The sequence below is a fragment of the Dermacentor albipictus genome, chromosome 4, assembly GCF_038994185.2.
Source record: "Dermacentor albipictus isolate Rhodes 1998 colony chromosome 4, USDA_Dalb.pri_finalv2, whole genome shotgun sequence".
NCBI lineage: Eukaryota > Metazoa > Arthropoda > Arachnida > Ixodida > Ixodidae > Dermacentor > Dermacentor albipictus.
In genome coordinates this window covers 169,609,194-169,897,551 of record NC_091824.1, presented here as the reverse complement: position 1 = coordinate 169,897,551, position 288,358 = coordinate 169,609,194, and the positions used below count along the sequence as shown (strand labels likewise).

At 44.7% G+C, this 288,358-nt stretch overlaps 9 protein-coding genes, 1 long non-coding RNA gene and 1 other non-coding gene across 18 annotated transcripts in view; 5 read left to right on the top strand and 6 right to left on the bottom strand.

Annotated features, from left to right (window-relative positions):
• LOC135902469 (serine/threonine-protein kinase SIK2-like) overlaps nucleotides 1-21,316 on the bottom strand; it is a 309,800-nt gene extending 288,484 nt beyond the window's left edge. Inside the window, exon 1 of one of the 3 annotated variants that reach the window (XM_070537801.1) lies at nucleotides 21,163-21,316. In XM_070537801.1, coding sequence (XP_070393902.1) covers nucleotides 21,163-21,218 — 56 coding nt within the window. In that variant the 5' untranslated portion in view covers nucleotides 21,219-21,316. The remainder of the gene's footprint in view (nucleotides 1-21,162) is intronic. The other 2 variants (XM_070537800.1, XM_070537802.1) reach the window with 2 other exon arrangements.
• A 6,640-nt stretch (nucleotides 21,317-27,956) lies between these two features.
• Ufc1 (Ubiquitin-fold modifier conjugating enzyme 1) lies at nucleotides 27,957-53,852 on the bottom strand. Its single transcript, XM_065442148.2, has 5 exons — nucleotides 53,424-53,852; nucleotides 52,972-53,103; nucleotides 37,585-37,661; nucleotides 31,186-31,276; nucleotides 27,957-28,177 (listed from the first exon to the last, which is right to left on the bottom strand). Exons 1-5 carry the CDS (start codon nucleotides 53,544-53,546, stop codon nucleotides 28,091-28,093), a joined length of 510 nt encoding a protein of 169 aa, XP_065298220.1. The 5' UTR covers nucleotides 53,547-53,852; the 3' UTR covers nucleotides 27,957-28,090.
• Nucleotides 53,853-54,018: 166 nt separating this feature from the next.
• On the top strand, nucleotides 54,019-57,179 carry LOC135910105 (dual specificity protein phosphatase 18-like). 3 transcript variants are annotated; one of them, XM_065442147.2, is made up of 3 exons: nucleotides 54,019-54,114; nucleotides 54,240-54,450; nucleotides 54,865-57,179. In XM_065442147.2, exons 2-3 carry the CDS (start codon nucleotides 54,373-54,375, stop codon nucleotides 55,453-55,455), a joined length of 669 nt encoding a protein of 222 aa, XP_065298219.1. In that variant the 5' UTR covers nucleotides 54,019-54,114; nucleotides 54,240-54,372; the 3' UTR covers nucleotides 55,456-57,179. The 3 variants fall into 3 exon arrangements, with proteins under 3 accessions (XP_065298219.1, XP_065298218.1, XP_065298217.1); XM_065442146.2 differs by having other exon boundaries at nucleotides 54,033-54,119; XM_065442145.2 differs by having other exon boundaries at nucleotides 54,073-54,450.
• Nucleotides 57,180-61,301: 4,122 nt separating this feature from the next.
• TRNAL-CAA (transfer RNA leucine (anticodon CAA)) lies at nucleotides 61,302-61,374 on the top strand. The gene has a single exon. It is a non-coding gene; the product is annotated as a tRNA-Leu (tRNA).
• Nucleotides 61,375-68,738: 7,364 nt separating this feature from the next.
• Nucleotides 68,739-120,332, bottom strand: LOC135910104 (26S proteasome regulatory subunit 6B). Its single transcript, XM_065442142.2, has 8 exons — nucleotides 120,175-120,332; nucleotides 119,098-119,175; nucleotides 105,479-105,812; nucleotides 101,073-101,276; nucleotides 92,857-93,024; nucleotides 77,920-77,996; nucleotides 76,486-76,710; nucleotides 68,739-68,917 (listed from the first exon to the last, which is right to left on the bottom strand). Exons 1-8 carry the CDS (start codon nucleotides 120,205-120,207, stop codon nucleotides 68,804-68,806), a joined length of 1,233 nt encoding a protein of 410 aa, XP_065298214.1. The 5' UTR covers nucleotides 120,208-120,332; the 3' UTR covers nucleotides 68,739-68,803.
• LOC135910084 (uncharacterized) lies at nucleotides 109,869-111,245 on the bottom strand. The gene is made up of 2 exons (XM_065442091.2): nucleotides 110,736-111,245; nucleotides 109,869-110,477 (listed from the first exon to the last, which is right to left on the bottom strand). The coding sequence occupies exons 1-2, from the start codon at nucleotides 111,243-111,245 to the stop codon at nucleotides 109,869-109,871; spliced, it is 1,119 nt and encodes a 372-aa protein (XP_065298163.2).
• Nucleotides 120,333-120,887: 555 nt separating the features above from the next.
• Nucleotides 120,888-121,244, top strand: LOC135910080 (centromere protein S-like). The gene has a single exon (XM_065442088.1). The coding sequence runs from the start codon at nucleotides 120,888-120,890 to the stop codon at nucleotides 121,242-121,244; it is 357 nt and encodes a 118-aa protein (XP_065298160.1).
• A 330-nt stretch (nucleotides 121,245-121,574) lies between these two features.
• Nucleotides 121,575-224,963, bottom strand: LOC135910102 (protein turtle-like). Of its 3 annotated transcripts, none has more exons than XM_065442137.2 (17): nucleotides 224,622-224,963; nucleotides 201,123-201,279; nucleotides 199,911-200,092; nucleotides 195,823-195,938; nucleotides 192,745-192,898; nucleotides 188,834-189,121; nucleotides 186,779-187,063; nucleotides 175,226-175,341; nucleotides 166,444-166,597; nucleotides 165,561-165,672; nucleotides 162,921-163,099; nucleotides 159,905-159,985; nucleotides 151,646-151,882; nucleotides 149,099-149,200; nucleotides 146,670-146,825; nucleotides 145,989-146,070; nucleotides 121,575-133,919 (listed from the first exon to the last, which is right to left on the bottom strand). In XM_065442137.2, exons 1-17 carry the CDS (start codon nucleotides 224,683-224,685, stop codon nucleotides 133,043-133,045), a joined length of 3,342 nt encoding a protein of 1,113 aa, XP_065298209.1. In that variant the 5' UTR covers nucleotides 224,686-224,963; the 3' UTR covers nucleotides 121,575-133,042. The 3 variants fall into 3 exon arrangements, with proteins under 3 accessions (XP_065298209.1, XP_065298210.1, XP_065298211.1); XM_065442138.2 differs by having other exon boundaries at nucleotides 146,670-146,810; XM_065442139.2 differs by having other exon boundaries at nucleotides 151,646-151,825; nucleotides 224,622-224,962.
• Nucleotides 224,964-249,816: 24,853 nt separating this feature from the next.
• Nucleotides 249,817-262,701, bottom strand: RpS25 (ribosomal protein S25). Its single transcript, XM_065442136.2, has 4 exons — nucleotides 262,553-262,701; nucleotides 261,618-261,707; nucleotides 255,723-255,906; nucleotides 249,817-249,921 (listed from the first exon to the last, which is right to left on the bottom strand). The coding sequence occupies exons 1-4, from the start codon at nucleotides 262,553-262,555 to the stop codon at nucleotides 249,848-249,850; spliced, it is 351 nt and encodes a 116-aa protein (XP_065298208.1). The 5' UTR covers nucleotides 262,556-262,701; the 3' UTR covers nucleotides 249,817-249,847.
• Nucleotides 262,702-262,957: 256 nt separating this feature from the next.
• On the top strand, nucleotides 262,958-267,977 carry LOC135910100 (ubiquitin-ribosomal protein eL40 fusion protein-like). Of its 2 annotated transcripts, none has more exons than XM_065442134.1 (3): nucleotides 262,958-263,070; nucleotides 264,620-264,911; nucleotides 267,820-267,977. In XM_065442134.1, exons 2-3 carry the CDS (start codon nucleotides 264,625-264,627, stop codon nucleotides 267,911-267,913), a joined length of 381 nt encoding a protein of 126 aa, XP_065298206.1. In that variant the 5' UTR covers nucleotides 262,958-263,070; nucleotides 264,620-264,624; the 3' UTR covers nucleotides 267,914-267,977. The 2 variants fall into 2 exon arrangements, with proteins under 2 accessions (XP_065298206.1, XP_065298207.1); XM_065442135.1 differs by having other exon boundaries at nucleotides 263,056-263,116.
• Nucleotides 267,978-273,994: 6,017 nt separating this feature from the next.
• On the top strand, nucleotides 273,995-281,398 carry LOC135910083 (uncharacterized). Its single transcript, XR_010566901.2, has 4 exons — nucleotides 273,995-274,559; nucleotides 278,177-278,327; nucleotides 279,988-280,175; nucleotides 280,931-281,398. It is a non-coding gene; the product is annotated as an uncharacterized lncRNA (long non-coding RNA).
• The last annotated feature ends 6,960 nt before the right edge of the window (nucleotides 281,399-288,358 follow it).

Sequence of the window (288,358 nt, the reverse complement as noted above, 5' to 3'; positions counted from 1 at the left end):
TGCTGCTGTACTGTTGTACCTGCCTATTTGTGTGGGCGATTAAACCTTGCTTTCATCTAGCGCTCTTTCCGTCCTCACCATGTACATCGTAAACAGCAGTGGGGATAAAAGGCACCCCTGCCTCAGACCTTTGTTGATATTGTTGACGTTGATTTCTCTTCGCTCCTCATCCCTTCCCATTCAAAGCAAAAATATTTTCTATAGGTAAATCTCTCTCAATAGCTGTATACAATCGTTTCCTGTGCCTTCCCCTTCCAGAATATTCGCATATATTAACAGATTGCCAGCATGGCTTTAGAAAAGGCTATTCATCTACGACACAACTGTTCGCTGCAGTTCATACATTCGCAAAAACCCTAGATAGTAACGGTTCAAAATTTTAGATTTTAGTAAGGCATTCGACAGAGTAGTCGATTATAAACTGATTCAAAAACTTTCTTGGACAGCAGCTTGGACAGTTTCTTGGACAGCAGCTTATCTTTCGGATCGCGTGCAGTTTGTCTCAACTGAAGGTAAAAACTCCAGCTGTCTTCCCGTAACATCCGGTGTACCCCAGGGTAGCGTCCTGGGGCCATTACTGTTTCTACTCTACATAAATGACATTGTCACCGTCGTTACGCCAGGTACACAAATTAAATTGTTTGCGGTAGATTGCGTCTTATTTCGTGAAATATATTCAGTACATGACCAGACCGAACTTAATCAAAGCTTACAGAATATACAAGAATGGTGTGATAAGTCGAGCATGGCCTTGAACAAAAACAAAACAGTCTGCCTTCGTTTTACTCGCCCTTTAAAAAAAAAAATTCCTTTGAAATATGAATACACATTGACCGCTTTACCGTTAAAAGAAGTTGAAAATTATAAATACCTAGGCGTAACATTTTCTAATAACCTTTACTGGAATTTAAATATTAGTAATATTTGTTGTTCTGCCTTCCGTAAACTTTGCTTCTTAAAGCATAAACTGAGAAATTCACCTGCCAGCATTAAATTAAGTTATTTGACTTTCATCAGACCTAAACTAGAGTACGCTTGCATTACATGGTACTGTTAAGAATGGCGAGCCGCTAAGCAAGATTGCCACCTTGCCACCCGATTACGACAAGGGGTGCAAGACGCGCACCTCTCCCTCTCCGTCGCTGCAGCTGGGAGGCGTTCAAAGAAGCCGCCTTTGCGTTGGAATCCGCCGCCTTCCTCCAGCCCCTTCGACATTGTGACGGAACTAGTTCGGTGCGTGAACAATGATTCCGGAGTTCCCCAACGCGGAGCTGATTTGAAACGCATGGACAAGCTGCCGCGGGAACGACGTATTTTTGTGCTTCTCACGGTTCGGAGTGGCACGGAACAACGAGCGACCCTCGAGCGGCAACGATAGTTCCCGGAACGGCACCCGCCAACGCCGTCGTCGGGCATCAGAGCGCGGTTGCCTTTGTGTACGTAAACTGTTCTGCAGAGCAGCGGCGCGTTGGTGATGAGTAAACGAACAGTCGCCGCGTCGTAGGACCGGCGGATCGAGTGTATAAAAACTGTGGTTGTGCGAATGCTGAGGACACTTCTCTTGAGCAGTCATGTTAGACTGATTTAATTTCTGTACATAAACCCTTTTCCTCGTTCTCGATGAGAAGCACTTCTTCACTTCATCAACGATCTCAGCGTAAATAAGTTGGACGACGGCATGGGCCAGCTACCTCCGAATTCATGCCGTACTCCAATCTTGGCAAAGGACCACGGACGATGGGATTGAGCCCCCAATCCTGACAACTGGCTGACAGCGGTGAGATGGACTTTGCGACATGGTGCTGTATCTGCGGTGAGTGCTTGGTTTTTGCTTTGACTCTCTAGGCTTCATTTTGTGGTTGTTCTGTTTAGAACAGTAGGGAAGCTAGATTGTTGTGTGTTAGCTAGGTTGTGTTTTCCTAGCTAGATTTAGAGAGCAGAATCAAGGCAGTAAAGCAGCAGTCATGGAGTTAAGGACACTGCTGAGAGACGAGTTGTTGATTGTTGGTGAGGAACTGGGCCTAGATGTACGCAAGGAAATGCTCAAATCGGAATTATTGGAGCTAATTTCCAATCAAGCCAGTGAGCAAGATATTGAAATGGGATTGGGACTTCTCAAAAAGAGAGAGAAACGGGAAAAAGAAAGAGAAGAACGGGACAGAGAAAAACGAGAGAGAGAGGAACGCGATAAAGATCGCGAGTTTCAGTTAAGGAAAATGCAACTTGAACTTGAAAGCAAACGTTTGGAGTTGCCTCAAGGAAGTGAAGGCGCTCTGGGTCGATCAAGTGAGGCAGAATCGTACCGCATGGACAGGCTATTAAAGCCATTTGAGGTCGGGACCGACATAGGCTTGTTCCTAAGCAATTTTGAAAGGACTTGCGAGAAGATGAACTTCGGCCCGAGTACATGGCCACAGCGGTTGCTGTCTATGTTGCCGTGTGAGGCGGCGGAAGTAATCGCCAGACTGAGTGTGCAGGATGCATATGATTATGCAAAAGTTAAGGCTAGTCTCCTGAAGAAATACCGCCTTTCAGCCGAAGCTTTTCGGCAAAGGTTTAGGAGCACAGGCAAGAAAGATAGCGAGGGCTATCCGGAGTTTGCATATAGCTTAAAGGCCAACCTAGTCGAGTGGCTTAAAAGCGCGGAAGCGTACGACAGCAGAGACATGATCATTGAATGCATGTGTCTAGAGCAGTTTTACAAAACCATCCCCCAAGCTGTGAAACTGTGGGTGCAAGACAGAGGTAATGTAAACACTGTGGAAAGGGCGGCTGAATTAGCCGAAGGGTACGCAACCCGTAGAAAGTTGAACGCCGAGGAGGGAAACTGGGACGGTCGAAATGGACCGCGGAAACCATTTCCGTTCAAAAAGGGTGCGCAAACTAGACGATCAGAGCCTGTAGACATGGCGGAAAAGCCCGCAGAAAAGAGCGAGGAGAAACTTAACGGAGAAACCGCACAAAAGGAACAGAAAAGAAAATTCGAATCTGTTAGACCAATTCGCTGTTACAAATGCCACAAACTGGGACATATAGCTGTAAACTGCGAGAAGTCTAGCGTAGTTTTTTCCTACGTGGAGGAAAAAGATGAGAATATGGAACTTTTAAGTCCATATCTCCACGACTTGCAAGTTAATGGAAAACCATGCCGAGTGCTAAGAGACAGTGCCGCCACGCTGGACATTGTCCATCCGTCTTACGTGATGGTAGATGACTTCACCGGAGAAGTAGCATGGATAAAACAGGTTGTAGAAGAACACAGCGTGTGTCTGCCCATGGCCAAAGTCAAAATCAGTGGACCATTCGGGGAGCTAGAGACTGAGGCTGCAGTTTCCAAATTTTTGTCACTGCAGTATCCCTACATCTTTTCGAATCGCTCGAATCAGTTACTGCGTGACAGAGGGCTCAAACTGGGAGAGGGCATAGTACAGGCATTGACCCGAGGCCAAGCTCGTAAGATCGCGGCGCTTTCGGCTGAAAATGCTCAAGCTCCTCCAGCGGAAGCAGAAAAGGGCATAACTTCAATACCCGAATCCGAGCTAGGCCCGAGGGACAAAAGAACAGTTGAGGAGAGCCTGCCAGCTGACCAGCTCAATGAGAGCGTAGCACTAGAGTGTCAGAGTTCTAGCCTGCAGGAAGAGCAAGCAGACGCGCTCACAAGCGAGACAGGGTCGTTATTATCACCGGCCTCAAAGAACTTTGATCAACTCTTACGCGTGGACAGAGAGTCACTGGCAGCTGAGCAAAAGAATGATGAGAGCTTAGCTAAATTACGTGACACAGCTAAAGAAGGCATTGCTAGGCGCAACGTAACGATACATGAGAGAGGAGGATTGTTGTATCGGCATTACAGAGATCGAAAGGGTAGGATTTTAGATCAGTTAGTCATACCTACTAAGTATCGGGAGGACCTTTTGAGTCTTTGTCATGGAAATGGGTGGTCCGGCCACCTAGGCATAAACAAATCAAAGGAAAGATTGCTTATGGAATACTACTGGCCTGGCTGTTTCAAAGATGTAGAAAACTTTGTAAGATCATGCGACGCCTGCCAGCGTTCTGGTAAACCAGGAGAGACTTGGAAAGCTCCACTGAAGGTAGTGCCCTTAATAACAGAGCCTTTCAGACGGCTTGTAATAGACACGGTAGGGCCTCTTCCAAAAACAAAATCAGGCTACAGGTACTTGTTTACCATGCTGTGTCCGGCTACCAAGTTTCCAGAAGCAATCCCTTTGAAAGAGCTCAGCTCCACCGAAGTAGTAGACGCGCTTTTGACAGTGTTTGCACGAGTTGGGTTTCCAGCCGAAATTCAGGCAGATCAAGGGTCAGTATTCACGAGCGCACTGACTTCCACATTCTTGCAAAAGTGCGAGGTAAAGTTAATACACAGTTCTGTCTATCACCCTCAGTCAAACAGTGTAGAGAGGTGGCATTCGGTGCTTAAGCGAGTTTTGCGTGCGCTCTGTTACGAGCACAAGGAGGACTGGGAGAACTGTCTGCCGGCAACTTTGTTTGCTTTGCGAACGGTTCCACATGAGGCGACAGGGTTCTCACCAGCAGAACTAGTGTATGGGAGGACACTCCGGTCTCCACTGAGAATGTTAAGAGAGATGTGGGAGGAAAGAGGGGAGAGTCCAACCGTGGTTGAATACGTGCTAAATTTACTGGAGCGGCTAAGCGCAACCCAAGAACTAGTCGGAAAGAACATGGCACTAGCTCAAATGAACGCCAAAGTCTATTACGACAAGAATGCGAGGCTTCGTACGTTTGAAGCCGGCTTAACGATGAAAGCGGAAAAGTGTAGGTTTGGTTGTTCGCAGGTTACTTATCTGGGCCATGTTGTCGGTCAGGACATGAGACGGCCGGCTGAGCTGAAAATAGCTACGATTGGAGAATTTTCTCAGCCGCGCCCGAAAACGGACCTTCGTTCATTTTTGGGACTTGTGGGGTACTATCAACGGTACATTCCGAATTACTCGCAATTGGCAAGTCCATTAACAGACGCCCTCCGAAAGGGAGCACCGAGTAACGTACACTGGGATAAGGACAAAGAGAACGCTTTCCAAAGTTTGAAAACGCTATTGGTTTCTCGCCCTGTGCTTCGCGCGCCAGACTACACAAAGGAATTCATAGTTCAATGCGACGCAAGCGACAGAGGTATGGGCGTGGTACTTAGTCAGGTCGGCGACGATAACGAGGAGCATCCTATCCTCTACGCCAGCCGTAAACTAAATGTAAGAGAGGAAGCCTACAGCGCTTCAGAGAAGGAATGCGCTTGTTTGGTTTGGGCCGCCCAGAAGTTGTCGTGTTACTTGTACGGAGCGAAGTTCATCTTCGAGACCGACCACTGTCCTCTGACGTGGCTCAATCAAATGTCACACAAAAACGGCCGCTTGCTCCGATGGAGCCTCACTCTCCAAGAGTACAACTTCTCCGTTAGATATAAGAAGGGAAAGTTGCATAGCAATGCGGATGGTTTGAGCAGGCTAATTTGAATTCTGCGTTTGGGGGTCCCGCCTAAATTTTAGGGTTACTAGTGTTAATTTTATTAAGCGAAGAAGATCCCCTCTCATTTGGCAGGATTCCCTCCATGATTGCTGAATGTGTCAGCAGGAATTTGCTTCAGAAATTGGCATAGCGAAATGCAGCATTTTTTGTTTGCTTCTGCACTTATGTTGTTGTTTTTTTTTTTTTTTGAAGCCTAGCGAGTCTAAAGTGATAGCCAATGCACGCCATCTCGGCACAGAGCCGTGTTGTGGGGTTCATTTTGCAGTTGCCTGTCCTTGTTGGATGTTTTGGGGCGGTGACATCAATGCACAAGTGGTCGCTGCGAGCCAAGACATCCATCCCCCCCTGACCAGCAGCCGTTCTCTTCCTGCCTAGCGGTTGTCAGCGCTAGACAGTCGAGACTTTTCGGGCCATGGAGGCGCTGTTAAGAATGGCGAGCCGCTAAGCAAGATTGCCACCTTGCCACCCGATTACGACAAGGGGTGCAAGACGCGCACCTCTCCCTCTCCGTCGCTGCAGCTGGGAGGCGTTCAAAGAAGCGGCCTTTCCGTTGGAATCCGCCGCCTTCCTCCAGCCCCTTCGACATTGTGACGGAACTAGTTCGGTGCGTGAACAATGATTCCGGAGTTCCCCAACGCGGAGCTGATTTGAAACGCATGGACAAGCTGCCGCGGGAACGACGTATTTTTGTGCTTCTCACGGTTCGGAGTGGCACGGAACAACGAGCGACCCTCGAACGGCAACGATAGTTCCCGGAACGGCACCCGCCAACGCCGTCGTCGGGCATCAGAGCGCGGTTGCCTTTGTGTACGTAAACTGTTCTGCAGAGCAGCGGCGCGTTGGTGATGAGTAAACGAACAGTCGCCGCGTCGTAGGACCGGCGGATCGAGTGTATAAAAACTGTGGTTGTGCGAATGCTGAGGACACTTCTCTTGAGCAGTCATGTTAGACTGATTTAATTTCTGTAAATAAACCCTTTTCCTCGTTCTTGATGAGAAGCAGTTCTTCACTTCATCAACGATCTCAGCGTAAATAAGTTGGACGACGGCATGGGCCAGCTACCTCCGAATTCATGCCGTACTCCAATCTTGGCAAAGGACCACGGACGATGGGATTGAGCCCCCAATCCTGACAGTACCCATACACTACACATAACATTAAAATCATGGAGAGAATTCAGAGAAAGGCTGTTCGTTTTATTTATTTTAAGTTTAAGCATACAGATCCCACCACACGGCTAATGGTGGCAAACGACATTCCCTTCCTCCAGACACGAAGGCAGATGCTTCGCCTGCATTTGTTACAGCAACTAATTAATCGTGAATTATCCTTAGACCCCTTGGTATACGTGACCCCTTTGTCCACAAAGCGTACACGTCAGGATCACACATATGCATTAACCCCTCATTTCGCCAGGACAAATAAAAATTTTCTTTCTTCCCCAGAACAGTGCCTGAGTGAAACTCCCGACCCGCGATGTATTGAAACGTTCCTAGTGAAGTTCGTCGCTCATATGCTCTCTGTTATGCATATTTATTTGTATTTATTGTATGGCATTTATATTTCTATATTTGCGTTTTTTTTTCGTGCATTGTTTCTAATTTGTCTTGTATGCTTGAGTGCCCTAGCTTCCCGCAAGGGCCAACGTATGGTCTGCAGTATGTCATAAATAAAAAAAATGTTGCGGCCTACGTCGTCATACGCTCCGGTAATGTCTAAATAAGCCACGTATAGCGGTCTCCTTTCTTCACCGGATATTTCAATACACTGAGTAAAGAGAGAGAGAGAGAGAAAGCAAGGACAGGAAAGGCAGGGAGGTCAACCAGAAGAGCACCCTGTTTGCTACCCTACACTGGGGGTGGGGGAAAGGCAAATAGAAAGAGAAAAAATGGAGAGAATAAGCACTGAATGCGTGTGGGAGGGACACTATACACAGGGACACTATAAACGGTCTCTTAAGCAGGTGCACTTCAAGTATTGCACTTGTGCACGAATCGCTTTTCGTGCCAGTGACGGGTGTGGCCACGGTCCGAGTATCTGACTCTGTGAACGGTCTTGAGCCCAGTCGGTGCAAAGTCGCCCGCAGAGAGAGGCGTTGTACATCGTAGCGAGGGCAGGTACACAATTGGCGGCGAGGAGTTACGGAGTCGCCATCTATCGGAAGCGCCTTGCTGGCGTAGTGCGAGGGATCACGTGGCACGCTCCTCATAGGTTTTGCTGTCAGCGGTCACTGAAAACACCACGCGCGAGCTCTCCCGGACATTTCTTTAAGTAGTTTCGAAACGAGAGAAGTTTCTTAGTGTCTAAATAATAATCTTGGGCAAACTGAAAGCACACAATCGTTTACAGACGCTATCTCTTTACCGAATACGTACAATGAACGCCACTGCGCGCGGTTGCCGCGATGGAGTCTTCCGAACCGGCTTCTTGCGTGAAAGGTAGGCAAACGCCGAGAGCAAACTATGTGAAATAGATTCTTATAGTGTTTGTATAACTAAATGGAGCGTAATAGAACGAAGCCTCAATGCAGCGATCGCGCAGATTCGCAGCGACCGACTGCGCGTCTGCATGCTTGTCCGCGCACTGTTTCGATTTCTCCGCGCGCGCGTTTTCTCACCGTGCCATGAGCTTTAGGCCGCAGAATATGAGCATTTGACAGTATACAAGCAACCATTGTTGCGTGGGCGCTATCAGAGCTGTTCAAAAATAACTTCATTGTAGAGACTTCGACGCCTACGGGGACTGTATTGTGCCGTCGCGACGATTCAATCTTTCTTTCTTCTAAATTCTTTGACCTTTCAATATTATTCCTCGAGTTGCGTCGCACTGTATGTTTATCGGTGTTCTCAGCGTGCAATTTCCCGCTGCTCCTTTTTTGTAATCCAGTGCATTAATTCATAACGCAAACATGACCATATGCCATGCTTTTTTTTAAATGTACTTCTAACCGCTGCCTTTCCACTCCATTGAACTTGCCAGTATCTATAGCATCGACAAGTTCATAGACCAAACCGTCATGTTAATCGGGCAGCGGACTCGGGCGAGCGTCTCAGTGCGCGTTTTCAGAACATCGCAGACCGGGTGCCGTAGCAGAAATCTTCCTCGCGTCTGTGCTTGCTGCATACCCGAGTTGTAGCCGATGACTGTTTGCCGGTTTTATGTTTCACGAGCCAAGCTTCACGCAGCTTCTTGTCCTGCGGCTACGTGTGCTGACACCGGCCTCCGTTACGTGCGTCCGGCCCTGCGGCACCGAGCAGTAGCCGACCATGTTGCGCGCCTTCAAAGGCAGCCACTACCTATTGTAGTGCTTTGAAGCGTTGTGAAGGAGACACTCGAAGCGGGAAAATTTCACCACTGAATGAGGACCGCAGCGTACGAGGGAATTTAAACTCGTTTTCAGCTCGCTTCGGCGCGCCCGAAACAGCCGACGCGGCCGCTATGTCCACGTGATCCCTCCTAGCACGTCACGCCGACGGTGGCGCCAGCTTTTCCAGTGGTGGAGCTCGAGGCCAATAGGTGCTCGATGGTTTCCTCGCACCCAAAGGAGTCGCACATCGGGGTCTCGGCCATTCCCAAACGATCGGAGTATGTGTTCGTGAACGCCACTCCCAGCCACAAACGACACAGCAAGGTTGTTTCACCGCGGGAAAGGCTAGATGGCATTTGTAGGCGTAGCGTGGGGTCCAGTTTACGTAATCGGCAATTGAAGGCACTTGAAATCCAGAGGACTTGTGACTTTTTGAGTGCAAGTAGGCGAAGTTCCCTGGCAGCGTCCGACCTCGCCAGAGGTGTTGGACGCGTCTGGATATCTTCGTGGGCAGACCGGGCAGCCTTGTCAGCTAGGTTGTTGCCGACGATGCCACAGTGAGCAGGAATCCATTGAAATATTGACACGTGTACTTCTTCACCTTTATCGGGCGGCCACTTCTCACCACCTAACAAATGTTATCGCACAGCGCAGGACGCGCCTGCACGTAAAAGAAATTTCTGGAATGTTATCGATGGTTCCATCCGCTGTCTTTCTCCGCAGTGGTAATAGGGCGGGCGGTGGTCAGGGGTGCGCCAGACGTCTGTCTTCGTTGGGTAGCTTCGCTGGACGACGGGTGGCGAGCTGGCGGCGGCGGCGGCGGCGGACGACGGCGGAACTGCGTCGTTACAGCGCCCTGGCGCGGGCGCGGAAGGTAAATGTGAGAGCGGGCGACGGCCGGCAACGTAGGTAATCGCTTGACGCTGGGCATGTGGTAATTCCGGCTTGCCTACGGGAAGTTCCAGTCACCGCTGGATTTCTTCTTTCACGACGTCAGTGATCGAGGCAACCTGAGGCTGGGATCTTGGGAATATCGTCTGAAGTTCCTCTCGCACGACCGCTCTGATGGCCTTGAGTAGCTCGTCGGTGCCCAATCATTGAACTTCGGCGTAATTTCCTAGGCTTGCGCGGCGGTCTTATTGCCGGTTCCGCATTTCCAGTTTTCTCGATGCTCGTGGCCTCGTGAAGGAACTCTTCGATGGTCTTCGGAGGGTTTCGGATTAGTCCGGCGAAAAGTTCTTGCTTTACGCCTTTCATCAAGAAACGTATACTCTTTTCTCTTCAGACATTTCCGGGTCGGCGTGCCGGAAAAGACGGGTCATCTCTTCTGTGAAGATGGCGAAGGTCTCATTAGGTAGTTGGCCTCGGGTTTCCAGCAGAACTTCGGCCCTTTATTTTCGCACAACGCTCGTGAACGTCCTCAGGAAGTTACTGCAGAACAGGTCCCATGTTGCAAGGGTGGACTCCCGGTTCTCGAACCAATTCCTCGCAGCATCTTCCAAGGAGAAGTACAGATGTCGTAGCTTATCATCAGATGTCCAGTTGTTGAAGGTCGAGATCCTTTCGACGGTTTCGAGCCAGGTTTCCGGATCCTCCGACGTAGCTCCACGGAAGGTAGGGGACTCTCTGGGTTGTTGAAGTACGATGGGTGACACTGGGGCTGCCATTGGGATTTTGTCTTGGCCACAATCTTCTTGGTGTTCTCAGGTAGAAGTCCGTGCTCCGGGGCCAGCTGTTGTAGACGACGGCTTGCTCGATGGTCCGGGACTACGTTGGTGCTCTCTGTGCGGTCCGGGCTTGGATCACGGCTTGTTGAGGGCGTCCGGTACATGGACGAAAAGCACCTCCACCAGATATCATGTGGTAGTGACTGTGACGAACACGGTAGCAAAGCTGTAAATGGCGAAACTAAATCTTTCTTGGGCGACCTTGTGCTCTCAAAAACAAGCGTTGTCGTTCACAGTATTGCTACTGTGTTCTTTAACGTCACTACCATGTGACAATATGATGTTGTGCCCTCTTTCCAGAGCATGGTGGTGCACTTCCCTGATGTCAGATATCTGCTCGTAAGTTCTGTGGCGTAATGCAGACTTGATACTGTGAAGAGCTGCGTTAGAATCACAAAATACAACCCATTTCTCTGTTCGCTCTTCGGTGACATACGTCATAGCGGCTTGGAGAGCTGCAAGTTCTGCCGACGTAGATGTAGTCGTGTGTGACAATTTGAATCTAACTGTAAGCTACTTAGTTGGAACGACGAATGCGGCAGTTGAGCTGGTAGGTGAGGTCGAACCGTCAGTATATATATGTATGCGGTCATGATACGTCTGGTGCAGTAATGGGAGCGTAAGTTGCTTCAGAGCCGGTGATGGATGATTGGACTTTTTTGTAATTACAGCTAGGAATAGTAAAATTCACTTAAAGCTGTCGCAGGCACCACGGTGGAGATGAAGGCTTCGCCGCCGGTGTAAAAGATGATGGTATGCGCTCTTGATGAGCGGTAATCACTCTTGAAAAGGTCGCTTGAGGTCTCTCAGCTGGTAGGGAGGCCAAATGATGGTCGGGGATTCTTGACAGATGGCGAATGTGCGCTCTGAGAGAGTCGACAGCTACATGTGTCTGGATCATATGGTCTCCCGCGATGGCAATTGTTGCTGCTGTTGAGGTGCACCGAGGCAGCCCTAAACACGTGCGTGGGGCTTGACCTTGTATATGCTCTCCAAAGCGCGACAGTTCGTCTTGCATGTATTTGACAACAGTGGTAGTCTATAACGTAGGAGTCCGAGAAACAGTGCCCTGTACTGTTTCTCTGCATCATAGAATGGAATGGTGTACCCCAGTTTTTCCCGCAGAGAAATTTGAAGACCTGTGCAATGGCAGCTAACTTCTTCAGATAGACGCAGTGAGGGCTCCACGAGAGGTTGCGGTCAATGATTATACCCAGAAAGCGATGCGTCTTAACATAGGATACAGCTTGACCATTGATTGAAACCGGATACAATGCCATTTGTTTGCGCGTAAAGCCAACCAATGCGAACTTTTCAGGAGACACACTGAGGCCTTGTTCTCGGAGATAGGACGCCGTCATGGTTGCCGCCCGCTGAAGTCTGGCTCGTACCTGAGGGTGAGTCACCGCAGAGGCCTAGATGCAACTGTCGTCGGCATATATTGCGACATGAACTGTCTGCGGTAGGTACTCCGCTAGTCCTACCACGACGAGGTTGAACAAAGTAGGGCTCAACACTCCACCCTGCGGCACACCATGGCAGATGCAATGTTCTGAAGTTGGACCATCTTCGGCCTGTAGGAAAAAGCACATCTCTGTCAAATAGTCCCGAACCCACTGGTACATCCGGCCACCAACTCCAACAGTCTCAAGTGAATTCAGTATGGCCTCATGAGCGACGTTGTCGTGTGCTCCTTTTATATCTAGAAAAAGTGCCACTGATAGGCACTTGAGGCTTTTTTGTTTTTGGATCGAGGTTACGATGTCAATGACGTTGTCGATGGACGAGCGACCTCGACGAAAGCCCGTCATGGCGTCCGGATAGATGTTGAAACGCTCTAGGTACCATTCCAAGCGGGCAAGAATCACTCTTTCCATCACGTTGTCGACGCAGCTCGAAAGCGCAATCGGACGATATGATGAGAGCTCAAGTGGAGACTTTCCATGTTTCAGAATGGGGATCAAGCGACTCGATTTCCATTGTTTAGGAACGGCGCCGTTCTGCCAAGACTCATTGTGGTAGTTGAGCAGCTCTTCGCATGCGTCTTGTCCATGGTGGCAATAGGCAGCATGCGTGATGCCATCAGGTCCTGATGACGAAGAACGCGCCTGCAGGTCGTCAACGCAGCATCAAGCTCTTCGAGTGAGAATAGCACGTTCATTTCTGGTACACGTGCCTCACGGATGTCATTCAGTGCTGTATCGGTAATGATGGCCAGGGACCCAGCCACCCGTGCACAGAATTCTTCAGCCACTTGAAGTTCTGAGCGGAGTTGGCAGAGGGCCAGAGCAGCAAAGGGCTTCCTTTGATACGGAGATGAGCGCAGACCCCTAACCGTTCTCCATATGTGCGAGAGCGATGTTCTGGGATCAAGCTACTGACAGAAAGTTCTCCATCGCTTGTCTTCCAACTTATCCACACGACGCTGGACTTTCTTTTGCATGTGTCGTGAAGCCCTCAGATCTAAGACGGACTTCGTTCGCCAATACCTCCCCTCCGCCGGTCGGCGTGCCGCACGCAGCCTCTCCAGTTCCATGGCCAAGCCTGTTCGCCTTGCTGATTTTGTAAGCGAGCAGATGGATGTTTTCAATGCCACTGCGATTGCATCTTCGATAGTGTGTGAGAAGCCTTCCCGACAAGCGTCATCCATATCCTCCTTAAATTTTGACCTATCAACTGTACGCGAGACAGTTGAAGAGCGTTCCTCAACTCCTTTAATCTTTATATATGTTGGAATATGGTCGCTTCCATGTGTCTCTATGTCCGTAAATCACTGGACGCTCAAGGCAAAGAACCGCGACACCAATGTTAAGTCCAAGCAGCTCCTATAGGTCGTGCCTCGCAGAAATGTAGGGCTGCCGTCATTCACACAGCACAAATCATGGTCGACAGTAAAGGAGGCAAGACTCCTGTCTTGGGAGTCAATTTTAGTGCTTCCCCATAGCTGGTGATGCGCGTTGAAGTCACCTGTGATAACCCAGGGGCCATTATTCATTAGTAATATTTACTTAAGTCGTTCGCCGTCAAAGTTACCCGCTGGGGATATGTAGGCTACAATTATAGAATAAATAACACATCCTTCTTTTGGACATTCAGGCAGACATATCGGTTTTCGTCATGAGGCTGTATACCACGTTAGCGACATATGTAAGGTCCGTGCGGATGTAGATGATTACTTTCGTGCTCGCACCGCATGTGGACGAGACGAAAGATTCGTAACCGAATAGTCTTAGTGGAATTAATGTATTTGGTTCGCAAATGACCAGCATGGGGAAGCGATACGCAAAAAATGAATTGACGAAAGTCTGATATACGGGTCCGGATACCCCTGGCATTCTACTGAAAGATCGACGCACCTTTAACTTCAGTGCGGAAGAGGACTATTGGTCGAGCCATGATGCTTGAGAGATACTAGCAAGCACTGGATTTAGTGCATCCGGTATTTGCAGAGCACTGCGAGCTGCTGGTGTTTCCAGCTTGTTCAGTACGATGCGCATTGTATTAATTAGCGATTGCAGCATATCAGCCACCTGCCTGTCTTGGTCGCACAAATCACCGACAGTAGACGGCGGAGGTCTCCAGCAAAAGTTTGCTGTGAGTCTGTTGGTGAATGCTGTCGTTTCGGTAAAGCCGGCCAAGATTCTACAGATGTGGTCTTCTCAGTGGCTTTGTTCTTCGCGGTCCTTTCCACAGTGTCTGGCCTGGGCGGTAGAGGAGGAGGTGGTGTTGTAAGAAGTGGCATGCGCGTCGCAAAGGCAGCAGCCTTCCTTGAGGAGCGCCGGCGACGGGAACGTCGCTTCCTGATTTTGTCGGCGGCTTCACGATGAGATGAATGGTCTATCGCCATTTCTTTCAAGATGGCCATTTCCTTCTTGATATGTGGGCATTTCTTCGATGAAGCTTCATGAGACCCTCCGCAGTTTATTTCATTACAGTTGCGCCACATTTATCTGCAGCGTGGGGCTCGGCGCAGCGGGGGCATGCTGCCCGATTTTCGCAGACGCTGCTCACGTGTCCCAGTTTCATGCATTTGCGGCACTAAAGAGGATTCGCAATGAAAGGCTGCACTGCATGTCTGAAGTGTCCCACCTTAACATGCGAGGGTATATATATTTACCCTTGAATGCAATTTTCACGCAGCGTGACTTGCCTAGCCGCTTAACATCAACGATGACTGACCTCATCATTGGCTGGCTTGATAAGAATCGGCAAATCGTTATTAAGGATGGCGACGTCCACATCGTAGATAACGCCAGTGACTACGTCAGAACTCAGAGGGATATGTGAGAGCGCACCTGAATGCCATCGAGGTCCGTTACGCTGCGGGGAGTGGTCATAGCAGCCGCATGCTGGATATCAACTGCAAGTAGATTTTTTCGGGTGTTCACTCGAATGTCCGATATTTCGTTTGGCACCAGGGCTTCCAGTGACATCGACACAGATTGCCTGTTAAGTAGTTTCATGTTGACGGTGGGAAGCAGGGGCACAAATTTGATGGTATTGGCGTGCGGCCTCTGCGTGTGTCTTACTGTTTGCGTGCTTGACGATGAGGACCTCCTGGTGTTCCTTCTCTTCGCTCTGCGGCTCTGCACAACCTGGAAGTCGTCATCGGAAGTGTCCTCACTGCTGAGAGAGTAAACATGGGTGTCCTCGCTGTTGCTGGCATGCTGACCGATCCGTTTCCTGGAGGCGGCCGCCGCTGACGCCGCCGTCGCCGGCAGACGTGCGGGGTCGTCCACTTCCATCACGACCGAGCAGGGAGCGAGGACCAGCGGATGAGCTTAGATTTGCACAGAAATAAACCGGAGCTAGAAAGAACAGCGCTGTATCAAGAGCACTTCGTCACCGTCCTCACTGAGTAAAGAAAATAAGTTATCAACCAGGCGCCTATACCGATTCTGAAGCCATCCTGAATTTCTCCCAATATGCCACATACTCTGTGTCCATGCTTTCACAGCCTATAGAGGCGCCACTGATGGCCACATAGTGGGGGCTTTCGAAAGTATACGCTCGGAATGAGGTCGCAGACGACAACGCTTTGCAGCAAGGAGGGTTGAAATTCGCGGCTGCGATTTTCCTTTTGTTCAGGTGCCAGAACACTACTTTAGTGAAGACAGCTGCAGGAGATGCGCAGACCCCAACGGACATGTACACGATGTTACCGGAGTTTGGGACAGCCCGTTCGCATATAGCACCGCGTGCGTCCCGCAGACAAGCGCTACGAGGCCCCGTCAACGAAGTGGAGCTGATGTTAGGTATCCGCTTCGTTTTGTTGACTAGTGCGATGTCTCATTCGCATTTTTTTTTATTCTACCCTTACCGTAATATGTTTCTGTACCTCAGTAATAAGGCACACGTTTTTGGTACAAATTTATATCTCAAAGGACTCCGAACGGCGCAATGACGACACACATTGTAGTGATCGTAGTATACGACGAATACACATTGCATCGTCGTATAATTGCCGTCAAAGTTGCTCCAATAAGAGTGATCACGAATTGGTTCATGGAAATGTGCATACTAGTCAACGAATTCGTCAAACGCATGGGTGAATAAAAACGCTTGTTAGGGTTGCACCGCAGTTGCAATTGCGCGGTGTATATGTCGACGGAATGCCATTCTCGCAACCTAGGATTTCCTTAGAGATCTGCTTGGAAACGCATACGAAGCTAACGTCTTGCCAAGTTCGAAGTATATTATTTGAAGCTAGGGAATAAAGAAGCCACACGATCCATTTAAAGGCAAAGCAACACCGGCCCAGGGAGATGGGCGCTGGCGGTATACGGCCTGTTCTTGTCCTTTTACAGAGCAGGCACTGCACACCTACGCTATAATTCAATTGAATACAAAATGCACACGCAGAGAGGTCCTATGCGTGCAAAGTATGCTCAGACAGCATCAAGGTGCAATGACTTCACAAATATAACACGAATATTTCAGCGAATATTGTCGCCAGGGGCTACCTCTTTTCTAACATATTTCAACCGCGATGCCGAAGATACCCTTTCACAAATTTTCCAAGCAACCACAATGTTAAGCAGTTAATAAAGCTGTTAAAAAGCACTTGTACTTAAACATCCCGATTAAAACAGCGTGGTTTAAGCACCTTATACAAACGCGGCATGGCTAAAACTTCGTACTTGAAAAAAATCGACACCAATTCTGCATAAAGTCACTGTATATAGCAACAGCTCAAAATGGGCGAAGCCACTCATAAAACATATCCAAAAAGCATGAACTGTGTGACAACTGGTGCGACGAGTTAACGGGCCGCATAAAACCCTCAAAATCAGTCCTTGCAAGCCTCAGCAACTTGAGGGGATTTGGGAATTCGACGCGCCTTTGCGCGAGTGCATTCACCTGTTCTGCCATCCCTACGTGCACCCGCTTCTCACTCCAAACCGGTCATCAGCGGTGGCGCTCCACTCGCGACGGTTCGCGGTGAGGGCGGGGGCGCTGTACTCTCGTGGCGGACAGTGTTCTTGTATATGCTTCCGCAGGGAGAAAACCATGACAGGAACACTAGTAGCAGATAGGGTGCCTAAGGTGCCTCGATGCGCGCGCCACGGCGGCGGAGGGGGGCGCGCGCATCGAGGCACCCTAGTGGCGGAAGCGTGTCTCTCTTCTCCCTTGGGACTGCGCCGGTTACGTACATTCCTCCATGCGTACATGCTTCCTCTCGTCCGCCGACGCCTTGTGACTAGGACTTGAGCTCACGCACGGTGCCTTTGCCCGTGCGGGGAGCGCGTACCTTGTGTCCATCCTGTCAGGACCCTAAGCCGAAAAACGGGTGCCTAGTGCTCGCGCGAGGTCGTACCACGAAGGTCGTATATTGCACGAGCGAGTTGGCCCATTGGTTATCGCGGGAGCGAGTTGCGGAGCCGCCAGGACTTTTCCTAGAGGCGTGTCCCAGCCTGAGCCTGTGCTCTCGCAGTGACCTGCTATGGGCGTCCCCGACTATATTTTCCCCCCTTGTTGAGGGAACCCTTTGGTTCCCCGCCGCCCTGGGAGTGGGTGTCTGTGCTGTGTCGGGTGCCGCCGGATACAATGAACTGTTTCCGTTAACTCAGGCTCCGGTTTCCTTTAACTGAGACGTGGCCCTATGGCTCGCTAATGCCGAAACCGCGTTTGTAGGTACTCCTTGAGACCCCAAGACCTCACAATCTTCAACACACACAACGCGATACATTAAACTGTCTCCTACTATGGGGTCTTGTAAATTCTCATATACGGCCGTCACTTCTTCAGTGAACAATAATTCAAGGTCACACGAAGTTTCTTCAGGTGCAAGAAATATATATATATATACACACATGGGGGGGGGAGCTAGTCGGGCCCGAGGTCCCCCCCCCCCGGCGAAGAATGAGAACTTTCCGCCTATGTTGTTTCCACTTGCCCCGTCTAGCCTCTGCAAGCGAAATTCCTACCGTGCGTTCTCCCATATACTGTTCTAATACCATACCGAAGCTGGACGATCGCGTGACGCATGTGTCACGGACCTCACCTTCTTTTCTTCCTCGCTTTCTTGCTGCGCGGCTCACATGACGGTCGCGCGCGCGAGCTGTTGCGTTTGTCACGTTTCGCGCAGCGCACAATTTTACGCGCTGTGCACGAGAACACATGACTAGAGGAACACTGAGGCAGACGTAAGCGGATCGCAGAGCATGATCGCGCGCTGGAACGCGGTAGAAAATGATATTAGAGAATTTTGGAACAGGGGCCCCTAACGTTATGGGTCCCCAATGAAATAGCGTCGAAGCCACTGCGCATGCGCGAGATGCGAACAACGTCTTCGGTTTTCCGTCGGGCACACTAGTTCACTGATTTAGCAAGAGTCCCAAAAGCTGCCCCGAAAGCTTCGCGTCAACAAACATAAAGCACCAAACTGAGCGCGATTCGTGTTGCCATGTTTTGAGACAACCACCACCACCTTACTGCACGCGCTGAACGCTCAGCTAAAACCGATTCTTCTTCTGTTCAACTGCTGGACCGGAGCGAGTGTACGTGAGCAGAGCGGCGAGCATTCTGCTATATATAGCTGTCCTTGCGAGAAAAAAACGGCTGCTAGCAGCAATCTATTTCACAGTACACTGTAGCCGTTGTTTGACAGTACGATACAGGGCGTTAAAAATTAAGCTTTATGGTTTTCTTAAAGTTAGGCTTGACCGGCACGCGAAGACCACGTGTGCAACTAAGTTATGTGGCCAGTGGCACACAATGAGACAGGATAATTATCGCTGTCCGCAGCCCAATTAAATAAAATTGAATATTTGCCTTTTCGTTGACTGCGGTAAGTGGATATATATGCATTGAAAAGTTAGAGGAAGTCGTGCTTCTGCACAGTATAAGTTGTAAGAATTCCTCTAGCGTGTCTGTGCTCCGAGCTATACCACTCCAAATTTTAATTGTCGTTCGCATGATCACGCATGCAAGGGAGTTAGGATTGGCGCAAAGGTCCTCCCTGATGTGACGCGACTGTTGCGTGCGGCGTTCAGTCTGACAACGGGGCGGAGGCATTGGCAAGGATGATAACTGTACCCCTTCCCTTTTCGGCTGGCGCAATAAAAAATCGTGGAACCCGGAACCGCTGTCGTAACACGCGACCGCGCAGCCTGTGACGATGGCAGCAGCTGCCATGCCGAGATAATAGCGCGAGCGGAGAAGCCGGAGGGCAGTGCGCGTGCGTAATGGTGACTAGACTAGCGGGCAATGTCCTTGCCTGGGCTACGCAAATAAAGTGACTGCTGATTTTCGAATAATATACGTTTTATTGAGAACAAGAGTAACAACTGCACGGCACACCGCGCTGTCATATCTTGATTTCGCCAACCGAGAAGGAAAGGGGAACAGTTATCATCTTTGCCTATGCCTCCGCCCTGTTGTCAGACTAAACGCCGCACGCAACAGCCGCGTCACATCAGGGAGGAGCTTTGCGCCAATCCTCACTCTCTTGCATGCGTAATCATGCGAACCACAAATAAAATTTGGAGTAGGATATATCGGAGTACAGACATATTATAAGAATTCTTCCAAGTGAAACCGTGTAGAAACACGACCGCCTCTAACTTTTGAATACAAACGCAGACACTTACTGCAAACAAAAGATGTTAATTATTCAATTTAATTAGTTAGGCTGCTGACAGCGATAATTATAATCTTTGTGTCCCCCTCGCCAAATAACTTATTTGCACAGGCAGTCCTACGCGTGTTTCCCAGTGCCTAATTTTAAGAAAACCATAAAGCTTAATTTTGAACACCCGGTATATAGCACACTCTTCTACAGCCACCTATATAACCATGTGACGTAACTCCGGTGCACTGCCACTGGCACCTTTGGAACGGTGGACGTTGACAGGGAATGAGAAACGTAAATATTGACACGTGGACTTGTTTATCTTTTACGGGTGAGCGCTTTTCACCGCCTATAGTGTTATCGCTCAGCGCGGGACACGAGCGCATGTATAGGAAGTTTCTCGAATGTTATCGATGGTTCTGTTGTCGCCGAGGCTTGTGTATTGTGATTGCACGTGCGACGCGAATTGTGTAGAACTTTCTGTAAGGCACACGGGCGCCGCCGATTACTCTGGAACCTTCGATGACTCGCGTATAAAAGCCGACGTGCTTGGCCGGCAGATCAGGTTTCGACGATCGCCGACCGCGTTCGCCGCTATTGCTGTGCTTTGAGTGTAGCCTGTTTTTGAGGGCACAAGTTAATGAAAAGTTAGTTTTGTCATTCACAGTTTTACAGCTGTGTTATTCACCGTTACTACTACGTGACATCTGGTGAAGGTGCTAGTGCGTTCATGTACCGAACGCCCCCACAAAGCTGTGATCCGAAAGCCACGAAGACAACACCAAAGTCGCCACGGACCAGCGAGTTATAGCTGCGGGCTGCAAGGACTACGCCCGGAGCAAGGAATTTTGCCTGAGAAGACCAGGAAGTGCACGGTCACGACAGCAGCTACAATAACAGCCGAACCAATCCTGCTGCAGCAGCCCAGACAGCCACCGACGTTCCGCGGTTCAACATTCGGCTGGAGTTCAACAAAGCTGGCTGGAGACGTATGAGAGGGTCGCTATATGTTTAACAGCTGGAACAGCGACGACAAGCTGCGACATATCTATTTCGTATTAGAAGACGCCGCCTCGATCGAGAAGCCACCTTAACGACGCGAGACCTGTTCCGAAGCGGATTCCTGCAGACCTTCACAAGTGTCGTGCTCAAAGAGCGCGCCCAAGCTCTACTAGAAACCCGAGTATACTCGGGTTTCTTGTAGAGCTTGGGCGCGCTCTTGCGGCTGCCCAGTGAGACTATAGCGATCTTCACGGAGGAGATGGCCCGTCTTTTCCAGCACGCCGACCCGGAAATGTCGGAGGAGAAAAAAGTCCGCTTCCTGATGCGGGGCGTCAAGATAGAACTTTTCCCCGGACTGATCCGCAACAGCCCGAAGACCATAGCCGAGTTTTCTACAGAGGCATCGACGATTGAGAAAACTGTGGAAATGCACACTAGGCCATATAACCGCCAAATGCTCAATCCACAGTGCGCCATCCAAGCACTGGGTTCCGACGACCTTCAAGATACCATCAGAGCCATTGTGCGCGAACTGCGCAAGACCTTACCTTCGTCGCAACCCCAGGTGGCCTTGGTCACCGACAATGTCAAGGATGAACTGCATCCATTACTCGGAGTTCCTCAGGTGCCGCCCCAATCGCCGCAACCCCAGCCAGGAACAATGACATACGCCGCCGTCGCCCGCCGGCACTGTCCAGCTCCGCGCCAGTGCTACAAATTAATCATTGTGACAGACGGAACGGTGCTTGCCTGGCTCTCCTAGAACGATGCCAATCCGAAGTCACAATATACCGGCATTCCATGCATACCACAGCACAGCAGCGCCAGATTTCCCTCTGGGTAATATAGTGAGAAACTTTGTCGCCTTTGCTCGCTTCGCCAGCTGCGTCGCATGCCTGATAACATGTCGGAGGATTGAAAAGGAGAGTTCGCGTGGACCGCAACCACAGTTGAGGCGGCAGTACGGACGGCGACAATTATGATAAGCAGGAGGAGGCCTGGAATCGACATCGGAACGAGATGAAGAGGAAACGAATCGCCCAGGAAACAGACGAACAGCGTGCCGAACAACTGGCTAAACGCCACAACATAGCTATACAACCAACGGGCAAAAGCCCGAGAATGAGAAAAATACATGTGTTGAAATACTTGTGTACCATTCTTTGCATCAACGCGGTGGAAAGACAGGAATATATTATCTTTTCGTGAAATGAGCAGACGACGCGCATCGGATAACAAACTTCGCATTTGGAAAAGGGGAAAACTGATACTATACCAGTTTGTTCGTAGCACTTCACTCGGTACTTTCTTCCAGGAGAGCAGAACGTTGCTTTCAATATCTTGCTGGCATTTCAAATTGCGAAGTGTGCTTTGTTTATGCAGGAACTTTGATAAATTATAGTGATGCACATTTACGCTTCCTTTGGTTTTGTTTGTTAATAGGGTTCTGCCCCAGCAATAGTGTTACTAATGATTGTACTTTTGTGTTACTAAAATGTACTTTTGTCTGCATGCATGTAGGGGGAATGACAACTGTCTCGAAGGGTCTCCGGTTGATCATGACGCATGCTATGCCACGAGGTGATGCATCGTTTTCGAGCATGCTTTAGTTTAGTGGTGCAAGCAGAAGATGCTGTTTTCTCATTCAACGCGTTGAGTAGTCAGTTCATTTACTCGCAATAAATTTAGAAACTACAGTAAACAGCGCTCGTTCCAGCTTTGGAGCGTTCGACCTGTGTAGAAGCGTCGCTAGATCGCTTCAATTTCGACACTATGCACACACCGAAATTTCATTACAACTCGTTCAGTTCGTTTCAAGTCATGCATTTATACTAATACGTAACTTTGCCTAAAAGAAAACCTTCACTAAATTTTGGAAACCTGTTGGAAGAAACTCTACTTGGACTGATTGGTTGTTATTCACTTCTCGCATTTCACTTGGGTGTGTGAATTTCTGCGGGCGGCGGATGTCTGCTGCGTTCGCAAGCCTGAGCCCTACCTCAAACACTGCATACTGCAAGCATGAACGAGCACCAGTCATCGGACGCAGATGGCCTTATCACACGTATCAGCTAACTATAAAAAGAAAGGTGCGGCTTCAACTCAAAAACGGAATTCCCATTTGTTTTAATCGCAAGACACACTGACCGGGCAACGTTAGTTTTTAGCCTTCGTGCAGAATATCCGAATTCAGCTACTAAAAGCAAGACAGATGTTACTGCCTATATATAATGCGACATGCCATATGTGATATACTACAAGATGAGTCACAGTGCAGAGTTTCCTATGAAGATCGAAAACAATCGAGTATCTTACCTGTACCAGTAGAGCAACGCCGCGAAGAAGTGTTGGCACCTTTCGGAGGCCCGCTATGCACAAACACCTCCCTTTTTTTAGATCTCCGGTTCGCTTGAAAGGATCTTTGTCATTTAAAAATCTGATGTGGCTCGCTGGGCAGGTCAGACTTTGGAATACACAGCGCAACGATTCCCGCGACTTCGTCGGTGAAATCCTTGAGACCGATGAAAACAAGGTAATCGGCAGCAAGGACCCTTTTCGGTTTCGATGAAACACATTGACTCAACGTCACGAATGAGAAACGCGTGACCAAGCAAAAGAGCCGCCAGATTGCGGATTGGGGTCGAGTTTGTTTACACTCCGACGCTGGCTGCCTGTGCGGTGAAGCGGCAGGCATGGACGCCCCATTTCGCTGTCTCTGAAGGGGCAAGGTTCTGACTGGTGTTGTATAAGTTGCAAGTCACTTTATTTTGTCGCGACGATAAATTGGAATTTTTTTACAAGCACTGCTTCAGGAGGGCACATGTAACCGGCAAACGGGGGCCTCAGGAGAGCACTTGTGGTTATAATAGAGCAGGCCGTGCAGGATCTCCAGGGCACCCAAGGCGTAGCAGGGGGATCAAAGCTGGAAGCAGGGCGGCCCCCGTGGGTTGGGGCTCGCTGCTTCTAGCTTTGATTCAATCTATAGTCGCTATGAAAAAAGCGACCCGCACTAGGTTTTCTTTGAGTAATGCAATTGCTCTTATTTTTTTTAAATTAAGTGCATGATAGTTAACTGGGGCATCCTGTATATAATTAGGACTTCCGCGTGCAAGTGACGATGTTTCCATTCCTAATAAATGTTGTAAATTATGAGAAGAGTTTTTTTTTATCATGAGTCATTAGCATTGCTTAATGGAAAGAGAAGCAATGCTGAGACACATATCCCTCACGTGCATTTCACATGCAGTTGATAAAAGACTCTGCCGAAGGGGTCACTGGAGTCTGCACGTTTCTTTTTCAGGGTGAAAAAGCATGCAAAGCAATTTGAAACGAGGTGAACGTATAGCAACATATTCATTCTCTAAGCATAGGCTATTTATACCTTTAGAAAAAATTTTGAATTTGCCACCTCCTTTTATTTAAAATATAATAAACTTTGTCCTGCTTATATATTTATATATATAGCATATGTGCATGGTGTTTCAGCAGAAATTTAAAACAATGTTGAAGTGACAAAATACAGATGAGGCAGCCACCGCTGGTAGTTCTAATGTGGTTGTTCTCCTATTGTCAGGGTTTGCAGAAATAAAGCAAAGTATGAATTAAAATCTATGCACATCTGTGCCAACAATGATGCAGTAAGCTCGTAGCCTTATTTTAAGTGAAAAGGTTGAGGCAAGTGACAAGAAACCTCAAATGATGTGGGTGAAAAAACTCTGGCAATGACTTGTTAGGTGGGCGCTGCTAGGCACTGAGCACCCCCCCCCCCCCCCTAGTAGTCGGCGCCTATGAATTGACAAGGGTGGCATAAAATCGAATGGAAAAAATTACTGCATATTATACCGGCCCAGGGAAGTATAGCTTAAAATAACACTAATTTCCAGGAATAATGTTTTCGGCGTGTGTAACGAGGGGATGGATGAGTCACGACATCATGATACTCTGGCTCGCTCCATACCGGTGAACGCTGCGGCCGCCATACATGGCCGTAGCCAGAAGAAACGCGCAGCGCTGTTGTTATTAATACGAAAGCATTAGATGACTCATGAGGCAGAATATCCGTCTTAGTTGTCGGCATGACCACACGATGGTGGAAAAAGGCTATGAACCCACGACCTTCGGTGTTGAGCTGAAGTTCAGGCAAAGTTACTGTTGCGATAGCGTTAAGGCACTCGAACCTATGACCTTTGGTGGGAGTTGAATGCACAATCTTTGGTGTTAATAAAGGCACCGTTAATTAAAATAGTTAACACTCGAACTCCCGACCATTGGTATTAAGGAGAGACATGGGTTGTGGAGATTATTTCCTGCATCTTATGGCCAAATCTGATAAAAATATAAACAAGCTTACTTAGTTTTTCGTGCTGATTTCAAATATGCAATAATTTTTCTTGTAGGTCTATTAGTTCAGGAGACTGACAGTGCTGCCACTCTATTGTTTCCGAAGACAATGGAAGAAAACCTGCTCACCAGAAAGTGAATATTATTGCATAGCTAGATTCTATAATGTGCAATAACTGCAATGCTGCAAAAAGTTTTCAAATGAAATTCTAATTAGCCATTCTGCAGGTGATCAAAATTCTTTCCTTGACCTAAGGCTACTGCACCAAAAGAAAATTAATAAAATGGAAATATACATGTGCACAAATTTGAAATTCTGCTCCCAGCACTTTGTAATATGTAGATTAGGCTTTCTGCTAAAGAAAGAATTAGTGCTCTAGCTGTTCTAGATCATGAGATATCACTCCGACAGTCTAGTAAAGTGACCCAAAAACATGTTTTGAGAAAAGTGAGAAAATGTGCAAAACCCTACTTTATCTACAAATTTACAGCTGGAACAGCTCAGTAGGCACCAGGCATGTAGTCCTGCTGACTCTCAGCCCCTGTGTGCCGCTTTTTGGGGGACTGGCGCAAATTTTCTGATGCTTTGCACTTCTTGGCTGATGCTGCCATTCGACGCCTATCTTTCTCGTCCATGAGGGTGCGACTTTGCTCGCTCGGATTCAGACATACTTCTTTCATTATGTCCTTTGAGGCCCTTGCATTGCCTGCATTGAACTTTAATACTGCCTCTGCCACAGCAGCCTCCATCATGAATAAAGAAGCGTGCCGGTCTTTTGGCGCCAGTGCCCAGATCATCGAATGCAGGCTTTCGTTGTTATTTTGCATTTTACCACGCTGGCAACGTTGCAGCAGTTTCTTGCCTGAAAGATGTTCAGATGGGACGTACAGCCTGACACACATGAGGAGGAAGCTTTCGAGAATGTTTTGGAACCGGCTCACCCTTGGCTGCTGCAGCATTTTGCTTGCACCAGGAGTTTGGGCCTGATGGACAAAGAGTGTGATTAGCCACATCATCATTTGATGTAATGTGATGATATGTGGCCACCACTGCACTTTGAGTGGCATCTACCTCTCCTTTGTGCGTCTTCAGAGCCCATCCATAGTATAAGGTTAACTTGGAGCTAGAGTCTGCTGTCAAGCGGACCTTTCCATCAAGACTCTCAATGTCCAGAACTTCTGTGTTTTGCCACCAAGTTGCGCAAAGCCGTCCCTATGCGCTTTTGCACGTGATTCATGCAGTCCTCTTTTTCAATTGGGATATACCCATGCACTTCATCATCTTGTAAAGCGAGATAACTGCGGCTGTGCCAGTCACAAAGCACCGTTGTATACCAGATTGTGCTGCTCCAATGATCACCTGAAAAGGATGAGGGCAGCTTCCACCTCTATCTCCCCAGCTTTCTTATTAGTGTTCTACTGCCACTTGTGGCCATTCTTCCAGGCTCCATAGGAAGGGTCACTCTCCTGAGGCTCTGACTCGCACCCAGCACAGAAATTGCTCAATACAACAAAGTCGAGCACACGTCCGCTGAACAACTCGATCACGGTGCCGACGCCAATATGGGACGTATGACCGCAGGTCATCCATGACCCATCATACGACATCGCAATGTTCCCAGTATGACCCACGTTCAGTTCGGCGTAAAGTTTGCAAACCGACCGCACGCAGTCACTCGTCAGATTACGCGCTGCGCGATCGACCGCTGGCATCAACTTCGTCTTCACGTAGCGCTGCCAAGTTTTCGTGTGAAGAGCCCGATGGCTGATGCCCATTAACGAGAAAACGTCATTGAACACGGTCTGTTGGTTCCCCATTGCCTACATGGCAAGCATAGCCAAAAAGTTCACAGCAAAGGGTTTCATTCGTTTAGCACTGTGAACGCGCGACGAGCTCCACACCGACGCAATCTCTCCACAGTTTGTGCACATAAAATGCAGCTTCACGGCGAGTCCGTATTCCCGCTCGTCTCGGACGATTTCTAAGGCACCACTGCAGATGTTGCAGTGCGCAAACATTAATAAAGTGTTCATGGCACTCAAATCCACAATTGTAAACGTAGTCCCATCAGGCGGGCGAAGTGCATCGTCGGTACTGTCACCCACAAACTTGTGTTTCCTCTCCGTCGCTGGAGTGGAAGACAACTTCGATAGCTTTGCTTTGGCTTTCGCTTCTTCTTCCTCCCACTTGCTGGTAAATCGTATCTTGCCGTAGACGAGCACTGGTCGAAGGGTGCACGGCAGACGGACTTGTCACAGTATCCGCAGCAGCCGATGCGGTCGTTAAGCCTGCCGTTGCTGTATCAACGATTTCGGCATCGGACGCTGAGGTTGTGGCGTCCTGTGCGCTTTGCAGTGTTGAGCAGCATTTTTTGAAGTTTTCGATGAGTGTCCGTCGCACTTTTTGTGCACCAAACTTGTGCCACGTTCGAAATTTGCGCTCCGTTTCAGACATCGCGTTGACACTGGGGCAAGATGGCACACCTCAATGTGTGGCTCTAAGCGCGGAGCAGACGATAGCCATGCAGTTCCCCCAATCGGGAGGCAAGCTCAAGTCACGTGCACAGAGTGACGAATAGGAGGGTGTTCTACTATCTTTTTTGCCGCGCATTTTCTAAGTTAATTAAGGCACAGTGATTAAAGGTTGAGTTAATTAAGGCACTCGAACCCATGACCTTGGGTTGTTACACAGTATCTAAGCATTGCACAGTGGTTGCAATGCTTTCGCATTAATCCACGTAGGGATAACTAAGTGTCCCTGGAAATTTTTCATAAGCAATACCATTATCTCTAGCCTTACTGCCACACAACTTTGGCAAATTTTTCACCGTGTCAGGCCCGGCATTTCGACTGAAACAGCTTTAGTGTCAAATTTAAGATCTTACGTATTGTAACATTCATACTTGATACTTTGACATGCAAGAAGCGTGCGGTAGAAATTATACAACTTAGAAAATATGTGTTAGTAAACTTGTGACAATAAGTGACGCAGAAAACTGCAGAAGTGTAAACATATGCTTTTTATCCATACCTCAAAGGGAGAAAAAAAACCTGTACTGAGCACACAGCCACCCTCTCATCGAGGTGCAGAAGCGCAGGTGGATGAGTGCGCCAACCACGACTTCAGCCGCAAGACTACGACTTGGTCTGCGCATCATCCTTGTGTTTGAGCGCACCCTTTTGGATGAGGTCGGGGATCTCCACTGCCAGCCACGGCCCCAGCTGCAAGAGCCAAGATGCGTCACACAGTGCCACGAGCAACTCACAGTACACGAACCATCGCTGTCCACAGGCAGCCACTGTGCAGTGCAGTTCTGTGTGAAACATGTTTGCGAGAGATCATTTTATGTGGGCACATTATTTCTGCACATAGTTCATCTATAGTGCACATCTGCTCAGGCGTGGTACAACCAAGTGGGGGGGCAGGGGAAGTGACACCAAGCTTCTTCCCATCCACCCCTTCTTCCGAAAGTTCTGCGTACTAAGATGTCACCTGCACAGCCCGCCTGCCCTCACCCAGCCTACGACCCCAGTCAAGCAGGTGCTCTTCCCGAAAAAAATGTCTGGCTATGCCACTGCATCTGCGAATTGGACAACACGAATGCAGTAGCTCATTGTACTACTAGCTTAGACTCCTGCCTCTCTCTTTCCCTGTATTTCTCATTTCCTTCTACCTATGTGAGAAGTAGAAGGCTAGAGACACACTCTCCAAGCCTCATTTAAATCTTCTCCTCCTCCTCTCTCAGTGAGGACTTCCACATGTTCTGCTATCATCTCCAGATAAGTGAATTAGCCTTGGTACCCCCACAACACCTATTTTCTTTGGTATTCCCTTATTTTCCATTCATTTTGCCCTCTCTCGATGGCTCGCAATGAAGCCACCACCCTGCTATCACTGGGATCAGCTACTCAGCAGAACCGATTATAATAAAATCTGACAACAAATAATCCCTAGAATATAAAGCCCTAGATTTGACACGCGATACATCACACGAACAGCAAAGCATGAGGAAATGCACCACAGATGGGCAAATGCCCTAGCACTCTCTTGCCTCACCCTGCAGCTGAACTATAGAACTTGGTCCTCAATACACTGTCACCACAAAATCGGTTAAAAAAGCTTGAAACTATGTTTGCTTTGTTTCTTTATCCTCTCCGTTACGCCAAGGATAGCCGACGGCCACTATCATCATATTGTCATCATCATCGTGTCATCGTTAGGCTGCCTCATGTTCGCCCTTGCCACAGGGCAAAGAAAAAGACTGTTCACTGACGCCACTTCGTTGCTGGTGTTACAAACAATGAAAGATGCAGCAAGCCAGCTCATACAGCATAGACTTTTGATCTACAAAGAAGTGCCAATGAGCACAAATGGTGCCTTGTGTGTGCACAAGGTTGTCGGCATTATGCAAAATGTCTATCATTGCCCCATAGATATCTTTAACAGGGTTTGTACAGAACATTTGACTCAAATTTCAAGTACAATTCAAATTTCAAGGATGCCAAAGGCCAAAATTCAAGGAAAGGGAAACAAATCTTATTTGCGCATGTACAATGAAAAATAGTAATATCTCCTGCTCAGCTGCAATTTCTTGCAGCTGCTTAGTTAGACACGTTTCAAGCTCTTCAGGTGGCTTTTCTAAGTTTACTTTCCCATTCTAATGATGCCAATCGCCTTCTGGCATGATGGTTGTGCAAGATACTACAGACAAAGAAACTTGTCATGTTAAAGCCAAACGGCTGAAACTTACTTTCCGCCAGCCATTTATAGAGCCCATGGCACAAACATAAAGCCATAATGACTGTGGTGTGAAAAAACTAGCAAAACAACCAAATATTGACACAGCTTGATCACTTGATCTGGCCTTGTGTAGCTACATGATGGCAATAGCAATTTAAACAAGCTTGTTGTCGGTGGCTGCGGACATGCAACATTGCAATCGTTTAGCGACACTCTGAAAAGGAAATAACTAGGATTGTTTTCCAATAGACAGTGTTCATGGCATAATCCCTATGCAGTTTATTTGAATATTCAAGTCACCCTTAACCACAGTTTTCAAGGAATTCAAGCAGCACATTTTTTTCCAAGCAGCTTTAAGAGCCCTTGAATCTTTTTATATGTTCAAGGGTTTTCAAGGATTTCAAAGAGGTGTACAAACCCTGAATTCCCTAAATCACACATGCCTGCTAATAGAATGTGTGGTATTGTTATAGAGGCGTAACACATTAGGCGCTATGTTTGAACATCAGTAAACATGGAAAGAATAGCCAAAGAAACGCTCAAGTGCTTTGACAAAATTTTGCTTCCCACTGCCACAGATTCGAACTTGTGCCTTTGCAGCAATATGCACTCCGAACCAATTCGCTACTGGAAAACATTCATGCCTGTTAATGTGTGCACTGTTTCGCGTTCCATACAGACTCCAAGAGTATTGGCATCTATAATTTGGAGGCCATAACAAAATTAAGTTTCTCGTGTTCTCCAAAAGAGATGCACAGATTACACCATCGGGCAATACTGCAGCAGACGAGGATGACATTGCATGCATTGCAAAGAAGTTGTTTTTGAGAGGACGCCAGTGTTTGCTGTGAGAGCCTTCTCCTGTTGCAGTAAATGAGTTCGAAGTAAGAGGAATCACTTAAGGTCCGCTGGTTCTTCGCTATTCACTGGCCTTCCCATGCCCTTAACTAGCAAGCAATACTAGTCCATATGCAGCCTACGTCACCTTTCCTGTCAAACACATTCCTCACCAGCGAAAATTAACATAAGCGCAAAAATAAAGGAATGGTAAACGAAAGATACAGCCCGTTTCTTCTAAAGCACACTTTACTTCTAATACCTTTCATCTCAACAAGCTTTGCACGTAGTTAGCAAACAGGAAACATTTTACTTCATAGGCAAGCACTGACTACTTAAAGCCCGTTTTATATAAATGTTACCCTTTCGTACAGCGCCCCCCAGCAAGCACCTACTAGTTCAAAGTTTCTCCGGCCATGTTCCTGCCAAGACATTGTTTATTCCTATCAAGTTTCAGCTTGATATGCACAAGAGTTCTGAAAGGATACACTGCTGAAAATCCCATAGAGCTGCTAAGTGCAACTAATTAAACTTTTATAACTGCCCACAGTGTGGGTAATTAGTATTGTGTTTGTTTCACAAACTAGCTGCTGTAAAAGAGCTAAAATAAGCTCGTCACACCTGTTCTCTAAAAGTTCGCATCCATGCTTACCCCAAGTGCCATGGCATGAGCAATGCCAAACTTAGGCACATTCCTTGCCCACAAAGGCTTGAAGTGGTCTGTCATGCAGATCTTCCCTCCTCTGAGAAGAGCACAACAGCACAGCAACAGAAAAGAAAAGGATTAGAACATCACTTCAAGAACATCATATATAGTACACTCCAGGTTGTCCCTGTTTCCTTTTATCGAGTTTAGCTGTGATTTGCGCTGCTGTATTGACATTTTTAAAAAGCTACAGGGGAGAACGAACAAGACTACAAGGAATACAGTCAAAAACCGATAATTCAGACTCCATGTGTGGAGGACGTAAGGTCCAAACTGTTCAATGTCCGAAAAAAATGAATGTATTAAAAAAAAGATTATCTTATTATGTTTTAAGGACCTGTGCAAGGATGAGGTGGTCAATTCATTGCTGCACACACATCTGTACACACACGATTACGTGCAACCAAGTCACCTGTATTTCTGCCAGTATTGTATTGCCTCTGATGCTGATGCAAGGACTGCAAAGGCTCGAGTCAGATTTTCATGTGAAGGCTCTGGAGCACACAGCGCATCATTATCATGCAAGTTAGAGTCGCTGTTTGACAGTGGGAGAACTTGCTCAATTGCTTCGTCATCGCTCAGTTCAGCATACAACGACACCGTGCTGTCGACCTATGCAAACTCTTCAAATGTAACGGCAGCAGGAATCGGCACACTGTAGCTTAGCAGATCATCAATGATGCCTGCATTTGAGGTTCAGGCTCTTCAGCTGCAGAGTCGGGCTCATTTGGACTGCGGCTCAAGACTCATTCGGAGTTGGAAAGTGAGGGCAGCATTGGTGCCATTTGATGCGGACTGTCAATAACATCACTACAAAGACTTCTAGGAGCCAGCAGAGCGCTGTCTGAAATGCAAACTAAACAAACAAGCACAAAATAGCGGAAGGCTGTTCAGAAGACAAATTCAACAAACAAGAGCGAGTCATGTGCAGTCATGCCGGTGATGGTGATTACGGCTATTTCCTTCGAAATGGGTATGATGTGAGGCTCATAGCGCAGCCAAGCCAGAAGGGGGGGGACCTCTGTCCCTGGAATGGATATGATGATCACGATGTTGTTGCGACCTCACAATTCAGCCGAAGCCTCCAAGATCGGCATTTGCAGTTAAATCTCCAAAGGCATAGTGCTGCGACCAAGGCAAGGTCTCAGCGATTACCATTTAGCATGTTATCTCTGAGGTCATGCCTGATGTCTCGTTGAAGTTGCCAGAGGAGATGGTGGTGGCAGAGTCAGTGAACGCTACAGCCACGGTCGGAGTCCGGATAATTGAATGTAGAGCTGACGGCTGTTCGAAATATCGGTTGTCTTTACACATTAAGTTTATGGGGCCACTGGCCGTGCCACAAAGCTGTCCACATTACCAAGCATGTTCAGATTATCGATGCCCAATTTATTGGTCGGCAAGTGTAACGCAGGCAACGTAAGCCACAACTGGAAAATGCCTTGAAAGTTGTGAATCTGTTTGAAGGCTACACCAGCAACTAGAGCTGTATTTTAGATTGATCACTTTCGGTTATTGCTGATAAATATAGAACCTTGCACAGAAGAAATTTAGCTAGGTAGCTGTATATTGGTCGATTTGTATACATCAAATGGTGCAAAAATCTACAAGCTATGTTTTCACCTTGTCTCTCCTTTACAGATGCAAAGTGAACATGGCAGCACCTCCCCAAAAGTTCGTTGTAAAATAGCATAGGACCTTAATCAAGTTCCTGTTTCTTGAAGGCAAAGGTGCCCAGCAGATCCATGATGAAATGTCACTAACTTTAGTATACAGCAGGCCTTCAAATAATAACAGTAAATGTTGGAGTGCCAATTTAGAACTGGCCATTTCAGTGTTGCAAGTGAGAAACCCAGTGGAGGGCTTATTTCTGTCTCTGTGCCTGCAAATGTGAAAACCATCCATGACTATCACGGAGGACCGCTGAATAACAGCCAGAAGTATTGCTACATATCTGGAAATTGCTCGAGTTTGTGCCACTATGCGCGACGACTTGGAAGCAAGAAAAGTTGCAGCAAGGTGGATCCTAAAACTCTTGAAATCTGAACAAGAGAGGAAGCTTGTAGAGACATTTTGCAAAAATGAGTCAGATCACCCATACAAAATGGTAAGTGGTGATGAATCATGGATCTAGTGTTATCGATTCCGGGACAAAGCAACAGTCTAAGGAATCGAAGCAAAGTGATTTCCCAGGCAAAAGGAGTTCTGTTTGTAAAGGTAGGTACAAAAGCAAATGGCAACAGCTTTTTGGGACAAGGGTCTACAGGTGGATTACCTCCATCCATCAAGGCAGAATATTACGTGGTTTATTGATGAAGTTGAGGCAAAACATAAAGGAAAAGCTTAAAAGAAAGCTCTCCAAAGGTGTCATGCTGTTTCCAGATCACACAGTGCAAGTGAAACAAAGCTAAAACTGATGTTCTTAGGCTTTCAAAAGTGATGTCCCATGTATCATATTTGCCCAACCTGGCTCCTTTTGACTAAATTTTTTTTCCAACTTCAAGATACATCGAAAGGGGCAGTGATTTGAGAGCATTCTGGAAGCAACTGATGTGTCAAATGAGCGTTTACACCAGCAGACGGAAGAATTTCATTTGCAGGGACACTGCAGGACAGATGTTTCAAGTACATTGACTTCCTGGAGGAATATGTAGAATTGTGTGGCAGTTACAGCTTCCTAGCTAAATTTTTTCTATGTAAGCCACAATACATAGCAGCGCCCTATCATACCACTTTCAGTAAGCACCGACTTGCTAAGGCCGCAGTCAGAGTGCCTGTCACACCAGACCCCACATCGTACAAAAGTGAAACTATGTATCTCCAAAAGTTATTAAATGAGAATACAACTCAACTCAAACCCTGATAAAAAATTGTAAAGGGTCACTCGTATAAAGCCTCATGTGCCATTCATAACAAAGACCACTGGCCAGATAATGAGCCCCTTCAATTTTCCATTTTGGCTACCCAAGGGCTGCCAGAGCTAGCAAGAGTGCCTTCGTTTTTCTCTGGTTGCTGCGCCCACCACGCCACACACTTCCATTTGGTGTTCGTTTTACTCGAGCCAGACGGTTCTGGCTACCTGCGAGCTGCCAGAACCAGACAGGGTGATTTTGGTCTGGCTGCTCTGTGGAAATGCTCTGGCTAGCAGACGACTAAGAGAAACAATGAGCGCTCGCCGTTAAGTATAAACCCCATGCAAGCGATCTTGCACGCGACAGTGACAAGCGACGCGATGGAGATGACTGTTGCGTTTGCTCGTTGCCTCAGACTCGTACCCCATGCGAGCGATGACTTCGAGCGACGTCTCCCCAGTGTTGCCGGTATGAGGGCAGCAATATACCGTAAAAACCGGATTATAGGTCGGACCAGAATATAGGTCAATCCCCCAACTAACGAATTCTAAAAATGAAAAAAAAAAAAAATGTTTTTCAATGGCAAAAGTACCGAAAGACACCCTTACCTTGAAACAAATGCGACTCAGCCGGTTGCACAATGGTGACAAAATTTATTTAAATGCTGCTCGCATGTGCACTTGGCCAAGTTTTTAATAGTATCGCGCGCCCACCGACCCGCATGTTTGTCAGCACCTTATTAACGGCGCTGAGCGGCGAAACAAACGAGATACGCGCATGTGTACACACCTGCTTACTTTCGCTATTTCGCCGCTCCATGCCGTGATGATAAGGTGCTGACAAACACGCAGGTCGATGGTCGCGCGATACTGTTAAAAAGTGGCCGGGCGTACAGTACACAGAAGGACACGAAGTGCGCAAGCGCTACTCCGAATCAGAGCAACGCCTTTGAACAGAGTCGTCCAAACTAGAGTCGGATGATGAGTGCTTCTCGCTGCCCAGTCCAGAGGCACGCGGATCTGTACCGCTTTCAAACGAATGCATTCGGCAGTCACAGGCGGCGATCTTACACGCAGCTCCCGGACGAACACTGCAACCTTGTCTACCAGTTCTGCAGTCCACTGCGGTCCGCCCACAAAATGATGTTTTCTTTTGGTTGCTGCAAGTTGTAATACGCTGATTCTGCCTCCGCCAGTTCCGAATGCTCCTTTTGGATACTCCGAATTCACGTTGTGCTACCAGGCTGCCGTGGGCTTCCGCGTACTCAATTGCCTTTTTCTTGAAGGCGACGATGAATTGCCGTCGGCTTCCACTCATTTTGATACAAAATGTGAGAAAGCAGCCTTTAACAAATATAACTTTGTGAGGATGGAAACGCAAAATTGCGGTGCCACAATGTCGCCCCGCCGTGCTGCTGCTGATGGCGATGGCGGCTGTTTACTTCATCCGCCCATTGTTGCAAGACTTCTGTAGTTTTTCCGCCAATGACCGAGATATAAGACAAGGGTCGACTTTTCGCAATGTTTTTTTTTTTAAAGAGTTCGACCTATACTCTGGTTTTTACGGTAGGTGCCGAAACTAGCGTGATGCATGCTTTATTAAGTTAATGTGTTTTACAGTAAAGAGCAGCATAAAATATTTCTGAAAGCCTTGCAATAGGTTCTTATTTTTGCACGCATAAAAATTCAATCGTTTGCTCGTTCCGTGAGACAATCGGAAATACTTGAGTTATGTACATCCAGTTCCGGCTTCACACTATTGGCTAGTCGCTCATGCACTTCCGGGCGACGAGCGACGAATTCTAGATTTGCAGAACCGAGCGATTGCACGACAAGACTGAGCGATCTGTTCATGCAACGGCCCGATACGTCGCTCGAAGCCGTCGTGCACAAAATCGCGCTCATGGAGTTTAGCCTTTATCGTTGTGGGGTCTTGATGGATTGCAATGCGGGTGCTTGAGGACTTCACCTCACTCAGCCAACTGGCTACGGTCATTTTTGGATTTCATTATTTCTAGTGCAATCTCCATAGGTTATAATGCACCATTCCTCATTGCAAGACAGTGCAATACGAGCGGCAAACCATTTGAAGCTTTTGTATGTTTGTGTCCCGTGAAGGCTTCTCGGCAGTGAAGAACGCGCCGTGCTGTTATCTGCATCGTGTTCTGCGCAAGTTGTAGACACTAATTAGCACACGTTGCAGTGCATTTTTCGTTCACCTTTCTCTGATGGTGTTCCTTTTCACATATCTCGCGTATATATGCTGTGATATATCTCCTTTAGCTACAGTTAGCGAAGGCATCACAATTAACCAGTGTTCACTCTATCTCTTCATCTTATGTTTGGGTGGCAGTTCGAGACCAATGTACTCTAACTAGGCCATTGATGTTAAGAATGCACTGGTTGAGTAACAGGCACACTTACATTAGCTTATTGCTCTCATGATCGCGCCCAATATGGTTTTTCGTGCGAAACATTGCAATTGTCGGAGGCAGCATGCATTTTCATGTGCCAGCCACATTCCCAGCTCCTTAGGGTCAGAAGAGAAGCACCATCAGCCGAAAGAAATTTCCTGAAGTAGGTTGGCACAAAATTTTGTGCGTGTAAGACGTACCCAATATCCTGCTTTTTCATGTCTTGTCAAGTGATGACACAATGCCAACTCACCAATGTTGCCACGATGAGCGACGTGATCGCTGCGAGCTGCATTCTCGAGCAATCGTTTTCGAGGATGCAACCACTTACATGCAATTTCATGCCTTGGCATCGGATGCGTCAAAAGCCATCTGTTGCTCTGTGCAAAGTGAGGTTGGCCCAGTGCATGTCCTGTGCCGAGTTACGCGAAATCTCGCAAAAGTGATCATATCCCTGAATGCAACTATATATTTTCAAGCTGGCAGCGCATAAATGGGCCAACTACGCCGAGTGTGCGCCGGCCTCGCTGGGCATTGACATGCTAGTACCATGTTTACATTTATCCCACAGCCAGCTGTCCCAACGTTCAATTTTGTAAACTTCAGGCAGCTTCAGGTTGTCTTGGGATCCCAGCTCACCTGCCTTCCTATCAGGACCAGAACTAGCTGGCTGCCGTCTGGCTGCCAGTGGGCTGCCACAACTCCGAAAATCGAAGCAGTCCAATGATGGCAGCAACAATTATAACAATAGCACCATGACAACAATGGTGCAACAAATGACAGTTCATACATTGTGGACCCAGCAAACAGGTTTATTTTCCGATGGTTTCTTCTGTTAGAAAATGTGATAAAATAGCCAACACGACAATGATGCCTACGATGGATACCATGAAAGCTGAATCTAGTACACCAACATCTATCGTTGCAAACATCCACTACAACACTGTTCTTAAAGCAAAAGTAGGCAACTAATAATACTCAAATGACTTTACTAAAGACATCCTTCTAAGGATGTTATCAAATGCTGAAGCAATTTTACCAAATTACATCAAGTATAAATAACATTTCAGATGTGCTCACCTGTACATCTTGGCTGTTTTGCCGTCCAGTGATGGTAATGCAATTTCAGGAGCCGTGGTTGGGTATGTCACCGGAATCTGTGTACGTGAAGTGACACAAAAATTTACTTCAATCCATAAATAAATCAGTTCGGCATTACATGCAGTCGAGCTGATTTATGATGCTGCCAGCAATGACATGCACAAATCACATGCACAGTTATCTTTTCAAGTCAAACATGCATGTAATTGCCGACGTGATCAGAAGTTTTCACAACATTCCAGAAGGTACCCACTTCAACCCCGACCCGACCCCTCTAAAATAATAATAGACCGACCGACCGACCGACTGACAGACCGACCGACCGACCGACCGACCGACCGACCGACCGACCGACCGACCGACCGACCGACCAAGCGAGCTGTTTAATCAAGCTACCCATTGCTCGCACATTTCTAGCCGCATTTCAGACTTACGAACTAAATTAACCATTATAGAATCTGTAAGCGTGACTCAACGAGGACGTAGAAAAAAGCAGACACACAGAGACAGCGCTATCTTTGTGTGTCTGCTTCTTTCTACGTCCTTGTTCAGTTGCGCTTACACATTCTATCATGGATTCAAACCAACTAGACCATCAACGTGTTTTAACTAAATTAACCAGCACGGTGTCATGTGCGCAGGTAAACATGAACACACCTCGCTCGATGATTGTGAAAACTCGCTGTGAAATTCTGGAGTGACGAATCGTGGCAGCAGCAATCGAATTGGCCTTCATGCATGTCTCTCTTGAGCGCGAACGAAACATCGAAAGTACAATGCATATGAAGCTACCGGCAATAGGCGCACTCTGCAAACATTGCAGATCGTTTTGAAGACTAGGTTCATGCAGGTGCACACTTTGGCCCCATTGCAGATCACTTTCAAGACACACGAGCGCCGGCAACGCATTCCTACGGCGTCCGCTAGAGGCATCTACTATGGCATCCACGATTCGCATTGCCAACGCCGTAGTAGGTGCCGCGTTTGTCTCCACTCTGTACGGTGCTGCGGGCGAGGATGATATTGAGGCACCCTAGCAGCCACCGGAGAAGAACGCCCTTTTTCCCTTCCACCCCCTGCCTCGTGTGCGACAAGAGAGGGCACGCATCTGGGCCGCGTTGCTCACTTGCACACGCGAGATTGAACCGCATTCGCCAGCTCACCCTCTCACGCTTTCGCTCATGTGGAACCTCATGGCAATGGCAGAAATGTGCTTGGAGAGTCCATATAATTGTTATCGCAATAACAGGAACCTCATATTCAACATCCAGAGGTCTCGGATGGCAAAAGCACCATGGAAACCGCACCACATAGTCAAAAACATAAATATGAAGACGTGGAGTAGCCCATATACTTTTCACAGAAGCTGTGCATATTCCTATGTCCAAAGAAAAGAGTTGAGGACTAAAGAGGTGCCTTATTTGCACAATATTACCCACAATATCAAGAAATACGCATGCGACTAACGTAATTTCATCAGTGAACAAGACCCTTGGGTTCATGAGGCATCACTTTCGTCATGCTCCACAGCCCGTCAAACTACTCGCACACAAATCATTTGTCCGACCAGAACTGGAATATGCCGCCACCATCTGGAACCCTCATGAAACATATATCATCAATGCACTCGAGTCAGTTCAGAGTCGTGCGTCTAGATTCATCCATTCTTCATATTCATATAACATCAGCATTTCACACTTAGAGGCACAATCTAGCTTGACATCTCTTGCTTTTCGTCGTCGAATCACCATGCTCTCTCCATCAGAAATTTTTTTACAGCTCACTAAGCCGCCCCCATTTTAGTTAACGCCATCATCTTCACGCATGTCACAGCGCACCAGCCACCAACTCCAAGTTTCTCGTCCTCGAATACAAACCGTCACTTTTCAATCTTCATTTTTTCCTCAAGCTGCCAAGGACTGGAACGAGAGAATAAGAGAGAATAAACATTTTTATTAGGTAAATGCAGCTAGGGAGAGGCGTCCTCATTCCAGGATGCCTTGAGCTCGGGCCGCGTCCTGGGCCCTCGCAATCAGCCGTTGCTGATCCTCGAGGTCGGAGCTGGCCAAGGCTCTCTCCCAAAGCTCGTTAGTGGGGTAAGGGTTCGGATGATTTAATGGTACCGCTCTGCAACCCCCTATTATGTGCCCGAGGGACCCGGGCTCTGCGCAGAAGCGGCATTGCGGAGAGGAGGAGGAGGAGTAGATTTTAATGAGCAGAAAGGAGGAGAGGTCGGCCTGGAGAGCGTGTCTCTAGCCTGCTACTCCTCACTGGGGAAAGGGGAAGTGGGAAATACAGGGAAAGGTAGGTGGCGGGTGATTATGATATGGTACAATGAGATACTATATACACGTTATCCAATATGCGGGTGCGCAGTGAACGCGCATACACGTAACGGTAATCTTGTCCATACAAAAAGTAATATTGTCCCAAAAAGTTATTGTGCAAACACGCGCATACACGTAACGGTAATCTTGTCCATAAAAAAAAAGTAATATTGTCCCAAAAAGTTATTGCGCAAACACATTTCGTATTGACTGCACGTCTGACAGCTTCTAAAGGCGATCGTCTAGACCAGTCTCACTTAAAAAGTTCAAAAGCGATTTTATGGCACGTTGGGCACAGTGGACACTCCTCCAAGCGCCCAAAAGCTTTTCTTCTGAAAAGGGACGGGAGTCCAAGCTGTCAACTATTGATTTGAGTTTTCTGCGTTCGGCTGCATATTGAGGGCACACACAAAGTACGTGAGCTATTGTCTCGAGAGTGTGACAGACGCTACATTCAGGGTCCCGTGCTTGTCCAGTCTTGTGAAGGTATCGGTGGGTGTATGCAACACCCAGCCGTAATCGATGAATGAGTGTTTCCTGGCTTCTCCGCAACCGAAGTGGAAGCCGGAATTGTAAGCCAGCGTCAAGTCTATGAAGGCGCTCTTGTCGATGTTCGGGGTTGTCCCAATGTCGTGCCGTAGAAGTTTTAAGGGAGGTATGGAGCAAGGCGTTAATGTCATACCGGGAAAAATGAATTTTTATAATAGTTCCGTCAGTGTGCGCCTGTTTTGCTTCCGCGTCAGCCTGTTCGTTTCCAGCTATTCCACAATGGCCAGGAATCCACTGCAGCACGATGGTATGCCCGGAGTGTGACGCCTCAGCAAGTAGAGACATGATGTCATGAACCAGAGGACTATATGCCGTTCTCTCACTCATATAATTGCTGATGAGTTGCAGTGCTGGTTTTGAGTCACAGAACACTGTCCACTTCTCGAGACTCTGTTGCAGTATGCAGCGAACTGCTTCTCGAACTCCGGTCAACTCAGCTGCTGTAGACGACGTCCTGTGTCCTAGGCATTGCGGAGAGAATTTTGTAGGGTCTATGAGGTGATTTCTGGTTGGGTGGGGGAATGTATTGACCTGTAGAGCTCGGAGGAATCGCTCCTGCTCTCTAGGTAGTGACTTGTGTGGGGGTGCATATGTTCTGCGGGTTAGCTTGTAGTGTTGTGTGATGTCTTGGTAAGAGAACCCGAGCGCATGCACCCTCTAGTCTCTTACCAAGACTGGAACGACCTACCCTTCATTGTCGCTGACATCACATGCCAATTCACAATTTCTATAAACTGTTCAAACTTGTATTTCAATGTAACACCTGCCTTTTCTTGTGTCCACATGTTAACCACCCCTTATGTAATACCCCGAATGGGCTTATTAAGGTAATAAAATGAAATGAAAATGTCAAAAAGCACAGTGTGCCTGGTGATTTCTGCACCCCCTCAAGCTCGAAACGATTTGCTCTTGCATTAAGGGGGGATGCTAGGCTGAAGGGTCAACTTTTGAAGCGCCCAACCAATTTTCATGAAATTTTCAGGGGTAGTTGATCTTGTTGTCATTAGAATATCTTACAAATATCAGCACCCTAGCACAATGAGAAAAAAAGTTATAACTGTGAAATTTAGCAATCTTGTGTGTCAACTTAGGAAAACTATCGTTTTACAAAATAATGAAAATATACAAATTACTTGTGATTAGATACCTTCTAGATGGTGTATAATGCAGGATAAGGTCAGGCACATTTTTTATGTCGTTTTTGTAAAAAAATGCCATCACTCTGAAAATGAAGTTTATTTTTTTCACTGTCATTACATGTCAAAGATCTGCTAAATATTATATGTTGGGAAAAATTTAGGCATCTGAAAAGTACTTTATCTTGTTCCTCACAAAATTTCAGTCTAGAAAAAACAGTGGAAGGAGCGTTTGGTGAAGCAGTTTGGAAATGATACTTTTCCTAAGCTCTTTTTTTGCAAGAAGTACAAACTGAGAAAAATCAGTTCAAAGAATTCAAAGCATGGCATTTATTGTTATGATCAGAAAAAATTAATCGAAGTGCCCTACTGCATATGTCAGGATCTCCTCTTCAACACGACGCTGCTTTGCGGTGATCGCTTCAAGGCATCGTCTTTTTTTTTTCAGCTTTAGAGCTATCCATCACTTTTGCCTGCGCTCGTGAAATGGCTTGCTTCGTTGCTTCCTGAAAGTGCTTATTCGTCTGGACTCCATGTTCAAGTTCCAGCTTGTCGAGAACTCTTGATGCCACGTGCTCCTTCACTGAATTCTAGCACAGCCAGGGCTGCTGCAGTCTACACTGGTCTCAGTGATGCAAATTCTGTCTTTGGGCACCTTTTCCATTCAATCGCATTGAAGGACTCGTTTGCATTCTGAGAGTGCATCCTTGAACATCGCGCAAGAAGCTCTGGCTTACTAAGCCTGTTGTAGAGAGGCACCAGCTCTTTGGCAACGTCTCTGCCTAAAGCTGGACGATGGGATCTTGGCACTCATGTCTTTTCCGCTGCAACTTGGGCTCTGTGCCAATTGTAGTAACACCAAGAGTCCTCACCAACTGGGCAAGCGTCATGTTGTGGGACTTCAACTGTTGAGCAGGAGTGAAAAAGCGTCAAAAATACACCTCGTTGCATTTTTTTTTTTTTTAACATCTGGAGCATCGTCTTTCAGGGCAGATGCAGAGTAAGCAGTGAGTTCTTTTACAACATTTTCTGTCAGCTTCCCCTTGCCTCCTAGACCTTTCGTCGTTTTCTTTAGTATCTCAATTTCTCTAAAAAGTGCAAAAAATAATCTTCCCAACGTGGGCATTCACTTTGCGTTTAGTTTCTTGCCCACTATGCAGCCGCGTCTGGAAAAACAGCGTCCAGAGTCGCGTTCGACGGGAAAGGCGCGCCACCAACTTGTGAGAAAAATTCATATTCTTCCTTTCTACTGCTCAAATAACTATCAAACTTGGTGAGAAGATTCTTTATTAAACAAGCAATTCAAACAACTCGGAATAAAAAACAAATTTTTTCACCGAAATCGGTATTTTAGCCCCGCATCCCCCCTTCATTAATGTGATGGTGGAACAAAGTTGGGGTGCGATAAAAGATGTGCCATGACCTTCACCAACACTACTCCACCAATGTAGTGTACTAAGTTTCTCTGCCATATTGCAGGTCTTTATTGGGCAGATACAGCCCTATGTGAATGACAGAATGAGGGAGCTTATGCAAAACATAAATAAGAATTATGGCATCCATTTGGCGATTTACGTTCATTGGTGTGGGTGCGAGCTGCAATTTACTAATATTTTTTTAATTTACAACATACTGCGGTTGAAAGACCGAGCAGGGGGGCATAAAAAAGCACTTGACTAAGGAAATTCAAAAAACACAAAAAACATTGTGAAGTGGTAGAAGACAGTATAATACATAATTATAATCAAAAGTCAGCAGGATAGAGTAAACGTGCAAAGCACAACCAAACAGATACACAATATGAAAAAAACACCATAGTTTGTGCCACGGTCACAAACAGAAAGGTACACAGCTCTCAAAGTCAGGATTATCCCCATCCCAAAATGCTTCGAACAGTAACACATTCCATTCTTTTATGGTCCGAGGAAAAAAAAGAATACATGAAAAAAATTGGGCGTGCAAAGTAGAGTTCAAGAGTACGAGCATGTGTATGTCTAGTTTGCCTAGAAATTCGGTGTGTTAAGTATGTTTCAGGTTTAATGTTAAATTTACCAAAATATAGTGTGTGGAGATATTTCCGCCTATCAATCGCTCTTTGGTGTTGTAAAACAGGGATGTTATTACTAGCCATGAACGTTGATGGCGAGTCATTTCTCTAGGAAGCATTAAATATAAAATGGACCGCTTTTCATAGCACCATCTCAAGCTTCCTAACACCTTTCTTCAGATATGGATCCCAAACGACACTAGCGTAATCTAATTTAGGTCTCATAAATGCATTATAGGCCAGTAGTTTTATTTCTGATGGATTTGTCTTTAGTTTGTGCCTCAAGAAACCAAGCTTTTTAGAGGATGAGCATGTTTTTGTAACATCACTTGACCATGTTAAGCAGTTTGTAATCATACTACCTAAATATTTATATTCATCAACCTCCGTCAAAGGGCAATTACTGAGAGAATACCTGTAATTAAGAGGGCATTTTTTGTGTGTAATGTGCATGAAGACTGATTTATCACTGTTGTTTTATAGACCCATCCTCATACCACTTGGAAACGACACAGAGGTTAGATTGTAGGCATTGTTAATTATTAAGAGTGATAAAAGTTTTAAAAAGTATGCCGTCATCTGCAAAGAGCTTTATACTTATTTTTGACGTATCGATGAAGGTAACAATGTCATTTATGTACACTAAAAAAAGAATAGGTTCCTAAACGTAGCTACCTTGAGGGACTCATGATGTTACAGGAAGAATGCCATTACGCAATAAATAATTACAGGCAGAGAGCCAATAAAATCATTCTTGGCATTAGCAAGAACCGTGCCACAAGGGAAACACTGGAGGCATTTTATCTGAAGAGATATGGTGATAAATGTGTCAGGGATTTGTCGCTTTCTTTGTATTTTGCTGAATTTGCTCTTTTAAAATCTCGTGTGTGGTGTAACATTTTTTTGTTACATTTTTGTCACACATCTTTTAGCTCCTTTGTATGTAAGATACAGATGTGCCCACTTATTGTATAAATATTCTTTGTGCTCAAAATAAACTTCATTTGGTAGTGCCATTAACTTCTGTCAATGGTCGGTGTAATATACTATTCCAAGCTGTTTTTATTCCAAATTGGCCATTAGCCCTCCTTGATAAGTCAAAATGGCTCGAGCTTTGCCCATACAGATGTGCCGTCTGTTTATATGGGTTGGACTAGAACCATTCTGACCTATCAAGGAAGTATAATGGTGGATTTCGAATAAAAGCAGACTGGAATAGTTTTATGTTATACCAGCCCATATTCCTCACGTAGGCTATATACCATGGTATAGAAGCACCAACTCACCCATAAACAAGCTTTGCTATTCTGACCTTTTTGTTGACATAGCAATTGTGCGGACACTCCAATTGCAAACATGGCATTGGAGTCCTATCTGCCTCGTCGTCTTGCGGCGGGGGATCGATGGGGGCGTGCGATAAACAGTCGGCGTCGGAGTGTTTTCTTCCGGACTTGTATCTTACCGTGACGTCATATTCTTGTAGTCTGAGGCTCCACCACGCCAGCCGTCCTGAAGGGTCCTTTAAGTTAGCTAGCCAACACAATGCATGATGGTCACTGACGACTTTGAATGGCCTGCCATAGAGGTAAGGGCGGAATTTAGCTATAGCCCAAATGATGGCGAGGCATTCCTTTTCAGTCGTAGAATAGTTGCTTTCCGCTTTTGACAGCGACCGGCTAGCATACGATATCACCCTTTCAAGTCCTTCTTTCCTCTGGACTAGGACGGCACCGAGGCCTAGGCTACTGGCGTCAGTGTGGATTTCGGTATCGGCGTCCTCGTCGAAGTGTGCAAGTACCGGCGGCAACAGCATGCGTCGTTTGAGTTCTTGAAATGCCTTGGCCTGCGGCGTTTCCCACTTGAACGCGACATCACATTTGGTTAGATGTGTTAGCGGCTCCGCGATGCGTGAGAAGTCCTTGACAAAGCGCCTATAGTAGGCACACATGCCAAGGAATCTGCGCACTGCCTTCTTGTCGGTTGGTTGCGGGAACTTTGCGATGGCAGCTGTCTTCTGTGGGTCGGGGCGTACTCCTGATTTGCTGATCACGTGGCCTAGGAACAAAAGCTCATCGTAAGCGAAGCGGCACTTTTCCGGCTTCAGAGTGAGCCCTGATGACTTGATGGCTTCTAACACTGTCGCAAGCCGCCTAAGGTGATCGTCGAAATTTCCGGCGAAGACAACGACGTCATCCAGGTAAACAAGGCACGTCTGCCACTTCAGTCCGGCTAACACCGTGTCCATGACGCGCTGAAACGTTGCAGGCGCCGAGCACGGTCCGAATGGCATGACCTTGAACTCGTAGAGGCCGTCTGGCGTGATGAAGGCAGTCTTTTCACGATCTCTCTCGTCGACTTCTATTTGCCAGTAGCCAGACTTGAGGTCCATCGATGAGAAGTATTTAGCGTTGCAGAGCCGATCCAATGCGTTGTCTATCCGTGGAAGGGGGTACACATCCTTCTTCGTGATCTTGTTCAGTCGACGATAGTCGACGCAGAAGCGTAGGGTTCCGTCCTTTTTCTTTACCAGGACTACAGGAGAGGCCCACGGGCTTTTCGACGGCTGGATGATGTCGTCGCGCAGCATTTCGTCGACTTGTTGCCTAATAACTTCACGTTCTCGCGTCGAAACTCGGTAAGGGCTCTGGCGGAGTGGTCGAGCGCTCTCTTCGGTTATTATGCGATGCTTTGCAACTGGTGTTTGTCGAATCCTCGATGACGTCGAAAAGCAGTCTTTGTATCGTCGGAGAAGACTTCTGATCTGTTGCTGCTTACTCATAGGAAGACTTGGATTCACGTCGAAGTCTGGTTCGGGGACAATGCTCATCGGGGTAGATGCGGCTGAATCCGAGAGGACAAAGGCATTGCTGGTTTCCACAATTTCCTCGATGTATGCGATTGTCGTGCCCTTGTTGATGTGCTTGTTGTGCCCTTGTTGATGTGAATGCTGCTAGATTAGGCATATTATAGATGAATGGAAGCTGCGGCTAGGTGGTATCGACGTCAAATGAAATTCCATTCAGTCAAGGCGGGCACTGAGATGCTGACAAATTTGGTGCTCCGACAAGAAGGTGCTTCTCTATTCTACCCAAGTGACTTGCTTGTGATGTCATTGTGAACGAGGGTTGCAATGTGGGCTTGTTGGTAATGCATCTTCAAGGGGAGTATGGCAGCGCGATTCAAAGACGGGACAAGAGAAGACACAAAGGGACACACACAGCGCTAACTTCCAACACTGTTTATTGTCGAAAACGAGGTCGTACTTATACACTCAGACAACATGAGTCATAGCCACATGAACAGATTAACAATCAGAGCGATACATTTTGCGATATGTTAAGCCATGCGCAAAAATTTCAGTTCTTTTTCAGAGAGCTAATGATGGTTTGCTGATACATGAATCCCCTAGGGCATCAATCTGCTCGGCTTCTATTATAAGTCTAGTGAGTTCGCACTTGTTTCTACCGGTAATAGTTGTTGATTCGAAGAGAGGGGAGCACTTATGTTGCTTACAATGAACGGAGAGGAACCCATCTGATACAAGTTTGCCGACTTTATTTTTGTGTTCGCGCAGTCTATCATTTATGCATCTGCCCAACGTAATACTTCCCACACAATAAGGGTATACAATATATAATTGAAGTCTTACATTCTCTGAACTTCCTGTGTTTAACTTGGCAGCTAGGGGCACTTTCTTTCTTTTCTGGTCTTGTTTTCCTGCACAGGCTGATTAGTTTGTTGGGTGCAGAAAAAACCACATCAGTGTTACCTCGGCGGGCAATTTTCTTTAGGTTGTGCGACAACCGGTGGATATAAGGTATCACTGTTGGTCTTTTTTTCTCTCGGTTCCTATCTCTTTCCGCTCGTTCAGCAGTCCCTGATTGCCGCACTTGCCGAAGTATTCCCTCTGCAACTGATGTCAGTACATGATTGGGATAACCTGCTTCATGTAGCCGCATGGCTTGTTGTGTGAAGGCTTCGTCAGTGCAATGATGGCATGATTTAGTAAGTGCAGGTTAGTAAGTGCAGGTTATGAAGCAGGTTATCCCAATAGTGAAGTCGGCGTCGTTTGTGCGGACAGCTGCATGCAATTGCCGCGCGGGGTGGTCAAAGGAGACGAGTGGTTCGACACCAAGACGGCGGCGACTTATAGCATCGTGGGTGGGGGACCCTCGGGCTACGAAGAGCACGTAGGAGGGGTGACTGTGTGTCGGGCTTCCGCCACCCAGTTCGCGGAAGCAATGCCCTGGCCTTGAAGTCAGCCCCTCGTCGCTTAACCGCACTGTGCCGAGACATTCGCAAGCTGTCCAGATGCCCGAACAGAACGCGGAAGTGCTTTCTTCGGGAAGTGTGTTTTTTTTGCGAGGTTGTGAGACAAAAGGGGACTCGTTGCACTGCAAGGGATTGGTGGCAACGACCTGGACGTATTGGAACTCCCGATAGTGTCACCTTGGAGCCCCGTTGTGTGCACACTGCGCGCACAGCAGTGTGATTGGACGAACGATGGGGCGAGGGGGTTGCTGGGAATGCTTTTAGGTGCGTGCGGGGCCGTTGGTGGGGATTCGGTGGAGATTCGGCTGAGAAAGAAGACCAAAATTCTAACATGTTACTCGTAGTGATGTCCGTGTAAATACTTTCCTTTCTATCGCTTGCATATTCTATCTTAATAAACAGTTAACCCCATTGCAATCAGCGTCACTGGCTTGCCTACTGTAACGTGACTTCGCGACATCCATAATATCTTCAAGTTTCCCTCACTGACATCGAGGCGAACATCAACTGGCGCAGTCGACAGGATCGCGACGTCTTTCTACTGAAGGCAAGTGACGTGTTGGTTGCTTGGGCGGAGAGCAAGCAGGCGGGGGAGCATTTGGAAGCCCCAAGAAAGGACACGACATCAGCGTCGGAAGGACGGCGCAGGAAGCTACGAGCAAAGCCGCAAGCTGGACAGTCTGCAGCAGGCTCATTGTTGCTGAGCGGAGCTGCAGGAATCTCGGAGACGCTCACCACAGTAATGCCGGAGATGCCACAGGTGGACTAGCGACGTAGCGCAGCGGAGTTCGAGTCAGCAAGACTGACAGGGTGAACCGCAGGAGCGCAGAAGACGTCAAGAGTTCCACAGCGACGCAGCGCCGCGGAGTTCGAGTCAGCAACTGACGGGGTGAACCGCAGGAGCGCCGGTGACGTCATAGGTGGCACAGCGACTCAGCGCCGCGGAGTTCGAGTCGGCAAGGCTGACGGGGAGAACCGCAGGAGCGCAGGTGATGTCGAGGGCGGCATAGCGACGGTGGCGACGTGGAGTTCGAGAGCAGTGAGCAGCCTGGAAAAGGAACGGGAAGTTTGCGGAATTGTTTCGCATCGGACAAACATCAGCGGTTGCTGCGACAGAGAGCTGTCAGGAGCACCCAGAACGGCCAACAACACTCCGGAGAGGCAGTCCAGGTGGCGGAGACAGGAGTGGTCAAGGTAGGGCACTTGTCTGTTGTCTCTTGGTCCACCATTTCGGGCTAGCGCTTTAGTGATATTCTCGAGGTAAAGGGAAGATTCTAGGACATCTCACGATGGCGGAGAGCGACATGGCTGACGCAGGGTCTTGTCAAGAAGGGGAAAATGTACCCATTCGAGCAGGTGAGCAATTGCTCACAAAAGAAGTGTTTGAGCTTGAGAAGCTCAGACTAATGCTAGAGATGGAAAAAATTAAACTCGCTCAAATGCAGCTACAGCCGCTGGTGGATGCACAGCGCGGGCAGAGGCAGTTGTCGGGTATCAAGCTGGGGGAGTATGCAAAAGAATTGAAGGCAGTTCTTGCTCCAATGCCAGAGGCGGATCCCACAGTGCCCGCATGGTTTAAAAGCGTGGACACTCTCTTCGAAACATTGCAAATCCCCGAGGATATTCGTGGAGTGATATTGCTGCCGTTCCTGAATGAGAAGATGAGAGCATTTGTAGCAAGCGAGTCGGACGGTAGCGTAATGCCATACCCTGAACTCAAAGAAAAAATTCTAAAGGAACTTAAAATGACTCCTAATGAGTATCGGCGCTTATTCCTTTCTGTAAAGAAAGAACAGGATGATTCATGGCATCAGGTGGCGACCAGGTTAGAAACTTTGTTCTCATACTACCTAAAGAGTAGGGATGTCACAACCTTGAAGGATTTAAAAGATTTGGTTATCGCCGATAGGTTTAAACAAATATTATCAGAGGAAGCAAGGACCGCTCGTGATGTGCTGCGTGGTGTGTGCGGGTGTGTGTGTGAAAAATGTCACGCTGACAACAAGTATCCCCGTGACATTCTTGGTGGGGAGGAGTGAAGTCGGCGTCGTTTGTGCGGACAGCTGCATGCAATTGCCGCGCGGGGTGGTCAAAGGAGACGAGTGGTTCGACACCAAGACGGCGGCGACTTATAGCATCGTGGGTGGGGGACCCTCGGGCTACGAAGAGCGCGTAGGAGGGGTGACTGTGTGTCGGGCTTCCGCCACCCGGTTCGCGGAAGCAATGCCCTGGCCTTGAAGTCAGCCCCTCGTCGCTTAACCGCACTGTGCCGAGACATTCGCAAGCTGTCCAGATGCCCGAACAGAACGCGGAAGTGCTTTCTTCGGGAAGTGTGTTTCTTTGCGAGGTTGTGAGACAAAAGGGGACTCGTTGCACTGCAAGGGATTGGTGGCAACGACCTGGACGTATTGGAACTCCCGATAGTGTCACCTTGGAGCCCCGTTGTGTGCACACTGCGCGCACAGCAGTGTGATTGGACGAACGATGGGGCGAGGGGGTTGCTGGGAATGCTTTTAGGTGCGTGCGGGGCCGTTGGTGGGGATTCGGTGGAGATTCGGCTGAGAAAGAAGACCAAAATTCTAACATGTTACTCGTAGTGATGTCCGTGTAAATACTTTCCTTTCTATCGCTTGCATATTCTATCTTAATAAACAGTTAACCCCATTGCAATCAGCGTCACTGGCTTGCCTACTGTAACGTGACTTCGCGACATCCATAATATCTTCAAGTTTCCCTCACTGACATCGAGGCGAACATCAACTCCAATCATGTACTGACATCAGTTGCAGAGGGAATACTTCGGCAAGTGCGGCAATCAGGGACTGCTGAACGAGCGGAAAGAGATAGGAACCGAGAGAAAAAAAGACCAACAGTGACACCTTATATCCACCGGTTGTTGCACAACCTAAAGAAAATTGCCCGCCGAGGTAACACTGATGTGGTTTTTTCTGCACCCAACAAACTAATCAGCCTGTGCAGGAAAACAAGACCAGAAAAGAAAGAAAGTGCCCCTAGCTGCCAAGTTAAACACAGGAAGAAGTTCAGAGAATGTAAGACTTCAATTATATATCGTATACCGTTATCGTGTGGGAAGTATTACGTCGGACAGTCGGGCAGATGCATAAATGATAGACTGCGCGAACACAAAAATAAAGTCAACAAACTTGTGTCCGATGGGCTTCTCTCCCTTCATTGTAAGCAACATAAGTGCTCCCCTCTCTTCGAATCAACAACCATTACCGGTAGAAACAAGTGCGAACTCACTAGACTTATAATAGAAGCCGAGCAGATTGATGCCCTAGGGGATTCATGTATCAGCAAACCATCATTAGCTCTCTCTGAAAAAGAATTGAAATTTTTGCGCATGGCTTAACATATCACAAAATGTATCACTCTGATTGTTAATCTGTTCACGTGGCTGCGACTCATGTTGTCTGAGTGTATAAGCACGACCTGGTTTTCGACAATAAACAGTGTTGGAAGTTAGCGCTGTGTGTGTCCCTTTGTGTCTTCTCTTGTCCCATCTTTGAATCGCGCTACCATACTCCCCTTGAAGTCATTGTGAAGCCATCTCATGAGGCACATATTATTCAAGGTGTGGGCCAAAAAAGGGGTGTGTATTCTGCAAGCTGCCCAAACTGGCCGAATCCAAGAGGCTGCTAATTGCCAATACCAAGTGTTATGCGTCATGCCAACCCATAATGCCAGTCAAGGATTGGTTGGGAATTTTGGGGAGCAGCTTATCTTCTAGCAGCTTGTGTTGTTCACCTCTCTGTATGACCGAGGGAACAATGTGTCAGTGTACTTGCTTCCTCTTTCAACACTCATCTCAGGCATGGCTTGTGTGCTTGGTGCAGACCTTCTGCTCAGAGGCGTGTTTTGCAATGGCTACAGGCCACTGGCTTAGCCGATGATGACATGACCTGTTTCTCCAGCAAGTTATTTAGGGAAGACAGAGGTTTTTAAGGAGCCCTCCTGCATACTACTGGGTGTGCTCTCCCAGAATGTAGTGTGCTTCTGGAACAATGTAGCTGCATGCCACGATGTAACAAGTAAGGTGCTCAGAACTCCAGCAAGTATCTTATGCCTCCTCTGCAAATAAGTTTGCCTTAATTCTCCCATGTGAATAAAATTCCCTGTTCTGTCCCTCGAACCTCCTGACCTCATACTCATCAGCAAGAAAACTTTTGTCAAGAAGGTATGGTCGATGGCGTGAGCCTGAGCCAACTTAACCTCAGTCTGATGCCCAGGTAACGTAGGTCAGCTACCTCCTTTCGAGATGCACCGGTCGTGTAGGCTACAGACCAACCCTCAATGTGATGCCAGATTACGAGGCAAGGGTACCCAAATCTTACAGTGCATCGTGCCAGCCACCTGCAGCATGCTTTGGGTGGCAAAAAGCAGACCTGTCATAAAACGTAAACCACACACACTGCTTCTCTGTCAAACACAATACACAATGGTACATGATCACAGGATCCCAACAAAGCACTTTTCAGCAAGGGCAACAGTTCACTGGATGCTGGCCCCAGCATATCTGATGGTATAGCCACAGGTGCAGAACATGTGAATGCATCAGCGTGTCTCTTGTCTTGTCACATGGTAAGGCACCTGCTGAATGCACTACGACACGTCCATATACAACAGCATTAATGCACAGAGCTAACCAATCAGTGCGTCATCAGTGTATCTCATCAGATCTACTCAGAAGCCATTGCTTGACTTTGACAATCATTTTACAACTGTTTGTGCTAAATTTTTCGTTTGGTCCCTACTAATTGCTCAAGAGAACTAGTGTTGCACACTAGCCTTTTGAGCAGGTGCCAAGTAAAAATTCATAATGTTCTATCTTTTTTTCTCCTGGATCGTGCGCTGTGGTACCACGCGCTGTACCAACTGACAATAGTTGTACGTTCGCATCATAACTAAGAATGTTACATACTTAGCAGGCACAGTGCTGAGAGAACTGTGAGATACATCACAGGGCTTAAGTGGGTCAGAGGCACGAGAGGACTAAAGGCCAAGCGTCACTCACGTCGAACTCCACATCAAACTCGTACTTGAGGAGCTCGTGGATGTACCAACACTTTCCGAACCACCGAGTACCATCCTTGTTGGATTCGAGCCGGAACCAGTCATTGTCATTTTCCTTGTTGTTTTGCACGTACTGCGCATACAAAGCAGGCACTTATTGGTTAACTGCTGACTCCAACATTTTAAAACGCACAACGATATCACAATTTGTGGGTTGAACAAATCGGTAGGAATAACGTGTCAGGCTGTGAACGCCACAAGTTCATTAAAAAAAAAAAGTGGTTGTTTCAAACTGTACAAACGGAAAACGTTGTCGACTACTTCCTTGAACGCTGCTACGTACCACGTATGGCTCCGAGTAGACGCGCTAAAGATCGGCCAGCTTGAATGTACCATGGTACATTGCTGCAGGGACTTGTTCACAGAATACTGCCACTTTCCCAAGAACCTCACCTTGATCAGAGCTTGGTACTCTTCCTTTAGTCGTGAGGGCCACAGATCCTTGTCGCGTGGCCCCGCTTTAGTTCTCAATAACGGGATGCCACTGAGGGTTTTTCTCGTAGCATCATCGACCATAATTGTGTGTACTTGCGCTCAAGACTATATCGAAAAAGTTGTACGCGAACTACAAAGCGAACAGGATATACTCGCGTTCAACTACACGCCGAATGAAAGCAGCATATGTCAACAGGCGAGACAAAATTGCAGGAGTCCCACAGTCAGCAGCATATGATCCATAGCTATTCCATACATTACTGTAAAACTTTACATGTACTTGCCCTATGTACGAAAAATTGACAGCTATAATACAACTTGCATTATCACGTTTGATTACTTGCTACGTTGTAATTTAGTAGCATTGAAAGCTTTTATTTCTAACAGAAGATGTCGCTGGCATCGCCGAAAAATAAAAGGTAACTAATATATAATTGTGACAAAATTAAGAAGCTTTACAGCAAACGTATGTTGATTATTTGCAATATTATTAAAATCGCGTTTTTAACGTACGTAATTATATGTAGACGTTTGCGTTATGAAGTTTCGTTTTCATAAGTTGAAACAGTTGAAGTGTCTTCGCACGTGAAGCCGAAGCCAAACTAGCCAATTCGAGCAATTATCCGACGGGTCGAGGCTTCCATTAAATGTGAGGTTGGTTGGGTCACCCGCTCGTCGCGGTGAACTCGAGTTCGTAACTCGATGTGTAACTGGATAGGCCTTCCAGAGAGGCCAATTCGATGTCGCTGAGAGCAGCGTCCGTATTTTTCGCAGCATAGGGGAGTAAGACGTGGTTCGCGACCAGCGGCCTGATCGGCAGAGGAGGCCTTTCGAGGGCTGATCGAGCACCCATGGTTCTGTGAGCCCCGTCCCCGCCTCCTCATGACTGACGGCCGCTGCCTCTGCTATGGCTCAACAGGCCTTTGAGCCAATATTCGACGAGCGACTACCACTGCAAACTATTCGACACCGGCTTTCCCGTGAGGTGCGTACCGTTTGGCCTGACGTAGATTCTGATTAGGTCAGAGGTACCCGCCGTGCGCGAAATTTTTTCTTCTTAAATTTTAATCGCACATATGGGTGTCGGTCACTTCATAGTTCCCTCCATTCATGTTCACAATCAATCGACTAATATGTATTTACACGGTTTCGTGTTCGTATCACCGTGCGAGACCGAAAGCGTGGAAATCTCGACAGCAGATTAGGTGGAAGGTTTGAGAGAAAAGAAAGACGAGTATCAGAACCGCAGTGGATTAATCCCTTTCAGCGCGGAAGCGCGCACGAGATGTGAGCGCGAGCTTCCTCGAGAGTGAAACTGAAGTGACCACTGCCGTATCTGTCTATGGGTACAGTGTTCTCGCAGTCTAAGAAAAAACCTGCCGGCGTGTCGTCTGCGCAGGTGTCGACAGCGCTGCTGCGCAGGATGGCGTTCAACATTATCTCCCAGGTGACGGACTACCTGTACCTGAGCGGGTTCCGTGCCATCACGCTCAGCGCAGTGCGCACAATCGGCATTACGACCATCATCAACTGCAGTACCGACCTCCCCGATATGCCCATCGGTGCCGACAACATCGAGTTCCTGCGCGTGCGCGTGGACGATTCTCCCTACTTCGACATGTCCGTCTACTTCGACCCCATGTCCGAGCACATCCACAACGTGCACATGCGCGGCGGCCGCGTGCTCGTGCACTGCATGGCGGGCGCCTCGCGCTCGCCCACGCTCTGCCTGGCCTACCTCATGAAGTATCACCGCATGCGGCTGCGCGACGCGTTTCGCTACCTTAAGTCGCGGCGCCCCGTGGTGCACCCCAACAACGGCTTCTTCCGGCAGCTTATCGACTACGAGATCCAGCTGTTCGGCAACTCGAGCGTCGAGATGGTCGAGATGCCCAACCTGGGCCCCGCATACGGACTCATCCCGGACATCTACCTCGAGGAGTGCAAGGGCCTCATCTGGCTGCACAGCATCAAGGGCCTCGGCCAGTAGGGGCCCCTGCAGAAACCGGTGCTGCGTGTACACAAGTCCCACCGGCGCTGCCATGACCTGGAACTCGACTTGTGGAACAAACAAATCTTGCTTGCTGTTCATCGGGAACTACCTGTTGTGGTGATCTGTGGTTGCGCTGCCCAGACAGTAAATCAAGGAACGGCTGTGACCAAAAGCCAAGGAAGGTCTCTTTTTGAGCCATCTGATGGCATGTCGAGACCAAGTGACGCACATGTCATTGAAACGGAAGGCACAGCAACGGCTTGTTTGGACAAATATTTTGACCCTTGGTCAGTCCATTACTTTGTTTCTGGACTCCAGTGGCAAAACCACAGTAGTCATGACATTGATGTAAAACAAGATTGTTGGTGTTGCTTTGCACCAAGCCTGGCACCCGAGCGATTTTCTTGTCTTGGCTGTGTTCCTGAACACAAGTGCACTTTCTTCATTCATTCCATTATCAGCACTACGCATAAGCAAAGCATTGCGACATTAACTGATGCTATTGCAAATGCTGTGGCAAGGGCAACAGCCTTTCCGCTGTGCAACTTTGCAATATGCAAGCTGTCATATGAGCAGCAGGTAAATCTTTTTCGATAGTTTGACAGAGCAGTCAGCAGCTTAGACAGCACAATTAAAATTTACAGTGCCTCGAAATTGTCGTAGAACACAATATTGCCGACCTTTCGTAAGCTACAAAGTTATGCCACAATACTAAATCATGTAGCCATAATGTGAAGGCTGCCTTGTATAACCACAACTCATAACTTCAGACAAGCACTCTTGCAGTAACTGTGCAACTATTGCACAGGCTGCTAATCTGTATTTGACCAAATCTTGCATACAAAACTGTAGTACAGTTGTCTGAGAAGCAGCATGGCTGTGGGAGTTCGTTAGATAAAAATTGGGTCGTACCACAACAACTTGCCTGTATTTGTGCCAGCCAATATAATGGCAGTGCTTGTCGTCAGTAGCTGGGCAGCATCTTTGTCACAGCACACTGGCGCCTTTCGGCACCCTGAACTACAGCAGCAAGATGTACAGTTGCACGGCATGCGAAAATGTGTGTTGCATGAAATGTTTGGGCTCTGCTTGTAAAAGCACTTCCGAGAGGCCAGTCAGGATATTTCTTGTGACTTGCAGGTCATGTGCTCGTTTTGTGAGGAGTGCCCCGAGTGGTCACCTGTTCATGTGGGTATGCAACTTACTGAAGAAAACATGATCTCCCAGTTCAGTGATTTCCTTCATGCTCCGAAAGACTGAACTGTGTTGATAGAACTGCTTCCAGCAGGGGTTGATGAAACGCTCAATCGCATCCTGGCAGCATTGGTGAACAATGAATTGAGCCAAAGATGCCAATGTGCAGCTTGAAGAGATCCAACCTTGCTGTGATTGTGGTAACTATGCAATACCTGTTGCGCACAACAACATGCATGCTCTTCCTTTTCCTAGTCATCTTCCTATTTTTTCAAAGAAAAATCCTGTGATATGAAAACCATTCCCACTAAAATGTCTTGTACAGTCTGAAGTCTTGCATTACACACTCGAGACTTTCAAAATCTGTGCCCTTGAGTGGTATTCCAGTGCGCTGCCAATGGAGTGGAATCTCTCAAAACATCGTCGGCAGATACGACAGCATTTGCTTCAAGGACTAATGCACCAGAGCACATGTTGTTGAAAGCATTTGTTCCTGTGTCTGGGACATTAAAATTTGTGTTGTTGAATGATGAGTGGTTACTTGTATCCAGCAACAGTACCCTCTGCTATGGAAGCAGTCACTGAAAAAGAGGTCTCACCAGGGCAGCACTTCCCCACCATGTCTGTGTATTCCCACAAGCCTGGATCATGATTAGTCCCCAATGCTTTGAGGCAAAAGTAAGTGACCAACTGGGTTGGCAGCTTTACAGCCACGTGCTGAAGTTTATATCACAAGACATTGTTGCACTTCTGAGCAAGGCATACATATCCTGAGGCTTCGCTTGTTCACTCACAGTTGATCACCTTCATACGAAAAAGGTCTATGACCGCTAGAGTGACAAGAGCAGGACTTTTCTAAACAAGATGGCACATATGTAGGACATGATCTGCATTCTCTGTGAAAATGCAGTGCTGTTTCCCATGATGCAAAACATCCCCTTCATAATTGGTAGATTGCAGTCAACTGTAACATAATCCTTGCTTCATTTCACCAAAAATGAATATGAAGTTTAGCTAACTGTAATAGACTTGCAAACAGAAGTGCCCACTGGTGCTATATTGAAGACTGACACCCTCTCTGTAGGCCCTCCAACTTAAACCCAGTTACAGAACATTACCTCAGAGATCGCTAATATAGTGCAAGAGGCCTACCTAAAGGACTCAATCGTCATTATTTAAATTGCAGTCAAGAATTTCTCTGCAGCTGCTGAACGCATCACTTCGCACGAAACAAACAATGCAATGTTTTTACAAGGAAAATGTTACATTGCTTCCTTTGACCTTAATGATCCTCAAATTAAGACATTTGGGAGTGCTTTTGATTGTGTGTTGCCAAATGCAATAGGTGCACCTGTCTTCACAAAATTCATAATGGAGTTGCTCCTAACCAACTTGGAGGCAACACTGACATCACCTGGATTTTTTTTTTTCAAGCAGAAAATTAAAGACATAGCCACTGGAAAAAGATAAGGACGAGTGCTTGCTGGTGAGTCTGGTCACAGAATGTCATTTTTGTTAGTTTCATGCAGCTTTCACAGATGATTTAAATGAATAATAAAGAGAACTATTAAAGCAAGCTTCAATATGTACAAAGTAGTGCTTCACCTAAGAACAGTACTTTTATGTCCTAGAAAATGACAGATGATATGCAAAAATCCATATGCAGGCTTTCCCACACAGCTAACTTCCCCTAACCAACATGGACATGTTCCTGCTACTGGCGCTGTTAGAGATGCTTGTTTTGAAAACTTTGACAGTGTGGGGAATGGACAGCGGCATGAATGACGTCACCATTGATACTTAAGTTATGATGCTAGCCCAAGGTCCGCCATCGTGGTTGCATCAAAGGAGAGGTTTGGTGACGTGCACTCGCAGGTTCTGCATATTGACTATTGTAGAACAGGGCTGACATCAGCACTGTGTCAATACAGAATTGGCACTTTACCTATTCCATTAATTTCAATAACAATGCGATAATCGTATTGCATTTGAACCAAATTTGGAGGCCGCTTAAGCTTCGCCTTTAAGAGTGGAACGCAATAGCAGTCAATGATCCCTGAATGCTTCCCAGCAACTGCTGCTTATTTAACCGTCATGTTTACTGGGAAACGCTGGCGCGGAACGCTATGCACGAAGGCGAGCTTTGTGGTTCCTTTTTTTTTTGACGGTGTGAAAGGAATTAAGGGGGCCGCGCCGCTCCTACTAATACAGGCCTCAAACGGCAGCTGGAAAACTCCATTGCATTAAAAGGTGTTTGTGTTTGAGTTTCCGGATAACAGAATTAAGTTTTCTCGTATATTCAAATTACAATCCGACACTATCATGTCTGTAGGTTGTGTGTAAGTCGTACTTTACCGTATTTTTCTACGTATTCTACCTTGAGAAATTTAATTAGTTCAGTAGCTTCCTTTCGCCAGATGGAGGGCCTGTGTGGTTCAAAATTCTTTTTGCCAAAGCAGTGTCCGACGCAGGACACCGATGCCAGATTTTCTGCACCACGGGGCCCTTGATGCTATTGCGTTAAAATGCAGTGGCCAATTTTACTGGATCTGTTGCAGAAGTTGCCAGTACTACCACTTGACACAGCTCGCATGGCACAATTTGCAGGAGTGTGACACCTTCGATGAACTACAATCCTCTGTCTCACTGAGGGGACTAGTGCTCAGTAGAGCGTAACATCAAACAATGCCATCTTTCTCAGCGACGCCAAGGCCAAGTACAATAAAATTTACTTTGGCAAAAATGATTATGAGCAGTATATACTATTGGCATACTACAGTAGTGCTTTGCTAGTACTATAGTATGGCAGTACTATACTACTGGCAGTAGTGTATACTTGGCAAAGCTGCATGGCTACTAAGTGCAATTTTCTTATAAGCAGGCTTGAACCCCTTAAGAATTATGACAAGCTCACCTGTAATGGCTATTTTGCCGCTTTTTGAAAAGCTTTTGACAAACAGGTTTTCAAAGGTTGTTTCACCATCTACAACATAGATGGCAGTAACCATTTTGTTTTCAGTGCATTTATTGAATACAATTTTTCACACAAAATAGTAGCAGGCGTTCTTTGTGTGCAGAGGTCACACTGTTGGTACGAGATTATGAACAAATATAGCATCATCTATGCAGTGTAATGTGCGATAGATAAAAATTACATTTTGGAGTTTTATGGGCCAAAATCATGATATAACAATGTTTAACTACAACATAAAAACAATATATGGAATGTTAAATGTGGCCATGGCACGCATGCGCTTAAGGTTGTTAAAGATTTTGTGCATGCCGATGATATGAGTATAATAGATTATCTTGATTGTTGTTTTACTGAATTTTTCCGGAGTGGCATCCTGCAGCTTTGGGAAAGGTTTCAAGTCATGTGTGTGTTCTGCATTGATGAGCACATATTGAACAAACTTAAAAAGCCAGCTAAGCATACACCATTGATGAATAGGTGCACTACAACATGCAAGAAAGAAAGGGTCAGCTTCTAGCAATCTAGCCAATGTTTCTGTCGCCCTTTCAGAACCCACAGAATGCAGAGCACATTTTTATTTTAGTAACACACTACTTAATTTTATTAGGGAAGACCCGCAGAGGCTCTGAAACCCTGGAAAGGAACAGAAGAAAACGACAACCAGTATATAGTGTTCCAATAACAGATCCAATGACTATCGCTCACCTTTTCAATGGCCACTTCCACAGCATATTCTCCCTGCCCACTCGTCACTCAGTCCAAACTTCACCCTCATGCTCCTCTAACATTAAGATATCTCATCGAGATGTAGGTACTTAACATGCTCTCCAGGTGAAATGTAAAATCATCTAGTGGTCCAGATTGCATTCCCAAAACCTTCCTTCAGCGTTAGGCTAAACCTTTCAGTAATTTTCTTGGGGTAGTTTTTCAGGCCTGTCTTAATTCTGCAGTGCTTTCACATGACTGGAATGTAGCATGTGTTGCTCATATAGTAAAAAAAGATGACCCGCATTCAGTCTTGAACTATTGTCAGATTTTCGTCTTATTCTCTTCTTTTAAGTTAATTGCACACTTGGTAGCCAACTGCATTTCTGGCTTCTTGAACGAGCACAACATTTTATTGCCTTTCTTCAATTACTTCAGAAAGGGGTTCTCGACGGTCACCTAATTGAGCACGATCATTCTTTCCTTTGCTTTGATCTTCACAAGGCTGGCCCAAGTAGACATATTTTTTAAAACTTTTGAATGGCTTCCGATGTTTCTCATGACAAATTAATGTTCAAGTTAAAATTCCTTGGTCTTCCTAGCTTCCTGACATCCTGGGTTTCTGCTTATTTAAAAGGTTACCACCAATACATAGTAATTAATGGGCAACAGTCAGACCCTCTTCCTGTGGCCTCCGATGTTTGTCGAGGAATGCTTGGTCCACTACTTTTTCTTATTTATTGTTACAGCATAGTTGATATGATAGATGCCCTCCATAAATATTTGCCTGTTTGCAAATCAACTGTATCATTTTTAACGACATTAATCATAATCACGACATCACGAGGCGCCTGCGGCAACAAGGACGTTCCACGTCCGCCGCCAAGGTCTGTGAGTGGTGGCGCTGGCTAACACTCCCAGGGTTCTACTAGTATACATAAATACCCAAGAAAGTGGATGGGAAAACAGCGCCGCGGTAGCTCAATTGGTAGAGCATCGCACGCAAAATGCGAAGGTTGTGGGTTCGGTTCCCACCTGCGGCAAGTTGTTTTTTCATCCACTTTAATTTCCATTAACTCTCCTTGCCTTGCCAGGATAAAATGCTTCAAGTTTTCCTTTTTTTTCCAGAACTATAGAAGAATAGAATGCCATACCCTTTCATCATCTTAATTCTACGGAATCACTTGAAACTCCTGTTCTCAATAGCTCGTTCTACGTGAAATTGCTGTTTTGCGCTGTTTTATTTGTTTAATTTTTTTGCGATGTTATAGTATTAGCATTCTAGCCTTTTGTATTGCATATTTACCGTGCATCTTGCCCCCTCCTGCTTGGGCCGCAACGCCTGCATTGTGATGTAAATAAAATGATATAATTCTGAAGCACGCTGTATCTGAATCAATGACCACCTGGATTTTTTTAATGTACGCCCAATACAAAGTACACGAATGTTTTTGTATTGCACCCGCATAAAAATGCAGCCGCTGTGGCAGAGATTTTATAGCGCCCTTGGGCTTAGCAGAACAATGTCAAAGCCACTACACCACCACGGCAGGTTGCAGTACATTGCTATCCATCGGACGATGATAGTGAAAGTGACAAGGATGTAAACTTTGTGTTTCATTCTTTAAGTGAAGAAGACAGTGATAACTCTCTAGATGATAGCAAGTCCAAAGACGAAGAAAGTATGAATGAAACAGTCACCGGATTCCATGAATCATGTTGCGTAGACCTCAACAATGTTCCAGTGAGACTTCCACAGCTTTGAATTCAAGGCTTCGTAGGGACTTAACATTCACTATAATCTCTCCCCTACAGCAGCTAGAGGTTTTTGAGACTTACTTCGATGAACTCCTTGATGTTATTGTAGCTAAAGCAAACTCGTATGCATCTCAGTTTTTAGAGGTGAAGGAAGCTGGGCAAGCATTCTCATTTCCAAAACAGTTTCTCGTTACGTGTGAAGAATTCTGTTTTGGCCTCTTGACACTTCAGGGAATTGTAGGGAAGCAAAGGAAAGGCTGGTTAGTCGGGAATTGTCTGATTGATGCGTTTTGCTGTACAATGTTTCCAGAGTTAATTTTATGTTTCAAACAGGTTAATGAAGCATTTAACATCATTAAAAAATGAGCCATTGTGGTACCATAATTTTTTTGTTCTTTAATACACCCTTAAGGAATTAAATAGCTCCTAAGCAGACGTGTGCACCTGGTCATAAGTGGATGCGATACAGATCCCAGCACATCACCAATATTTAAAGCTTGCCATAGGTGCTACCTAATCTTGTGCAAGTCATGCCAAGTAGCTGTGCGGGTTCTCAACGGTCTCGATTCTGCGTCCTTTTCAGCATGTGGTAATGGTGGAATATTTTATAGTGCTGGTATTAAAACCACACTAGCTTTTCTTCAAGCATCTACTCGCATTCTAAATTTAAAAATTTTCAGAGGCTGTGTTATATCTACACTACCAGCGTCTAGCCTTTCTGCAGTGTCCAATATTTTGTTGCAGTTCACCTTTACAAAAATTTCTGGGGCCCATTAGAGAAATTTGCAGTACAGAATAGTGTTGCTGCTGTTATTAAACCATCATGGGAATGTTGGGAAGTACAGGGTTTGTCAGCGTGCATGCTTTACTATACATGCTCAATTCGCTGGTGCAGAGTTTTGATTCATCCTGCTCACTTCACTTTGCATCATCCATATCTTCATGATTTTTCATTGATGTCTCAATTTAGATAAGTGCTTCTTTCTAGGCATTATTGTATTGCCACTAGAGTGGCTATTGTTGTGCTGGCGCACACAAATGCAATAGATTTGGAGCATAGAAATCATACAAATGAACTTTTCTAGCAACTTTTCAACTCTGCTGGAATGCAGGGGCCATATGGTAACGTTACATGTGGAACATACTGCACTATTCAATATGAAGGCAGGTGTGTTGGCTCCGACAAAATTTCCTTTTTGCACGAATCCCATGCTCGAAAAACTTCTGCAGTCAGAAATACATGCACAGAGTACATGGTGACCTTGTGCAACATTCTTACTCGTAAATTTCCATCAGTGGGTCCCATTGCAACTTTCATGTCATAACAAATATCAACACAACTGTAGTTGTACTGCATACTAAGCCATAGAGTGGGCCATTAGCCGTAGTTGCAGCACACCCTAAGCCATAGGCTAGGCTACTGGCTGCATCATATGCTGTGTCGAGCCAGTGCCGATTATTTTTGTGCTGGTTGAGCCACTGCTGCAGAAGCCCACATTAGTGGCACATTATCCTTTAGGTAAACACACTCGTTAGTTTGGAGCAATCACCAGAGTTTTCAAGTGATCATCAACATATCACACATTTATTTATACTTCAAATGCCCTGGCGTGGGGTATTACATGAGTTACATTTGTGCAAGGTCTTCGATGAATGACTTTAAGTGGCTAGGATTGGAGTGGTGCACAGAGTCGGTGGGCAGATGATTCCAGTCGTTCGCTGTACCAATGAAAAATGAGTTCAGATGTGCAGTAGTGCACACAGGCAGTGGGTTGCGCACTACTGCGCAGCCGTTGCGGAGCAAAAGGCGATGAGCAGGTATGATAGTCAAGCAAGCAAGAAACAATTAATAAAACTAGTGGCAGAGGGACAGGAGCACTATTTTTCTGCATGGCTCAAGACTGGAAAGATTAGCTCTACGTTTTAGTTCTAAGATGCTCGAATAGTGAGAATAACCTGAGAAAACAAATCTAATGGCACAGTTTTGAATGGACTCTAGAGCTTTTGTAGATTAATCTGATGCAGCTCCCAAACTTCACATGCATATCCTAGCTTGGGACAGACAAACCTTTGGTACGTTAGCAGTTTTACGTGAGGAGAGGTAAGCTTACGGTTACACCGGACATACCCAAGGATAAGGTAAGCTTCATTTGTTAGACTTGCTATATGACACGACCAGTTGAGATCATAAGTCACTGTGATACCCAGGCATATATATGATGACACTAAATATAACTCGGAACCAAAAATGCTGTACCTATGTGCTTGGTAGGAAGCAGGGCAGTGAAAGGAAATCTGCAAAGTTATCCTGCCGTTTAAAGACATTAGTCAAGTTCTACACCAGTTTTCAACGGTTACTAAAGCATTTTGAAGGGCAATGTTATCATGGAAGCTATGGATAGGATGGTAAAGCGCACAATTGTCTGCGAAAAGGCGATTACAGGAGGAGATATTAGTCGGTAGGTCATTGATGAAGTTTAGAAAAACTAATGGTTCGATAATGGTGCCTTGAGGAACTCCGGATATAACAGTAGCTAACAACGAAGCATGCCCATTAGCACAAACAAAGTGTTTCCTGTTTGTGAGGAAGTCACACTGCCAGTCGAAGACAAAGGGTTTAAGGTTTAGTTTTAAGAGCTTAAGGAATAACCATTTCGTGGCACCTCGTCAAAGGCTTTCTTGAAGTCCATGAACAGGGCATCTATGGAAATACTGTGATCAATGCTTGAGCTGATGTCATGAACAAATAATGCAAGCTAGGTCTCACAGGATAAACCTTTATGAAAGCCATGTTGCTGTGGGTAAAAGAAGCCTACAGAGATTAGAAACTTGGTTACATGCGAATAAATGACGTGCTTCATAAATTTTGAGGTTTGATAGCTGTTACGTGATGATGCAGCAACTTTCTTTGGAAAGGGGATAATCTTGCCCACCTTCCAGTCCTGCGGCATTACTCCTAATGACAGAGACTTGGACAACATAAGAAAGGATGATGCTCGTACTATGTTTGGTATTCTTTAACACATTAGAGTTAATTCCATTGATGCCTGCAGAAGATGACAACCTAAGGTTGTCAATTAGTTTACTGAACCAAGAGGGTTGTATAGGTAGGTATGTAAAGCATAGTGGGATAATCAAATTCTGGAAAATCGGGCAGTTCATCAGTGGGTTCATGGGTGAATACAGAAAAAGCGTCATTGAGTACATTAGGAACCTCTGCTTCAGGGAGAGGGTTATTGTGACCGTCACATAAAGAAACAGTTTTATGGTGGCCCGGTTGTTTTCTAGAATGCTTTCGATCATTCTGCAACACTGTAGGTAATGTCACAGAAAGAAAAAGCTGCTTAGCTTCAACTGCGACGCGCTGAAATGCTTTTTTTATTGCACTGTATCTTGCTCAAGTGCATGCACTGTTTGAATTTCGGGTAGCTAGAAATTGTCTCTTCTTTTTATTGTTCAGACATTTTAAGTTCTTATTGAACCAAGGGGATGATACACACTGTAACATAAATAGTTAGTATGTATTCAGTAATTAGGTCACACAAATAACTCTTAAATAATAGCCATTTGTTTCAACTGATCTACCCGAAAAATCAACTAGGAACCAGGTGCAGAAGTCAGCTGGGTCTCTATTTATGCTGGCACAATCCCCTTTATCGTACAGTGTTAATAATTTCTGTTCTTTTTTTAGGGTGTGATAGCTTGCAATGAATGGAACCGTGAACTGTTATGCAATCGCTCAACCCAGGTAAAATTGTTGGAATGTGAATCAGGATGCAATTTTAACAGAATATCTTATATGTGTGCACTTTTATCAGCAAGTCTCGTTGGTTTCAAGATGAGTTGTGTTAGACCAAATGTGAGGCACGTGTACAAAAATTCGCATTCTTCATTATTCCTTCATGTAGGTGACAGCAGATCAAGTCAGTTTATGGAGGGAAAGTTAGAATCACTGCACAATATGATGGAAGCGTCACAGTGTGTGGACATTACACAGCAAAGTAATTAGTGTAGCAAAACAATAAAGGAAGGTTCAGCGCCAAGACTACAGTGGGTAGCCAGCATAACGCCACCACCATGCCTATTTTCACGGTCCCACCGAAAAATATTAAAATTGGAGGAAATGAATGTTCAGAATCGTCAACATAGGAATTTAACCATGTTTCAGTAAGTGCTATTATTTTAGATTCAGTTGAGATTGAGACTCTCTATTGACCTTCTTTTAAATCATATCAGTGCCACATTTCCCCACTAGATAAGCACACTTGTTACTTTGAAGCAATAACCTGAGTTTGCAGGTCACTACTGAGATTTCATAAACCAAGATCTACCAGTGGAAAACAAAAATGTTCACACTTGTTTTCAAAATAAAACAAACTAATTTTCAATGAAACTGTGCTTTTGTGCTTATAAAGACATTAGGATAATTCCAGTTTTAGTACTGTCATCCTTTTGGTGAGGGTCACTCAGTTGCACTGTCTCAGCTTAGTTTGATGCTGTAGTTCACAGTGGTTTAACTGGTGAACAGGTCCCAAGTCAGCAAATGATGCTGTTATCGTTCAATAAAGCAAGCCTTGTGTAATTACAAGGAGTGCTAAAATCAAACTTGTCCTCTTAGCTGACAGAAGTGACAGAATGTTTCTTGATGCTCTGGCTCAAGCAAGAGAGAAATCCACTAGTGTCACAGAGGAACCTGCTCCAGTTCGAATCATAATTGTGTTCACCATTTTGCCCTCCCTGTACCACTGATATATTATTAGCACATATAAAGGTACAAAAAGGTAGTGGGGAAAAAAATGACCCCAACAAATGCCAATGAACCTGCAGTAGACTTATGCAACCTTTAGTGAGCATATACCAAGCCAGTCGCAGCTGTTAAAGAGAAACAACAACAAGATTTCACATTGACTAAATTGTTTATAAATGAGTAGTACATATATATTATTGCAGCAATCCTGGCAAAGCTGCAGGGCTGGTAAATTTTTTTAAAAAAAGAAAAAAATAACAGCCTTAAGCTATCCCCTAAGCAAAAAATGCATGCTTCTTGTGGCTAGCAGATATGCCCATCCCAGGCCAGGGCATGGCCTCCAAAGATTTTCAGCCCGTCACATGTGCCACCTAATCACGAAGGTCATGCCAAGGGGCCATGCAAGTTCTCAACATTACAGGTTCTGCGTCATTACCAGTGAGCAATAATGGTGGCAGTCTTACCAGTTCTGGTAGCGAAAACACCTAGTTTTTTATGCTTTTCTTGTTGCATCAACTCATATTTCTAATACAAATATGTTCACAGAGGCTGCTCTATATCTACATTATCTGAATATAGGCTTTTGACATAGTCCAAAATTTCATTGCAGTTGACCTTTAAGCGGCACTCTACGCTGACTTTCTGCAATCACCTCCAACACCAAACAATCAATGTTCTTAGCATTTTGGTGCACATTTTCTCTGGTGTGACTCTTTCGTCAGTCAAAACGGAGACAGACAACTCCCCAAAAGTGCAACCAGTTTTGCACACCAACCTGATGTCAGGCAGAATGCGACTACCTGAGCACACATATGCTCCCATATGATGTTGGACAAGGCCTCCCTCTCCAACTGCTCTCCAACTCTGCATCACCCTACTCCATTGACTGCTGGCTCCAACATGAAACCTCATACTACTCGAAGAATTTATTTAGTTGTCTCTAATTGTCCCAGCAACATTCTGACACTACTGTGAGCACCTAAAGACTACCTGGAACCTATTCAAGTACTACAACAATGCTTTGCAGAGTTTCAGCCCTCTAGCTCTTCACATTCTCTTGCAGTAATTGGTTATACATTTCAGGAATGTTTCAGTACCACCCAAGAAGCACAACCTGTAATTTCTTGGTCTCCAGTAATTACTAGTACCAGCTTTTAGAGTTTACCAAATTATTTTTATAACTTTTACCAGTATGCACATTAACGTTTCTCAACCTGCTGCTATTCTTACCCCAGTATCTTGTTCATCTTTTTCGCTACTCTTCCAGCAAGCATTACAGCATTTTAATTTAGAAGTGGTACTCCTAAGACTACCAGTAGTACCCTCGTGTGAGCTTAACATTATATGCCCGTGCATTCAAAGTATGTAATATTGAATTTTAATCCCTAGAGATTCACCAGTAAATCAGTCGTATCGGAAACTCCATGCTGAACCCACAGCATGTGTCCTCGCATTAATAATCAGTTGTTGTGCACGAGCTGAAAGACGAAGGGCTAGGGATTTGACGAACACAAGCGCAATCCCTATTTTACCAACTCATCCAAACCAGTACACTTATTGCTTTCTTGTGTGTTTCCATCTTCCGTCACGTGCTGGTCGTAATAAATCCATGCTGAAACCACGAAGTGCTTCATCCAGGACTTTTTAATGTCCCATCGGGCAACACTGCCAAACACAGTGCTAATATAGCGCATCATTGGGCCTAAACTGGCCCTGCTTTCTGTGCTATTAGGGATAAACAGATGTGACCCTCCTGTCATGTCAAAGAATAGCACAACTAATAAGGGCACCAGCATGACTGACACGATGATTTGCACAACGGATATAACCACAAAAATGTGCATAACATTGAGGTTATGCACAATGAACGCATCTGCAACTGCATATTCAAGTACCATTGCCTTTGTGGGTTGTTTACATTCATTCGTTTTAATGTAACACTTCCCGCTGCACACTCACATCATCCATTACTTGTAAAACTCATGCTCAGACTCGTCCTTTTTGATGTTGTTCTTGTAGCCCTTCTCAAAGTCCTTGGCCAGCACCACATACCGATTCTCTCGCACAGCGTGCATGCCAGCCTGCAAAAGTGCAACATGCAAACGGCAAGATTACAAGGCATAGAAAACATACTCAAACGAGAAATCCAGTAATATATTTTTCAGCATGTCAGAGAAGTTTAGATTCTTCTGCACCTCCAGTCATGTGCAAGACAGTTCAAATTGTAAATAAACACCAAAATAATAATAAAAATAGTGCAATTTGCATCATTTGTGCAGGACGTAAAGGAACAGAAAAAAAAAAGACAGATGCTGTCTACATCAATTGTATTTCTTTATGTCTCGTCTAGTATTTGTGCTGCGCAAACTCGGTCTTCAAGAACAACGTAACCAACGAGCCCCATGAATGAACTTTTTACATAAAACTACAACTTTAAGAATTTTCAGCAGCATTTGCAAACAATGTGCAATATTCAGGCTGCTCTTGCACATGACGTCACTGATTTGCATACCCTTGCTCAACAGTCATTGCACTTCAGGTGCAAGTTCATGAACCTGCAAAGCAACAACATGCCTTGACGGGGCCTCTGTTTTCGCTGAAGTGTAATACAGTCACCGACCGATTTTCCGGACTCCGAAAATTCGGACAAGCCCGATTATTCGGTCAGCTTCGCGGCACCGTCATTCTCCCCAGAGACCATAATGTATAACAACTGCCTAAAGTTCGGACACCTTGCAACCCCTCGTCCGATTTTTCGGACACTCCTTGAGCCAACTCGATCGAGGGCATCATGTACCGACTCTGACCGGCGCATACTTCGACTTGCTGAACGCCATTTTTGTTTTGAACGGAGCTTCCTTGCTGCCTCACGAAGTGGCGCTACTGGAAATCCCCGCTCATCATCATCGTTTCTGCCTGGTTCGACAGAGTGATCGTACAGCAGTTCCGGTTTCAGCTTAGTAAGCCATGTCAAGACAATCCAGCAGCTGATTTGTTTCTTTCGCGCACGACGCTGCGATCAGCACGTTTTTCGTTCGTGCGACTGGTGTCGGCACGAACACGACGGTGGTGGAGCACGGCACGACGGTGGTGTTTGCGTTGTGTGCTGTGTCGAGGTTTCGGTGATCCAACGCGGCGTACGGAAACATCGTGTCAAGTGTCTAATGGCGCCGACAGTGCCCGCGCAGACTGCGCTGGGAAATGCCAGCAAGCGGGTGCCGGGAGGCGGAAAATGTTCTGCCGAGACCTGCGCAGTGGTTGCATTTTAATTCCGGACACCGTCTAATTTGACAGTTTCACAGGTGCTGACACTGCTGTACTGACATGCGCAGAACTCGACGACGGCGAGATCATTCGTCAGGTTTCTGCTGCTCCGCCGAACGATGATTCCGAGTCGGAAGATGACGCACCGTGCGCTACGCCGCCGTCGCATGCGGAGCGTGCACAAGCAGTGACTGTGCTTTAAGCCGCCTATAGTGACCGTACGTCCCTCTCCGAGATTCAGGCTTATCTATTTGCACGTAAACGGAACAGCGTGCAACGGCGCACTCACGATTTCTTCAAGCCTACTGCCGAGCCCGAATAAGTGCGTGGAAATAAAGGATTTCATTTTTTTTTTCTTCATCTGCTTTTTCGGACACCTGTTTATTCGGACATTTCCGCAGTCCCCGTGAGGTCCGAATAAACGGTCGGCGACTGTACTATGACACTCTCTATCATTCACTAAGTAAATGCAGCTGTTGCCTCCAAGACTTCAGTGCACACCTGGGAGTCCTTATCTGCCTCTTGTTTGATTGTGTGTGTGTGTGATTGGATGTACAAGAGGCTTCAGACAAGATGACTTAAACCAGTTCATATATGAATTTCGTCTAACTTGCTATCGCAAGTAAAATTCTGCGTGATTACACATCCCAGAAGCATATGTGACACACAAGGCACTTCAAACAAGTGCAAATATACCGTATTTACTCGCACAATGATCGCACTTTTTTGTCAAAAAAATTGACGCAAATTCAGGGGTGCGATTATTACGCGGGTTAAATTTCCCACAAAAAGAAAACATTTTTTTTTCATGCCACATTTGCTGTGGGATGACAACAGGTCAACAAATAGGCGGCTGCAGCTGTAACAGTGCGGGACACCAAAACAAAAATGGCAGCCAGCGGAGCAATCCAAACATGCCGAGCACACCAAACGCGATTTTTCTTCTTCTCGTGAGTAGATTATGCGCATTGAAATAGTTTTTTTCAGTATCAGTAATGAATAATATCGTTACTATTGGCAAGTTTGCGGCAATAACGTAGCCATGACCACTTTGGGGGGACAGAAACAGAGATGGGCGCACTTAGCTGCCAGTGACAGAAACACATGGCAGGTACGCTGTGGAAACTGTGTCATTTGTCTTCACTACTATCTTAATATGGCATGCTTCCCCTATGGGTGGGTGAATATCTTAGCTGTGTTGCACAAGCGTCAGCGTATGAATATGGTGCACTTCTAACGTATCAGTGTAAACGTGGCTACTATCATAGCCGCTCGCGATTTGTTGCGTGCCCACGAGTGCAAACGAGAAGAATCGAAAAGCGCCTGTTTTGTTGTTGTTGACCACAACCATTACAAAGCCTACAAATAATAAAGGCAAGGCAAGCTTCATTGTAGCTTCTTTTTTTTTCATGGAAGTGCGGAAAGTGATGAAAGGAATGAAATGGGGCATCTGTTTAAGAATGTTCGGTGTGTGCAGACCGCTTGGTATGTCTTGAGTTGCATGCGTAGCATTCGACAGATGGTAAGCGCGATCATCATTAGCTAGACTTGACACACGACATATCGCTGTGGCAAGTTCGGGGTGCGATCATTACACGGGAAAGGAAAAAAATCTAATTTTGACAACAAAATTCTGGGCTGCGATCATTACGCGAGTGCGATCATTATGCAAGTAAATACGGTATATATATAAAAAAACTTATTGAAACTAACACTGGACTGAGCAGCCCATAGAGCTGCTCCTCATGTTGACAGCGGTAATGTTAGAGAAGGCATATGCTGGAAACAAGAGCATTAGCACAGTCACATATCTCAAGACGGCAATGAATTTAACAAGTTCTTGCACCACATTACTCCTGTTGGCAAAAAGAATGCAAAAAAAATTTGTGAAGGCTATGCTACTGCAGAAACCTTCAAGACAGTACATACATTAAATGCAGTCGCTCATGGCAATAGGTCTTCTACACATCCTTTAAAGGGCCCCTTACCAGGTCTGGCTATTTTGAGCTGACAAGCGCAGTGCATACAATGCGCACTAACGATAGTGTCTGCAAGTACTACAACCCTATGCACTGCAGAAAGAGCTTAAATTTCAAACGAAATGCCTTTTGCCTTTCTCCTCGTGGGCACCACACTACCAGCTGGAGAGTAGTCGTCAACAGCACAAGTGCGACGTCACTAATAGTGACACGTGACTTGGAGAATTATTCAAGACAACATCACATTTGTTCAATATGTTGCTTCAATAGATGAATTAAAGTTTTACTTTGCACCGCAGAAAGAGTGGTGTACTTCCATTTTGTCTGCTTCTTCCCACGTCTTATAGTCGAGCGCACAGAGAATGAAACCGTATCATGCGATCATGCTCTTTCATTCTCTCGTGCCTGCCTCAGTGTTCATGATTGTGGCACTGACTTATACTACTAATCAGGTGTTCTCGTGCAGAGCATGCAAAACCGTCCACTGCGCAAAACAAAACAAATGCAACCGCTTGCGCGCGAGACCGTCACCGGAAGTGCACCACTCAGCAAAAAGGCGAGAAAGAGAGAGGGAGAAGAAAAGCCGGGGTGCATGAACGCGGTCCTCTGGCTTCTGCATAGGAATATGCAGGGAAGGAATTCCGCTTGGGGAGGCTAGACGGGGCACATGGAGAGAGAGCGTCCATGTTGGCGGTGATGCTCGCCTCCTCAAATCATGGGTTCACAGCACTTCAAATATTTGTATCTCTGCTATTAATGAACTAATTCGAAAAATTCTTGCGGTAGAACGCTCCGTAGTGGGCATGTAACAACTTTCAGTATATAACCAAAATTTCCTATGTGGTCTGGTAAGAGGCTCTTTAAAAACTATAGTATTTCACAAGATGTCGGCACCTGAGCTGTGGCGCCCATCCAGAGTGCCCAAGAGAATGCGTGATGCAAATTTTGTTCAGACCTGTAAGGGCGCTTTAAAATCTAAATTTAGGGCACTCCTATATGAATATTTGAGAATGGAGAAACTGTTTTGCTCAGTATCCAGCAAACCAATATCCTACTTCCAAAAGTCAGTATACTAACTAAGCTTTCTTTCTCGTGCAACAAGTAGTTCAAGCAGATGTATATAATGACAGCATTCCTGTGTCTCGTGTGCTTTTGAATCCGGAGTTAGCCCCAAATTTGAGGCTTCCTCTTAAACCCTTGAGGGTCAATGACGTAAACAGACGGCGCCGCGAACAAGCCCAAAATGGTCGATGCCGTGTATTTACGGCGCCGTTTGTATGTTTAAATCCGCTCGCCCATTTCCTAACTTTTTATTTTCTGGCATGTGCTGTTACTATGTGGGAATACAGGGAATTTTAAGGTGGAAGCCTTTAATGGATCATTGTCAAGGTCATCTGCCGTTAGCAGACACTGTCACAGCTGTCCAGCCTCCTGATTGGTCTCCTCTGTGTCGTGACGTCACTGTCGCTAGGCACAGGTGTGTGCCTCCCGGTTGGCTCGCGTGCGTGACATCACTGTCGTCAAGTGCAGGTGTCAGGGTGGTTCGGCGCCGCGCAGGATGACTCATCACATCGGCACGCGTGGCAGCCATGTGTTCGACAGTGCACCCTGACATCACTGTCGTCAGGCGCTTGAGGTGGCCTCCCGACTGGGCGCTGTGTGTCCCGACGTCACTGTCGCGTCGCGACCGTCTGCTTGGGTGTGGTGTGGCAGTGGCAGCAGCGGCAGTTTACTTTGCAGTATCGTGTGGGAAGGATGCCTCATCTCGCCAAACCAGTGTCTCCCGCTAAAAGCAAGCGGCGCTCAAGAGAGGTTGAGCGTATACGTCGCATGCATCAGAGCGGCGAGGCGCGTTCGACACCACAGAGTCCAGGGATGCAACGGGCCAATGCAAGAGAGGCAATGCGTTTGAATTAACTCGCTGCATCTCTGGATACCAAGGCAAATGAAGCTCGGAAGTGCCGTGACCGCCATCTTGCCGCGGCAATCCGAGCAAGCACAAGTCAATCGAGCGAAGTGGATGATGAGGCTGGCCAACTACATCCCGACACCGCCATGAAACATGCATCTCCTCCTGATCCACAAACAGCGCTGCAATAGTTCCAGGCAGCCACAAACTACTTTAACACTTCGTCCAGAACGATGTGGCAGGCATTTAATAAACAAACATTTACACAACAGTGTACGAGTTGTGTGCCTGCGTGGTGTTTTCGATGCAACAATCCCTATTGGCAATGGTGTCAGGCTTCCGCCGTTTCACACTTTAGTCTTAACAAAGTGTCTTCCATTTTTTTTTTTTTTCTCACGCCTCCCTCTCTCGGTTTTCGTTGCATGCTTTGTATTAGAGCTAGTTTGCTCCGGCGCGTCTATACACTACCGCTCGCACGTTGGCGCACGGGTGGGCAGCGGTTTGGGTTTTGTTCCACGGGCAGTTTCGGCTTCTTGCACTCACATAACTGATAGCTATGTCGTTACTAATTGCTGAAAGGGCGACCGCTTCTTTCTCGCTCGTGCCGAGTCAAGTCGGTACCAACTCGCTCGTGCCGCTCGTGTCAAGGTGCCAACGCGCGAAATGCCTAGACACGGGCTTGAGGAGTCGACGCTCGATGCTCTTGTTCGCGCAGTCCGAGGTGCCAACGCACGAAATTCCTAGCCGCGGGCTCGAGGAGCCGACGCGCGAAATGCCTAGACGCAGGCTCGAGGAGTCGATGCTCGATGTACTTAGTCGCGCAGTCGGAGGCGCCAGTGCACAACATGCTTAGGCGAGGGCCCGAGGTGTCCGCGCTCAATGTGCTTGATCGGCAAGTCGGAGACTCCTATGCGCGAAATGCTTAGCCTTAGCAGCGTATGGCTTTCGCCAAGCACACTTTCAAATTTCCAAAGTGTCTTAGGTAATATTCGTATCAACCAATGCGGGTCGAAAATTGATTCGTAAAAACCATTCTCTAGCACGTTGCAAAGTAATGGGGCTCGGCCGGGACCACAGAAAAATTTGTATCATCCAGAAATTCGTATTAGCCGTGATCATATCATTGAGATTCCACTGTATAATATAGGTCGTTAGAGTTGCAAATTTCCATATACAGTCAACGACTGAATTTTCGGACATGCCTGATATTTCGGACGTCTTTGCGGCACCACCACGAGCCCCATAGAATCAATGTATAAGGAGATCTGAAGTGTTGGATGCTTGAAACCCCGCCATCCAATTTTCCGGACTTTTTGACGCGAGGGAAGGTCCTTTGGCTCCTCGCACAGCGCCCTTGCAAAGGAAATCGACTTGCACCCGAAGCATATCACCGCTTTGAATCACGACTAGCCGAATCTAGCCGCCACACACCGATTTGGTCTGGCCACGCTGGCAATGTTCATCGCCACACTTCCGCCTCCAGTGGAGTTTCTGGAGCAGCGTCATTTCGTTTGTTTGCGCAGGCCACGTTTTGGCTAGCGTGGTGTGTGGTTGTGCTGTTGTGTCAAGTGTGCTCTGCGACGCTAGGCCTAGGTGCTTCGACACTCGTCAGCGAACTCCACTGTTCGCAACTTGAGGATTTTGCTTGCCTTCGATGGCCCCCACTCCATCTTCGTTGTCCTCGCCGATGGCATCGAAGCACGGAAAGCAGTACCGTCGGTTAACGATGAAGAAGAAAACCGTCATTATTAAGCAAATCGTGAGCAGCCAATCGCAGGCTGAAGTGAGCAAGGAGTTCGGCAGGTTGAGGGAAATTCAGAAGACTTCGATGTTGAAAATGAGGAGCCAATGCCTGCGCCGCCTACAAGCACCGAGTTGACGCGAGCGCTGTTGACTCTTTCATCGGTGTACAGTACTGACATGACCCTTGCTTAGATCGAGGCGAATATGATCGCATGCAACCGGAATGCCGTCCAAACAACAATCAACAAGTTCTTCAAGACACTGCAGCAATAACACCGGCTGCCCGACGATGCACATGCACATAATAAACTGGCAGTCGGCTGCATACAGAGTTCTTGAATGCCTCTTTTTATAGCCACTTCACTGATGCTTTGGCAGGGTGTCGGAAGCCTGGTACTTCGCCCTTTACCTCTAGATGTGAGAAAAAAAGAAAAAAGATGTGTTTTTTTGCATGCATTCATTTTTTCGGACTGCCTGAATTTTCAGACGTTTTTACGTTAACTAGAGGGTCCGAAAAATCTGTTGTTGATTGTAGTTATTCCTGTAGAAAGCATAAAAGATTAAACTGCACTGCAAAACACGAGACCTTTATGACTGCAATCATTGCGCAGCTTTCATAGCGTTGCTTGTCAAGTATAAAATGGAGTACCATTGTGAGAAGCTCCATGCATCATGGTGCACTTGCAAAGCTAGAAAAATAAGACCTTGAAAGGCAGCCATGTATGCTGCAGAGCAAGTCGTTACAAGCACATACCTCTTGGCATATGGCATTGATGTCAGCGCCCGAGATTCGGTCTGGCCGTGCCACATAGTCCTCCAGGTCAAGCTCATCACTCAGGTTCATGCGGCCCGTGATGGTGGAGAAGATGAGCCGCTTTTGCCGGCGATCTGGTAGTGGGAACTCTATCTTGCGGTCCAGACGGCCTGGGCGGAGCAGTGCAGGGTCCAGTGTGTCCGCACGGTTTGTTGCCATTATCACCTGCGCAAGTGTTGCATCAAAAATGCGACAATTTGTGATGATTATGCACGTGCAGAGAGAATCTTTGCCTTTATGCATTTAGAGGATTATGATTGCTTTAAAATTTTAAAATATAAAGCGTAATGCAAAAGGATAGAAAGTTGGGCGAGTTGGTAAGGTAACATGATCTTGGATCGTAGCGCGAAGTGACACGGACAGAGACTAGAAGCAGACAGGACGAGCGCTAACTCACAACAAAATTTTTATTGAAACTGACAACATATGTATAGGTGATTACAAATACCGCAGCATATGAACATGACAAGATCTAAAGACATCAGTTAAGCATATCAAGAGGTAGGAAAGTCTAAAAAAAAGCATAATAAATGATGCCACAAGAATGCCTGATGCCAAAACCATGAAAATGAGAAATGAAATGAGAATGAGCATGTGCAGTTCCCACCTGCCATGGGAATGATGGCAGGTGAGGCTATCACAGCGTTCACTCTAGTGACCTTTGTAGAAAACTTTACGGTTGCAGCTGCATGTTGCATCATGCTTCGACACACTGCGATATTGACACGTGAACTTGTTTATCTTTTATAGGTGAGCACTTTTCACACTCTAACGAATGTTATCGCTCAGCAGAGGACAGGCCTGCATGTGTAGGAAGTTTCTGGAAAGCTATCGATGGTTCTGTCTGTTGTCGCCGAACCGTGTGTAATCTGATTGCATGTATGCGTGACGCGAATGGCGTAGAACTTGGGCACCAGCGATTACTCTGGAACCCTCGATGGCTCATGTATAAAAGCTGACGCGCTTGACCCATTGATCATATTTTCGACGATCAGCGACTGTGTTCGTCGCTGTCACCATTCTTTGAGTGTAGCCTGTTTATGAGGGCACAAGATCGCCCAACAAAACGTTAGTTTCGTCATTCCCAGTTTTGCTGCTTTCTTCACCGTCACAACTACTACGTGACAACACCATCTCGCTAGTGCACGTACAACCGGAACATACAGCACACAAGTTTAAATGCACAAAAAAAGAAGGGTGCATTTTACTGAACCACAACTAAGAGTGTCAGAAGCGAGAACAGTCAAAAGCCAATTCCAAACCCCCATTGGTATCAGCTTACCAGAGCATCAACACAATGCGGCGGGTGCCGAAAGCAATAATTGACAAAATGTTATGTGTGTTTTCGACCCCCCTATTGGTCACAACACCCACCTTGACGTTGGTAGTCTGGTCAAAACCATCCATCTGGTTCAGCAGCTCCAGAAGGATCCGCTGCACTTCTCGATCCGCTGCAGATCATAGGCCCATTTTGATAAATAAGGCAAAGATCATCTTTGGCACCGTGACATTAAAAAATAAAATGAAGACGAAGGCTGCAAGTTACACACAAGCACGGATCATCTGACATGCAGTCTTAGATGAAAACAACTAGATTGGTCATGCAGAGGCAAACATTTCACCTTCGCACAATGCAACAGCACTGCTGCTAGAAAGTTCTACTAAAAAGCTGCTTCCAGTTTGCTTTCCAGTTTATTTACTCATATTGTATTTAGCATTCACGGCACTTTCATAAAGAAATAAAATATCAGAATGGGTGTTCTTCATCATTAAGTGAAATTACCTTTAGTCATGCCAGGCTACGCTTTGACCATTGACTAGTCACTAAGAAAGTGGGCTTTTCTAGTTCATGCTGCGTTGACATAATACTTGGGCCTATAATTAATTTTTCTTTTCCTAGAATAAAGCAGTTGGTAGTGGGTCTTAATTATCAGTCTGTGACTGTATTGTATCATCAAGGTTTAGTTCCTTACCATGCATTTTTAAAAGCACTGTATCGAAAATAATGGGTGGAGTGTGGCTAATTATAGCTGGGAATGCAAAGAGAAGGACAGTCCTACTGGGTGTGCCCTGTGGACTATGTGCCTATCAGATAACGCCTCGAAATTTACTGCTGATCATTTGCTGGTGATACGGAATGTCTTAAAAGCCAAATTTTTTAGTATTTAATTCGCTAATCCATTGAAAGGTGGAATTTGATGACAATGGGGGTATGCCAATACAGTGCAAGTCACTTATAACGATATCAAGAAGAATGAAAAATCCTATCGTTATGATCAATCATCGCTATATCTGGAATGCCGTAAAATATTTTTTTTAAAAAAGCTGCCGAACATACCTTTGGAACTCTGAAACCAAATTTTCCACCTACAATAAAAAAATCGACATTGTAGAAAGAAGGCTGTGAAAAATGAAACGTTTATTTATACCGCTAAACAGTGTGTCAAGCGTTAGGCACGCTGCAATAGTCAGAAATCTGCATTTGCTTTCGCGCGCTGGCGGGATGTGCTGCGCGGTAATGGTGGCGGATACGAACTCGCGTAGGCAAACTTTTTGCCTCGTCTTGATTAAGGGGAACTTAGCAAAGCAAATTTCTCAATTATTCTGCATGAAATACGTCACCCAAAAGGCGGAATTTCGATTGTTATATCCGATATGCGGTGAATAAAATATTGTTATATATGGGTTTTTTTCTCATAGTCATAATGCATAAGTTGATACTCTGAGGTTAACTCATCGTTATAACCAAAATAACATTGTATGTGGTATTGTTACAAGTGGGCTGCACTGTATTCTAATCGCTAAACTCCATGAGCGCGATTTCGTGCGCGACAGCAACGAGCGACGGATCGGGTTGTCGCTTGAACAGATCACTCGGTCTTGTCTTGCGATCGCTCGGTTCTGCAAGTCTAGAATTCGTCACTCGTCGCCCAGAAGTGCTATGAGCGACTAGCCAATAGCGCGAAGCTGGAACTGGATGTACATAACGCAAGCATTTCCGATTGTCACACGAAACGAGCAAACAAGTGAATTTTTATACATGCAAAGATGAGAATCTACTGCAAGACCTTCAGAAATATTTTATGCTGCTTTTTACAGTAAAAGACATCAACTTAAGTTAATAAAGCATGTGTCACACTAGTTTCGGCGCCTATATTGCTGCCCTCATACCGGCAACAGTGGAGAGACATCGCTCAAACGAGACGGCCATCTCCATCGCATCTCTTGTTGCTGTCGCGCGCAAGATCGCTTGTTCATGCGGTTTATACTTAAATGTTTGAGTACCGTATTGAATATTGTTCTATTCGAGTTGGTCGTTTCAGATTAAGTAGTCACTATTCAAAAATCTGAATAGTTTTCAAACAGTTTTCATATACAGTCGCCGACTGTTTATTCGGACCACACGGGGACTGCGGAAATGTCAGAATAAACAGATGTCCGAAAAAGCAGATTGAGAAAAAAAAATGAAATCCTTTATTTCCACGCACTTATTCGGGCTCGGCAGTAGGCTCGAAGAAATCGGAAATCGTGAATGCGCCGTTGCATGCTGTTCCGTTTACGCGCAATCAGATAGGCCTGAATCTCGGAAGTCACTGCTTGTACACCCTGCGCATGCGACGGCAGCATAGCACATCATCTTCCTACTCAGAGTCATCGTCCGGCGGTGCAGCAGAAACCTGACGAATGATCTTGCCGTTGTCGAGTTCTGCGCATGTTAGTACAGCAGTGTCAGCACCTGTGAAACTGTCAAATGAGACGGTGTCCGGAATCGCAGTGCAACCACTGTGCAGGTCTCGGCAGAACATTTTCCGCGTCAGTAGGGAGCACATCGGAAGGCGACAAATCTTAGGCCTCCCGGCACCCGCTTGCCGGCATTCCCCAGCGCAGTCTGCGCGGGCACTGTCGGCGCCATTAGACACTTGACGCGATGTTTTCGTATGCCGCATTGGATCACCGAAACCTCGACACAGCGCACAAAGCAAACACCACCATGTTGACACCAGTCGCACAAACGAAAGACGCGGCCTACTCGCAGCATTGTGCGCGAAGAAACAAAGCAGCTGCTGGATTGTCTTTACATGGCTTACTAAGCTGAAACCGGAACTGCTGTAGAGCCACTCTATCGAACCAGTTGAAACGATGATGATGAGCGGAGATTTCCAGTAGCGCCACTTCATGGGGCAGCAAGGAGGCTCCGTTCAAAACAAAAATGGCGTTCAGCAAGTCGAACCATGCGCCGGCCAGAGTCGGTGCATGGTGCTCTCGATCGAGTTGGCTCAAGGAGTGTCCGAAAAATCCGACGAGAGGTTGCAAGGTGTCCAAACTTTCGGCAGTTGTTATACATTATGGTCTATGGGGAGAATGGCGGTGCCGCGAAGCAGACCGAATAATCGGGCATGTCCGAATTTTTGGAGTCCGGAAAATCGGTCGGCGACTGTATACACTAGATAGAGCAGAACCTTGTTGATATGATGCCATTTCATTCAACTTGCAGAATGAAGACTTTATTTTTTAGGGCAATAAAGTTGGAGATCAGTGGTTTCTGAATGCGAACCATAGACCTTAAGTGCTTGTGATAAATGTAAGAGAATGCTAAATACAGCAGAGCCTCGTTTAGATGATCCCGTTTTGTACGGTGCCCCAGTGCCAACGTTCGCAATCGAAAACAGAAAAAATGACCCAGTACAGTTACACTTCTTTTAAAGCGAAGCTTTCTTTGGCTCTTCCTTAGACTTTCCCACTGCTGCTGCCGCTGCTGCTGCTATCTGGCACACCACGTCGGGGCATGTAATCCTATAGAAGAAATCGCTCGATAATTCGAAGTCCTCATCCAGTAATATTGTTTAATTGGAAGTTAATTTTCAGCCGGGATCCTCGAGGTGACCGTCATTCTTTGGTAGAATGTGCAATTTTTCAAGTGTTGCAACAGTTCCATGCTCCCCGTTGGTGTCACCGCCACCGCAGCCGCCCGAAACGCCATCCTTCTTGGAGCGGCGCGATTATTCATTGCTACGGCTGCCGTGGCCTCCGCGATCAACTCCGGCGAGAGGCGAAGTGGCTACCACCGGAGGCCACGCGCGGCTGCCGCGCATGGCCGGAGCTGATCGCGGAGGCCATGCGGGTGCCATAGGTGCACGCAGCGCTGCATACTGGCAATGGCGAGATTGTGCGAGACTAGTCTTGCAGCGTGCGCAGCGTATGTCGAGGCGTGTGTTGGTTGAGCGCCTTTGTGCGGGAAGCTCGTCGGCTAGGTTGTTCCACGGGTGATTCGGAATTGACTGTACCTAGTCGCGCAGTTTATAGCCATGGCAAACCGTGGCTCTTATCGCACGCTCGACCTGGCAACGAAAGTCGAGGTTTTGAAGGAAGTTGAGAAGGGAGGTGGCGCCAAACAAGACATAGAGTGGAAGTACGGGATCAAGCTGAACACGCTCTCAAACTACATCAAGAACAAGCGCACAATAATGGATGCATTTGAGAACGACAAGTTCAAGACTTCTCGGAAGCGAATGCGCACAGGCGCTTACCCAGAGTTGGAGAAGGCTCTGCTGGTTTGGATTAGGGAGGCCAGGAGCAACAAACTTTCTCTCAGCGGAGACATCGTTGCGATGAAAGCCCGAACGCTTGCAGCAATGTTGGGGATCGATGACTTCGTTTCGTCAGATGGATGGCTGACGCGCTTTAAAGATCGCCATGACCTGATTTTCAAGAGCGTGTGTGGTGAAAAGGCGTCCATTAACCAGGAAACATGCGCGACGTGGAAGGACGGAAAGCTGCGTGAATATCTCGCCGAATACAGACTGGAAGATATCTTCAATGCAGATGAGACTGCACTCTTCTATCGGCTTCTACCAGAGAAGACCCTGACATTCAAGGACGACGACTGCGCTGGGGGCAAACGCAGCAAGGATAGAGTGTTGGTGCTGATCGCGGCAAACATGACTGGCACGGAACGATGTCGGTTACTTGTGATCGGGAAAGCCGCGAAGCCGAGACGTTTTAAAGGTGTGAAGACGCTGCCTGTGGACTATGAGGCGAACAAAAAAGTGTGGATGACAGCCAAAATCTTCAAGAGCTGGATAAGCAAATTGGACCGCAAGTTTGCTGCTTCGAACCGCAAGGTGTTGTTCCTTGTCGATCACTGCAGTGCTCACGTGAATGTGCCAGCCTTGAGTGCAATACGCCTCGCATTTTTGCCTGCAAACACAACGGCTGTTTTGCAGCCAATGGACCAAGGCATCATCAAGAATGTTAAAGTTCTGTACAGGCGGCACCTCCTTGAGCGCATGATTTTGCGTATGGATAGCTCCACAAAGTACGAGGTGAGCCTGCTTAGTGCCATCCACATGTTGGCGCGAGCATGGGATCGTGTGAAGCAAGAAACAATCGCAAACTGCTTCAGGGCTTGCGGTTTTGTGGCAGCTTCTTCAGAGGATGCCTCTGAAATTTCAGCGGAGGAAGCGTCAACAAGCGAGCTTGACGGCACTGATTTTGGTGATGCTCTCGGGGACGTCAATTTTGAAGATTACGATGCCGTAGACAAGGCGGTCGAAACGTGCGGTGCGCTGACGGATAGCAAAATTGTAGAGATTATTCGGCCCCAGGAAGCGACCCAGGAAAGCGACGATGACGTTGAAGGCGAGCCGCAACCTAAGGCTGCCGATGTAGCTGCGGGCCTTGCTCTCGCGGAGCGCTTCTTTGCCGCTGAAGGTAACACGGAAGAAGCGTTCCGCCACATCTACAGCCTGCAGAACTTGCTTTCAGCAGCGCGATTCGGCAAGAAGAAGCAAAGCAAGATGACCGACTATTTTTCTTACAGAAAATACTCGATTTCGCCACAAATAAAGTGCTGTTTTTTATGTTTTGTACTTAATTGGAAGTTCATTTAATTCAAAGTTTTTTGCGGTCCCCGTGAACTTCGTATTAACGAGAGTCGACTGTAGTAGATTTCGAATTAAATCAAGAAAAAGAAGTTGAATATTGTAAAGAATGTCAGAAAATTTATCATGAAGTTGAATGCTAATTTTGTGCAAAAAAACAATGTTGCACAGGCCATAAAATTGTAATTACGTTGTAGCTCCTCTGATGTCTAGTTGGTCTCGCTTTTTTGACGGTGCCATGTTTTGGTTTCGATTGTAAGTCAACCACCCGCACACTTCAGATTTTCAAATTTAACAAAATAGGTAGAATTACAATCGTGTAAATACAGTAATCACATGAATTGTGACGTCTTGGAGCGCACATGCAGTTTCCCGAGGCAGCCAGTGCTGCCATTTTTGTGTTCAATTCTGATGAGCATGTGCGCACTTCAAAGCCCGCACAAAAATTGCCCACAATCGGGGAGAGAATGAACTCCATAAGAAACAAAAGTTCAGTTCTCTCACAATATGTAGGATGGCACAGGATGTCTGTGGGTGGCACAGAAGGTCTTGAAAAGTGTTTGAAACCTTTGTTAGCTGGCTAATGATGACCAATGAGCACAGCAGAGAAAGAGTTAAAAAGAATACCAAATTAGTATGCCAGCATTGATAACAACTCAGTTTATATATGACGATCTTGAAAACGTTTTTTATCGATAGAATATCTGCTGAATAGAATTAAGTACTGTAGTTCTTTAGAAGCTGAAGGAATCACAAAGTTAGTGAAGTGGTTTGTCAGCTTTCTGAGTGTTGCGCAACTGCTGTGATTAGATGTGCGTTGACTCGGCACGAAACCACAACTTTAGTTGTCGGCACCCAACAACACAGCTCCACTTAGGCCTAGTGACAAGGCCTTAAGTCTTGTCACTAATATGTTCCTATAGGTGGCTCACCAGTGATTGGTCGCGAAATTATGCATACAAGTTAGACTGGTAGCCATTGAGGCAGCGTTCGGGTTCACAGGCAACCAGCCAGCAACTACCGAAAGTGCATGTGCGAAACTTGTCTGCATGCTTAAATGTGGGCAGAAGGCTCCGAACTGCAGGAATCTGCGTGCGTGAACTTAGGCATTTGATACGACCTGCATGGCCCTCAGTAGCTGATCGGCCCGATCTTCACACATGTTTTCATGCTTTTATACATGCTGCTTTCCAGGGTGTCTACCAAGTTGACATTTCTAAATTCCCTGAGTTTTCCAGGTTTTCCCTGAGCACCTTTGCGAAATTCCCTGAATGAGTCAGATCTTTGTTTTATGTCAAGACAGGCTGACACCACGTTGCCCGATGCTGTCACTCTCTAGTAAGCATGCTAAAACAAAAAAATGACTTAATCCAGTTTGAATAGTAAGGAGTAATATATATTTTATTTAAAAAGAAAACAGAATGAAGGTGTTAGTAAAATGCACAGCGAAAGAAATGGTAAAGCCCATTCCAAATTGAGTCGAACATTTTCAAATACGAATGAAAAGGAGATGCATACATAAGTTAATATTTTTTTAATATCAGCTATTTCTATCAACTGATAGCAAGCTCATCTGTATGAGGTCCTGAACTTTGTCACAACTGAGGTTCTCTCTCAGCAGCTGGGAAGTCAACCTCAACTGTCCTGACATACTCTGAGCCCGTACACAACATCTCAGTGTTGGGTTTCACTGCGTAAACAATTTATTTTGGTTTGGATGAGGGACACCTGTGTCTCAGCATCAGCCATCACTTAGTTTTTTTAGCTCAAGCTCCTTCAAAAAGGTGGCGGCACCCTTCCTTTCCCGTTAATTCCTCAGTGCGTCGGTCCTTTCTGTTCTCATCCTCCTTCTACCACGCTTTCACCACATGGATCATCTGAAGCATCCTCTTGGTCAGTTGTACAGTCAACATTTCATTTCTTGGGCTTCCGAGGGGCCGCAAAAAAAAAAAGAAAAAAACGGGCAGTCTGAAAAAAATTAATGCATGTCTTTAACTGCCTTTAAGGGCTAAAATTACCACCGGCACGTCTCAAAAAGCTCTGAAGGCCTGCCAGTACGCTTTTTAGGCATATCAGGGCTTGTACTGTGACAGAAGACGACGTGCGCGCATGTGTAATTAAGTAATGTACACTGTGTCCCGCGACAATTACCCCCTTCCCACGCTTGTTATGCTTCACCGCCTAACATTAGTGTACCGAGGCGAAGCTAACTTTCGCAGACTGGCATTACGCAACGCGCTGTGCTCTGCGAGCTTCAAAGCCAATCGCTAGGATTACAAAGGCGGAGTCGGTGCCATTGGTGATAGTGGCCAATTCTTTCAATGAAAAAGATGGCACCGCACGGCAAGAAGCTTAATAGCGAACATAGAAGCAGCTAGGCCTGACGTTGCCGCGGTGGTGGTTACGGATTTGCGGATTTGCCTGCGAGAGTGCCGGTTCGAGGCGGCGAGATAATCAAAATAGCGGCGGTGGCGGCCTTGATTAATGCCACTTCAGACCTGAAGTCGGGGCAATATACATTGACTATATGGAGTACGTGTTGGTGCCGGAAAACCGTGCAAATTATCGGGCATGTTCGAAAAATCGGGCGTCTAGAAAATCGGTCGTTAACTACTCTGGCAATACATCGTGCCGATGACACGGCGTCAATAATGATTCGTTGCGATTCCTCTGTTACTGGAGCCAGCATTAACACGACTTTCGTTCCCTTTTAATAAAGTTACACCTAATTTTCCCTGATGGAAGCACAAATTCCCTGAGTTTTCCCTGAGTTTTTCCAGACTGCTCAAATTCCCTGAGAATTCCCGGTTTTCCCGGTTTTCCCGGTTGGTAGACACCCTGCTTTCGCTATTCCCTCTGTCTAGGTCACATTAATTGTTTTGATCAGTCCTATCAATCTGGACAAACCTTGTACTGACAGGAATCGAGCACCATCGGAACGCTACACACTTCAAGCCGCCAACCACGATCATGTCTTTCACCGAATGTAGTTGAGCCCCGACATACTGAACACAAAGGGGATTGCGAAATAGTTCCAACATATTGATAATTCAAAATAAAATATGCCTATCTGAAGCTTATCTGAAATCTCCGCACATCTTGGACAGTTACCCAAGATCGTGAGAAGCAGGAACTTACTGATTTGCTTCTCCAAGGCCGTATCAAACACAAGAGTTGATTTATTTTTTCACTCATGAACGTTAAAGTTGCTCATTCTGCGGAATTATCTTTACAATGCTAACCCTAAAGGTCCACGTCACCCGGGTGCAAGACCATGATGCACCTCGCGGGCGTAGAAGTACTTGTTGCGCATTTTTGTTCAAAATAAGGTAGAAATTAGCACCCCCCGGAAGCAAACTAGCCTGTATGGACACGCACTGTGCCACCATCAGTGCACTTGCACTGCGAATTGTGCAAGAGTATACTCAGCTATGTGCCCCTTACAGAAAGCTGTTTAAACGACCAATTGTCATACGTGGGCAACAAGCCAGGAGGACCACTGTGTCAGGTTTTGGAACAGACTTTATCAAAACCAGTCATTCTCATTTCTCAACGGCTCAAAAAAGTCCAAGCGTCTCTCTTTGTGTGCTGCTCAGCACTCTGATGCTTCGCGACTGGTATGTCCCGATTCGGTCTCTGCCCTTCCATACTGACCCCTGCATCCATGACTGCTGACACTACACACACATTGTTAGTTTTGAAAGTGCCTTTAAGCTAGCAGAACATCCGAGTCAATTCTTACTGAAGTGTAACCATGCACAAATTAAACGCATTCGCACAGCAATGAGTCTTGCTTTCCACGAAGTGCGGATGTGGTGTGCAGTGGTTTTAAATTTGAACCGTAATGAGAAGATTCGTCCGAGTGCAGGTCAAGGTCAAAGTCGTTTTAGCCGCTAGTGGAATCCTAAAATGTTGTTTGTGGAAAGCCTTTGCCTATAAGAAAGCAAACCCGGCGCCTCAACATATTTAGCTCGGCATCCCATGCCCAGCACAATGCAGTGAAAAGACTAAGTAACATCCATGCTTTCTTGTGGAAAGCATATAAGTACCGGCGGGCCTTTCGCATTCTTGAAGCAGAGTGACGATCTGCTTTTGTCAATAACGAACGGCTGCAGTTTGCATAAGCCATACATAGATACAGCGAGCAAAACAGATGATTTTTCTAATTTTCCCTTCATAACATGTACTATTGCCCTTCAGATTCAATCTTTTGTTTGAGAGTATCAGCCAAAACAGTGCCATTTCAGATTTATCGGCACTAAATATTTTCGACATGAGAACTGATTGCGTCTCCAGTAGGAGTAATGCACGTGCAGGGCTGCAGTGCAGCATAGCAGGCATAATATGAGGCAGCAAATGGGAGTTCGATGTACACATAGTACATTGCTATACTATTGCATTGGATTTTCAAAGGGATTTTACAACTGTTCAATATAAATAACAATTCAATATATCCAAGTTTGATATACTCTTGATCAACTGTATATCAAATATTAAAAAAACCAAATAGTAGATGCAGTCAAACCTCGATTTAACGAAATCCGCGTTGTAAGCAACTATTTTAATTTCCTGATGTTAGTTGCATTGAAAATTGTTTATTTTTTCCGCAATTAATCAAGTAATTTCATGACACGGTTTCTGTTGAACAAAGTTCTCAATAATTTCAGGGATGTACACTAGAACTTCATTGATATGGTCGTATTTCATACAATTCCCTGGTACGAACATTCGCGACACACAAAAGATAACCTAAACAGTTAAGCTTCATTTTTACCTGTTCATACGTTCGTTGAAAACACAATCTTTCGACACCAATGCTCAGGACGTCGCCAAATTGCGATCATATGATATGTTTCCAAGCTGCTAGATTGCATGTAAACAACAAAAGTTTTGTGCGAGGCACACGCGATTTTAAGCTGTAGGCACCTGCCTGCGTTATGTGAAAATGACACCATGCACACATTCCTCTTCCAGTACAAACATATCTCGCGGGGTTGCCGCATGTCACCATTCACAGCCATCACTGCCAACCCTACTGCAATAGGCATCTTCGCCGATCTGTTTCACAGCGCACAGGCATGTGGTACAGACAGTGCCATTGGAACTTCGAAGTGTACAGCACATTATTAAGAGGCGATAACTCAGACACGGCGCCATTCACTGCGCCAGGCAGCGGTGAGCGTCATGTTTCGCTCTGGCAGCATGATATTCCAGCATTGCCCACCATCTTGATTTCATTTTGATTTCCTAACCAGCAAATCTCCGGGGGTCATTGCACGACGCCATTCACAGCTATCACCACCAACCCTATTGCAATAAACATCTTCACCTCCTTTACCTCGCACATGCATGTGTGGCATAGAGCCACTGAAACTTAGAAGTGTACTGCCTGCTTTTAATAGTCAATAACCCAAACGCACTGCTGTTCCCTGCTGCAGGCGATGCAAAGGGTACATGATGTTTCGCTTTGATATCACTGTAATGGAGCGTGGTCCGCCAGCTCAATTTGGTTTCGGTTTCCTGACCAGCAAATTTCACAGGTTATCACACGATGCCATTACCACAGCTATCACTACCAACCCTATTGCGATAAGCATCTTCAACTATCTATTTTAGAGCCTGCACGTGTGGCATAGTGCTGTTAGAAGCACACCACATGCTTTTAAAAGGTGATAACACAAATTCGGTGCCCTTCTCTGCAGCAGGCAGTGCAAAGTGAGCGTCATGTTTCCCTCTGAGAGAATTGCATTGTGGTGTCGCCCACCAGTACAATTTCGTTTTCCCATCACAGCTGTAAAACATTACACACTAGAAAAATTATGACGCATGTCTCTGGCTGCCTAGACCTTACAAACTCGATGAGCCTCGGCATCTCGTGCTGTAACAACTTGCGCAATGCTTCGCATTACACAGATATCAACTACAGTTGAGTCTGCCATACTTTCCTGTGACTTAGGATCGTACATTCTTTCAGTTAGCATATTCTTTCTCGCATTTCTTTCTTTTTTTTTTCAATATCGAACGAATGGGGCTTTACTGTACTTGGAGCCTCTTTGGCTAATGAATCTAGCAAAATGCTATACAAATGTTGAGCGAGGCAGAAGTCACTACTATCGTATCAACCTCTTCCCTGCCTTTTTTCCACCAATGCTCTAAACATCTCTTGCTTATCTTGACTGCTGACCGGTTGATGCCCCTCTTCTGTCCACTTTAAATCCAAACACTTCTGGAAGGTGTACATTACCTCCGTGTCTCACTGGGTGAATCCCTTAGCATGGCATTAGGATATTGACACGTGTACTTATATTTAACAGGCGACCACGTTTCGCCGCCTAACAAATGTTATCGCACAGCGCGGGACGCGTCTGCATGTATCCGAAGTTTCTGGAAAGTTATCGATGCTTCTATCCGCTGTGTTGTCGCCGAACCTTGTGTTATCTGATTTCATCGCGTGACTCGAATGTTGTAGAACTTTGTGGAAGGCATGCGGGTCCGAACAATTAGTCTGGAACATTCGATGACTGCTGTATAAAAGCCGACGCACTTGACCCGCTGATCAGATTTCTGACGATCGCCGACCGTGTTCGCCGCTATCGTTGTGCTATAAGTGTAGCCTGTTTTTGTGGGCACAGGTTCGCCCAATAAAAGCTAGTTTTGTATTCCACCGTATTCTTGCTTTCTTCACCGTCACTACCCCGTGACAATATGCTGAGTGGTCTCCGGATTTTGCTCCAGCATACACATGCCTGATCTTGTCGCGAGTATTTTCTCCAGTAAGTTTTTGTCTTTAGGTAACCACTTCAAGCTTTAATTAGAAAGGTACTGGCCTTCGTGTTATTGTACAGATTTTAACTTCTAATTTCTTTCTTACCATTCTTGTAAACCTCCATGGCCTTTCTTGTTTCCATTCTTTGCATTCAATTCGCCATTTCTGTTTCTCTCACTTCCTTTTTGATGATTCCTGGTAGTCTACTTACACTTTGAATTGCCCTGTACTTGGTTGCCAACTTTCTTGGCCCCTTCCTCCCTTCTGTGTCAATGCTTTTCAAGTACAGATACTTGAGCACATTAGCAGTGCATTTATTTTCATCCACGTTCCTGAGCCTTTCTTCAAAACTAATTTTGCCCTGTACTTTTTACTTCAAAAAAAGCCCAACCCGTGACCATGCATTGCCTAATTTGTTGTTTCTCCACGGGCTCCAGAACCTAACTGGCCTATCTATTTTTTGTTAAGGGGGGACAAGGCACTTCGAAAACATTTTTATATTTAAAACAATTTGAATGAAATATGCACAGTTAATGCATTTTTACCAGCTGATTCCAAAAGCTCAATTATTTTTTTATATGACGAATATTCTTTTTTAATGATATCCAAAACAGGATGTTCTTTGTTAGGAGCCTAATTAGCTAATCAACATCAACTTGCACTGCAATGTACAGCACAGAATCGATTTGGAATGTTCATAGGGTGCCGTAACCTATAAATCATTGTTTTAGATCATTTTGTAGAGAAGTTATAGGTTGTCAAGCTTGGTCATAAAAAATATGACCTTGATGATAGAAAAATGTCAGATTTCCGTATTTCTGTCATAGTTATACTTAGAAGCTCCCTATATTCCCTCTTTGCTTGGCCATTAGCCAAGTTATTCCTCTACCTTTTGTGACTATATATTATTTGTTCAGCGTCCAAATTGGGACTGGCGAGTTTTAATTACTGGAGTTTGAATTCGAGTTTGAATTACTAGAATTTCAGTGTGCCAAAATTTCAAGGGAGGATCTTAAAGGGACCCTGAAACGCTTTTGACGATTTTCTACAAACGTACTAAGTCGTTAGAGTAGGTCCTTCTGATCATTAATTGACACATCTAAGTGCTCTGCGTAAAGCGTGTAATTTATTCTAAGGTTTTAAAAATGCACATCGCTGCCGATCGCAGCGCACTGCTCGGCGGAATTTTAAGCCGCCCATACCCATATGACCAAAATCACCCATATGACGTCAGTCGGGCGAGCTATCCGATTGGCTGACCAGGGCGCGTGATCGATAATTTTTCCAACTTTATGGTAAACAAATGATCTTTGTAATAGTTGGAATGTTAGTTAATTTGTTTTTATAAAAAGAAAGTAGCATAAAGAGAATGCACAAGAACAATTTTTCAGTACACTTAAGCACTTCCGGCACACAGCAAGTGTTGTCTGCTTGTGTTACGACGTACTACGTTTTGACGAGAGCTCCGCGGTCACAGTCGGTCTCAGTCTTTTCGCGAGCACTATGATTCGATTTTGTTGCCTTGTGGACTGCAAACATAGCGACTGGCAATATGTCAAGCTGTGATATCGTGTCCCTCTGCAAGGCAGCATACGAGCGAACTGGCTGCTGCGCATCGGACTGCCGCTATACGATCGGCGCCACGATTTGCACGTTTGTGGCCATCACTTTACACCGGAAGATTACAAACGCAATAGCGTTTCGCGAGTCCCGTATTAGGGCAAACATAAGCACAAGGGGACAGGGTCTGGCCGCTTGACTGTGCCGTAACGGGATGAGCCGAGATGAGCAGAAGGGCAAATGTGAATGGTCTGCACGGTGCAGCCACCTGGTGGCATAGAGCTCAACCATACACAGTAGCAGCAACAAAGCGTATTCTTCTTTGCTGCTGGTGCGTATTTTTCGCACGAGTGTAATCATCAACACATTGTTTTTATAAATGTTTAAAATGTTTTACACTTGGTTAGAGCACTATTAGCACTTTGTTTGGCTGGTTAAGCGCTGCGCCAACAAGTGTCTGGACCGTGCAGACCGATCAGGCCGCTCACGTACGTCTACGCCAAAGTTCCTTCATCAGCTTGAGTTTATGCCTCCAGTCATTTGCCGAAATGACCAGCTTGCCTGTGCTTAACGGAATACCAGACCCGTTCGGCGCTACGACAGGATGCTCGCAACGCACGCTGCTTCGATAGCTCTCGCTTGGGGTCGACAGCCAAGCGGCTAGCGGAGAGGTTTCGCACGGGCAGGGGCGGGCTCCGAAACAACCGGAAGTGGACGATGTAACGTCGCATCGTGACGCAGGACCAGTGAAGACGGAGCTTAGCCCCGCTCGCTCGGCGAACGAGTTGAGGAGGAAAAGCATGGCTGGGGACGAGGGTAACTTCTAATCGCTTGTAGCTCCATTAATACGTAACGCTTCACTTAAATTGTGGTGCGAATGTTCTACTTAAGCTGTACTCTACGCGTCTACAAAATTTGTCCGAACCGTTTCAGGGGCCCTTTAAGTATGAGCCATGTTATAATTAACTTTCATTGTCTCTAAAAGCTAGTTTTGCTTCGAAGGTCCAGTCCAGAGAGCTTCAAGTCAAGCCCAATCACAACCAGAAAAAAAAAAATCCACACTTCAGGTGTAAAAGTAAAACAGCAGAAAATGAATGTTCGTACCTCCAGTCTGTGCATCAAAGCGCTTGGTGGCAATGGCGTCGATCTCGTCAATGAAGATGATGGCGGGTGCATTCTCCTTGGCCAACCGAAAGACATCCCGCACCATGCGAGGACCCTCGCCCAGGTACTTCTGCACAAACTCCGAGCCCACCACCCGGATGAAGGCCGCTGCAGACAGAAGCAAGCATAACTGCATGAAGCTAGCAGGGTACAATATAAAATCTTTTAACAGATGACATGTGGTCAGTCAACAGAAACTTCAACATATTTAGGCCGACCCATAGTGCTTTCAGTGCACTTTTCAAGGCATCGTTGGATCCAAGAATCATCATGTACAATCTCTATTCTTAAAGGGAGAGGACAGCCATGTGGATGCGCTGCTGACAGAGAAGTTGGTGCAGAACATGGTACGCGATGCGACAGGATGCTGTGGGGATTTCAACCCATGACTGTTAAGTGTTCCTTGGACAATACCACCACAACATAGCCAAGTGACAGCAGAGTCCTAGAAGTAGGGCAAGACCAGGGGAAGCGTATGATCATGTTCATTGCTCTCCACATTTGTCACACAATAAACAGGCGGAGATTTGGTCGTGACCCAGTATGCAAGCTAGCAAGCCATCATCAAAGTGAGAAGTCCGGTCACCATCTTGTGGTGCAAGGCTGTGATAGGAGAGTGTGTCTGTACCTCGTGGAGTGTTCGTGTGGACACAGCATTGCAAACTGCCCTCGTACAACCCACGTGTGTGCTCACTCAAATGGAGATAGTGTTAGTTAGCAGGCAGCGGCAACAGAATCCAATGAAAATCAGGCTAAGGGCTTGCTCATAAGACAAAGAAGAAAACCAAAATTAAATTCTGGGGCTCTAAGGGCCAAAACTAAGATTTGGTTATGAGGCACGCCAGAATAGGGGACTCTGGGTTACTTTTGATCACCTGGGCTTCTTTAATATGCACCATATGCATGGTAAAAGGGCATTTTTGCATTTCACCCCCATCTAAATATGGCTTCAGCGGCCAGGATTTAATCCTGTGCCCTTGGGCTTAGTAGCGCAACGCTATAGCCACTACGTCACGATGGCTGGTCAGAAAGAGAGAAGGTCGAGAGATGACGAGATAAAGAGATTTTAGCAGAAACGTTGCTGAGGTGGTGACAACGTAAGAGAAGGTGTACAGTGCAACCTCGTTCACAGATTCTGGAAAAAAATCCAATCAAAAATGTACTAACAAGGAAAATTTACAACCCAAAGTCACTAAAAAAATTTGTCTAACTCATCAGTAGTTCACATTTACAGAATGCAAAGGATTGCACAAATCATTGCTGCACAAGATGATGACGTGTGCTGAGATGGTAGGGCCTGAGCGGTGAATTGTCATTTTTGTGGCTTCGGCACACGTGTGGTACGCTTCCAACGGCAGTACGCCACACACGTTGTGAAATCAAATGATGGAAATGCTTATCACAGTAGGATGGCTGTTAATGTGACAAGCGACAACCTGTGAGAAAATCTGCTGGTACTGAGAGAGGAAACTTATTGTGTGCTGAAATTTTCATAGACTGTGGGGAAGAGGCGGGCGGCCAACTGCTCTCAATTACGTGTGCATCGAGTCTTTTCTTGTTCACATGGAACCCAGAGGCCAGAAAACGCACGACATGATCGCAGTTTGGCAATGTACTGAACGCTGGTGCCAGAAGATAGTGTTTTCCGGGAACATATTAACTGGTAAAAAATATGCAGATATTACGCACTGCAGGAATCGATGCATGCGAAGCTTTCTGTGGTGTTCGCATCGGTTGACAATAATTAGCAGTGATGTTGATGGTGCGTGTTTAATTTCTTCGTTCAACATGAGAGTGGTGAGTTGACTTTAAATGTTACCTTGCGTGCACCACTGCTCTTTGTCTGTGCAGTACACAAAACACACAGGGGAAGGTGTTTGCTTGAGGTGTCCCTGTGTACCATACTTCATAACTTTTGAGAGGATTGAGTATTGCCTCACATGGCACATCGCATCAGGGCAGAAGTATTGAACTTTAATTGAATTATGGGGCTGTACATGCCAAAACCACAATCGGATTGTGAGGCACATTGTTGCGACAGACTCCAGATTACTTTTGACATCACGGTATTCTCTAACGTGTCCCTAAATCTCAGTGCCCAAGCGTTTTATTTTATTTCGCCCCAGTCGAAACGCGGCTGCCATGGTTAGGATCAAACCCGGGGCCTCGAGCAATGCCATAGCCGCAAAGCTACCACAGTGGGCACAGGAGTGTTGCTTGGACAGGTGACCACTTCCATAGTGTCGCCTAGACCCTGCAGACCCTACTTTAATGCGGCTCTGCTTCTGCACGCCCTGTGTAAGTTGTCCGCTTGACAAATTTGCATGGTGTTTATTTTTCAGAAACAGCAGAAACATCCCACGCTGCACCTTGAACTTAATTTTATACCATATGCTCGCAACCGCAGTCGTGTCTATAGCAACAGCATTTCCTTGCCTTCTCACATCACCTTTTCTCAATCTCATCCCCACCAGTATGAACTGTGAGCGAAGAGTGAAAAGGTTTTCATCCACTTGTTTCATGACATCAGTTCTACCCATTCTGTGCCTCCTCCTCCCCTCCCCCCACCCTCCTCTCTGTCATTATATCTAGCTTCCCTCTGAACTTGCACGTTAGTAGAAGTGTAAACGCTACAATTTCTGCGATGCTTTTTCTAGGATCACGGTGTAGGGGTTGAGGACGGACTTCGGGATGAAAACCAAACTTGGGAGGGTTTATTTTACATTATATACAGAGAAGTGAGAGTCAAGTAACAGTCGTACAGTCATTACGGGCCGGCAGCAACTCGGACGCTGCAGCCCGCGGCAAGAAGTTCGAGAGAGGTGAATCAGGGAATGCTCTAGAATGCTCTGGTATCTCTGGAATGCTTCTTATAAACCCTTCGAGCACTGGAAGTCGCGTCATGTTTGACCAATGGGAGAGTCCGCTCAGATGACGCCATTTTCGGCCAATGGTTGGCGCCCGTGCCGCGGTGCCACACCAGGCGGAGAGAGTCGCCGCTTGGTCCCCCTTGCTTGATCGCCGTCACAAAAGCCAGGTGGGGGCGACGCTGCCAGGCCTTCCCGGTACATCGCAGCCGTCTTGTTTCGGGACCCACTTTCCTTGCAACAATGCCGGGCTATCCCTTCGTTTTCTGGAAAACTCAAGCATTGAATAGCTCCACCGGCGGCGTACGAACTTGTTTGCACGTGAACTTGCTGGCTCGAGCGCTCCTCTGGAATGTGCTGCGATTCGATGTGGTCTGGGGAACTCGAAGTAGCCCCAGGAAACGGCACCATAGTTAACAACAGGTAATTACAGCTGTCAAGAGGCTAATGTAGCGATGACCAGGGAGCTCCAGAGGGCATTGTGCATATCCAACACGGTGCAAAGGTCAAAACGAGTTTCTCGCATCACTTTTACTCTTTGCCACGCTCCTGACATGTATGCACACGCTCTGGACCACCCCCCGACGTGGTGTGCCAGATAGCAGCAGCAGCGGCAGCAGCAGTGGGAAAGTCTAAGGAAGAGCCAAAGAAAGCTTTGCTTTAAAAGAAGCGCAACTGTACTGGGTCATTTTTTCTGTTTTCGATTGCGAACGTTGGCACTGGGTCACCGTACAAAACGGGATCATCTAAACGAGGCTCTGCTGTATTTAGCATTCTCTTACATTTATCACAAGCACTTAAGGTCTATGGTTCGCATTCAGAAACCACTGATCTCCAACTTTATTGCCCTAAAAAATAAAGTCTTCATTCTGCAAGTTGAATGAAATGGCATCATATCAACAAGGTTCTGCTCTATCTAGTGTATACAGTCGCCGACCGATTTTCCGGACTCCAAAAATTCGGACATGCCCGATTATTCGGTCTGCTTCGCGGCACCGCCATTCTCCCCATAGACCATAATGTATAACAACTGCCGAAAGTTCGGACACCTTGCAACCTCTCGTCGGATTTTTCGGACACTCCTTGAGCCAACTCGATCGAGAGCACCATGCACAGACTCTGGCCGGCGCATGGTTCGACTTGCTGAACGCCATTTTTGTTTTGAACGGAGCCTCCTTGCTGCCCCACGAAGTGGCGCTACTGGAAATCTCCGCTCATCATCATCGTTTCAACTGGTTCGATAGAGTGGCTCTACAACAGTTCCGGTTTCAGCTTAGTAAGCCATGTAAAGACAATCCAGCAGCTGCTTTGTTTCTTCGCGCACGATGCTGCGAGTAGGCCGCGTCTTTCGTTTGTGCGACTGGTGTCGACACGGTGGTGTTTGATTTGTGCGCTGTGTCGAGGTTTCGGTGATCCAATGCGGCATACGAAAACATCGCGTCAAGTGTCTAATGGCGCCGACAGTGCCCGCGCAGACTGCGCTGGGGAATGCCGGCAAGCGGGTGCCGGGAGGCCTAAGATTTGTCGCCTTCCGATGTGCTGCCTACTGACGCGGAAAATGTTCTGCCAAGACCTGCGCAGTGGTTGCACTGCGATTCCGGACACCATCTCATTTGACAGTTTCATAGGTGCTGACACTGCTGTACTAACATGTGCAGAACTCGACGACGGCGAGATCATTCGTCAGGTTTCTGCTGCACCGCCAGACGATGACTCTGAGTCGGATGATGACGCACCATGTGCTACGCTGCCGTCGCATGCGGAGCGTGTACAAGCAGTGACTGTGCTTTCAGCCGCCTATAGTGACCGTACGACCCTTACCGAGATTCAGGCTTATCTGATTGCACGTAAATGGAACAGCGTGCAACGGCGCATTCACGATTTCTTCAAGCCTACCGCCGAGCCCGAATAAGTGCGTGGAAATAAAGGATTTCATTTTTTTTTTTCTCAATCTGCTTTTTCGGACACCTGTTTATTCGGACATTTTTGCAGTCCCCGTGAGGCTCGAATAAACGGTCGGCGACTGTACATCAAGGTTCACATTCACAAACAATTGATCTAGAACATTATGGCACAAAATAATAAAGTCTTCATTCGCTGTTTTCCCTGTCATTAAGGCATCAATACTCCAGCCGTTGTCTACACTTCACCATGATTTGAGTAAGCTTTTTTCTGTCCTTAAAGGGGCCCTGAACCACCCCTCGGGCTTTGTGAAATAACATAGTCCGCGCGTAGCATACGCTGTTGTGAACATCTCAGCCAAGTTCCGCTGTCGTACACGGTCCGTGGAGCTCGCAAGCGGAGTGCGAAGTCGCCTTTTTCTCAAACGCTCTCGTTTCAAAAACCCTATGATCTTCGCTCTTTTCTGTGTGCTCTATTTCGTCATAAAGCACACTCCAATACGCGGCTGCAATTGGTCGCTGCGCTCAGCTACACCGCAGCCATCGTGAGGTGCCGCCACAAGTTCAGTGGCTAAGCGCACTGCCGCTCTCCAAGGACAGCTGCGTTTGGCTTACGTTTAGCATGGCACAGGCACCAAATCAGAAATTTGAACTGCGCGCCACGGTGACATCTCTGCCGTAGCCTTCGCAGTGCAAGGCATTGGAGGAGGAAGGGGAGCACAGCTAAGACTGTTTGATTGCCGATAACTCCGCTTCTGCTGAACACATTGTACTTTTTGAGGCAAAGTGGTTCTGAAATAGCCTATCTTCACTTCAAATGTCTTTCTCCACTTCGATAAAAAGTGGTTCAGGGCCCTTTAAGGCCCTAGGTTTCAAGCAGAGTAACTACCTCTACACGGATACTGCTACATGTTAACAAATGTCCCCCGATGTATGGTTTCTGCACTATTTCCCATATGTTACACATGTATAGTCAAGATCACCACATTTTTTCCTATTTCCCCATGTTCTCAGACATTGTCGCCTGGCTTTGAACAGCAGTGTGCTGCCCTGATGATGATTGAGTAGGAGCCCCTTCTAAACGGAGCCACAACTGAGTGGCAGAGAGTGATACCACTGCACAATGGCCTTCAAGGTAGGCTGTGCAAGCGTAGTGTTGCAGCAAATCAATCTTGAGGTCATGCAGATACAATAGTCTGGCATGGTGATTGGCAAAGCATGATAGGCATAGTTCGAGGACTCCACAATTAAAGAGCTTTCACTTTCCAAAGCAACACAGAAGCTGAGAGGGATGCCTAGTGGAAGGTTCCGAATCAATTTTGAACACCTGGGGTTCTAACGCTTTCTATATCGCAGAAAATGACAAAAATTGTGCCAAGTTTCTCAGAAATATGGTATGCATGCAAGCCTTGCTTTCAGTGCGAGCAATCAACCAGCCAAAAATAAAGACTACACACAAACTATCTAGTGCGAGAAACTGCTAGTAGAAGATAGCTGACGGATGTAATCATCACCTGTTCACACTACAAGGCACTTAGCATTTTTAATCATGGCAACTATACTTGTTGGCGGTACAGAAATTATTGACTCTTTCATTACCCCTTGAAATATGCTCATTTTCAGCGCTTATATGGCTTAAAACTTAATTTCAAGACGCAGTAGTCACGACGTATACTGTAATACATAAAATTATACATCAACTATAAAATTATAATTTTGAATGGATGTATAGCAGTAATAATTGCTCAGATAATTTTTGAAAATTCTTATGAGAAACTTCAAAAAAGCACCTCAAGGAACATGAATGAAGTTAATCATTTTCTATATTTAGTATAAGTGCTGAGTAAAAGAAAAATCTAAAATATACATTATGCACCTGGTTCCTAGTTCAGCTTTTATAAGTCAGATCATGCAAAAAAATTATATTATGAAGATTTGCTGGCGTGAATATTAGCCATAGCAATGCCCATGCTACACAGTAAAGCAGTTGCTTTGCAAATGTGAAAATAGTAAAGTTCCTATTGTAGAAGGAGCATTTATTTTTTTTCATTGCGGCAGGCACCTGGTGTGTCTCTTACTTTGTTCTTTAGGCTCGCAAAGCTATGGCTGTCAGGTCAGGGAGCATGAAGACTCCTAATACTTGATGATTGTGTATGATCAATTTTTCTGTGCAAGAAAAGTGGCCTAGTGCGAGTCCAACTGGCACTGGAACCTCCATAAGCTTTGTTCATTTCCTGTACAGTTCTGTGCGGTAATGTGGAGCGTTGTACAATATTTTACAGTAATGAATGCGGGCACATGAGCAGGCAGTGTTCAAAATGTAAGAGATTAGGCAGCTAGTCAAGCTTCAGTCGAAGGCTGGTCTGAAATCGACTGCGTGCTGTAGTGTGAGTAAAAACCCCCACACGATGAGAAGGATTTCTCGTAGTAATTTGTACATATGCTGTCAAAGAGCTGATCGGTAAAATGCAAAACACAGAGCTGAAAAAATAAAGATGCACTTGATATTAGTTAAACAGAATTATCAAAATAACACACACTCATAAGCATATAATGTTAAAACAGCCTATAAAGTCGGATCGGAAAACTGACAACCCGATACTGTTTCCAGACTACCCAATCGGTCAAAAATTGTCAAATCTGACAAATGTTTAAAGTTCAGTCGACATTTCATACGGTGCATGATGATGGTAATAGAATTCCAACGGGAATGTTTAACACAGAATAGAAAACTGTCGGACTGATTTCTATAGGCACAGTAACAAAAGAGTTAATGTGCACCCATTGCTCAGTACAGGAGTGTTTCCACAATCTGTCTTCATCGAAATGCGGGGAATCCAACCCACAACCTTGTTTTTCTGTAGCCGACTGCCATGGCAACCGTCACAATGGATAAAAAGCAAGAACATTTAGCAGGATTCACTCCCCACCAAGTTGGCAATTCAACAGTGTCTGTAACAAAGACGTGGATAGTGCACATTGCCAGGAAGCACACAGAAGCACAAGCTGAGACTTATTTTTGACAATGAACTAGCTTACAACTGCCTCTGTCCCCACAAGTTTAACACAAGCTCTTGACAGGCTTTGGGCTTCTTGGAATGTTGGCGATATTGCAGAATGACTGAAAGGCTGGCAAGTTGGTGCAGATTCATAGCTATACCAGGGCAGCATGATGCAACACAAACAAAAAAAAGAGGAAAAGAATGTTCTATTTTTATTTAGTCTTTCTTTTCTGTATTCATGCTGCCCAGGTGTCTGTGAATTGGGGACATTACCTAGCCAAGTTAGGCTGCAGGCTTTCTTCTGTTAAATGTTTTTCTCTCACTGGTAGCACACCATCTTGAGCCGCAACAGCAAAAGTTTGGGCAGGATAGCCTAGTACACGCACCTGTGGTGTGGTGTGCAACGGCCTTGGCCAGCATGGTCTTGCCACAGCCAGGTGGGCCATACATCAGCACCCCACGGGGTGGATCAATGCCGATCTGCTTGTACAGCTCAAAGTGGGTCAGTGGCAACTCCACAGCCTCCCTGATCTCCTGCTTCTGGATGTCCAGGCCTCCAATATCTGCATACTTGATGTCCGGCTTTTCATCTGCACCGAGAAAGAGAAGCGAAGGATTGGTGGCACGAACTGCAGCAACCAATAAGGCACACAACCTACTACGAGGACAGTGTAATACCGTATTTACACGATTGTAAGTCGACCCCTTTTTTAAAATCTGAAAGTCTGAAGTTGGGGGGTCGACTTACAATCGAAACCAAAACATGGCCCCGCCAAAAAAAGCGATACCAACGGGATCTACAACGTAGTTAGAATTTTGTTTGCTCTATGGCCCTACCCGTATCTTTTCGCTATCCCGCGTGTTTGTTCGCTTTTCGGAAGGGTTCTTCAACATTTTTGAGAGTTTTACAGTGCATGCAATGCTCATGGAGGGGGGTGTCGATAGTTGATGGAAGCGCCGCTGTTCCCATTTGCGGCGGCACCCTCAGAACGGCGGCGCTTGTGGGGAGTATCGGTAGTTCATGGAAGAGCAGTCACCGCTCGCTGGTTGCTCTTTCTCTGTTTGAAGGCATTGGTATTGGTTTGACGCGTTCCACTTGACTGCCGGCTACGCGCTACTTCTATGCTTCCCCAGTCGTCATGAGTGCTCCAGGCCCTAATCGTTCGGTACTCGTTCACAGCAGCGTTCAAGAGGGCTGCCATCCTTTACGCCGAAGAAACAAATCACTGCACAGTGGGCCGCAATTTCGATGTTTCTAAACGGGTGGTGCAAGAGTGGTGACTGCAGCGAAGCGAAATTTTCACCTGTGACAAGTGAGAAATTTCCCACGTGCCAAAGTCTGGACGCTTTCCGGAGCTGTAGGCTAAGCTTGCGGCGTACGTCGCTGAAATGCGTGATCGGTCCCTGCCAGTGAAGTGCGACGTGGTCATGAAACAAGCCCGGACCTTCGCCGCGAGTATAACGAGTGGCTGGCGGCAGAAGACTGGAAATTAGGCCAACTAGACCTGTCAAAAGAGCCTCCCTGACGGCTGCGTGTGGTTGGGTGCATTTGGCGTGGGCTGCTGTTCTGCAAGATGTCCTGGTGCGATCGTTTGCCAAATTTAAAATTTCGCTGGACCACGACATGCTGTGGGACCGCAGCAACGATGACGATGGCAGCACTAGTGAAGACGAGTAGTCCAGTGACGATGTCGGCTACTAATAAATTTTCGTTATCGAATGTGCCCTCGGGTATGCTCTCTTATTTTTTTTTTTTCCCGGTCACGCGATATGGGGGGGTCGACTTACATTCGAGTCGACTTACAATCGTGTAAATACGGTACCTTTCCCCCATCACACTTGCCAACCTTAAAATTTGAGAAATTCGACAGTCAAAGCCAAAAAATACAATATTTGCTGAAAAATACTACAGATGGTGTGGTTACTCAATTTGTTGACTGTATTGCAAGCTGTATGGTCAACGATTAGGCACCCTCACCTATAATTAAAGCAAGAATGGTCTTCCGAAACTATTTTCTGTAGTGCAATGTCAGTTAATTAGTTATGTTTAGTTATTCAAAATTATAAATATTCATTTTGGGGCAGAAGTCATATTCAAACAGTTGCAGAGACTGCTAAGAAACACTTCATCAACTTGTTTCCATGACTTTATCATTAACATGGTTCTTTTTTCTGGGCTCTGAAAAAAGCTTGTGAAATATGAAAAAGTGATGTCCCTGTGTGCTTGTGCATTTGGATAGCAGTGCTCTTGACCATGTTTCAAAAGAATGAAGCCCACATGCCTACAAAAGCTGGCAAGTGTGTTTGCATCCACATTCAGTGGCCAATTTTAGAAGTGTAGTGGATTTTGATCTTCGCAACAATGGGGAGAATGTACTTTGGTCGCCATGGCCAACTGCTTTCTTTCTGTTTCAACTGACGTGCAGGCTTCATTGTTTTGAAACATGATTGAGAACACTGCCAATCCAGGTACACAAGCATGTAGTAACGTAACATATTTCTCATATTTCAATTCTTTTTCAGAGCTTGTAAAAAGAACCACGTAAAATGTGACGTCATAGAAACAACTTTAATGGGTGTTCCTGACCATGCTCAACTTTTCGAATATGACTTATGCCCTCAAACGAATATTTAAAATTTGGGATAATTAAATATAATGTAATGAGATTTAATTACAAAGGTGATAATAAGTCTAGCAGCAGGGAACAGCACAAGCTTTTTTGCAATCATAGCACGGGTCGCCATCGTCGTCTTTGAGCTGCCACCGAATACACAAGAAGCGTCTGCTTCATTATGTTGGACCTGTGTGGGAAATGGAGCCATCTTGGTGACTCAGGGAGCAGACAAGACAAGGGGGTTGTAATATGGCTTTACACAGCTAACATGCACTCTCTCGCAACCCCAACAACGAAGGTCCGGCGACGGTGTGACAGGCTCAACAATATAGTTCACAGGTGAGGTGGTGTCAAAGATACGGTATGGACCGTGGTACCATGCAAGTAGTCTAGAAGAAAGGCCACGGGTGTGAGGTGCTATTGCCAAACAAGGGAACCGATCAGCAGGGAAGGTGGGCATGGTCTGGTGAATGCCATGTCATGTCTTCTGATGTCCCTGATTGCTGCTCGTAAGCGAACGAGCCAACTGGCAGCAATCTTCAGCATGTCACACGACTTCTGAAATTGTAGTGCACTCAGATGCATTGGCTCGGTACGTCAGGATAGTATCCAGTGGACATGAAGGCTCCATACAAGAGAAAAGAAGGCAAAAAACAGGCGGTCACTTGCGTCACAGTGTTATCTGCAAACCTAACGAACGGGAGTATGGTGTCTTAATTGGTGTGGTCGGACAAGACGTAGACATGTCGGTGAGTGTTCGGTCCAACCGCTCCATGAGACCGTTCGTTTGCAGGTGGTACACGATCGATCCAGTGAATGATGTTGCACTCGTGAAGAAGGGGTTGTATTGCTTCTGACACAAAAACACAACTCATATTGCTAAGTAGTTCTCAAGGAGCACCGTGGCCAAGGAGGAAGTTACGAAGAACGAACATTGCAACGTTGCACATGGCTGCTGCAAGAAGGGCCGCGGTCTCGGCGTGGCAATTCAGGTGATTAATGCCAACAATAATCCATCAATTACCGCATCCGCTGTATGGAAGTGGGCCACAGAGGTTGATGCCGACATGGTCGAGTGGTAGAGCAAGACACGGTAGTGGCTGTAGTGCACCAGGCGGGTGCTATGGAGGGGCCTTACTTTGTTGACAGGCGGTGCAAGATTAAACATACTGCTGGACAAATCGGTACATTCGATGCCAGTAATATTGCTGACGCAGCCTTGTGAATGTTTTTAGAACACCGGCGTGGACACTTTGAGGGTCAGCACCCAGACGTTGGAGCACATGTGATGAGGGATGGCCAGAAGCTACTTCCGACCGTCGGACATATAGTTGCAGCAGTAGAGGGTGTTGTCTTGCATGGCAAAGTGGGCTGCTTGACAGCGTAGCGTCTGCGTTAAAGGAACTTTAATTTTTTTCTTTGTTTGCTGTTTAACCCCCCTCTCCCTATTCTTTTTTTCTTTATTTGCAGTGTGCAGCTATATTTTCGCTTATAGTGAGTAAAAAGGGGGGCTGCCTTCACGTGACGGCTTGCAGAGATGGGGGCCTTTCAATATCTTGGCCATCGATTTCCCTGCCATCACCTGTGGACTTGTTAATACGAATTTACGCTGTGCTCTCCCATGCGAGCTAGAATTTCCAATTCCAAACTGCTGAGGTTGCTGAGCAACTTTTTGTGCAAGAGGGCACAATAGGTTTATTCGATTCAGAAAAGGTGCATGGCACCAGAAACGAAAAGGCGCGAGTGATGCTGGTTGTAGTGCACTGGGTTTTACCCACTTGCTGCAAAGTTCAAGGGTGTACTGCACCGTGGCAGCACCTTGCAAGGTTGCACCCTGTGCAATCGAGAATGGGGGCACAGAGTGTGCTGCTGTACCTCGAACAAATGAAGGCCAAGGTGCAGCACATCGTAAATAGGCATAGAAGGTGCAAAGAAACTTGGTTGAATTGAATAGACCTACTGAAATCGCGCATGGTGCCATTGCACCATTGTGAGCAAAAGCATGGTTTCGTTTTGGATTAGCTTTTGGATGCTTGTGACAAAATAAGGAGGCAGTGGGCAAGCCATAAATCATGGCTTGCCCCCTGCTTCCTTATATTGTCACAAGCATGCCACAATGCCACAAATGGTGCTAACTGCTATCACTACTGCAGATATTGGTGTATAATAATACAGACCAGCACGCAGCATGGAGATGGAGCTGTCGGCCTCTGGGGGCAGGACATCGACGAGTGCATTGCTGTGCTTATGGAGTGCCACCGAGGCACTGGGCTTGAGCAGCTCACGGTCCAGCGTGGAGAGAATGCGTACATAGTAGTTGGAGCCTGTGGTGGAGCCCACAATGCCCGTGTGCGGGTCCACAGCCTCCAGGAACTGGCCAATGACCAGTGGCACGCTTTGGATGCGCTTCACCTCCTCCTGGGCGTGCAGGTATTCCTTCTTCAGGTTGCGTTGCTCGTCCTTGATATATTCCTCCTGCACTGCCAGGAACTCCAGCTGACGCTCCAGTTTCTGCAATGGGAAAGCAGAACATGTAAAGAAATTACACAGATAACCCATGTAAAGAAATGACACAGTTAACCATGTACGGTAGGAATGGATGTTTTGTGAGGCATTTCGCAGATAGCTAGCTACCCAAAGTTCTCCCAAGTGTTAACAGATGGTCCAACGTGTTTTTGTAAGAGGAGCATTTGTGTGTGTGAGAACTGCAGCAGGCAAAACCGACATTAATGACGACAGTGTGATGACAATGACATGACAACTAATTTCATGTACTCCAGCCAAGAAATGTTGCACCCTGTTTTATACACCCTGGCCAAGCTTGAAATTGGTGCAATGTTGCATAGACTCACAGCACTGGTACTTTTATAAGCAACTTGTTTCTACATGATGCATGCAAAGGATGGTGGCAGTCATTAGTGCATTCCAAAACTGTGTTTATGGCCAAATAAAAACTGTCGCAGGCACACATGCATTACTCTTGCTTTTTTATGCGAATTCTTGCTTTGCGACATGGCATATGCACCAATCGTCTAAAAACGCAAGTCAGCATTGGCACGAGAAGAGTATGAAAGCAACTATGAGCTAATGGATAGAGGATTTGGTTGCTGTGCTGAGGGATCCTGGTTTGAGCCAACCCTCGCAAAATAAATTTTCGAGCATGATGCATCTTTATTTTATTTTTTTATTTTCACAATACTGCGGACATCTGTCCAAGCAGGAGCATATGATATGCTAAGCGCAGACTGCCACAAATTGCACAAACAAATTAACAAAGGTTTCTGCGAGTTTGCTTTCATTAACCCTTTCAGGGTCAATGACGTAACTATACGGCGCCGCGAACGAGTCCAAAATGGTCGATTCCATATATCTACGGCGCCATCTGTACGTTTAAAAAGCGCACCAATTTCCAAACTTTTTCTTTCTTGGCATGTGTTGCCACTATGTGGGAATATAGGGAATTTTTTTCCCACACCTCCCTCTGTCGGTTTTCAGTGCATGGTTTGTTTTAGAGCTAGTTTGCTTCGGCGCGTCTCTATACTACCGCTCGCGCACTGGAACGTGTGCGCACTGGCAGCAGTTTGGCTTTTGTTTTGCGGGAGGTTTCGGCTTCTTGCACTTGCTAAACTGATGCCTATCTCGTTACTAATCGCTGAAAGGGCGAACACCTGTTCCTCGCTCGTTTAGTGCTCACAGGGGTGCGCATAGGAAGGATGTCACCGTGCATGTGTTTCCTTTTCTTTTCTGGAAACGAGCGAAAACTAATTGCCTCTGGTTGGCAATAAGATGAAGATTAGCGGAACTTTGTCACATGTTTTGCTTTTATGACGGGCACACAACCACACAGTTTTCTTGAGTGTGCTCACCTATGCAGTTCGAATTCGCTATGAACACAAATATTAGTGTAAGAGCAGGAACATTAGAAACTTGGGAAATATTCTCATGTGCGCATTATCTAAGCCTTGAACTATGTGTATAACAATGCATCAAATTTTTAATTCTTATACGTTTATTTCCTTTTTTTGTTGTTTTTATTCATGAATAAACAGTACATATATACCAACACAAAATATTTTTTATCACATTACCGTCACCCTATAAAAATTACGGTAAACTTTTTTCGAAATACTAGATCCCTCAGAAGAATTGGAAGCTGCAATAAAGAAATCGACCCTGGGCAGTCGCATATGGCGAAAAAAATCGACCCTAAAAGGGTTAAAGCATGAGACTGAATATGCACATATTACATTTGACCTCCGAGATAGCCAAGGCATTTGGTTGTGTTCAGAGAATTACTTCCTCAATAGCACTGTGGCAGAAAAAAAAAAGCCTGTATTACAGGGTGTCTACCAAGTTGACATTTCCAAATTCCCTGAGTTTTCCAGGTTTTCCCCAAGTGCCTTTGCAAAATTTCCTAAGTTCCATGAGTTCCACTTTCCATGATTTGTATCCTGCAAGAACGCCGCTGACAGTCCAAAGCACCGAACAGTGCACTTGTTTACATTGGCAGGTGCAGCGACTATTCCTCATTCGCTTGAGATATAATGCTATAGCCACTCATCAGTGACATCTATTAATGTCAGAACATATAAAAACAGGCAGATTTTGTGCATGTAAGCACCGTTGCATCACTCTGAATCTCACTAATATGAACGACCACACATCTTCGAAAACAGTGAGCGGGAAATCGTAGTAAGGGAGCGTTGTTACGCTGCCTACTTATCATTCTTCGTGTTCTCTTCATGCACACAATGCGTTCCGTAAAGTGGACATAGATGAGGACTTTGCAAGAATGCATAGTTTTCTCACGGAAGCACCGATGCCAGTATAGGCACTGTTGGCAGCTTAACTACGCCATTGTTTATGCTGCTGTATCAAGGGGCCTATGCTTGCTGCCCTTGTGATACAAGGCAAGCGGTGCACCTCGGAAGCTAAATAATGAGATCTCATCCATTCCCCTGGTGCTTTGCGTGCGACGATGCACTTCCTTGCCACTTTCCTCTCTCGCGTGCGCGAGATTGAGCCGCTATCAATGGCTCAGCCGCATAGGCTTTCACTTGCACATACAGCATGTAGGCCAAGCCGACGATTTTATTGCCCTTGGACTTTATCCAGATACTCACGGCGATGGCGACAGCAAAAACGCCCCTGGAGAGTCCATATAATTGCTACTGCAATAATAAAAACACTTAATCTAGTTTGAATAGTTAAGTGTAATGTTTACTTCATTCAAAAAGAAAACAGAAGGAAGGGGTTAGTAAAATGCACAGCAAGTGGTAAAAATGGTAAAATGGTAAATGGTAAAAAAATGGTAAAAGCCTTTGCAAATTGAGTCGAATATTGTCAAATACAAATAAAAAGGAGGCGCACACAGAAGCAAATATTTTTCAAAGTGAGCTATTTTTATCAAGTGATAGCAACAATTTTGGTTTGAGGCCGGAACTTCATCACAAGTGATTCTCTCTCAGCAGCTACAAAGTCAACGTCAACCGTCCTGATATACGCTCAGCTCGCGCACAATGCCCCACTGTTGTGTTTCACTGTTTTAGAGAGTTTATTTCAGTTTGAATGAGGGACACCTGCATCTCAGCGTCTACTAACGCTTTCCGTTTTTTTAGCTCAAGCTGCTTCAAAGATGCGGCGAAACACTTCCTTTCTCGTTCATTCTTGAGTGCGTCGGCCCTTTCTGTTTTCGTCCTTTCTAGCTCCTCCTTCCACCATGCGTTCGCCCCGCGGACGATTTGACGCATTCTCTTAGTCACTTCTACACTGGCAACTCCTCCAGCCGATGACACGGCGTCAAAGACGATTCATTAGGCAACCAGAGATTGTTCCTTCTAATTTTCGACAAGACAGCCCTTGTTAACAGAAAATCCCCACTTCACAGATGCATTTCCGTGCGAGAGAGAGAGAATCATCTTGGCAAAAGTGAGTAGTTCCTTGTGTGAACCACAGATACCTGCCCAAAGGGTATCCAGCCGATCCGTGCTCCTGTCAAAATTTTTCAACGCTGCTTGCGCCTAGGCTAAGGAGCACACATGCTTGTAGGACCGCGTAGCCCAATCAGCTTCCACTCCAGTCATTCACTGGTGTTCTGTCACAACTTCGAATGCATAAGTTAAACGCCTTTCCCCAAGCTCGAGTATCAGTGCGCAGGCGGGATTCAGAGAGGACGATCCCCTCATCAGCTTAAATTTCAACGGCGACCTTTCCGCGATTTTTTTGGCACAGTTCTTCATGAAAGCGGTGCAGTCACTTCTGAACTCAAAAATAGTACCATCTGAAAGTTTTGGGGCCTTTCGGAGCGCATTCTTCGTAGCAAAGCCAAGGTTGATCTTGGGCGTCGCATGAACGTTCGCATGCTGGTCCATGTCAACCTTTATCAACTTCAACGGACTGTCCTCTGTCATCCATCACTTCTTTCTTCACTATTCTACTCATTAGTGATCGCAGAAGATTTTCCAATGCTGTACCAAGAAATGGAAGCATAGGCGAATCCATCTGGAACTGAGCCAGGAACGGCTGCAATTCTTCCGCGATACAAAGCATAAAAGTTAGCTTTGCAGACTACAGAGGATCATGGATGGGTGTTTCGACGACGCCGTAACTGCCGCTGGTCGGTCGCTTGTTCTCGTTTCGACACGACTCAACATACAGCTTTAGGTAAGGCAGGACCTCAAGAGCCCCCGAAATTACACAAACAGTTTCAAGCCATCGCACAGAGCAAAACTTCAAAGGGTCAATGTTGCTCCCGGTAATGCGTGCGTATTCAGCACGCCGGGGAGGTACGCATTTAAATAAATTGTACATAGCCCAGAGAAATCCCACAAGTTGCCACCCTGTTGCCGTGTGTCCGGTTTTGAACGCGCCATTCGCTACATGAAGGCCACAGCTTCCAACGTCGAGAATTTGGCGGCCGTCATTGGATTCACACAGTTCTTGCTTGATCTCACGGAGAAACATCATGTTTACGTTTGGCCCATCTATTGATATCTGAAGAATTTTCGAACGTGAGAGTCCATCAGTGGCACTTTTAAATGCGGACACCAATTCTTCAGCTCGCATGCGCCCAAGAAAGCATGACATCAGGTAGCGTGTTTTCCCGCTTCCCTCTGCATCCGACCAAAAGCGAGCCAACACATCCATTTGCTCCTTTTGTGCAACTTTGTTTAACGAACCCGCCGTGGTTGTTCAGTGGTTATGGTGTTCGGCTGCTGAGCACGACGTCGCGGGACTGAATCCCGGACACGGCGGCCGCATTTCGATGCGGGCAAAATGCGAAGACACCCGTGTACTTAGATTTAGGAGCAAGTTAAAGAACCCCAGGTGGTAAAAATTTCCAGAGTCCCCCACTACGGCGTGCCTCATAATCAAAAAGTGGTTTCGGCACATAAAAGACCATAATTTAATTAATTAATTTCCTTTGTTTAACGATTCGTCAAACGCAAAGACGATGTAGGAGGCTTGGTTCAATTCCAACACGAGGCTCTCTCTAAAGAAAGGTGCGAGGCCATAGACAATAGTATATCCCACCTTATCTTTGCCAAGCTGCACTTTCTTGGCAGTAGCTGATGATGGGAACATCAACGGGAACAGAGAAGCCCATGCCGCGGCAGCACGGAATGATGTGTGCGTCATAACAGCATTGAGACACCACATCACCTCAGCATTTATCACTTCTGTGTCACGTTGAAAAATATCCTTTGCCGTACGCTTGGGTTGGATGTTTGTAGCTGTGGTTGAAGCAGATGAAGGCGGCGCACAACCTGTCGCCACTGGCCCAGCTTTGATCACAACAGCGCATGGCGGTTCACTTGCCGGCGGCATAAGAAACGAAGCTACAGAGGGTGTCCTGGCTCCGTTTGCAGCAAGCCGGTGCTTCTTACAGCGCGACTTGTCACCGCTCTTCTTCCCATGTTGCTCAGCGAAAACTGCTTTCTGCATAGCGTACAGTACGCCGCGTTCACTTTATTTTCAACGAGCCTAACCCAGGCGGCAAACTCGCACTGTTTTGGATTCGTCCGGTTCTGGATGAAAGTACACTTGGACGCGCTCATATCTGTCACACCAAACAAAGCTTGCCTGCTGCACCACCGCAATAACTAAACCAAGTCGGGTCAGAACGGGGTCACTAAAAATTTTTAAAAAACCGCGACACAGTTCGATACATTGTACCTCTGCCGGCATCAGCAGATCGCGGCAGCGTTATGGCAGGGCGCGAAGCTGTAGTTGCACTCTGCTTTGCCGCCTGCGTCCCGCGCCTGCCACCCCTCGAGGTAGAAATGGATGCTTCCATCAAAGCATTGTGCAGGAAAAGTTCGTTTAAGACTCGTACTGGAAAGCGGAAGCGTAGCGACAACTTTCTATGGCTCTGCAGGGAAAGCTACAGAGGCAAAGTGCGCGCAAGTGAGAGCACTTCTCAAGAGTCCCGCGTTCTCATCCATGTTAGTTTAACCTGGGGAAGAGAAAACAAACACCTCATTAGAAACAGTTAAGTAAGACAAAACACACCACTGAACGTAAAAGTTTACTTATTTTGAGGCTTTTCCCTTCCCTGTCTGGGCAAAAGGGAAACCGCCGCTCGTGGAAGTAATAGTCCAGTGTCTCTGAACTATTATCGAAAGAACATTTAGAACCACTGGCACAACAAAGAATAATCTCAAAACTTAAGTTCATTTACCTTTTGCACAGACACTTCAAAATTACACTGTCACGTTACTTACTTGATCCCTTTTTACACTCGTCAAGAACTAACCACACAGTAAGGTAGTTTGCCAAGCTCCAAGCCGCGTTAATATACATAAATATTCACTGTTTCCCTCCGCTACCTCTTACTGGAACAACTTACCTAACAGTGCTGTGTGTTGTAATACAATGAACTTTTTGTAACCAAATCAGGGTGTCTATCAAGTTGAAATATTCAAATTCCCTGAGTGCCTTTGCAATTTTCCCTGAGTGATGCAGAACTATGTTTTATGTCAAGACAGGCTGAAACCACATTGCCTGATGCTGTCACTCTCTAGTAAGCACATGAAAAAAATAACATCGTGACTTAATCCAATTTAAATACTAAGAAGTAGTGTTTATGTTATTCAAAAAGAGAATAGAAAGCAGGGGTTAGTGAAATGCACAGCAAATAAAGTGTCTTCAAAAAAAATTGCAAATGGAGTTGTACATTCTCAAATACGAATAAAGAGGAGATGCATATAGAAGCAAATATTTTCGAATATGAGCTATTTCTATCAACTGATAGAAAGTGGTATGAGGCTCAGTGGTATGAGGCCCAAACTCTGTCACAATTGAGATTCTCTATCAACAGCTCGTAAGTCAACCTCAACTGTCCTGACATACTCTCAGCCCAAGCACGATACCAGAGTGTTGTGTTTCACTGCTTTAAAGAGTTTATTTTGGTTTGGATGAGGGACAGCTGCATCTCGGCATAAGCCAAAACATTGTTTTTTGAGCTCAAGCACTTTCAAAATGGCGGCAGCAAGCTTCCTTTCCCATTTATTCCTTGATGTGTCGGTCATTTCTGTTCTTGTCCTCCTTCCGCCACTCGTTCACCCCAAGAACCATTTGAAGCATCTTGGTCAGTTGCACAGTCTACGAACGATTTTTCAAACTCCCTAGGGGCCGCGAAAACGTCCGAAAAATCGGCCAGTTGGAAAAAAATAAATGCATGTCATTTACTGCCCTTAGGGGCTCAAACCACCACAGGCACGTTCAAAAACGCTCTGAAGGTCTGTCGGTACACATATTAGGCATGTCGGTGCTCGTACTGCGACAGGAAATATTGGGTGCACGCATGTATAATTAAGGAATACATACTGTGTTCCGTGGCAATAGTCCCTTCCAACACTTGTTATGCTTCACTGCAATACTTTTGCGTATGCTTCACCAAGTAACATTTCTGTACAGAGGCAAAGCTGACTTTTGGGAACTGGCATTATGCAACACACCGTGTTTTCGAATCGCGAGGACCACAAAGGCGGAGTCCGTGCCATTGCTGACATCAGCTAATTCTTTAAATAAAAAAAAAAATGGCAGTGGCTTAGGTAAGGTTAAGCCCAGGATGCGAAGCATACTAGCCTTTATTTTAGTTGTTGAACCACTGTTTAGCCTGGTGAACTGCTGTTGCTTGGCTATATTTGGTTCGGCTAGACGAAGAAACAACTCATGCATTACTTCTTCGCCTTCAAGAGTGGAACGCGACAGCGTTCCCGTCGACCCGCCAAGGGGTGTAAGACAATGGGCTACAGGGCAGCGACTACGCGCCCCGCATTGGACGCGGTGAGCGTCGAGCAAAGCAGCGTTCGGCGCGGCAACGAAATGTGCGCCTGAGCAAGAGACGCACGCCTTAGAAACAGCGCGTTTCTAAGGCAACACCGCATTCACTAGAGGCGCTTTTGTACCGCTTTGAAGCGTTGTACTCGTGGCTCAGTGGTAGCGTCTCCGTCCCACACTCCGGAGACCCTGGTTCGATTCCCACCCAGCCCGTCTTGCAAGAGTTGAGCCAAAGCCACTTCTCCTCTGTCGTGACGTCACGGTGTCACGTGATTTCATGGTCACCGCCGCGCCTGAGGAGCTGGGTTGAGCCCTCGTAATATGCTTCGCATAAAACTCGGCACCCAACGACAAGAAGCTTCATAGCGAACATCAAAGCAGCTAGGCCTAGCGCTGCCGCAGTGGTGGCAACGGCTGCCAGCAGATCTACGTGCGAGTGTGCCGGTTCGAGGTGGCAGGTAATCCAAATGGCAGGGGTGGTGCCTTTGATTATTGCCGTTTTGGACCTGCGGTCACAGCAAAACGTCCGGAAAATCGGACGGTGAAGAGTTCTTGCATCCGAAATTTGACACATTCTGATACATTGACTCTATGTGGTACGCGGCGGTGCCGCGAAGCCGTCTAAATTATCGGGAATCCGGAAAGCCGGTCGTTGACTGTACACTGGCAACTCCTCCAGCCGATGACAGGGCGTCAAAGACGATTCATTACGATTCCTGTCTGTTGCTCGAGCCAGCAATACTGCGACTTTTGACCCTTTCAAAAAATTGTCGCTAATTTTCCCTGATAGAGGCACAAATTCCCTGAGTTTTCCTACTTTTTCCAGACTACTCAAAATCCCCGAGAATTCCCAGTTTTCCCGGTTGGTAGACACCCTGCAAATATAAAACCATTTATTTCTGTTCATGATTGCTGTTGTTTAACGTTTGCAACCACTCCAGCAAGGGTTTTCAAAGCATGCAGTATGTTCAAATAAAATAAAATATACCAAATGGGCAGAAAGCATAGGGCCCTTCGATATACCATCGTAAACAACCGCCTCGTTCAGCTGCCAATAGTGTCTATACTGGCATACTGGCATTGGCGTTTCCGCGAGAAAACTATGCGTTGTCTAAATAAACAATCATACACGCAAAGTCCTCATTTGTGTCTACATTACGGAACATATTGTGTGCATGAAGAGAATACGAGGAGTGATAAGTAAGCAGCATAACAATGCTCCCGTACTACGGTCTCCCATTTCCTGTTTCCGAAGGTGTTTAGTCGCTCATATCAGTGCGATTCAGACTGATGCAACAGTGCTTCAATGTACAAAATCTGTCTGTTTTGATATGTTTTGATATGTTTGACATTAATTGTTGTCATCAATGAGAGGCTAGCATTATACCTATAGCAAACGACGAGCGGTCGCTGTACCTGCCAATGCAAACAAATGCACCAGTCGGTGCTTTGGACTGTCAGCGGTGTTCTTGCGGGATACAAATGCAGAAAGTCGTGCTCCACATCTTAACCCTTTAAGGCGCCTTGTACACAATTGTGTACATTGTACTTCTGGTGTTTTTTTCGCGTTTAGGGCGCGCAATTTTCTATTAGGTTGGCTTTAGCACATTCCCAAACTTTAAACTGACAACCATGTGCATTTTGGGCACCATGTGTCGCATTTCGGTGAAGATGTTCATATCAAAACAAGAAATGGCGGACGCCGGAGCAGCAAAGAGCGGTGAGTCAAGTTCTTATTTTTTTAGAGCCGCTTTTTTTATTGTGGCAAGCGAAAAAAAATTAGACGCGCTTGTGCATCATATGAAATACCGAGGAGTGATAATTTTATCCCTTCTGAGGAGATGACCGAACGCTAACGCTCGCACGCGCATGTGTACACGATTGTGTACAAAGCGCCGTGGTCGCTGCAGAAATGAAGAACGCTGAGAGTTGCTTTGATTTTCTTTCCAGGTTTTTTGGCCATTCGTCGTTCTTTCTACAATGCAAACAAGTATAAGAAAACCCAAAAGACAGCTGAAAGGCTTTTGAAGCTCATTGCTGATAAATGTTTCCGACGTTGGGGAAAGTGACGAAGAAGAAGCCACGTGTGAAGCGACCGACGCCTGCGTTGCAGCTGCGTTCACCAACCTCACAGAAGAGGAAGATGCTGCTGCAGGGGAAACGCAAGCTGAAGAAGTGGACACAGAGTGTTTTTTCCTTTTGTGAACCTGAGTATCTGCAATTCTTGGCTGGACTACCAACGTGACAATCAAACGCTGCCTGGAGCTAAACTCCTATATTTGATGAATTTTCAGTTGCTTGCAAGCTGCCGAAGCATTAATTAAGTCGGTACTACCCGAGAAAAAGCGTGGAAGGCCTTCCCTTGCAGAGATCCAAGCACCAAAACCAAAGATAGGACAAAAAAGCAAGAATATCGCTTCCTTGCACCGACGCGCACTACGACGACTCCTTTGACCATTGGTCCGAATCCCGCGACCAGAAGGTGCAAATCAGGTGCAAGCTCGAGAAGTGCACACGAGGCGCCCGGATATTCTGCATGAAATGCGCCGTGCAACTGTGCCTGACGAAAGAGATAAATTGCTTCCTCGCATTCCACAAGTGAATTTTGTGACCACCGAGGCGCTGTGTACACAATTGTGTACGATGTTGCAAATAATAAAGTTTCATGATAACTTTCAAGAATTCGATGGTTTTGTGTTTCTTAGGTCCCAAAAAGAATGTCTATATATAAAAAGATTTTTTTATATGCATAATTGCAAGTGACGCCTGAAAGGGTTAAAGTGAGATTGCGAAGCGCTTTCCTGAAAAGGAGTAAAACACCTGAAATAGCAAACAGTACATATAAAATCAATGGTTAGGGTTACCCTTGGTCTTACGTTGCAGCACGATATGTAGCCTATGGGCACTGGCTGTCATGGTGGCGGCTGAAATGCAACGGCAATTCGTGGCTATAGAATTCATCAGAATCGTAACTGTCAATATTTGACAGATCCGAAGAGCTGGTGCAACTGAAACTGTCACCCAAAGGTCCGGCGCTGTCACAAATCAGCTGAGTGTCTGTCTGCTCTTCGCTGGTTCGTTCGCCCAGCGGGCGAGACCGGCATGTCTAGCACACCTTCCACGTAAAGCCCCTTAAGCTCCGTAAAGTAGCAACATTCTCCTCCTCCACCTTCACTTGTCCTCGTTTCTCCTCCACTCCCTCCTTGACCGTGACGCTACCTACACCGCTCTAGTGTAGCAGACGAGTTTTCGCAGTGTTAATGCACGCATGGCAAAGCAGTGGGCTTTAAGCATTCGCGTTGGCTTTCTAGCTCTGAGTAACTTCATGCACAGCATAGAATTTTTATATGGATTGTTATACAAATTCAATGATGGCAGCTTTTTTTTTTTTCCTGCTTTGATAATTATTGTTTAAAAATGTATCTGAACAAGCCCTAACGCTGTGCCATGACGACTCCGAATGTATCGCCTGTGCTACAACTAGGTACGCAACATTTTTAGAGTGAGTGTCGCAAGATACTGTTGTGAATGGTTGTAAATAACACATTTACGATCGAATGCCAACATCCTGACCTCCAGCAAGCCTTCAGTAGCGTACATAATCCGCGCCCTCCTTGCTATGTGAATTCCCAGCGCATATCAGCTATGACGTACAAAGGCCGACAGAAAGCACGAACAATTGCTGCTGAAGGCTGAACGCAATTGCTGCTGTAGTGGCTGTGTAGCCACTACAGTGCCACCAACATGCCCACTTGCCACTCTTCTAAGCATGTGCAAAGGCTCAGAGGTGGGCGATGGTGCTATTATGTTTCTCGTGCCTCAATGTCGACAGAAATATGTGCGGCCGATCATTGAGTCAGGACTCTGCGTATATAGAAAATGAAATCAATTTTTAAATATTTGTTTGCGAAGCGGTAATGCGGTAACAGCACTTCGTTCAGGCTCAAACAAGTGCATTACTTTTTCAGGTTAGTGACTCATCACGAATAACATTTCATAGTGCATTAGCTTGTCCGTTCACGAAGGGACTTACTTGTCGTGAACTGAGTTGCACTAAGATGCATGCATTGAGAGTGGTTGGGCTCACTCTGAAATAACATTTGTGAGATTTGACTTTATTGAAGTGATGATGGCACAAAGAATTGCCGCGTTATGACGCGGCCAAAATTGCAGTAAGTGAAATCTTGCACTCATTCAATTGAGCGCCATTTGTTGTCTCATTACGTGTGTCTCAAAGAAATTGTGGTGAAACGCGATAATAGTTGAACGAACGAGTAAGCAAACAACCAAACGAACGAGCGAACAATGACTAAACCAGCCAGTGAACGAGCAGGCGACCGCACGTTTTCTTTGCGAGTGCTCCACTGCCACACTTTAAAGCTGACACGAATGATGTACGTCTTAAAGACATGATGCTGTCGTTTGGTGACAAGCGCTATTTTGGGAGAGCGCATATACACTTTTCGCTTGTATCGCAAATCTACCAGGCGACCGCCAATGACGAACACGAACAAAAGAGGCAAACAAAGCTATTCGCTCTAATGAAGGCTATTTAGTAACCGCAAAATGCAGAGAGGGATGCGCTGAATCCTAAAGGTTTCGTAATCACATTTTTGCACGCAGCCTCGTGTGCCCGTGATTTCAAGCCTGTTGGCATACAATATGATTAAACACACCAAATACGACCGTACTACTTATATAAATAAAGTACACGTCGCGTAGGACTATACCATGAGAGACTCGCAACTACCTTGTATAGTCGTGTGGAGAATGTTGGTCTGAAGTTCTCCCTCCCAATTTGATGAATCCATTTCTTTCTTCCTAACCCGTAGCGATTACCAGACAGAATTGAGAAGAGCTTCTTCTCTTTGCTGAAACTATTTTGGCATACGAAGGCACAGCTGGTTATGGTGACAGAAAATGCCGTGAAACGACGTTGCACTTGCCACGAAAGTTCAAGGCGTTCACAAACCAAAACAACACAGAAGAGCAAAGGCAGCAACATGTGTTCCTCACCACTCCGTAGACACTTCTCAAGCGAAAATGGCGTTGAAGCGCGACAGTAAAGAAACGAAGCCGATGCGAGGGCCCAGATGTCATTAGGCCAATGGCGACGCGGCGTCGACCAGAGTGTGTGAAGAGGGGGCGGCATTCTTTAAAGCATGGCACTACTTTGCGAAGTTTAAGGGGCTTTACTTCCACGCTGGGGACACTCATGACGTCACGCAAAGAGGTTCGCTCGGCTGCTTGGTCAGGTTTCGGTTTAGTTTTTGCACCTTCTTTGTTTATTTAAGATTATTTTTGAATTTGCGGAACAATTCTAATATCGGACATGTGACAGGGGGGTCTCGTGAACCTATTATTCCATTACTTTGACATGGTCAAAAAAATCACCGGAGTTGCCCTTTAAAAGCTATTAAAAAATTTTTGTTGAAGTGTCGCTAACATTGACAAAACAACCATGGTGCCCCTCTTCAATGGCTAGGAAAAGGATTTGTAATATTAACCATACCTTATACTTGATGTAAAAGTCCTCTGCATCTTGATCGTCTGTGCCAGGCAATTTGGGTTCCAAGTTCAGCACCTCCTCCTGTAACAAAAGTATTGCACTGCAAACAGGGTTTGCAAAAACATACAAAATGTCTGACATATCAGCCTTCGGACTTTTTAAGATCAATTATTTAGAACAATAAGTCTTAGACTCGAATGTTAGAGGAACTGCACGTTATAGCAATCTGCCTCAAGCACGAGCTAGGGACAGTTGCCGTTTGTTCTGCAGGAAACAGGTCGCGGTGAATAACGCTGACTGGCCTCTGTGGTGTAAGGGCACACGCCTTCACGGAGGAAGGAGAACATCTCGAATATAGGTTGGAAATGCTAGACGTCACTTTTCTCTGCTGAGTTATCTTGTGCCTTCGCTAAATATTTTCGAATTCCAATGTGTGCTTGTCATGAAGAGCACGCCCGGACATTACTGTAACTTGCGACGCCAAGCTCAGCCCTATCCAGTTGTCTCCATACACTCAAGGTTTTGGATGCCACAAATGCAAAAGGAACTCCACTAGAGAGCCCGATGGCAGTTGTCATCCGTACAGTGACGGCGACAAAGGACCATTCGCTGCGATTTAAACAAATCAAGTGCAACGATATCGAAAATGTAAGTACATATACAAATCGCAAACCGTGCGCTGTCCAAAACTCCGTTAACACAGCGAGATTCACAGTACAGTAATAGAGCAGAGTGTGTACAGGCCTCGTCTTTTGTTTTGTTTCTCTTTATTTCTTAGTTTACGTCCGAAGATCAAGAAGGTTGCAATATTACGTAGCACATGGGCAGTAAAATGCTGACCGCTTCGCTCGAGGCATGAGCTTATGAAGTTGAAGCTTGCACACTTGAAAAGCAATTGTGCACAATCACGCTGTTTCATTCAGGCACGGAAAACGACGCGTCGCCTCACACCGCCAGCGTTTTGAGGTGGCATATATTCAAAACGACTAAAAGAGCTGCCGGTGGTTCAAGGCTGTGTGGCACACGTGCAATCCACATCTTGCCTATGATGTGACATCGTTTCTAAAACAAGCTGCTTACCTTGTCGGGCACGATAATGCCAATATCTTCCATTTTAGAAACACACTCGCTGCATTTGCCTCACGGCGCAAGCACTGTAGCGCAAGTCACATAATTTCAATGATGCCAGACTTGGCAAGCTCCACTGCTCTGTATTTCGCGAAGAATCAGTCTCCATGTGGGCACGAAGCATGCGGACACTACTGGACAAGCCGTAACTAAATCTTATAGTATTAGTTTTATTTCTCTTTCTTTTGCTTCTACAAGTCACCTATTTCATTTATACATTATGAACAAAAATCAACACTGTGTTAGCGACGTGCATCCCGAGACCACAGGGTTGCATACAATCATAGAGTTTCTCGCTAGTAATACAGTGAGAAACTCTATGCATACAATAATTGTACGAAACTCTGCCTGAGCGCCTGGTTTGAGGCCTGAGGCAGAGTTTCCTACTATACTTATCATAGAATAAAGAACCACCTTGTATGAAAGCCTTAGGTAACTGAGAAGACTATTCAGGATTCTATTGGGACAATCCAAGCCAACTGCGCAAGGTTGCGATTTATTATTCCATGATCGCGATGTTTTCGGTGCGCCAGGCAGCGGATGTGTCGCAGATAAAGACAGTGAAAGTAATAGCGAACCTGTCATAAACTTCCTTAGCATTACTTTGAAACTGTTGTGTGCGTCGCGACGGTGTCTCTTAGTCGTTGCCTTTTGCTAACGAGACGATGTCGCGAGACCCCGACGAAGTGGAGCGTCTGAGTCATGCTGCGTGCCTCAAAGCCGCCGTACACTACACAGTGGGACGCATCTGCGAAGACATGGCCGAAGCAGAGGGAGGTCTTCCTGTGCAGCGGGCAACGGTGGCTGCGTTTACTGAACTGGTGCACCACGAAGTGGGCCGTGTGGCTCGCGACCTTAGTATGCTGGCACTACACTGTCGCAGAAGCACCGTGACTGCTGACGACGTGCTGTTCATCGCGAGAAACTCTGGCGAGTTTCACGAGTATCTCCAGAGCCTGTTGCCCACGCCCAAGAAGATCGACGGCAAGCGTAAAGTTTCTGCCAAGGGTCCTCAAGAATGACGCAGTGCGCTGCTGCCGTTGGAGATTAGCCCGGTCGCGTCCTCGAAATACTGATCTTATGAACAGAACGGTGTTAATGACCGAACACACATCCATCATTTGTTTCCTTTTCGCTATGATTGGTGTTGCGGGTTTTCCCCCCTTACCCGAAGTGATGGTAGCGTTTGCTCACGTCAACCGCGCACATGAATTTATTTTATTTTTTCTCAACATTGCCGCGTGTGAATCCAACGATAATTGTATGGTGCTCCGATCCAGCTACTGATGCTTACCCCTGAACTGTCTTTTTTGGCTATGTGTTACAGTAGTATTGAATTCCTACGCAATGCAATATACAAAAAAAGACCTTCATCAAGGACCAGAATTGTTAACAGGGTTGCGTTAGTACAGCTAGGCTGACTGATACTGCTAAGCACACTGAGATATGCAAGTTTCAGGGGAGAAACATGCATAAGACTGTACTAGCTGTGCTGGGCACAAGAAATGCACAATTAAAGACACAGAAAAGAAAACCGTGTCTTGTTTTATTCCCCGTGACAGCAGATCAGAGGATATTCCACTGTAATGTCAACACGCAAGAACACAGTTCGAAATGTACAGAATACACAATGTCCCCCATCAACACATTTAATGAGGAGACAGTAAGTAAAGGGCATGGCAGAAAGACATAACCTCTACATGGGCTGGGAGCAAACAAGTTGGAGCCGGACGTGGCCAGCTGCAGTGATATAGTGAGACCCCGCATAATGTGCACAAGATGTGCTGTTAGTGTGGTGCAGTGTAAACAGTTGTTGCGAATATACAGCATGTGGCACATCTGCATGATCATAATGTAATTTTAAATGCCTAAAGACTTTCAGACAGTGCACAGATGTGTAGCCACTATTATTTGTGTCACCATTTTGTGACAACTATTTATACTATCAGCCTAGTTACCTGCTATGGGAAAACTGTCTGGGCAGGGCATATAGATTAGTTTACCATAGTTGTTATGAGACCATGCTGCAAATATCTATGGTCACATATATGCACATTATTACTAAATGTTGGGATGTCTTAACATCTTGCATATGCAGAAAAATTTTCCTTAGCAGGTACGGAAAAAAATGAAAGGGAATTGCAAGCTGTCACAAAGTGCACGAAGGTTACATGCAACAAAAGTTTACACCAATAATTGACAAGCATAGTATAGCTCTGCACAGGCCAGAAGCAGGTCCTGATGTGGCATTATGTAAGAGAGCCCAAAGACAACACGGTACACAAGAAGTCGCTTATTTGAATAAGGAGGAGATGACTACAAAATAGCACAATGAAATGACAACACTAACAATGATATTTGCGGGGCCCCATACATCAAGGCAAATGCTGGCATCTGTCGCTGACTGCCAGTTCGTCCAGCCCAATGCAATGCAGCAGCACCCAGCAACCTAGGCATTATGACCACAGCCTCTAACAAAGCGAGGGGGCAGGGGTGTTGCAATTCAGCGTTCACATGAAAGCAGCTAGACGGCAGGCTTACAATTCAACAAATGTGTCTAGCATGTGCATATGTCCACACACACCGGGGCAAACAAGGACAAGTGAGACACAAAAGTGCAGCTCACATAGCCAAGGCAAGAAGGGAAAATAAATAACCTGTGTATAATACGGCTCTCAACAACACTATAACGGCATTTGCTCAGATGACTGTGAGGTGCGACATGAACAGCACCACTGCAATTTAATGTGAATAAAATTAAGCTTGATCAATGTTACGCACTTGCAGACATCAAATGAAGGCATAAGTGTAGCTCGCACATCATTTAGTATCTTCCCAAGAGTGCTATGAGAAGCAAAATAAACTCTCATATCACAACTCACAGGCATGACAGCAAACAACTTAGAAAAGCACATGCAGTCCAAAAGGGGACTATAAAACAAAAAATGCACCAAAAAAAATAAGTGCTGGAACAAGAACACAAATCTATCCATGTCTCAGCTGAATTATGTAAACATAATATATAAATAAGAAGAAAAAAATGAGTATTCTTTTCACAACCCAGATGTAGGTTGCATGCTACACAGGATTTAGGCATCTATGAGAATTGTTACAACTCTCCACGCAGCACTTGGCAACCCATTCCAAACAAACTCTAAATTTTTTTTCTATGCAGGCATGCGAGGTGCACGCAGGTATGCCTAAGGTGTATATAGATAAGTAATCTCTTCAATTTTCTGAAGACATACTGTGCTTTTTTGTCACCACACTAACAGAAGTGCTGGCGTGCCTGAAAATCACTACCCTTCCAGTCGTCCGGTAACCACATGTGCTAGAGAAATGACAATGCTATTGTTTACATCCATATAACTTGCATTGGCATAGCAGCTCTGCTGTTCTGCCACTGATTGAAAGGCTTCAGCTTTAATAACGGTTGTTGAAGTAGCCCTCTACTGATTGCAATACATCCAAAATCCAAAAGCACATAGCAGATGCTGAGCTTAATGTGCTCCAAGTACCCAAAAGCCTTATATTATAAAGCTCCCCACATCCAAGGCATCTTTTCAACAATGTCATCATTATTGAGTTGGTCAATAGTTATAGTGCTGAGTCAATCCTGGTCCTTGTTGCACTGATGAATCCATTCCTATTGTTGTTACTAGGTTCAATGGCAGAATGCCTTGCATTATTGTTTTGCATAGCTACTGCAATCAGGAGACTAGTGTTTTTAATTTAAGCAGCTTTACTTTTCTGTATTTTCTGGCCTAGGGGCACACGCAAGTCACAGTTACATGTTCTGTTGCAACAAATATACACCAACTTAATTCTATCCATGCTAATACAGCAAAATCTACAAGGATGAATTCCCATATGATGATGAGTCTGATAACCTTTTCATAAATTTAGTGTATTTCTGCTGAACTCAGCTGCTTAAAATAATACATGCAATGTCATGTTCAACTTAAAGAGAGCATACTCCCTTCAAGGCTTCCTTTAAAGGATGTCAAGCCTTTTTTTAGTCCACAAACCTTCTAGATGTGAGCTCAGTACAACCAAATCAGCAGGCATAAGCACACTTTAATTTATATCTGAGCATGTTCCGAGGCTAATTCAAGTTACTACTTGCAATGACATCAATGCGCTTAAGTTTTATGTCTCAGCAAGAAAAATTCGCCCTATCGTGACAAAAGTGCACGTGAAATGTAAAAGCTGGACAGCAGTGTTTAAGCTACAGAATGCACCCCGAGCGCTTTCAAGTCAACAACCTGCCTAGCACCTGCTACTAATGAAACACAGTGCACTAGAACAGCACCACAGAAAAAAGAAAGCCCTTAGAGAAATTAAGCATTGTTGTTTTAATGTGCTCAACTTTTCTTGCAGTGACCTAAAAATTTACACAAACAGCTTTTGTTTGTGTGTGTGTGTTTGTGTGTGTGCTTTTCGTAGCTTTCTTTTTTCACACCAAGATCAAATTTTATGGTTCACATTGTAACAGGAAACATCTAGAACAGATAATATGGTTCAGATAGCATGGTTCATCCAGCTAGATTTAAAGACTACTGTCATCTCTGCAGCTGACAGAGAGCATAATGAGCACTGCCAGGCAGATTCAACTAGTATAACCATCTGCTGGCAAAGCCAAATTCTGGCCTTTTGAGTTAATTTCTTTTTTAACTTAAAGAAGTACTGACACATAATTTTGAAATTCTAGAAACACTACCACACTCTTCTCACACATAAAAGGTTTGTACTTAGCAAGTATGACGGTTGGGAAATATATATTTTAATTTGATACTAAAGTTGGTCTTGAAACACTAAAGCTGGCATCAACATTATTGTGACGTCATGATACAGAGCAAAATTTCTGACATCGTGTAGCAGTAAGCCCATGTATGTTGACGTTGCTAATGAAAAAAAACAAGTGAGAGTGCTTCACACAGTTATTTTGCGTGTGCTTGCATGTGGCAGGCACTGGAACGAGCATTAAAATGTATCATAAAGTTATGATGCGTACACTTCCGGGATATAGAAACTGAAACTGGCTCTACAAACAACTATAGTAGTAAATTATTGAGGGCACTCTGATGCATGTTGGTATTCTTTCCAAGGTTTAGAGGAGTTTGGACCTGTACTGAATGCAAGGAAAAAAATATCTGCAAGTCGAAAATATTGTCTGTCCTCCTTTAAAGGGACACGAAAGAGAAATGCTAAATCAATTTATATAGACAAGTGTAGTTTACTATCAAGGCTCTACTCTCATTCCTGTCCCAAGAGCAATGTTGATTAGTACAGGATCAAATGAAATCGGAACTTCCCTTTCTTGAATATCATGCCCGAACCACAGTACAGGTATGTCAGTGTGACATCACCAATTTCTATATGTTTTCTCATACTTGCACCTTTTTGGTGAAGCAAAAGTTCACGAAACTTTCTATGATGAGTCTTTGGCTTCTTTAGAACTCAGTTATCACACTTCTTTGTTGATCATCCTTCTTTTTGTCTATTATGTAAAACATTTGTCATTAAAAACACAAGCAATCACACTAGAGCGTAGTTATACTGAATGTGAACAGCAGCAGTGTGCTGAAAAAGTTGAAGGAAAGGTGAAATGGTCTGCACTCACAATGCGCTGGTTTGAATTGTACCTTTCCATTTCCTTCATTTACTTGTTTTACATTATGAAAGTAAACATTAATGCAAAGTGTGTTATAAAAGAAACAAGAATTTCTTAATGAAGTTTCGCTCTAAGAAAGCTATATTGTGCAGTCATGACCATGTTTTAAGCCAAGCATTATTCAAGCTAAGCCTTCTAACCATGGAACACAAGACTTCCTGCAGGCATCTTGAAACAGTTAACAGCTTGGTCTCGGGCAACACTTTAAATGAACAATTTTTCAATATGTCTATTGATAGACATCTAAAGGCTCTTTTGTATTAGAAATAAACAACAAGTAAGGATAACATTATCTGAATGTTTTCGATATAGCCAACTTTAACCTGTACAGCATTTAACATGTGTGTATGCATATGCTGCAAAATGGCTGAAAGACACCTTTTAAGAAGTGAATATGCTCAAACTGTAACTCTTATGAACTGCACGCATATACACTAAAAGAACACTAGATATACTATATGAGGCTTGTCTCACAGACATATAAATGTGCTCTTACAGATTCACCTATAAAATGCCTACAAGTGCAGCATTTGCACTTGATACACATTTTCTGGAATTCTAGGGCTAAATCATCACTTGACTTAGACTACTACAGCACATCTGCATATTCTTGTGAAGACCTCTCCTAGATGTCTACAATAAATTTTTGCATTGCATGGGTATAGCCCATTTTTCCCTTAATTTCACAGTGCCCTTCAAGAAACTCGTGTAAATGGCAGTGCCAGATTTTCCCTACACATAGTATTGCAATAAACCCTAAATGGCTCGAACCATACACAATAGCATCAAGCTAGCCAGACTCCTGTACTGCCTCTTGTGAGGTAATGTTCCCATGCACTGTATTCCAAGCAGCAGCACCAGCAACACCAGCAACGTTCCATAGCTTTCCTTGCCATTACATGCCATTCAATTTTCTCCAAAAAAGCATACTTTGGGAACATATACATTAGAAAAATGGCCGAAGTAACTGATGCTACATCCATTTCAAGCTTGACAAGCAGCCATGGGCAGAGAAGCCTAGGCCACATAGCTATTTGGACTGCCTTTGTTAGAAGCCTTGGCCGCCATGTTTTCTTTCCCCTCATGTCCTTGAGGTGTGGGAAAATAAAACTTTCAAGAAGTGCCGCAGGATAATGTGGAATGATCTTAAGGTTATGGGTGGTCAAAATAACAAACAAGGTAAGAGGACCGACCAAAGCTTCCTGCCCGAAATGTCCAACAATGTGATGGTACACAACAAACAATACATAAAGTCAAAAGTAAGAACTCCAGTGGGAGTACAAGGACATAAACGCTTGGAGGTGGCGGGAAGGACCAAGCACACAAATGTGTGCACCCATAATGAGGTAAGGTGCACAGCTTTACTGCTAAGGACACGAGTGGCTTTCCTGGCTAGCATGTGATGCTACCACCACTACTGCACACAAAGCTGCCCACAAAGCATCCAACATGCTGACCATAGGAGATGTACTGGTGTGAAAAACAGAGAAACTATCATGATGGCTCCAACAACAGTGACTACCATGCCTATGGGCTTTTAGATACCAGCCTATCTACGCTCACTGCAGTACACAGTACACCCCTCCTGCGACTTTAAATGATCCCTGCCTTGATTCAACCTAATTCGTTCTATCTGCCCACAAACTTCACAATCTCATCACTCTATCCAGCATTCTGCAGCCTTCCAATGCACTTCTCTTGTGATCTATTCTGTTACTCTCCAAGAACCCACCGTGGTGGCTTAGCGGATATGGTGTTGCGCTGCTAAGCATGAGATCGCTGGATCAAATCCCAGCCACGATGGCTGCATTTCGATGGGGGTGAAATGCAAAAATGCCCATGTGCCATGCATTGGGGGCATGTTAAAGATACCCTGGTGGTCAAAAATTAACCCGTAGTCCTCCATTTCGGCGTGCCTAATAATCAAGTGGTGGTTTTGCTCATAAAACCCTAGAATTCAATTCAATTCAACTCTCCAAGAGACCAGTAGCTACCTGTTCTACAGATTACATGGTTACCAAATTCACTTATTTCTCTAAACTTAATCTCTATCAGAATATGATCTACTCAAAACAAATTCAAATTACCGCAGCTGGTAATTTATCTTTAACACCCATTGTTTCAATATTTATTCAGCTTTTATAACACAAAAATCCATTCCTACTTTCTTATACAGGAAGGAGCTCGCAAAAACTATCTTGCAGTTGATTTAAGCAAAAAATGGAGGCATCGGCAGGGGCCCACATGAGGTACCTTTGCAAAAGAATACAATTAAATTGTACTCTAAAGAGTAAAAATGCAGTGTGATTTTGTCACAGCAAGTGAGGGCACATGCCCACTGCATGGGTCACAATTCTGTCATTCTATCATCAATATCTCTAAAGCTTCACACCAAAAACGTCTAGCTTTTGTTTCTCTGCATTATCACAGTTTTCTTGCCACAATAAAATGAAACCAGGCTAGCACCAGATGGCACAATGTAATGCAAATTAAGAGAATGCAAAGGAAATACATGAATCTTGTGAGATTCTATGGAGAGTACCCACCTCCTAGTATGAGTGTGGTTTACATTCAATAGCTACGTATTTATTATTATCAAATGTGCAGTTTGACTGAAATTTTAATGGAAACATTTAACTTTTAGACACTTTGAACCAGATTTTCCCAAACTGCCAATGTTTAAATGCCAAAAACTGACCATTCATCATCTTTTGCCACATCACGCAACTTACAGGTCTGCTGGTTTATCTGTGGCCTTTTTACCCTCAATTGCATTTCAGTGAGTAGGTTATAGTTGCTTTGCTTACACATTGGCATGCAGCACTGATGACTGTGAGAAATGAAACTCTGTCCCAACAACTGCCAACCGCCTTTCCACCAGTCTACAAGGCAACTCGAGTTGCACTCGCCATCCACGCTAATTCAGAAATGTTGTACTGATGAATCTCCCTGCCATTAAAAAAAAAGCAGGGCCAGTAAACAGATTAAATTTTGTAAAAATCTAGCAGGTGCCGTTACAAGGTTGTACACTGTAACTACAAATCTGACAAGAGTGCTAACTTCGTCAGAGAGCCAAATTTGAGCACCCTTTCAAGTGGTCAGCAACAATTATTCAGGCGTTATGCCCAACAGCCATACATTACAACAAAAGGTCATCCGCTCCAGGAATTCACCCCTTCTAGTAATTCTGCTGAAGGTGATTTCTGATGGCACATAAACCTAATGTGCTCTAAACACAGCGTGCTCTGCCAACTTCTCTTTCTTATACCACCTTCAGCTCACGAAAATGTGAAGCAAAAATGTTCCAAAGCCAACATGTCTTGATGAGGCACATGCCATAATGACCAAGTGGCTATGGCTTTCCACGGCTGGTTATGAGGTCATGGGTACAATCCTGGCTGCAGCAGCCATGTTCCAATGACAGTAGAAGTCAGACACGCACATTGTCGAAATTCACCTGGAGCTTTCCATTATGCAATTTTTCACAGACCCTATGTTACTTTGGAATAAAGCCCACAAATCAATCCTGTTCATGAGGCCATCACTGTACAAACTGCCACTACTTCATGCATCTTTGCTTTCCAGTCGCAAGGGGGAAAAAAAAAAGAGAAAAAGGGCGACTGGATAGCCTAGCAGCCAATCGGTTGCACTACGATATCACAGGTTATACAGAAAAGCCACCTGTCCCTTGAGCAGCGTGGTTAAGACCACAACGGGCCCAGCATACGTGCGTGACAACAGACTCGTGTTGATTTAAGAGGCATCCCAACATCCCCTCAACGACGACACGCACTGGTAAGAGCTTCAGCCTCTCCTTTCTTTTAAGCCTAGACAACTTGTGATAAATGGTAATATGTACACACATTCTTGTTATATCGCAGTAGAGCCCCATGCAAACCACTTGGTACAGATGCAATACCACATAAATGACACAAAAGCAAACAAGCAGAACAGATGAAACAACACACTCTACTTTGCATTCTACTGCTGCTGTGCTGTAGTTCATGTGCCTCTGCATTTCATTTTGTTTCTGTCTGGGAGTGTGCAGCAGCAAAACACTGCAGCCAGCCATGTCATAACTCGATGCCACAGCAGTCCTGGCTGAGATGCAGGACTTTGCCTTGTTAGCATACATGTGAAAGCATAAGCATTAAAACAATCGATGCAGCTGAGCTTTCTGTACATGGTATATCAGGTACACCAAAGAAAAGTATTAAGTTAAACTGGATCATTAGATTCCACTTCTAAAACACCAGGTAGGTTAGTTCCAATGAGTGTAGAGGTCTTCTACAAAGATACGAGTTTACTCTGAACGATATGCCATATAATGATTGCTGGTTATGATGAAAGGTACCGCGTAATGCATCATATAGTATTGGATGTACATGAAATTCAATCTACATCAAATATCTAGTTCAATGATACCATATTTTGAATTTTCATCATTGTTATAAGTAAACTGCATTGCATTCAAGGCATGTAAAATCAACCTTGAAATGACATACAGCTACAACAGAGTTTGTTTTGCAAATATTCCAAAAGTATTGCACAGTACCATAAAACAACAAAAATTTTTAAAAATGATGGGGGGGTGAAGAAGTGGCAGCAACACCACCTCAAATTTTCAACCTCTGCACACATTTCGTGCACAGAGGATTGAAATATGTGATGGAGTAAGAAATCTGTGACATCACACAATGATATCAATGATCATCAGTGCCAAAGGTCAGACTTCAAATTGGGTAACTTTTAACATGTACGCAAAAAAAAAAGAAAAATGTGCTTACTGAATTAAAAGAAATATGGCCATTGCAGCACATGATTAGGCATTTATCTTAAGCATCCCCTTAGATTATTTCTGAACATTTTATTTTTACTGTGCCTTCTATTGTTCTAGGGTCTGTACCCAAGCTAGTTGGCAAGGCGACATTTTCCATGCTTTATGCACTTTACCTGCCTTAAAATGTCACCTTTTATTGTTGTGTGTAATGGATGTCTCCAAGACTACTTCCATGACACACATGACCAGGAACAGACACTTTGGTTCTCAGCTACATAACAAGGCAGGTATACATAACTGTTTACAATATTATTTGGAGCAAAGCAATAATAAAGGTATCAAAGTCATCATGTCACCATGTGGCTGACTGCAAAATGCTGCTGCTGCACCTTATGTATAGTTCTGGCTCTAGAAGCCTACAGTGGCAGTTCTTTAACATATACTTCCACTTCATTTGTGTCAGGGTGGGCAATCTGTTCAAGATGACCGCTGGCTGACTTAACGTAGCAGCCTTGCAGGTTGCTGCGTAGACAAATCTTTGAATATCAGCAGGGCACGAAGCAATAAGAGACTTTTGAAATTTGCAAAGCTCATTTCAAGACAGCCTGACACGCAAATAAACTGAAAACTAAGCTCCTATCTCCAGTATGTGATGGTTAAGGACAGGTTGAAAAGAAAGAAACAGAAGAAAACTCACTGAAACATCAAGGAAGTCAAGGCCCCTTAATGTCACAGGCACCTTTAAAGCATCCTTTAATCCCTGAGGTATCATGGGCTGCAGCATTTGTAAAAATTATAATAATTCTAACACAGCAAGAAAACTTATTGTTTACTCAACTACAAAGAGACTTTAGCAATGCATCCAAACTAATAAAGGTCATAAAGACCCCTCCAAACTAATAAAAGTCATAAAGACCCCTTGATTTAATTGCCTGCAAAAAACTAATCTACGAACATGTGGTTGCAAAGTTCACAAACATAACAGCATTCTGTAAACTCTCCACAAAAACACTTCAGACAGACATCATAACCAATAGACTTCAGCCTCACATGGATATCCTTAGCAAGTGTTGGACAAAAACACGAAATAAAAAATTTAGAAAATAAAATACCACAGCCAAAAGCAAGAAAAGTTATATGATGCATAATATTATGTACAGCACTTGCATGTAAAGAAATTCTGGCTGCAAATTGCCCAAGTCTCTTACTGCCTGTCCGCCTTCATGAGTGCCAGCACAAGAGGCGAACATAAGATGAATTTTTTAGCCATCTTTGTATTTAAGACAGCAACAAGTAGTGCTGCATAATTTGCACTATATGTATTGTGATGTGACAGCCTACAATAAAATTTTGACTCTTGCTGTAAATTCTACAAGGAATGTGTGTGTCTCACATGGATGTCGTGGGTTTAGGTTGTAGTATGTGCCTGTGTGCTTTTCTTTTAAGGAATTGTTACGACGGTGTATATGTGGAGCATGGAGGTGACCTTGGAATGTGTGCAGGCGTAGTGTGCCATGGGGCACCATCATCCCATAAGTTACACAGCGAAGCAACTGCGAAAAAAAGAAAGAAGACAATTCTTTGTTTTGGTGTCTACAGTTCTGTGCTTCTGGGGACTAACATTACGAGAACTACGACGCTCTGCAACAACCACCTTCTTTTCTCCTCAGTCTATTTACATGCATACAAGCTCCCTAGACTCCCTTTATCGCAAGAGCTGGTGAGTCGGTCCACCCGAAAAAAAAAGTATCTCATTCCAGAGGGTGGAGGGGTTCAGAGCGCGCAAAGTGAAGCCAGTGTAGTAATAAACTGAGAAGCCCTTGTACTATGTCGGTGACGCGCATGAGAAGAGAAAAGAAAGAAAAATTTGCATGCTTGCCACCTTCTATGTGCATTGCACGAGCACCACAAAAGTAGAAGCGTCCTCGGACTGTCGCACACGAGCGTCCAGCACTCGTCAACTGAGGTGGCCACAGCACGTCAGTCTGTACATGGGTTGTCATCGCCGCATTGAGCTGATGTGGGTACAGGAAGTGTGAAGCAGTGGTCTTTCGTGGCAAGCCACAAGATCTTGTGCTAGTGCAGCATCTCCCACAGCAGACTGATGACACACTTGCACCACAAGTTAACAGCATTTTGTCAGCCACAGGTAGGCCCACATATATGGCTTTAGAATGTCATCAGATGCAAGTGAAGGCAGGGAGCAGCTCGAGATGACACTGGTTGCAGCAACAAGGTGAGTTGCCACGAAAGGCCACTACAGCATAGCCCTTATAGGATGTGCCGTTTGTGACATTGGTGTAGGCGAGTCGGCGCGTTATTGCTTCCGTGACTAGGAAGAGGAGTAGGAGACCCCCTTTTTTGTCTCAGCAGGCGCTCTCAAGCGGCCGCCGGCGTCGGCGCAAGAACTCGCGCTTCAATGCTGCACAGCGGGTCTCAGCATCCCAGGCGGTGCTGTAGAGCTCACTGTCGCTCAGTCCGCGCCACGCGTCATCATCGTCACCCAACGCAGGGCTCAAAGCTGGGTCAAACTCGTAGTTCTCGTCCACCGACTGGTCCCGAGGCGGCACCAGAGATGACGACACCAGATTGGCTGCTGCTGGACGCAGCTCTCCCTGCAGAGAGTCACCGCGGGCCGCGCCAGCCGAGCTGCCACGTCCAGAGCTACCACTTGTCAAGCTTGCTGAATCAGGCCTCGACGCCGCCACAGCCGCGGTCCCCGCATTTGCCGTACTGCCTGCTGAGACCGTCATCTGCAGCTCAGGAGCACTGTGGTGGCGGAGGGCCGTGCACCGGACGCGCTGCACTGCACCCAGCAGGCGCTCGCGGGTGTAGCCGCTGCCGCCATTTTTATAGCCAAGGCAAGGCGGTGAGCTTGTGGCTAGAGGTGGCTGCCGGCCGGTGTTGCCAGTGGCGACACTAGCGCGGGGCACGATGGCAGGGGGCGCATGGATGGGCCGGAAGCCACAAGGAGGCTCACGGGACGGAGGCGTCGAGAAGGCGGCACTCGATGGCACCGTGCTGGGCAGTGACCGGTCACCACCACTCACAGGGCTCAAGTCATCGGGGAAGCCCTGCAGCAGCAGCTGGAAGCCCGGGCTGCTTGCCCGCGGCGTGGTTGCTGCAATGACGGGCCGCCGAGTTGTTGGGGCTGCCGGAGGGGGCTCAGGGGGGACCGGCCACCAGGGTCCCGGGCCCGCTACACCAGTCACCACTACACCTGGTATTCGGCCTTCCGGGTGTCTGCAGAGGTGCAGCACAAGCACATTGGACACCACATTGGGAAACAGGCCTTTCATTTCACGTGGAACTGTTCATGCTAACACCATGGTTCTCAGACTACTCGGTATATGACCAGTGCTGACTCCAAGTAGTGCCATGGAACTCCAGTACTGCAGTGTTCTCCTTTAGAAGGTGAGCTTTCAACCTCAACAGCTTTCGTCAATAGACAACAGCACAGGCTGCTTTTGTCTTGCATGCAATGTGCTATGAATTTTTGAAAGGAACTAATATATCACTTCCAAAAACAACTCAGGGTAGAGGCAGCAATATATCAGTGGGAGAGAAGCCTTCCTCCTACAGGTGTTCTTCAGTAGACATAAATGGGCTGGTGGTGATTATGATCATATTAGAGGTTCTCTTGCATGCGTACCATTAAGAAACTTGACTGACTACGTGATATTGGTGCTTATGCATTCAGTTGTACGTATGGATGTGCTTGCATCCATGTAAAAACATACTTCTCAAACGCTTCCTGAACAGCCATGTCTCAGTAGCCACCTACAACCACATATATCACATGCAGCCTTTTGCTTTGCACTGCAAGATGCTTTGCCATACCTCACCTTGACTATATAAATTGCCTGACAATGGAAGGCACAAGACACTGGATCGGTGCTGAACAGAGAGTGCCCAAATTGTCTTTCCTATCTTCTGCCATTCAAGCCTCATTCTGCATTCCTGTTTTTGGCATAAGAGGGAAGCTCTTCTGCCATTTTAAACTTTAAAGAGCAGCTTGGCCACTCTGGCTATACGGCATGCATGGGCCACTGACCTGCACAATTGCAATAGATATCTGGCTTACCAAAGCTAACTATAGTTATGCCACAACAAAGCAACAACCAGACTCAACTTGTCTAAGACATTTAATCTGCCTGTCTTATCAGTAAGCTAAAAAATTTGGACAGCTGATTGAGTTGGTACACGGTGCGCAGTGAAAACACCATGTGGCAATTTACCGTTTCATTAGGTTATCACTGCGCTGGTATATGGCCAGCAAAAAGAGAGCTGGCCTCATTTCTTCTCAGTTCTAAGGAACAATTCTTGTCTATGACAACCTAAGAATTTAGTAAGAGCTCCACCCACAAGACTGCACCACACCTGCTCTCTGCATCCCTGTGCTCCGAAACACAAATCCTCAGAGATGATATTCAAAATAGTTTGCCTTCACCGTGATATCACGAAAGTAAGCTACTGTAATTGGCTGGAGCATCGGTACAAATCCTCTTTCAGCTGGATAGCAGGCTATTTTCCATTGCATTTGTAGACTGTCACCAACTATAGGTGTCTTTTAGATCACTGATGCATGACCTGTGCACCTAAAATTAAAGCAGAGAGCATGTGTTTAAAGGAGGCAAAGAAGAAAGCAGGAAACAAACAGCCCGACTGTCTCTGTTGCCTCTGCCACCCAGTCTGTTCTCCAGTTAGTGCATGTTCAATAGCCATCTCACCTGTCCTTTAATCTGATACACAGCCATGTAGCTCTGCTCGAATAATGAGGCCTTACGAGGCAGTGTTATTTCAGAAGCTGCTATACAAATACATGGAACAGAGAAATCATTTCACTTGGCATCCACTGCACCAATTTTAATTATCTTTGTATCATTTTAAACAAGTTTGCCTACCAACTGCAGGAAAATTTTTCATTTAGGACCAATTTTTTAGGAGTGTGCGAATGTTCGAAACTTTTAAATGACAAATCTAATAGTGTCCTGTTTGATTTGGTCTTCGAATTGAATAGCTACTATTCTAAACGCAAATATTTTTAGAATACTTTTTGAATATTTCAAAACATCAATTGCACCCAAATAAACATAAAATTGTAGCAGAAGTATGTTAAAATTTCACTGCCACAGGTATAGTATGTAGACAGTTTCGAAGGTTTTGGCACCAGTAACTCAATCACTGGGTTACTTGTGATTGAGCGCTCAACCTTCGAAACTCACCTACATTTATCTGTAAACTGGCATTTCAAACATTTGTTCACCCCCGGCTTGAGTTCGCTGCTTCGCTCTGGTCTATGCACCAAAATTTTTTAACATGCGAGAATCAATCTAAAATAAAGCCACATGTTTAATTTCCTGGAATTATGACTACCATTCTAGCGTAACTCAAGCAAAAACTTCATTTTTCACTTCAGCTGCTCTAACACTTTCACCCACTGCACTAACAACTGCTCCCTACACCTAGAAACTTCATTGCACATGGCACGCAGGTTACACAATCATCTTAGCCTCAGGTGCATCTAGAGTAAAATTGAAGCATTCAAGTCGTCTGCGCTTCCCTGTACTGTTCATCTCTGGAACGGCCTCCTCGATAACATAGTCAACGAAACTGACAGTGAAAAATTCAGGCACTCACTCAACTCACTCATCCCTTGTTAACCCATGCTATCATACTCACTGTTTGGTTTTCTTTTACTTTTTTGCCTAGCACTTTGGTACATTTGTTTACCAACTTATTGAGTTGTTTTTATTGTTCTAATATACGGCTGCATGTCATTAATATGTTTGTGCAACACCTGGCTGGTGTTGTTTTTACAACTTTGATATTGTCGTGAGTTTGCCACTTGTTTGTGTGTACTTTGTTCTATGTCCCCTTACTCCATACCCCATATACGCGTAGTGCACGCCGATGGCCGCGCCACTGGTGGCGGCCTTGCGCAGAATGCACGGGAGAAGAGCGAGCCGCGCGCCGTAGCACGCCGCAGTTTGTTGTGTCGCTGATAGTGCTTCTCCGTCTTATTCGTGTTTTCAGAGCAAAATAGGCAACCCCTTTCGCATGTGTGGAATGGCCAAAGCTTCAAGGAATGTCGAAGAAGAATCGTTGCAGGGTGGGGGGCTCAAATACCGGCAAAAACGTGCCGGCAATACGGTTCTAATCATTCCCCGCAAAGCCTCATCAGCAGGAGCAACGGTAGCAACGGATCGTCGCTTCGGCGGAAAATTTCTTGTTCTCACCCTTTCCTTTGCTGCTTCGGTGTTTTTTTTTTTTACTCGATCGTAGTTACACGTGTAAGCGCCGAAGTTCGTCTGCAGTGCAGCATGCGGTTTAAAGGCATTTCGCTAAAGTTTTCACCCTGCCTCGTTTGTAAAGGGTATTATACACGCTGTGTCTTATAGGAATGACACCAAGCAAGTGCTTCTTTTAACAGCTTTATTCATTTCGCCCGAGGGCATCTTAGATATTGTGGTTTTTGGGGAAATATGTTTAGAAAATAGGTAGCTCAGGGCGAGAGTTGCTAATAGTTGCTGCATATGGTATTTTTGTTCCATTTTTCACTGAATAGTTCGCGTCACGTTTGGTAAGTCATCACACCTTGATGCTGTCTGAGCAGACTTAACACGCAGAGTGATTTATTTGTTTCACAACATAGTTGCTTCTTGCAAGTGAATTTTGTACTCAACTGAATTATTTCTTATTATGCTTACGTCGCAGAGGACTAAGCCCGGCCTTGCTGCCAGCGCTCATCTACTTTGACTGGCGCTGCTCTGCCTTTAAATATATCATGTGGCACCTCTCTCTAGTACTAACACTAAAAAAAAGTGCTGAAAAGTTAGTCAGACTTTAGCTTTGTACGTTTCCAAGCAGCTCCCCTGGGGAATTTAAAATTGCAAAAACTGCAGTGCGAACGGCAGTTCATCGGCAGTACAGCGCTAACATGTGCTTTTATTAAACCGTGCGTCTATCAATAAATTTGCAATTACATGTATTCATCGGCAGAAAAATCACAACCGCATATGCAGACATCGCACCGTGCGAATTTGTTTTCTAAGTCTGCACTAACGACGAGTGCTTATTATTGAGGTACGGAAGCAGCATAACGGCAAGGCTAGAATTTTTTTAAAAAATACACGGTCGAGACATCGCATTAGTCAACAAAATTTGTCGGCTAGTTCACATGAGCTCCACGTGTAAATGGTGTTCATGGCGTTTGTCTGCGAGACGCACCTGGCACGTATGTGGACCATGTTGTCCCAAACACCGTTAACATCGTGTTTATACCCGCTCCCACAGAGGTCTGCATCTTCCCTACAGCTGTCACCGCAGAAGAAGCAGTCTGGCGCCCGAACAAAGGACAAATCGCAGCCGCGAACTTCAGCCACCCTTGCTGCAAAGCGTTGTCTTCTGCTACTGCTCCCGCGCGTATTGTTGGAAGCGCCCGCTAGGTGGCTATCAGTGGCGCCTCTATAGGCGGTGCACGAGGCGTATAGGGGACTTGTAAGGTATTTTACAAATAAATAAGACATGAGAACTTACATAGTGTAGCAGGTTATGTCACTTAGGGGGCCCTATATTACTGGCTGCACAGCAATTGTTCACACTCTCTGAAGAAGTGTGCATGAAAAGAAACTACTTGTTTGCTCCTAATTCTTCATTTATGCTTTTAATAAACAAAACTTCATACCATACTATGTGAAACTTGCTAGCTTTAAGAATACTGACATGTGAACATCGTTTTATACTAATTGTGATAACACCTATTCATTATCCAAAAACTATTCAAAACACATTCAATACAGTTAAACCTCTTTATAACAAAGTACGTAAAATCGGCAATTTGCTTCGCTATATCAAAATTTCGTTGTATTGAAATTCAATCTTTTATGTAAATAAGTACAGCCGCCGATCGATTTTTCTTACACGGAAAGGGGCCGCAGATGCTTAGTGGCTATGCTATTGGGCTGCTAACCATGGCCGCTATCTTGTACACATTCGAAAAGCCGACATTCAATTTCGCCTCGCGCGATTGTTCAGGCTGTGCCGATATCGTGGCCTAGGCCAATCTAGTCCAAGCATGTGAGACGAAATCGAACGTCGGCTTTTCGAACATGTACATGATGGCGGCCCCATGAGGTCGCTAGATCGAATCCCGGCCATGGCGGCTGCATTTCGATGGGAGCGAAAGTCGAAAACACTCGTGTACTTAGATTTAGGCGCACGTTAAAGAACACCCGGTGGTCCAAATTTCTGGGGTGCCCCACTATATACGTGCCTTATTATTAGATCATGGTTTTGGCATGTAAAGATCATATTTCAATTCAAATTTAAAGGCCACAGAATTTTCCGAATTATTGAGCAATAGAAGAAGGCAAATATGAATGAAAAAGCAATTCTTTTTGACGAATTTGGGAATAGGCGACGAATGATACGGTTTCATGCCACGTCGACAATATCTTCACATTGGCGGTACGAATTAAGTGAAGCCAGCCACACTTTCACGTGTCCTCCACGCCCACGGCTGATATCGTCACCTGCACTGGGATGACGCTATCATGAAAAGCGCCGGCAGCGGGGAACGAATGCTTTGTCTGTCTCTCACTCCAAGAGGTCACTGAAACTCGAGATTACGCAACCTCCAATACTAACAGCGCAGAAAGATAGCTTACATAATGCCACACTGTCTCGGTACGCTCACTCTTTGCACATGTGGTAAATTACCTCTAAAGCAGCATGCGCGGCTGCCTGTGTGTGCGCTCAGCCGTGTTATAGCCATGCGCAACCACGGCCGAGACCCGCACCAGCTTACAAGGTGGGAAGCCCCCCTCCACCCACAACCTCTCGTGTGCGCTTGATCACGTTACCGCGAGCTGGCTCTCGTCCCCCTCTTTCTCTTTGCTTGCGCAGGAAGGCAGCACTCGCAAAGCCACCATCTTTCTTGTTCACCCTCACACACTTTCACTTGCATCTAAAGCACAAAGTGCGCAGGGCACGATAAAATCTTATCGCACTTGGACTTTATGCGGAACATGAAGCAGCTCCACTTTGGCGGTGGCTCTTGTTGCACGGCGTGCGATTTGAGAAGTGCGTTTGCATGCAGCCGCTTGTAATTCAATCATTTGACCATCTGCGTCCGTGGAGGTTTTCATTTATTTTCTCCGCATTCCACTGCGGTGGAAGTGAAATTTTGTTATATTGAAATCGCATACAAATACGTTTCGTTATATTGAGGTTCTAAATACAGTGTGTTTGTAAAGTCATGGTGCACTTTTGACCGGTCACAGGAAAGCAACGAAACAAGATAGAAATGTGAAATATTCACCAAATAAAAGAAAAACTTTCCAATTTTCCGAGGTATGTCGTGCAAGGGAATGCGCACACAGGCGATGATGCAGCACCACGAAGTGCGCCATACAGGTGAAGACGCAGCACCCCAAACTGTGCCATACAGGTGATAACGCAGCACCACGAACTGTGCAGCAGCGGATCAGGCCACGCCAGTCGAGATGTAGACGGTACAGAGGAAAGTTCAGTGTTCTGTGGCTTTATAAACTCAAATCCGCAACCAAAGTGCAACATGAATATTGTCGAGTGTACAACGAAGCGCCACCACACAGGAATAATATTAATCGGTGGGATAAGCAGTTGAAGGATACCAGCAGTTTGTTGGACAAACCCCGTTCTGGTAGGCCATTGGTAAGTGACGAGTCTGTAGAGGCTATAAGGGAGAGCTACACAACGAGTCTTAAAAAATCTGTGTATGCGTGTTCTCGACAATTACACCTAAGCAAGACTATAGTTCATAACGTGTTAAAGAAATATCAACATTTTGGGGTTACAAATTGCAGCTGTTACAAGCTATCAAACCTGCGGATAGACCCAAATGATTTGCGCTTGCTACAGATATGCTTCATGAGACCAACAATGATGAACAATTTCTGCAGAAGATTGTGCTCAGCGATGAGGCGACATTCCATGTCTGTGGACATGTTCATCGCCATAACGTCCAAATATCAGCTGCTGAAAATCTTCGTGCCTATGTTGAGTATGAACGTAACAACCCTATGGTGACTGTGTGGTGTGGCCTGATGCATGATAAAGTGAGAGGCCCATTTTTCTTTGCGGAGCAGACTGTGACATCAAACAACTACCTTGACATGTTGAAATTGTATGCAGTGCCACAATTTCCAGAAGGTGTCATCTTTCAGCATGAAGGCGCTCCTCTACACTATGCCAGCATTGTTTGCGAGTTTCTGGATAGAACATTCCCCCAGCAGTGGGCAGGCAGGAGTTCTGTCAAGCCATGGCCATCACAATCCCTGGATCTGACACCTGTAGACTTTTACTTGTGGGGTTATGTGAAGCAACATGTGTACAATGAACATATCCAGGACATTAATAATTTAAAACAGAGCATCACAGATGTTATTCAGTCTTTTACACCAGACGTCCTTAACCGTGCGTGGACAGAACTTGAATATCATTTAGTTGTGTGTAGGGCAACAAATGCAGGCCACATCGAACTGCACTGAACAGGTATGAAACTTGGAGAGTTTTCCTTTTATTTGGTAAAGATTTCACATTTCTGTATTGTTTTGTTGATTTCCTGTGGCCGGTCAAAAGTGCATCATGACCTTACGGACACACTGTACATGGTGTTCCATGGACAAGAGGTAACGAAAAGTTAGATACTTCGTTATATCGAGAATTTCGTTATATTGAAGTTCGTTATACCGAGGCAACTGTATATTGACACGTGTACTTAATTTTATCGGGCAACCACGTTTCGCCGCCTAACAAATGTAATCGCACAGCTCGGGACGCGCCTGCATGTATTCGAAGTTTCTGGAAAGTTATCGATGCTTCTATCCGCTGTCTGTTGTGGCCGAATCTTATGTTATCTGATTTCATCACCTGACGCGAATGGTGTAGAACTTTGTGGAAGGCACGCAGGTCCGAATGATTAGTCTGGAACATTCGACCACTGCTCTATAAAAGCCGACGCGCTTGACCCGCTGATCAAATTTCCGACGATCGCCGACCGTGTTCGCTGCTATCGTTGTGCTATAAGTGTAGCCTGTTTTTGTGGGCACAGGTTCGCCCAATAAAAGCTAGTTTTGTATTCCACCGTATTGCTGCTTTCTTCACCGTCACTACCACGTTACAATATGATCCACTTCTGGCATGATCACAAAATTCACTATCCACACACCCCTACAATTTTTTTTTACAGAATTGTTGAAAACAGGAAAATTTAAGAAAGCATGAAGTAAACTGAAGCATGAAGTTCACAACTTTGGAACTCAACAATGAAAAAAACGATATATCAAAATTGTGTTAATTCCAACTATTTAAACATATAGAGTGGAAAAAATTGATATATTATACACTGTTCTGAAATATACCATTAATTTGCGAGTAGGACTTTGTCAAAAGCTCTCATAAACACATATTTACCAGAGCTTTGCCAAAGTCCTACTCACAAATTTGTGGTAGTACCATAACAATCTCACAAAAGCTGTTAGCCCGTATATCACAATTTAGTGCATTTCAGATTCTCTAACATATGCAGTTCACAGAACTGCATATGTTACGGTGGGGAGTCGGCCCCACAGTAAAGCTTCCTCTTAATGAAAAACACACAATACAAGCGCCACATAACGATAGCGCTGGGTAATTAGTGTTAAGCAAACTAACCGGCTACAATTTGTAAATTGCAATATGTACCGTAATGTAGTTAATTCAAAAGATAATTAGTGGATTTTGTTAATTAGTTGGCTATGTGTTCCGATTTCTCATGCAAGTAATGTCTGCCTCTCTGACTAATCCAGCTCAAGGACTAGGATTATATTATCTGCAACAGGCTAATTTTAAAAATTCCATAAAACTTAAAAATGATCACCCTGTATAACAGATATCAGCCACTATTACAAAAGACATGGAACAAGAAATGTAGAAATGCTGCTCTTGCATCTTGGAACAAAAGCAACAGCTAGACAGGTGCTGAGGGGATCATTATTAAACAGAGACAACCAAAGGTGCAATATTTCATGTTACCAGAATAAATAAGGCATTTTTACCAGCTTTCACAAGCCTGTATTCTCACTGACAAGAAAATAGTTTATCCACATTAGCACAATATCTTTATTAACCGCGAAAGTGTTCTCTGCAAAACAGGGCTCGGAAGGTGGTTCCACTGGTGTAAAAACCATTAGCTGCAAGCAGGTGTTAGTTTGTTAAAATCATGGAAATGGTCTCAGACCTAATGAAAATGTCAACATCACCAGAGTAGATTGGGCAAGTGTGATCAATGTTCAGATTTGTCAGACAAAGATGTCTTCAGGGAACAAAGGCACACATCAGCATGAAATCAAGTGGTGAAAAAAGCAACTAAGTGAAGAAAAGGAGGTTCACCTTTTTTCCTCCGTTGGTGGCAATGGTGTCAGTTGTGTGAGAGAGGGAGAGAAAGACAGAAGGAGAGAAAAAGCGGGCGGGGAATGAACAACGTCAACGGCAGGTGGATTCGCAGAGAGCCAACCCTTCTACACCAATCGTGGAGCTTGAAAGATATCACATCTGTTAGTGTGAGCAGCAAAAGTGACACATGCTCCTAACACTTGGTGTAAGACAAACTCTTTAGGTGTTGACAGTGCACCTTGCAGGAAGGGCTAATAATGTCCCCTGGTTCGAAGCAACACCATGAGATGACTGTCTGGTCATAGGCCTCTCATGTGAGGGGTGGCACTTCCTTGCTAAAGGAAATCTGCGCTTTTGAATCGTTGTTTTCTAACAAATTGCACACAGCGATTCAGTAGAAACGTCAGCATGCATGCACACGATGCTCATGCGAACAGGAAAAGAAAGAACCACAATATGCTGCTTTCACTCTGTTGCTAAGTAGATTAAGTGGAGCATGACTATATTCTGCTTAGCTACTTTGTCATTTTACAGCCAAGCTGATTGCGTGTTGCTCACATCTCATGTCTCTGGGAGATGCACTCACAAATAAAAATGTGATATCAACGAGCTGCACCACTTTTTTACTTGGTGACACAGCAATAATTGGTCTGTTTAAGGGCAATGCAAAGGTGCATTATCTGGAAGCACTCAAGTCAGAATTTGTTGTGCTGTGTCCACACCTGAAGATGTATATCTTACACCATGTCCCAACCTCACCAACCCTGCGCCATACAGCCTAATATATGGGGCATGTGGACACCTTGCTGAATGAACTCAAGAATGTGATCCCAGCTTTTTATTCAAATTATGCTGCGATACACAATGTCATAGCACAGCTACGCTGCATATATGTGTATTCTTCTGACACCAGACTATGACCTGAATAAAATTTCATTATTTTGCTTAAAGAATTGTAGACTGCAAGACCAGACATAGCGACTGCTACAGCAACAATGGGCAACAGCATGGGTGGCTTCTGCTTGCTTTCATCATTAGTGAACAAACCATGACTTTACCACACAACAGTGACTTCTGCATCCTAAGAGACAGCACAGCCCCCTTTCACTTCTCATTTGCCACAATGCTGCCATGAGCTTTTTCTGTTTGGCCTAGAGTAAATACACCAGTATTCATGTGCCATCATGCAGCACTGCCTTTTGGCTCGCTTTTCTCACTGGATGACACAACCCATAGCTTCGGCTGCACTTTGTGGGCTTGGTGTGGCAGGATACAGAAACATGCCAGGCATACAGCACATGTCCTACTGGCTTATCCTAGGGCCCAACTTGTCATGTTCAAAACTTCGCTACACTTCTGGAAATAACATGTAAGTGATTTCATTTATCACAAGTTTTCAGCATCATAACTTGAAGAATAAAAATTTTTGCTTAGTTCTGGTCTCAGGCCTAGCTTTTATTTAGTGCAATTCCTACAAGTGCAGTAAAGTTTTGAACATGATGTAATACCACCTACCTTTGTTCGTTGTACTACTGTCGTGACTTGGTACTGATGCCATGAGAAAAGTTCTCAACAGACTTTGTGCCATTATAGAGGTTTTCATTTGTTGCAACACTTGTGTACAAGATACATGGCAAGTAAAGTGTGGCAAGATGTTGCACAGATTTATCTGCAGTATCAGTCACTGGCCTGGTTTCAATATAGTTCAGGAATATTGTATGGTTTCAGTGAAATTTTCAAAATGCATGAATTTATCTGCAAAAGCACACAAGTGAACTCTGTACTCCATACTTGGTACCACAGCACAAAAACTACACTGGACAAAAAGAAGACAGACAAGACGTTGAACTATTTGTACTCTATATTGTATCAAGAGCAGGACTAGATAAGAACACAAAGAAATGACGCACACAAACATGCGCTCAGACCTTTAATTCCATTAATATGGCCATTGCCTAATCATAACATGTTCACTGGCATATAACATCATGCCCAATTTAGCTGGCAACTCGACACCTGTTGTGTAGTCTCCTTCTTATTGCATGGTAAGCTTGTTCCTCCAAGCACGATCGACTCATCAATAACATGAACATCGGGATATGAGCAATACAGTGCAACTTTCAGACAAGATTCAGACATCTGGGGACATTATAGTTGGCCAGTTTTGGCAACAAGCTTGTTTAAGCATCCTTTCTTTTTTCCTTCAATCAGCTGTTAGGTTTGGATGATTGGCTGCACATTGTGCAACGTTAGAGCCACTTATTTATTTTCGATGGCAACTTAGTCAGTTTAACCAGGCAGTCAACCAATGTCCACTGTCTTTATTGGCTCTAGTTGTCTACTGGTGACTTCTGTTCTTTTCCCCAATTATGCTGTATGCCATTCTGTACCTACCTAGCTGCACGTCTGTGTTTTTAAACTGACACAGAAATAAAGGAGAGTTTTGTGTTGGGCAGATTAGTGTCTACTTCACGGTTAGACTATAATGTTAACTGCCACTGCTTTTAATGTCTCTGTTGCAATATCTGCTAGAATATGCGCACTCATTTTCATGATGCTTTTAAGAATCTACAACTGCAAATACACATGCCAAAGTACACGCTCCCATTTCTGTGACGTTCATTTTAATAGTAGTTATTTATTGTATTTACTAGGGTAATGAGAAAAATACAAAGAAAAGACCATACGCGTCGTAACTGTGTCACTTTTTCAACTGATGCCTAAACTATTCCATGGTCAAGATACAGGGTAATGGAGCAGAGAAATGCAACAGGAAAGGTAAGCAAAAGTGGTTGTAAATGAAAGAAAGTAGGAGGACATAAGCTTAAAGTATCCGTACAAGTGACTAAATTATATACGTGAAGAAAAAAAGTGTGAAAAGATATGAAAACTTACTTTTTAAGTGAGACAGGGCTGCCCCCATGTGAGTGGCCTCCATTACGAGCATCTGCTACAGGGCATGTCACCATCATGTACGCTGCAGAAGAACAGGTGCAAATTCACCATCAGGAACTTGTTTGTGCACTACACAATAACCTTTGCATGCATACAGCCAATCAGATCGAAACTCCCTACTACTGACATCTACAGTTAACATGTCCGTCCCAACAATGTAATCCCAGAGGTATACAGGTTCTAAAAAATTGCCAACCACAATATACTTGCAACAACAAAATAAAATTTATAATACAGATATTTGCACGACTACATCATCTTGCAATGGCTAATGCACTTGAGTTATATGACCTAAAATTATAAAATTTCTCCTTTGTGTGAACAGTGGGGAGAAGTCCAAACAAGAAAGAGAAATTTGCTGACTTGAAATAAAAGTGGCTGAACAAGAGGTATCTCTGGAGCCAAGGATTCGACAAGGGACTTGTCTTCATCACGGAAACAACTGCTTGCCTCAACAGTGTTTGTACAGCTCATGCCTCGCCACTGGAGGTGGGGGGAAAAAGTGATCTAAGTAAACACTTGTTAGACTGTTGGCTCCATAGACATCTCTGGTTCAGGCACTGTTTATCACTGGGGAGAAGGTGACATGGAAGAACTGCAACAATGAGAAATGGTACGCACCCTTCTCGGCCTTCCGCCGCTTGCGCTTGTTGCAGATCTTGACAGCGCAGACCGAGAGGATGATGGCCACGATGAAGAAGAGCACGCCACCGACGACACCCGAAATGATGGCCTGGTCCCGCTTGTACTTGGGGCCCCGGTCTGAAACACAGCAGCCTGGTGGCGCCGCCAACAGAAACACAGCATTCTCCTCCTCCTCCTCCTTTCTTCACGCATTCCTCGTCCAAACAACGATGACACCACGAGTAGGCCTTGCCAGCAGCAGTGGCGAGACCAACTTGGGACAACTCCCCCACTTACACGTCCACCTCACATCAGTCCAAGCACAATGTCTCGTGGCTTATGAAAAAGTCGTCAACTTTACAGCTTCACACAAATACAGCAGACTCACAATAGTTTATGTGGACAACTAACTTGGCACTTCTTCAAACAACTCTAAATTTCGGTAGGGCTTCTATGTTTTCTTCCCATATTTAACCTATTTTAAGCGGCAGGATAGCTAGCCCATGCTAGCTTGGGCCTACTTCTCTGCTTTTTTGTTAATAAACACTCCCCCTCTTTTTTGAACATGTTTAACTCAAACAAGACTTTCAATTTTTTAAATAAATTTTGGGTCCCAGTGAAAACAAACTTGGCCCCAAATAGGGCTTATGAGATGACATTCCCAGTGCAGGAAGAGTCAAAATGCTCCCACATTCAACATTCAGACTGCTGCACATGTTGACGGAAGCTGTAACCGGATTGCTTCACCAAAGTGCTCGCACATTCACAACTTTTGACCTCTTGGACATGCACACAAGGCCGCTCCATTTCAACATCTCTCTGCCACGAAGCCTAGCAGTGGATATTCAATCACTCTTGTGCTTTGCATAAAATAGTTTTGTGCATGTATTATTCATAGAATAGCTTGAAATTCTGCTTTGGACCATATTTCATATAACTTCACATATTCTTATTGTTTATATAGGTTGAAGAAGTGTCTGTTGCCCCTAAGAGCTTGAATAAATGCAAGTCCACAGTAATGTTCTTCTTCTATGAATAATATAGCACAGATGCTCCATGCAGGCTGAAACAGGCTTCATCAAGACAAGTCACTTGCTTGAGCCACTCAAGCAATTGCCATGCACTTTTTTTTTCATGAAGTGTCTTTGCACATGTTCGCATCAATTATGCAAGCTGTACTTCTACAACTACTTACTATAACTGATAAAAGTTGCCATAAGCTAAAACATAATGCTGACAAGACCAGAAAAAAATTTATCAAAGGAATCTACATGCAATGCTGCAATACTCTTGTTCATGCTTTTATTTGATCATTCACTTTTATTTGATCATACACTTTTTGAGCATGGTAAGTAAATTTTCACAGTTACAAGGTAATACCTTCGCAAACACCTGAGCCAAATATTATTCCTGTACATGCAGCGAGGACACCACAATTTCGCTTGAAAGATTTCCTTTCCTTCAACTTTTGAATACTTCGCCGCACCTTTCCTTCATACCAAGTAAAAGTAAAAAAAGTTACTACGAGGTGGATTTCCTTAAATGTTGCAACTAAGCACTGCCTCTGGCAGAAACAAAAATGAAGAAAGGTCATCACTGATGGCATAGTGGCGCCATCTATCTGGTGGCAGAGTGCTTATACATGGCCACCTTGTTCAAGGCAACAACAGCATGTTCATACACAACCTCTAAAACCTGCGGTGGGTTAGAGTTGCAAAACATAATCTTGAGGTCACGTCTGCGCAAACGTTAGGTTTAATGGATGGCACTGGAGGCATCATTCAGCATGAGTACAGCACATAGCTTTGAGTGCAGAAGGAAAACAAAAAGTAGTGGAAAGTGATATAACATAATGGCAGCAACATCATTTGATTCCTGATTAATCCTACTGGGTACAATCAAAAACATCTTGTTGGAAAAGATTTAGTCAGGAGATGCCCTTTATAACCATGCAGGCACATTCCGTACCTTCACAAATATTGTTGCAATACTGCTACAACCTTGTCGTTCCAGGGGCTGAATAAGTTACTCCTCTGACTTATCGGCAGCATCTAGGGCAATTATTGCATCTGAAATAAGTGAATAAGTGAGGTAATGATCATTGTATTTTGGCTATCTTTGTACGCAGAGTACCTTCTGTGTGTGAGTACTTGTGTAATTTTCTTTGTTGCCTGAAGAATCCGACCATGGCCGGATTGTGCCATATGTGCATTCAGGGTCGTAGGGTAGGGTCAGCAGTTTGCTCTGCCTCACAAACCGTTGAGGTAGAGTATATGCAATGGCATGATTACAGACTTTATACGCTCAGAGATCAAACGCAGACAACTACATCTTTCTTGCGGTGCTTGGCAATGATCATAATTAAATGAATGATTGCTAGAAATGATTGAGTGGCATAGAACAATTTCACAAGGCAAGAAACTTACCTGCCAGGGTAAGTAGTATTTCGGGGCTTGACTCAAAGGCAGAGGTAATGGAAAAGGCTGAGACGCGGATGTAGAACTTGGTCCCCTCAGGCAAGTCAGTGACTGCATCAGGAGAACATTTGTTTTACAAGTTGCACTTACTCCTGCATGGGCAGTGATGAAGAGGCCAGGGATTTACCAGATCCCACACACAAGTGATATATCAAGCAAAATAATGCACCTTGATGCATTGATGATGATGCAGTGCTTCGTGGTGCAAGGGCTACCCTTGATGCATTACAGATCTCTTCTGCATCTGTGTCAAGGATGATGAACTCTGTATAGCCTTTGTATCACAGAACAGGGCCTTCAAATCACAATGACTTCAAATATCCCAGAAACTTTTATACTACGTACCCTCAGCAAAAGAGGCTTAAAAATCGCGCATTGTCCCAAATTGAAAATGACAGTGATGCCTTGCCTTTAGGATGGCTTAAAGAACAAGCACGTTAACAATAACATCAACAACAATAAAAAAAGAATGAAGGACTAATTAAAAAGAAATTGCAACCCATCTTCACTCTGACAGCAGGAGTACTATGTGCAATACACGAAGGAAGTTCACAAAACTACGGTATGCCATGACAGTAAGTACCAGTGAAAGTAATATTTAAGCCTAGTGCAGCTTGGTGGTGTTAAGTGTAGCCCACAATTAACAAAACATTATCAACATTTTTAAATTACTTGACAAAAAAAAATTAAGACATAACACCGTTATGCCATGCCTCTTAGTACAGTATATTTCCTTTTCTTTCTTTATATGGGTCATCTATTGTCTTCCTGTCTAACGAATAAAAAGATATATCTAGCTAATCATAAACACATATAATAAGAAGTAGAAAAAGCAATTGCCTCCATGCGTCTATGCGGTTGTAATTGTGTACCTACCACTCTATTTTACCAAGTGACAAAAGCAACACAGGTGACAATGCCATGAACCAAAATGAGGCTAGCAAATTTGTATATCTGAATATGGAAGGACCTGACACTCCTCAAGGCACTCATGTTCTCTAATAAAAATCCACTACAGTAGCAGACTTATCTTTCAGATTTTAATCTTTCTCACTAGTTCAATTATTTGGACTCTTTTGCTGCAACACAATCACAGGACCAATGTACTATAATGATGACCAAAAATGTGGATGCTGCACAATGGTATCTCTTCCTTTTTTTTTATTAAATATGTGCATACTGCATTGCTGATATCATTCTTGCAAAACAAAAGAACTACCTGTGCTTTTTGTGTTAGAGAACTTTTTAAGCCTTCCAAGTGCAATTAGGCAGCAAGGCCTAAAAATAATTTTGATTAACTCAACACTAGATCACCGTGGTAGGTTTCATTCAATAATATGCCTTTCAAAGCAGCAAGAACTCAAAAAAATTTGAGACATTGCATTTGAGCTATGTAGGTCAGGAGTTTTACAATAGCCAACACTACAGTCATTATCACACTGCATTGTCTGTCCTACCAGCCAGCACTCATATGAAATACAGCAAGGAATTACAGGTGTGCACTTAGCTTGTAGCAATAGCAGCAGCTTACAGGCGGACTGCCAGGCTGCAGTCAACAACTGCAGCTACTTAGTTTGCACACTTGGAAGATACAGTGGAAAACCTAGCATATTTTTACAACATCTTCACTAAATTTGTGGACTGTCTGCAATGCATAGCTGGGCCATGCTAAAAACTTAACCCTGAAAGCTCAAATGTCACAAGAGAGTAGCCACACTAAATGTCGTGTATACATGCTGCAACAGTTGGGTGACCTAAATTTAATATTTTCCACTGCCAAAGCTTCTTCTGCAATTATTGACAAGTATTGGCTAAGTTGGGCAATGTGGTAGGTCTAATGTTGGTAACCATATGTCTACCAAAGTAGGACCAGTGTTGATTACCAAACTTGTACCTCTTAGGGCAGCTGACTTCGAGCTGACCACCCCCAGGCAGGCCAGAATGTAGGGCCAATGTTTAATTTTTGCCCCTGCCCTTTTTTCTTAGTTTTCTGGCACACCACCTGAGATCATAGGAGTAGTGGAGGGTTGCATACCACACATCCAGATGCCAGCTGCAACTCACTAAGATGTGTTGACATTGGCTTAGTACCCTATCTTGTTCCTATCTTTTTGCATGCAACATTGTATGGCCCGATAAGTTATTCACACCAGTGCTAATGGCATCCTTTCCTGTATGCCCTTTGATCCAAGGGTTCAGCTAAGCAAAGTTGTAATTCCTTATTAACATCATTTCTTTCTTCTTTCTTTCTTGTTTTGTGAAGGCAACCAATAACGTTGCTCTGCACTTACATTCCTGCCTGTTTGTGCCACATTAAAGGGACTGTGAACCTCGTCAAGTCATTTTGCAGCTTTTAGACCACAGCCTTCAATGTCCATGCTCTTTGGATTGTGACACTGAAATAAGGTACAATTTGATTTGACTTGAAGTTCCACTACTGGGCCACAATGACAGACGTGGGGGGAAAAGAAAGGAGTGGGCAAGGCCCTGACTGACTGGTGTACTCGCTGCCAGTCATGATGTTGGTGCTGCGTGCCCATGGCTTGTCTGGCGACCGGTACTCCACACAGTAGAAGGCGATAGGCACCGATGAGTTGACTGGCGGCAACCATGTGACCAGCACCCCAGCAGAAGTCTCGCGTACCGTTACATTGCGCGGCGCAGACGGCTTGGGACCTGGTGACGGAGATGGTGAAGGAGGGGAGGACGAGGTAGAAGGAGGAAGCCGGGGGGCTGCGTGTCAGGCCGTGGGGCTCTGCCCCTGGACCCACTGGTCGGAGACAGTGCACATCATATGAAGCAGTGCACTCTGAAGAAAAACACTGATACTGCTAAGAGGTGATGAGCGGTGAAGAAACTATGGACTCTTTGCAGAACAACCAAAACAGCCTCCCTTTCCATAGTGAAAACTCCTGAGGCAGTGAAGCACATACCTGTTTCCTGCCCTAAATACGACTGTGAACTGCTGGCAATGACCTCTTTGTTAGCACCAATTAACCATAGACCGCTGAGTGAGAAAGTCTCACTGGGCTCTTGGCCAGACATAATACAATGAAGCGAGCTACCTAGGCTCTCTCAGAATTTTTAATCAACACAGGCTTAGACTCAAGGCTGTAAAGGGCCCTTTGGACACGAACGTGTACATATTTGTGTCCTACTCCACCTGCTCTCTTGATCAGTTCTCATACCCCTCTCTCTTCCCCCTTTCCTCTGAGCAGAGTAGTAGGCTAGAAGAATATTACTTCAAGACGACGTCTCTGCATTTTCTCTAATTCTCCTCTCTTCATTTATTGTGGAAGCGGAATGAGTGAAACAATGGTGTCAAGGGAAGGGAAACAATCAAGAATGGCAAAGCATTAGGTGGTGTCAAAAGATAGGGCCAGCAGTAGGCGATGGTAGTTGCGATAGCACTGGGAGAGGCACTTCTTCTGCAGCAAATATAGAACTGGCTTCAGGTGACAAATATGATGGTGACTGTGGCAACATTCCTTGGGTCCCAAGCAAAAGTTTGGTGTGACAAAATGTCTTTTTACTATACAAGCGCCCCTTTGAGGGCAAAATTACACAGTAGACCCCCTTGTTGCAAATTTTTATGATAAACCTGGTCATTGAAGCAGTAATTTCATATCCATATTACATTTAATACCGTGTAGGCCACTGTAATAGTAGACAGCCATTCTTTTATGTTGCACTGGAGGCTTCCTAAATTTTTTGTGCCAATAAGCTTGCTCTGAGTGGAACCACCTTTCCTCTTCTATCACCACCTTAGCCAATGAATCACGATATAGTACTTCTATATTAGATTATCATTTGATATAATCTTTTTTTATAATCATTTTTCTTATCTGGTTTTGTCTAATTTTCATACAATGACGTTCTTATTCTTTTTTAACTCCCTTTTGTTTTTCATTTTCCCTTTATCTGTTCATAACTGACTGCAGCTAAAACGCACCCACTTCCTCAATAATGCTCGTCACCCTCTAAGCATAAGCTTATAAAAATTGATTATTCATATCTTAAGCAGATGCTTCAGCTCTGGGAAAATTCTAATGACACCTATTCAAATACACAGAAATGCCTTTGTGAAAGAACCCCTGGGCCAATCTGAATGAAATTTGTTGCATTTGACAGAGAAAGCTAAATTGTAGTGACTGTAGGAGGCAGGTTTTATTTAGGGGTCTGGAATTGTCAGGAAAAATTGCCCAAAATTGATGTTAAAGAACATAGCAGCACAAAGTTTACAAATGCTTAATGCTGCTTCAAAAACAGATACTGCTGTTCTGTAAACTGCATCTTTTAGAACATCTAAAGTGGACACATTTGATACGTGGATGTACAGCGTTCGTGGATTTTTACAATGTTTTGGAGTGTCTTGCAAAAGTCCTACTCATATAATAATGGTACATTATACAGAAATTTACATTACATCAACAATTTTGCCCGCTTTAGGTGTATTGCTAGGTGCAGTTTTCAGAATTGTGATATCACTTTCAACTGCTGAGTTACAGAGTTGTAAACGTGATTGTTTGATTTTCTGAAATATTGTGATTTTCAAAAGTACTTATTAAAGAATTCATGGACTAAAGCAAAATTCCACTTCACTAGATTCTAACTTTTCTGTTTAAATGCAATGAACCTCATCAAATTCGGTGTAGTGGTTGATGAGAAAAACAATTTCTTCCTTACAATGTATTTAGATAGGAGCCCCCAAGCTCTTGAGCCTCCCTCTGCTTGATGTGATGCCTCAACTTCTCACAGTTGAGGGCAGTGTCACTGCCCAAAGGTGGTTGAGTAACACTCCTTGACAATGGCTGTGACAAGAATTCGCTCTAATAAATGCTCCTCCACCCAAGTGCCTTTGAGTAGATGCTGAAAGTTTGCGGTAGCAAAGCTGCACTGCTTTAATCACCAATGACTGTGGACCAACTGAAGTGATTTCTAAGGTCAAGGGGAAAGGCTGCCCTCTGGTCCCACAAGTCTGCTAATGAGCACACTAAGAGGTGAAACACTTATAAGTAGGAGGGTGAATGCAGAAGAGACATTCACCGTGGTATTGCACGTTCAGACCACACCGGCATTGAATGAGAAGCAGCTAATGTTGTACAAAATGCCTTCACCATGGGTAGGATAAAAAAAAATATACATTTTTTTCTATGCAGGAGGCTGAATTTGAAGTTTTTGCAAAGGGTCTATGTTGCTGGTGGTTCTAAAATTACAGTACACAAAGACATTCTTAGGATTTGCAATGCCATTATGCTTCATCGAATCTATATTAGATAGCTGTATGAAAAGGAGAAATGGAACACAACTGCACATGTTCACTAAATGCACTGAAAATGATGCACAGGTTCACAGGTGCACTGCAAAGCGTGGATCAACATGAAATGTACTGGCTGTAGTAACGTTATTTTGTTTAGCCTCCTTTTTGCTTACCTATTACTCAATGTGGCTTTTCGTATTTTTACTTTTTACACAGTATGGTGCAATAAGTGAGGCATTATTGACAGGACTACAGTGCTTTATTATTATTATTGTTGTTGTTGTTGTTGTTGTTGCTGTTGTTGTTGTTGTTGTTGTTGTTTAATGGACTCCAGCCACCAGACAGTGAGTTAGGATGTGTTGTCAATACTTTCATGTTTTCTTGGCAACACAGCTTTGGCAACTTATATACAGATGTGGTTTGCATTCTCCAGTTCTTTGACAGACCAGTTCAAGATATTGGCAGCAATACTAGGCTAGATCACATTGCATCAGTGCAGCACTCATGGTCATGAAAAGACAGTCCACTCAAAATCATGTGACCAGTTTAATTGAGTCAGTTCCTAAGTTGGTTTCTTTGCTCTGTTTTGATAGCTTTAACTCATAACAAATGAGAAGGGAACAGTAAGCCAGCTCAACCATTTTCACCTGTGAGTGGCTTTCCCTCATCTCTCATACCACTATCACAGGTAATCTTCAGAAATGTGCTTCATAAAACCATAATTTAAAATGTACAACAATGGAGTAAAAAAGTGGACGACGGCAGGGCTGAAGACGTAAAGAACAAGCCGAGTGCAGTACAAAGTCAAGGACAGCAAAGATATAAACGTGAGCACATTCTGTCAGGAAGCAATTGCCTAGTTCCCGTCTCCACAGTCCAGTGGCCCTTCAGTTTAACCTATCTAAACCGATTGCTCGAACTACAGAAGTCCTGCACCAGCTCAACTGTGGTCTCTTAGCTAGTGCCAAGAGAAGTTTTGAAGCACTATACTGAAAACGTTGGAGTGTTTCTCAGCTGTTGGAGGAACATGGCCAGGAAAAAACAGCACTGATGGAAAGCAAACAGAGAATGTGCAGAATAGTGCAACTCTTGAATGTTGTTATGACAGTGCAATAAATAGTAAGCAGGTCAGCGAGGGGATAGTCTCCACAGATATAAAGCTCTCTTTAACGAAAGCCAATTACAAACTTAGTGTAATTGATTGGGCTAGTTGGTGTTGAAACATCTTGCATGAGAGTGCAAACATTTAGCATGGAGACAGGAACAAAAAAACATGAGGGCGAGCACTATACACTCACTGCTAAATATCGCATTTTAACACAAGATGTTCCAATTACAAAGGTTGATTGTATAGCCATTAATGTTCATTAAAAAAGTTCATAAAATAAAATTAAAGGAAATTCACTGCATACATGTACTCTCGAGCATTAGTTTGAGCCCTGTTGAAACCACTGCTCAAGAACTTTGGAGTGAGAGTTTAACTTTTATCTTCAGCCTCCAAAATTTTCTAGTACCAGGAGTCCCACTTGAAAACATGATGCAGCCAGGGCTCGGCGATACTCCTGCTCCTAGTGGCTTTGTTTCTTTTGACAAACTGTCACTGCACAATGTCTCATAATAAGGCTCTGTAATCAGTTTCTTAACAGACATTGCAGTATGTTACCTGCCACCTAAACTTAGATTCTTCATTTCAGACTGACGTAATTTACTTAGATTTTTCAAAGGCTTTCGATCGCGTCCCTCATCACCGACTAGTGTCCAAACTTTCATGCCTTCACCTCGACCCACTAATCCTATCATGGATCATTTGCTTCCTGACAGATCGCCTCCAGTTCACCTGTGTTGGCGGTCGCTGTTCAGATACTACCAAAGTAATATCCGGTGTACCACAGGCATCCGTCCTCGGCCCACTCCTTTTCCTAATATACATTAACCACCTCCCAACAGACATATCATCCACAATACGTCTATTCGCCGATGACTGTGTTATTTACCGTCGTGTCACTACTAACACTGACAAATCCATTCTGCAAAATGACCTAAATTCTATTGACAAGTGGTGCTCACGCTGAATGATGGAACTAAATGTCTCCAAATGCAAGTTAATGCATGTATCACGGAAACGCTCTACATCCAAATTTCTATACTCTTTGGGCTCTGTGAATTTATCCGAGGTCGACAGTTACCGCTACCTTGGCGTTATCATCACTAGCAAACTAAATTGGTCGAACCACGTCCAACAAATAACAGCCGATGCTTCAAGATCCCTTAACTATATTAAAAGATCCCTATCCTTGTCTCCTCCGTCAATTCGTAAACTAGCATATGAAATTTTCATCCGTGCCAAATTAGAATACGCATCTACAATTTGGAATCCATATCAAAAGTACTTGACTGACACTTAAGAAGCTACTCAAAATCGTGCCTCCCGCTTTATCTTATCGAATTATGACAACACTATCAGCGTTACTAACTTAAAGTTATCCATTAGTCTACCCCTTTTAGCATCAAGACGCATAATTTCGCAACTCTGCCTATTCCATAAATTGTACTATAACTTTCCTGACCTTCGTTCCTCACTTTTATTTCCACCCATTCGTTCATCACATCGTCTATTCAAATCTTTATGTATCCAACTCCTTCATGGTTCTACAAACGCTTTTAACAAATCCTTCCTTCCCTCTGCAATAGAACAATGGAACTCGCTCCCGGAATCCATTGTTGTAGAGCGAAACCCTTCGAAATTTCGAGAGTTACTAACCACCCATATTTGCAGCTAATTAAGCAAAAACCTGTTCTTTTTAGTGTCTTTTCAGTTGTTGCCTCTTTTGCTTTGTACATGACTATTCATTCGATGTTTGTATTATTGTTTTGCGTCCCCCTTATGTAATACCCCACATGAGGCCCTTAAGGGAATAATAAATGATGATGATGATCCTGGTCACTATAGTTGCACTGCTGTAATATAGATCACTATTCCCTCATCAGTGCCATTGTCTGCTAGAGCTCTTCAATCATACCAGTTTCTAAGCTGTTCATATACAGGCCCCATGTTCCAGAAGGCAGACACTGTGATTGGTGAAAAATGTGCATGTGGGGGGAGATGGGAGGTCTGCTGATTGTCACGCCACATATGAACAATAGAACTAAATATAGGAGTGTTACTTTCTTCAGTATCATAATAAGAGAAAAGAAAGATCTACGAATACATTGTAGCCAAAGCCATTTGAAAACATTGTCAAACAGTATCTTTCTTTTAGATGGATAAGTGCCTTTTAGCAGGCATGACAACGTGCTGAAGTGAAGTTTTGTTTTGATGCTCAGTGATGGACTTGTCAGTCAATTGACTCTGCAGGTTATCACCTACAGTTCAACACCTGCACACCTACAGTACAACATAAACTTTCAGGACAAGTGCAAAATCTGGCTGTCTGCACCACTTTGCTATCCTTTCTGCAATTCCAAGTTCTCGCTCCTGCTGCGCTACAAGGAGTCAACTAGTGAATGTTGCACACTGATGAGTAGCATGTCCAGTAACCCTGGTAAGTGGCCATGGATACCTCATTGTGTGAGGCAGCATACTTAAGTCGCAGTGGTGGTGAATCAGCACTGACTTCTCACGCACCTTGCAGCAGACACATTGAGCAGCATGGACGAGGGGGAATGGGTCAAAGGGAGCAAGAAAGAGCAGACAGAGGCACACGCACACAGAGATCCACAAACAAGCTAGCCCAGCACCACCCAAACAATGGGTACAAGAATGGAGGATGAGCAGTCTGCAACACAAGAAACCAAAAGAGGACACAGAAGCAAGAGAGAGAAGTGCAAGCTTTAATGATATGCTGGAGAAGCAAGCGTTGTAAAGAACTCAACAGAGAGACCACTACATGCACGAAATAAGAAAGAAAAAAAAACAATGCACAAAAGTAGGAAGGAATAATACCAACTGGGAACAAGAAAGGTCAAAATGTTGAATTCAGCAGCAGACTCAAATACCAAGTCCAAAAGCCCATGCTAAAAGAAAAAAAGAAATGCAGAAAGAAAATTACAACAATGACTGACACCAAGATAATGAACATACATCCCAACGTTCATTGGTGAAGCAAGGGGAACACGAAAAGCTTTTGCACAGTACAAGCAAGTCACTGGACAGTAAAGAGAGAATGGAGTGCAATTTGTTTTCAAGAAAGACAAGCTACAATAAAATAACATTTCTTTTTAATTCAATACAGCTGAGAGGAAAAAGCAAAGCGGTACAACCTGTACACTGACACACACACTTTCTCCGACCAGGATTACCCAGGCATGAGCTAAGCAATCTCAGTGACTGCATGTAAGGGATCACAAAAGTTTGAGACTTCAATTAATCAACATCAGGGGGGGGGGAGGCGGAGGGCAAATAAAAGCCTGAGCTTTTTATTAAAATGCTGGCTGCAAGTTGAGGCTTCCCTTGTTCACCTAATGTCAGTCAATTATGACAAAAAGTTTATAATGCTAACCCAGACGGTGCTTAAGCTCCAAATGCCTGACCCTATCCACAGTGAATGCATTATCATCATCATTGCCCTGTCCACTGCACAACAAAGGTTTTTCCAGCAATCTCCAATGACATCTGTCCTGGATCAGCTGACTACATCTTGTGCCTGCACGCATCCTATTTCCACCACTGCACCAAATCCTTTGCCATTACCAAGTATGCTTGCCTTCCATTGGCAACAGGTCACTAGCTGTTCACTCTATACACCACATGACCTGTCCAGTTCAACCTTTTCTGCATAATCTCAATAGAAATATATCAGTTCCCTGCAACTGCTCTCTAATCCATAGTGCTGCTCTTTTTTTGTCCCTGACTGTTACAACTTATGCTGTTCCATTGCTCATTGTGAAGGCCTAGCTTCTTCTCATTTCTTTGTTATCCTCCAAGTATGTTTCCTTTTTTTCTCAAGTTATCTTTATTTAGATACTCAGAAGGATTCGAGAAGGTGGGGTTATTATACAATCACTGAGTGCACACAAAACAACATGTGACGAAATAAACAAAATAAATAAATAAACACAGATATTTGAATAGCATAAAATATAAATACAATATCATAATGAAGGAAAGTCACACCTCGTGTTGCCAATGTGAGGCAACATATGCCAATACCACCTAGTGTGCGCTCATGTGTTCCCCTGCCCATTTGTGAAGGAATGAAATCTGTGAAAGACTGGTAAAGCATTGCAAAGTGAAAGAAGCCTTCACTCAGTTCTTTCAAGGCGAGGTGGCTTGTTGCAACTAGTTCCATTACCTTTGAATATCAGTCTCTTTTGGTGCAAGTACAGGTACAATTAATTACTGGAATAATGACTGCTTTTTGCAGAATTACTGCATTTGTCATAGATGTGTACAACTGTACATCTGCTCCCCTGGAGGGATTGCACTTTACAGCCTTTCTAAGCAACATATCTGGTAGTCTGCCAGGTATTCAGTACAGCCTCCAGCAATTTCTTACCTGTCGGGGTCCTGTTCACAGTGGGGATGTAGGTGGAGCCATACGCATCTGTTGGGTAGGCACCTTCAATGTAGTTCCACTCTGCACATGCATAAACCACCAGCACAAATTCAATAGAGGCCAGAGTGCCACCGTACATGTCAAGCGCAATTTCTAGAATGCAATAATGTCCCCTTTCTTTCCTAGAGACTTAAGCATGCAAAGCATGCAATTTAGACTATAACTTTATCTAGGTTTTTTAAGCTGAGACATGGTTAAAAGGTAAACAAAAACCCTGGGCACTTTGCCGACCAAATAAAGATTTAAAAGAAAAGAAGACGTTTCGGCTCCCACACAGGAGCCTTGTTCACAGGTAAAATAAACAAAGGTGCTCAAGCAGCTCGCTTAACAGCAGATTGCCATCGCTACTGTTCAGAGTGTGTGGCATAGTCTGAATCATGAGGGACTCAAGATAAAGGCGTCGAGATAGCCCTTTTTTCCTGGCAAGGACACGTGCCTTCCCCTAGTCGATTGCGTGGCCGCTTGAAGTGGCATGCTCAGCCGAAGCACTGGATTTCACATTTTCTTTTTTGACGTCATAATTGTGCTGTTTAAGACGCGAAATCGCTTTTTACTAGTGTGCCAACGGAACTGGCCGTGGATGTATGCAGTACCGCTCTGGAGTCGGATGCCACTCTACCCGAGAGATTGCCCATTTACGCACCGGACCTGGCTCGGCTGTTACAGTTCTGTTTATCAAATACGTACTTTACGTTCCAAAAGTGTTTCTACAAACAGGTCCACGGAACAGCTATGGGAGCTTCAACATCGGTAACCGCCGCTAACTTGACAATGGAAGCACTTGAAAGTTGAGCACTCTCTTCGTTCAGCCCTGCTCCGAAGGCATTCTTTCGCTACGTGGACGACTGTTTTTGCATCATTCACAAAGAAGCAGTTCAGTCATTCACTTCGCACCTAAACAGCATGGAAGCAGCGATCCAGTTCACGGTAAAAGAGGAAGTCGACGGCAAGCTTCCGTTCCTTGATATGCTGATTAAAAGAAAGGGGCCTACTTTGTCGTTCGCAGTTTTCAGAAAGCCAACTCACACAGGACGCTACTTGCATTTCAGCTCCTTGCAACCTGCTTCTCACAAAAGGGCAGTGGTTTCGACGCTTCTACGACGCGCGGAGAAAATCTGCACGAGACAAGAAGACTACGCAGCCAACGTAAGCGTGGTACGGCGGGAACTATCAGCCCGTGGTTACCCATGCTCTTTCTTGAATGCTGTCGAACGACAAATGGCACGTCCGCAGTTACTCCATGCTGCCTCTAGTCAAAAGCACGCCGGAATACCCTATATCCCGTCCACAAGTGAAGCTCTAAGCCGTATTCTGTGTTCATACAATGTTCAAGTGGCACACATTCCAAACCAGAAACTACGGCAACCACTCGTCAATGTTAAGGACAAATTGCCAAAAGAGAAATTCCCAGGAGCTGTGTACGTTGTCCCATGCGCGGATTGCGACTACGTGTACAGTGGCGAAACTGGTGACTTTGAAAAGCGTCTTAAACAGCACAATTATGATGTCAAAAAAGAAAATGTGAAATCCAGTGCTTTGGCTGAGCATGCCACTTCAAGCGGCCACGCAATCGACTGGGGGAAGGCACGTGTCCATGCCAGGGAGAAAGGGCTATCTCGACGCCTTTATCTTGAGTCCCTCATGATTCAGACTACGCCACACACTCTGAACAGGAGCAATAGAAATCTGCCGTCAGTGTTTGCGCGCTGCCTGCATCACGTGTTCAAGACTATCTAAGCGAGCTGCTCGAGCACCTTTGTTTATTTTACCTGTGAACAAGACTCCCTTGTGGGAGCCGAAACGTCTTCTTTTCTTTTAAATCTTTATTTGGTCAGCGAAGTGCCCCGGGTTTTTGTTTACCTTTTAACCATGTTTCATCCCGACCAGACGGGCTTCCGTCAAACACTGAACTTCTAGCTGAGACAGTTTATTTTGATAAACCACCATTTTCAAAGAATAGACTCACGTAATAAAAGCAATAAATTGGACCTTCAGCAAGATTCTGCAATAGCACTTCTAATACTTTATCATACACATGGTGACTAAGCAAGATAGGCCATCAGGAATAACCACATGAGTGAAGCCACCCTAGTTATATTTATCTAGTGGTTGGGAAGCCTACCTGTAGTTGCAATTGTGTAAACAGAATCCTAATTGTGAAAGAAGCGGGGATGAAGAGGCTCCTGCACTCAATCTATGTTCAATGCTAAGTACACACGATGGTTAAGAATTTAGAGATCAATAAGTTCACATTCACACTCCCTAATCCCACCTCTTCTTATGCCACTGCTGCCTGTAGAATTTTGCATGAGGTCTACTCTTCTCCAAAGTAATTTGAGTTTCAATCCACATGACCATAAAAAGCTAAAGATTGTAAAGAAAAATTCACTGCAATTACTGCCACTACTTCTTTCAAAATCTTGCCAAAATGCAAGGTTTTGCAAACTATGGAAGGATTCATAGTTGCCACAAGGCTGACTGCCAACCACGGGAGAATATTGTTGCATTGTGATTGTGAGGAATCAAACACTGCCACATAACAGTGAGTTTGAAATGGTAACGTCTTATTGGGTGATCTTGTACACAGAAAACCAAGCAATGCAATCATCAACCACAACAATAGGGGCAAGAAGATTTGCCAATTGTTGAATCTGAACAGACACGATGAGTCTGTCTGCTATTTATACACGATTCATCGTACAGTTTAGCATAACCACTGGCACTCATGTACATTCGAGAATACAAAGCAGTATTTGTGTAACGCATGTAATCTGATTAGACAATAGTCTTTTGCTATAGAATTAGCGAATCAAATGAACGACCTAAGGAACTCCGGATACAATAGGCACGCATTGCGCCAAGCAATAAATTGATAATAGTGATAAAGCAGTGAGAAATATCACCACCAGAAAGCAAAACAATGTATGCATGATAATATGACCAAGTGAACACTCACTGGTAGTGTTTGCGCGCACAATGTCACTGTAAAGTCCATCTCCAAAGGCATTGCGCGAAAGCACCTGGAACTCATACTGAGACTCAGGTTGTAGATTATGGATGGTCAGTGTGATGGCGTTGTCCGGATACACTCGGATGGTGCGCCACTCAGCATCACCTTGCCCCACGAGCCGGTACCTGTGCAAGGGTTCATAGCCACATCATTTCAATTAGCAAAGCTAATGAAAGGGAAAATTGTCATTCAGCCATATATAGCATGAAGCTACAAAGAAAATCCATGCAGGCATCTCGGAAAGAAAGCCTCGCAGTTGAAAAAAAAATTTGTCCTGGTAGTGCGCTTATTGCAAACGGGTACATATCCCACACTGTACACCATTAATAAAATATATCCAGAGAGGGAGATTAAGATGGACTGCAATGATTGTAATGGCATCATTGGAATCAGACATATGCTGGCGGGGTGTCCTGCGACTCTCCCCAACCTCGTTGAAGAATGGACACAGTGGGAGAAAAGGATTCAAAGCCCATTGTTTCAGGACCAACTAAGGGCAGTCCAGAGGGCCCATGATGTCGCTGAAAGGCTTGGCCTGACAGTGCCAACGTGGGAGCGGCCCGCCTTGGCTTGAGAAGTCGAGCCTCCGGACCTCATTACAATAAAAGTTTTCACACACCCATACGGGGATCAAACCTGGGGCCAACGCCTTTGCATGCAAAGACACAATGGAGGAATGCCTTGTACTGTATACTTCGACTTGTCAAAGCATTTGGTGTTGTTTCTCACGATCTTATCCACAACTCTTTGAGTTACAGCGTTAGTACCAGCCTATGCACGCTGATTAAAGACTACCTGTCAACTCGGTTAAATTATGCTCGCGTTGGTGCTAAGTACTCTTTGCCTTATGAATCAACTTCCAGTGTTCCATAAGGGTTGATCTAAGGCCTATTATTTTTCAATATCTTTGTTAATAACCTTGAAGAGCATTTGTGTTATTCGTGTCTCCTTTAATACGCTGATGATATTAAGCTTTACTGTGAAAGAGAATCAGAGCATGACTGTGAATTATTACAGGAAGATGTGAATTCTCTTGCGGAGTGGTGTGCTTCCAACTTTTTGTGCATTAATCCAAATAAGGCACTTTTTGTTTCCTTTAATCGCAAAATGTACCCTTTACTATAAGAATACTCACTTGATAACATTCTTTTGAAAAGAGCGAGTTGTACGCGCAACTTTGGAATATTGGTTGACTCCCGGCTAACTTTCAAAGAACATGTTTCAAGCATCGTTAATGCGTCCTGCAGGAAGTTAGGCCTCATTTCAAGGATGATTGAGAAGTTTACGAATGTCAACTGCTTTATTCTTTTGTCCACTCAAATATCGAGTTTAGTTCTGTTGTATGGAACTGTATTAATTTGACCAATGCTGCAAAAATTGAATGTGTTCAGCAATGTTTCATTCGTATCCTGTATGATCTATTTCTTGGACGCCGTGTATTTTATGCCTATGAGCGTGTACTGCACATGTTTTATATTAGACCCCTAGAAATAAGGCGGAAATACCGTGATTACTTATTCTTGTATAAACTAATTCACAACCACTCCTCCCGTCCACAGTTACTGTCAGCTGTAACATTCTGCATGCCTTGCCCTAACATGCGTAATGCTAGCATTTTCCACGTGAATTCCTCTTGCACTTCTAACGCTATAACACATCTTGTAACACAACAAAATACCTTGCGTCATAATCTTGATATATTCTACTCTATTATTTGCTAATTATCTGACTTCTGTCTTTCATTTATTCAATTTTTTGTCGCACTTTGTACCACTGTTGTTTGACATATTATGTTTTGTTTATTGGTTTTATGTTCTTTGTGTAACACAAGTGTACCAATATTAAGGAGTAAAGCTGTTCTTGGGCACTTTCAAAAAATAAATAAATGAAAATGAAATGAAACAGGTGCCACTGAAATTATCCCAACACTGTGAGGCAAGCACAATGACTGAGTGAATTTCCTTGCAAAAGAAGCCAGTTTGATATTCTCACTACCACCCTTGCAGTCGTCCCACAAATGCGCCTCCACCTCCACCACTACACCAATGCATGTGCATTCTGCAGTGATTTAGTTCAGTTTTAGTTTCGCTTTAGTTTCTTCCCCTGAGAAGAGGCATTGTACAAATGTTTTAATTGTGTATATGTTTCTGCGTGCTTCTGAATAAAGGGAGGATTCCAGACCAAGTAGCAGACTGTTCGCAGACACTCTTCAATTTAAACACTCAACAATGAAAGTGTTTCTGCTGCTCAGATGAGTCATCTGCGCCACTGGAGTCTCTTATCAAGTGGCTGCTCAACTGAGGTGCCCCCACGTGGTGCCTCCTGCAAGCTTATGCTGCCACTGTTGCCTGACATCTCTGAGAATCCCCACAAAGAGCCCGTGCAACAGGTTTTCATCAAAAGTATTCAATAACATGAGCTCCTGTTTCTGTATCAACAACTTCAACCATGCACAGCCATGCAACCATCAGTTTTATTCATCATGCAAGCTTTAAGTAAGGCTCCACTGCACAATCCACTTCTTCTGTTCAACCAATGACCACCATTTGCGACCATGCAGGCCAAGATGATGAAAGGAGCACCAACCAGAGGACATAGGTCTGTGGGTGGCCCCCGTCATAACCCGGCAGCCAAGAGACAGTGGCCGCAAAGGCGCTAGTGTTCACCGACACATTGGTAGGTGCATGTGGTGTTGTGCCTGCAAGGCAGTCGCCACAAACACATTCTTTCAATGTTAAAGCATAAACACTGAACACAATATCCATCTGGAGCCATACAGTGCAACAAGCTTCGAAGGTGAAATACTGCAATTTTCAGAGTAAAACTTCACAAACACACAGTGGAAGGTTCTGCTAAGACAGCAAGCTCAAGCCTGCAAGGCCCTCAGAGTACATGCTTAAAAAAAAGAACATAATGTAGACACACACTTTTGTCTCACAATTTCTACACAACAAACATTTTACAGAGTGCTCCACAGTGGTGTTGAGGCTCCTACTAAATCTAGCTCAGACGATACTTATGGCAAGCAAGTCGCATTTTATGATAATGCTACTAGTACTGGTTTGTTACTCCTGTAGTATTAGGAGGAGTACTCAGAAAGCATGCTCTATGTATTTGAAAATGTGGGCATGTGTATTCACATGGTATGAACACGGGAATATAACACTACAAGCTGCAACTTTAGCAGTCTTGTACTCCTTTGCTCTCAAATATCTGGCGCTGATAATAACGTAACATTAGCAAGACACTCCAGCATATATTTTTTCTTTCTGCAGTACATGTAAACAAATACTTTTCTTAATCTGCAGAAAGAAGCTTAAAACACACAAAACCCAAAAAATGTGACAGTTTGAGTGCTTTTAAGACCGATTTAATGATAAAGACAAGTTATCCTAACTGCCTGCAAAAGCTGACTAGAGAACAATGCAAAGAATATGAGCTCATGGTTATAGGAGAAGGGGTGACGCACTCTCGACCAGCAAAAGGGTGCTGGTGACCAAGGTGGCGACGTCGTTTTGCAGTACACATTCATATCGTCCGTGGTCCTCCTTCTGCAGGCTCCGAATGGTCAGCTTTCCTTTACTCACACTGTGACGATTTTTGGGTAGCTTCTTGCCATCCGCCTGCACAATGCACCAACAATATTGTGAATGCCCTGCTGTCTTGCCTGCCTCCATTTGGTGTGTTCTTGTGTTTCTTGTGTAGAGTGCACATAATGGTATTTTTTTCTTTCAAACCTTAGGTAAGTGCTTGTTTTATTTCAAAATAATGTTCATGTGCAAGCGTTCCCTGCAAATTAAGTTACTGCAGACCCTCCTCCTCATCATCATAATCAGCAGCAGCATAATCATCATCATCACTGTTGTTATATATATATATATATATATATATATATATATATATATATATACTTAAAAAAACAGAACGGTAAATGAAAACTGAGAAAGTAGGCTGGAAATTGCAAATGAGAGGGGCATAAAGTCAAGCTGCAATGACAATTAGTGCACCATGGTGTCAAATACCACACCCTCACAAAGAGCATAGCCTTGGTAAGTGAGGGAATGACATAAGTATACAACAGTAATTCTGCCACCACTGTGAGATAATGGTACCAGCTTCCATGACATGCTCGTCCTGTCTGTCCCATGACATGCTTGTCTGTAGTGCTCGTCCTGTCTGCTTCTAGTCTGTCTGTGTCACTTCGCGCTACAATTCAAGATCGTGTTACCGTACCAACTCGCCCAACTTTCTATCCTTTTGCAATAGCTTTGAATTGAGCATGTGAGCTTAAAACACCTATGCATGCAGCTTCATTTGTCATGGGCATTTTGAATAGCAGAAGTACGGTGCTGCCCTCTTCAGCTGTAGCTTCCTATGCAACTAAGTCCTATCTTGGCATAAAAACAAATGTGCCTTTTTACCCAGTGCATTTTCCTCAAGAACAACTCAGTGATGTAAATTATAGCTAGCTGGCCTGCTTGAAGTATTAGTTGCAAGCATAATAAATGTTCTTTCTACATGTGTGCATAATTGTTGCAAATTGTTTTCCCGAGTTTGAAATGGACTATGGTTGGCAAGCAGGTGTGCATCAACCGCAGTGCACGAAGTGCCAAGGCGGAGTGCCATTGACACGCCTGATCCCTAGTATTTTGAAATCCCCATTGTGCGGCTAGCTCTTGGAACACAGAACGATAATCCCTTCAGTGCAAGGAAGGTTTTATCCGGAGCAGCATCAAAGGGCCCCGGAAACGGTTCGGACAAACTTTGTAGACGTGCAGGGTACAGCTAAAGTTAATCATTCACACCACAATTTGTGTTAAATGTCTCATATTAAGAGAGCTACGGACGATTACAGGTTACCCTTCTCCACAGTCATTCATTTTCTCCTCAACTCGTTCGCCGAGTGATCGGAGCTAAGCTCCGCCTTCACTGGCTCTGCGTCATGATGTCACGTCGTGTCATCAACTTCTGGTTCTCTAGGAGCGCGCGCGCTAAGCCTCTCCAAACTCTCTGCCAGCTGCTTGGCAGTCAACCCCAAGCGAGAGCTATCAAAGCAGCATGCGTTGCGAGCACTCTGTTGAAGCGCCGAACGTGTCTGATATTCCGGTAACCACAGGCAAGCTGGGCGTTTAGGCAGATGGCTGGAGGCATAAACTCCAGCTGATGAAGGAACTTTAGCGTAGACATACTGTGGGGATGCGCGACTCTCACGCGTCCCCTGATATGTTGTTTTCCCGCACGGCTCGCGTGGCCTGGCGTCCGCGGCGGTCGGAGTGGTTAGTAAGTAAGTAAGTAAGCGGTCCTGATCCCTTTTGACTCAGGGCAGGCGTTTGTCAACGCCACAGGAGATGTTCAGAGTACAAGAGGCGCAGTGCGAGAGATGGCGCGAGTGTTGCGCTGCGGCGGGGTTACTTGGGCGCATGGCGCAAGAGAGAACACACTCGCTCTTGGATTCGGGACAGCAAGCAGTGTGGACGTGTTGTGCCGCGCGTGCGCCGGTCCATGCTTCTGCGAGACCGTCTCGCGTGGCTGCCTTCGAACGCGCCACCGTTCCTGTGACCGTACGCACGAACGACCAGGCGTTGGGATCCAGCATGGGGTGAACATATTCGCTCGCTATCCGGTCGCGGTGAGTCGGACTTCTAGATTTGTAGCGCGCCCATTGGCATGTTTTGTGGATAGCAACTCGGCTAGCAGGCATTGATCTATGAAAGGTGCAATAAATGCCCTTGCGATTGTTTGCACTACTGTACTGTCGTTCCTTTGTCCCAAGAGCACGGAGGAGGACCCCACACCTGGCTGCCCAACATGGACCTCTTGGGGCATTGGACGATAGTTTTAACAGTTTTGCTTCGTTCGAGACCTTTGTTTGAACCAAAGCATAGGCCTAGCGTGGATTTTGATCGCTAGCGTCGGTGGCGGACTTTCTTGAGAGAGGCGACGGTGGCTGTAGTGTGTTTGAACTTGTCAACATGCTAAGCCTTTTTGCAAGTGTTTTTTTTAATGACATTCATTGGTACGAGAGCCATGTGGTCTGCATCCTGGGAGAGCGAGGCTTGGCGCCCGCGGAGCAGTGGCAAGCCTGAAGCGAGTGAGTACGGAAGCCTCGTGGGTAGTCCGAATTTTTTTTTAAATAGCTTCTTCTATCTCTTTGACTCTGATGAAGTCGCGGCTCTGGGAACCGGGTGGCTGCGGGCCACGGGTGCCACTACAGGCTGACTGGTATTGCGGCCTGGCACCGGCCGCTCCGACACCATCTGGGACGGTGGGCGCCGTCAACTCGGATGCTGTGTGCAGCGAGCGGAGTAGGACCACCTCACAGAGCTGACGTCTCCTCGCAGCTGCCTGTTTTGCGCTCATTTTGGGTGTTGTTTTTGAATGTCAGTTTTTGTCAGGGTAGCGACGATTTAGGCCTAAGGCTTTACGAAGCTGCCTGCCGCACGTGGAGGGACACAACCAGGTGGACCGTGGCGTTGAGGTGTTGCAAGTTGCTTCCCTCATTCTATTTAGCCTCACACGAAATTGAAATTACTCGTTCGACTCAAGGAAGCGAGCTTCGTTCACGTGAACTTAGCATCTGAGTAGCTGCCCGATCTTTTGCTAGCCGAGTCGAACATTGTACCACGTGGGCGATGCGCATGCAGAATTCCTCTCCCTTGCACTACTTTAGTGTTTGCCGAGTGTGTTGAGTGTACGCAGCGTGATTGGAGTCACCCCCAGTTTGCCGTCCCCTGCACATCGTCTGCGCTGATGCCCCGGACTACGATTGAGCAACCAGGCAATGACGATGCTGTGGCGAGTTCGGCGCAGCGACATCGGCGGCCGCCTGTATCCAGGTCGCAACCCTCAGCGGCGGAGAAAAGAGCCGGCGATCACCGACAGCTACCGCGGCTCGCCAGCAGGGCGCGTCGGCGCGAGTGGCGTTTGCTCGTTCCGACTACTGCTTCGCTGTTTCCAAAGTATGGGCCTGGAATTGCGCCGTCGAGTCTGCAAAGCTGCTGCTGTGACCGGCGGATGCCAGCGGTGTACTGAAGGACAATCGGCTCGCATGCTATGGACAGCATGTCGACGTTTCCTCAGCGCGGCCACTGTTGCATGTACTATCTTGTTCGCGAAGCACGGGTTGATGTTAGACCGTGTCACATGTCTCGCCGGAATATGTAGTGATTTAAGGTTGGGGGGATGTGGGGATGCACGACTCTCACGTGTTCTTTGATATGTTGTTTTCCCGCACGGCTCGCATGGCCTGGCGTCCGCGGTGGTCGGAGTGGTTAGTTAGTGAGTAAGTAAGTGGTCCTGATCCCATTTGACTCAGGGCAGGCGTTTGTCAATGCTACAGGAGATGTTCAGAGTACAAGAGGCGCAGTGCGAGATGGTGCAAGTATTGCGCTGCGGCGGGGTTACTTGGTCGCAAGGGAGAACACGCTCGCTCTTAGATTCGGGACAGCAAGCAGTGCGGACGTGCCCTGCCGCACGTGCGCTGATTCATGCTTCTACGAGACCGTCTCGCTTGGCTGCCTTCGAAGGCGCCACCGTTCACGTGACCGTACGCGCGAATGACCAGGCGTTGGGATCCAGCATGGGGCGAACATATTCGCTTGCTATCCGGTTACGGTGAGTCGGACTTCTAGATTTGTCGCTCGCCCATCGGCATGTTTTGTGGATAGCAACTCGGCTAGCAGGCATTGATCTATGAAAGGTGCAATAAATGCCCTTGTGATTGTTTGCACTACTGTGTTGTCGTTCCTTTGTCCCAAGAGCATGGGTGTGAGAACCCCACAATACGTGAGCTGCCTGATCGGTCTCCACGGTCCAACCACCTGTTGGCGCAGAGCTTAACCAGCCAAACAAATAGCTAATATTGCTCCAACCAACTGTAAAACATCTTTAAAAAACGTGTTAACGATTACACTCCTGCGAAAAATTTACACCAGCAGCAAAGAAGAATACATTTCGCTGCTGCTACTGTGTGTGGTTGAGCTCTGTGCCACCAGGTGGCTGCACCATGCAGACCATTCACATTTGCGCTTCTGCTCATCCCATGAACGACACGATCGAACGGCCAGGCCCTGTTCCCTTGCGCTGGCGTTTACCCTAATACCGGACTTGCAAAACGCTATTGCGTTAGTAATCTTCCGGTGTAAAGTGACGGCCGTAAATGCGCAAATCCTGGCGCTGATCAGATAGCGGCAGTCCGATGTGCTGCAGCCAGTCCGCTAGTCTGCTGCCTTGCAGAGGGATACGATGTCGCAGCTTGACATACCGCCAGTCGCTACGTTTGCCGTCCACAACGCAACAAAGTCGAATCATAGTGCTTGCGAAAAGACTGAGACCGACTCTGGCCGCAGAGCTCTCGGCAAAATAGAGCTCATTGTAACACAAGCAGACGACACTTGCTGTGTGCCGGAAGTGCTTAAGTGTAGTGAGAAATTGTTATTGTGCATACTCTTTATGTTACTTTCTTTTTATAAAACCAAACTAACCAACATTCCAACTATTACGAACATCATTTGTTTACCATAAAGTTGGAAAAATTATCGATCACGCGCCCTGGTCAGCCAATTGGATAGCTCACCCCACTGACGTCATATGGGTGATTTACATCATATGGGTAGGGGCGGCTTAAATTTCCGCCAAGCAGCGTGCTGCGATCGGCAGCGATGTGCATTTTTAGAATGTTATAATAAATTACATGCTTTATGCAGAGCACTTAGATGCATCAATTAATGATCAGAAGGACCTACACTAATGACTCAGCATGTTTGTAGAAAATCGTCAAAATCGTTTCAGGGTCCCTTTAAGCCTCACCCAAAGTCGGCATTGCTAGCTATGTACTTTCTTGCATGCGAGTTAGCACTGTGCCAGTGTCGTGGAGTTTGTGCAGATGCTGAATTTTGTAGCGGGTTTTTCCAAGTGAAATCTACCATACATGGGCCATGCAGTAGCTTGTTGAAATCCTTCATGGGGCTTTTGTTGGCACTGGTCACTGGCATAGACACAAGTAGGCTTAAGTTTCTTCAGAGCGGTCAGTCGCATGTTGGAAGATGACCTTGCTATGGCATTTAGTGGGTTCAAATGTGTTAGCTCATTTTTGTATTCTTGCCCAATCTAAAATTCTTGTTTGAAATAGAAAGCTTACTTTGTTCAGACAAATTCAGTATTTTGCTGGCTAGGAAATGTCAGGAGACCAAATAGACTCGAGCGAGCATTGATGTTGAGATCTCACGGAACTCGCCCAGTGGCGCACGCTGCATAAGGAAGGTTTCCCCTCTCCCCATCCTGCTGGTGTGCATCTGTTTCCTAAGCCGACGCAAGGTTTCATCAACGGAAAGTTTCCCACACAGGCTAGTGATGTAAAATTTCTGGAACTTTTGAAGCCATTAAAAATACCATGAAAAAAAAAGTATTTTTCTGTCAAATTTGGAAACACTGGAAAAATGCCCCAACCCCTCAACCATACAGAAGTAAAAATAACAGCAGATAAAGGTACATGAAAAGACATATTTCTAAAGGTTTTGACAAGATATGGACACTCTAATAACTAATAACCCACTTTCTCATTCACTGAGAGATTCGTCGTAGCTTTCAGCATTGCTGTATATCAGTGTTTTCTTAAACTGCTGTTCATGACCCCTAAATGGGTCATGAGCCTTTTTTGGGGAGTCATGGAAGGTCCGACTATCACTATCACGAATGACTTCAATGCCTCTTAGCAACGTTTGACGTCAAGCTTTATACTATCCCCTTCCCCCTTTGCACTCCTTTGTGTACCTTTGCGAGGTGACAATATTTTGGATGGAAGTTAGCCAAAGAAATTCCATCGGATATAAGGTCTGTGCCTCAAAGGCTAAACTACAACCTTCTTATTAAAATGCATGATCAAATTGATCCTTGTTAAAAAATATAAACAAGCACTTTCGGTAGCTCTCTCTGCTGCAGTTAATGTCTTTTAAATAAATTAATATGTAAACGTGTTTGCATCATTGAAAAAAGTAGCTTTTCAGAAGGCTTATAAAGGTGGGGGGTCATGGTAGGCTTGGCACTACTTAAGGTCTGGCATATCAGGTCCGGCATCTTGGCATCCTGGAATAGCTTGAAAAACACGGTTGTATACCGACCATGAAAAAGCTGCACACGTTTATTTTGTTAGTGAGAAGAGGCTGCTGCACTGTCTGCACAGAGAACTTGAGTTTTTCAGATTGAAGATGGAGTGTATTTTGCAGATGGAGTGTGTTTTCTATGTGATGAATTACATGTTGTGAGCTCGCCATGTTAAAAAGGAGGCTAAACATGTGGGCGCTTTTAGACGTACATACAAGGTGGGAGAAGAGCAGTCATAAGTATGGATAGATTCTCTACTGCGACCCACTGAAAGCCAGTTAACTATGGTAAAGCATTCTTTCATAGCTGCTTCTATTCATTCTGTGAAAAAAAGTTGGTAACTGAAGAAATAAAGACTAAACTTCTTTTTTCTAGATTTTTTACTGCAACCTCAATGCCATCACAAAGATGTGACGTCATAAAATATTGATTTATCCTCACATTTGGGCTATTTTGGCTCCAGATATGTTCTCATAACTTGCTATGTTGAACGCAGAATGCAATGTAGTCCATTAATGAAAACCTTAACTATAGGACTGTACAAATACTGTCTAAACCAATGAAGTCTTGACGAGCCAGTACGCGGGACTTCATGGCAGTGTCACCATCGAGATTTAGTTTTTGTGTCTCGTCTGCATTACCTCGTCCTCCTCATGATGTAGGGAGCTTCTTGCCATTTCATGTTGCTTAATTTAACTTTTTCTTTCATTGGTGTACCTTCTAAAGCAAAAATTTCCCACCTGAGACCAAATCTGAAGAATAAATTATTTGTCATAAACAGCAACTTCAAAATATTGCACTAGAGGTGCATCACTTCAAGTTTTTGAGCAGTCAGACAGGTCCAGTATCTTGGCAGGCTGTCCTGCGTCAAGACTGACAACCAATGAAGAGAAAAAACTTCCGTAAAGGTTTTCCTTGTTTACTTATATATATATATATATATATATATATATATATATATATATATATATATATATATATATATATATATATATATATATATATATATATATACACACAAAAAACGAAAACTGTCCTTGTGTCTTTTATTTGGTTCCTTCGTATATATGCATGTGTGTGTGCACAAAACATATAAGGCTTCGTCAGACGAAAACACACACGACACAAGGCCAAACCAAGCTGTTCCTTTGGAGACAACAGCTACTGGTGGAATAATTTTCAAATGTCCAATAGGGTTGGAAGGGGGTGGGCTACTGTGCCATTATGGTGTTAACTCAGACGGAACTACTACAAGACGGTGCTCTTGCTTTGACTTTAAGAGATGCAAATTAAAAAATGTAGCACAGGACTGCGAACCTCTCAGCTAACGTGCACTTTACTTCAGGTTAAAGGAACAATGAAGTACTGACACAAAAATTTTGTTTCAAGGATGAATCTTGTATCCCACCATAAGTGACGCAAATCAAGGTTGCCTTTCTGAGGAACAAACGATGGAGATGCAGCACACCACCACTATAAAAGATGCTGCATGAATTTACTGTATGAAATATATGTCACCAGAATGCTTATACTCACAAAGTGACACTCATCTATCTCTTGCATCAGTACACTCCATTTTATTTGGTAAATTGTGCCCTTTTTCTTTTTTTCTGGCTTTTTATGCCCAAGGTTAAAACAAGAAAAACTGTTTTTTACCAATACACTGTTTTTTTCCCAAGCCCTCAGATCTCTACTTCGGTCACAAGGAATCAGACACCGTCAACCAAGGCAACAAAACAATGCGACACAGAGCCACCACTGACGTGTGTGTCACGTGTGTCAGAGCATGTGTGTCAGACGGCAAAGGCACTTCGGAGACCACTGTGTGATGCAGCATCAATTATCATTTAAACAAAAGTCGAATGTGTTCAGAATTGAGAGGAATAACTCAGTAGGTGCAATGCCAAAAGAGGGAGCCGTGAGATCTTGCAATTTTTGAAGTCAGGAAACCATAATCGGAATGTAACATCGTTTATGTCTTAAATGCACATTGCATTGCCAGCATTGCCATCGCACTCACCAACAGAATCGTGTGCATAAGTGAACACAACCAGTTCACCTATTAGGGAATGGACCTTAACTGGGATAAAAATTGTTAGCCGGATTCACGTGCTTTGACCACATGCTGTAAAACGGTTAGGGTAACTTACTCTCCTCCAAGAGATGGTTGGCGGAGGGTGCCCCTTGCCTTCACAAGGCATGGTGACCTCCGTGTTTCTCGGCTGTTGGTACAGCTCCTTGGGCTTCACTGAGAACATGGGTGGCTCTGCAACACCATATCCCATTCTCCTTTCAATACACAGGTGATGCAGGCAAAGTGTCAATGGAAGCAGCAGAGGTGGCAGCAAAATGAATTGTCTTCTTGTGGCACTCATGAATGAAGTTTCAAAACTAGAAGTAATTTAGTAGGGTTGATGTAAGGGGTGCGAGCTAAGTTGCAGCATTAGATTGCTGGGAAACTACCACAACTACTATGTACATTTTACTATATGTACTATACATGTTGCAATGACAACTGATCAAAGCTGTTGTTGGAAATTATCTTCACAGAGAGGCTTGATGTGTCCACTCCAGATATAATATATGACGTATCCCGAGAGTAATGTGAACACAGCAGGGCTCAGCTAAACCTGGCTACTAACAGAAAACCCTGGCAGAGCACATTATGTTGAAGTCGACCTCCTATAAAGGAAAGAGCAGTGACAGATCCAGTGCACCATTTTTGTGACTTTTTAACTTCTGAACACAAATATACACAGAAAAGAATGAAAACTGTCCCTGCCACTACTTTTATTTCTTCCTTTCTTATATATGCATGTGTGTCTGCAGAGAACATGCAAGGCCTCGTTAAATCAAACAGTAGTGCAAAATTATTTTCCAGGTCATGAAAAGAACAACAGTGCTCGATGAAAGAAAAAAGGAAGTGATGAAAAATGTGGGTATGTTTTAACTTTCACAAAAATAGTTCGTTTTCTTGAAATTCAATTCAAATGTGATATAACCAATTATCATTTGTTTAAGACAAGCTAAATTCTCACTTATTAAATTCAACTATGTTCATTCTCTCAAAGTTTCTCACTAGTTTCCCACTCACTAGTTTCTATGAAGAAAGAAGTTCGCTAGTTCAACCTTTACATGCCTGGTGTCATCTAATTAGAACAAGAGAAGGTTAGCAACAGACAGTGCACAAGCACACCAACTGCCAAAGGTTAAAGAAAAACAGGACATTGCCTTACAATGTGGCTCTCTGCCTGCTAAGAAAATTTTTATTTTGCCTAGTCATTTGTTCAGCGCCCATTTCCAAGTAACTGCTGGCAGCTAACAAGCATTACTTTTAATCAATGATGACGCAGTTGAATAAAAAATAAAATTTCCAAAGCATCATTTGGTGTGAATTGCAGTTGACTTATGTGAGTTCTGCACACTCCTCTGGGCTATAACTAATTGGCACCTGTTTTATTAAAACCTGCTCCACAAGAGCAGAGCACCTGAATGCTGGATAATTAAGCAATGTAATGGAGCGAATTCAAAGAAGACTACACAAAAGGAGAAGATCCAGCCTGGGCTTAAGCCAAAATTTTGAATTAAAGTACCAAAGAACTCGCACAGGCTCCTTAATCACATCCTGCTGCAGTTTAATATAATTCCAGCTTTCACACAACTTCGACAAACTTTTACATCATTATTTTTTTTTCATCATTATCAGCCTGGTTACGCCCACTGCAGGGCAAAGGCCTCTCCCATACTTCTCCAACAACCCCAGTCATGTACTAATTGTGGCCATGCCATCCCTGCAAACTTCTTAATCTCATCCGCCCACCTAACTTTCTGCCGCCCCCTGCTACGCTTCCCTTCCCTTGGAATCCAGTCCGTAACCCTTAATGACCATCGGTTATCTTCCCTCCTCATTACATGTCCTGCCCATGCCCATTTCTTTTTCTTGATTTCAACTAAGATGTCATTAACTCGAGTTTTTTCCCTCACCCAATCTGCTCTTTTCTTATCCCTTAACGTTACACCTGTCATTCTTCTTTGCATAGCTCGTTGTGTTGTCCTCAATTTGAGTAGAACCCTTTTCGTAAGCCTCCAGGTTTCTGCCCCGTAGGTGAGTACTGGTAAGACACAGCTATTATACACTTTTCTCTTGAAGTATAATGGCAACCTGCTGTTCATGATCTGAGAATGCCTGCCAAATGCACCCCAGCCCATTCTTATTCTTCTGATTATTTCCGTCTCATGATCCGGATCCGCCATCACCACCTGCCCTAAGTAGATGTATTCCCTTACCACTTCCAGTGCCTTGCTACCTATCGTACATTGCTGTTCTCTTCCGAGACTGTTGAACATTACTTTAGTTTTCTGCAGATTCATTTTTAGACCCACTCTTCCGCTTTGCCTCTCCAGGTCAGTGAGCATGCATTGCAATTGGTCCCCTGAGTTACTAAGCAAGGCAATATCATCTGCGAATCGCAAGTTACTAAGGTATTCTCCATTAACTTTTATCCCCAATTCTTCCCAATCCAGGTCTCTGAATACCTCCTGTAAACACGCTGTGAATAGCATTGGAGAGATCGTATCTCCCTGCCTGACGCCTTTCTTTATTGGGATTTTGTTGCCTTCTTTATGGAAGACTACGATGGCTGTGAAGCCGCTATAGATATCTTTCAGTATTTTTACATACGGCTCGTCTACACCCTGATTCCGTGATGCCTCCATGACTGCTGAAGTTTTGACAGAATCAAACGCTTTCTCGTAATCAATGAAAGCTATATATAAGGGTTGGTTATATTCCGCACATTTCTCCATCACCTGATTGATAGTGTGAATATGGTCTATGGTTGAGTAGCCTTTACGGAATCCTGGCTGGTCCTTTGCTTGACAGGTCTAAGGTGTTCCTGATTCTATTTGCGATTACCTTAGTAAATAGTTTGTAGGCAACGGACAGTAAGCTGATAGGTCTATCATTTTTCAAGTCTTTGGCGTCCCCTTTCTTATGGATTAGGATTATGTTAGTGTTCTTCCAAGATTCCGGTACGCTCGAGGTCATGAGGCATTGCGTATACAGGGTGAAAAGTTTCTCTAGAACAATCTGCCCACCATCCTTCAACAAATCTGCTGTTACCTAATCCTCCCCAGCTGCCTTCCCCCTTTGCATATCTCCCAATGCTTTCTTTACTTCTTCCGGCATTACTTGTGGGATTTCGAATTCCTCTAGACTATTTTCTCTTCCATTATCATTGTGGGTGCCACTGGTAATGTATAAATCTCTATAGAACTCCTCAGCCACTTGAACTATCTCATCCATATTAGTAATGATATTGCCAGCTTTGTCTCTTAACGCATACATCTGATTCTTGCCTATTCCTAGTTTCTTCTTCACTGTTTTTAGGCTTCCCCCGTTCCTGAGATCATGTTCAATTCTATCCATATTATACTTCCTTATGTCAGCTGTCTTACGATTGTTGATTAACTTCGAAAGTTCTGCCAGTTCTATTCTAGCTGTAGGGTTAGAGGCTTTCATACATTGGCATTTCTAGATCAGATCTTTCGTCTCCTGTGATAGTTTACTGGTATCCTGCCTAACGGAATTACCACCGACTTCCATTGCACACTCTTTAATGATGCCCACAAGATTGTCGTTCATTGCTTCAACACTAAGGTCCTCTTCCTGAGTTAAAGCAGAATACCTGTTCTGTAGCTTGATCTGGAATTCCTCTATTTTCCCTCTTACTGCTAACTCATTGATCGGCTTCTTAGGTACCAGTTTCGTCCGTTCCCTCCTCAGGTCTAGGCTAATTCGAGTTCTTACCATCCTGTGGTCACTGCAGCGCACCTTGCCAAGCACGTCCTTTGTACTTCATTCAACCATCAACCATTAAACCATTCAACCAGTTCAGTCATCTGTGCTTCATTCAACGCAACCAGAATTTTTCCCATGTTCTAATTATATGTCTTACACTATATATCTTCTGTACTCCTTACATTTTAGTTGCATACTACAGAAATGGATTCCAATTATCCTGCGGCTAGGGAACCAGATGTGTTGCAGACATTATTGCATGGCTTTATTGTGCCCCACCACCCCCCCAAAGAACAAAGAAAATTGGTTGTTCAATTGATTCTGACACTGGGACTTGGTAATAGCATAATCAAGAAACCACTTTAAGTAGCACAGCCTCTCCTTTTAAGGCCAACTGGCACGGCCATCAGCTGCAACCTCACCTTATAACCATGACTCAAGGCCAGGTATATTTTTGCTGAGGGGTGATTCTACGAGAGATCAACATGCATGTCCGCTTGATATTTTTTGTTTTGTCTGTTTTCTTTATATGTCATGTAGGAATATTCAAACTGTATGGAACAGCAAATTTTATTCTCCAAAGGCATTTCCCAGCTGTGCCAAAAAAATCTTTGAAGGTGGCGGCACGAGCGTCCTCTTATTGCTTACTACAATGTTTTCCGATTTCACGGCCAAACCATAGTCGCTTCATGGAAAGACTCTGGCCAAAATTAATGCAAACCAAACGTTGTATTGAAAAACTTTTTTTTCTGCTCATTTTAATACGTTTCACAGTAAATTAGTTCCATGTGCTTTTTTATGCTATCCACAAACGAAAAAAATTTAAGGACATTCCAAACATGGCCCACGTCAGAAAAATTCTGTTGCTTTCATGCGTCTTGGCCCGTTTTCTATTTCACACAGAAACTTGAAGAAATTGAGGTGCATTAGTGCAAGCTCTTGGCACAGTTGGTGCATGATGAGCTTGAAAAAAGGGGGTACCAGCGAAACACAAAGGGCACGCACACAAGGAAAAGGCGTTAGACACAGATGGACACTGTACTTTCAACAGTACTTTATTGAAATTTACATTGCCGCACATAACCTCCAACGCATGCACATCTTCAACTCCTCCGAAGACATGTGCATATTAAACACCTCGAAAATACATTACCGTGCGAATACAGCTGACGCATGCGCAACTTCTACTCCTCCCAAGACCTGTGCATGAACGTCAGTTTTTTATTAATCATCTTTTACTTACCCGATAGGTAAGCACGTTCCTTGTTTGTTGAACACGAAGACGTATCACTGACACAATTTTCTTTCTCATTTCCAATGTGAAAAGCCTCTAAGATTTCGCGTTCGTATCTGGTCTTACCCTTCCCTAAAATGGTCACACGACCGAACAATGGCACAGTTTTTTTGCAGTTACTGCAGCCATGGTAATGAACCGCCAAAGTGCTTCCCTGGTCCCCACTTAAGTATAGGTTATGTTCTTGCAAGTGCTTATTAACACACCTACCTGTCTGGCCTATATAGACTTTACCACAAGCCAACGGAATGCAGTAAACAATACCAGTGTTGCACTTGATGAAGAGTGTCACGTGTTTAACTTTACAGGCCCCTTTCTTCGTCTCCTCATTTTCAATCCTCGCGCACGAGCTAGCCAGTTTGCAAGGTGCAGAAAACACAACGCTTACACCTTGCCTTCCCGCCACCTTCTTAATGCTGTGGGAGGTTTTATGAATGTATGGTATCAGTTCTAGTTACTTTCTTCGCTCTGATGTTGGCGACTTCTGGCCTGCTAGACCCTTTACTTTCCACAAACCGGCTTCAGCAACAGCCCTAATGACTGAGATAGGGAAACCTGCTGCAAGCAACCTCTCAACCTGCTGTTTCAGGCTATACGCCCTGCGGTGGCAGCAGCTCTTCTGCACTGCATCTAGCAGACGTCCAACCGCTACACCCCTCTTGACCAGTTTAGACTGATTAGAATCATGCGGCATTAGCGCTTCTTTAGTCCGGGGTGAAAACATCCAGCAGACATGGTCATTGTCATGAAAGGTCAGTAGTAAGTTGAGGAATCTAATTCCTTTGTTATCCAGTAGGCAAAATTTAAACCACGAGAGCATTCCTTAAAGCCAGATAAAATACCCTGTGCTATACTATCCACTATTTCCCCTGGTGAAAGCCCTGGTGAAAGAGATAAAGAAATTGTGAACGTATGTGAACACACGGACCACACGATCGTTGTTCAAGGATGTGAAAATGAGGTTGTCAATATTCACCAGGAAAATATTGCACAGCACTGAGGCAATATGAGACCCAATACAAATCCCTTTCTTTTGTAAAAACACACGACTCTTAAACTCGATCAGGGTAGATTCTAAATACCAGGACAGCAAATCAAAAAACGCTCCAATGCTCATGCCTACTAGGCTTTGAAAACGAGCCTCTCCGTTAAGTTCAATCCCTTCACGCACTGCCACAAACAATTAATTGTGGGGAATTGAGTAATAAAGGTCCTCTATGTGTAAGGAAAAGGCTGTACTGGCTTCAGGTAGGCCGTCCTTTAACACTTCCACCAAGTTTGCTGGACTTTGGAACACCTTGAAGCCAGCGGACCCGTTCAGGTCCGCTGGCTTCAAGGTGTTCAAATGACGCTGAAGGAAGCTGCTCATTGTTTTTTGCCATGATCCACTTTCTGTCACAATAGCTCTGAGTGGACATTCCACCAGAGGCCAGAAGTCGCCCACATCAGAGCAAAGAAAGCAACTAAAAGTAATACCATACATTCATAACATCTACCACAGCATTAAGAAGGTGGTGGGAATACAAGGTGTAAACATTGTGTTTTCTTCACCTTGCAAACTGGCTAGCTCGTGCGCGAGGATTGAAAATGAGGAGACGAAGAAAGGGGCCTGTAAAGTTAAACATGTGACACTCTTCATCAAGTGCAACACTGGTATTGTTTACTGCATTCCGTTGGCTTGTGGTAAAGTCTATATAGGCCAGACAGGTAGGTGTGCTAATAAGCACTTGCAAGAACATAACCTATACTTAAGTGGGGACCAGGGAAGCACTTTGGCGGTTCATTACCACGGCTGCAGTAATTGCAAAAAAATTGTGCCATTGTTCGGTCGTGTGACCATTTTAGGGAAGGGTAAGACCAGATACGAACGCCAAATCTTAGAAGCTTTTCACATTGGAAATGAGAAAGAAAATTGTGTCAGTGATACATCATTGTGTTTAACAAACAAGGAACGTGCTTACCTATCGGGTAAGTAAAAGATGATTAATAAAAAACTGATGTTCATGCACATGTCTTCGGAGGAGTTGAAGATGTGCATGCGTTGGAGGTTATGTGCGGCAATGTAAATTTCAATAAGGTACTGCTGAAAGTACAGTGTCCATCTGTGTCTAACGCCTTTTCCTTGTGTGCACGTCCTTTGTGTTTTGCTGGTACCCCCTTTTTTCAAGTTCAACTTGAAGAAAGTGTCAAATATAAAATATTCTCTTTGCAACATTTATGCAAAATATCTTCCTACATAAAACACAAGAAAGAAAAAATAGTGAAATAAATTTTTTTTTTTTTTCAAAAGGCTCATTTAAAAAGAAAAGCTCCGGCTCCAATTTGTAAAAACATTTTGGTAGGAAGTGCACTTATGGTGGTCAAGGCGTGGGTGCAATAGTGTTTCCTCATTTGCTTTATTCACAAAATATAATAGGCTAAAGTGGCCCACATTGAGCATGCTGGCTTCAGTGCTACGATGACTCGTTCTGGTTTGTTAACACTTACTTTCTTTTAAAAAAAGAAAAGGCAACGGTTGCCACATATGAAGGAAGGTTTCCCTGGGTTTTTAATTGTGGCAAGAACAGAGAACATGTTTTCTGCTTTGTTTTCTGGGACACAAGAGAGAACAAACTCGACACTACTTGTGGTGCTTCAACAAATTTATTGCGTGGCCTTTGCAGTTAGCATTTAAAAGGTTTAATCACAGTCAGCTGGCTAGCTGCAGTTCTCACAACGGACAGTGCATGTCCGCTTGATTGATCGTGGGCAAGCATCCACACATGCCATGACTGAATTCCTGGCACACGCGGCACTGACATCCACTCCACTGAGTTCTGCTGACGATGCTCCTCGACAGCTGCAGCAGGCGCATGAAGCAGGGTTGATGCTGCCACTAAGTTGGGAGACCATCTCATGTGCCGACTGAATAGAGGTGGCGCTTTCAGACCTCAGGTTGTGCAGGGAAACTTGATGCTTAAGGAGTCCCCCCACACCATCACAGGCGCTCTTTCTATGCCCGGTAGTGGAAAATACCACCTCCTGGATATATACTTGGAGTGGCACAACTCATACAGTTGGTACCAATTTTTAAGATAGCTCGCTGCACCATCACTGCCGCATGTTATGTGACAGTAGACGGGTGCTTTTTTATCTAACACTTGGTGCCCTCTACTTAGAGTGTAGCAGGCGTGCGCTGTGTCGGAAAGCAACACACAGCAAAGCTATGTGTTGCTTTCCTTGTCATGGCAACACAGGTGAAAATGGAGATTTGTTTCTTGTGCCAATAGTATCATCGTGTTTCGTTTGAGAGACGAACAGTCCAATTTTCTGCAAAATCAAAATGCAGAACAATGCTTCTGCGCTGCTCACACTTCTTTGCCTCGTGAATAGCCGCAGCTTGAGTGCAGCATATGTATTCATGAGGAATCCATTCGGTCACCCATTGCCGGTCAACCATTGCCAAGTTCATTCAGAAAAAGGGTTGGAGATGACGTCTTCTTAATCAAGTCACCGCTTTTCCAAACAGCAAACGTGACCTCGTCTCATCGACCATTCCCAGACTGGCCAAAGTGAGGCTTTTGCTCCATGGGCAGCGCTCACATTCACCTAGCATACAATCTGTGGTTGGGGAGCCGCAAAGGCACAATGCTTTCATGCCTTCCAATAAGATTTCCATGCCAGTTATGTTCTCAAGCGCGGAGACACAAAGGTTGGCATTAGTGCTATAAACACAAATGCAAACCTCTTGTTGTGGTGCGAGCAGCACCCATTTTAGACACAGGCTCGAAAACCTTGATAGGGCAATGGCACTTTCGGTGTGAGCTGCTTTGAACACCTGGAAGGTCTCACAGATAAAACATGTCATAAACTGCTTTGAGACGTACTCTGTCTGCTCGTTCGTAATGACTGACACAACGTCCTTCTTGTTCAGGCTCTGCCGAGAGCACTCAAGTTCGTCCTTGGGGAAATAGTCGAGCACAGCTTGTACATCCGATGGACTTGACCTTGAAGTCGTGTGCAGATCAAAATCTGACCACATTCCATGCTTCTCACACCAATTTTGGGCCTTTCTAAGCATATACGTTGTGACAGCTGGGATTGCCTTTTGAACGCGTTTATTTCCAACTTCTGGTGGAACGATGGCTAAGAGACAGAGGCGCTCTCAATAGGATCTTGAAGCCTCGTACTCTTGCTTCAAGCTATTTAACCATCCAGCGCATGCATGACATCCTGTCACAGACAGTTCAAGTATACTAACACTTCCACATGCAGCACTTAACATTGAGCGTATTTTTCTCACCACGACCCTTTTAATCTCGGCCCATTTTTTTCTTTCCGTAAGATCGTCTGCTACATTTGTGTATGGAAGATGGTGGCTTCAATGGTGAAACATCAAAAGAAAGGTGGAAGTACTTGTTCAAGTCGTCAATTTCTTCTTCTTCCTGAAGCAATGCCTCATCTGCTTCATTGAAGGTGTCACTAGATGAAGACAGGATTTCCTTGAGGCATGCAAGGCAGTGCTGGCAGACTTTGTCGGTGTCGTGAATATGGTCAGCCTCTGGCAGTAGCTTCCACAGCGAGGCAACATCCAAAATGTTTACGCAACAAACAATTTTTGTGTTAGCAATCTTCCTATTGTGAATGCGTAAATAATCAGCACAGAATACTTGGACTGAGCTATGAGCCGCATGTAGAACAAGTCGAAACATTTATACAGAACAGCAACGCACTCTTTCTGTTGCTTTTCCTGCGGTGCTATCGTGACTGAGCCTCTAGAATGTCTCCCGGTTTCATGTGTTATGAAAGGCCACTTAAAGATTTTCATGGTGAAAACGTGTGGGCCACACTCGTTATCAAACGACAATGTCTGTTTGGAGCCCCCAGTGACTTCTGCTGTTCTCGGCATGAGAAAGCGCATCAGCAAGGTGCCAACGAAACATCATAAATTAGCCAACTTCAGCAGCCTTTGGCTCAGTCATGCAGCACTGCACTTTTTCGGACAGCTGAAACACAGAGGTGAAGGTAGAGGTAAGACAGGAAGACGTTATCTGTGAGCGACGGGAAAAACGTGTGATAACAGGAAACAAAATAAACAGCTCTAGAAATGACTGAGTTTTTAGAAAAGCACAGTGTGAGTTGCACGTGGGGGATGGGGAGCACAGAGTGAAGTAGCACCTCCATAATGGCGTACCTGCTGATTATGGAAGCGCTCCGTTGCTCACGGTTTAGCCTGCCTTGGCACCGCTTACAGGGATTTACTGTGTGCACCAGGCAGGTTCAGGCAAATTCAGCGACAACATGCGCTCACAGTGTCTAGCATGCTGTTGACAAGCATATAATGGAGGCATAAGTGCGATGCCCACAGAGGTTATAGGCTGCAAACTCGGTGCATGTTAGCACTTTAGAGGGTGGCAGCCGCCAGCCCCCGCACAACTAGACACAAATAAAATGTGACAATACATTTTTGTTGAAAACAAGCTGCCAGGGTGAAGTTCTGAAGCAGCAAAGAAATTAGAACTAGATTTGCATATAATGCAAACTCGTCAAACGTCAAACTCTTGCCAAATTACATCAAACTATTGCCTTTGCTTCGAGTTGTCAATATATTTGACTTTGCCCTGCCAGCTGCTAGCCACCTGGTTAGCTCAGATGGTAGAGCAACTGCCCTGGAAAGGCAGTGGTCCTGGGTTTAAGTCCTGGACCAGGACGAAATTTTTCAACTGCGAGCCTTTTCTTTCGAGGAAACTGTATGGCTGTCCTTTATCGCAATTGCTACAATTGGGTGGATGTCTCATTTTCCTTTTATTAATTACTTCCCTCCACCTTGCAGCTTTCCATAGAGCTATTACGTCAATGCAAACTGATGGCAACCAGCAAAGGTACTGAAGCCAGCATACTCAACATGGGCCACTTTGGTCCGTTATATTTTGTGAATAAAGCAAATGAGGAAACATATTATCGCACCCACGTTTTGCCCAACATAAGCGGACTTCCATCGGAAATTTTTTTCAAATATTGGAACCGGAGCTTTTTCCCTTTTCTTTTTTTAAACGAGTTTTGTTGAGAAATCTTGTTTATTTCACTTTTTTTTTTCTTATCCTATGTTTCATGTAGGAATACAATATTTCTAGTAAATGATGCAAAAAGAATGTTCTATGTTTGACGGTTTTTTCTATTTTCTGTGTGAAATAGACATCGCGCCAAGATGCATCAAAGTTACAAAATTTTTATGATTTGAGCCATGTTTGGAATGTTTTACGTTTTTTTGTTTGTGGACAGCATAAAAAAATACATTGAACTAATTTACTGTAAAACGTATTAAAATGAGCAGAAATGCTTTTCGACACAGCATTTTTTAGTTTGCATTTAATTCGGCCATGAAATCGAAAAATATTGTCATAAGCAATAGGAGGACGCTCACTGCGTCACCTTCAAATATTTTTTTTACTTGCCGGGAATGCTTCTTGGGAATAGAATTTTCAGTTCTGTGCAGTCTGAGTATTTCAACATGACATATAAAATACCAGACAAAACAAAAATATCAAGCGGACATGCATGTTTGATCTCTTGTGGAATCACCCTGAGCTCCTGACTGGAAGAAAGGCTTCGGCATACGGCTGTACTCACCACGGACAAGCACCTCCATGACAGCAGAAGACCCTCCTGTGGAGTGGATGTTGAAAGGAGAGCACAGGTAGCGTCCCTGGTGCTCATACGACACACGCTGAAAGAAGAGTGAGCCATTGCTCAGGTTGACAACACCATTTAGGGCATTGGCTTCAAAGGGCCGGTTGTCCTTGAACCAGGTGACAAACTGAATGGGCGGGTTGGCTTGGATGTAGCAGCGCACCACTCCTGACAGGTTCAGAGGCATGTACTGGAAGGCTGGCGTGAAGTTCACCCTTGCTGGGTCTGCACACAAGACGGGGTGCAGGAGAGGTGAGAAGCAAGATGGAGTCTTACCAGGTGCATGGTGCACACACCAGAACACAGCACTGCCGTACGTCGTGTCTCGTAGACTCCACGCAGTGCAGTGAAAGCTATGAGTCACCTCAACCAACCAGAAAAAGAAATCTGAAGAAAAGTTTGCCTATTTTCCCCCACTGATCGCCCTTGTGCACCATGCTAGCTGAAAGGAAGGTTCACAGAGGGATCAATTGCCCACAATGGGCAAGGAGTATATACATGGCAGGCCCTCGCAAGTCACGAAGGGCAGTTAAACAAAAGCCTAGATAAGAAAAGTACGTTATCAGTGCATTCTACTGTGGCAAGCTGTGACACAGTGGTCAAAGGCTTGCACCTGAGCATGGTCCTCATGGTCGGCATGGTACAGCACTGTGTGCACTTGTAGGAAATATAGTCAAGAGTTCGACGAAAGTTCGTCTGGTCAGGTAACATGATGATGAAGAAATTACGGCCACTGACCAAGTCAAGGTGAAAAAACACACAGAGACGTTTCGGGACCCGTACGGGTTCCTTGATCACACTGAGATCAAGGAACCCGGATCACACATGTGTGATCAAGGAACCCGTACGGGTCCCGAAACGTCTCTGTGTGTTTTTTCACCTTGACTTGGTCAGTGGCCGTAATTTCTTCATCACTGTGTGCACTTGTATCATTTAAGACTTCAGGTCACTGACTAGTGGTTTGTGGTAGTCAAGTAGCAGCTGCCCTTCTGTCCAACTTGAGGTGGCTGCGCCTCGTCTAACATCCCTGCACACTTGAAAGTGCAACCTATGGGGCAGATGTTTGCAGGATAACAAAAAAACTTGAGAAAAAGCTACTGACTTTGCAATGAGTGGCGGAGTGGAACATGACAGGTGTATCATCTCTTCCTGTCATGATTCCATTTTATCCACTTTCACTCCCTTTTCCCTTCATTATTTTCTGCATTTCAATTTCAACTACAGCTAATTTCCCCGATGCTTTCTTTAGCTTCATTGCCTGTTGGCTTTATGTGGTCATGTCTCTCATGATTGAGAGACAGGAAGGTCTCTCAATCATGGTCTACGGAACAAATATAATCTAACTGAAATTAGGAGAAAGAAGTGCAGTTGGGCAGCTCATATAATGGATGCACAGTTCATAACTGATAGTCTATTTGAGTAACAAAGTAAGTGCCAAGGCAAGAGGATCACAGCTGAAGGTGGCTTCAGGGGATTACATAGTGTGATAAGATTAGAAAATTTGTAGGAATAGAAGGGAGTTTGCTGATAGAAAACAAGAATGGTGTAATTGTATATCACTGGGTGAAAACTCGGTCATGCAGTGTATGTAAGGCTATGATGATAAATGGGCAAGCCCTTCTCTTCTCTCCAAACAAACAGCTGGCTCTTATTCATGATTGGTTGAGACAAAGTAGCTTTCACTGCCCTACACAAAGTTCATGAGACAATACCATGGGTGGTCTACATTTGGAAATACCATGGTCACTACATTTGGCACTGCTGTCTGTTAGCCAATGATGAGGAGAAGCATGTTGAAAACATGTTCACTGGGCACAGTCAGACTGAAGCAGTGATTGTGCACCATAAGTGCCATGAGAGAACCCTTGGGCAGTGTTAAATTAAATGAAGGATTGTGGATCAGGGAAGGAAATGCCAGATGTATTCTGAAAGCTTATCACAGTAGAGCTTCCCAAATATGTTCCCCAGTCTGAATCTTTCCAGCACTGTACTCACACTCGATGTTGAGGTAGGCAGTAGCAGACTCAGGTTGGCCAATGCCATTTGAGATCTCACAGGTGTAGAAGCCCGAGTCATCCGCTGCAGTGGGGTTTATAAACAGTGTGCCATCCTGGCGTACAAGCGTACGTGTCTGCAGCCAGGTCAACTTGGAGATCTCTACCCCATTGTAGAACCAGCGATGAGTGATGTTGGAGGGCAATGCACGTGCTTCACACACAAACTCTGCAAAGTTTCCCTCCAGCTTCGTTAGGTTTTGTGGAGGGGTGGTGATCACTGCAGGGCCTGTGAAACAAATAACACCTCATTAAGCATGAATTGTTATTTCTAAAGAGCTTAGAATAAAAATCACACAGTCACAATGTGCACTAAGTCCTCGTCGAAATGAAGTCACTTCATCCTGATTATCACCATGTTTGATACCACTGTGTCTGCCTACGTAACAATATGTTGGAGCCTTGATAATGGAAGCTTTTCAGATCACACTGTGTGCACAACTCTGTGTATGGGCTTTGCTAAGTATAGAGGGTGGATAAACAAAAAGTGGCAGGCCAACAATGAGGAGCAAAGGAGGCTAAAGGAACATATTTTTTCCTTCAGCCAGGAAAACAGCGCTAAATGCTGCGCTACCTCATTGTTTCAGCTTCTTTGGTCTCACTACATTATCACAGGGCAAAGACCAAAGCTGGAAATGCTAAGGCGATGCTATTACATTGTGATGCCACCTCAATATGGCTGCCAGCTCAGCTTATCTTTGGTGTCATCAAAGCCAAATGAATAAAGTAGGCTGAGGGGAACAGGAAAATAGGTGGTGTAGAAGAATAAACTGAAGTCAAATGAGACTTTGAAAAAAATTAAATTATGGGGCTTTACGTGCCAAAACCACGATCTGATTATGAGGCATGCCGTAGTGGGGGACTACAGAAATTTGGACCACCTGGGGTTCTTTAATGTGTACCTAAATCTAAGTACATGGGTGTTTTCGCATTTCACCCAAGACAAACGAGATGGCAAGTGCACCAGTCAACAGGCAAGTAGTTAAGGCACAAAGTTTCTAAATAAATACCCTGAAGAGTAGTTGGACACTACATTTGGTGGCAACCTAAGAATGCCTTGGCAAGCACATGCCTCTCAAGCTCAAAGATAATTTTTACATCTGTGCCAACCAATTAGTATGTTCACTCATTTGTGCAGTGCCATGGTGTAGATGAACAGCTTTCAATTTACTTTAGTTACATGTTAGGTTCGTTGGCCTTGCAGGAAGTAACAAAATATAAGTATTTAGGCGTCACAATTACAAACAACTTATCATGGAATTTACACATTGATAATATCTGTTCTTCAGCCTTGCGTAAATTATACTTTTTGCGACATAAACTTAGAAATTCCCCACCTAATGTTAAACTGCTTGCTTATTATTCATTAATTAGACCTAAACTTGAATATGCATGTGTTGTTTGGGACCCGTTTACTAAACAAAATATTAAATGTCTCGAAAGGGTACAGAAAAAAGCCGTACGATTCATATATTCTAAATTCTCTCGCTATGATTCCCCCTCACGAATAATGCGTGATAATGGCATCGAAGTCCTTCAGCAGAGAAGGCAACACTTAAGAATTCGATTTCTTACCATGCTTATTAATGGAGATTTATCAATTAATCCTGCATCGTATCTGTTCAGTACAACGTCTAGGCTTACTCGACACCATCATCCGAATTCACTAACACCTTATTTTGCACGGACGGATGTATTCAAGTATTCTTTTTTTCCCCGAACTATAACAGACTGGAATAACTCGTTGTTGCCTGTTTCAATTGATTGACTCATTGTATTACTGTTGTGTCTTACCACCTTACTTGATTGAATAATGCATTGTAATATTGTTGTGTTTAACCACCCTGCTTGGACCTGTTTTAGGTCTGCAGTATGAAATAAATAAAATAAATAAATATCAGCCTCTCCTGGAAACTGTGTTTCAGGTTGCGAAGTCAGCTGCGGTGTGCTTTCATGGGCAGAGCTTTTGTAGGCAGCCACCAACTACAGTTGGACCTCAATATATTTAACAGCGTGGTGATCGTGAAATAGTTCAATATAGCCAGAATTTGATATATAAAACCACATAAAAAACTCGTCAAAAACTTCTGCAAATCACTTAATGAACCAAGGGCGCGATTGTTGTTTGGAGCGCGTGTTTGGTTGCGCTGACGCAATCCGCCTTTTTCATGCTCCTGTGCTGCCCTCTGGTGCACACCGCTAGAAACATTTTGTGAGGATGCCGGGGCTTTCGACGGTTGATTTGTGTGCCTGCATCCATGTTGAGTGTGCATCAGTTGTACGTTCTGTGAATCGCGATTAATTAATAATGGCTTCTCCAGGGCAGCATGTCACTCCTCGAAGTTATTTAGCACTGATTAACTACTGTGTGATCAGGCCTGAGTATGCTGTTCTGTTAACAGCACTGCCGATAAAGACCCGCTGAGTTTCGTCTGCCAACGTGGCTGCCTTGGATATTCTATATACGCAATAACTCAATATATCCGTGTTCAATACATCAAGGTTTGACTGTATAGCATCTATGCGGATTTACTCAGCAGCTTTTCAACCACCATATAAGTACATTGATTTGCATAAATTTCGTCCTCCTGGGTTTGAGTGACCTTGTGGATTTTTATATTGACTTTCCTGAAAAATTGTTTTTTCTTGCAAATTTATTGTATTACAATCAACAGTGATGATTGTTAGTGATGATCACCAGTGATGATTGCTATGTCACACAGCTTGTACAACTTGTTAATTGTACAATTTGATGGTTTTAAGAATACAAACAAGAGCAATTGTTTAGAATGTAAAAATATTTGTTTACGTAGTGACTGTTACTTAGCAAATATCATCTAGATTTAGCAACATTACATAAGGAAGTACATCGTAATTGTAAATGTAAGGAGCTTAACTGCTCTAACAAAACACTATGAAGTCAACACAAAACACAACTGAACCAAAATAACAATAAAGAAAGCTGCAATGTGCTGTCTCAATGGATCCATGCCAAATTATAGACAAATTCATGTGTTACTTATAGTTCCTATGTTGACTGAATAATTGCAATGCCAGATTTCTCCCCGACAACCTTAATATGGAACTCAATTGATAAAATGGCCATAACTACCCTATTTTATGGCCCTTACTGGCACTTAACCACACACTCTGCCAACCCACATTTGAGATAGAAGACATTTATTCACTTGCTCTGCAAGAGCACAGCCGCTGGATAAAAAAAGAAAAAGATGTGGCCTGCTGCATGCTTCGAAAATGGTGTGATCCACCGCAGCGTAGCCAGCCGGACATTGTTGTCTGGGATCAGCATAGATAACATGTCAAGAATGCGCTTGGAATGCCATAGCCTGACGCATCCCGTCCCCGCGAGCTAGCACCGGGTAGGAAAGCCAAATGGCGAGAGTGCAACTACAGCTGTCACGTTCACTCCCATTGCAGCCCGCCTTACGCGTCAGGCCGCACATTTTTTTTTCTATCCAGCAGCCGTGGCAAAAGAGAGCAGGGCATCAAGACATAGAGAGACCGTAGTGACACCAATCAAAATGCTCCTTGCCCACTATTGAGAGTCTCCTATGTCCTTGAACTGTGCTGTGACACACTATTAGCAGAAAATATTTGTTCACTTCAGTGATGTGATGTTGGAGTGTTTACCACACTGTTGCATTCTTTTATGTCCCTTGGCAAAAAAGAAAAAAAGAAAAAAAAAAGCATTTACAAGACAAACCTCTTCCAACCTAACAATGTTACTATAAAACTAAAGGTTTACAAAGTATGTCCAAAAATAATCTAGATTGTCTTTCAATGCCTTGCCGCTCGCTAATGGAACACACTTTGAAAACAGTAGTAACTCACCAGCCACGATGACCTTGGCAAGCGCTGAGTCGCTGCCCTCCGAGTTGCGAGCCATGCAGGTATAGTCGCCCACATCTGTCTGGCGCAGGTTGGAAATGCGCAGCTCCGTTGGGTGGATCTGGGTGTTGGTGCTCTCTTCCAGCGGAAGGTTGTCCTGCATTCATGATACGAGCAAGGGATGAAAAGCCAGAACCTACCAGCACAGCAAGTACTTCACCATAATCGTTTGTGTATTAAGGATGTTAGCCTGGGCCGCCCAACAATGCTAAGTAGTGCAAGTGATTGCTGCAGTTTTTTTGTGCACTCCAGATAATCAGCATCAGATTCAGGGTTATGTATAGTAAGAGCTCGGTAATTCGAATTTCACAGGGATGCTACGAAAATCCTAATTATACAAAATTCGAACTAATGAAAATCAGAGAAAAACATAGCTCGGTTAAGGCGCATATATAGTCCGACATGGCGTGAGCACGCGCGCACACATGCTACGTCACGGCATGAACAACAACATCTATACTTCGAAGCACTGCTGCAGCCAACGTAGTAGGACGTGGCCCACGTGCTCTGACCTGCCCAACGTCAACATGGCTCCTGCTCTATTCACGCGTTCGTCGTGTCAACTGGCGTGGAGAAAAAAAAATGTTGCAGTTTCACCCAAAAAGCAAAGCATCAATTGCGATAGCAAATTAGTAGATAGCTATACGAAGTAAGGATAGTAGTTTTATCGGCCGTATAAACTTGTGAACATTCGCTTACTAACTAAATTAACAAGTATGGTGTCACGCGTGCACAGGTAAACATGAACAGATCTCGCTCGATGACCGCAGAAACTCACTGAAAAACGCTGGAGTGAGGAATCGCGGCAGTAGCAGCAAGAGAATTGAGCTTTCATACAGCTCTCGCTTCAGCACGAATGAAACGTAGGAAGCACATCGCATACAAAGCTACCGGCCCTACACGCATTCTGCACAGATCATTTTGAAGATGAGGCCCACGCGGGCGTACACTTTGGCCATGTCACAGATTGCTTTCAAGATGCGGCACCCGCATGGGCGAACCGCAAGCAGCAGCAGTCTCAACAGCCACCGGAATAGAACCCCCCCCCAAATCGCCTCCGCCTCACCTCCGTGCCTTGAATGAGCCGTGTTCGCCGGCTCACCCTCGCACGCTTTCGCTCGCACATGCAGCGTACGGTGCAAGGTGACGATTTTATCGCCCTTGAGCTTTATACAGAACCTCATGGGAGAGAAGCAACCTGCAACAGAGGCGTTGGCCATGCCTGGCCAGGCACAAAAGCATACCTCTCCAGTCAGGCCTAAACAAAAGGCCGCAGCTAAAGCTGTATAGCGCGCGCAGCGCCACCAGCGTCGCCAACGTTCTTCTGCGCCCTAGCACTCTTCCCATCCAGGATGGCGCGGAGTTCAAATTATCGGGGGCGGTGCAGATTTCAGGGTGAATTAGCAGGATGTGTTACATATTGCTTTCAATACATTGCTGGATGGACCACGGCGGCTACTTTGAATTATCCAAAATTTCGAATTAACAAGTTGTGAATTAACAAGCTTTTACTGTTACACCTAACGGTATGGTCTAATGCTCTACAGGAAACAAGTGTGCAACATCAAGAGATAGAAAGAGTATGGATTAGAGAGAAAACGTGGGAAGGTGATGTTTCAATTCAGATCAATAAGCACTGGAGCTTTAAGTCGGTCCCGTAATGCATAGAACTGATAACCAGCTGGTTATCTATTGGAGCAACATAATGGGTGCCAAGAACAGGAAAATGCATTTGATGACACTTAAGATTATGTTGTATAATCAGATTATGAAACTTTCAAGCAGAGAATGAGTTTCATTGACGCAGCACCGAGGTAACTAGAGGTGTCTGGGAAGCTCTTTCATCCTGTAGTTAACCTAACATAGGCTGATGATGATGTTGATAATGATCAGTCAATAAAAGTGAGAGCATGCATTTCATTCAGAATTGCCATGTGGCTTAATTCTCATAGTACTCTGGTTAGTGCAGCTAAAGAGACTGTGGCCATGCATTAAAATTTAATAGCTTTTCTGAGCACAAATTCTTTAGGAACAATTGATGTTGCAGTGCAACAAAACAATGGCCATTAGACAACAAAAGTACAATGCTAAGTCTGTATTCTAAGCACTGTTTTAAGAAACAAAGTTTTATTCTTATCAAAGTCACGCAAGAGATAGTTCTGCTCTGACGCTAAAAGCAAATGCAGCACTCACTGTGGTAACCCAAAAAGGATCAAGCAGAAATGTGCACGACACAATTGTTACCAATGATGAAAAGGTTAATTTTCAAGAACATGTACAATATGCATAACACATGCAGAATTGTGTAAGAATTTTATAACGAGGCGCACAAGATTTATCTGGGCATTTAAAGGAGTACTCGCATGACATCTCACACTTTTCATTTCTCATAGAAAATGAAGGTTCTGGATTTCGAAACATTGAAAAACTGGCAAGCCCAGAAGCACCCTGATAATTTACTTGCAATGCTACCTTTTCTACGAACCAGTTTCGATTTCATTTCCTGGGGGGAAGGGGTCATAACGTCACGATGCAGAGAGTAGTCACATGGGAGCAAAATATTATCTACATTACCAAGTCTTGGCACTTGCTCCAGCTAGCTCAGTCACCTGCTGTGCTGCTATATTGGAGCCATCCGATAAGTAGAAGCAATGTAGACAACCAATAGAGCCAGAGCTAATGACAAAGTGTCGCAATGTCCTGCTACCACATGTCACTTTCTATGCCATGACATATGCACCTCTTGGGAACTGAAATTGAAAGTAGTTTGTAGAAAAGGTATTAGTATAGTCAATTTAATAGGGCACTCTGAAATGTGCCAGTGCTTTTTTTTTCTTTCCTTTGCTGTTAAGGGTTTTGAGGTCCAGGACCTTCATTTGAACATATTTTGACGCATTTCCCTCCCAAAGAGCAAAATTTCCAGTCAGTAATAATGCTTGTGCAGCTCTCCTGTGTTCCCACTGAGAATGTGTACTGAATGTTTAACATCGAGTTTAAAAAAGGGCGGACAACCCAGCTCACCTTGTACCATATGATGGTGGGAGGTGGGGTGCCCTCAGCTTCGCAGGGAAGCACCACCGATTCGCCCACCTTCACATAGATTATCTGTTCTGGCTTGGACTTGAAGTGTGGTGGAGCTGCACATGCCACAGGAATCAAACGTTCATTACAAAGCAGCAACAGCAGAACCCTTTATGTAGCCACAGTTACAGAGTTAATGAACCTTTCCCCTTCAGCCAGAACCAAGAAACACTGCACATTCTACCACACAGTACAGTTTGGCTCCAGTGAGGATGCAAATTAGAGACCACATATCACAATGCGTGAACTTGCTTGTAGTTGCACCATGTTCTTGGATAACAGACTAATTAAATTACAAAAAGCAACAAGTTGTCCCAAATGAAATATCCTCTTTTACAGTTTACATCTCGTTTAGAGGTCCACAGGAATCTATGCTTGGCCCGCTTGGAGGTGTAGGAGGCATAGTTATGGCCGTGGTAAAACTAGACTAAGCGTGCCAGCAAGACATGACACCACCACTCGAAGACCACGACTTGATTTTTTGCCTCACCTATATATACACTAAGAGGGTGCCCACCATCCAGCCACTTAGGTGCATGTGTTTAACACATTCTACGTTTGTATTGATTTTGCCCAATGATTGTGCCTAGTATGCAAAAGCAACCAGTGGAATGGATTGTGCACACCTGCAGCAAGATCTCTATTGTGTTCAAGCATGGTGCAGATTAAACAGAATCGTTTTGTGCCTACAGAACAAGTGCATACTGGTTAGTTTCATGAAAAAAGCTACGAAAATTTACAACTCCTATATTCTAAGTAAGTAACAAATTTGTTCAACAGGAATCCACATTTAAGTATCACGGGGTGTTATATTGTGAGGATCTGGGAAGGCATGAGGGAGGATGCTTATAGAGCTTACGTAAGGCCAATAATACTCTAGCACATCTTCCCTGTACGGTGCTTGTCCCACTCAGTGTGCACTATAATATGTCAATACAGCAAGTACAATGGAACACCACAAGACATGTTCTAGGGTGGTACAACCAGTTCGATAGAGCAACAAATATAAAAAAAAGAACTGGACTGGGCTTCTCTAAGTGAATGCCACAAAAGCCTTTGCTTAAATCTTTTATATATGATTTATAATAACCAAACTGGAATCATGACCTTATCATACTCAAGCCCACTTCATTACATATCTGCCTGCAGAGACCAAGCTTTACAAATTCAGAAGTACTCCCCCTTGACAAATCGCTTCTCAATTGTATTTCTTTCTGATGACTACTACAGAATGGAATTTGTTACTGGCAGAAATTGCAAGCCGGAGCTCTGCTGGCATGTTAATAATAATAATATTTGGGGTTTTACGTGCCAAAACCACTTTCTGATTATGAGGCACGCCGTAGTGGAGGACTCCGGAAATTTTGACCACCTGGGGTTCTTTACGTGCACCTAAATCTAAGCACACGGGTATTTTCGCATTTCGCCCCCATCGAAATGCGGCCGCCGTGGCCGGGATTCGATCCCACGACCTCGTGCTCAGCAGCCCAACACCATAGCCACTGAGCAACCACGGCGGGTACTGCTGGCATGTTTTATCTTGATTTATGCCACAAGCCATTATTGCGTGGGGCATAGTCTTGCCTGCTGGTGCATCAAAATTTGAGTTAAAAAAAAATAAAATAAAGTGCAACTATTCAACCCACACCAAAGAAAAACAGAGCCAGCACTGAATACTAAGAGTAGCTAATATGCCATTGTTAAGATGCCTAAATAACATGCCACCCATTGAGATAAACATCTACTTTTTCACCTCCATAAACAAATAGTCGTCATTATGGGCACTCTCAGAGCTGAAATATATATACAAGAGATAACAAATATTTGATTACTTTCACACTTTCAGCAATATTGCTGCCAGGATGCTGTCCAATGTTGTGAGGATGTCATCAATGGCTAATCTTTGATATATTCAGGCAACAACAATTAAAAATAACATTTTGAGGTGAAGCTGTTGCGTTCATGTTGTCACATTATAGACAGCCTTTCTTAAAATCAATGATGACAGGAAAACAGGCTGAGGCTCTTGAGTCAGATGCATTACATCTTCATGCCCATGCCTTCCAAATTATGGTGTCCTTCTAATATCAGAAGACTTTCAACAGAAGGTTTGGAAATTGATGAGCGAAAAGCTTTCAAAAACAGAATTTAGTTTTCGTGAAACCTGACGCAACACCCTTGAAATTGTACAAGCCCAAATTCATAAACCTTAGAAAAGATTTGGGACTATTGGCAAGTATGCATGCCAAAAATAAAGTAGCTCTCCACTTATCTTGCACCATGTTATTCATTCATGGTTATCACTCAATTATAGCTGTCATTTTACATTAAACAACTTGCTGCAACTCAAGCTCTACAACACTTCCTGAATATGGTAAATAAGCTGGTGTAGTCACTAAGCAATACTGTCATGAATATCTGAGCCAAATATCCCAGAATTTCACTCAAAATCTGCCCTGCCCTTTCCTTGAACATTCCAAAACACCCGCCACTTTTTTCTCTATTATGCAAGGACGCTGGCTACAAGCCAGATTTCTTCTTTAAACATTACAATGAAGCAGTGTTTCTGGCTAAAGAAAAAGTGAACAAACACCATCACTTAAGCAGCCATAGCAACATTTGGTGGTGGACAATACCACTGCACCTCTCTGATGGTCTCGTATGGCCTCTGAGATGGGCAATGCAACAAATCATTGTCCAAATGATCTCGAGGTCACGCCAATAAAAAGCATGGCACAATGATGGGCACTGCATGGTAACCATTGTTCCACACAGGCATGTACAGTACACTGCTTTAAGTGCATTATGAATTATGAAAAGGAGTAGATGAATGAATTATGAAAAGGAGTGTCAATAATTTGATTCATGCAAGGTACATTAAAAAATGTTTTACTGAAAAATATTCGTGAGGAAGTGTCCTTTAACCCTTTGAAGGTTTTTGCCGTACATGTATGGCGGCGGTTTTCTGTCCCGCAAGGTCTTTGCCGTACGGGTACGGCTTCGACCCTCCGTTTGAAATTTCACGCCATAATGACGATGCATGCTTTCTGGGAGGTGCTGCCACCTCTTAGGACTTACAAGAAGCGTTTGAAATTTGTGCTACCTTCTTGGGGAGGTAAACAAAACTGATTTCTACCTTCAGCGGGTCACGCAGACTGTGGCAACACCCCTTTTGCGGTTTCGGTTTTGCCGCGTGATCGCAATGGAGGCGCGCAAAATGTCATTTTTCTCTTTGTCGGCACTCTCTTGCAGGGGCGGTGGAAGTTGATTTATATCTTGATTGGCGCTGCTCTCAGCTTGTTTATCGCCACCGCTCATGAGGTATTCTCGCTCTCTGCGACAACGCGCTTACGCGAGAGGGTGCCTCAGACCTCTGCCCAAGGCAGCCACATACAGAGAAGATGTCATGTGTGCGCCAACACAACTCGCCGCTCCAAGAGCAGAACAGACACGCATTTTAGGTGTGCAGACTGCGATAAGGCGCTGTGCGCAGACCCGTGTTTCAAGGAGTACCACACTCTGAAATACTATTGAACATTTTACTGTTCTGAGCGATGCCAACACCAAAATACTGTTCCTATTTTCTTTTTACTATTTATTCCCAACGTTATACATTTTGTACATTTGAGATCTGCAATAAAGTAATTTGACCACTTGGGAAATTTTTTTTTCAGATTAATTCGACCCTCAATGGGTTAATATCAGACACATTCCGCACCTTTTATAAAAGATGCAGCAGGGCCCCCTTTACTTATATGGGCAGTACAGTTGCCGGCAATAGTTGCAAAAATACACATGGCTGACATACAAGAACGGGGCATGTGCACAGGAACCTATGTACTAAAGCTTCAGTGAGTCAGTTTCGTACATTAAAATACCAAAATGTGGATGCTCAATTTCGAAACTTGTCAGGCATCAAAAGCCTTCCAGTGATCTTGCCTTAAAGATAACTGAAGGAGATCCACAGTATCGACAGCAAGGCCACTGCACTGAAAGCAGTCACTGAAGGTTGAAAGAAAAGTACCCACCAAGTACGTCAAGGTAGATCCAAGTTCCATTACGAATAGTTTCCCGGTTGAGGAAGAAGACCTTGCACTCATACCAGCCCTTGTCTGACTCGCGCACATTTGTCAGGTTCAGTGATGACTGACCCGAAAGTGAAATGCGTTCTTTGTAGTCATCGGCCGCATGTGGTGGGTACCCGTCGTACCTGCATAATTAGCCACATTACAAAAACAGGCTCTTGATTTCACTGTTTCTAATTGGTAGAAAGGGTGGCATAACTTTGGTGAAATAATTAAAACTAGTAGGTAAGTAGGTAAGATAAGCAACTGCAGTAGGTAAGTTCCTGTCTTGCTTCGTTTCAGACTTCTTCAATAAGAAAGAAATTCGAGTGTCCAATGGTATGATCAAACCTCTGTCTCCCAGCACAGGTGCTTGATGCTATAGCCATTAGGCTACGAGCACACACATACCTCTTTCATGCCGACAACAAATAGCTGTTTGAGACATTCTGTACGTTTGTCATGTTTCTCACATTCTTTCCTCATGGCAGCTAGCACTTTGAGGCACTCTGTAAGATGGCACTGCCCTTCAGGATTGGCCTGAATTCCCCAGTCATTTGTTTTTTTGTAGTAGCTAACACTACGTAGAAGCTATGTAACATTGTACTGCCTTCATGATAAGCCCATGTTGAACAAGTTTTTAATGTTTTTTTGTCAGAGCACAAATTATATTGTCATTTTAACATGGATCACATGACATAGACATTGACATGTATGATTGTGTAAGACTTAGTCACAGGTGACAGTCAATCCAAGTTTTTATCACATACGCCCATTCAGTACCTACAACTATGTAGAACCCAACGATGGCCATGTCGATCATTGAATTCCCAGAATTCTGCTCTGATACACTGGGATATAAATCATGTTGTCGTCGTCATACAACTGTCAGCTTGCTGCTGTCATCACATACACATTTGTGACAAACACACAATTAACTGATTGATTTACACAAACATCTTGGTGCGCCTGGTAATCCAATGCAACCCCTGTCGATGCTTAATAGCCAATTACCTGCAAAATGCTTTGCATAACATTGATTCCTTGATTAAGTGGGATCTGCATAATCTTTTAGTATGATTAACTCAAATTTGTGTGTTTGCTTCACAGACACACCATGGCGACACATGGATACATAGACAAGCAACACAGAATCTAAAAGGAATGAGTACATACCAGATGTAAATAGGTATCTTGTGGTCTTTTTTGTGCCACTGGACAAGATAGGGCACTGGCATGCCATCCGGGTATTCGAAGGGGCAGTGTAAGATCACATCCTGCCCCAGCAACGCCGTCATGTGCTCCGGCTCCTGTGATGGCATCCCAGATGCATCTGTAAAAAGCACAAAAGAGTAGCAACGTGAGCAGGGATGGCACAAGCAAAAATTGTGGTGGACAGCAGAAACCTCCTGCAAAATTTGTGCAACCACACTAATCTCAACAAGCTGCATATCATCACTAAGAATGTAAACACCATATGCAGATTTTATGAAACAGCAACGTGCCCCCAGTTGTCTGCAGACTGCATGGATGTATCAAGGCATTCTACTAGGCTAGACTCACTTAGTCACCTAGTGACTTTAGCCAGATCCCACGACAGTCATGACACACAGGAATTATGACCTCGAAAAGCTCTGCCACAATTAGCATGCTAAACAATGTGCTTATTATAATCACTCAAACATATTGCTGATACTATTCTCCCTTTTTGCATCAGTAATTGTCACTTACTATTCCATGATCATTTTAAAGCCCCGTGATAACAAATTTCTCAGAGCACCATGCAACTCTGCAAGTTTATTGTTTTATCCCCTTGCCTCCCCTTTATGAAGAAGTGGCACAAATCGTGACTATGAGGCTCAAGTAACAGATTACAGCTGTTAGCATCGTAGATGTTCCACAACATCTACAGGACTATTCAGATGAACACATGCTGGCTACTTAACAATACCTTTATAACAACTTCAATAATATATATGCTATGACTAACTCAAAAACTGCCTAAATAAGACCTTCATGGACAATTGTCTCATTTATAGCACAGTTGTCATTTTTGATGACCACAAAACTACAAATTGGTCTTAATGCAGTCATACATGGTACAGCACATGGCTGATGACATAAGGTAAGTGTGTCGGCATGCAAAATTGTCTCCTTAAGCCATAAGCATTCTCACTCCATTTTTTTTTTACTTTATGAATATTACACTTCCTTCCCAGATATTATCATACAGATACCTTGGTGCTAATACCGAAAGCATTAAGTATAATGGCGACTTCAGGAATAGCATCAATATTTCAGACAAGATTCGGCATACTCATTTCAAATATTTTTTTAGTGTTTCTTTTGCTGCTTTTCTATAAGAAGGTTAAATAACGCTACCTTCAGTATCAATTATTGACTGAATTCACCTTCTATAATATCTATATACTCAGATCAGATAGCGTGTGTTGATGTTAGAAAGTGCTTCGACAATAGTAGCCTTTAGCAATTTTTTATCATTGTGTGGCCATTAGTTGTTCTCTCAGTGGTGCTTGCCATATATAGTGCCGTACATGTTTAGATATTCGGAACAATGTAGAACATTATATTGAGGATGACGTGGTCGCTGAAATTTGCAACCAGATGCTCTTGGGTGGCACAGGCACTGTGTGCTAAGGCAAATCTATAACTTAGGAGGGGCGCCTAATAAAATTATGTACAGGAAGGTTGATTTTTTATTTTTGAGTTGATCATCAGTGGCCATAATCAGCTTTTCAGGGTTCTCACACATCATGACCTCCACGTGCTGGAGAAATTCAGCTATCTGAACATCTGACCACTGGCAACGCTTGATTGTCTTTGTCACAGATGATAATTGGCCACGAACACTTGTCTCATCAAGAAAAAAAGCCATTTCAAAGCATTCAAGAAGGTGGTGATCTTCAAGTCGCTGTAGTCGGCATGCAAGGTGACAAGGGGAATGTACTGCTTCATTTCCTGTGTCAGACTGAAAGCTGATACCCTGGAACAGTGGCATAGCTAGGTCGTATGGCACCCGGGGCCCATAGGTCTTCTGTCACACAACCCCCCCCCCCCCCCTCCCCACCTTGGTGTAGTCGAGGAAGGCGAGGATATCAACATTTTCCGGGTGTCTTCAGACGTATATGACCCCTCCCTTTTACTGGCCTCACAAAGGCTAGTTCTTCTAAATGTATAACAAATAATGTATTTTTTTGGAGAGCAGCATGTAAGCTAAGACAAAAAGGCACTTCTTGCTTACATAGCATTATGTATGCATCATTGTAGAGATTTGGGCTTGTTGGTGTAACATTTTGCAGCTTATTTTTTTCTGTAGCACCTTGTGTGTGTCTCTGTTCTTCTTCTACGTCCTTGTGCTATTCGTGCTACAAGAAAAAAATGCATTATGCATGCAGCTTATAATAATTTACTCTGGTTGCACACAATCTACTAACAGTGCCTTCATCTCCCGGCACCAAGTAATCATCCCTACAATATGATGTCATTGAACTCAACTCCAACTCATTCAGGCTAGAGCTCATTCACATTGCTTTCCGGAAATGAGAAACAGTCCCCAACTCATATTACACCTTTTAATAGGCTGGTGGTATTTTGTGTGAGAAATATTACAACTACACAAGGAAAGCAGAAGACAAAGAAAAAGTATGCATAGTAAACAGATGCATGATCTGGAAATCCAGAACAAAAGAGAACATGGGAGGAGGAGGAATAAACTTTATTTTAGGGCAGCAGATTTGAGACGTAGGCCTCTCTACCTAAATGATGGCCTCAAGCCCTTGAGCCCTGGTGGCATCTTCGGCCTGCTAGATTGCCTTAAGTTGGTCTTCCGGTGCACCGCTGAGTAACATGGTCTCCCACTGCTCTCTGGTTTTGTTTATTTTATTCTGTGTGAGTGCCTGAGCCTGAACAACCCGAAACCATATGCTGTAGGGCCACCCTCTCTTGACAAAATCTACATCTATCCATGTAAAGGTCCGGGTAGTAGTGGTTTCAGATATGTATCTGTTTGTAAGAGGCGCAGTGCCGTCACTTGCCGTCTACTTAGCAAGGAGTGTGCCGGGGTAAAATGGGCCCTTCCCAATTTTTAGTGTTTGGTGATCTCGTTAAAGCTGGTCATCCAGTCTTTCTCTCTTCCCAGTATTTGCATGTCACCTGCTCGGCCCACCAGTTCTCGAGCCAGGTTGTGCACTATTTCGTTCCTGGGAAGGGAGGAGTGTGCAGGTGCCCTTATAATGTAAACGTCTCGATCTTCACGAGAGTTGGTTAAAATTCTCAGCGCTTCCGGGGAGATTCTTCCTTTGGCATAGGTCTTGACGGCTATCTTGGAGTGGCTGACTACGGTGTTAGCCTCCGTAGAGGCTATTGCCAGTGCTAACGCAGCCTCCTCCGCCACCTCTGCCTTTCCTGTTTTTACAGTGCCACTAACTCAGGAGTCACCCTCTAGACTCGTACCAACTGTCGGCATACTATGTCTAATTAGGTACCCTGCCAAGTCCATGTAGACCACATCCCTGGCACTACGGAATCTTTTATGGAGAGCTCTCGCTCTTGCGATTCTTCTATCTTGGTGAAACTCGGGGTGTATGTTTCTGGGGATGAGAGATGTGCCCTTATTTTTCTTGGGATGTCTCTCCGCAGTCGATGCTGTGCTTCGTAGGTTATTCCAATGTCGTACAAGATGTATCTCCTCGTAAAACTCTGTGTAAGTCTTTCGAAGTACTGCGCTACTCTCTGGGCCTCAATAAGTTTGTCTAGTGTGTTGTACACACCAAGCACCAGGAATTTCTCGTTTGACGTAATCGGCAGAATTCCCAAGGCTTGCTTATATGCCCTTCTAATGATGTATTCTATCTTGGCTTTCTCCGCAGCGTGGCGCTTGAGGTAAGGGACCACATATACAATATGACTGATTACAAATGTTTCTATTAATCAGATGAGGTTGTGCTCTTTCATGCCATAGTGCCTGTTGGATATCCGCTTTATTAGTCTGATTGTTTGTCGAACACTATTGTCTAGTAGTCTAATGATTTATGACCATTTTCCGATATGCAGAGTCTCAGTATTCTCAGGATCACCACTATCGGTGCCGTGGTGCCTTCTACTGTGACCACCACAATGCGCGGCCTTTCCCTAATGCCTTTTTGACCCCTGCATGTGGGTCTATAGAGCAGAAGTTCTGATTTTTGTGAGGAACATTTCAGTCCCTTGTCTCTGATGTAGTCTTCAACCATGTTTACTGCTGTTTGGAGGATCTCTTCAACATGCCCATCGCTTCCAGCCACCAGCCAGAGGGGGATGTCGTCCACGTATAGGCTGTGTCCAAGTCCTTCTATCTTTTCAAGTCTGGCAGGGAGACTGATCACGTTGATCACGTTGAATAGAAAAGGAGATAAGACAGAATCCTGGGGGGTACCCCAATCACCTAGTTTAAGCGCCTCCAATTAGGATTCTCCAATTGAAATCTTTGCCGTACGATCCGTCAAGAAGTCTTTGATCTACGCGTATGTTTTACATTCTACATCCAGCTTTTGGAGATTTCGTAGTATTGCCTTGTGCGTGACAGTGTCATAGGCCTTAGTTAGATCGAGACCTAGTATTGCCTTGGTGTCTAGAGTTTTCTCACCTGCATCTATGATCTGATGTTTTAGTTTGAGCATAATATCCTGCGTCAATAACTTGTGTCAAAATCTAACCATGGTATGTGGGTAAAGTCCATCATCTATGTATCTTGTCATATTTCATGAGTTTGCCGACGCACAATGTTAGCGATATGCGCCTTAAGTTCGTCAGTTGTGGTGTCTTTCCAGGCTTCGGCATAAAAATAATTTGGACTGATTTCCATAGACTTGGAATGCCACCTTGCTCCTGGCAGTTATTCATTTTTATTTATTTTATTTCAAGAAACCCCTAAAGGCCCTCACAACGAGGGTATTACATAGGGGGTGACAAAAATTCTACAAGCAACCCAGAGAAGCGTATTCAAGGAATAGGCAAAGAATAATAATAAAAAAAAACAGAACAACACTCAATGAGACATAATGAAAAAAAAAACGCAACGTAGTAAACAGAACACAAAAAAATGTATATATATTAAAAATCAAACACAGTGTGGTAATGGAACAAAACTAGAAAAAAAGCTACTCACCACATTCATTTTTTAGAAGTTCATGAAACTTGGACGAATTCATTTCAGTTGCGATTGAAGCAGGCAGCTGGTTCCACTCAATAATTGTTTTGGGTATGAATGATTTCGCAAAAGATGAAGTGCGGCAAATGATGCGTTTGATCTTGAAAGGATGGTCACGGCGTGGAAAGACCGCCGATGGTGATTGAAAGAAATCGTCATGAAGCAACGGATGATGGTAAATTTTGTGAAAAAGTGTTAAGCGAGCAAGTTTGCGACGATGGGAAAGGTTATCAAGACCAGCACGAGCCTTTAACAATGTGACGCTAGTGAAACGTGAGTAATCTGAAAAAATGAAACGAGCAGCACGGTTCTGCAGGGATTCGATGTTATCTATGAGGTAGGTTTGATCCGGGTCCCATATGGCTGAAGCGTACTCGATTTTCGGACGGATTAGGGTGATATAAGCAAGTTTACGCACAGGCGCTGGAGCGTGTCGAAGGTTACGTTTTAAGAGGCCAAGAGAACGGTTAGCAGCTGCTAAAATCAGATCGATGTGATAGTTCCAGGTTAAGTCGGACTGAAGGTGAACCCCTAAATATTTGTAAGTAGAAGCTGTCTCAACTGTTACGTGATTAATAGTGTATGCAGTTGGGATGCGGGAAGAGTTTCTTGTAAAGGAGACCAGCTTTGTCTTAGAGTGGTTTAGCATCATTAGCCACGATGAACACCAAGTGTTAATTGAATCGAGGTCAGTTTGTAAAAATTGGTGGTCAGTTTCACATTTAATGGCTCGGTACACAACACAGTCGTCCGCGAACAGTCTGATTTGGGAAGATACACAATTGGGTAGGTCATTAATAAATATTAGAAAGAGCAGGGGACCAAGCACGCTCCCCTGGGGTACACCGGATGTGACTTGAGCCATCGAAGAGTTAGAACCATTAACAGCTGTGAACTGAACGCGAGATGAGAGGAAGTCTTTAATCCATGCTAAAACCTGAGGATGAACATTGAGATGCGATAACTTGAGTAGTAGTCTATGGTGGGGGACCCGATCAAATGCCTTAGAAAAATCGAGAAACAAAGCGTCGACTTGAAACCCGGCGTCTACTAAAGTAAATAAGTCGTTAGTAAATCCAGCAAGCTGAGTGTCGCAAGAAAATCCCTTGCGAAAACCGTGCTGATATTTATATATGATGTTGTGATCTTCAAGATAATTAATGATATGGGTGTGTATGACATGTTCAAGGAGCTTTGAGAAGGTGCAAGTCAGTGAAATGGGTCTAAAGTTTAGGGGATCAGAGCGGCTGCCAGATTTGAAAATTGGGATTACTTTAGCTACTCGCCAGTCATGAGGGATGCAGCCAGATGATAAAGACTGAGAAAAAAGTGCAGAAAGGACTTGAAAAATACTCTGAGATATATTTCGAAGAATTTTGTAGTTAAAGCCAAGCGGGTCGGTGCTTGTAGTATCTTTAAGGTTATTTAATAAAGAAAGAATACCACCATCACTTATAACTATAGAGGGCATGGAATAATCGTGAAGTGAACTGAGTGCTAAAGAAGGGGTAATGACTTCATGAGTGAAAACAGACGAAAAAGCGTTGTTAAAAAGTTGAGCAGAATGGGCATCATCCAGCTGATCACCATTGCAATTTGTTAAGGATGAAATGGGGCGTGAATGTGGGTTAATTACGCTCCAAAATCTTTGGGGATTATTAGATAGCATAGTGGGTAAGACGTCACTGAAAAACTGGCGCCGGGTGGCTTTCAGCATTATTTGGTAATCCTTGTCGCTTTTCCTGTAGGTTTCCCACGTAGTTAATAGGTTGTTAGCAACTGCCTGCCTATACAAACGCTTTTTCTTTTTATTGGCTCTTCGCAGCCGCTCGTTGAACCAAGGCGCTCTTTTACTGCACCTAATTGAGATAACCGGTATGAATCTTGTAATGAGGTTAAGTAGGGTTGTTTTGAACAGCGACCAGTTCTGTTCAATGGAACGGAAAGTACATTCGGCTAAGAACCGCCCAGAAAAAGTGGTTAATTCGAGATTCATCTGGTCAAAATTAGCCCTGTTATAACACCTGATCAGCTTTGAGGTAGTTTTCCTGTCAAGCATACGGTGATTTATGCACCCGGTAATGATGTCATGGTCAGAAAGACCACTAAGGTGAAATATTTTAGAAAAGGCATCGGGATTATTGGTTAGGATCAGGTCGAGAATGTTGGCAGTGGTACCTGTGGATCGCGTGGGCTTTGTAATGAGCTGAGTTAGGTGAAAATCTAGACAAGACTGCAGAAAAGCGTGCGCTTCCTTATCACTTGGTGAGACAGATAAAATGTCCCAATTGATACTGGGGAAATTAAAATCACCAAAGATAATTAGGACGGAATTTGGAAAACGCGTACACACATCAGTCAGTAGGCGACAAAATTCGTCAGCAAACCCATCGTTCAGGTCTGGAGGACGGTACAACACACCAGCAATAATATTTGTAGTACTGCACTTTATCGAGATGAATATACATTCCAGAAAAGAGGAAACAACAACTGGTACGATAATGAGTTCTTGCTTCGCCGCAATAAGGACGCCTCTCATGGACGCCTCTCCGAGCTCTCATGTAGTCCATGAGAGCTCGGATGGATACATCGTCTAGGTTCCCGAGTGTTTTGTTGCTTACCCCATCAGGTCCTGACGCAAATTTCGGGTTGAGCATGATAAGTTCATATCTGACTTCTGCCTCTGTAATGGGGGTATTGAGATCAGGATTCTCGTCACCTAGGTAATCCAGGAGTCGTTCTCTATCCGCATCTCCAACGTACATTTTTAAAATCTCTCGAAAGAGCGCTTCTTATGTACCGTCGTAGCTGTGTATAACCTTCTGTAGATTGTGTCTTTGTATGGTTTTTGTACTGCCGGGGTCCAAGAGGCATCGGAAAATGTTCCAGGTCTTGGACATTCCTATCTGCCTTTCCATCAAGATGCATGTGGCTTCTCACTTTGGTTGGGTTACCCTATTCGCATATATCTCGATTTCCTTGTTTAATTTGTTTAATAACCAGGGGTCAGAATTATCTAACATTATCCTCTTCTGATTCTATTAATACGATTATCATTATTTGAGAACTTCACAAACTTTCAGGGGACTATCAGGTGGTCTGTGTCTATGACCATTTTCCTGCCAAGTTGGATCACTGGGCAGTCCATGATCTAATGGGTAGAGCATCTGGCTGCTGGGGTGAAAGAACTGCTTTCAAAAGTAAGCATCGAACCAACTTGGGCCATTGAGTATGAGGATATGGGTGTGTGCCGCTCTTCAATGAACCTCTTTCATGCTAACTTGGGTCAATGGGTATGTCACGCACTTCAATTAACCTCTTTGACACCAACTTTGGGCATCCGCAGTCACACAACCGCAAATTCGTGCAAGATTGCAGCGAGCTGTTTCTTTAACGTCTCAGTACCTGCAGTGCCAAGGACTGCAACTGGCCCCAGATAAGTGCGCTGCGATAGCGTTCACATGGAAGCTTATGTGTTGGTATCCAATTATGATCAATGGCAATGTCATCCCATATGTGACCCACCACAGATACCTCTGCATTGTCATTGACCGTGGTGTTTCATGGTCGAGGCATGTGGCAATGTTAAAAACAAAATTAACTGGGCTTGCTCAAGTTTTTCGCTTTCTGGCCGGTATGAAGTGGGGTCCATCTGAGCATTCGCTATTCCGGCTGTACCAGGCTCTCTACATCGGCTACATTCGGTGTAGCCTGCCAGTTTTATCAAGTATGAGCGGGTCATGTTTGCATACGCTGGAAAGTACCCAGGCACAGATGCTGAAAACATGTCTCGGTGTTCCACATTGCACCTCAACCTACGGAACAATTGAGGAGGCTCGCATCACTCCTTTAACTGTCTATCTACAATGCGAACCTCTTTCGAGTATTCCTGCAACTGCTGTGCCGTCATGGTTGCCAATCCTTATCGACACTTCCCGACATACAGCCGGACTCCACTTTTTCAAGAGCCATTAAATGCCAAGAATCTGCCATACAATCATACTTTGCCCCTGCTGACCTTCCACGTATGCCCCGCATGGGTAATGTCCAAAATACGGGTATGTCTATCTATTCCCAGAATTTCTAAAAAATCGCAAATACCTACCGTCGGCCTCAGACATTTAACACTTGAATATATGTCGAAAAAATATGATTCCTCGGTGAATGTGTATACAGACGGATCGGTCTCGTTGTATGCGTCTTGTGTGGCTTTCGTCATGCCTGCACATCAAGTCATTCGACGGTTTCGTCTGTGTAACAAGACGATTACAACATTTACGGAACTAGTGGCAATCAGAGAGACCATTCACTATATTTTGCGACAGCCTCCTCAAGTATGGACAGTCTTCAGTGACGCAAAATCAAATCTGCAACTACTTAGAGTGGTGTTGAAAGAAAGCGCTTACGGAGTGTTGGCTCTCAAAACTGCTGAGCTCTACACTTTAGCGCAAGTAAACAACCACTACATCACATTTAAATGGATTCTCAGTCACTGTGGTATACACGGCAATGAACTGGCCGATGCTGAAGCGAAGAAAGCACTCGAAGAACCAGAGTCACTGCTTGCAATTCCTTTTTCGAGAGCAGTCGCCACCTGCCTCCTCTTCAGTGTCATCCGAAACTCGACAGAAAAGCCCTGGGACAATCCGGATAATCGCCACAGGCGACTGCAAAGATTGGACCCTATCATGAAATTTAGGCTACCGCCGAAAATTCAACGCAGCTGTGCCAGTCTTCTGCACAGACCAAGGCTGGGGGTAGCGATTACGCGCGGATACGTGCACCTCATGCGATGCACTGAGTCTCCGGACTGTGAGTTGTGCAATGTGAATGAGACTATAGGTCATGTGCTTTGTGACTGCCCTAAGTATGTGGAAGAGCGTCAAAAGTTGAACAATGACCTTATGCATCTCAACAGCCCACCATTGTCGGAGGACGTTATCTTAGGCTCTTGACCAGACGCTCAATTAAGTTTCAAGGCCATCCAGGCGTTACTGAACTTTTTAAAAAGTATGGGCCTGGACTGTAGGCTTTGAGAATGCCAAATTGCTTGCCATATGTTTTACATCCTCCCTCTATCATCATGCGCCTCTTACTTCCCTCTTTCTTTTCCTCTTCCCCTTCCCCCAATGCCGAGTAGCTGGCTAGAGGAATATACCTCAGGCCGACCTCTCTGCATTTCACATCATTAAACTTCTCTCTCTCATGACAACTTGGTTAACTGGGCATGTGCCAATGAGTATGCGTCATTCTCCATTGACAAAATATATTCTTTCAATTTGTTCAATGCTAGGTGAAATTGAACCCGCATCATATAGGAGTGATCATTTTTAAGTTTTTCGGAATTCTTAAACATAGCCTATTACAGATAGCATAATTCTAGTCATTGAGCTGGGTTATTCAGAGAGGCGGACATTACTTGCACTAAAATGCAAACACATGTTCAGCTAAATAAGGAACATTCACTATTTAAATTCTTAATTGACATTGCATCTTACAAATTGTAACCAGTGAGATTGTAAGACATATCCCCTTGAAGTGAATTTCCAGGATGACATCAGGTTCACGATATTATTTTCTAACATGAGGAATGAAATGCACTGGCATTCCAGATACTTTTGTGCTTCAATGCATAAGAGGGTTTTGTTAAAGAAGTAAGCGCAACAACAGTGCGTACTTATGGCAAGTATGATGGCACGTATCTCTAAACTGGTGTCATTCTGGAAATTCATTCCAAGTGGATATGCCTTGCAAATTCACTGGCTACAATTAGTAAATTGCAATATTGCAATTGCAATTGAAGTAATTAATTAAGAAGTTAATTAGTGAATTTTCATTATTTAGTAGGAGATGTGTTCCGATTTTCATGCAAGTAATATCCACCTCTCTGAATAACCCGGGTTAGCTAAAGAACTGGAATTATGCTATCTGTAACAGGCGATTTTTAAAAATTCTGGAAAACCTCAAAATGTTCACCCGGTATATTCAGACATGCACCAGGTGCTGACTTCGTGGTGGCACCACTAGATGACACAGCATGTCTAGAGAGATGAACGAGAGAGGAGCCGAGCAGCATACACGTCTAATAAATTGCATGTTTTAGTGGTGGCAATGAGGTCTATTGATACGTTGCTTCAATGCAAATCGCACTAACATTGACATTCATTGTGAGAGGGGTTCTGCTAGAGTTTTCCTTTTGTTTTCATGTAACATGCCATGTTGCTGATCTATACAAAAACAGAATGCAACTATGCGAGAATGTCAGCAACAATGACCAATCTCTTGAAAAATGGGATGCAATGATATGTATCAGACAGTGGCAAAAGGCAAGAAGAATGGGTCAGGACGGCAGCAGTTCCAAAATATTACTCCAGGACAAGGTGCGAATAGTGATAAGTTATTTGTTCTGTGAACAATATCCTGTTTTAAAAATGAACATGAAAACAAATCCTCCGCTTGAAGGCAAAAGACATTAGTCTATCTCAGTTTATACATGAGCTAGTATCTTATGCTGCTGTTTGTAATGCAAAGTTTCGTGTGCATTAATTAAGGTGAAATAATGAATTGTACAATTCTCTAATCGACGGAGTACAAACATGTAAAAACACTAGCTAGGAACACTGAACCAAATATAGATTTTTGTTTCCTGCTTCTAAAAACCAATGTGAAGGAGAACCGTGAGGAAAATTATTATTTTCCTTCAGGACAGGCAAGACCATATAACGTCGATTCAAATCAGCAACTTGTAAATGAGCAAGAAGTGAAGCCATCACAGTTTCTGGCTGGGTTTACAATGAGTGCTTGAAGTGGTTGGTGAGCCATATATAACAAGACTTTTGTTCTACGAGTGATGATAGCTGGTACTTTAGTTCAAGTTCAACTTTCAAGTTCAAATTATTTCAATCTCAAGAGGTCACATGAGCAGCTTGTTCAGGAAAAAAATATACTAACAAGCTATCTGACGCATCTTCACAGCAGGAAACACTTGAAACTGTCTCTAGGCAGTTGACACTGCGCCTATGCAGTTGACATTGTCCCTGTGTCCCTGGCAAATATTTCTCTCGTCAAGGTAGCAAGGGCTCTCCTTTCCTCTGTGCTTCTTGGTATGCCTGGGTATAAGCTGTAGTTGTCAGCAGCATGTAGTACAGTAGCTATATTTGTTATATTCCGAGGACAACAAAGCGGGAGGGGTATTAAAGGGGCACCAAAACTGTCTCAAATATTAGAAGACACCTGAAGTGTCCCATGACCTTGGAAAAGATGCAGGGTGACAGAATAGGAAAGGGCGGAGGAAAGGTAACAAAAAGAGACTATGTAAAGAAAATAGGACATAAGTGAAAACAAAAGGACATAACTATACATACTGAAACACAACATTCTCCTTTTTGGCTCTTCTGTCCCTTCATTGCAGGCAGGAAAAGTTTCTTCCCTCTTTTTTATTTTTTTATTAGAACATACATATGGACCCTTTTTGAAAGAACACAGCCCCCATTATTCACAGCAACTCTGAATATATGGAGACAATGCAATATTCAAGAAAATTGACGATTAAGTTCTTGTACCAAACACCAAACAGAGCAATTCAAAACGTATGTATTCGATTCCTGTCAAAAAATTCAAATATTCACAGACCCAATATAGTCAGAAGGTGTCTCTCTTTCTATCTAAAGGCAATAATTTAAGTCCTTGGGCAAACAAAAAAAGGAACAATGTATGCAAATGCATTTTTCAGATCAGGATGACATAGAAGAAATCGGAGAAATCAGATAAAAACTGGGATTTTCACGTCTTTTTCTCTCTTCTTTTTTTCTAGCAAGTTGAGAATTGAAGGGAGGGTAACCCTTGTTTCCTAACTACCTCTTCTATTACTCTGGATCCGAATTGAGGAGAACATGCACAAAAGTGTTGTTACAGCCATCATAAATCCATAGAGGAGAGCAGCACTACAGTAAAACAGCAGCGCTGCACCGGGAACTGAAAAAGGCAAACACTTCCTCATGTACAGCGCCCAGTCTGTTATTTCCACAGCATCGGAAATAAACATGAGCCCCGCAGCTATGTTTAAAAATATCTTATAGGTGGTCTGTGGCCTGCCCACTATATGAGGCACACACATGAATGATTGTCCACACATGGCTTGTATACACAAACACACATGTACACTGAAGGAGGACAAGGTGGTGGAGTTCTATTATTAGTACTCTGGCATGAGGAAGCAGGCAAGGCTCAGTGAGTGTTGCCCTCTCTCCCCTAACTTGGAAAGAACATAAGGCAATATTTGTACAAGAAAACCCACAATGATAATCCCTTTACCACCGAAGCATGCAATGTCCACCACATTTAATGTGTGATGTCATCGAAGGTGCTAATTAAAGACTTTTGAAATCACATTTAATAAACTTTCCTCCTTTCCAGCATTATTATGTTGAGCTGCAACAGAGAGAACACTGCATAGTATGCAGCTTACAGGGCAGACTTGCACACTTTACACAAAAAAAAGGAATCGATTGAAATTACAATTGTGCCATTAAAATTGGTAAATGATTACAGTGATCAATTACTTCCCTACCAAAGTAATTGAGCAATCGCTAAAATGTAACAAATTAATTTTACGTTACTTTTCTCCTTATGTTTATTACTATTTCACAAATACAGCAGACAGAATGAGCTGGCATGGCTCGTTTAGTGCGTCCTTCTTAGCCCTTCACATGCTGTCTGCTTATCTTCACTAAGGATCGCTTTTGAAAATTTTTGTTGGTCATGTTCCCTCGTTTTCTTGTGAAAGCCTCAGCAGTAACAGTGAAAACTCACTAGATGGAGAGAATTGCGGCATTGTAACATGTGAACACTTTGCATACAAGACTGCGGTTGCTGCTCAGTGCTTTGATGCTCACATCTGGGTACTCTGTGAAACACAGCAGGTCATTGGTACTGGGGCTCGGAAAAGACACTCTCAGTAGGGCCAATAAAAACGTAAGAAAAATAATCCGTAGATGATTCCATGGCATCAACATCTAAAGAGGCCATTGCTGTTAAATCATAGCAGCACCATTTCATTACTTTGACCAACATCTGGTGGAGCGTTAAGATTATAAAGGAAATACTAAGCACCCGAGTATCTCCTTCTGAACATGCACAATGGCATGCTGCGTGCCATAACCACGGGCATTTCCTCTAAATCAAAGTATTCATAGCAGTGTAGCCTTTACAGCTTGTATTATGAATATAGTAATTGGTTGCATGTAATTAGTTAATGAAAAAAATTAACTGGATTACAATGAGTGCTACCGAGTAAAAAGTAATTGATCAATTAAAAACTGCCAAATAGTGCTATTGATTATAAGTAATTAAATGCATGTCATTCATTATGTACAAGCCCATTACAGGGTATAGCACAAAATCCACATGTGAGACAATGGACAATTTAGGTCCACAAGAAAGAAAAATTTATCATCAGGTATGAAATCGCTTGTGTGTGTGTATGTGTATATGTACGTGTGTGTATGTGTGTGTGTAATTGCAACCATATGAAGCCAAGGAAGGCAGAGGGAAATTTATTTGTAGTTTTTATTTGAAGCGCAGAAATGACAAGCTAAGGGCAAATGAAAGTGGACAAAAAAACAACTTGCCACAGATGGGAACCAAACCTACAGCCTATGGATTACGCATGTGTTGCACTCTACTCTGGCCAGTTTGATACCTTCATGTAACAATACGAGAGTTTATTGGTTGGCTGCCTGCTCATGAAGTTCACATTCTATGTGACACCATCAGTCAAAAAGTTGTTTCACATCAACCACCATGGCCTTGAGTAGCTCTGGCTAACACCCCCAGGAGTAAATCTGGAGCACATACATACAAAAAAATTTGATATGGATGTGGGAACAGCCACTGCCATAGCATGATTGGTAGTGCAATGTACGCGTAATGTGGAGCTTGTGGGTTCGGCTCCCATTGGCAACAAGTTGTTTTTTCGTCCGATTTATTTTCCCTTTATCTTATCATTTCTACATCATCATCACCATCATCATCATTATCATCATCAGCCTGGTTACGCCCACTGCAGGACAAAAGCCTCTCCCATACTTTTCCAACAACCCCGGTCATGTAGTAATTGTGGCCATGCCGTCCCTGCAAACTTCTTAATCTCATCCGCCCACCTAACTTTCTGCCGCCCCTGCTACGCTTCCCTTCCCTTGGAATCCAATCCGTAACCCTTAATGACCATCGGTTATCTTCCCTCCTCATTACATGTCCTGCCCATGCCCATTTCTTTTTCTTGATTTGAACTAAGATATCGTTAATTCGCGTTTGTTCCCTCACCCAATCTGCTCTTTTCTTACCCTTAACATCACACCTATCATTCTTTCCATAGCTCGTTGCGTCGTCCTCAATTTGAGTAGAACCCTTTTCGTAAGCCTCCAGGTTTCTGCACCGTAGGTGAATACTGGTAAGACACAGCTATTATACACTTTTCTCTTGAGGGATAATGGCAACCTGCTGTTCATGATCTGATAATGCCTGCCAAACGCACCCCAGCCCATTCTTATTCTTCTGATTATTTCCGTCTCATGTTCCGTATCCGCCGTCACTACCTGCCCTAAGTAGATGTATTCCCTTCCCACTTCCAGTACCTCGCTACCTATTGTAAATTGCTGTTCTCTTCCGAGACTGTTAAACATTAGTTTTCTGCAGATTAATTTTTAGACCCACTCTTCTGCTTTGCCTCTCCAGATAAGTGAGCATGCATTGCTATTAATTGGTCCCCTGAGTTACTAAGCAAGGCAATATCATCAGCGAATCGCAAGTTACTAAGGTATTCTCCATTAACTTTTATCCCCAATTCTTCCAAATCCAGGTCTATGGATACCTCCTGTAAAAACGCTGTGAATAGCATTGGAGAGATCGCATTTCCCTGTCTGACTCCTTCCTTTATTGGGATTTTGTTGCTTTCTTTATGGAGGACTACGGTGGCTGTGGAGCCGCTATAAATATCTTTCAGTATTTTTACATACGGCTCGTCTACACCCTGATTCCCTAATGCCTCCATGACTGCTGAGGTTTCGACAGAATCAAACACTATCTCGTAATCAATGAAAGCTATATATAAGGGTTGGTTATATTCCGCACATTTCTCTATCACCTGATTGATAGTGTGAATATGGTCTATGGTTGAGTAGCCTTTACGGTATCCTGCCTGGTCCTTTGCTTGACAGAAGTCTAAGGTGTTCCTGATTCTATTTGCGATTACCTTAGTTGATTTTAGCCAGATGTGTACGACTAGGCTTCCACACCTTCAAAGCATATAAAAATACAAAGCAAATTAGATCAAACATTGAGCTATGCTGTTTCTTATTCAGCTGGTGCTTGGCCCTTGATTCACGTGATGTGCATGTATGGTTAACTGAAATATCATTTTCATAGGTCATAATATTGTCAAGCAGATAGTTGCTAACATTAGACAAGAGTAAAATATTTACTAGCACTTGAGCAATTACAATGTACAGGCATCACTTCACTGAAATGCTTACTTCCTTCTGAGAAGTTAACATTCACTGCAGACCTGAGATCAGTGGAATAAGAGAAGTATTGCACAGACTCATGCAACAGTCCCACATTTATTTCAAAATCCTTGCACAATATGCTCAGGCACAGTTTAAAAAAAAAAATATGCGGCTTTGTTGCCTTGCTTAAACATTTCATCACACAAGTTGATGTAAATCTGTCTTCAAGAAATGAAACTGCTGTACAAACTTATATAGGTGAATATAGATAGGCTAAGCAGGGAGGTGGCATATAAGAAAGATACATCTGTACGATCACAGCTCAGGCTCCAAGAGGCTAAGTTGTTAGGAAAAAATTGCAGCCTTGGTCTTCCTGAAATTAAGGGTGTAGCTTGTTCCCAGAAAAATTTTCTAAAAATAATTTTCTGACCGTCTTCATTTAAAGTTGTGGGGGACAGCTATTGCACCAACAACATTCCAAGATAGTGTACATATGTGAACATTACATTATCAAAACTAATTAGCCAAAGCTATCCAAAACTTGTTTTGTGAGCATGCACCAATATTTTATGAATAAGCATGCAAAGAAAGAAGACTAGCTACTGCAAGAACATATTTACAAGTAAGCCTTTTTTGTTCAAATCAAGAATTTGAGAGCTCTTGAGAAAAACTGTTGCTATTGTACACACAGTATAAGAAGTAATATAAAATGTACTGCAAACAATTAAAAAGCTTAAGCTGCATCTTACTGTATAACTATCAGTCAAGCATCATACTAACTAGTGGAGTAAGTATAGCAAAACTACTACTCAGAGATTGTGTAGCTAATTGTCTCGTGCCACTATATAATTCAGTTCACTGCTACTCGATGGTATGGTATGATAAAACTTTATTGAAGTCTTGCAGATGGCGAGTCTTCACGAAGCGGGCTGCTCCCACGTGGGAACCGGAAGGTCGAACCTATCGGCCGCATATGCCCAATTTTTATAACATTTAGATCTATTTTGCTATAGTTTTGTGTGCTTGAGGACTAAGGCGGACTCTCCTGTTTTGCTCTTTCATCAGTTCCATCAATCAAATTCCACCAATTAATTTTCAATAAGTGGGCTAATAATGAAGCAATCAGAGGGCAAATCATCATATAATCTGAGAGTAGGCATAAGTGATGCTCATGCAACAAATATTATCTGTTTGTTTATTCAGATGCTTTTACAGGCACTGGAATATGTTCGGAAAAACTTACATCTGCCTAAGGGATCCAAATATCTTTTTAAGTATTTGAACCATACACAATGAAATCACAGTAATGAAAACATTCTTTTGTTCAGAATTAAGGTAAGAGTGACTCACTGAACTTCTGCTGAAACAGTCATTGTACACCGAACAGATAAAATTTCGAAGGCATAAATTTATATTTGTATTTATGAGAAACGCTTCAGGCTATTGAATGCCCTTTGAAGACTGGACATTCGTGGTTGTCTAGCAGTGAATACACCTTCCAAGGAAAGAGTTACCTGCACATAGGTGTGCTGCTGAAGATTCAGTGCTACATAGACACCTAAAGGAAAATAAAGTGAAAGTCTCCTTTGTTCTTCCCCATCAAATCAGCTGCAAAGAGACAACCCTTAGTTGCTCTGAACTTCTAATTCCTGAACCTATGTTGAACCCAACAATGATTACATTGAATCACAAATTAAGAAATTCATTTTAACTTTTGACTGCTTTAAATCATGCACATATCATCGCTATTGGCCTGCTGGTGATAAGAATATATGAAATAAAGTTGATAGGAGTAATCTGTGTTAAAACTAACACAGATTTTAGCCTAGACTTCACTGCCAGTGGATGTTGCCATGGTCAGCTATGCTTTTTGATGGCATGTTGTATTGCCATTTGCTCTTTATCTTATGTACTCCATTATTTTAAAATAACAAAATTTATATTGTTTCAGCAAGAACACACGTGAATGCAAGAAAAAAGGAATGCACAGGACAACGCTGGACTTACAATGCACAAACTGGCCCAGCAAACCACACTGTTAAATTCTTTCTTTGCATTTATTATATTTTGTCTTCTGATACTGTTTTTTCATCATTTGTCTTCATTTCAAAAATGCATGGGTTATGCAGCTTTTATCTTGCCATACCCACCACTTATGTACATCAGTGTGCTTATGTGTTAAACTTCTTATGTCGTTAGCCCAATACAATAGTGCTGGAAGAAGTCCACATGAAATTTCTGCCTTACCCCATGCACAGCATGTGCCACCCGATATTGAATGCCATAATTACACAATAATCATTTATTACTATACTTTACTGACCCCAAAAAAGTAATACTTAAGTGTAAGAATTATAGAACTGTATGAGAATTTTAAACTAGCTCTTTAAAGAATATAATTGGTTATTTTGTTAACAAAATTTGTTGTACTTGCTTTCTTGATGCATATGAACAATGTTGTAAATCATTAGTTGCATACTGAGAACAAAATTAAGTACAATACCTGTTGTTTTGTTGGTGATGGCAACATGTAATACCTGCTGTTTGTTGGTGATGGCAACATGTAATCATGCATATAAAACTTTAAGGACAATCTGAATGTCATATATAATCGTTTCACTCAAACTTTCAAGTAAACACTTCAAATTTTCTTTAAAATAAGCTCAAAGTACTGCTAATATATTTATTTATTTATTTATTTAGTTATTTATCAATACTGCAATCCCCACTGGGGATTTTAGCAGGGCGGGAAACAATACATATGTAAAAAACACTATAGCATAGGCAACGAAAACAATACAAATCAGGTCAACAGAGCTTGAACATAGCAGTGGCACAGCAAGATAACAAATTTTTACTCAATAGTTGAAACAAACGCCGAAAGTGATGATTTTAAAGCTTGGTCATTGGTTAGATGATTCCATTCAACCACTGTTCATGGAAAGAAGGAATGCTTAAAACAATTATTGCGCGTACTAAACGGGGTTATTGTTCGGCTATGTCGTTGTCTAGTAGCATAACTAGATGAAAAGGTAATTATTCCCGTGAGATCTGTCTTATAATGACCGTTGATAAGTTGAAAAAGGAATTTTAGTCATGGCACATGCTTTCTTTGCATTAATGGTGGCAGTTGTGCTTTTGTTGAGAGGTCTGTCACGGAAGTGCGTCCGAAGCTGTTATAAATGAAACAAGCAGCTTTTTCTTGCACCATTTCTATATTGTTAGGGCCAGTTTTAGTAAAAAGGTCCCAAATTACACATGCATGGTCTAGCATCGGCAGAATTACAGCTTTATATGCGAGTAGGCATATTATGAGAATAGAAAAAACCCTCCTTAAAGAAAAAAAGCTTGCGGTTAGCATTAGCTACTACATATTCAAGGTGCTTAGCCTAAGTGAGGTCATTTGTGATCCAGAGTCCGAGATACTTATAATGTGTTACTTCGGAAATAATTATGTGATTAATACAGTATGGAAACGTTACTTTATGCTTCTTATGTGAAATGTACATAAAAACAGTTTTCTCGAAATTAATCGACAATTGCCAGGCATCGCACCAGTCAACAATTTATCGAAAAGCATCGTTCAGCAGCTCCTGGTCAGTAATATTGTATATTTCTGAGTACAATACACAGTCATCAGCATAAAGCTGAACCATAACTGGAATCCCATGCAGCATATCATTAATGAATAAAAGGAACAAGAGAGGTCAAAGGACCAAGCCCTGGGGAACACCAGAGTCTGCCGGAAGTCGTTGAGAAAAATGATTATTAAAAACAGCAAATTGTTCTGTGCCATCAAGGTATGCTGTGAGCCAAATAATTGTCTGGAGTTTTTCAGTATCTTGCTCAATTTGTAAAGTAGTTTTTTGCGAGAGACCCTGTTGAAAGCCTTTGAAAAGTCCATGAAAATAGCATCTATCTGTTTCCCATTGTTAATTGCTTTCGCAAAGTCGTGCACTGTTAAAAATAATTGGGTAATTGTAGAGTAGCCTTTTCTGAATCGGTGTTGATGCTTTGTTAGTATATTAATGTTTTCCAAGAATTCTGAGATATGATTATGGATTATGTGTTCCAAAAGTTTACATACTGTAGATGTTAAAGAAATATGGTAGTTTGGAATGCAGTGCTTTTTTCCTGTTTTATGTAGTGGCTTCACTCTGGCTGTCCTCCAGTTGCTCGGTACTTGTTCCTCGCACAGTGACCATGTAAGCAGAACGTGCAAGTACTTTGATGTCCATTCTGCATACTGTTTTAAAAAATGTGTTTGGAATGTTGTCCGGGTCAGAAGATTCTTAGTGTTCACTTGTAAAAGCATGTTTAGTATACCTGGTTCGCTTATTTGAACATCAGGTATAGGCAGCACAGACATTTTGAAAGGTGGCATTACATCATTATCATTTGTATAGACGGACTTAAAGTGTTTGTTAAACGCATTTGCTATTTCTTTGCTTTCGGGAACTGCCTTATCATCAACATGAAGTACAACACATTCCTTGGAGGTCAGAGAAATAGAATGCCAAAATTTCTCTGGAGCCATGGTTATGAAACTTGGTAGCGATTCACCATGGTACCGTTGTTTATCAGCATGCACTTGACTTTTAAGCTGAGAGGAAATGTCATCAATCTGTTTTTTTACCGACTGCACGTTCTCAATTTTAAATTTTTTTCTTTACACATTTAAATTTCCTTTGGAGCCGCAACGCCTCGCGGGAGATCCAGGGATTATTGTGATTTTTCTTTTTAATCGACAACGGGACAAAGCGATCAATGCACTCTTTAACTATTTTCAGTGCTAGATAGTGATATACAAGCCACCAAAGTTCAAATCAACTGTAATTTACTTATTTATTTATTTATTTATTTATTTATTTATACTTGTAACACAAAATACTTGTAGGCAACAGTACATTGAAGATTCCATTGAAAAGACCTTATTCCCCTTCGTTTTTCATATTCCCAGATGGACTGTTGTGAAAAACAGAAATGAACTGCATTGAAGAAGAATCATGCAGAGTATTCCAACCAATGGTGTAAACCAAGTTATCTGCGTACTACTTCAGAAACTGGTTCTTTCGTTGCCATCCATGACTTGTTCCATTGCAAGCACATATATGCATGTATGCGACACTGATTAACATGATTCAATTACACTGGTATGTAACAGATACAAATTTAATGCTGCATTAGGGTAATTGTGCGCTATAAGATGACATTTGCCACGTGAGCAAAATAACCACTTCCAATTCCTTTTTTTTCCTCTTAATTAAAGCGCAAACAATTTATTTATTTATTTATTTATTTATTTTAATACGCGTTGTGTTAGAAGTGAATACAAATTGATGATCGCCAGTGCACGCACGACATACTCTTGCTCCCTTTATGCGCATCGGCAAGTGCGTGCTATACTTACGCCGAACGTTTCAAAGCCGCTGAGAAAACGGAAGACTGCGAATTTCACGCCAAGCGCGAGGACTGGCGCACGGGAAACGTAGTCCGCGTACGCGCACAGGCGGCCTTATTCGTATACGGCTCTCGCAGATCGATCGATGCACGCAGTCAAAATATAATCTTCCGACAGACGCAGAATCCGACATGTCCGAGCCGTCTTCCTGCGGATCGTACGCAAAATGGTATGCTGTGGCGACTTGGATCACATAGGGTGTTGAGATCTAGGATGCGATATATATATTAAATTTGGAACGTGTGTACCCTACCACCAGACATCGGGACGGTGCACGAGCCGATCTTTTCCGCGCGCAGAGGTTGCGCGCGGGAGGGTACGAGCAATACGAGCTGCACATCTACACGGGCGTCGGATGTCGGGCGCAGTTACGCGGACAGCGTCGGGCGAGGAGGTATGGCTTCGCGCGACATCCGAGCCAGCGCGATATCAGCGCACACTCGGAAGGCGCATCGCGCGGCCGCAACTGCGGGCGTCGGTCCGCCGCGCGCGCTTCCTCCAGTAGCACTGCATCGGATGCGGCATCGCACGCACGTTTGGCCTCACAGCGTGCGACGCGCGCCGCCACCGCTTGACGATAAACCACGCCTCGCTCCTGCGGACGCGCGCAATCATTTTCTTCGTGGCAGCAACTTTTCCCATCAGAATGATGTGCGAAACTGAGAGCAGTCACTGGATTGCGGGCGGCGTGCACGCTACTCCATGCGCGAACGCGTGTCGCGAAAAGTCGCATCCGCCCTTTCCCTCTCTCGGATGGCGCCAACGCTCGATCGGCCAAACATACGCGACCGCGCGGGTCCGACCATTGCACCACCGCGCTTTCGATCTTGTCCCGACGACGATATTCTCATGTCCAGGGTGACCCGCGTGCACATTATAAGCCCTGCAAAGTATAAATCGCTTTCCTTTTGTTTTTTTTCGTGTTTAAAAACTGCTTTATGCATTGGAAGAGAACCGCATGATTATGCGGGCACATCGCTCTCTGCGATGGTGTATAGCGGTGAAGCGCACTTGACGCTGCTGCAATCCCCGCGATAGCGCCACAGAGTTCGTGCAGGGCAAAGCCATGTAGTAAGCGCGACGAGGCGGAGAGCAGAAGTGAACGTCCCTTGCGTAGGTAGCGACGATCTAGCGGTCAGCGCCGTTTTGATAGCCGAAGCTGTAGGACCAGCAGCGTCCAGTGGAGAAACAGGTTCGAAAGGAGACGAGCGCGCGTCCCCGCCCCCGTGGAGAAAGCACACCGAAACCACACGCAGCAGCCCCGCGGTTATTCAGCCCCGAACGGCTCTTGACGACGCCTGCCTCTATTTCGCCCAGTGCTCTACGGAGCCGCGTCCGTGGGCGACGGAGCCCAGTCGACCAAGAACGCGGTTCTGATCGCGAGCCCAGTCGACCAAGAACGCGGTTCTGATCGCGAGGTGTGCGCTCAGCGCCGCGGGTAGGCTTAGCGCGCTGACCGGCCATCAAGATGTGACAGGCGAGAGCGAACGTCGCGGCCTTACCTGACTGGGGACTCCGTAGGCAGAGGAGAAGAGCCACTAGTAGGCATGGTTGCTTCACAATCATCTCATCGGGATTGTTGGACCGTAGACGAGCGTTCTTCGTGCGTATTCCAGTGGGAAAGAAATCGCGCTACGCGCTTCCTTTTTCCCGAGACAACACCAGTCGCATTTTCAACATTTTGCCGGGAGACTCTCGACGGAGTCCACAAACCGCAACGCTTCCTCGGCAGCCAATCGCGGCGCGCTTAACAGGAGAAGCTACGAGTCGACGCGCGGACCAATGGGAGTGTGGCTACCATCGCGGCCGCCCGCGCGACTGCGCTAGCGCTAGCGGAGTACGGGTGAAAAACACAGGTTTCGGTTATCGTGTTTGGTGGCTCGTTCTGTTATTTCACACGTTGCTACAGCTTTATAATGCTCCTGCATAGGCTAGATAAAGGTTAGGAACCTTCTATAGGACCGGCGGTCCTCCAAGCGACAACCCAAAATAATCGCAGACGAGTTGTAACACTCTCGTTGTATCTGCTGCACCTGCGCTGTGTTTGCTTTCGCATTGCCTGATTTTCGAGCGTCAAAAGTCATTGAGCTTGCGTGAGTTCGTAACTTCACCAACACAATTGCTCTTCTTTGTTTGCTCTACACACTAGAGAAAGAAATATCATTCTGCTACGTGTATGGAAAGATCGCAGACCGTCCTCGAAGAGAGGAGGTTAGCACCCACGTTTTCCACGTAGCATGCTTTCCCGCACGACACCGGCGCGACATTCAAATTGGAGCTCCGTACTATTGTTTTTCACGAAAACAAACATTACCTACTCGTGTACATTTTGGCGAAAATTCGTGTGCCGCTGCACAACATATTTCATTGTTTTCATCCTGTCGAATCTAAAGAATTACCTTTGATTGATAGATTTTTGTGTGCCGAGATGAATAATCGTGCCACATGCACTTTAATTGTTTCAAATGGCCTGTAATTCGAAGACGTTAAGCCAGTGAAAAAGAAATAGTAATTTTTTACAATACCCGTCCGGAGGTCCGCAGCTGGAACCAACACCCGTGAAGAGAAATAGAATACGAAGAGATGAAGGTAAGGACGTCAAATGGAAAAGCATCCGGTTGGCTACCCAACGCAAGGAAACGAGTTATAAGCCGCATATGTGCTCCAACTCGTGTTGTGAAGGGACGCGCCGAAGTATGGCTGAGTGAAAATTTACTGGCAGAAAAAATAATAATAAGATTTGGCCATTTCTGCCGGCTGTGGCGGCCGCATGTTGATAAGGTCGGGATGCATAAACTCTTGTCTACCGGGATTTGGGTGCACAATACAGAATCCTAGTCGATTAAAATTATTCTTGAGCCCACCTTACGGAGCCTCTGTGAGCCACATTATGAATTATCACATTATGTGATAACCAGGCACGTACCCAGGATATTTTTTCGGGGGGGGGGGGGGGGGCCCACCACTTCCATCATCATCATAATCATCATCATCATCAGCCTGTTTTATGTCCACTGCAGGACGAAGGCCTCTCCCTGCGATCTCCAATTACCCCTGTCCTGCGCCAACCGATTCCAACTAGCGCCCGCGAATTTCCTAATTTCATCGCTCCACCTAGTGTTTTGTAGCCCTCGATTGCGTTTCCCATCTCTTGGTACCCATTCTGTAACCCTAATGATCCAACGGTTATCTAACCGGTGCATTACATGACCTGCCCAGCTACATTTTTTCCTCTTGATGTCAATTAGAATATCGTCTATAGCCGTTCGATCTCTGATCCAAACCACTCTCTTGCTCTCTTAACGTTATGCCTAGCAATCTTCGTTCGATCGCTCTTTGCGTGGTCCTTAACTTGCTCTCAACTCTCTGCCCCATATGCACTGGCAAAATGCACTGGGAAATGCACTGGCAAATGCATTGGCACTGGACATATTGCACTGGCAAAATGCACTGATTGCACACCTCACTTTTCAATAATAATGGTAAGCTTTCAGTCAGGAGCTGGAAATGTCTGCCGTATGCGATCCAACCTATTTTTATTCTTCTGTGAATTTCCTTCTCATGATCAGGGTTCCCTCTAATTGACCTAGGTAAACGTACTCCTTCACAGTCTCTAGTGGCGGACTGGCCATCCTGATCTCTTGTTCCTTTGCCCGGCTATTTGTCATTATCTTCATCTTCTGCATAATAATATTCAACCCCACTCTTACACTCTCTCTGTTAAGGTCTCCAATCATTTGTTGTAACTCGTCTGCATTGTTGTTGAATGGAACAATGTCATCGGCAAACCGAAGGTTGCTCAGATATTTGCCGTTGATCTTTACTCCTAAGCCTTCCCAGTTTAATAGCTTGAATTCTTCTAAGCACGCAGAAAATAGCTTTGGAGAAATTGTGTCTCCCTGTCTGACCCCTTTCTCTATAGGTATGTCCCTGCTTTTCTTGTGTAGAATTAAGGTAGCTGTAGAACCTCGTAGATATTCTAACGCGAAAGACGAGTCAGTAAGACGAGAAACCATTTACAGATTATATTTACAACAACGGTTGCAGCGCTGACCAGTTAGATTCACAGCGCGAGCCCAGTTCGTTCTTTCTTCTCTTTTCTGGAGTGATGCCGCTTACGCGCCTCGTTCAAACAAACAGATACCTCACGCATGTAGCAATATTTTCCAAGCTTTTTACGTAAGCGTTCTGTACTCCTTGATTACGTAGTGTCTCTATGATTGCTGGTATCTCTACTGAATCAAATGCCTTTTCGTCCTTTTCGTAATCTATATAAGCCACATAGAGAGGCTTATTGTACTCTGCAGATTTCGCGATAACCTGGTTGATGACATGGATGTGATCCATTGTAAAGTATCTCTTCCTGAAGCCAGTCTGTTCCCTTGGTTGACAAAATCCAGCGTTAACCTTATTCTATTGCAGATTATTTTGGTAAATATTTTATATAATACTGGGAGCAAGGTAATGGTCCCATAATTGTTCAATTCTTTAACGTCTCCTTTTTTTGTAGATTAGTATATTGTCTGCATTCTTCCAGTTTTCTGGGACCCTTGCAGTCGATAGACACTTCGTGTAAAGAGCCGCCAGTTTTCCAAGCATAATGTCTCCTCCATCTTTGATTAAATCGACTGTTGTTCCTCCTTATCCTGCCGCTCTTCATCGTTTCATGTCTTGCAGGGCCCTTCTGACGTCATCGCTAGTTATAGGAGAGTTTCTGTATCCTGTTCATTGCTGTTTCTAAATGAACTATCATGACTCCTCTGGGTACTGTATACAGGTCAGCTTAGAATTTTTCCGCTGCTTTTACTATATCTTCGAGATTTCTGATGATATTATCCTTCTTATCTTAAAGTGCATACATCATGGTTTGTCCTATTCCAGGTTTCGTTTTTACTGATTTCAGGCTGCGTTCATTTTTTACGGCTTCTTCAGTCTTTCTCATGTTATAGTTTCGAACATCAGTTATTTTCGCCTTGTTGATCAGTTTTGACAGTTCCGCGAATTGCGTAACGCTGTGCGGCCGCCAGTCCCATACAACCGCGTAGAGCGCAGGACTCTGCGATTATAGACGTACTGCGCTCACTGCGAAAGGTTAGAAAAACACCCACATAAGCACAGCAGAGAAGTGGCTACGTGAGGTGGTTCGACCGATAACTGTAGAAGCGTCATTCAAAACAAGTAATCATTCTCCACTTCCGGCGGCCTTTTCTCTACTTCCTTTTTAAATAAAAAGATGTTGATCCATAAATATTCTCATAAACAACGGTCAACTTTTTTATTATTCGCTTTTGCTTGCAGTTTGGTTGTTGCCTTGGCTCTCCCTTAGTAGATCGCTTAATTTCTCAACTCCTTTCGATTTTTGTTTCCAGTTGCCAATTTTGCACGAAAAGTGCTATACAGTTAGGGAAAAACAGACGAGGTAACGGGCGACAGTTATCTTGCTTATGTGTTTAAGGGTTATTGCAAGGTTTCATTATGGACGCTCTTTCACAATATTTTATTTCCCACCTTATCTAACCCATATCACGTGTATATGGTTCCGGGCATCTGCCAGCGTCGGGGCGAGCCGTAACTCAAGGAAACAAAGAAGCAAAGGGCTAAGTTAAACGCATTTGACGTTTTCTCCGGCCGCAACTCGTTCCATGAGAGTACAGACCAGCTGAGTAACAGCCGCATCCCTCTCATGGTCCCAGGATCAGCCTAAACAAAGAAGGCTGAACTAACAAAAGCAGCAGTTTTGCGCGTGACGGTTGAATAGATGGTGACAACTGAACGCATCTCGAGTTAATCGCGCGGGTGCGGAATCTACGATAAAACTGTCCTTCACATTACAAGAGATGCCGATAACTACCGCCATCTAAAAGGAGTGCAAAAGGCAGCATAATGCTGACCGATGAACAGCTGCGAAGTCTCAACATTGATCTGGCGGCGCTTTAGGAATGTGTGAGGAGTGGTGGCGTGGGCGGGGAGGGGGGGGGGGGGGGGTATGCCACTTGATTTCGGGGGGGGCCCGGGCCCCCCCGGGCCCCCCCTGGGTACGTGCCTGGTGATAACGTTTTATCAAATGAGACGCTTGCAAATACATTTAATAAGTATTTTGTAACCTTAGTAAACAGTACTCATGATCCTAATTCTTTGAATTACCTTGACTGCAGGACTAAGCAATCTGCATTTTTGGCGCCTACTACGGAAAATGAGGTATCTACTACTTTTATGTCTATCAAGAACAGCAGATGTGACGTCGACGGACTCGAGATCATGCCAGCTAAACATGTCCTGGACTTGATTCTACCTGCATTAGTACACATATTCAACTTGATATTTTCCAGGGGCTCGTTCCCGAAAAGACTTCAGGTTGCGAAGGTAGTAGTTTTGTACAAAGGTTGTGATAAAAACGAGTTAACGAACTACCGACCAATATCGCTGTTGCCCATTTTTTCTAAACGTATAGAAAAACTAGTACATGCCCGCATGACATCGTTTCTAATCAAACTCGACCTGATCACTAGTATGCAGTATGGCTTTGTGAAAGGGCAGTCAACAGAAACTGCCTTACTTACTCAAAAGGAAATTATATTGCAGTCGTTTGAACAGCAATTATGTACTGCGGGTATATTTGTTAATTATTCGAAGGCGTTCGATTGTGTAAATCATGCGACACTACTCAACAAACTAAAACATTATGGTTTCCATGGCGTATTGCTTGAATCATTACAGTCGTATCTTCAACACCGTACGCAACAAGTGATCATAGAGAGAAATGTGTCGAATTTAAAGCCAGTTGACGCGGGAGTGCCACAAGGAAGTATCCTGGGACCCCTGCTTTTTTGTATTTTTATTAATGACTTAGTTACTATTGATAATAATGTGAAATTTATTATGTACGCGGATGACGCAACTATTCTGGTTAACGCACCGAATTCCACAGAGGCTATCGGTACCGCAAATGAGGCACTAACAAAACTGTCCTCATGGTCTACCGCAATTTCACTTAGTATATATACTAAGAAAACAACAGCTGTTCTGTTCAGATCGAGAAATCGTAATGCCGCTACAGACTTAACATTACAACTTAATAATTCTATTATTCCGATTGTGCCTACTGTTAAATGTCTTGGGGTTGTATTCGAACAACATATGTCGTGGAACATGCATGTGGATTTAGTCGCTGCTAAAATATCCCATGTGAGTGGAATTTTGTGCAGCTCAGTAAGATATTTTCTCCCTCAAAGCATCAAGCTTCTCCGATACAAGTCCTTGCTTCTCAGTCAAATTAGCTATTGCCATCTTGTTTGGGGTACTATACGACACTTTCTAATATCACCACATCACACAGAATACAAAAAAAAAGAAAGGCCGTCCGTAGTGTTCTGGATGTTCCCACGACACACATACGCGGCCATTTTTCAAAAAACTGAATTTACTTCCTATGCCTGATATTTATGAGCAAGCACTAATTCACCGGCTGGTATAAGACAGGTATTAACATAAATAATAAGACGATAAGTACTACCTCGAGCTTAAAACCCATAGATGGGAAGCTAAATACGCGCAGTTGCGAACTCTCGGAGATGCCACGGGCAAGGACTAATTAAACCTACCAAACGTTGCGCTTTACATTACCGTCTTGTCTAAACAAAATGTACACTATATAACTTTCATTATTGTGCTTTACATATATATATATATATATCTATGCATTATGTCTGTCACTCATATTATTGGGATTTAGGTGATTCTAGCTGAATCTGTAACACCTCACCTTATGCTCTGTCACTGCCTGTTAAAAGGGCTACGGACCTCGTCAAGCCACAGAAAGGCTTTTTGTTCGCGGTCCTCAACTCTTTGGTGTTAGAATATTTGGTGTTGAATTGAATTGAATTCGGGACATCAAACCTCACAGTTTAATTAATGCGGGTTCTGACAATCTGCCCTCTCTCCAAAGCAGCTTACCCAGGTAGCACACAAAGTCTTGAAAACGTCGTATTAAGGGATTCAACGTCTGAAACGGATTTTTGACCAAAATCGACGCATCAAAGACGTTCCAAACAAGATAGCTTAAAAACGAGGGGTGAATACGTTTGGATAACGTTGGAAGTCAGGCAGCTTAAAAACGAGGGGTGAATACGTTTTGAAAACGACTTCATATGACTCGCTCTATCTCTTTAGTTATCTTGTGACCAAGGTGGCCACGTGATTCGTGATGCCGGGCAGCCGGGCGAGCCGGGCATAGTCGCGTCGTCATGGCGTCGTAGCGTCACCGCACTCGCATTGCGCTGTGGTGTGTTTGCGGCTGTTCTGAATGTGCTGCCGCTGCCCTTTGCTATGTAAGTGTTGCAGTGTTTTGCTGTCACGAAAACGATATTCTGTGATTAATTTAGGTTGTGCGAAATTGTTTGTGTGGTTTTAATTCGGAAATCAGTAGTGTTTTCAAGCCAAGGCGGCCACGTTATTCGTGAAGCCTGGCATAGTTGCGTTATCGCACTCGCATGGCACTATAGTCTGTTTGCGACTCTTCTGAATGTGCTGCCGCTGCCTTTTGTCATGTAAGTGTTGCAGTGTTTTGCCGTCAAGAAAACGACATTCTGTGATTAGTTTGGATTGTGCGATCTGTTTGTGTAGTTTTAATTTGGAAATCAGTAGTGTTTTCAATTGCAGGGCGCCGAGTGGAGGGCACTAATCAGCTCTTCAAGTTCATTGTCATGGTATTTGAGGCGCCTTTTCACTGACGCTGTAATTCAAACGTTAAGGGCAGTATAAGGACGAAAGTTAGAGGGAAGAAATCGTGCCTGTGTGTCCCTAGCGTCGGGATCGGCCGCTATGCGTGATCCTAACAAGAAAGCATTTTGCAGAATGCGAAGAAAGATGGCAAAATTGCTGTCTGTGCGCACCTTGCCAATCTCCGCAATAGAGCCGTCATCGTGGTATTTTAGTCTCCCGTTTAGCAAGAGTGTTGCAGACAAGATAACTGGTTCAAACAGGCTTTTTTTTAATGATTCAGTACTAGTACGGTATCCCAAAAGGTGAGGTCAAGTGCTCGCCCTATTTTCTTCCCTCGCGCTACAGCGCACTGACAGAATTTTGCGTGCACCATATATACCGTGCTTTTATCGTTTACGCTTCATGTTCTCGATTGTGTTTTCGCCCCCTTTACCCACGTGAGCGGTATTTCATGGTCTTACGGGGTACCACGTGTGTCCATATACTGTGTCCAATATATGAAACGGCCCAATTTTATTTTATTTGACGATTCAAATGGTATTAATGTATTGAGTCCCTTGTAGCTTTGTGCTTGTTATCAATTTTACTACTTGGCGAATGGATACAGCATGTACGCTGCATAACTCTCTTGTGGATACTGCGTACGTGAGTCGAGTATGCTTCAGGTAGTATGATTGTTTGCCGTTTGGGACATGTGTCGGACTGTACGCTGTGCGCCCTTCGCGCTTTACTTCGTCGGCGGCCTGCCGAGTTCGTGCGGGTGCAATGTGTGCGCGTGGAGTTAGCGAAGCGCTCGCGCGGTTTTTTTTAAATATGTGTTCTATTCGCGCTTCGCACAGCAGGGCATGCCGCAGTTCTTTGTCCTTGTGCAACACATTTTCCTAGCGTACGCCTGTGCATTATTTGATACCGGTTTCACACGGGGCTCTTTTAACCGCTATCCAATCCGTTACAAATCGAATTTCTCGGTCGTGATTGGCTCCTTTGCGCAAGCTACGCGAGTGAGCCAGTCGCATCGATAATTTCGATCCGGATCGGGCTTGATCGCGATCGAGAGTGGTCGTGTAACACCGGTTTTACACATGGCTCCCACATGGGGAACACTTTAAGTTCAATGCTACTGAGTGAAGAGAAAGTGCATATATATGCCAGTGGTGGTATGTGGGCAAGTCTTTCTGGTGAAGCCAATACTTGTGCATTCAAAACATTTCAACTACCAGCGTAGTGCATCAATGTGTCTACTTCACAAAACGGAGCACCAGTGCAGATATCTGAGCATACCTGTCCAGGACAGCAAGTGTGTCTACATTTAAACCACTACCAGCTTGTGCGGCAGTTCTATTTCCAGCCGGACTGCAGAATAATCAGTAGGGTGCGCTCAAGCTGTTTATCTATGAAGCTCTGCCTCGACTGTGTGCCAAATATTTTTGGACGTGAAAGTGGCGGTGAATTGGTAAACATCAGTGGAACTGTGCCTGGACTTTGTGGCAAATGTTTTTCGATGTGAAAGTGTGGGTGAACTGGCAAAGAATTTGCTCTGGGCTACATGTGTTAAACGTTTTTCTCATTCAGACTGCTTTTTTTTACTTTAGGAGACTGGAGATGTGCGCAAAGTGGGACATGTCAGTGTGCTAATTAATGTATTTGCTGGTTTGCAAATTATTCGTTGCAACTTTGTTTTTGCCAGAGAGGTACAACTTTGCCTCTTGTACAGGGTTTTTTAGATAAAACACTTACTATTTATTACGACCATTGCTTCCTTTGTTACACAAATGCAGCTTCCAGTGCATTCCAGTTTATTTCCATGTTTATGTAAGTTACTAATGTGAGGCTTGCATATTCATTTCTCACGTTCTGGTGTGGCAAGATGCAGCATTACTGTCTCATCGTTCGCTGTACTACAGTAGTGTTCACTTGTTATACTGAATCCCCCGTTTAAGTATTCTGTACTAATTTCACTTTATTGCTTTTTTGTTGTATGATTATTTTTCTCGCCATTACCTTCTTTGATATATCCTAAAGGCGATATTTCCAATTTTGCATTGTTCCCATTTTCTTATTTCTGTCACAGGATTATTTTATGATGGTATGCGGTGGTATTTCTTTTTGTGCTCTTTTCAAGCTTCTAGCTGATTGGTAACATTGCTTGGAGGCAGTTACCATGCGATTCATGCTCTTGCATTTTCAGTCTACTTCCATTCGCTCCAATGTCACTTCTGCATAACTCTAGTCCATCTAATAGCACGTGCTCTTTACTATGATAAATGAGAAACTTTAGTACACTCCAGGTTCTTCTGTTCATTTTTGTATGTGTACTTGGAATTTTGTTTATGTGCTAGTGAATGTTCACTTTCGAGTTCATCACGAATCCTTTCTGCGACTTTTGTCATTGTTGTACTTTTACTTCTATTTGCATTTCTCACACAGTTTCTTCGAAGCTTGCATAAGCATTACATTTTAATAAAGTGTTTTTGCTTGGTCACAATGTTCTCATTTCATGCACTCTTGGCATGAAGGGCTTGGTCTTGCCGCCTGCCAAGTCGTGACCATTTGTTCTTTGCAGGATGTCATTCCCATTTTGGTTGTAAGCATCGTAGCTTACTAAAGGTGGTATTAAGGATTCATTATTCCTAACAGGCCTATTTTCGTGGGACTTGGTAGAGGATGCGCCGGCCATGCGGGGAACAGTGCTTGGCACTGCGCCATGGCTCTTACAGTCAACACCGACGCTTCTACTCATCTGGGGCGCGATTGGAGATCGTTGTTCGAAACGCCCGATCAGTTTCACCTCAGGCGATTGGCCTAGGCCGTGCCGACGGGTGCGGCTGACGACGTCTGCGCGGCATAGGCCAGTCGCGTGAGGCGAAACTAAACGCGTGTTTTGAACAACGATGTCTGATCCCACCCGTCACCCGCGAAAATTAGCTTCAGATGATCGTAAACCTTTCAAGACCACTTCTAGACCAGCTTTTTGATAACCTCCTAAAAACGTTTAGAAATTGGTTACGAATAGTTTTGGCAAAGGGATTACTTGTGTCTTTCCCAATCCTATTTCTAGACCAGCTTTTCGAATACGTCTTGCAGACCTGTTATAGATCGTCTCAAGAAAGTAATTAAGCCGGACATTAGCAGAAATATACGACGTTTTCCCGCCGAAGTTCTCTCATTCGTGTCTTCTTTAACCCGTTTTTATCGTCTTGGATAAACGCTACGAAAACGTTACGTATCTCTTTTGTGCTACCTGGGTAATATCGCCCCTGTTGATGCATAAAACTCCAAGAGTACTTACGTCTCCCTTACGCCTTCCAACTCCCTTCTCGACCCTCACTCCAAATCAACTGAAACGCACTAGTTCTTCGTTGAATCTGGCCTGTTATAAAATTGGGGCAAATTTATCGCTTAACATGTGGCACTGTTCGTCAAATGTAGTATAATCCCCTCGCGCTTGGGCCAAACGTGGTCTGTAGCATAAATAACAATAATTAAAAACAGAACGGGGTTGCGACAGCCTGGCGCGTTGGAGCAGCCGCCGCAGATGTCCTATTATATGCCAGCGGGAAAACTGCGGCGTGTCCGAACACATGCTTTCCGTTTCCTTGCTGCCTATCTGCTCTGGCACGTGCGTACGCTATAGGCTCGCTACCGAGCACAATATCGGGGTCAGTCGTAAGCGGTGCCCCTTTCCGACGTCTTTTCTGTTAAAGATTAACGGTAAAAGCATCTGCGATCTCGACGTTGCCCGTTTAGAGCGAAGTGTGCCGAGCGAAAAATGGTGTCGGAAGGAGTGTCTCTCTTTTGTTCAACGTACATTGCAGGATGTTCAAAAAAAAAAATCACGAGGTCGAGTGGGCGTAGTACGATATGCTGACCAAGAGAGAGAGAGAAAATAATGCAGAGAAAGGCAGGGAGATTAACCAGAAGTAGTTCCGGTTGGCTACCCTGCGCAGGGGGAAGGGTTAAGAGGGATAAAAAGAGAAACAGAGTAGAAGGGGGAGATAGAAAGGGAGACAAGCACAAACAAAGCGCGTGCACTACAGAGCGGTAGGAGGCGCGTGAAGCCCCGTAGACCGCAAGAACCTTACTAGCGCGTGTAAGGCCTTCAACGCGGATGTCCTATCGGAGCATTGGCCTAAAGCTTTTAGTTCTGAAAGTGGACGATTGTCCAACTGGTCCAGTACACTGCACATCACTTGGCTCTCAGCACTGTATCGCGGGCAGACACAGATAATGTGTGCGAGCGTCTCGTCGATGTTACATGTGTCGCACGTGGGGCTGTTGGCCATTCCTATGAGGAAAGCATAGGCGTTTGTAAAGGCAACGCCCAGCCACAGACGGTAGAGCATGGTCTGTTCACATCGTGGTAATCCAGGCGGGAGGTGCATCCGTATGTCCGGAGACAATAAACGCAACCGACACATGGTGAAAACATTTGAGTCCCACAGGGGCAAAGTACACTCACGGGACATCAATCGCAACTCAGCCGCAGCGTCTGTTCGCGAAAACGGAATGACGACTCGCTGACCACTTTCATGTGCAGATCGGGCGGCTTCGTCGGCGTGGTCATTCCCGCTGATGTTACTATGTCCTGGAAGCCACTGAAAGATTATGTCGTGTCCCTTGTCATAGCTTTGATGATATATGTGCCGAATTTCTGAGGCCAGTTGTTCATTCGGTCCGTGGCGCATTGGGCTTCGTATGCACTGAAGGGCTGCCTTGGAGTCACTAAAGACTGTCCATTGTTGCGGAGGCTTCTGCTTAATGAAATCAAGTGCAGCACGGAGCGCCGCGAGTTCTGCACCCGTCGATGTGGTCACACATGAAGTTCTTAATTTGATTTCCTCAGATTGTGCCGGGATGATGACTGCAGCAGCAGAGCTGTTGAGTTTCACCGAACCATCTGTGTAGACATGTTGCCGGAATCTGTGCACGTTGTGAATGTGCTCCAATGTTGCTTGTTTCAAAGCTTGCAATGGCGCTCCAGCTTTTTTTCCGATTCCTGGAATTGTCAGTTGAACTTGGGGCTGGTGCAGACACCACAGTGGATCTGACAATCGTGTAGCGGGCGTAAATTCTGATGGCAAGTACGATTGATGTCTTGCAATAGTTTTAGCAAAAGTTGAAAGTGGCCTTTTTGCTGGCAAGCAAGCAAGATGGATCCGAGTCAGGTGTCGGATGTGCGCTCTCAGGACATCTGTATCAATGTATACTGTCAAAGGAGCGTCTCTGGCTATGGCCACTGTCGCAATCGATGACGTTGTTTTGGGAAGACCGAGACAAGTCCTGAGTGCTTGGGCTTGCACGCTCTGGAGTTTGCGAATATTCGTAGTGCAAGTATTTCCTATTACAGGTAAGCTGTACCGCAGGAAGCCCAAAAACAGTGTTTTGTATAGCTGCAACATTGACGGTACTGTCGCGCCCCAGGACTTCCCGCCGAGAAACGCAAGAAGGTCCACAATGGCGGCCAAACGCTTTGTCATGTACGAGATGTGAGGGCTCCAAGACAAGTCTCTATCAATGATGACGCCAAGAAATCGGTGCGTTCGGCTATATCGTATAATTTGGTCATTAATCCGCAAAGCATAAGGGGCCATCGATTTGCGAGTAAAAGCAACGAGTGCACATTTCTCAGCGGAAAGCTCCAGGCCTTGTTTTCTTAGGTATCTTGACACAGCCGTTGAGGCTTTTTGAAGTCGTGCGCGGACTTGTACACGTGTCACGCCTGAAGCCCATATGCAGATGTCGTGTGCATATACGGAGAGTTGAACGGTTTGCGGTAACGAATCAGCGAGACCAACGAGCACCAGGTTGAAAAGGGTAGGGCTGAATACTCCGCCTTGCGGTACACCACGACTGGTATAGCTAGGCTGCGTTGGTCCGTCTTCAGTCAAAATAAAAAGAGATCTTCCATTCAAATAGTTGCATATCCAGCGAAAGGTGCGTCCACCAATCCCTACAGCTTCTAAGGCGTCCAGTATTGCATGATGACCTACATTGTCGTACGCACCTTTAACGTCAAGGAATAGGGCCGCAGTGATTCGTTTCAGATGTTTCTGGTGTTGTACGTATGTTACCAGGTCGATAACGCTATCTATTGACGAGCGGCCACGTCGAAAACCAGCCATTACCTCTGGATAGACGTTGTAAAATTCCAAGTATACCATTCTAACCGTGCGAGGATCATTCTCTCCATTACCTTGCCGACACAGCTGGCCAGTGCTATTGGACGGTAAGATGATAATTCCAACGGGGATGTGCCAGCCTTGAGGAGTGGAACAAGCCGACTGGATTTCCACGTTGTAGGGACCAGGCCGTCACGCCATGATGCGTTGTATAGGCCAAGAAGGGCATCTCTGGCTTCTTGACCAAGGTTTGCAAGCGCAGAGTATGTGATGCCATCGGGTCCTGGTGACGAAGATCGCCTGCACCCAGCAAGTGCGGCCTCCAGTTCTTCGAAGGAGAAAGCAGCGTCCATACGAGGATCTCGGGAGCAAGGGGGCACAATGGGAATAGGTGCGCAAGGTGAATACGTGAGCGCCGGACGCGCGATCCTTGCGCAGTAATCTTCGGCTACCTCAACTTCTCGGCGTCCTTGATGTAGGGCTAGAGACTTAAATGGACGACGCTGTTGAGGAGCTGATCGAAGTCCACGGATTGTTTTCCAAACAACCGACAGAGGTTTACGCGGGTCGAGAGACTCACAAAACGATTTCCAGCGTTGATTTTGCAATGCAGCAAGGCGACGCTGAATTTTCTATTGAATGCGTCTGGCCTCTCTAAGGTCGTATAATGATTTAGTTCGTCTGTACCGTCGCTCCGCTCGCCGGCGGATTGCACGGAGGCTCTGTATTTCCGAATCAAAGTCTGTGTATTTCTCTGATGGCCGATATGAGCGCATAGCATCCTGCATAGCCTTGGCGATCTCAAATTCTAGTGTGGACGAAATGCCTTCGTGACATGCGTCTTCCATAAGTGATTTAAACACGGGCCAATCTATGCACCACACAGTCTGCTTTTGGTGACATCACACTCACGCAACCTACACAGATTTCGTACGCGTATAAGGGCAGAGTCGTAGGTGGATGGAAAGAGAAGTGGTTCTGTGTGAGGAAATGAAAGGTTGGCAGTATATCTTCTGCAGCCCTTGAGAGAGCAAGGCTCAGGGCCAAAGTGCGGATATGTCTCAGCTGTCGGATAAACATACTCCTCTCTCTCTTCGAATTTCACCTTCCTTTACATACGGCGACCAAGTGCCCCGTCAAGTGTATATGTACACAAGCCATCATCACCGAGGCAGCACGAATCGCCACCAACCTACACTGACTATTTTATTCTTCCTTGGGTGCATATTGACCCACTGTTCTCTGTCCGATCACGTGTACGCATGGCCCAACGTCTTGTGAGGGGAACAATTAATGCAAGCTATAGACCACGACTCGACGATATATATCAAGCCCGCCCCAAATCATAATTAATAAGGTTATGCCACATCGTTCCAAGGTGGTTTAGCAAACAACTACGTATGCGGAGTGTGTAAAGTGAAGTTGTCTAGAGGCGGCTTGTGCAGCTCTGTTGTCGCGCACGCTCGGCTCCCTGTCGTGGCCCGTACCGCCACTTTCGCAGCAGGAAAAACGGCATTGCGCTGTCACTTGCGAAACGGAAAATGAAAGAAGCCGCGAAAGAAAGAAACGAAGCTGCGGGTCCTCGTGCACATTCCCCGTGGTCTTGATACCGGCGCGATGTACAAAAACTTCCGGCAGTGCACACGAGCACGCGCTCGCCTCTAGTTGCACACCGTGCAGATAAAACTGTGCACGGTGTACGGATCGTGCTTCAGCTCACATGCATGCCGGCCCTTTCCACGGCGGTTTTATCGTGAGCCGCTCTGTTTTCGTTCACTGTCGAATGGCGCGCACATTCGGCCGGTTTAAGTCCGAAAGCATAACGTACAGTTGCGTTCAATATGAGATGTGCGACACAGTGCCCGTGGTCGACGAAGGGACTCCAAGACAAATGGGGTTTAATAATTATTCAGTACAAGTCCCTAGTAACCAACTTTTTCGAGGCTGCACGCACGGCAGCGCTGAAATACGATAAATTGGGCAATTAAACCACCATTCCAATTTGCATGGTATTCCTCAGTGAAAACAAGTCGTTCATAGAACATCCGAATCATGCCCCAATCTTCATGCACAATTTCGAATACTACTAGGAGATCCGCTGGACGTCCAGTTCTATAATATCCTGTTACAGATGCCTCAAGGATATCGCACATGATCCTGTCTTGGATATACTACCGTGGATGTCTAAAGGTTATCCCACATGGACGTTTTTTGACATACACGCGAATATTTGTCCTCCAAACGGGGCCTTGTCTTTGAGATTCCTCGTAAAGTATTTTCTCGCATATTTGAATTATAATACGAAGCTGCATCGTATCGTGCCACTGGTCAAATCAAGTTATGTCACCGCCGCGTTTCAAAGGGGATGCCAATAAACCATCATCATAATCGTCATTAGCATTGTACGTACCGTGTCTGCCGTTCGTGTGTACGTCGTATTTCACCAATTTTCTGACACTGTTTACTTTTGAAAAATTCAGTTAGTTTAATTAGGCACTTAATTGCGCTTTGCGGTAGACCTGGCTCGGAGCACACTGCTCTTCCGCCAACGTGCGTAACGTGGGCACGCAGTGCATCTGTTATTGATGTGCGGGCGTTCTGCCCGTTGCATCTGTCACACAGAGTGCGCTGCGACCGTAATCGACATTATGGCAAACACTGTGCAAAAGGCCCTGGCATATGCCCGTAAAATGTACGCAGCATGTCCCGACAATGTCTACATGCAAGGGATGCCCACAGGACACGGAAAGTGCGGCCAGATGTCATGTGCGGTCATGTGAGGGACGTCCACTGGACCTATTCTTCGTATGTCGGTGCCGCCGTACACCTTGGACACCATGTCGCCGCTCATAGAGAACGCGAGTATATGCGTCAACTGTGACCGCACCAAGGAAACGCGGGCATCGGAAGACATACCTGTACAGGCGCCCGGTTTCGTGGTATGATCTCGGAATATCCCTTTTTACTCATAAATATGTGTTCCGTTCAATGGCACTTCTTTGAATGAAAATGGAAGTTTCGCGTTTCGCGTTCGGTTGCGCCGTAATACAACGTTTTGACGCCGCCGGCCAGCGGTGAACAGTTCTAGCGAGCACAGCCGCGGCACCCTGTGAAAGTGCGGGCGGGGGTGTCGGTGCATATCCGCGTTCGGCAACCGTCATGCTTGGGCCGAGCGAGCCCCACCGGAGAGGCCCCATGGGCGCGTGCCGCAGCTGCCCGCGGGGCGCGCGATGATATGCACCCCGGAGCGGCGGGGCCTCGTCCAGCCGCAGAGTGACCTGCGGTCCCCCCTTCTCCACGCAGGCAGGTTCTGCGGTGTCAGAGACGCCGCTGTGAACGCGTCGCGTACGTCGGTCTCGCTCGGGTCGCGGCTTTCGAGGTTGCAACGACACGGAAAGGAAGTCCGCCGGCAGGAAGGTCCCCGCTCATTGTGGACACACACAGCGACCGAGGACAAAGAGGCGGAAGGGGCTCGGGACAAGGGCACGCTGAATCACGGCTGCCCATAATTAGTAAGAGGAATATCAGACAAAGCAACCAAGAAATAAAGAAATCAAACATAAATAATAAATACAGCCTTCAATATGTGCGCATAGAATAACGCACCATAGTAATTTAGATCAAGGGTAATTAGAATTGTGCTATCTGCCATAGGCAATCGTTAAAAAAAATTGGTGCAGCTAAAAAGAACACACGTACAACCTGTATTTATACTATATATGGACAGAAAAGCGATCGTTTTCTAGTTTTCTAGAACTTGAAGACGATCGCTTTTCTATCCATATAGTATATAACATATGCGTTATAAAGATATGCGTATGGTGCATAAGGTGCAGCGGTGGCGTAGAGCTAGAACACCCGCCTCGCGTGCAAGAGGTCCGTGGTTCGAATTCCGGTGCCGGCAATTTTCCACCGGATTAAAAAAAATTTAAAAAAAAATCCGCGTGTTGATAAAATTGCACAAACAGGCCTGGAGTGTGGCCTGATTCCAGTGACCAGAACCGGTAACGCACTCCCTCACCAGAGCAGGATTGGCCACCCTGGTGCAGTACTTGGCCACAACCTCCTATATGAACACAACAATCAAACCCCGGCCCTCAGTCCCCAGCAGCTGCGAAGCAACTGACCACGGCGGCGCTCAGACCTACGACGCAGCAGAGGGTGCTATAAATCCCTGGCTCCGGACAGGTCACCATTGGAATGTGAACCTGGCAACGTTTAACGCTAGAACGTTATCTAGTGAGGCGAGTCTAGCAGTACTATCAGAGGGCTGTAAATGGGATATAATTGGGCTCAGTGAGGTTAGGAGGCCAAAATAAGCAAACACGGTGCTAAAAAGCGGGCACATCCTGTGCTACCGGGGCTTAGCGGAGAGACGAGAACTAGGAGTCGGATTCCTCATTAATAAAAATATAGCTGGTAACATACAAAAACTCTATAGCATTAACGAGAGGATGGCAGGTCTTGTTGAGAAACTTAAGAGGTACAAAATGAAGGTTGTACAGGTGTACGCCCCTACATCCAGTCATGATGACCAGGAAGTCGAACGCTTCTATGAAGACGTGGAATCGGCGATGGGTAGAGTGAAAACGAAATACACTATACTGATGGGCGACTTCAATGCCAAGGTAGGCGAGAAGCAGGCTGGAGACAAGGCAGTGGGGGAATATGGCATAGGCACTAGGTAGAGTTTGCGGAACAGAATAATATGCGGATAATGAATACCTTCTTCCGCAAGCGGGATAGACGAAAGTGGACGTGGAGGAGCCCGAACGGCGAGACTAGAAATGAAATAGACCTCATACTCTGCGCTAACCCTGGCATCATACAAAATGTGGACGTGCTCAGCAACCATAGAATTTTAAGAATTTTGATCACCTGGCCCTTTAACATGCACCTTAACCTATGGGCACCTGGCATTATTTTTGCACACAGCCACCATCGAATTAATGCGGTCACAATATCCGGGAACTGAATCCACGACCACGCACGTACACAGCAGCAGGCCGCCACATCCATCTGAAACACCACCTCGGGTTTCAGTTCCCCCTGGGTACTAAATACGTGCTGATGTCATATTTCGCTGTTCTGAAAAAATAGTACTGAGCAAGTACCTAGCTCAGAATAAGAATATTTTGCTTCACTCGGTCTTGATACGTCCACTGATCTTGTCTCTTCCTTCTGCTTTATACTGCCAACAGCATGTTCAGAACGAGGCAGGCGCCACTTGCAGAAGCTTTCGCGCGCCTACACCGTATGCCGCCTTCTATGCGTATGCCTGGCACGTGAGGCTAGAGGACGACGTACGTTGTTCGTGCACATCGGGAGGAGTGCGAGAAGGACTGCCTATGCAAACCCGACGGCCGAGCGGCGTGTCCCCACGCCGATGTTCTCACGGGCCACTGCGTGGGAAACGCAAGCCAATGCGTCTGCGCCACGGCACCGGCTCAACCTTGGCAATGCAGGCTCGGGCGACCTGCTGTGCGGTCCTCGTGACGACGAAAGTACGCACTCGCGGGAAGTCTCCCCTCAGCTTGCTTTTTGTCCTTTGTGCCAAACTTTTTGGCAGAACTGTTCGAGTAGTGAAATTTTCAAAGTAATTACTAAAAGAAAGTAAGGTTTAAGCAAAAAATAATGGCAAATCCTTCACAGCTTCTAAATGCAGAAAAAGAAACATGTAAAGAAAATGTTTATATCTATCAAAGTCAGTTCAACTGGGCAGCTTGTAAATGAGCAAAATGTTGAGTTCACTCCAGTTCCTGCATAACTGGTTCACAATATAGACTTGAAAGCGATAAGTAGACGATACGTGTGCATGAGCCCACTTCAAAAAATGCAGAGATATTTCAGCCGTACTGCTTCGAATATTGGATTCTTAGATCTGGTATTCCGATCATTACCTTAAAATTACGAGTAATCACGCCGCCCCTCTCTTCATCAAAATATTGCCCAAGAAAAGTTTTTGAACTCACTATCTTCAAAGAACCTGTGTCGGTGTGCGTATCAAAGCGTCAACAAAGTATGACAAAATATCGACGGGCACATGTACATCAATTCTAAAAAAAATAATAATATAAAAATAAGATAGTTATAAGTAAGAAGGAACCGAATTACCACAGCACACAGTGCGCAACTGGGCGTTGAAAAACTGCGCTGTTACAAAGCGCAGGCCCGCTTCACGCGTTGCACACGAGTTTGGCCTCTAGGGGAACCAAGGACAAAAGTTATTAGTGCGGGACTTTTGAAGATGACCTGCTCAGCGCGCGCTCAAAGCTTGCGCCATTGTTTGCACATTTATTTTATTTCTCTTGAGGGTGATTCAAGGCTCATCATCGAAAGGAAGCGCGCACCAAACTTCGCCATCGCACGGTGGCCGTTACACGGAGAGAAACAGGATACGCGCAGCCAGCTACAATGAACCTGTGCCCTTGAAGGAAACAGCTGCTGCCGGCCAGCACAGAAATCATGCGAAAAGATATTAACGTTCCCTTCTATAGACGCCGAAAACACATCGGAAATGCAACTGATCCGACCAGACGAATCTATAGGTCAATTTTCTCGGTCGCTTGCTTTTCGAACCAAAACTTCTCCCATTCCGGCGCAGAAAAAGAAAACTGCATTATTTAGCGCAATATTCGCGCAGGTCCCACGCACTGTAGGGGCCAGCGCAATTGAGCGAAGCATTGATTGGTCGGTTTCAGTGATGTACTAAGCCGTTGCCTGCGCAACTCGTCGTAACTCTGGCACAATTCTATCACTTCAGCGACAGTGTAAGGTCTCTTCGATAACAACATTTGGAACGCGTCGTCCTGAATACCCTTCATTATTTGTTTGATCTTCTCCTTTTCTGACATCGACGAATTTACCCGTTTGCAAAGGTCGACAATGTCCTCAATGTAGCTCGTGAAGTTCTCTCCGGCCTCTTGGGATCGTGTGCGCAAACGCTGTTCTGCACGAAGCTTTCTTACTGCAGGCCGACCGAAAACTTGGATAAAGCTGGTCTTGAAGACCAACCACGAAGTTAGGTCGGCTTCATGGTTTAGAAACCATAGTTTCGCAACGTCCGTGAGATAGAATGCGACGTTTCTTAACTTGGTAACGTCGTCCCACTGGTTATGGGCACTCACTCGCTCATAAGACGATATCCAATCTTCAACGTCTTTGTCATCTGTGCCGGAGAAGATAGGGAGATCTCGCTGACGCAAGGCACCGGCACAAACCAAGGTGGCCGGCGCCGTTGGAGGAGCTGGAGGAGTGCGTGCGTCGTCGGGCATGATGGGGGGTAGAGTGCGACTCCGAAGTTCCAGGGTGGTCGAAACCTCGCACCTCCACCACTTGCTTAGAGATTTATTACAACGGGCGCGAAGGGGTAGCCGTCACAAGCGCTCGGCGAAAGACAGCAACCACGAGCTCATGCCGGCAGCGATGGTGCTGTGGTGCTGTAATCTATTTATTAAAGGGGGGGGGGGGTGAGCGAAGGCTAAAGGCAACCTGTAAAACAACCCGCCGTGGTTGCTCAGTGGCTATGGTGTTGGGCTGCTGAGCACGATCGAGGTCACGGGATCGAATCCCGGCCACGACGGCCGAATTTCGGTGGGGGCGATATGCGAAAACACCCGTGTACTGATTTAGGTGCACGTTAAAGAACCCCAGGTGGTCAAAATTTCCGGAGTCCTCCACTACGGCGTGCCTCATAATCAGAAAGTGGTTTTGGCGCGTAAAACCTCATAGTTAAATCTGTAAAACATCCGCCCACCCCCCATCTCTCTACCTATATAAATTGTGAATTGCAAGCCTGCAAGCCTGCAAATACATCTGTCAGTTAATATTGTAATTTCCAGCCATATAAGTGATTATCAATCTTACATGATGAACCATGATGGATCAGAAAATTATCATATATTGCCTGAAATTATATAAAATCTCAAGATGATGCAGTGACAAAAGGTGACCGAAGTCCCTAACCCGCACAGTAGCAGCAGTACAGCGCATCCATAACTAGACATTTCCTAATGCAAAAACGGGTAAGGCGCGCAGACACGGACACAAGGGAAGTGGACCACACGAACGCCGACTATCAACTGAACGAAGCACTGAGGCGAAAAAAAAAAATAGACAAAACTCATCTGCGCATGCTCTGGAATGGTAGCACTACATGTCAATCGGGTACACGTGCCACTCTACGTGAGAGATAACTGTTAAGGAAATTGATCTCTTCCCTATGCAAGGCTATCGGAGGCTGACACACGCAAGCACTTCCACCATTATTGATATGCCATACCTGCACGCGAATCTTCATTGCTATGCCTGTACAATATCGCGCATTTATCTAACCCATGCGTGCAGTTACAATATTGGCAGTCTTGGCAATGTAAGGAAAGATTAGAAGGCGATCCACCGATTAACGGCCTTTCATGTTCCATTAGCCTCTGAATGACACACCACCCCGTTTGCCCTACGTAGAAATGGCCACAGCTAAAGGGAACTTTATATACCACACCCATACGACAGTCCGTAAAATTGTTCTTGATGTGCTTCACTTTTTTTTTTTTTGCCTTTCACCTGCTCCTTTTTCCTCTGCACGGCAGCGCATATTTTACCTGGCTTATTGGGAGCAGTGAAAACACTTGCAACTTTTTTGAGCCTGTGCGATGCTGAATTAATGCAGGGAATAGTCGCTACTCTTTTCTTGCTATTATTGCCTTCTGTAATCACGTCCGTTCCCCTCGAAATCGACTTCTTTAGGCGTTCAGCCACAGTGGCCACTGCCACGCTAGGCTAACCAGCTGCTAATAGGCGCCGGACCTGTGCATTAAAACTGGCGATCATTTTGTGCATGCACGATCAGGTGAGAGAAGACTTAAGGCACGACATGGCAATTCCGTTTTTTACTACTTTAGAATGCTTGGATTGAAAGTTTAACAATGGCTTCGATGACCTAGGGGAGTACTAGGGATTTAGATCTAGGGCAGACATTTCCTATTTTAATAATTCTACGAGTGATTACTACCTGGTGTATAAGTCTACTGCACACATTTATCGCTAGTTAAGGCAATAGTATTGTCAATGTTAGCGCAACAAAGCAGTAAAAAAAAAGACTAACAATATTCCCGAGATAAAAAAATTGGAGGACGCTTAAGCTTCGCCTTCAAGAGTGGGACGCGACAGCGTTCCCGTCGACCCGCCAAGGGGTATAAGAGAATGCGCTACGGCACAGCGATCACTTACGATGCGCCCCGCATCGGACTTAGCGCCCACCTATCACGCGGTGAGCGTCGAGCAACGCAGCGTTCGGCGCGGCAACGAAACGTGCGCCTGAGCGAACGGAACGAACCAAAGAACTCGGTGTCTCGGAGGGGAAACGATCTACGCCAGCCAAACGTCGCGATCGGCACGGGCAGAGAGATAGATAGTAATCTAAAGAAAGGACCGGGAGTACGGCGAAGCGTCGTCAGGGGAGGGGAGGGGGAGTCCCGCGACGCGCCTCCTGTCGGGGCAGCGCCGTACATTGAGAGGAGGGGGTCTTCTGTGTTTGCCGCAAGATGGCTCTGCGTGTGTGGAAAGCGCAGAAGAAATGCAGCGGAAACGCACTTCGCAACTCGTGGAATTGTGACTTCTGTACGTTACATGTTCATAATTACCGATATACAACGCAGTATAACTTTCCACGGCTCGTTTCGAAGGCAACATCGCATTCACTAGAGGCGCGTTTGCACCGCTTGGAAGCATCGAACTCGTGGCTGAGTGGTAGCGTCTCCGTCTCACACTCCGGAGACCCTGGTTCGATTCCCACCGGGCCAATCTTGGAAGTTGCTTTTTATTTATGAAGCGCCTGCCGTGATTTATCGCTCACGGTCAACGCCGCAAACGCCGACACCGGCTTTTCTGCGACACGAGCTCCTTAACGCTATCGCGTTAAAAATGGTCCGCGACCCTAATCTTTGACTTCGGTTTCTCTTAATGGCACTCGGACCTTGGCGTTGGTGTTCTTTAAAGGGACACCAAAGGCAAATAGCAAGTTAAAGTGACAGATTAGTGCTCGAGAATCTCTAAGGCGTCAATACTATCGCGAACGGAGCTTTAATAATCGGTAAATTGAGGTAAATGCAGGACATGATTAGACTCCCCCGGGACATTCAAGCACTTACCCGATGATGAAAGCACTCCTCAGTTAACCAGTCACTAGTACTCAACTACTCGTTGCAAAAAACATACTTGTATCGTATTACAAGATGAAATAAAATTCTACTTGTACAGTTCTACTTAAAGGAAAAAAAAATGCCCTGACAACGACGCGGGAAGTCGATAGGTTTCGTTTTCGCTCGACTCCGCGCCGCCCACGCTGGTTTTGCTGGCTCTCGAAACTCGCACAAACTGCAAGTAGCACAGAATTCAACTTCCATGTGACATCACGGGATGCCTGAATGGTCTATGCGACTTGACCAAAAAGCAGCTGCAGTGGCGAACCCGCCGCTGTCTTGGCTCAGTACTGCTGTCTGCCGGCCGTTTTACTCACTGACGGCAGCAAAGGGTGGTGATGGCGTCTGCAGTCACCACTCCCCCGGTTCAGTGGCAGATTTGAATTTCCAATATTCCGACCCTTCAGATGCAATTTTCTCGTGAACGGTCTTTCTTAGCACGAAACAAGCGTTGCGAGGTTTCAGGAACGGTATGTAAACAGTCCACGTCGACTTAATATTTGCCTTTAGTGTCCCTTTAAGTTAACTGCAGGCGAATGCAACGCATGAACCGAACTCGGAGGAAACCGCTTTCCATTAATTAGCCGGTTAAATGTGCCACCCTCATGTATGACGTCGTTACTTCCGCTTCTACTTCCGGGTTTCCAGGAATTTCGCGAATCGTGCTCACGTGGCGGGTATCTAAATCCGTGCTTGGGTGTACGGACATCAGCAATTTCCAATGAAACACTTCAGTAATTGAACTTATGCCGATATATCTATAACGAAACCCAGTAATATTGTACTGCAGTATTTTTTTCTATTTTCCGATTCATTTTGAATTTCGCCTCATCGTCTTAGAAATCTCGAATTAAAATTATTCAAGACACTTCAGTAACTCGACTTGTAAACTTATGCTCTGATAAAACCCATAAATTTTTTACAGTACTTCTTTTAAAGTTTTTCTTCCAGATTTCTTTCGAATTTCCAGCACGGTCATCTCGGGAGGTGAACCGGAACTTCTGTGCAAGAAACAGAAGTGTCACTCGATGCTCAATGCACTAAAAATAAAACGTCCGATGTTTGCAACCTTGAACAATTGCAAAACTATTTCCAGCAAAGTCTTTTCTCTCTCCAGCAGCTGAAATAAGCGACTCCTGTAATTTCTTTAAAAGGTTACCAGCGTATGCTGCCTTCGTTTGAAACGGAGCAAGGCTTTCGAGCACTTATTGTGAGCAATTTTTATAAGCTAGTAATACATCAACATACATTTCGTCGCAACATAGTCGGCAATCACACTTGCCATGACCAAGCCTCCCATTCCAGCAAAATATAAACATGTAACCTATAGCTATGTCAGGACAATGGGAAGCAGATGATAGCAGCTTTATCACACATTCTAAAACTTGATGTAAGACTTTTTTAAAAGAGCTGTTTTATCAAACTCATTTAACTTCACATTGAGATTTTCTATAGTGTTTCATGCATTTTTGCTTAAGCAAATTGAATAGTTTCTGAACAGTAACCAAGGGAGTGTTAGCCAGCACCACTCTATCTATATGAAGGCAGCACAACAAAAATAGGGCACCTTGGTTCATTCTTGTTCATCCTACTATAGTAGGAATTAATTTCTGTACTTAGGTTGCAAGGGCTGGGCGACAAAGCCAAAGGAAGAAAAGTTCTGTGCACTTGATGTTATTTATTCACAGCTCATGCATCTTCTGCCTTGGTTGTCCTTGTGTAGATGATTTGGCTGTGGTGCTTGACAACCTGTTTGATGAGTCCTGCAAAGACAAAACAAGTCTCACTAAATCATTTCACTTCTGCTGGATGAAAAGCAAATTAAAAATTTGTCAACATATTTAAATCCGAGAACCAGGTCATTACATGTACACACAATGCTTCTTCCAATGTAGGGCGTGAATCCAGATGAATGACCCTTAATTTCTGCTTTAGCAATAACAAATACTTAGTCAATCCACTTGCAAATTGATGCAGCAACTACGCCCTTAACGGGAGACTCTCCTCGAAAAAAAAAAAACATTAAAAAAATATTTGTACTAGATATTTGAAAATCCGCCCACTTGGTAAGCATTACAAGTAGATCCTAATTTTTTCCAGAATCACATGAAAATAACCTTTCACATTAATAATTTTCTTATACTAACGAAATATGGCACGCATACTCTTGAAGATATAGTGCTGATACCTACTTGAAATTACAAAATCTCCAGCAAGTAGTTGCAAAAGTGCAAGGTTTCCTCAGGGAATTGAGGAAAAAGTTAGTTGAAATGCTCTAATCTGTTTGCAGTTTCAGGTTTTGCACATGCTGTTTAGCTAGATAACGGCACTTTGTGAAAATTTAGTACGTAAAAAAGTGCCCACAAAGATGGCTGCATTTTGCTATTGTGCATCACCTAACTGAAAAACTATGACCACACAAAAAGTAATGACATACTTGAAATCTGCATAGAAAGCTATAATTGGCTGAATTTTGAAACCTCTAGTACAAGTAATAAAAAAAAAAGTCATTTTGAGGAGAGTCTTCGCTTAACTTGTACATTTGCTTCTTTTAATAACCGCTCGGTGGAAGATAACTGGGTATGCTTCAAGAATAAAATGTCTGCTCTAATTAACAAATATATCCCGTTGATCTCGATAACAAATGACAAAACAAATCCTTGGTTTACTAATGCCCTACGTAAGCTCAGGAATAAAAAGAAACGTCTGTACAATACCGCTAAACGCGTCAATACTGCTCCTTCGTGGGAAAGGTACAGCCTTTGCTTAAAAACGTACTGTTCTGCCTTAGCTACAGCTAAAAATAAATATTTCTCCACAGATTTACCTTCTCTCTTAAATTCGAATCCGAAAAAGTTTTGGCGAGTTATATCACCTGACCGTGACTCTAACCGTATAGCCTTGCATAGCGATACAAATACTCCCCTTCCTGACAATGAGTGCCCCTCTGCGTTTAATACGTTTTTTTCATCGATTTTCAGTCGCGAGGATCATACCAATGTACCTGATGTTGCTGATTATGACTGGCAATTCATGGAAAGTATTGAAATCTCGGTGGAGGGAATTGCATGTCTTATTAATAATTTGAAGTTTTCTACTTCATCTGGCATTGACAATATTAGTTCCAAGATATTAAAAAGTACCATTTCTATATCCAGTAACATCCTGTACCATATATTCAAGCAGTCTTTGTCATCGGGACAGCTGCCCAATGACTGGAAAATGGCCAAAATCATACCCATATTTAAAACTGGGAATAAACACTCCCCGGAAAATTACCGCCCAATTTCATTGACCTGCATTTGCTGCAAGATGCTCGAACATATAATTGCTTCTCATATTTATAATCACCTAGAGTCCAATAATTTCTTTTTTCGCCATCAACATGGTTTCAGGAAAGGATTATCATGTGAGACACAGTTACTCGAATTCACGACTGACCTGCACCTTAACATGAACAATAACCAGCAGACCGATTGCATTTTCCTTGACTTTTCCAAAGCATTTGATCGTGTAGCTCATTGTTGCCTTATTGCTAAATTAACTGCACTTCGAATTGACTCCTTCACTTTAACATGGCTTCGTAATTTTCTTTCGAATCGTCAACAATTCACAGTAGTTAATAATATTGCCTCGTCTCCTACTTACGTTACTTCTGGTGTGCCTCAGGGCAGCGTTTTGGGCCCTTTACTCTTCCTAATTTACTTAAATGATTTGCCACTTAATGTTTCTTCTTGCTTACGTATTTTCGCTGATGACTGCATTATTTACAGATCAATTAACAGTACTGATGACCACCTGGCCCTTCAAAATGACCTTAGCCTAATTCATAATTGGTGTAACACCTGGTTAATGGCTTTAAATGTATCAAAATGTCAGGTAATTTCTTTTAGTCGTAAGCGTGACAACTCACATTTTTTATACAACGTCAATAGTAAAGAATTGTTACATACAGTATCGTACAAATATTTGGGTGTTCACCTAACCGAAAACCTCTCCTGGACAGACCATATTGCAGCCGTTTGCGCAAAGGCTTCAAGGACTTTAGGTTACCTACGTCGTAATCTGGGTAATTCACCTTCAAACATCCGCAAATTGGCCTATCAGACATTTGTTCGTCCACAGCTCGAGTATGCATCATCCATTTGGTCCCCACATCCTACATACTTAATCGACATGCTTGAATCAGTCCAGAACCGAGCTGCCCGTTTCATTTCACGTAACTATAGCCATCACTCCAGCGTAACGCAAATGAACTCGATCATTCCATACAGCCTTTAGTTCTTCGCCGTAATATCGCTCTGTTATCCTTGTTTCACAAATATGTTTATAATGCCACACAGTCCACACTACATATCCAGACCACCTCGAGCACGTCTCGTCGATTAAATAACCACTTAAGTTTTGCGCGCATGTACGGTACGACACATGCTTTTAACTTTTCCGCACTCCCTACGGCCATTCGCTTGTGGAACAATCTGCCTGATCACATTGCTTCCCAGTCAGATCAAGAAAAATTTCGTCATCTCCTACACGAGCATTTTTCATAATAGCACTTACAAATCACTTTATCTTGTTTCTAACACTTGGCAATCTGCTTCGAACTTCTTGTGATAATTTTTTTTTTGATGCATTGCTATCTCGCTCTTGTGAATTGCTATGTTATGCTGTGTCGTGTGTTCACTTGTATGCCCTGTATATATTATTGCTTTTTTGCGTCTTTTCCCCTGAATATCACTTCAAGAATTGTACTCCCTAATATGTTCATTTTTTGTGTACTTTACTTTCTAGTATTAATGTCTTACGTTAAGTTTTACTCAAGTTATTTCCTTAAGTGTGCCTTTGTGGCCTTTCATTACTTCAGTTGTTTGTTTCATGTTTCAAATGTTGGTGAGCCCTGTATTGAGGTGTATCTCTTGTTTACCACCTTAGAAGGCTGCTTACTCTGTAACCCCCCTTACACAATGCCCCCATGGGGCCTGTAAGGTATTTTAAATAAATAAATAATATTTGTACTATAGATTTGAAAATCCACGAACTTATAATGCATTTCAAGCAGATTTCAATTATGTCATTAGTTTGTGTAGCTGCTATAGTCGTTGAGTTAAGCCCTACACAATGGTAAAATAGTGATTTTGCATGTACTTTATTGTGTAATGAAAAAAATGAAGGCGGGGGCCTGTGACCTATGCGTCACGCGATCCTTGAGGTCTGGTATGGGAAAACGCAGGGAAGGAATTTTGCTTATGAAGGCTAGACGGGGCGAGTGGAGAGAGAGCGTCTTGCTTGGCAGTGGAGCCCACCTGCTGAAATCGTGGGTTCGCAGCACTGAAATATTTCTAGCTTGACTATTAATGAGCCCATTTGAAGAATGTTTGTGGCAGAATGCTCCCTAGAGGACACGTAACAACTTCCAGCGTATCACCAAAATTTGCTATGGGGCCTGGTGAGGGCCCTTTAGAAGTCGTTCAGGAAGCAATCCACTGCAAAAACTTTTAAAGGGTGTGTAGTAGCAGGAAAGACAAAAGCAAAAAAATGAAAGAACGCAATTTGAGAAGGGAAGCGAAATTAATTTCCTGCCTCCTATATGTGGAAACGTTTCGCATAGCCACTGCTTTGTACGCTTGCCTTATGTTATATCGCCCGATGCAGTCACCCTCTAGTAAGCATATGAAAAAAAAAAAACCCTACTTAATTCAATCTGAATACCAATGAGCAGTGTTTGTGTTATTCAAAAAGAGAAGAGAAGGGAGAGGTTAGTAGAATGCAGAGCAAATAAAATGTATTCGAAAAAAAAATTGCAAATCGAATCGAACATTCTTAAATACGAATAAAAAGGAGATGCATACATAAGCAAATATTTTCGAATATGAGCTATTTCTATCAACTGATGGCAAGCTCAGTGGTATGAGGCCCAAACTTTGTCATAATTGAGAGTCTCAAGAGCTTGTAAATCGGCCTCCACTGTCCTGACACACTCCCAGCCCGCGCACAACACCTCAGCGTTGTGCTTCACTGCTTTAAAGAGTTTATTTTGGTTTGGATGAGGGACACTTGCATCTCGGCATCAGCCACTTTTTTTGAGCTCAAACACCTTAAAAACGGCGGCAGCACGCTTCCTTTTCCGCTCATTCCTCAATGCATAGGTCCTTTCTGCTCTTGTCCTTTTTCCGCCACTCGTTCACCCCACGGACCATTTGAAGCATCTTCTTGGTCAGTTGCACAGTTCACGTCCGATTTTTCAAACTCGCCAGGGGCCGCAAAAACGTCCGAAAAATCGGCCAATTGGAAAAAATAAATGCATGTCATTTACTGCCCTTAAAGGCTCAAACCGCCACAGGCCCATTCGAAAATGCTCTGAAGGCCTGTCAGTACATGCATTAGGCATATCAGTGCTCGTGCTGTGACAGGAGATACCAGGTGCACGCATGTTTAAGGCATACATACTGTGTCCCGTGGCAATAGCCCCTTCCCACGCTTGTTATGCTTCACTGCAATACTTTTGCGTATGCTTCACCAAGTAATACTTCTGTACAGAGGTGAAGCTGACTATCAGAAACCGGCATTATGCAATGAATTCTCTAAATGCAAAACATGGCACCCAACTGCAAGAAGTTTAATAGCAAACGTTGAAGCAGCTAGGTCTAGCGTTGCCGCAGTGGTGCCTTTAATCCCATTTCGGACCTGCGGTAACGGCAAAAAAGTGCAGAAAATTGGACAGCAAAGGGTTCTTGCGCCTGAAATTTCAGACGTTCCGATACATTGACTCTATGGGTTACGTGCCGCCGCCGCGAAGCCGTACAAATTATTGGGCATCCGGAAAGCTGGTCGGTGACTGTACATTGGCAACTCCTCCAGCCAAGGACAGGGTATCAAAGACGATTCCTCTCCGTTACTCGAGCCTGCATTACCGTGACTTTCGACCCTTTCAATAAAATTACAGCTTATTTTCTCTAATAGAGGCACAAATTCCCCGAGTTTTTCCATACTACTCAAAATCCCTGAGAATTGCCGGTTTTCCCAGTTGGTAGACACCCAGATTTGATATAAAATTGGGTTAGAACATCATGCTTGCTTATTTGCGCTCTTTGTTAGTTCCACATTTTTGTATGTCCATATTTATTATGCCATGTAGAGTTTGTAGATAGCTCACCACCAGGCAAATTATGCAATGAAGCTGAATTCCTTAAATTTCCGGAAAGTTATTCTGCAAGAAAACTAGATGTATATTTAAAACTAGCACATTGAAATACATTAACTCTGCAAGTGTCATCAAAATTGACAAACTTAAAAAAAAAGTTTTCAGGCACTGGGTCCCCTTTAAAGCATGCCTTATATGTTGAAAAACACCATTATAAGAATGATAATTGTCAACATGAAAATGGTGCAAGTACACCTGTAACCGGTATAATGAAAAGGAAGAAACTACAGCACAGCACACAGAGCAGGTTGTCTTTTAACATGTGTAATAAACTTATTTCAAGGAACAAAGAAAGCCTGGTTCCAGCACAGTATGTTCAGAGTGATCGTTCAGTTCACTTTAACACTCAGAAGGCCCACTCACCCTTCTGGAGCAGTTCTTCAAGTGCCTTGCGGGCAAGAGAGCCTCGCACCTTGAGTCGCTCAGAGACAACAGAGGGTGTGATCAGCTTGTAGCTGGGCACCTCTTTGAGAAGCTTGTCATACGTGGCCTTGTCGAAGAGCACCAAGTTGTTCAACTTGTCACGTACTTTTCCCTTGGACCACTTCTGCACATAGAAAAGCACTGTGACAGTCACTCTCAAGACATCCAACCAACCACAGATACTTGACTAATATGAGCGAAAATTATCCAAACAGGTTCAGGAACCCTAAGCACTATGGTGGAAACATAATATACCAAGGAAACAGAAAGACTGCACATGCTAATTGCCCAAGCTTAAAGCCGGAAATTTCTGAATACAAAACCGATAACGTTTTCAGGGTTGTGGTGCACTTTTAAGGCTCAGTGACAAATTCATTCCGAACAGCAACGTTTACTTGCCAAACATTTACAGCACAGACAAGTCATCTTAGTTTGAATGGGCCCTGAACCACTTTTCATAGAAGTGCTGCTGCCCGAGCATAAGAACAGGCTCTCATGCAGCCTAGCGCAAGCAGCAACTGTGTACCAAGGAACTGGCAGCCAACTAAATCTTCCTTTAAGAGGGGACTGTCGATCTTAAAAATAGAAAATCGCGACAAAAAAAAAAAGTTTTGGCATCTGTAATGTTTAGTCTACATGTTATCAAAACGCTTTGCCCCAAAATGCACCCAAAGTGCCGGAAAAAATTTATTTTGTCGGCGTGGATGGCGAGATATTACCCAAAAAATTTGGAAGGCGCTTAACCCTTTCGCTGTCACGGACGTACCGGTATGTTCTCTATCGTGCGCTCAAAATTTCACACCTGAGCGCAAAGCTGGCGCTCCTGGACTGGCCCCGCCAATTGCTGGCCTTTTCTACAAGTTCGTATTTTCGCCTTGGCCTGTGTCAGTACATGTATTGAGTACGGTGCGACTGCCACCCGCGCCTCTCTCTTTGCTGAGTGACGTGGTGGCTCCACGTTCGCTGTATCATGCGTCGTGCGCATGTGGTTATGGGTTAAAGGGTTGTCTGCCACCTCCGCTGGTTGGAAGGTTTTTATTTTTCTTCTGTTGGTGTGTCTGGTACGGCGCGTCAAGTTTAGAGGCACGCGTCATGCCGTTGCCTCTCCGAAAAGAGTGAATTGATTGCTACTTTCGCTCTCTCGCCGCACCCTCGCTTCCAACTTGCAGCAGTAAACGTAAAGCCTTCCGAACTTTGTTTTAGCCTTTTTCTATCTCCCTCTGTCTTCTTGATCACGCAACGTCCCATTTCTCTCCGTTGTGCGGGCAACTGAAAGCGCATCCTCTCTGCGTGCGCGGTTACTTTCGGATGGCTGAGCGTGCGGACTTTCGTCTGCTCATTGGAGCGGTGGCTCAATTCCGATTCAGAATGCGAGCCGAGCTCGGATTCGGAGTCTCATGCGAGGAAGAGGCGAGTTCCACATCGTCAGATTTGGATGTTGAACGGATGTTATAGTCAGGCTGATGATGATGTTTACTAACAACAGCTGCAGGACATTGAAATGTGCATTTTGCATTGACTATGTTGTTTGTATACCAATCATAATCAAAAATAAATTGCTATGTTCATTCCTTGTTATGCTCGTTCCCTGAAACCAAGCCGACACTGGGGGGGCATCACGGCCAGGCAGCGAAAGGGTTAAGCTTTGACTTTAAAAGTGGCATGCGAGAGCATTCAAAGACTTTTACTGCTTTTCATGCTTCCCAGCAACTCCAGCACAACTGCCGCAGCCCAACGATTGGAAGAAGGCTGGAGAAAAACTTCAAAGACTTTTCAACACCAGCTATCAAGCAAAAATCAGATTTTCTTGCTCACACCAAAGCGACTACGGCAGACTCAGATGCGCTGGAGGTGGACTTAATTACCTTAAGCCTCGATTCTATAAATTCTCTCCTGTCTTGAGTAAAGCGCATGTTACAGCATGACAGCGAGCAAACGTTTACATGAACCAGTGTCGTCAAATTAAAAAAAAAAAAAATGCAACAGGAACCCCCAAATTTAATATTTCTACTTCAGACACCAGTAATTCCCACGCATTCAATAGTTTTCAATCAATTAATTCAAGAACTTCCTTTTTTTTGTCTAGAAACTGCCGATTCACTGCAGGCACCTTCATTCACAGAAAGATGTCATCTGCTTTGTCTTTTATGAGCACTCAGTGGGTGATCGCCCAACCGTACCGCTGGTTCCAGGCGGGCCTCCAATGCTGCTGTTGACGTACACTTTCATCGTGCCAGTCTTTGGCAATACATTTGCGGGTTGTTTGTAGCTTGAGCAGCATCCCTGTTTACATGTGATAATGTTCAGTTGACTGAACGCACATAACATTTGCATTCGACCAGGGCAGCACCAGCATGAATATATCAAACTCGGCCGATTCGAAGGATTTTTATCGGAAGCCTGTTGACTTCATCCCAGAACGGGAGCGAGTTTTCCCACTGAAGTTCAATGGCAGCAATTTTTCTTATCGCAGATTAAAAAATTGCACTAGGGGCACTGAGCCATTAACTACACGCGATGGCTCCAGAACGGCGTATGGATGTATGTAGTTGTGACTGGCACCCGCTAGAGGGGTACACTACTGAAAAAAAAAGAAAGGCGCAAATTCAAAGCGCTGGGCGTGTTCCGATATTCAGCACCGTTACGTCATACGTGCACGGCGATGTTTTGAAGAAATGAGTAAATTTTAAAAACTTCCGACTCTTCGAAATAACAATGTAGAAAACCAAAAACCGCTGCAAAAACGTTTAGAAGACTTAAAAACTTAAAATCCACGCCTCCTGCAATACAACAATTTCGCCTGCTAAACAGTGTAAGAACCTACTAAATTTAACGGAGAAACCTCTAATTTGGCAACGCGAGTGCGGTGTTCCCATAGAGATGGTCATCTTGTGTGGAACCTGCAACGATGCTGCGTCGGCATGGCCAAATGTGCAGCCCGTTCCTCGTGAACGATCTTGCTGTGCTAGAAATGCGGAGCAGGAGTAATTGTCAAATGGCATTAATGACATTCCTTGTGATTAGGCATTCATCTCGGGCGCGATCTGCAGTGATGCTGCGTCGGCCAAACATGCAACCCATATCTTGTATACAATCTCGCCGCACACCAAGCACACGAAATCGGCAAACCATTTTTTTTTGCAATAATAAATGTTTAACACTGCAGCATACATACTAGCACATGTGCCAGGGGCATACTAACCTGTTATAACTGGTAACGTGTAAGCGCTTCATTATACTATATCGAGATCTAGGAAAGCTACGTATTTTTTTCCAGCCTCAAATATTTTTTTTTTGTTCAGCAGTAGCCATACTGTCAATACTGTATTTTGATGATACACTAAATTGCCAATTGTTGGATTTGAAAACTGCTTGCAGAACTACACTCTACAAACAGTCTGCTGTCCACTCATGCATTATTGCTTTCTGCCCAATACGTTTTACCTATTGTCTCCACAAGCAATAGTAATGGAATTTAATTATTTACTTTATTAAAAGATCATTGCATTGTTGCGATCAACTCAGAAAGTTCAATGAGATTAAGGGGCACATGGGCCATGGAGACAAAAATATTCACAAACTGATTTTTAATTTTTGTTATTCTTCCAACTCCCATACCAGGGTGCACCTGCTGGCAAGAAATTAGCTCAAAATGAGATGTCATTGAGGAAGAAAAGACTGCGTTAGTCTTATGAATGCTCGGTTTTCCCCATGAAAGTTCTGAAATGACGTTTCTGTCATGCACCATTGCAAAACCATCATAGCCAGGTCATCTTGGTCTTGTTTGAAAAAGCATCTTTGCAGCTTGCTTTGCTGCCAACTCAACCCTCAATGCTGCTTCAGAAAGAAACTACCTGATGTTGTAGCATAAAATGTCATTCTTGCACTGTGCCTAATTTTGTGCATTTTTTTTCCATGTCAAAAATTTTCGGGAGGCACTGTGTCCCTACTACTCATTCAATCCTCTTGATTTCCTTTTTCCCTATATGTTACGAGAGTCAGAGTGCACGAAAGCTATGATATAGTGCTTTAGAACACTGCAACATTTTGAAATTTGTAGCTTTAGAATGTGATAACGCAAGCTAAAATACAGATATAAACATTAAAATGCAAACTTGCATTCTTTGAACAGTCGGGAAGATACCTTCTTAATTATAGCTCTTTAGTGCAGTACGTTTCTTGGAATTCACATCACAAACTTATAACACAAAACTAATTGACTTTTTTTGCACTAAGAAACAAACTAATAGCATATTTGTATATAGCATACAAGATTGACTTTCAGAGCCAAGTGCAGGTGGTAAGACCTGCCAAAACAAGGTTTTCTGTGTGCGGCCAAACAAAGAAAAGCTGAATAGGTGCAATTCAATATCAATTTAGTAAATATTTATTCATCCTGTATTAGGGATTGGAAACTTGGTCATGTACCACAAAGACAAGGAGTACAGGTGGCGAGTGTGCCTCAGTATATAGTGCTACACCCAAGAGGTGAGGAATGCAGCAAGATCTCACTGAGGTGATCACTTAATGTTGCGCAATGTCTGGACCTGTTGGGGCAATCAACAGCTCACCACAGGAATTCGTTCGCGCTGCATGAGCATTCGTGTAAGACAACAAAACAGCAGCCATGGAACTTGCACAGCAATGCACTGCCCATGATCTTGCAGTATACCAAAAGAAAACCTGACCCCACCTACTATACTGTTCCAGCAATTCCTCACAGCAAAGCTAAAGCTACAATGCCTACAAGTGCGAATTATTGTGCAGCAAGATTTAGTGCCACAGTCTGAAACTAAAAGGCCTTAACAAGTCTCATTGGCAGGTATTTACTTGGAAGCTTTTCAGCAAGTTACAGCAATGGTTTTTTTCTAAGACTGTGCTTCGCATTTAAATGAAAGATTGACACAAAAGCATCAAATGGCCTACTGAGTGGAAGTGGTGCCTGTAGCAGCGAAACGGCATTTAAATTCGCACTAGCTGCAACGCCGCGTGACGTGCACACCTCGACAGAGCAGTGCAGACTTGCTGCCATGCCACGTGTTGCATGAAGGGAGAGGGCATCACCACGATGTACTCGCTCTCGGAGGCCTTTGTTAACTGCACATTCCCTCTCTCGCCGGAGTTCTAATTTCACTTTGATAATCGCTTATAAAAAAATTAATGTATAAAACAATACATCACCTGCCTGTGAGTTCATAACTCGGAAGGACTGCCCAGCGGCGTTCAAATGGACAATGCTCTCACATTCAAAACTCGTAAGAAGTGCTTAGATGCCTTGAATTTTTGAGTTCTACGATACTGAAAATAGAATTCTACACTTGTTAAGAGTGAAAATGTGCAGAGAAATCAATGTAACACTACCATATAGACATTTGTATTTAGAAAGTAAAAGAGTATTAAAAAACTGGTATCTCGAAGATGCCTGCCTTATCAGTATAGGAGGGAATGTTAAACTGCTGCTATCCCGTCAGCTGATCTTGCTGCCCAGTTCCACAGTGTTAGATGCTGCCATAGCCTGTGCTGCAGCAGCAGTTAGCAGAAACGGCGTGGAAGGACACCATTTTTCCTGTAATACATCAAGCATTAACATTTGCTCCCTGATGAATAGCGATCAGAAACATATGCTTGAAAGTTGTACACAGTGAAAGCTGACATCATGCTTCAATTCAGCGACCCCGTTGTTGTACCGCTAACAAGGCATTATGTGCATATTATATTGCACAGCAAAAACAGCCCCTACAGAGTTCCATTACAGACCTGTGATAGATGGAGAGGCACCAGAGTAGCCTAACGGTATCAAAGAACACAATCCAAAGAGCATTTCATTTTACTTGCCTTCTTCTTGGCCTTGCCTCCGGAGGATCCCTCCTTCTTCTTGGCAGTCCCCTTCGTGTCCGTCTTTTTCTTACTATCCTGTTTGGGCGGCTGAAATATGCAAGCAAAATGCCAAAGCGTAAGTGGGCTTAAGTCCCGACGCATGAACACAAATGTGTTTTTTGGTACGGTGACAACTTGCGCGTGCTTGAAAAACTGGGTTCGAATAGCAACGCACGCGTATCACACTGCATGAACGGTACTTGTGTTCTCAAAGCATGAGGAATTCATTGCAAGAACCAGTAAGGTTTGCAGCACAAAGGCATAAAAAAAAACGCAACAATCTACACTTACTTATGACGGGCTGAAAAACTGGCACAGCGACAGTCCTAAATTTACCACTTGTGGCCAAGAACGTGGCGTGCTATTGACAACGATAAGCAGCGCACAGGGCCAGGAACGTAGGTACGTCCGACCTTTTAACGCTATAAACGAAATATCGCACTCCGAGCTTCTTAATTAGAGTGAGTTTGGCACACTGGAGCAATCAAATGCACCTCGCGCATAAACGCTCACACAGTGCCTCGAACATGCCCAGTAGACGGACTAGGGAAAATAGGCAAACGAGCATACTGCTACAGTCTACGCCAAACCCCTGGGTCTAGAAATTAGACTGAGGCACACGCGCGAACATACACACATGAACAGCTGTATCACTACGTGATTAGCCTCGTCCGAGTTCTCGGTACCGCTGCATCACACAAGCACGCACATGCGTAGAGATCTAGGCCTTGCATGCAACACGTGTGCCATAGTTGAAGACACTGAATATTTCACCAAATAGCTCAGCAGTTCTTGATTCAGTTAAACCTTATCCTCTTTAAAGAGCTCCACAGAAAGCACGAAATACTGAATATAGTGGCTAACTACAAATTACACGGAAACAGCGAACATACCATCTCCGGCGTCTATTCGGACAGAATGCCGCAAAAGAAAAGGCCCTTACGCCTACCGGAAAGAACCCCGTGCCAGCGCTGACAACTCGATGTGGCCAGGAGAAAAGCGAAAACCCTCCTATGTACCTGATCAGGAAGATTCTTTCAGACTGTATATACCTGTCAAGACAAGATTAATAAATATTTAGAATAACAAATTCACTTTAATCCTCATAGCTTGGTTTTGCATAATGTTGAAATGAGGTTGCTGTAAAAGATGGTAAAAATTAATTGACTAAAATGTTTATATTGAAACAAAATTATATTGTAAGGCAAATTTATTATTCCATAGTGTAATAATCAAGTAATAGTTTAGTATGATAATATTTACACCAGTTAGCGTCAACAAGTTGCACATTTTATTACTTTAAATATTATTTAGACGAAGCCGCGTAGCCGTCAAGCAACACTGCATAAAACGTCTTTCCGTCAGTGCGGAAGTCCCCGTGTCCTTTTTGCTTCAGTCAGGCTCTGCCCTAGTAAGTGCGTTTTTTCCATCTCTGCATTTTCGGGAAATATCTGTTTGTGAGTAATCAAATGTTCGGATGTTTGTGTCCGCCAGTGGGAAAAGTGTCCTGGAAGTACATTTTCTAGTGATGTGCTTATGTTGTATGTTTTTCATGTTAGTGTAAATGGCACGTTTCGGAAGATTGCGGCCGGCGTTGTCCGATCAGGTTAACTGGCGTTTTTCTTTCTGTGGACACCGTTGTGCCAGTAATATTTATGTACATTTGCGTGACAGGACCCCGCTTGAAGTGGCCATTTGCGGAATCGTGGGGTAGAAGAGACGAGTGGCACATGTGCGTTGGCGAGTCTACCTCGTGTCATAACATTCCGCGTTCCTACGGCTATCCTACATTGAACTATGAACAGTCTGTAACGAATTAGGAAACCGCAAGAGTAACTTAAAACAGACTTGCAAGACGCAGCCAGACGGACCTGAATGACCCCGCATAGCTTGCGCTCAAAGTTCTTTTATATGTGTACCACTTAAACCATGCATCAATTTGCAGCAGAAATACGTTGATTTTATCTATCTCCGCTCTTTGCTTTATCAATTTAGTAATTTTTTTAGGAGGGGATACACAGTCTGCGGTTAACGTGGCTAGAGCTGCTTTCTTGGGCCATTGAACAATAATACAACCTTTGCGCTTGGAAGACTCCGCTTGGTAGATCCTATGTAGACTCCGAATAGGGCATACACACCTGACACACAATTTCCTACTTCAAAACAAAAACCCGCCAACTTGCGAGAAGTGCCATGAACCACTCACAGTAATGCACATTATTATGACATGTCCACATATTGAAACAACCCGCCGTGGTTGTTCAGTGGCTATGGTGTTAGGCTGCTGAGCACGAGGTCGCAGGATCGGATCCCGTCCACGGCGGCCGCATTTCGATGGGGGCGAAATGCGAAAACACCCGTGTACTTAGATTTAGGTGCACGTTAAAGAACCCCAGGTGGTCGAAATTCCCGGAGTCCTCCACTACGGCGTGCCTCATAATCAGAAAGTGGTTTTGGTACGTAAAGCCCCATAATTTTAAATTTTTCAAATATTGTAACACAGAGACGGAAGCTTTTACATAATCTCTAACTTACACATACCTTTATACCCCACCTCAATACTCGGAGATGAACCGCTAGTGCCCTTCACTGACTTTTTCAGCTTTCTAGAAGAAACCGTTTTTTTTACAAACTCTAATGTAACTCAGCTTTCGCTGCTTTAACATCTGATTTCTAAATATCTTGTGACTGGTGCAGCATAGCCTTAGTCGCTTTTGCGCAATTAAACCCGAATTAACTAACTTTGCGCTTGGAACGTTCCATGTTAATAACAGGAGGCTTACCCCTCTACCCTGAACAGGCATGCAAACGAGTGAGTTTCCAGTTTCAGCCGAGCTTGATAAATGTGCTACAGCGCTAGCCTATTTGCGTGACGATATTTTTTGCTAAAATATGTGCTTTAACTTGTATGCAGACCTGCACCAGCGAAATTTTGCTTAAGGCTTACTTTGTCTTTGCAGCTGACATGCATCAGCAAGTGTTCGTGCGTGGCCTTGATGGCCGGACGCTGGTTGTGGACCTGGCGCCTGGTGCGCGTGTTTCTGAGCTCAAGGAGGATTTGCGATCCCGCCTTGGCTTGCCATGCGACCAGCAGCGTCTCTTGCTGGCCTCGGGCAGGCCACTGGACGACGCTGACACCCTGGAGGCCGGCTGCAGCCTGGACCTGAGCCTGCGCCTGGTCGGTGGTGTGATTGAGCCCAGCTTGCGCATCCTAGCCCAGAAGTACAACTGCGACAAGATGATCTGCCGCAAGTGAGTGACAAGGATGCACCAGTCTGGACTTGTTGCCCTGTAGGAGCACTTAACCCTTTCAGGGTCAATTTATTTCATCATGTGCCAACCGCCTAGGGCCGATCTTCTTTTTGCGGATTCCGATTCTTCTAAGGGACCTGTTTCGAAAAACAAAAAAATTACTGCAATTTTTCTAGGGTGACTGTAAAGTGAGAAAAAAATATGTAGCGTTGGTATATATGTACTGTTTATTCATCAATAACAACAATAAAAAAGGAAATAAACTTATAATTGAAATATTAATCACTTGTTATACACATAGTTCAAGGCTTAGAAAATGCGCGCACGAGAATATTTTGCAAGTCTAGACTAATATTTACATCCATAGCGTAATTGAACTGCGTAGATGAGCGCACTCCAAAAAAACTGTGTGGTTGTGTGCCCGTTCGAAAGCAAAACGTGTGACAAACTGCCGTTAATCTTCGTCTTATCGCCAACCAGAGGCAATCTGTTTTCGCGAGTCTCAAAAAAGAAAATGCATGCACGGCGGCATCCTTCCTATGCACACCCCTGTGAGCATACAACGGGCGAGAGAACGGTGGTCGCCCTTTGAGCGATTAGTAACGATGTAGCCATCACTTTTGCGAGCGCAAGAAGCCAAAACTGCCTGCGGAACAAAACCCAAACTGCCGCTCGCCAATGTGCGAGCGGTAGTAATAGACACGCCGGAGCAAATTAGCTCTAAAACAAACCATGCTATAAAAACCGAGAGAGGGAGGCGCGAGAAAAAAATTCCTTGTATTGCCGCATAGTGTCAGCATATGCCAGGAAAGAAAAAAAATTTGAAAATTGGAGCGCTTTTTAAACATACAGATGGCACCGTAAATAAATGGCATTGACCATTTTGGACTTCTTTGCGGTGCTGTATATTTACGTCATTGGCCCTGAAAGGGTTAACAGACATGTTTAACCTCAAATGAGGGTAAATGTTGTGCTTGACATGAAGTTAGGAGAAAAGACAACCTCGTTTAACATTGCCTTGAGCCACTCTATTCAGCAATAGAAGCTGTATTCTTTGATACAAGCTCTCACTTACAATGCATACCAATTTCCTAGACCAGAAACTGCAAGCTGGTCTGTCAGAATTAGTTCCTAAACAAAGGTGTTCTTTGTCATACAGGTATGTCGACATGATGGTTGAAAGTATTGCCTCAGACATATGTGCACAAAGGGAAATGTCATTAGGTTGATGCCACATAGTACAGGGTTTGCACTGGTCATTGATACCCTCACAATTAAAGATTGCATTTTCAGGGTCTAAATGTATGGAATTTTCTTACTCTTGAAAACCCTTGAATTCTTATGATCATACAGAATAAGCCTGATTATGCAACCCGCTTTTCCAGACAAGATGCATGGTCTCGGCAAACTCTGCTATGAAACAATGCATTTAAAGTTTAAAGCTGGCGTGAGAGTACACACATTTTGCTTGATACAACACGCAAAACTGGAAATTCCCACAGTGGACGAGAGAGAAACAGGTGCTGGTTCCTCTTCCTGCATTTGATGCTGCTTTCGTCGTCCTTTTGGCCTGGCACAATGCATTTCTGAGGTACCACAGTTTCACACGCTTTGTCATGATTGGGCTGCTGTAGCTAGCCAGTGTCCTTCCTGGGTGCCAGAAGTGCTTCATGAAAGTTGATATGAAGATCGTATGGTGAATGTAATAATGCATACATTAGCACTGAAATGAAAAGTGCAATAAAAATGTTGCACATTGTGTGCCACAGTATTTTTGAAATTTCCTTGTAATGACCTTCAGTTTTTGTCCAGGAAAACTACAATACTTGCAGCAGATGCATGTGTGTGCCATGGGACCACCATTAACGTTTATATATTGTGGTGTGCTGCAAATTCCATATTGTTAGGCTATGCCACTCTAACATAAACAACACGGTACAGTGTGCCTGTGTGGTTCTTGTAATTACTTTCCTGTGCCACAAGCATCCTCGATGCCATGTTTCTCCAGCCTATGCAGGAAGATGGCAGTGCTGACTGTTTCACTTTGTGCTGTATGCAATGCTGTGGCATTCTGCCATGCTGTTTTCCTATGCTTGTGCACTTCTTCTCATACTCTTCTAGGTCACCTTGTTCTTTTCAACTTTTGAGTTCTAGATTTGCGTGTTGCATGTAAAAGGCAGGAAACGAAAGCATTTTTGATATTCTGACAAGTGCTGCTAATGTGCCACTGGTCTCTGATTTTGTAGCATTCAAACAAAACACTGCGATTGCAGTGCATTTTTTGCATGTCATTTACAGTTTGCAAATTCTTGCTTTTGGAAAAATAACCCACCAAGCCATTTATTTGTCTTCCTCATTATCTTTCTTTCTCATTACCTGTTTATTTCATAGCACCTTTACAACCACTGAGTAAATGCTGCTATTAGTGCTCACAATTTATCAGTGTCTTTGTAAGCTAATTGGTTGGAGCCTCAATTTTTTGAAAGTTCTGTGGTGGTCATTTGTGGGCAACTCACATCGATGGCCTACAGCAGCAACCAGTTTCAGTGCTGTGAATACAGCTGAAGTCTCTGCGACAACTGTCGCTGCGATATTTTACTTTGAGAACAATATTTTTCACAACTGCGACCATTCTCTATTGCCACCATAATGAAAATGTTCATATTTCATAAAATGCTGGTTAAACATTAGGTGTAGTAAATGTCATTGGGTGCAGTAAATGTCACAAAAGTTAGCAGGTGATAAGGGGGCCACCTATTTCGAATTCTACCTTTTTTTTTGCAAAAGTATGGAGTTATTATTGGGGAGCAGGCCACTTGCCCTAGGCATAAGTGTCAACTTGTGTCCTGCACATTGAATGCTCAATGCTGCCAGATTAGTGTGACACAGCTGTTCTATTTGTGTGCAGGTGCTATGCCCGGCTGCATCCAAAGGCCACAAACTGCCGCAAGCGCAAGTGTGGCCACTCCAACAACTTGCGTCCCAAGAAGAAGCTCAAGTAGACTGCACGTCTATGCTTGTTACCTTCTATGGTTGCTGGGCCAGGAATAAAAGTCGTCTTATGAACCTTGTATGTTTTCACTTGTATCTTGGGACACGCATTACATAAGTTCATAGGTATTGGCCTACACAGTCTTTGTGTTTGATTAAACAGATGGTGCTCGCATAAACACAAGCACCTATTGGTATTGCGATGGTGGCTTGCGTGTAATGGGCAAGTGGTGTTTTGACATCTTACGAGTACATTTTAAACTTTGGAGAACAAGTGATAACAAAAATGTACTGAGCATTCAGTGGTGGTCCAACTGTGCTACTTTGCTACCATTCTTGCCCATACCCACTTACATGCCATTTGTGACGTTCAGTATTTTTGCCTGCTTTCACGGCAATTGATCGTTTTCTCTAGGGAGTGTGCATATGCTCAAATATATGAACCAAATAGTGAATGTTCAAATAACTCGAATCACAAATGGATTACTACTACTGCTTTTAAATGCGGTATAATTTTGGTAAACATAATTGCCTGTTAATTCAACTGCTGTGACAAACTTTGAAAACAATTTCAGATGTGTAGGGTTTTCTTTAGGGCGGCATATCTTGTGCAATTTTTTCTAAGAAATGTTACGACGAATGTCCATTGCATTTATACTGGTCTTGTTGAAAAAAAAATTCAGAAGTCTTGTATTTATTTGCCAAAATTACAAGAAGATGCACACACTATACACACGCGAAAATTGCATAAAGTTCATGATGAGTTAATGAGTCACTGGCAGTTAAGTGGAACAACAGGCTCTCAATGGGATAATTTTTATGTTTGGACAATGGTTTCGTTTACTGAGTTGTGAAAATTTTGGTGCTAATTAACAGACATTATCTTTCAATACCAACCAATTTAGAGGCTGTTCCATTTAAGTGGCAATTCTGTTTACCGAGTCCACTGTATGTGCGGATCTGGACAGCTTCACAGCACCACCATTTGCCTCATAAATGACCAAAATAAGGTCAAATGAAAGGGGGCAGTCTAATGGGCATCTCTTCTACTGCGCACATCCTGTCTTGGAGGTACACTCTATTTGAAAGCAATCTGTGGTGGGTTCAAAGGCTAGCCAACCTGAGATAGATGATGGCTTCGTGTGCGCTGTGTTCTTTTGTGCCTACATGGGATGTCCCATATTACTTGAGCCAAGAATTTACACATGAAAGGTGCATTGGGAGTGAATTGAACCAAACGCATACTATTCACAATAGCCTGTATTAGCTCAGACAATTTTTTGTTTTCCCCACAACTCGCTAAGTTTAATTACCCTACTTTTTAATTATTGGCTGAGGACCCCAAGTATGATATGCAGATTTGTAGGCCACCTTCAGAAAGCACCGATCGAGTTGTTTATGATACATCTCATGTAGTCCTTTTTTCCGGGTTGCAAAGAAAGCCGATGAAATAGGAAAAAAGCCACGTGACTGAGCCCTTGTGCGGTGGTGCCGTGCTGCCGTCAAGCGTGTGTTCGGTGAACAAGGTCGGCTCCCATCGCATGAATGCGTAAATGCATGCTGCTGGCCAAGCGCTGTCAATGAGATAAAGGATGCCCTGCCACTTCCTTGTCGCCAGTCAAGATTTAGGTTGCAAAATAGAGCTGAGAGCAATCGATAATCTTTCATTCAAGCGAATCAACCAGACCTTCCTTCTCCAGACAACTTACTTAGGATCACTGAAGTTTTCAGTAGGGAAATTGCTCTCTGTTAAGGCAACTGGTCACTGAAAATAAGAGTCTGTTTGAAACTCGCTATCTTACGACCACTTGAATGTGCCATTTCCTGCATACGCAACATTATGTTTCTAAATCGCACAAACTACGATTCCAGAAACTAACATACTTAATACCACACATACTGAATTCATACAAACAAATACTAGAATTATCATTGCCGAGTATGACACATGCTTGTTATAAAAAACTGTAGATAAATTGTTCAGTAAATTAAGAATGCTGTGTTGTAATTTCTTTCATTGTTTACTGTGTACATCGTTATCTGTGTGTACATCGTTACTGTGTACATCGTTATCTATTGATGTATTTGTTTAATCATCTGCTGCTTTGTTTTATTTTTCATTATAATGTGCGTAATTACTGTCAATGCTGTCTTTTTATTGCTCTCTTGTTTTTATTTTGTTTGATGAGAGGGTGGGCCTACGTGAGATGTTTGTGACGCCTTTTAGCCTACTCTCCCTCAGTTTACCAAGCTCATGTACTGGAAAACTTAAAATAACAAATCAGTGAGAAACAATGGGCAAATAAAGAAAAGAAAGAGCGAGTGCGTGCCACGTACCGTACCTTGAGTGTCTGTGAAAATTGCCTCTTCATGTATATTCTGGATTTATAATTTGAATGTGAAACTCTCAGCATGGAGCATGGCAACAATCGCACATTTCGTTGAATGCGGAACGAACTGCTTGGTTGAAAGAAAGAAGCCTCACACAGAGTCACTGTCAACGTTGCATGTACTGAGGATCTGTGGAAATGGGTTGAAGAGATGGTCAAAGCTTATTTAAATTAAAGTACTTTTCAACTTGGACAGTACGCATATGTTCCACAGGCGGCAAAACTGGCTTACCCTTCAGCTGTAAATGTTTAGCTCTCTGCCTCATCGCCATCGCACCACTGAAGCGAGGGCGCAGCAAGGTTTGCTCCATGATCGTCTTGACCGGCGCAGGCTGCAGTCCAGCAGCAGACGACGCTGCAAACCAATAGAGAAATTTAGTGCACTGTGAGTATAAAACATATTACATGCAAGATCTCCTGTGGGAGTTATCTAAATGATGCGTAAGGAATTCCTACTAATCACGGGCTGTTTCGTCGTTATATGCTGCTGTGTTTGGTATAATTACGAGAAACACCACGAAAAAATAGTGAAATGGAGGAGCTCGGCTGCAACACAGAAACTTTAACTGAGTCTATCTTCCTACAAAGTATTTACTAAGGTAGAACGATAGAAAGCTGAGCTAGTTGGTAAGGATTCATTCGTGTTGTCCACTTCTCTACTCGTGTCCTGTCTGCACGCCTCACCTCCTTTTTTGCATAATGAATCCTTACCAACTAGCTCAGCTTTCTGTCGTTCTAAGCTTCATTTCTAGTACTCTGAGCCCTTTTCCATGTTCCCCTACTTATCCCGCGTTCGTGTTGTCCACTTCTCTACTCTTATGTCCTCATTGCACACCTCACCTCTTCTTTACTAAGGTAATCGCAAATAGAATCAGGAACACCTTAGACTTCTGTCAACCAAAGGACCAGGCGGGATTCTACAAAGGCTACTCAACAATAGACCATATTCACAGTATCAATCAGGTGATAGAGAAACGTGCGGAATATAACCAACCCTTATATATAGCTTTCATTGATTACGAGAAAGCGTTTGATTCAGTCGAAACCTCGGCAGTCATGGAGGCATTACGGAAATGGGGTGTAGACAAGCCGTACGTAAAAATACTGAAAGATATCTATAGCGGCTCCACAGCCACCGCAGTCCTCCATAAAGAAGGCAACAAAATTCAAATAAAGAAGGGCGCCAGGCAGGTAGATACGATCTCTCCGATGCTATTCACAGCGTATCTACAGGAGGTATTCAGAGACCTGGATGGGGAAGAATTGGGGATAAAAGTGGATGATACCGCTGCTTCGTGGACAATGAGCACTGGTCCATGCGTCCTGCAGTACAGGACATAATTTAACAATGTCACGTGTGGTAGACTTTGTACATGTAGACATGGTCGATGGCGCTGCCTCTTCTCGATGCGAACCATTATCTACCGTGCTGTGGTGGCTGCGAGTGTGCCGAATGCTGATAGACTTGTGCTGTGTTGCTTGCTCACCGCTTAGTTTGCGTTGAAGTGAGAGACAGCACGAAGGTCAATTCGCTCGCTGTTGCAGGCGCTATCTTGAAAGCGATCGTCTTATGTTACGGATGGATGTACGGGTTTCCTCGTTGGGTAGGCATAGAAATGCTTACACATTTAAAGGAAAAAAAGTTCTGGCAACACCCATCTCACGATGAATGTCGGCATCAATGCAATTAGCATTGAAGCAATGTAGCGACGCACTGTGTTGCCAAATTCTCCACTTCTCTGTAGCTGACTTCTTCAATTTCCTGTTGCCGCTTCTTGACTTCTTGCCTCTTGTTCTGCTTGTGTGTGTGGGCATGCCTATCCAGTGGCACATACCCGGTCTGGAGTTCTGGATACCTAGTGTCACATGGCACAATGGCCCAGGTTGATGTGAAAGAGGTCAGATACGAAGGGAGGAGGAGGAGGAAGTAAACTTTATTACTCTAGAAAGAGTAATTCAGCGGTCGTGCCGGATGTCTTGATCTTCTATTGGTTGATGAAGATCTCCGGCCTGCATGGTTGGCGCCCCTATTCCAGGGCACCACTGAGCGTGGCTGCTCGTCGGGCATGATCCACCAGCTTCCGTTGGAGGCTAGGGTCGCCGCTGGAGAGCACGCTCTCCCACTGCTCCGCACTCGGATTTTCTATTTTGTGGAATTCCTTATTTGTATTGCACTTCCATGTGATGTGATAAAGTGTGGGTATTGCACCACACCACGGGCATGTGTCCCTGTATTGACTTGGGAACATTTTGCATAGTATATGTAAATTTGGGAAGGTTCCTGTCTGCAGCTGTCGCCAGTAAACTGCCTGTTGTTGAGTGAGTGTATTGTGGGGCGGGGGATATCTGATTCTCGTCCCTCTATGGTAATTTAGTATGTCAGAGTACGTTGGGATCACTGTCATGAAATCCTCAGGATCTCTATTTAGGTCCGCTCGGTTTGCATGCTCGCGAGCGATCCTATCAACCCTTTGGTTGCCCTCAATCTCAGTGTGCCCAGGTACCCAAAAGATGGTGTGTCTGATGCGTTTATTCTGTTGGCCAGCGCGGAGGAAGATTTGGAGCGCTTTTTGACCGATTCTGCCATTAATGTAGTTTCGGCATGCTTCCTTGGAGTCGGTTAGAATCATAAGGGATCTATTTGTGCGGTAGCCCTCCACAGCTGCTAGAGCAACAGCCATTTCTTCTCCCTCGGTTACCGTACAATCCCGTGCCGACGCGCAAGCGATTTCCCTATAGTCCGAGTCTATTACTGCTGCGACAACTCTTTGTTGTGTTTCCCGTCGTTCTCGAGCATACACCGCGGCGTCCGTGTATACCGTGTTCGCTTTTGTTGCTAGGTATTTTTCCACATATTCTGCCCTAGCGTTCCGCCTGGCTGTGTGTAAATTTGGGTCCATGTTTCTTGGTAGGGACCCTACCTTGATGGTGCTGCGATACACATCGGGTAGGTTTGCCGTTCTTTGTTCTTGCCTTTCAATTTCTTTGTGCCCCAGTTTTTTTAGGAGCTTTCTGCCCGTGGTAGTCTGCTGGAGTCTGAGTAGCTGCGACCCTAATTGTGCTTCTCTGAGCTCCTCGAACGTGTTGTGGAGTCCGAGGGCCAGGAGCTTCTCTGTCGAGGTGTTGGCCGGCAGGTGAAGCGCTGTTTTGAATGCTTTCCTTATGATGGCGTCGGCCTGATCCCGTTCGCCTTTGTTTGTGTTGTAATATGGGAGGGCGTACGTAATCCGGCTGATTATGAGGCACATGCCGAAATGTGCATGAAGTTCCGGAATAGTGCTAATCACATAAGAACTATACAGTGAAATGGTGCATGATTTAACGTCGTTGGTGCAGCATCGTATTTATGTCTTCGCCGCAGTGAAGTGCTGTTTTCACAAACTGAACGTTCCGCCTTTCTCACTATTTAGATAGTGTCCAGACTAGCGAAGGTAAATATAGCTAACTAGCCAAACCATAGCTTTCTTCGCCAAAGCGGACAAAAAGTAGCCCAATTTTAATAGCCCAATCTGTCAACCTATAATAAAGAGCTCAACGCATCGGCTGCCAAAACAAAGTTACATCAGCTGTGCTGCGTACGCTGGCATGGAAAGAACGGCGTGTGATGCGCCGTGCTGCGCCTTGCACGCCGACGGTGATGTATAGCATTCGCATTCGTGTTATCTTTAGATACTCATTTATTTCTCATTTGTGTGGCCAATCCATGTGCGTATGGGCCACGCTCTAATGGAATCAACATCAACATTCGAGCACGCTGAGCATCAATCATGAACGAGCCGGCATGTGACAGCTGACCGCGAGCGAAGAAGGATCGTCCATCTATGTTGGGTCATCTGGAATTGCCGACTGACATGCTTCGCGCTGATGAGTGAGCCATCATCATCGCGTCTATCTATAAATAGACGTCTAAATCTATAAACGACGAGTATTTTGCCTGAGTTCTTCAATGTACTGCTGCTAACGCGTTCGTGATCCCATTGTGTCTCTGACCAAGATTGATCGAGTGTCGGCGATAAGGCAGACAGGACTCCGGTGCCTCCGAAGGGTGCAGACAGCCATGTAGAATGTGGTGAAGTTGTACCACTTGTGCAGAAGGTCTACACGGATGGTAACAGCGACCTGAAGGTGGTCCGGGCTATGCTTGCACGGACCGGTGTTTTGTGGCTGGAGCTGAGCAACTCGTAGCAGCTCCTGCCCATGCTCCTGCGGATATTGGCCGGGGCCCAGTACTGGATCGCGGTCGTTGAGCTCCTCACGGAGAAGCCCGGTGAGTTCACCGTGTGGCCGGTCATGGTTTACCACCTGCCAAGTACTTTGTTTCTTTTTCTTTAGGTCAATCTCCTCACAGAAAAGTCACCAAACTTCAGTGCCTCCTTCGGCTCTGAACTCATTTGCTGCGACGACAACATTCTCTCGCTGTGAAGGCCACCATGTTAGCTTTGTTTGCTTGTTTATAAGTTCGCTCACTCACCACAGGGAATAGAACGAGAAGCCAGCAGTTATAGCGCGGTTCGTTGTGTGGAGGGGTGCCGCCGTATAAATATGCAATAGATTTAAGTAAGAATTTGAAAAAAATATGTAAATGGTGTTTATTATTTAATCTATAGACCATAAGTTCCTTGATATTACAGAAAAGGAAGCGTGAATTAGATAAATAGGCTGTTAATTTTCTTCCGTTGTACGCAACTTTGTCTCTGTGACATAGCTTAATGTATGTTGTGGAGTACGACAGACTTAAGCACTCGCCGACTCTTACGGCTAGATTTATATGCTTGAAATCTATAGCTTTATGGAACCTTTAGTTCGCATCTGTTCGGACAGAGGCTTATGCTGATTTTTTTGGTGTTGTTTTTAATGGCGGTTCAACATTTTACTGTTTCAATGCACTTGCTTCAGACAATCTTGTTGCATCATGTTTAATTTCTTTTGTGTGCTACTATGGTGAGCTTTTGTTGTGGTCAATGTGCTAAGTTTCGAGAACTTGCTTAAAAAAGTATTTTCTGCTGCCAATCAGTGGGACAACGTCCAAGCACCTACCTGGCCAATGTTCTGGCACTGTGGCATTTAATATTACCTTTAAATATAAGATTTCCTAACACCATTTCTTAAATTATTTATGTCGATCTATGTTTAAGCCGTTGGGGATGAGGAAGTTCATGTGTTGAAACGTCTGGTTTTTCAGGCTCCAAGAGTCGCTGTGAAGGCCCTGCTTGGGGATAAATCAACTTTGAGGTCATAACTTCTACTACAACTTATGCCACTGAAAAAATGACGCAATTCCAGCTGCGAGATTTGAGGGATATTTTTCTTTACATCTGCATTTGCTGTGCTGGGCACTTGGCGGCTCTAACCACACTGTAAATATGTGGCGTTATCGCTGCGACGTCGTTGTTGGCGGTCACGCTGTCTAGGCTTTTTTCGTTGTTTTCCACGAACCACAAGATTCTTGGCGCATTGTGGGTATGTGCCGTGTTTGAGGCTGATGGTCATTATTGTCATGTACGCCTCATTTGTGCCGCCGACACTGCTCTTGCGAGCATGACAATGAAAAATTCCAGGTCAACACTGCACCATTTTGTCAAGAACAATTTCTATGCGATGCACATAATGTAATTCTGGTTCACTATACAGTATTGCTCATTCTGGTCTCCGGAATACATGCATGGGCGACATCGCTTTCAGAGTCTGGTGAGGAGCGCAAAAACTCGCAGTACTAGTTCGAACCGCTGTTTTGGTCGAAAACATGGTGGTTAAGCACACTTGACTCCCAAGTGTATACTGTTCCAGTAACAGGGATTCGAATCCCAGTGGCGGTGTTTTTGGATAAGTTTTCTTTTTTTCTCTCCTCGTGGCGATGGTGAAGCTTGACATAGGGCACGACGACGAAAAGAATCGTTATGGGTTGTCGATGGCGAGAAGGGCCGTTGTCAGCGTATCGCAGTGACTGACAAGGCGAACCATATTTCGAGCACGCAATGGCCACTGTCGCAATCTCGGCGAGTTCGTTATCTCTGTGCCGAGTTCTTGTTATAGGCTGGTTGTGAGTAAAGTATCTTGTTACTGAGCAAAATCACAAAGAACCCGTTTACAGGTGCATACTAATAGATGTTCGATTGGTTTCAATGTAATTTATTTATTCATTTATTTATTCATATACTTCACAGGCTCCAGAAAGTGTATAGCATGAAGGATAGGAGGGGAGGGTGGCATTACCGATAACTTTAAAGGAGCTAAAAACAAGTTACACAATGATATAAATATGAACAGAATGTGAAGTAGTTAAACATAATATTTTCCAGAGATGAGCGCAAATTATACCATTGTGAGGTGAAAGCCTTTCACACTACAGCAAAGTTATACCGTTAACACAATTGTTACATAATTATGTAAACGATTACATAAAGCTATTGCATAATCTAAGCTACTTTTGTGGCATTAACTATCTGTGTGTGTTACATTTATCTTAGTTATTGAGAATTATCTTACTCTTAAATGGAGTTCCTTCACTATCCCTGACCACCTCAGAGCACAAGCAGAGTAAACACAGTAAGAGAACTTTCATAAGGAGAGTTAAATAGGACAAAGTCAGTCCGCAAGAAAGCTGCCAGCATGCCTTTGTTTTTAGAGTGGTACCGACACGGCTGTTCCTTCCCTCATGCTCCAGCACAGAAGGGCTATGCTCAATAGCCCTCCTGCGCGAAGGGAAGTACAGAAAGTACTTCAAGAAGATGGTGAAAGCATTTGCGAGACTTAGCGTGAGAGCAGAGCCTTACAAAGCACTTGTCGAGCTGGAACAGACAGTGGTGCCACGCCTCCAGCGCTTCTACTACTGGAGCTCGCTGGATAACGCGAGCTTGAATGACGTGGCGTAAATGCCGAAGTCGACGGTGTCCCGATCTGCCTGGGTGGAGCAGCTGCGCACCAACTTCGGCGAGATGCCGACCGAGAACTTTTACGTGGAGAACTTCACCGCTTTCTTCGACCTGGTGGCGGAAGTGGGCGAGTCCAAGATGGCATACTACGTGGGCTGGGCAACCGTGCAGGTCATGGCTATGGTGGCTGGCCATCATATCATGGCGTTGCTTTCTAATGCGGAGCTCATTGGGTCAGTTATCAGCGCTCCACGCTCTTTTGTTTTGTCTGCAAGAACGTCGAGGGCGCTGCCGCAGTGAGTAGCAAGTTGCGAACAACTTGTTGTAGGTGGTTCTCTTAAATCGAAAACCAAGATTATTAGGATTTGTGGTCAAATTTATCAGTGTTAATAGTTGTTGCTTTGTTGTGACAGGGCCACGGGCGATACTTTGCTTGTCTAAAGTGTTGGCCAGCTTGTTGGCTAGTGACAGGGCATGAAGAAAACTAAATTACCTAATGAAAACAGCAAATCAATAGTTGCTGATAATTGTTCAGGACCATTTAAACGTTTGTTTGCCAGAAAAGCGCAGCATAATGATCGTAGAATGTCTGCTCTTGAATTTCTTTCATTTTTGCTTTCTGAGTTAGCCTGAACAAGATGCTGTCAAACTTGCCAGAAAACTTGTATGTCAATGAAAAGCTTTTGATGGATACAAGCCTATTTGTTGGAGCGTTGACACATGGCAAGCCTCTCTCTCTCACTCTCGTTCTCACACTTTTCTTGTGCGAGCTGTAGCACACATGTCTATGCGTCGTCAAATTTTGCTCATGTCGCTCGACGCACAATGCAGGTACTACTACCTGAGCATATCCGAGGCTGAGAGAGGGCGCGCTCGCTTTTGTACGGCTTGGCTCACATATACATGGGCGTCGCTTTCAATGTGGGCTATATACATCAGGGAGAAAATTGGGCGGAACAAGATGCAAGACGTCGTAGACATTAATTGTGCACTCCATCCGCTACTCGTACAGCGAAGGCCTGCACCTTGTGTCATTGCCGCTCAGCAGCCTCACCTCTGGCAGGCCGTGGCTGAGTGACAGCACTCGGCAACAAGAGGACGAGTTCAGCATGGCTGTCGTGGCGCGTGCCCAGTCTGAGGACACTCTGGACAGCATATACCAGGTATGCAGCCTCTTGCGATTGCATGCGGGCAGGGTCCAAGCCATGGGTGGAGGAAAGCTGGAGACCGGCCCTAACAGTTCTAGAAAGGCGAAAGTTGCGGCTGATTTCTTGATCTCGGTAGGAAAACGCATGGGAATAAGGGACGCTCAGTTGCAGGCACAGGAGGGGCAAACGGGGACGAGAGCTTCCTCATAGGCAGAGGCGCCTCAGGCGATGTCGCGAAGAGTGACATCAGGTCCCACCCCTATTCAGTTTTTCATTTCTCTGTGGCTATAATACATTGGGGCATATATACCGTGTTTAAAAAGGTACAAACTAGATATACAGGGTATCCCAACTATCATGCACCAAGATTTTAAAATACGCAAATGCTACGTAGCTGGACAGAACCAAGGTAATTTTGTTTGCCGTTGCTCGGAGACACTCAGATATCTTTTTGCATTCTGCCTCATTGTGTAATTAGTCTTAATTAATTAACTTCTCAAATATTATAATCAGATGAAAAGTGTCAATGACGAAATTGTAGAGCAACATGAAAACCTCCGGATACAGCTTTGTATTGCTCAATACGTGAAGAATCATTGAAAGACTCCGATATGTGCTACATAAGTGTTTCTCCTAACATGAAAGAAGCCCGCGAATACACACTGTCTCGAGCGGCCAGTCGCGCGGCAGTTTCATGTGCATTCGTGGACTTCTTTTGTGCTCGGAAAAACCTTTATGTAGTACGTAGTCAGCAACACAAAGCTGTATCGGGAGCCTTTCATGTTGCTCTACAATTTTCTCATCGACACTTTTCATATAATTATATAATATTTTAGAAGTTGATAAATTAATTAAGACTATGTAGTTAGGCGGAATGTGAAAAATAATCTGAGTATCGCCAAGCGACGGCAAACAACATTACCTTGGTTCTGTCCAGTTACTCGGCATTTGCATATTTTTTAAATCTTGTTGCATGATAACTGGGACGCAATGTATAGTGCTTCATGCAGGCTGGTCGCTGTATTGATCGGTGGCCTTGCCACCCTGGGTGCGTTAGAATAATACTGTAGGCGAATTGCCCCCACGGAAAAAGTGGTTTGCGTGTGTGTGTGCGTGTGTGTGCGTGCGTGCGCGTGTGTGTGTGTGTATGTATGTATGTATGTATGTATGCATGTATGCATGTATGTATGTATGTATGTGTGTGTGGGGGGGGGGGTAACGTTGTTGCTGGTGGTGGCGGCTGTTCGAGAGGTATAAGAAGAAGAGTGCTGGCGTGTATTCGCACAGTTTGTGTCGTCCTAAAGGACGCTCGACGCCCTCCATGTGGAAACTTGCTCTCGGGAGCGCAACCATCGTGAGCGCAACCGCTGCGCGCCGCCGCACGCGTGTGAACACGCGGATGGAGTGCTTCTCGGCCAACCAGAGACACCGCGTGGCCCGCCATGGTTGCTCAGTGGCTATGGTGTTGGGCTGCTGAGCACGAGGTCGCGGGATCGAATCCCAGCCTCGACGGCCGCATTTCGATGGGGGCGAAATGCGAATCACCCGTGTACTTAGATTTAGGTGCACGTTAACGAACCCCCCATGGTCAAAATTTCCGGAGTCCTCCATTACGGCGTGCCTCATAATCAGAAAGTGGTTTCGGTACGTAAAACCGCATGATTTTTTTTTTCAGAGCCACCGCGTGCTGCACCTTAGAAGCGACCAGTTCCTGCCGACGCTCCGGTGGCTGCAATCGACATTGGAAGCGAGATCGCCGCTGCCTTCTCGGCGCTCCTACGCCCCGACAATGAGACCTGGAAAGCGTTCACGGAAAGGACCTCTTGTGTGTCCGACGCAGCTTCGCCGACCGACAGTTTTTACGTAAGCCTGGATTCGAAAGGCTCGTGCAGAAAACCCAAAGGTATACCGTTTGGGTTCGGCGCATGCACTATGGCAAGACGCTAATTGTTAGGGGCCTACAACTTTGGGGGACCATATTCTAAAACAGCATAATACCTGTACAATAAAGAAATGCTTTTATGACATAACCGCTGCATGGACGTGAAATGAATTTGTAGCATTTGAGAAATAAATTTTAGTTCTAGCAAACCTAGGAAGCGAAAGTTTTATTTAGCTCTCAATATTTTTTCTATAAGATTTCCAAGAGTAAGCAAGTTTAAAGCGGAGAAATTTGATCAATGAGCTGACAGCATACGTGGAATAGCCACAATGTTTACAAAGGTTTTGAAGAAGGCCTCTTCACAAATTAAACGTACATTTCAGAGCGCTGTAAGACGCATCAATTTTGTTCACGTTACATGTACTATTTGGTGAAGCTTACAGAATTTTGATATCGTTTTTGATTGCCTAATTAATTTTATGCTTGAGTTATTAAATTTCATAACTTTCATAAATCACCTCCCCCCAAATTATGGCATAAATACAAAAAATTAACTTCCTTCAGTCACTATACGTTTTAGCTTTTCCTTTTAGGTGCAACAAAGCCAATCAAAATCGGTGGGCGCGGTTGCCGAGAAAACCGATTTCCATGTTCCCATGTAATAACATATAGGAGCTGCCGAGCTAAAGGTTCCTCTCGATTTGGAAGCTCTTACGCATCATGGTCTCGGTCGCAGGTCCTTCCGAAAGCCGCTTCTGTGCGCGTGCTGCACAAAGCATTCACGCACGCCCTGAATCGGACGGAGTCGCAGCCGCGCCTGGAATACCTGCAGCAGCTGAGCTACGTGCAGCTTCTGTTCATCGTGTGGTGCTACTTGCAGGGCGGACTGCCCGGAGAGCAGCGCCCGTGTGACTAGCCGGTGGCCGTGCTCCGAGCCTTCGGAGAAGCCTTCTAGTGTTCCGTTGGCAGCCCCATGAGCTCGAGAAGGGACTGCACTTTCCTCGAGTGACGGCGACCATTCTCTGCTTCTGTCACCTCCTCCTTCGCGAGCCTACCCAGATTTCAAGACTCGTCTCTGCGAAATATATACGTGGGCGCGCTAAGAACAAAATAACTGACGGAAAACTCGCTTTCCGGGAGTAACCGCTTGTGCTCTGTTCAACTCTTTTGTTTGGAATTCTTAATGCTACTCCTCACTCGAGCATGTTCGCCTTTGGAACGTGTCCGCTCTGCCGATGTCGAAGCGAAGTGAGCAGACGGCGTCGGAGAGTACACGACTCGAAAACTGCGTCGGATATCGGACTAGTATAGTTACGCCCGCAAAAAAGAGTAGCAAGCACTCATTTCGCTTTTAGTGCGTGGAACGTCAAGGGGGCAACACGAATGAATCATTGTTAGCTTACGGGACGCGATAGAATTAGGTTTATTCGTCGCTATTACTTTCTCGTTTTCTCTTGAGCGCTGACGCTTTGCAGCAAGGTACAGAGAACTTAAGTTTATTCGTTTCTTAAGTGAGACTGAACCGGACCGTTCTCACATTGGCTGTGTCGCCGCTTGAGTTTCTAGAACCGTGTAGCCGACGCGTGACGCTGCGGGATACGTGCGTAGTTTGCTTTCGCAGAACTTCAGGCATTGCCTTGATTACGCGAGAGAGCGTTAGTGTTTGCGTATGCGGTCATCTGCGGTGCCCATCGCGAAACTTCGTTATTAATCGGTATTCTGAGCCCATGCACAGCTTATCGGAACAAATTCGCTGTAATGGTACCGTTAAACTGTATCACGTGTGCCGACTCGCGAGCCTTATGTATGTGATCTTTTGGTTACTTACTCGCATTTTCTTTTATTGACTGAAACTACAGCAAATTATCTTTATTTATTATGATATTTTGGTGGTGTCAGTAGCCCAGTGCCGTCTTCGAGCAGCAGGCCGAAACCTGATGTTCTAATTGTAAAATGGACACTGTCCATGCAGATGGTGTACCACACACAGAACCTACGAAGGCGCTTTCGTCTTGCGTGGCAGGACAGATTGTTGCTAAGCACCGATTCGTCCTACTGGCACTTACGCTTACTTGCAGCACAGCGCGTCGTGGGATCCTCATTTCTAAAACGGATTAAAAAGGCTACAACACTTTTATGTTTGCCTTTGTTCATGCAGGAGACACGACTGCCGTTTCATTATAGCACCTGAACTGGGAAACGCTTGCCTTCATGCTCCGAGCAAAATGCATATCAACTGCCGGTTGTAGCGTAAACGTGGGAAGGGAAGGACTGCAACACGACGGGTATTCATTGAAGTCTGAGACCCCGCTATAGACAAGAACGGCACCGAGAGCGGCGCTGCTGCGCCGGCGTTGATTAGGCGTTGAGAGCGCCGCATGCGAAGCAAAATTCTATTAGCGGGTGGTACCCCTCTCCCATCTCTCGTTCGCGCCGCCTTGATTGCCTCCTGCACTGCGCGTGTTTGGGCACGTTTCGTGCCGCGCGCAGTGTGTGCGCGTGGACATTTCCTTCGAAGGGCGGTGTACAGTCTGTTTCACATTTAGGGGAAAACTCGAAGCGCATTGCATCGCGATGCGGCGAGCGCTTGAGTCAGGCGGCGGCAGCAGCTCGCGCAGATGCTCGAGGAGCGGGATCTTGAACGGCGTCGTCTGCTACGGCGGCGCGCGCTGGCCGCATTGTCGAGAAACGTTCTACTGTCAGGTGCAGGGCGCCGATCACATCGTTACTGCGTGAAATGAGCCGGTATTCTTTGCTAAGCGTTGCGCGACGCCCGCTAATACGCCTCGAATGTAAGTTCATCGCTGCATGGCAGTCATAGACGACGTACTGATTCCATACATTCTTGACGGCCCGTTTCTGGAAGGCGACTATATATTCTAACGCGATAGGACGCCGATCCACACTGCTCGTGCTGTGCAAGAACTGCTAGAAGAGCGCGCAGTCACTCTCTTGGAGCGGCCGCCTCAATCCCCGGGCGCCAACATCATTTAAAATGTCTGGGGATCGTTTAAAGTATCGCTGGCGCAACATCCCCTCTATCAGTCGCCCGAGGATAGGGTTCGATCCACCATCGTCAGCGACTGAGACGTGCAGCGAATGAACACATCCCTGATCAAGTCATTCTACACTTCACTGCCTTCCAGGATGAGCGCTGTCATCGCTGCCGCTGGGGACATGACGAGATACTAACTCTAACTGAAATTCCGAGCGTGACGTGTCCAATTCCCCACCGGCGGGCAGGGTCTTCTGTCTGGTGTAGCGAATGATTGTCGAGAAAAATCACTTCCAGCTCATTGTCTGAACCTAAACCTTTCATTTAATCGTGTCCGTTTGTTTCACCGTGTTCGACTCCCATTGTTGAGTGCTTTGTTTTCCTTTCAAATCAAACAAAGACTGAGCACGTTGCGCGCACATCTTGGTGCGTTTTGTCGCTGCTCATTACGGTAGCACACACAGTGAAGAAATATACGTGCACACGCTCAGTACTCCGGCTTTTCGAAAGAACAAATGAACCATGTTGTCAAAAGAAGTTTGTGGAACTCCATTATCGCCAATGAAGGATCAGAGTGCGGCGACGCACAACGTTTAGTAAAGAATATCAGCTCAGTTCCCGCAGTACCGATGAAATCGGTGCACTGCCCCTGACAGTACCACGCTTCCCGAAAATGCGGCCAGCGCGCGCCGCCGTAGCAGACGACGCAGATCACGACACCGCCCTTCAAGCGTGTGCGCCTGCTCGAGCTGCTGCCGCCGCCCGACTCCATTGCTTGCCGCATCGCGACGCAATACGTTCCGAGTTTTCCCCTTAGTGTGAAACAAACTGCACACGCTATATTTGCCTTTAAGAATTAAGGTCGGTACGCTTGACGATTATTTTTATGGCTGCAATGCGGCGAAAGGGCAGCGTCTGCTTAACCATGTAAGGGACGCTGAGCAGGTAGTTGGAAACGACATCGTATGTGCCGCCGGAAAAATCGTCAGCACATACGATGCGGCACATACATACGGCACCTACGAGCTAAAGTCATTTTTGCAGTTTCTCACATTATACTCACTACAAATCCGTGTTGTCTCTGATGGCGACAACGGACTTCTATCGACGCTGTGCGGAAATAAACAAGATATATCGCTGCATAGCACAAGTACGACATGCGCACACAACTTTAACTAGTACGTCCCCTACAATATGGAATAGAGGCAGCAATGCAGACAGCTTGGTCATTTTTTAACAGTACTCTATGGACGGAAGTTGAAAGTATTATTAATCATTCCTGCTTCAGCAATGCCGGCGCGACCAAGACGCGGGTGTGTATCGTCCAGTAACCCGATCGATCGGTGCAGTGGTGAAGCGGGAATGAACTCCGGTCATGTTCAATGCATCATGCACATATTCAATTTCTCGGCACGCGTGAACTTCGGCCACTGCTAGCGCATACAACAGACGTGGTTTCCATTCTTAGACAGCGCACACACAAACGAAACACGAGAAAGAAGACAGGACAAGCGCTCGTTGAAATTAACGTTTTTATATGAATAAAAGGATTATGTACCGAGTAATTATTAATTTCACGTGGGTTACATATAGAAACCGTCATACACTCAGGAGTGATCAATGAACGAGCTCGCTTCGTTTGCCAGACGTTTACTTAGCTCGGCGCACCGCAGTAATCCATGTCTGTCGTCTGCTTCTTTCGTACCATTTTCTTGTGAATCGGCAAAATTTCACTGGTGGCATCAACCTTTTCATGTTTACATTGCTGTCGTGACAGTTAACAACACAATAATAATTTCAGGTCATCCGAAGAGGCGCCGTCGCAAACAAGAGACGTTTCGCGCGCAGCGCGAACTGAACGCGGGCGCGACCGCGAAGGGAAGCGGCGACGGCAACCTACACCCGTTGGAGATGAAATCGCTCCGCCAGAGGAGAAACGAGCGCTGGCGTCTAGGATGAAACTTGGCGTGCGGTCGTCTATAGACATCCTCGTGAGGCTATACCAACCATGCCGATCTTTTTGTAGCTCGCGCCCTCGTGCCTAGCTAAAAACTTCATTTCAGAAGCTCTGTGAGCAGGGATGTCCAGTTGCAAGGAATATCGCAGCTGAAACCCCGCGAACGCATGTAAGGCAAGTTGCCAGAATTGCCACCGCATTGCAAAAAAAAAGAAGGCAACGCTCAACGTTTAGTGCTGCGGTTTCTGCCTCCATTAGGTCATGTTCCGCATAAGAGGCAAGACCGCCGTTTACTCTGTGATGTCTTACTCGGCTTCAAGTACACTCTTACAAAATGTTTTGTAGAAAGTCTATAGACATGTCTCAACGAAGTTCATAGACTGTCTGTAGATATTTCTTTAGTCTAGTCTATAGGCAGTCTATAGACTTACGGTTTTACACTTATAGACGGGTCCATAAAATGTCTGAGTCTATAGACTGTCTATAGATGAATGAACGTTCACGTTTGTAGACAATTGTCAGCAGAATGTCTATAGAGAAATACTTATAGACTGTCTATACACTATTCCGATAGACCAGTCCACAGACAGTCTATGGACTTATGGCCTTAAACATTTTGTAGACTAGTTTAAAATGTCTGAGTCTATATACACTCTATAGACTGCCTATAGATGAAGGAGAATTCACGTTTGTAGACAAATGCCTGCAGGATGTCTATAGACAAAAGTGTATAGGGTTATACAGTTATACTTTTCTAGACTGAAGTCTATGCAGAGAAATGTCTATAGACTATCTATAAAGCATTCCTATAGACCAATCTATATACTAATGACCTTACACTTTTTGTAGACTAGTCTATAATATGTCTGAGTCTATCCACACTCTTAGACTGTCAATAGATTAATGAAAATTCACGTTTGTAGACAAATGTCTGCAGAATATCTACAGACAAACGTGTATAGGGTTATACAGTTCTATTTTTGTGAACTGAAGCCTATGGAATGTCTATAGAGCAGAAGCAGACAAAAAGGAACAAACAGCTTATCAACTTTTGTCCATAGACAATTTATAAACCGGGAGTAGACAAAAATAAATAAAGACTGTATCGGCCTTCGTCTATAGGTAGCCTATTAAGGGGAAGTAGACAAAAAGAAACAAACACCTAACAGACTTTTTTCTACAGATCGTCTATAGAATGCAAGTAGATAAAAAGAAATTGAAACCGTATCGACTCTCGTCTATTGGCAGTTTGTAGGCTTTGTATCAACAAAAGGCCAAATCTATAGAAAGTCAGTCTTTTATAAGAAGTCTGTATACTTTCTATAGATAGTCTAAACTCATTTTTGTAAGGAAACCTTCCGATTTATCAGATTCAGATAAGTTCAATCTATTGACAGCGACGCACCACCTCATTTCAGTACAGTTTATAGTACTGTAGCCGATCTAACGCGTGCGAAGTTTATCTTTTACAAGTAAAATAATATGTACAAAATAATTATATCTGGCTACTTCAATTTTGTGTTCGCGTAATGGTCACTTTTTTTTTGTCTCAGAGACGTAGGCAATGAAGCAAAATAAAAAAAGACGATTTTTATGCAGGACACAAAATAGGCTGCACTTAAATTCGCTGGAGAAACAAGGGCGTCCTGCATGACCCATTCCAGAGCGGCTGGATGGATGGATAAGTTTGAACCCTCTAAATCGGGTAGTGGCACTCGCCCACCTAGCCGTGACTAGTAATATATTCTCACTCTTGCCTTGATTTTAACCACCAATCAGATAACCTCGGTTTGGTTATTTCTACCCGCTTGAAGTCTATTTTTCCTCTACTGTTCCTAAACCCCAATGCTTTCAGCAACAGCACGTTAAAGATTCCTGGCGGTCAAAGTCAGTCTAGAGTCCCCAACTCCGCCGTGCCTCATAACCAAATCGTGGTTTTCGCACGTAAAACGCTATAATCCATTCAAGTCAGCAACACTCGTGTGCACTTCTGGTCTGATGCGGCCCGCATTGAGCTTGTGTACGAGAAATATTATTGTTGTTTATGCTTGTCACCCTTTTTCAACCTCGAGCCGCACAGGTATTAACTAGAGGAGGGAAATTTGCAAGCTAAATGAAGTGAATGAACACATGAATGTAATGAGAAAAAATGGCTGTGGCTTAGGTAAGGTTAAGCCCAGGATGCGAAGCATACTAGCCTTTATTTTAGTTGTTGAACCACTGTTTAGCCTGGTGAACTGCTGTTGCTTGGCTATATTTGGTTCGGCTAGACGAAGAAACAACTCATGCATTACTTCTTCGCCTTCAAGAGTGGAACGCGACAGCGTTCCCGTCGACCCGCCAAGGGGTGTAAGACAATGGGCTACAGGGCAGCGACTACGCGCCCCGCATTGGACGCGGTGAGCGTCGAGCAAAGCAGCGTTCGGCACGGCAACGAAATGTGCGCCTGAGCAAGAGACGCACGCCTTAGAAACAGCGCGTTTCTAAGGCAACACCGCATTCACTAGAGGCGCTTTTGTACCGCTTTGAAGCGTTGTACTCGTGGCTCAGTGGTAGCGTCTCCGTCCCACACTCCGGAGACCCTGGTTCGATTCCCACCCAGCCCGTCTTGCAAGAGTTGAGCCAAAGCCACTTCTCCTCTGTCGTGACGTCACGGTGTCACGTGATTTCATGGTCACCGCCGCGCCTGAGGAGCTGGGTTGAGCCCTCGTAATATGCTTCGCATAAAATATGACCATTACAACCGGCTGATTACGATAAAAAAGGAGCATCCAACAAGAACAAAAACAAAAAGTCCGTTTTTCACAACGTGTGAAGGTGTCCAACAATATCTAACTTAACCGAAATCAGATGTATTAGTATACAGCATTTCATAACACTACACTAAAACGTTATTTCTTGGGGAACGACGTGAGATAGCAATCAAATATCATGACTAACTGACTAATTGCGTTTATATTGTACCGCTTGGCTGCCTGTTCTGTGATATCATAAAAGCTGACGGAAAAGCCGAATACTTCTAAATACTGAATTTTGATATGAATCTGGCCTATTGCTTTTCTCGTATTTCGTTCGATTCGAATGACGAAAATGTGCCATTTATAATTAATGTAGCCGTGGTACAGACAAAGAAGCTTAATGGTAACTAGTGGTTAATTAGCTGTGTAGCCTATGTTGGGATGAATGCTTGACTGCGTGGTACTGTCATACAT

Bases quoted from the DNA above. Each gene is read 5' to 3' on its own strand.
- LOC135910104 (XM_065442142.2), bottom strand. From the start codon at position 120,207: ATGGAAGATATTGGCATTATCGTGCCCGACAAG. The intron at 119,176-120,174 runs GTAAGCAGCTTG...CTTTTGTTACAG, and splicing joins GCATTATCGTGCCCGACAAG to GAGGAGGTGCTGAACTTGGA. The intron at 68,918-76,485 runs GTATGTGCTTGT...GCACTTTTGCAG, and splicing joins TCAATGCCATATGCCAAGAG to GCTGGCATGCACGCTGTGCG.
- LOC135910084 (XM_065442091.2), bottom strand. From the start codon at position 111,245: ATGCAGAAAGCAGTTTTCGCTGAGCAACATGGGAAGAAGAGCGGTGAC. The intron at 110,478-110,735 runs TCGTTAAACAAA...ACCACGGCGGGT, and splicing joins TCGTCTTTGCGTTTGACGAA to TCGTTAAACAAAGTTGCACA.
- RpS25 (XM_065442136.2), bottom strand. The intron at 255,907-261,617 runs GCAAGTAAAATG...TTCTATGTGCAG, and splicing joins GAGGCAAGGCCAAGAAGAAG to AAGTGGTCCAAGGGAAAAGT. The intron at 249,922-255,722 runs GTGAGTGGGCCT...TTGTCTTTGCAG, and splicing joins TGAAGAACTGCTCCAGAAGG to GACTCATCAAACAGGTTGTC.
- LOC135910080 (XM_065442088.1), top strand. From the start codon at position 120,888: ATGTCGCGAGACCCCGACGAAGTGGAGCGTCTGAGTCATGCTGCGTGC.
- LOC135910100 (XM_065442134.1), top strand. From the start codon at position 264,625: ATGCATCAGCAAGTGTTCGTGCGTGGCCTTGATGGCCGGACGCTGGTT. The intron at 264,912-267,819 runs GTGAGTGACAAG...ATTTGTGTGCAG, and splicing joins GACAAGATGATCTGCCGCAA to GTGCTATGCCCGGCTGCATC.
- LOC135910105 (XM_065442147.2), top strand. From the start codon at position 54,373: ATGGCTCAACAGGCCTTTGAGCCAATATTCGACGAGCGACTACCACTG. The intron at 54,451-54,864 runs GTGCGTACCGTT...TCGTCTGCGCAG, and splicing joins GACACCGGCTTTCCCGTGAG to GTGTCGACAGCGCTGCTGCG.
- LOC135910102 (XM_065442137.2), bottom strand. From the start codon at position 224,685: ATGATTGTGAAGCAACCATGCCTACTAGTGGCTCTTCTCCTCTGCCTA. The intron at 187,064-188,833 runs GTGAGTACAGTG...TCTTGTGTGCAG, and splicing joins TGCCTACCTCAACATCGAGT to ACCCAGCAAGGGTGAACTTC. The intron at 146,071-146,669 runs GTGCGTACCATT...GTTCTTCTGCAG, and splicing joins GCGGCGGAAGGCCGAGAAGG to CGTACATGATGGTGACATGC.
- Ufc1 (XM_065442148.2), bottom strand. From the start codon at position 53,546: ATGGTCGATGATGCTACGAGAAAAACCCTCAGTGGCATCCCGTTATTG. The intron at 53,104-53,423 runs GTGAGGTTCTTG...TTGTATGCGCAG, and splicing joins AGTACCAAGCTCTGATCAAG to TACGTGCAAAACAACAAGGA. The intron at 28,178-31,185 runs GTAAGCATGGAT...TGGCTCTTGCAG, and splicing joins CTCATGCCATGGCACTTGGG to CTGGGGCCGTGGCTGGCAGT.